Source organism: Pogoniulus pusillus, chromosome 4 (assembly GCF_015220805.1).
Source record: "Pogoniulus pusillus isolate bPogPus1 chromosome 4, bPogPus1.pri, whole genome shotgun sequence".
NCBI classification, from domain to species: domain Eukaryota; kingdom Metazoa; phylum Chordata; class Aves; order Piciformes; family Lybiidae; genus Pogoniulus; species Pogoniulus pusillus.
In genome coordinates this window covers 7,612,828-7,882,500 of record NC_087267.1, presented here as the reverse complement: position 1 = coordinate 7,882,500, position 269,673 = coordinate 7,612,828, and the positions used below count along the sequence as shown (strand labels likewise).

Genomic DNA, 269,673 nt, shown 5'->3' with positions numbered 1-269,673 from the left:
CATGATCTGCTGATACAGTTGTTCTTGTGTTTCTTCTGCCAGAAAAATGCAGTCATGTGATGGAAATTCACTTTATCCCAAAATCAGGTGCCCAAATCGGCAAGATAAGGAATGGTAATACTGATGTTAAAGTAAAAAAAAAAGATAGTACATCATCACAAATTATATTGGTATCACCTTATACTTCCATGATTACAGAAGGCTTGTAATTCATGTTGCAATTAGAGTAATTGCTTTTCTACCACAAGCATATATAACTGAGCCATAATAATTTTAAGCATTTTTTTAAATTAGTTATATATGTAAACTGAGAAAAAAATATCTTCTACTGAATTTAAACATCAGTTACCTTTCTTTGACAAGCAAATAGCATGGCTTCAAATCAATCAGCTGTCTGTAGCTTATCCTAGTTAATACGTTATCAATGAAAGAGTTACACATATATGAATGATGAACTGATGCATGCCTATGAATATTACTCATATATTGCTGTTGTAAAAGCTAACCTGTGATTGACTGTTGAATGTTTATATTGCTCCAACATAAAATTCTGCCACTTATTTTCATATCTATCCAGTATATTTTCATGGTAGCCAAATCATGTCACTAAGTTCTCATCTAATAGGAGCAAAAATATTTGATGGAGATGTGATTTAGGTGCTTAATGTCTTGACTCTTTATTTTTTGTTCTGGATATTTCTCAGAGCATATCCACTTTGTATTCTTCAGGATGATTCAAATTTACTTTGCTTGTTTCCCAAACTGGCTAACAACATACCAGGTCCAACGTGAAAGCTGAATCTGAATTTGCTCAATGTTCAGGCCAAGGCAGTGAAATCCGTGGATGGTCTTGACTTCATGCAGATACACCTATACCACTTTTTGATGAACCAGAAGTGAACTTGAATGTGTTTTTAGAAAGCACATAGAAGTACTGCAAAACACCTGTGATCATCATTAAGTTTAAACATTTAAAAAGAGACTTTGTTGTCTAAACAGAGACAACCAGTATTTTTTTAATAAGATTTAGAATATCCTCTTTCATATCCTCCAGCCACTCCGAAAGGATATTGTCTCTTGGAATTCCGAAGTTATACCTACAAACCTTTGTCTTTTCTATCTTTATGACATTTCAGGTGGAAATAGATGCTTTAGTCAGCACATCATATGTAGTCCTGCTTAGCTGAACTTTCCAGATTGAACTGGCTATAGTGGCAGTTCAGTTATAGAACTCTCATATAGACAGACACAGGAATTTAAATTTTAAATCACATCCTACTCATACCGGTGGTGGTATGATTCTCCTCAGATCATGCGCCACTTGATACAAGGTGTGACTCCCCTCCCTGGGTCACACAGCAATCCATTGGAAATGTCATACATGGACTGTGAAAGGCAGCATACCAGAACATTAAAGCATCCCCTTAACAATCCTGACTTCTACTTCCCCTACCCCCTGGGGACAATAATGACAATTATCTCCTGTACTAGACTGCAGTACTGAGATGACTTTTTGATGCACCAGGTTCACATTCCCTTCCTGATCACCTGGGAGCAAAAGCAATTAGTCAGCTCTCTAACGGCCACAGCTTGGGTTGTGACCTGAAGAGGAGGATACCAGAACCTGAGAATCTAGCAAGTTCCAGGCGTGTGCACCTGGTGGAAAAATATCAAAACCTTGAAAATCTATCAAGTTCTGGACAAAAACAAAGCAGAATATTGCATCATTTGGGTTTGTACAAAAGAGAAAAGTACCTCACAAAAATCAGTTATCTTGAACCCCATGAGCAGCAATTCTAAATGAGATTCGGTGAGCACTCTTGGATCACAGCTGGCTGTGTCCAGCATTTTCCCTGTGCTGGAACACATCTTAGGACTGTCTACCCTTGAAGCTAACATAAGGCCTGGGTGAGATCACCTCCTCAACTCAAATCCTACCCAGAGTATTTAAATTTGAAGGGGGGAATTTTAGCTATAGGCTGGTTTCTTTTACCCACTTCTGGGTGTTAGGTTTTATGAATTTGGTTTATGAGTGTAAGCATCTCTATATTTCACTAGATCCAAGTATTTATTTCTCTCTGTAGGTCTCTGTGTTTCGGTATATATATATGTATATCTATGTCTATTTATCTATATTATATCACAGAATCATATAACATAAATATATACATAGTTTGTTTTAAAGTACCTTGCAGTAAGTTAGTGTGAATCCAGTAACATCTGTAATTAAGCCACTATTCTGTGGCAACATGCTTTGCTAAATCACTTGTTAATCTTCAAATCGATTTATTACTAAGTGCTGCTGAAGTCAACCTTTGATTTATTCCATTTTATAAATAAAACTCAATCTGATGCTAAATCAATGTCAGAAATATCCAGCTGTAACGATATCACAATTTTGTCAATCACTAAAAAACAGATTACGTGATTCTAGATGTGTCTTTGAACCTTACACGGTATATGCAAACATTCCTTTTTAAACATTTAAACTTAATGATGATCACTGGTGTTTCACAATACTTCTATGTGTTTTTTGAAAACACATTCAAGTCCACTTCTGGTTCATCAAAAAGTGGTATAGGTGTATCTACATGAAGTCAAGACCATCCACAGATTTCACTGACTTGGCCTGAACATTGCAGCAAATTTAGCTTTCACACTGGACCTTGAAAAATTTCTTTACCAAAAGGCGTATCAAGCACTAGAATAGGCTGCCCACGGAAGCGATTGAGTCACCATTCCTGAAAGTACTTAAAAGCTGCGCTGATGTGGCACTTACGGACACAGTTTACTGATAATACTTGGCAGTGTTAGGTTTACAGTTGAACTTGATGATCTTAAGGCTCTTTTCCAATACAAATGGTTCTGAGTCTATGATTCCATGACAAGGCCAAGCTATCTGACTGTATTTTAGAACGATGACACAGATACTATACAGCAGAAGTGGACACGTGAAAATCTCATGTCTTTCCAACCTTTTTATTACTACGTGGCAAAGATTTGACAGGCACACCTGATACAATAATTAGCAAAGAAGCATTTCTGGATCTTTCTCAGCTTAGGGGATTTAGACGATGTGCATTTAAATTTTAAGCATGGTTTATTTGAATTATTGATCATTCTTCAGATGCATGAAGTTATGAAATTCACTTTTTAAAAACACCTTACATATGTGGCTACAAGGTCATAGGAAGCTGTTTCATATGAGAATCCTAAATGGAATTGCAGTGCTGGGGTCTACGAGAGTAATTGTTACACCCACTGTTTTAAACAGCGTAACCTGCCCTGAACTAGCCTCTTCACATTTTTTTGCTTGTTTGTTTTTCAGAAGCAGAACTATTTCATATTTCACAAATTGTTCCACTCCCAAATATGCTATTAAGCATGCAGAAAGTAGATGGGGAAGAAACAGCATAATTCTGTAAGACAGACTGTTAAGGAGGGGTCTGAATCTGGGTTCGAAGTGAACTGTAGCGAGGATGATATAAAAAATACTGTTAATTAAATATATAAAGAAATTTTCCCCAAACTTATTTGCAATTGACAGACACGGGTTTCTATTATGCGGTTGGTAAAACTATTTTGGCAGAATGCGTATACACAGTCAGATTAAATGATTTAGGAAAGGTTTTAGAAGATTTAAACAACTGGAGAATCTTGCAGCACAAACTGCCGCTTCAAAGTCAAACATAAACTTTCACAAATTTCAGAAAAGAGAGTTAGTTTACTCACCGGTTAGAGGCTCCAATGCTGTAATCCAAAAGTGTATGGAGAAGCATAAACGAGGAAGAATATAGTCCCGGACACATGGCGGCCTTTCAAGTGGTGATAATGCAGCCGGCCCTTGCTGCTCGTGTAGCTCAGACCGAGCACGCTGTCTGAGATCTACGGACACGAGGCAAGCCCTCCATGGCTCTCAGCAGGTCACCGGAGCAGTCAGACACCTGGGCGAAACAGGATCCAGGTTTACCGGCTGCAGCAGCCCGATCGGGTGCTAAGGATTCTGTCCTCAGGCTGGAGCAGCGGGCCGGCAGTTCCCGATGTCGCAATGTCGCAACTGCATCCCAGTGTGGGCCAAGCTGTTTCAGTCCCTCGGCTCATTGCGCAAGACAGGCAGGGCCAAGGCTGCCTTTCGTGCGGGAGGCAAGTCCCCAGCTACGAAAGGCAAGCAGCGGACGAAACAAAGCCAGCAGTAGCAAACAAACAGGTAAAAGAGGGTTTTAAGCATTTTGACGAGTGTCTGTGACTAATAGTAACAGACAAAAACACCCCTGGAACCAATGCTGGTGCCTAGCGTCCACCACCTGTGTTTACCAAAGACAAAGCAGGCTGCCAATAAAGGCTAAATATGGCACCTGTGGGATAGACTGAGAGGCGCCAAGGCTTTTGTCTGCTTTCCCGCGCTTCTTCCATCTGCGGCGGGGAGGGGGAAAGGAGAAGGTTGAGTATTCAGGCAGGTGTTTACCACGTGTCTTGTATATGTATTCTAGGTATTATTTGGACCTTCCACCACACAGATAAAAGGAGCATTTCTGTTCTGTGCCAGACTGGTTGGGCAAGGAGCTTTTAAAGAAGCTAAGATTAAAAAAGAGGCTTTTAAAGAAGCTAAGATTAAAAAAGAGGCTGTATCGCTTTTAGAAAAAAGGGGAGGTATCCCGGGGAGAGTTCAAGGACGTTGCTAGGTCCTGTAGGAAAACAATTAGAGAGGCAAAAGTCCATTTAGAACTTAGATTGGCCACTGCTGTTAAGGAGAATAAAAACATCTTTCTATAAATATATAAATGGCAAAAGAAGGGACAAGGGCAAACGCCACTCTTTATTAGATGCAGAGGAGGATATAGTAACAAAGGATGAGGAAAAGGCAGAGATACTTAACACTTTCTTTGCCTCAGTCTTCAATAGTGGGACAGGTTGTCTCCAGGGCAGTCCCCCTGCAATCCAGGAGGAAGCAGTAAGGGACCTGCTGAGCCACTTGGATCCTTACAAGTCCATGGGACCTGATGAGGTGCTGAGAGAGCTGGCAGGTGGTCTGGCCAAGCCACTCTCCATCATTTATCAACAGTCCTGGCTCACTGGAGAGGTCCCTGAAGACTGGAAGCTGGCCAATGTGATGCCCATCCACAAGAAGGACCAGAATGAGGAACCAGGAAATTACAGACCTGTCAGCCTGACCTCAGTTCCAGGCAGGGTTATGGAACAGGTCATCTTGAGTGCCATTACAAAGCACCTACAGGATGTCCAAAGGATCAGGCCCAGCCAGCATGGGTCCTGCCTGACCAACCTGATCTTTTATGATCAGGTTATCCACCTGGTGAATATGGGGAAGGCTGTGGATGTAGTCTACCTGGACTTCAGCAAAGCCTTTGATACTGCCTGCCACAACAAGCTCCTGGCAAAGCTGCTAGCTCATGGCTTGAACAGATTCAATCTGATAGAGTCAAGAACTGGCTGCATGGCCAGGCCCAGAGAGTGATGGTGAATGGTGTTGTTGGCAGCCAATTGGCAGCCAGTCACTAGTGGTGTCCCCCAGGAATCAGTGATACGCGTGGTCCTCTTCAGTATTTTTACTGATGATCTGGACCAGGAGATTGAGTCCAACATCAGTAAGTTTGCAGATGACACCAAGCTAGGAGCAGGTGTTGATAAGTTGGAGGGTAGGAGAGCCCTGCAGAGAGACCTTGCCAGGCTGGATGGGTGGGCAGAGGCCAATGGGATGAGATTTAATAAGGCTAAGTGCAGGGTTCTACACTTTATCCACAGCAACCCCAAGCAGCGCTACAGGCTGGGGGCAGAGTGGCTGGAGAGCAGCCAGATGGAAAGGGACCTGGGGGTACTGATAGATAGTAGGCTGAAGATGAGCCAGCAGTGTGCCCAGGTGGCCAGGAGAGCCAATGGCATCCTGGCCTGCATCAGGAACAGTGTGGCCAGTAGGACAAGGGAGGTTATTCTGCCCCTGCACTCAGCACTGCTCAGGCCACACCTTGAGTACTGTGTCCAGTTCTGGGCCCCTCAATTCAAGAGAGATGCTGAGGTGCTGGAACGTGTCCAGAGAAGGGTGACAAAGCTGATGAGGGGCCTGGAACAAAAAATCCAGATGGGGTTGTTTAGCCTGTAGAAGAGGAGGCTCAGGGGGGACCTCATTGCTGTCTACAACTACCTGAGGGGAAGTAGCCCGGTGGGGGTTGGTCTCTTCTCCCAGGCAACCAGCAACAGAACAAGGGGACACAGTCTCAAGTTGTGCTGGGGGAGCTATGGGCTTGATATTAGGAGAAAGTTCTTCACAGAGTGATTTCCCATTGGAATGGGCTGCCCAGGGAAGTGGTGGAGACACCATCCCTGGAGGTTTTTAAAAAAAAAAGCCTGGATGAGGCACTTAGTGCCATGGTCTGGTTGACTGGATAGGGCTGGGTGCTAGGTTGGACTGGATGATCTTGGAGGTCTCTTCCCACCTGGTTGATTCTGTGATTCTTTGTGTCTTTATTTCAGTGTTATCCATGTTGACTGTTTTTGTTAATCTACTCCAAGGAAGTCAAGAACATACTATTGTCATAGTCCTATATTCACTTTGGTTCTTTTTAGAAGACTCTTTTGGTAGTCTTAGGTAACATTCTTGGCTGTGTATTTTGATTTTCCCATTTCTAGTTGCACTTCATCCTTTATTTTTTCAAGTTGTTTCTAGTAAGAAGAAGGCACTATTGAAAGAAATCATAAAGACTTTTAGGAATTTCAAAACATTTTTTAAAAAATCTAGAGGTTGAATTTTTTAAAAATTCTGAATTAATCGAGCTGGTACCACTGAAAAAAATATTCTAAGAGAAGAACAGTGATTAATTTCAGATTGAAAAAAAAAAAACATTTTAATTAATCCAAAGTTAAGAAAAACTTTTATTGCTTCTTTTCACAGGAAAATTAAAACTGTTATTTACATATTCATTTTTCCTCTACACTAAAGAACACTAAATGTGTTAGCATTAATATTAAACCTCTTTTTATTTTTTTCCTCTGACAAAACTATTCATACACCGGTATCTGACATTCTCTGTAATGAAGCAGAAGACTATTTGAGTGCAATTAGATAAGAACAGACATTATAAATCTTTTTTTTTTCTTCTTGCTTCTTTCAAGTACAAGTTCTTCTCTTCTTGTTATCTCTATAACAGTAGTTGTTCTTATGATTTTTTTTATGCTGGTAAAAGATTAAGGAAAAGACTGAAGTAATACTTGGTACTATGTTACAGGGTGACTACAGAGCTTTCCCCATACTTTCACATGGGTGTGAAGGTCCATAACTTTTCAAAATTACTTTTGATGACCAAAACCTTGTTATAATGAAGATTACCTGAAAATGAGATGAGTTTTCTTCTCCTCTTTAATTTCAGTTCACAAATGAGAATTCATTAAAACGCATCTCTTCATATCACCATAACAAACAGTATGAGGTCAATGTATATGATTTAGGCCAAATTCCGATATGAAACTTTGATGTAGTCACAGGCTTGCCACATTCATGCTCGACACATGAATTACTCTGATTTCAGTGAGTGGTTGTCTGTTAGTACTCAACTTCTAGTTCTGGCTTAAAAAAGTATCTCATGAACAATACTGGAAGTTAAGCTAATAAGCTCTAGATGGGATCTCAGCGTGAAATAATACAACATCATTAGTTCATTTCCACAAACACAACATTTTGATGTAGCTTTTCTGTAATTTCTGGCCAGGAAATGCTGGTTTTAACAATGGTTCCTCTCAAATTGTTCATGTGCCAAATATGGTGAAATGCAAAGAAAACTATTGTCGTGGTTGTCAAGGGCAGGGTTATTGAGAGATATGGAGGCTAAAGAGGTGGTCATTGAGGTTTGAAGCTCCCACTCACCAGCACTGCACTCCCAGTCAGAGTAAGGACTGGCAGAAAAACAAAAACAGTAATCAATGCCCATGTTTTGTGGTCTAAGGAAAAAATGGAGTTTTAAGGCGTTATTGGCATGTGCTAATGAGATGAAATTAACACCTTTTAATGTTTTGTTTACAGCTATAGTTATAATTCCACATGGAGTAGTGAGTTTTATGAAACCTGTAAAGCAGTTGCCTGGAAGAAACAGAAAAATAGTCCTCTAGCATAAGAATATTTCACCCCTTTGAGCTGATGAAACATGTGACTTGTATGTCAGCATGTTTTGTGATACGCTCAGCATGCCCAGTGTTTCAACACATAGAACTCTCAAAGAGCAGCCCAAACATTTTCTGTCTTTGTTCTTTTTCTGCATCCTTTTGTGCTAAGTCTCTACAAAATTATTTCATTATAGAACAGGGAAATTAATCTATGCTCATTACTCACCTCTCAAATCAATTCCACTCAAATATATTTTTCTTTATTTCCTTTTTATTTATTGTCAGCTGAGTTAAAAATATGAACAGATAATTGTGAAATAACTGTAAGATGCCTTCAGTGACATGTTCAATGGAACAGAAGTGTAATCCAACCCAGTGTTCTGCTCTGGTCTGTAGGCAACATGAAGCAAAGCAAATAGCACAGTGTCAAAACAAACTAGACAAGCTCAACATTTTGTTAGTTTTATGGATGATGTGTTGGCCAAAAAAATATATAAAATATATAAACTTCCCTCAGAAAGGAGAGGTACCTCCAAATCTGAGGTATGCAGTTTTTTTCTAAGTCCATTTGGACCTTCCCTAGCCAAAATCAAAATGTTCTGATGCAGTTTCACACTAGAGTGCCTATTGAAAACTCATTATCTTCAAATAGGATTACACCCAGTTATTATGAGAACATGCACATTACAATATCACATAAAATCAAAAGTTCCAATTTGCTCACTACATGTAAATCCAATTCAAAATATTTCCATAACATATATCCGCTGGATGTTACACTATTTGTATGTCACTCTAGAATGGATTAACTCCATGACAGGCTAGTCTCAGTTTTTCTGCATTTGGTGTTTTTAAACAGTTTATATTTGTTATCATATCAAAGACAGACTTGCAGTTTTCAAAAGGAAGAAGAGAACACAGCGCCCAAGGCTCTTCCAGCATTACATTTCTTATTCCATTTTATCTTTCTTGGTTTTGACTAATGTCAGTAACAGCTACTGGTAATAAACTGCTTGTTACAGCTTGCTCTTGCCTTCAAGCACTGGCTTTGATACATTGTCAGCCAATTGGAAGCATTTCCTGATTACATTTCCAAATTGCTTGTTTATTGATCGAAAGTTAATAAAGCAAAAGACAACTTTACGGCTTAAATTAAATGAAAGGTTCCTTTGATGTTCAAATTATCCAATCAACCAACATGCAATGAAATGCAAGCATTTGAAAGTTTTATCTGGAAAGCAAAATGTACTAGATAATGGTTTCTAGCACAGGCACTGTATCTAAAAGCTAATGAAAAATACACATAACTTTAGATTTCATTTATTTTCTGTTGAAAAATAAATGACACTGAATGTTGTTGTTTTAAAATAGCTGAAAACATGTAAGTGCAGATACTGTATATCTTTTTGACAAACTGTAATTCCTACTCAGAATAACTTGGTTAGCTGCAATAAAGTAATATACATTATAATTTCCTCAGTCTGGCATTTGCTTGTCAATCTCTTTGCTTCTGGTGCTGCATTAAAACTGCTCAGCTCTGTCAGCTATTTCTCTCCCATCCAAGATGTTGTTGCATCTTCTCTGGAATGTTTAGCTGTGCAAGAAATACCTGTTCTTTACTTTTTACGCATAGAGATTTAAAGTATGTAGACTTAGCATCATTGTTTTTTCCAGAAAATAAGGCATATTTAGTACTAAATGCAAGGCAGTGATCTTCAGTACAGTTGAAACTGGGAAAATGCATGTGGTATGCATGTGGTATGTACAGTAAGAACAAGATAACATATGAGCAAATCCTAGTAAATAAACAAGAGTGACATCAGGAGAGGTACAGTCACATTATGAATCAATCCTAATTAGGAGATTTAGATGGTTTATGGTAGAATAACCGTGAACACTTTCTGCAAAAAAAAAAGTGTAGTATTTGTCTTGTCAAATGATTAATAACTCTTCTCTGGTTTATTGTTTAGAAGTTTATTATTTCATTGTAATGGCAATAGCTTTACAGCAGTAAGTGCAAGTATAAATGTACTAATACATGTGGTTTCTAGACATCAGAACTAACATTTGTCTATTCTTTGAAATGAAAAGCCTAACCGAAATAGATTTGTAAGAGCTGGAATTCATTCTGCTGAAGAGAACACATTGAATGTTTTTTGTCCTTTTGACACAGCTCCTCATAACATCTCTGAAGATCTTGATGTCAGATAAAATTTAAAATCATAGCTAGAACTAAACAAATAACTTTTAAAATATTATTATGATTTTACTATTTTCAAAGAAAGGGAAATACGGATTTTTGCTTTATTAATGTGGCTTTTGAAGATGCTACTTACATTGGTCTGTAGTTTGGTTGTTTTTATTTCCCATTTCTGTGTAGATACATAAATTTAGAATAGTCTGTGTAAAGCAAAAATAGATTCATTAGAGTCCACTGCTGTGAATGCCAAACACAAAGGCAGTGGTTCAGTTTCAAGATTTTATCGATTTTTCATCTTTTGTGAAAGGTGGCTAACAGGAAACGTAAGCAGAACAGGCAAACTAGCACTGTCAAGACAGATGAGAATTAGTCACAACCATTCATTGCTTGCACAGAGCACTGGAAAAGATGGTGCTACCCACTAAGTTTGGGCTGAGCTCATGAGCATGGCATACTCTGGCATTCTGCTCATGTACTCATGCTTCCCAAATTGCTGCTGACACCGTAAATCTACAAGCTGTCCTGAAACCTCAGCCTTTACAGTTCCTTTTCTACCATCAGCAAACGTCAGACTCAACAAGATACAACCTGTGAAGCAATTGTATCTGGCAGTTCTTGTGAATATAGCTTCTCTTCGATATGTGAGGCGCTTCAGACATGCAGCAAATTCCCTCATAAGGGGATCAATGTCTGCACCTGGAAAATTAAGCCAACAGGTACGAATCTAAAAATACAGAGACAATTTTTGGCTTGTTTTCTCTGAAATAGAAGAGAGAGGGAAAGGTAGTAATGACAGCCCTAAATTAGGAGCTAGTTATTGCTTTTCATTTAATGCTCTTTACTAATATAAATGTATTTCACGTTTGTTCATGAGCTTTTACAACTTGTGTTTTCCAGATTATTCTTCAGTGAAAGGAAGAATAGAAAGCAGAAAACTTACATGTATGTACAATTTTTTTCATGCATAAAGGTAATATGAACCTTCATAAGAACAGAGTTCTTATTAAAAATGGTCAAATATCACATGATTTGAGATTAACTGAAGAAATGTAAAGCACTGCATGTAGCATGACTTATTTTGTGGATTTCCATTACAGATGAATTTTTTCCCTCCCTTTTTTGGAGTTTTTCAGATGATGGCAATATTGAAATCTACTTAGTGGACGCTCTAAAAAAAAGAAAGTTCTGAGATTCATAGCCTCATATGAAAAGTTAAGCTTGATCTGGGGCATTTTTCCTTTTATAGCAACTTGGGATTTACATTAATTTCTCCTGTTGTCAAAAGCAAAATACATCTGAAAAGCGCCCTATAAATAATGTTGGTAAAATGAGAATGAAGTATAAGTGGATTTCAGTTTTTAGTTGTGTTTTCACACTTTCTTAGGTAACAGATTAAGTCACTTAGTCCAGGAGCTCTTTTTCATGTCAACAGCTCTGTTGACTGATGTGAATGAGTAATTTTCAGCTAAATGAATACTAAGCATTATTATTTTAATTAAAACAAAATAAAAGGCAAATAACCCTGAGATGCTTAGCTACCAAGTATTTTTATTCCTAATAACTCCACCGTGGCAGAACTGCAGTTAGGGTTTTCTACTTGCAACTATAAGTATGTTTTGCACACTAATTTCCCCTTACAGCACATTTTGCATTGTCTAATCTATGTCTATCCAGTTTAAGAATACATCCAAACCTATGAATCCAGGTCCTTAATCACTCACTAATCTAGGATAGCACTTTAGGAGTGTTTATTTTTAATGAAATACAAGTGCAGGAGAATGTTCTAGAATATTCACATAATTCCTTATTCTGGTCTTCTTAGTTGCAGGAGCAATGGGTTTTTTAAGGGCCTTCAATGTGATTTGTGCAATTTTACACTTACAGTTCTAAAGAAAATACTGTATTTTAAAGAATAAACTATTTAAATGACATAACTATTTTTTTTTCCAGGACTAATCTCACCCTTAACCAGTCTTCCAGCAAATTATTTCCCTCTGAACCACAGATCAGCTGTATATTAGATTTAATGGTGTAGTTAGATTTAATTCTAAAACAAATGCAATACCAGAGGCAATCTGAAACTCAGACCATTAATTGAATGCCGATTTTGTTTAATTTTAGAGAGAGTAAACTGTTAAGTACTGCCAGAAGACAGAAACTACTATATGCAACATTAACCTTTCTCCTGCCACACAGGAAATGCGCCTTGGGGTAGCCACTTTTAGGTATTGACTTAGAATGTTGTCATTAGAAAGTTGTAGGGGCAAAGTCCAATGCACTCTGTGTGCGCAGATCCACAGGCTTGTCCTTTTGTTTGATCTCCAGTGGCTGGAAATCTTTCAGCACACAAAGAGTTAACCTGCTTAGTCACATTTGTGAATTTTAGCCATAAGGGATTTTGTTTTTTGCATCTAGGCAATTCTTTTAAAAACATGGTGTCTTCCAAAAAGGCTTCAGCCATGCTAACTTGTAAATTATGCAGCACTATAACCCACATGCCTCTCACTTCAGTACCTCCTCCTCCTCCTCACTGTGTAAAGTGGAGTGTAAACAATATTTTTATTTTAAAAACAGGTCTTCATTATTACTCCTGTACTGCTTAGCTATTTAACCACTATTCAGTACTGGGTAGAGGTATTTCTCTTGTCTATTTTGTTATATCATCACCATATAACAGTCCTTCAGAGGGCTGAAGGAGTCTGAGCTGTCTAATAAATTCACCCTTTGCACAGAGAAAATGTTTCACAATGAAATAATAAAATGAGGTTTCAGTTAGGAAAAAATGAGATAAACTAGTGTAGCAAATAAGTAAAGATTATACACATAGGCAACCCACTGATCAAATATTTCTTAGGGCTATCGGGAATCTCTCAAGGATATTGAGCCAGTTAGATAAAGAAATTACTGAAGAGTGATTTACTGAGTTGTTTAAAAGTCATGTTAGAAAGATTATTTTTGCTCACAGCAATGTGCTAGCTCTGTTTTATTTAATGATTAGTTAAAAGCTGTGATAGAATATTGCATGTGTATGGGAGCTTCAGTAGTTTATTTAACTATTGGTTATGCTTTCCTCTATACTGTCATCCTGAATATTAATCATGCTATCAAAAGTTTAAGCCTTATAAATGTTTCCTCTACTTAGAGTCAGTATTAAAGCAATACTGTACATTAAAGAAAAGACCAGCATGTCTGGTAGAAATCATGGCAGGGAACTTCTGGTTAGTGTGGATAAGGTTAGCTATCACTTGGATGGAATACAAGCACACAGATTCATGGGTCCTGATGGGATGCACCCACTAGTGCTGAGGGAGCTGGTTGATGCTGTTGCTGTACCACTCTCCACTATTTTTGAACGGTTGTGGAGAACAGGGGAGGTGTCTGAGGACCAAAAGAGGGCCAATGTCACTCCGGTCTTCTGAAACAGCAAGAAAGGAGACCTGGGCAACTACTGACCTGTCAGCCTCACCTCCATCCCTGGAAAGGTGATGGAGCAGCTCATTCTGGAAGCTATCTCTAGCCACAGGAAAGAGAAGAGGGTTACTGGGAGTAGCCAGCATGGATTTACTAAGTGGAAACGTTGCTTGTCTAATGTGATAGCCTTCTACAAAGGTATGACCAAGTGGATAGACGAAGGGAGAGCAGTGAGTATCATCTATCTTGACTTCCTTGTAGGTAAACTCAAGAAAAGTGGATTAGATGATTGGACCATGAGGTCATTTGGATATTTGAATCACTGGACACTGTACTTTGAATCCCAGGAAACAAGAAATAAGGATAATGATGAAGCTGATTGTTTTTCTTTGACATGTTGTGAGCATAGCCCTGGCTAAGGATGATCCTGGGAACTGCAGGCCTGTAACTCTGACGTTGGTGGCAGGGAAGGTTATGGAGCAAGACATCCTGAGTGTTATCACACAACACTTACAAGACCAACAGGTGACCAGGCCCAGTCAGCATGGGTCTGTAAAAGGCAGGTCTTTTCTGACTAACATGATCTCCTACAATAATGTGACCTGCCTAGTGGATGAAGGAAGGTCTGTGGACATTGCCTAGCTGGACTTTAATAAAGCCTTTGACACTGTCTTACACAGCATTCTCCTTCAGAAACTTATGGCACAAGGCTTGGCTAAGTACACTCTGCACTGGATAAAGAGCTGGCTGGATGGCTATGCCAAGTGCCAGATCCTGCACTTAGGTCATTACAACCTTGTGGTAAGCTGCAGACCTGGGGATGTGTGGTTGGAAAGTTGCAACTTGAAAAGAGACCTGGGGGTATTGCTTGATAGTCGACTGAATATGAGTCAGCAGTGTGCCCAGGTGGCCAAGAAGGCCAATAGCATTATGTGTTGTATTAGAAACACAGTGGCCAGAAGCAGCAGGGAGGTGATCCTCTCCCTGTATTTGGCACTGCTGAGGTTACACCTCAAGTATTGTGCTCAGTTCTGGGCCTCTCTCACAATAGGAAGGACATAGAAGTGCTGGAGCATGTCTGAAGAAGGGCAGTGAGGCTCTTGAAGAGCGTGGAGCACCTGACTTACCAGAAGCAGCTGAGGGAACTGAAGAAAAGGAAGCTGAGGGAAGACCTTATCACTCTTTACAACTACCTGAAAAGAGGTTGGAGAGAGGAAAGGCACAGCCGCTTCTCCCTGATGGCCAGCAGTAGGACTAGGGGAAATGGTTACAAGCTGTGCCAGGGCAGGTTTAAGCTGGATACTAGGAAGTATTTATTCACTGAAAGGGTTTTCAAACATTGGAATTGTCTGCCCAGGGAGTCACCATCTCTGAAGCTACTTAAACAGGGTGTGGACGTGGTGCTTACACATGTGGTTTAGTGCTGACTTAGCAGTGCTGGGTTGAAGGTTGGACTAGATGATCTTGAAGGTCTCTTCCAACCAAAGATACTCTGTGATCTTCACTGAGCAGGCAAGAAGACAGTGTACTACAAAGAATAACCCCCAACTGATAACTCCCCATGTTGACAGTGTCCCCTTTAGGCAGATTACTCATCTCCTGAGCTCTGCAAATTCAGAGCTGCAGGAATGGTTATTCAAGAATCACTGTTTCCTGCCTCACCATTTCCCTATCTGAAGCCAGTGGCATCTTCCTCTTTGCTGCTAGGTGCAAAAGGGAGCCATTTGCTCTGGTTATTTCAGAATTTCTGAAATTAAGCAGACTCTTCCCTTCACTTCTAGGTTTCATAGTGCAAAAGAACAAGCAGAAAATTTGTGGTTGTTTGTTTGGGTTTTTTTTTTAAAAGGTTAGCAGATGCTATTTTTTTCTCTTTTTCCTTGAAAACCTCAAAATCTTCTTGAATTAAAAAAAAAAATCCACATTGGTTTTCTGAAACAAGGGAATTAAAAACATAAATAGTGATCTTCAGTCTTTAAGCTTTTTTATTTTCTTTCCCAGCATAAATTGAGGTCTGAACTTATTTGAGACCACGTTAAAAAAAAAAAAAAAACAAGACACATGCTTAAAAAAAAGAGAAAGAGAGAAAATTAATTCACCTGTCTACAATTATAACTCATACGTGAGAATTTAGTAGTAGCATGTTTGTTTCCCACTTAGCACTCAAGTAAAAACACTCAGCTGCCAAAGATTGCTAATGATTTCTGGCAAATTATCAACAGGTAAAAATAGCTAAATTTTGTATATATCTCAATTTTCACGATGTGATCTTCTGAATTTTCAGGGGTTACAGGTGAGGCAGGCATTAACTCCAAATTAGAAAACTATTTACTTCTAATTTGCTTTCCTTTGGCTTGGGCTCTAAGCCACACTGATTCATGGGGGCAACTTTTACACTTGCCCATATTTGCAATATTAGTTTGTTAACTTTATACAGATGAACATGCTCATTACCAGTAACATCATAGGAAGGGATCTCTGAAGCTAATTGATACCAGCATTGCAGCAAATCAGCTTAAAGAGCAAACATGCATAGCATAAACTCTGCAATGAATGCACTCTAATAACAAATATTTCCAGGCTCTGGATTATGATGGATGTACCCAGCAGGGATAAATTACTTCTCTACACAGCATGACTGTGTCTAGGAGACACATGCACTGCCTTGTGTACTTTTATCTTCCACTATACTTCACAGAATGAGGGCAATATCAACATATAAATGTTCTTATTTGCTTTCCTCACATAAAAGACAACATGTCACTATCCTGTTCAACATAGGGCTACACCCACTGTACTGGATGCCCATCTGTATAGGCAAATGCGTAACTGTGTTTCATTTTGCTGTTAGGTTTGCTCTGCTGTGTTTTAGTCTCTTGGGGCTGGAAGATAACATAGGGGAATCTGACACTTAATGGATGATGTACATTATGGCTTCACAAGTCTGGTTCAGAAAACACAGATGTATAGTGGCTGAGCCATTTAAAAGCTAGCAATGGGGAAGTGAACTTTGCAAGGTGATGTTTTCCTGCTATTACCACTACTACATAACCATGAGTGCTTATGTTCTGTTTTCTTACCTCAGATTAGAAGTATGAGGCTAAGTTAAGAAAATTATTGCTGAAAGACAGTGAAAACTCAACATACTGAGAGACCTTTAATGTCGTGCAGTAGCCTCTCACAGGAAATAATAAAGGTCTCTTTGCTTGCAACATGTAGGTTTAGAAAGTAGAGAACCCAACAAAATCACAGAAACATAGAATGTTTTAGGTTGGAAGGCACATTAAAGATCAACTAGTTCCAACACCCTTGCTAACAGATGCCCTCTACTAGATGAGGTTGCTCAAAACCCCGTTCAACTTGGCCTTGAACAGTTACAGGAATAGAATACCAGCAGCTTCTCAGGGCAATCTGTTCCTGAAGAATTTCTTCCTTATATCTAATCTAAATCTATCTTTGTGTGTAAAACAATTACCCCTCATCCTGTTGCTACAATTCCTGATAAAGAGTCACTCATCTTTCCTGTAGACCCCCTTTAAGTACTGAAAGACTGCAATATGGTCTCCCTGAAGCCTTTTTTTCTAGACTGAACAACCCCAACTCTCTAAACCTTCGTAAGAGAGGTATTCTATGATTATAATTTTGGACCCACTTCAACAGGTCCCTGTTTGCCTGTGTGGAGGACTCTAGAGTTGAACAGAGTACTCCAGGTAGGATCTCACAAGAGTGGAGCAGAGGAGGAGAATCACCTCCCTCAACCTGCTGCCCACAATTTTCTTGATGCAGCCACGGACATGATTGGCTTTTTGAGTTGTGCCTGCATACTGCTGATCTTCAAGTCCTTCTCTGCAAGGATGTTCTCGGTCTGGTTATTGTCCAGTCTGTATCTGTGCTTGTGATTGTCCCAGTCGTGCAGGATCTTGCAGTGGGCCTTGTTGAACTTCATGAGATTTGCATGGGCCCACCTCTGAAGCCTGTCAATGTCCCTCTGGATGGCATCCCTCCAGTATGTCAACCACACAACTCAGCTTGGTATTGTCAGCAAAGCTGTTGAGGGTGCAGTTTTGTGCAAGAGTCAATCATTCTTAGGAAGGCCTTCATGCAGTAACAACTCTTTTCTTTTATGATATTAGTTCCTGTTCATGTATCTCTAGATTTAGGAATCTCATTAGCAATCCATTCCTAAGGAGAAAATGCACTTTCTCAATATTGATAGGTGAATTGCAAATCAGCACTAACATTCACTTTTCAGTTCCCACTGCACCATCAGTTTTGTGACAGCTTCCATTTTGAACAGACTTCTAGCAGAAACCCTCAGACAAAGAACTTCTGTGACAGATAAATAAGAAATTCTCCTGGTTGTACAGTGATTGTCAACTGCGAGAAGCATTTGAGCTTTCCTTTAAAGGACAGGGCAAAATCTGGGCCAGCAAGGCTGCATCCTTTCCCATTAGCACCAGCCAATGTAGCATGGGCACCAGCTCATGTGTCACCATAGCAGAGGCAGCAGCACAAGATGGCCACCACCCCCACCAGCACAGCTGCATTCAAGCTTGTAAGGATCAATTTCAAAAGGATATACTTTGAAAAATTAAGGAAAGTAGTTAATGAGGTCAACTGGATTAAAGAGCTTAGGGATTTTAATGTGGAGAAGGCGTGAAATTTCTTTAAATCAAAGGTGTGAAAACTGTCTGGAACTTGCGTCTTAATCAAGGGGGAAATCTTGTAGAGAAAGGCTGCAGAGCTGACTGGATAAATAACCACTTCTGAAAGGGCAGGAGAAATATGCAGATAGCCTAAAGAGGTAGGAAGTACTCTATGTCTGAGAAGCCAGGAAGTAGATTAGTACAGATAAACGCCAAAATCTGAGCTGAATTAGACCTTGTATATTAAAACAACCAGCTTACAAGTTTGTTGATTTTCCCCAGCCATATATGTGTAAACACAGAAGAGAACACCGAAGGAGAAGCTCAATTGCAGCATAATGGATAGAGAGTCAAGAATAAAATGGTTGATGCGTAGTATCAAACTGAAATCAGACACTCTGCATTTTGTAAGGACAGAAGTGCTGACTATCGGAGGTGAGGACAGAGTGGAAATTACAATACCCAGGCTGAAAGTAAAGCTGAAATGTATGTCATATAGGCCTAAGCATTTCCATCCCAAAAGTATCCAAACAGTGGCAATGATTTGGGCACATCCATCAAGTGGAGAGATGAAGATGCTGAAAGGCATCAGAAAACAGAGCCCTTATATTTTAGATGATGGCAGGGGCATAAGAGGACTTTAAACACTTGAGGCCCATTAGTTCATTTGCAGTATTGTACAAGGCTATAGGGAAAGTCTTGAAAGAAAAAATAACAGACAAGGATAATATGTAAAATACAACATGGACTTTCTAAAGAGATATCTTGCCAGACTAACTTGATCTGTTTCTTTGATAATAGATTTCCTAGGCAAGAGAAATTCAGCGTGTCTAATCTATCTGGAGTTCAGTAAAGAATTTGATTTAGTGACACTTTGCAAAGTAGTTCAGTGAAGTTTGGTAAAATGCAGGTAATCAAGCTCCCCAAAAGAAAGAAAAATATATCAGTGAATCTGACATAAAAGCACATCTGCTCTCCCTTTTCCACAGAATCAGTTGATACCATTGGTGAAAGCGAAAGAATATTAACCCCATCATACTTTATTTCCCCCTGTAACACAGAGTTAACTGATACTGAGAGAAATGTGTGTTGCATTAGCCAATTTCATGTTATATTTATTAATGCACTAGCTGGACACAGCATTGCTTGTTTTTCAGTAAAATTAATGAAACTAAGCAAAATTGCATCATTAGAAAAATATGTTCATTTAAAGTGCATCATATGGAAAATAGAGGGGAAATGGTCATCTACTCCAGTGCCAAAATTAAGCATAGTAATAGATTGCACAAAATGCATATTTTTGTTTAAATCTGTGAACTACAGAGGCCAACTGAGATTAGTATAGGCGAGCTATCCCGGGACATTGTCTCATTTACAGCACTGCCTTGGAGAATAACATGCTGGCGCCTCTTCTTTGTTGTTGACTGTGGTTCCACTCACTCTCCAGCTGGGAACATGTGCTCAGGTTTTTTTTTGATAATGGCTGTTTTCATGCTTTTTACATTCTCAGCCTACCTGACTGTTTGCATGAAGTTTAACTGACTGATGTTTGGAAGATTGATTGCGATCAGAAGAGTTCTAAATACTTTTGGTGAATTAGCTATGTTCCTTTGTTTAAAAAACCAAACAAATGAAAAACACGACTCCCCAAACCCCTCCTCCAGCAACCAGAAGAATATCTCTACATCCCTAATGTCACTTCTCACAGAGTCTTTTCCCATACTACTAAATAGTGTTTGGTACATCTGTGTTTTTAAAAGCCTGGGTGTGGGGAATTAGCCAGTGGTGGTAGAAAATCTAACTTCTTATTAACAATGGTGTGGTCAGCAGGAGCAGGGAGGTCATTCTGCCCCTGTACTCTGCACTGGTTAGACCACACCTTGAGTACTGTGATCAGTTTTGGTCTCCCCAGTTTGGGAGGGACATTGAGATGCTTGAGCGTGTCCAGAGAAGGGCGATGAGGCTGGTGAGAGGCCTTGAGCACAGCCCTACGAGGAGAGGCTGAGGGAGCTGGGATTGGTTAGCCTGGAGAAGAGGAGGCTCAGGGGTGACGACATTGCTGTCTACAACTACCTGAGGGGTGGTTGTGGCCAGGAGAAAGTTGCTCTCTTCTCTCAGGTGGCCAGCACCAGAACAAGAGGACACAGCCTCAGGCTGCACCAGGGGAAATTTAGGCTGGAGGTGAGGAGAAAGTTCTTCACTGAGAGAGTCATTGGACACTGGAATGGGCTTCCTGGGGAGGTGGTGGAGTCGCCATCCCTGGAGCTGTTCAAGGCAGGATTGGACGTGGCACTTGGTGCCATGGTTTAGCCTTGAGCTCTGTGGTAAAGGGTTGGACTTGATGATCTGTGAGGTCTCTTCCAACCTTGGTGATACTGTGATACTGTAATTCCAGAAAACAGACCCCTATAGAGTTTTTTTTCTATAGTTTTTCAATATATTTGCCTATACATGAGGACAGAAAATGTGACGAGGGATCCTGAATATTTTTACAGTACTTAAAGCTTGCTAAAACACTTTGTAATTCGCTTGCTTGCTGGAGATGCTCTAATGCAGATTATGCTTTAACAGAGAGTGATTTGCGAATAAAAACTTGGCAAACAGTTGGGAGACAGAGATGTGAAATAATCATAGCTTTGGTTATTGCATTAGCTATGATTTAATGATTTTTTTTTTCTTTCAGAGGGAAGCTCAGCAAAATTATAATTTCTTTAATAAATAATTAACAGTGTATTATTTCAATAAATAAATTAGTGTTTATATAGTAAAGAATACAAATGTTTTGTGCATACATTCTGACCTACTTCTCCAGTCTTTCTTGGCTGTTTCCCAAATAATTATTTTTAAAAATTAATGATGAACATCAAAATATTTCTGTTTATAACATCATATCAATGGTAGTTAAATCTATAAAATAATTCAATCGTTTAGCCTTCTTATCTTGGGAATGTTTAATCAAGCTTGATATTTGCTTTAAATTAGCACTGTCAAATGTACATTTGTATAAAATCTCCCAAATCATGAAAGATTTATAATTTGAAATGTATTTGGATTATTCTGTAGTTAATCAGCTAGATAAAAATTAGTGGTACAGTAACTAGAACAATTAATTGGATTTAAAAATTAAAAAAATAACTGGCACATGCTACTTCACTTTGGAAATACAAATAATATCTTAACTACATCAAAGGAGTTTTGTAAACTGTTCACTAAATCCTAAATCCTTTATTTTGTCTTTAACAGTAAAAATTGTTTGGGTTTGTGGGATTTTTTTTTGCATGGGGATTTTGAGCAAGAAAGAGAGGAATATGTTTTCACATAATGATTCTGTAAAGAAATACACATGCTCAGCCAAATTCATGCACCAAACCACAGACGAAATTTAAGTACAAAGAATTTCCTATCTGTATAATTTTAAGATGAGGAGTGGGTATTCCTTTATTCGTCTATGTCATAGAGGTTGCTAGAAGGTAAGGGTCTTATACAAAATACACTAATTTTGCTCTGTATAGATCATAGAATCAACCAGGTTGGAAGAGACCTCCAAGATCATCCAGTCCAACCTATCACCCAGCCCTAACCAATCAACTAGACCATGACACTAAGTGCCTCAGCCAGTCTTTTCTTGAAGACCCCCAGGGACGGTGCCTCCACCACCTCCCTGGGCAGCCCATTCCAATGGCAAATCACTCTCTCTGTGAAGAACTTCTTCCTAATATCCAGCCTGTACCTCCCCTGGCACAACTTGAGACTGTGTCCCCTTGTTCTATCATATGTGTTTAGCATACTAAATGACCAAAATCAGCTTGTAAGCAAAGCACCAGTGAGTGGACTTTGGTGTACATCCCCAAGAGATCGCTGATGACTTATGGAGAGTGCCAAATCATCAGTACATCCCATTATTGTGAGGGGTGATAATGGTATGGAAATGCTTTAAAGACAGTACTACCCATTTCTGTGCTGTCCGGAAGAGTTATCTGTGGAGTAGGGAGTTTGTTGTCTGGCAGGTAGACTCAAGGGGAAAAAGTTTAAAGGGTAAGCACATATCTCTTCTTGCTTGGGACAGAATAAAGGAACTGGAAGGTGTAACAGAATTTCTGGGTTAAAAGACAAAGATGAGGGAATAAATCATATGGCCTTAAATTTGCAACCTGGTATTTGTCCCAGGTCCCAGCACCTCTGAGGGCAGCCTGTGTCTTACAAGACATTGTCTGCCTCACAATGTATCTGTTTAAAGGAAGACATCAGGCAAGCTGCCATTTGGGTCAGTAAGAGTTCAGCTTTTGTCAGAGTTTCAGGAGTCCAGTGTGACAGAAATTATCACTGATGTGTCACATGTCTTGTGTCCTCCAGAACGGTTGCTATTTCTTGCTGTTATGAGCAAGTATTAATTTATTACCCTGGTTCTACATTGAACCCCCAAATATTTTTCCTTGTCATCCAAAATGTTAAGCAGATAAAACATAGGTCTCCTCATTCACAGTAGGATGTGCTTTTGTGCTTTACTCTTTCCAGCAGGCTAGCTATACATTGTGCTTTTAAATTATTTCAATCTGCCAGATAAGTCAGAATGTGTTTCCTTTGAGCCTTATGTTGTACACTGATTTTTCATCTCACTATGTTGCCATTAGTCATCACACGCATACTTACAGGCTAATACAGCCCTTCATTCACCTTCTGGCACTGGAAACACTGTCTTGGGACTTCTACATTATTGAAAATTCTTCAGGGATCTCTTACAGTCCTCCAAAGTAGTTCAGAAATCTCTTTGGAGATTTTGGAAATAAGGAATAAAACATCATTTAAGTTAGACAGAACTTCCTGTAATCATTGTTATATCTAGTGGACAAACTTTGTGGAGTCAGATTTAGGTTTCACAATGTGAAAATGACTGTGGGTTTTCATTTGCAAAAGTACATTAAGTATCCACAATGGTGACTAAAATAGGTTTCTCTGAATGCCAAAATAAAACAAGCCTCTGTAAAAATGATGGCCTTATATTATTGAAATGATGGAAATACAGATATGACTTTCCTGAAGGAACAAGAAGGCTGAGGTGTTTGCAAGGGTTGTCATCTTACAATCACAGTAAATGTAAGTAAGGCAAGGAGGTAGGCCTTGGAAGTATGGTTCTGTACTGATTTTGAGACATGATGGTGCTTGCTGAAGGCACACACTTGAAAGGCGTAAAGGAAGGCAGAACTGAGGGCAGAGTGTTTGCCTTGAGCAATCTGATCTGCTTGCAAGAGGAAATCATGCCTACAGGAGGAAAACACCTTGAAAGCATTTTTCGGATACCTCAAGAAGGTGCTTTATTAGTTTTGTGGATAACTAGTTTATGTTCAGATCTGTGTGGGGTTTCCAAAAAGAATGTAGAGGGAAAACTTAGCATTGCTGTACTAGGTGAGAGCTTCCACATGCTCAGATGCGCTTCACTCCTGTATTTTCCTGAATATGAAGGATTACTACCTGGAAACAGGCTGCTCTTCAACAGCTTCAGCTTTGCAGGGCCTCTACATGCCTCCCTGCCCTTCCCTGGGTGTCAGCTACACATTTCATGCAAGAACTTTGCTGAGTGTCCCAGGCTGGCTGACCTTGTAGGTCTTACTGGGATTGGAAAGCATGGTGTAAACTGAGGAGAGCTCTGGCCCTCTTACACTTCAGGCAGTATAGAAATATCCATGTGTATCCTCTACTGCTGGAAAAGAAAAGAAAATCTCACACTATTCTATTGGTAAAGTGCCATTTGGGGCCTGTTGATCTGTCAAGCTGTGTTTTTCATGGCAGTGAGTTCTCATGTATGTTATCAATTTAAGAGTGAAAAGCACTAGAGGTTGGCTAGGTTTTTTTCCCCTTCATTTTCCTTGTTTAGGCTTTCTAAAAATTCAATTACTTTTTTTCAAAGGAAAGATAGAAGTTGATGCTTCTGAGGTCAATGGCAAGATACAAATGGTTCAGGTTCTTTTTTAGTGTGTATTTTCTCTGTGGTATGGCAACCAATGCACCACGGCTGCTTCCCAACACTGCTGCTCCCAAGGCATGAGGGAGGACTATATGGCAACAACAGGAGGCTACAGTATTAGTGCTCAGAAAAGAATACAAAGTAGAAATAATTCCCCACATTGCAGACATTGGTGCTCTGTCTTCATGACAGTACCTTGGGCTGGAGACCAGGATGTGGCACACTCCCTCTTGCCAGTGGTATAGGGTTAGGAAGCTTTGAAAAGAAGGCCTGAAAGGTGTTTTTTCCATCTCCTGTCCCAATGTCTCTGTTTTATCATCTGAGCACCCATCCATCATCTTCTAGCTACGGGAAGGAATCTGCTGATCAGGCAGTTTCTACCACCATGTTATACTTAAGACAGTGCAAAGTTAGCTTCTAGTGAAAAGTTATTAACACAGCGACATTTATGCTGCAGCCATTGATCATTTCCTTAGCATTTTCTGTGGTGTCATTTTCTTAGCAATTTCCCAGTCAGGTAATCCCTAGATAATTTGAGAAAGCATGACATAGTTGCGCTTCTTTTTGCTCCTTATGTGGTAAGATTGCTTTATTGGCAGGAATAAATTCAGCATCAAAACACACACTCACAGTTCTTGGCAAGTTTTGGAGATAAACATATCTTTTGTCTGTCTTTTTTATTTGCTTCTTTGTTTGTCTTTTCAGTAATATGTCTACAAAAGTTTGATTTATTCCCTGGATGCTGTACATCACAGTATCACAGTATCATCAGGGTTGGAAGAGACCTCACAGATCGTCAAGTCCAACCCTTTACCACAGAGCTCAAGGCTAGACCATGGCACCAAGTGCCACGTCCAATCCTGCCTTGAACAGCTCCAGGGATGGCGACTCCACCACCTCCCCGGGCAGCCCATTCCAGTGTCCAATGACTCTCTCAGGGAAGAACTTTCTCCTCACCTCCAGCCTAAATCTCCCCTGGCGCAGCCTGAGGCTGTGTCCTCTTGTTCTGGTGCTGGCCACCTGAGAGAAGAGAGCAACCTTCTCCTGGCCACAACCACCCCTCAGGTAGTTGTAGACAGCAATAAGGTCCCCCCTGAGCCTCCTCTTCTCCAGGCTAACCAATCCCAGCTCCCTCAGCCTCTCCTCATAGGGCTGTGCTCAAGGCCTCTCACCAGCCTCGTCGCCCTTCTCTGGACAAGCTCAAGCATCTCAACGTCCCTTTTAAACTGTGGACATTTACTTGAGTAGTCTGTAACAGTGTGAAGAGTTTCATTGTGACTGGGAATGGACTGGGCAGCCTGCAGAAGCTGCTGGTGTTCACATATACTGGAAGATAAAGTGGAATGAAGAACACTGGCCAAAAAGCTGCAGGGTAGATATCCATGGAACAGTTGCACAGCAAAGTCATAAATCAGACTTACCCTAGAGATCATACAAAGCATGCTTAGTTGACAGATTTCAAGATAAATTATCTCAGTTTTTTTAATTTTTGGGGTTTTTTTTGTAATTTCAACTTAATTTAAGCAAAGGTTTTAATCAGGGTATGCACCATCACGAAAGAGCAAAACTTTACCTAGGTGGCTCCAGAGAAGACTGAATGTTTCCATTTTTTGAAAGTACAGTGCTAAGATTGTTCCTTAATACTCTATTGCCCATAAAATAACAAACACAACTACAATATTTTAAAGTTTATTGTTCTTGGTGGGCTCAGATAAAACATCACATGTTTCTAGTACATCTCTTCAGACCAATAAATATAATGTTGCTTTGCTCACTCAGAGCAATGAGATTCAACTGTATAATCATTTCAGTTTACTACAGAAGCTTTACTAGTACTGAAGCTTTTAATGTAGAAACACATCTTTGTCCATGGGGGGTATGTGCTTTGTTTCCATACTGCTAATAATGTCTTCCTTTTTTCTCAGAGTGTTTAAGGATGATGATTATAGCTGGCTGACACTGCTTCTGAATGCCAAAGCTCCTTCACCCTCTGTAGCCTTCTTAAAAATTCTACATTGGGTATTTTTCACTTAGTTTTTAATTATCAGCATTTATATCTGTTTCTACATCTTTTGCATATCACTCAGCTGTTCAAAGGGAGTATTCCCAAGCTGCTGGTCTGAAAAGCTTCTGTTTGAAGGCAAAGGAAGCTCAGGGAATCCTCCTATATGCTGTCTGTGTCCAGGCCAAAGAGATGACTATTTGGTTCTGCCAGTGAAAATTAAACCGACACCATTTCGGAGTCGTTCTATTTATGATGTTAAAATAATGAGCTCAAAAAACATTTCAGTGTCTTTCTAGCAAGTTACTCTTAACTTTGTCTACTCATTTATGCTTTATTACTGATTCTCCAAATAAACCAAAGGCTGTTATGATTGCTACGTCTGGGAGCCTCCTGCAGAGGTTGCTAGAGAGATAAAGTGCAACTACCAGCACTACAGCGATAACTAAAAACTGTTAGATGGCATCTAGCACATTTTGAGAAGGCATCACTCAACATTGGTAATTACCACTACTCCCTCCCTCAATTTCTTTGCATTTGCAGAAGTACTTTCACCCATAGCTTAAATGGGATGTAAGCAAAATCTTTATGATTTTCTCTTCCTCTCTTTGTTTCAGGGTCAGAATTATACTCAATTATTTAGAAATCAGCCTTTTGTTATATACTTGTGCATTTTTAAATCTCAGCTGATTATCTCTTTGCCAGGTCTTGATTTTCACTGTTCTGCCATGTACTAGGGTTTGGGGGTAGGGGTTGTGTTGTTTTGGTTCATTTGTTGGTTTTGTTGTTGTTGGTTTGGGTTTTGTTTCTGATGTTCACTTTGTTTCCTGAAGAGTTTCTTCACATTGTACACGTTCATGATACACATATGAGGGATTCAGGAACTTTTAAACCTACTTACCTATTTAAATGCATTTCTGCAAATGTATATCATCTCCAGCAAAATCATTCAGACAGATCCTGGTAATACTGCTACTGTAGAAATATTTGCAGTGCTAAACTCAATTTGTATTACACATCAGAGAGTCAACAATTAAGTTGTGGGAAAGAAGGAATGAGCTTCTTCCAAAAATGAAGGACTTCCATAAAACTGAAGTTTGCACTGTATTACAATCAAGACAATTCAATCTTCAGTTACATTTCTCTGTTCTGTGTATTTTCTGTTTTCTGTTTGAGATCATATGTCAGTGGACATTCTTGCAATGGTTAGGTCATTTCACTGTTTTCTCCCATGTGGATTATTTGATATCTAGCCTTGGCTTATCCTACAGCCTTGATCTAATTAAGTAAAATAATGTCAACTAACACAATTTCTTTTAAGAGGAGTCTTAGTTCCCCTGTTCACACAACTCCTTAGGTTTTTCATTTGCTTTTCAGTTTCCCCTAGCTCTTGAATCCTCCAGATTTTTATTATCTTTGTGTTAAATTATGACTTGCAAACTTGAAAACCCCCTATGCATGATATATATTTTGCTTATCTGAGATTTAACACAAGGTAAGTTTCTGCACAAATACTAAATTCAGAGAAGTTAATAAACCACAAATGTGCATGCTTATATACTAAATACTCATGAAAACTGAACTTATTCTACCTTGCCCCACTAATTATGTCTGCATATGTCCCATCCTTCTTCATAATGAGGGATTCAAAACTTAAGTTTATGTGATTTTCTTACAATGTTTTTGTCTTATCTGGTAGAAAAGTTTTGACCAGCTACATTTAGTGACTCAGCTTGCATAGTGGCATACTGCCTCTTGTTTTCTTTTTGCTTTCTTACAGTTTTTTTTCCCTGATGATAGAGTGTTCTTTGTAAACAGAATAGTACTTTGTGATTTCAGAAATTTCTTTGTGGGTGTTACTGTCTGGTGCAGTTGCTGTGCCTGCATAATTAACTGCGAAAGTCCCCCTCTGTGGATTCAGCAGAGGTCCACAGAATTAGATTTTCTGCTAATGAAGTTTCACCAGTTTTCTGAAAGTCAAACTCACTTCAACCAGTGAGACTTTAGTGGCTGTAGAGTTTCATTTTTAGGATTTTGTTCCTTAAATATACCAGTTAGAGTAGAATATTCATGTAGCCTTGTCCCTTTTGTTTACTGTTGTTTAGCTGAATCCATTTGTAAGGACTAAAGCTGGTTAGAACGAACATCAGCCATGGCCAGTCTTTGGTGTATTTCTTTATACTCACAAAGGAATCTTCATCAGAAATTGCTTGCAAAATCAAAACATGAAGTCTATGTATCATGTTATAAATATCTTGAGTGGTTTCCTGTTGCTCAGATAGCTCACAGTGGTGGTGTGTGCACATGATCCCCCTACTGATACTTTAGTATCTTATAATATCTTCCATACTTTTAGTATGAAATGGTGTAGAACCTCATTCTTTTTTTCTTGACCCACCAAGTGCTATTTTTGTCTTTGTAATAGGTGTCTCCTCTGCTTTTTTATGTTATGGAGATAATTTTTCAAAAGAAAGATCCCAGTCAGAAGCTAATTTCGTTATTTCCGTTATTACTTTTATCATCCTATGACATTTCAATATCAGTTTGAAATGTTTTGTAACCTTGAGACAAGTGACACTGTGTAGCATCTTTCGGAGAAGACGTATCAAAAAGTACCTGTAAGCGTTTCATAAAAATTATTTGAAGTGATGCCTTGATAGTTTTATATCTTTTTCAGTCTTACCAAATCAGATAAAGTAAAACCAACAGCAACAACAAAAGGGCATACGCATGACACCGGATGTTACTGTATGCTACCTCTGGCACATACAGGCATCTCAACACAGTAAAGAAGAATGTGTACTTCAAATCTGTAAAGCAATGGTTTCTTGAATGGGAGAAATGATACCTTCAGCAGCATATCACCGTATCACAGTATCACAGTATTATTAGGATTGGAAGAAACCTCACAGATCATCAAGTCCAACCCTTTACCACAGAGCTCATATATTTCCAAAGTTCCACTCTCATATGTATAATTCCATAGAATCATAGAATAAACCAGGTTGGAAGAGACATCCAAGATCATCCAGTCCAACCTAGCACCCAGCCCTATTCAGTCGACTAGACCATGGCACTAAGTGCCTCATCCAGTCTTTTCTTGAGCACATCCAGAGATGGTGACTCCACCACCTCCTTGGGCAGCCCATTCCAATGGCAAATATATTGACACAGAGGAAAATCCTTTCTGCCAGTGTATTGTCTTCAGCCTGATCTAGGCATACCTACAGTAGGGAGGTTGAACTACATGATCTCCAGAGGTCCTTTCCAACCCCTACCATTCTCTGGTTCTGTGATTCCATTCTAAGATGGAGAAAGGAAAAATATCAGTTACTAATCAGGACAGAATATGAAAAGTACTGATATATTGGAGTTTAAGAGAGTGTTTGAATTCAGGATTCTCTAACAAGAACAAGTAGGAGATGTGGCACAAAGATGGTAGAAAGGTGAAAGATAGCAACATGTAGAAAAAAATTTATCTCCGAGATGAACTGATTCAGAAATGCCATTTACTGTGCCTAGTTAACTTACTAGTGCTTTGCAAATCTGAAACATGTGTGATGCACACCATCAGATAGGGGATTTCTTAAACTACAGTTGTATGCTAATTACTCACTTTAGGCAATGGTTTGTCTGAAGCAGTAAATGATCCTAGACTTTTTGTGTTAGCAGGAAAAAAATCTTGCTGCTAAAATGTTGGGGACTGCTAGTCATCAGTGCAGGAATTGCCACTTTTCTAAACCTTGAATAGAAATGAATTCAATAAAAAGAGACATAATGGCAGATTTATAAAAGCAACGTTCCTTTACATAATGGATTTTCTATTCTAATGTTTCTTTACTGTAATCTTTTAAAATTATGCAAGAAATGTATTATTTAAATGATAGTAAGGAATTCATTAAAAGATTAATAGTTCTGGTTTACCAACTCGCTTACCAGGTCACTTAATTATTTAGTTCATTAATTCACTAAATGTCAGACTTACCATGAACTCTGATGGTATGCATAAGTAAGGTTATAGTTCTATGAACAATTGTCGTCTAACAACTTCAAAAGAGAATTTGGCATTAGTTTCACATTTCAAGTGAAAGAAAGTGTTTGCATCTACACAGACACACATACGCATGAAGATGGGACACCAATGTAGCTATTGATCTATCAGCACTAAGCATGGCTGGGGAAGGTGCATAATTTTTTTCCAAAGACAGCCTCTAATTTAGGCTATGTGAGTGGGACTGGTTTTAGCAGTCATATTTATGCTAAAAAATATTAAAACAGTCTTTGAAGGAAATATGAAGACTTCTAAAGCTCAATTTATTTATTAAAAACCTTTACTCATTGGAATAATGAAACGATGGTTAATTGCAATTATCAGAAGGATTCTAGTGCTAAAGTGACATTTCAGATAAAACAAACATTCACACTATGCTAATGTGATTCCAACACTAGTACTTACATGTAAAGATTTGTATGCACACACACACACATGCATGTGTGTAAACATGCCCAGAGATACAGAGGAAATACTTGTAAGAACATTGGAATTAGTCTTAAGTAGCCATTAGACATTATTTAATCTCTACTAGTAGCCACGAAGGCAAGACAATGTACAGTATGGCATGATGAACCTTTCATTTGCATAGGTGAAGTTTTCCATTCGCTTGGTAAGCCTGAGTTGAGAACATCAATAGCTGGTCATTATGCACCATGTAAAATAATTTGATGCCCTATGATGCATACAGGCTAAGTAAGGCCATCTTAAATAATTTTTATTGTGGAATGATTTCTTCCATTACAGATTCTATGCGCTGTAAAATAGCATGGGGCTGTAACAGTCACAAGCCAGTGTGTACCCATGTATCTTGCTGCAGCGAATGGTTAGATGTGAAAATGAATCCTTTCTGGCAGGCTAAACTCACAGCCCTCTGTGTTAGTGGCATCTGCTCTGGCATGTGAATCAGCCTTGCTCTTAGTGGGTGCATTCCAAGTAAATGCAGGTTTATATGAGGCAATATATAATCTGTTCAGACCTACTCCAAATAGCCCCGATGAGTGGATCCATTAAGTACAATTAGTCTTGTAATTAAAGGCCACATTATTAAGCTCTTCAAGCATTTTTTTTCTTTTTGACAACACAAAATCAACTTTGTGATAGCTTCACAGACACAATCTTAGACCTTGGTAAACAAAGTGCAACAATTATAGCTAAGATCATGTGAAAGCAAATAAAGCGTGAGGTATGAGGTGCTCTTACACTATTCAGAGTCATTCAGATCTGTGGATAAATAGGTATAAGTAGAAGGAGAATATATCAATGTTAGGTATAAAGGAGGTATAAAGATGTATGAATGTGAGCTCTAAAGACAAAAATCTTTGGGAATTCTCACCTAAGACATTTGCATGTCTTCAGTAATTCCTGCTGGAGTAAATTTGATAGTTTTGGGAACTGTAATGAGTTTTTGTACAGTCTTGGTAAACATTTAATAGACATTGTACAGAGTAATGTAGAGTGGAAGTTTTGGGGGTTAATCAGCTACTATGTGATTTCCTGGGATTGTCTGAATGTGTTTACAGACAGAGAGGTAGAGACTGGAGTGATCTCAGTGGCTCTGGGATGCAGATGGGCCATAAAAGTTTAAAAAGTGTTGTTATGTTAAAATGTGATCTTTAAAGGGAAATAGCTGAATAGAAAAAAAAATTAATGTCATGTCATCAAACGTGAATCACCACTGAGCTTTCTGTGAATAGGACTTAGAGTCTATAGACATTTGATGTTGTTTGCACACAAACAAGTGATCCTCAAAAAATGGTAGATGTTCTATAATCTGATCCCGTTTTACTTCTAGCGAAAAGGTCAGGTTTATATCTGTTTGGTGGTGCACAATAGTTACTCAAATGTTTTTACTAGCTCTAAACCTTTTGGGGGAAGTCCCAGAAATCCAGCCATACTGAAAAAAACATTTAAATGCTCCAATATGGTTTCACGTAAAGTACTGTAGCCAAAGTAGTTCTGCATTTTATGGTATATTACATAGTTTAACCAGTTTTTGCTCTTTTTTTTGGAAAAAAATACCAAAACCAGTAGTGTAATAAAGATAAATGTTTTTTGGCCATATCAGGAATAGTGTGACTGGAAGGACTGGAAAGGTGATTGTCACCCTTTAATTGGAACTTGTGAGACTGCACCTTGAGTACTGTGTTTGGCGTTGAGCTGCTCACTACTAGAAGGACATTCAGGTGCTGGAATCATAGACTCATAGAATCAGCCAGGTTGGAAGAGACCTCCAAGATTTGGAGTGGATCCAGAAAAGGGCAGCAAAGCTGATGAAAGGGTCTAGAGAACAAGTCCTGTACAGAGTGACCAAGGGAACTGGAGCTGTTTAGTCTGGAGAAAAAGGCTCATCAGAGACTTTAATGCTCTTTAAAACTACCTGAAAGGAGATTGCAACAAGGTGGGTTTTGTTCTCCCAAGCAGAAAGTTACAGAACAGGAGGAAGCAGCCTCACATTGTGCCAGGAGAGATTTAGGTTGGAAATTAGGAGACATATCTTCGCTGAAGGGGTTGTAAAACCCTAGAACAGGTTGCCCAGAGAAGTGTTTGAATCATAGTCCCTGGAGGTGTAGACGTGATGCTTAAGCACATGGTAGGATTGGTAGTGCTAGGTGAATGGCTGGACTTGATAACTTTAAAGGTCTTTTCCAATCTAAATGATTCTATGGTGTTAGTCTTTAAATCCTAGAAATCTGAGGACTAGATTCACCCTTAGGTCATGACATAACAAATAGGAAGATCCTATACAAATTGACCACAACACCAGGCTGTAGAAACCACCATAAACTCTGATGCAGTATGACAGCACAAGTGGCTTTGCTTGAGCTCCTGGTGCTTTACTTGTTATTATATGTTGTTTGTATGCTAGCGAGGAGATTCTTTCTAAAATCATTCTTAAGTGTTCTAGATCTGATATTATTCCTCTGTATAATATTTCCATGACCATTGCAGGAGAACCTGATTATTACTAAAATTAGTGATTGGGGGTGGCTGGAGTTCTGAATATCAAAATTAATAAACAATATTAATTTTGGGAAAATATCATCTCACATTAATTAATTACCCTTCCAGTACACTGCCTTACCCCACAAAAAACTACTGGCTGATAACCCCCAGATCAATTTACTGCTGAGTAGCATCTCTCTTAAACTTTGTGATTTGCCATTTTCTGACATGGTTTGAGCAATGACATGAATACTGCCAACAGAATGGCAGAACACAATGCCAAATCCTCTGCAGCTCTAACTAGTTGCTCTAATATCTTATTGCTAATAAACACTAATTTTCTGACGTTGCAGAGTTCACACATTTAGAAATCCTCTAAATTTTCCTGACCTTTGGCGGACATAAGGACAGCAGCATTTTGCTTAAACCTGTAATTGTTTGTGTTACACTGTCTTTAAGCAAGGCAATGACTGAGGTGATAATGCACAGACAAAAATAGAATTGGTTCAGATACCGTTTCAGGCAGCCTCCTAGCTGCTTGCAGATGCAGCTGGTTTGGGTTGGAGGCCGCAGCTGAAAATGAAGTGTGGCTGGCTGCAGCTTCTAAATATGGGCCAGAACCCTAACAACATGATGTATACTGGCACAGCTCCACTGAAGTAGTGGGAGTTTATGCCAGTTAGGATCCTACTCAAGAGATTTTCTGATGTGTTAACTTGGTGTTGTTGGCATTCGTCTTTATTGCTCTCCTGATCTAGATAATCCTGATTTTTTTTTTCTAATTGCAATATTAGTCTTCATGCTGCAGAGGCTCTTTGCACATGTGGTAGTTTGAGGAATCCTAGGTCCCCCTTAAAAAAAGCCATAGAGACAGAGGCCCATCCCAGGGGGATGGACCTGTTCATCCAATCCCAGGGAGATGGACCTGCTTGTCCCAGGAGATTGTGATATAGTTATTCTATTCCTTTTCCAGTATCACAACTTAAAAGATGGTGCCTGACTTGATCTATCCCCTTCTTCTCTTGCTTCCACTTCTGCAAGCAGCATGCATGCTCTCCTCTCATGGTTTGTGGGGGAGTTGGTGAGCAGGGAGTTGAGCCACTGAAGCCTTGTAGGCTCAGCTGGAGGCGGAGGGGAATGGACGGTTTTGGCCTATCTTAAGCTGGCTGAGGGTGGAAGGGATGGAGGATTTTAGAAGGTCATTTTGAGCCTAGTGGATTTTATACCTATTCTACCTGATTGCCTTTTGTATATATGCTCTTGTAAATAGAATTTTGCTTTAAAACTTTCAATCAGTGTGCAGTGTCCTCGTTCTGACTCCTGAAAAGGGGTAGGAATTGATTCTGTTCTCCAGAACTGGATATGCTCATGGCCCAAACTGGAACAGCACATGTGACATTAACAAGGTTAAAAAAAAAGCCTGTCAAAACACAAATTCCATTTTGGTGAAGGAGAACCATCATGTAGTCAGTTTATGATGAAATATCCAGCTGCGTGGCAAAAATCAGCGTTTGGGTTAAGCGAACTGCCGTTTGTAGGGTCTGTTTCAGAATGTGTTGTGTTTTGAAGGTGGTAGACATAAACATTTCAATGGTTTTGTATTACTGAAAAATGTGGGAATTTCCTAGTATTTGTTAATAGTCGATGAGTATCTATTCTTCACCACCTACTGGTTAGTAGTCTGTTATGGAAATATGCTCCCATCTATTTCAGGACTGTCGATTAGGTCAAAACTTTGTCTCCTCTGTTACTGTGGTCAGTATTAGGTATTTCTAATGAGCAACTACTAAGGCTCCTTGATTCTAATAGTTCCTTTAAATATGAAGATTTAATAATGATTGTAAATTATACAGCACAGAAGCATCAATGTTATAAATTAAAAACAGAGACACCATTTACAGTTTTTTAATCACAGTATCACAGTATCATCAGGGTTGGAAGAGACCTCACAGATCATCAAGTCCAACCCTTTACCACAGAGCTCAAGGCTAGACCATGGCACCAAGTGCCACGTCCAACCTTGCCTTGAAGTGCCCCAGGGATGGCGACTCCACCACAACCCCAGGCAGCCCATTCCAGTGTCCAATGACTCTCTCAGTGAAGAACTTTCTCCTCACCTCCAGCCTAAATTTCCCCTGGTGCAGCCTGAGGCTGTGTCTTCTTAATGTCTGTATGTTAACTGCTTATCTTTTGTTCTATATTGTGTAAATCATGTGTCTCCTTAACGTGTAAATCATGCGTCTCCTCAATGTGTATTTTTTGTTGTTTGGGGAAAAAAAAGGATTTTAAACATTGTTTTTACTATGAAAATTGAAACTTGAAGCAAATGGATTTGTTCTGAGGATCCGGAAATATCTGATATATGCAGTTCTGTTTGGAATGAGAGATACAGCACTACAAAATGGTCATAGGATTATAGTACTCAGCCTGTGACTATTCAGAGTATTGCTCAGACAAAATGACAAAAACAGATGTGAAAGTTCTATGAAAAAAAAATCTAAGGTTGTGAAAGTCTAAGTGCAAGGGACATATTCTGTAGTATCTATTCCTCACCTTTCTGTGTTTTAATCAAATACAATGTTAATAACTCTGATACTGTAAGACCTTTTACTAGCTTGCTCTGATGTTTTTCTGTCAAGGGCTAACTAATAGTTTTAGCTCTTTGAAGAACAACATAGCAAAGATAAGGCAAATGCCAGGAAATGTATTCATTAAATAGTCAAGAGAATGCCAAGGACAAGCTCACCGTATAATGTGTTAGGAGAACATCAATATTTGAGAAAAGGAAGATGCTGCTTGGGTATAACATATTTGTGAAAACTGGAATAAGCATGTTTTAAGCAAGGCCTCTCTTTAATTATTGTCTGAGTTTCACATAAAGTCTGCTTCATCAACTGGATAAATATTTGACTGCTGTTCAGTAAATTGCATTAGTTTACTTTAACTGTATGCTCAGCCTTATTCAGGCATCCTACATTAGGCAATGTAGTGTGTAATGCATCTCTGCAGGTGACCAGAGCTATTCTCTGTATGAGGTAAATTAAAACTCATATTTTAAAAATTAAACATTCTTGCACTTCATGATTTCAATATTTAATTATAACCTGTGTCAGGGCCTAATCTCTGACTGAGTCAGGCATGAAATTAATCAAAAATGAAGCAAAAGCTTAGCAGTTCTACTGCACTGTAAAAATATATTTTTTTTCAACAATTCTGTGATTCTTAGAGAAGTTTTATTGCGAAGATGCTAGTCATAATGTAGTTGGGGCAACAGTTAAAAGGGTAGGAAGTGGCCAAAATAATGGTGATTTTTGTCAGTTGTCTTGACAGCAAAAGCTGGCAGAACAGTTTACTCCTGAGATGTGAACACACTTGAGGATGTTGTAACATTCCAAATGTAATAAGATGAGAAATAAATTTTCAGATCTTCCTAAATCTATTCCAGGAAGATGATATGGCCACATTAAGAAAGCACAGTTTTGACATTCTCATTGAAGTTTCACTGGGCTACTATATAGGAGCAGATGATTTAATGAGAAGAATACTGAAGCTGCATCAGGAATGGTGTGGTCAGCAGGAGCAGGGAGGTCATTCTGCCCCTGTACTCTGCACTGCTTAGACCACACCTTGAGTACTGTGTCCAGTTCTGGGCCCCCCAGTTTAGGAAGGACACTGAGATGCTTGAGCGTGTCCAGAGAAGGGCGATGAGGCTGGTGAGAGGCCTTGAGCACAAGCCCTATGAGGAGAGGCTGAGGGAGCTGGGATTGGTTAGCCTGGAGAAGAGGAGGCTCAGGGGTGACCTTATTGCTGTCTACAACTACCTGAGGGGTGGTTGTGGCCAGGGGGAGGTTGCTCTCTTCTCTCAGGTGGCCAGCACCAGAACAAGAGGACACAGCCTCAGGCTGCACCAGGGGAGATTTAGGCTGGAGGTGAGGAGAAAGTTCTTCACTGAGAGAGTCATTGGACACTGGAATGGGCTGCCTGGGGAGGTGGTGGAATCGTTGTCCCTGGGGCTGTTCAAGGCAAGGTTGGATGTGGCACTTGGTGCCATGGTCTAGCCTTGATCTCTGTGGTAAAGGGTTGGACTTGATGATCTGTGAGGTCTCTTCCAACCTTGGTGATACTGTGAGTGCAAGTTAATTTGCTGTAAACTAACTATTTGTAGTTTGGGGTTTTTTTTGACTGATGGAAAAAGCTGGTGCAGAGCAGTGAGTTTCTTTTTCACTATGCATAATGACATTATCTTTCCCCTTAATCTACTTTTTCAAACTAGTTAAGTCCAGTGTCAAACTTTAGAGCTGAGAAACACAGGAAATGACAAGGTGCTGAAAAATGCAGAAAAATATTCTTCAAATTTCACAAAGTTCACTGTTTTCCTGCAAAGTCACAAGACTGAGCTTTGATTTTACTTGAAAAACATAGATTTGGTCCGGTTTGGTTTATTTTGATAAATTCAAATATTTTTTTTTGGTGGCCTCAGCAGTTCCTGAAGTGAATCATCTGCAAAAACAGGAAGTACAGATGCAGACAATAATAGTGGAAAAATTCCCAAATGGGCTCTTAAAAGCTGACAGAACTATTTCTGACATAACAAAAGTATATAAATATGTTTGAACATCCAGTGTAAATGGCAGCTTTCTCCATCCCAGCACAAAGCTGACTGGCTTCTGAAGTCAGGAAGCAATACCAGCAATGATTTTATTTAGCTCAGCTCTGTATTTTGCTCAGACAAAGGCTGCTTTTTTGGTTTTAGGCTAATCATGTACAGCCTCCTTAGTTTTACTTGCTGTAAACCAGTTCACATTCATAATGATTTCCCTGATTAAGAAGGTGTTTGGCATATGAAAAAAAAAATGTCATTGCTGGAAGAAAGATTTGAAAGGTGGTAACTGAGCATGAGCTTAACTTCTGGATTTTTTGTTTGGTTTTGGGTTTGGTTTGTTGTTGTTTGTTTTTTTTTTTGTGAGGGGGAAGAAGGATTCATTCTGTCAGATACAATTCAGGAATTGGTGTATTTTAAAAAGAAAATAATTGCAGAGTTTATGCATTTGAGCCTGCTGCTGAAGATTACCAATAGCAAGGCCAGCCCTTGGCAATAGAGTGAGAATCACCAATGTGCAACCACTTTGCTCTTTTGTATGAGATAGCTAGTGCTGGTAATTGTGCCACTGTCATGGCTTTAAATGTATCACAGTATCACAGTATCATCAGGGTTGGAGGAGACCTCACAGATCATCAAGTCCAACCCTTTACCACAGAGCTCAAGGCTAGACCATGGCACCAAGTGCCACGTCCAACCTTGCCTTGAACAGTACCCCACAAAATGAATAAACATAGTAAATGTAAAAGTAAATTTACTCCTGTATTTAAGAGCCAATCCATTTGTCCTTGTGAAGTCAAATCTTGTGATTACTTACCAAGTGGGACATACAGAGCCTAACTCTGCCTTGTTTCTTGGACTAAAATGAATGACAACAGGACTTAAAATTATTTATGCACCTTCTGGTGAATCTACCACTTATTTGAATGCTGTGTACTCCTCCTTTATAAGTAATTTAATTTTATGATAACATTTTAAAAATACACTGCATAAAAAACCAAGCTATGTGATCTAATGCACTGGTAAAATAAATTATTACAAAGGATATTTGTTTTTAATAACATTGGACAGCTTCCATTATGTCACATGAATATTACATTTAGTTGTTGATCTGAATCTGTTAAGAAAGGTTTAGCAGACTTTTTGAGCATATGTTTTTAGTAGGCTGGAATACAGTACAGAAATTCAGAGGCTTATTTTTCAGTTGATTTAAGAACATATTGGTCAAGTTAATATATATTTTTTTTCTACTTTCCTTTTGGCTTTTTGGGGTTCTCTGAGATCTGGAGTTTCCATTACAGTTTTGGTTACAGCACAAAATCTAGTTCCTTGTAGGTTTTTAATGTGCAATAAACACAAATGATTTAAAGCACTTCAATGGGAATGGGCTGCCCAGGGAGGTGGCAGAGGCACCGTCCCTGGGGGTCTTCAAGAAAAGACTGGATGAGGCACTTAGTGACATGGTCTAGTTGATTGGTTAGGGCTGGGTGCTAGGTTGGACTGGATGATCTTGGAGGTCTCTTCCAACCTGGATGATTCTATGATTCTATGATTCTATTAGCCAGAGTAACTGTTGCTGTCACTCGAGCCTCCCCAGGTTTTCCTTGCAGATGCCTCAGCTGTTGATCAAGCAGAGTCTACACAAACTCTTCAAAATCAGAACTGCACATCTCATGCATTCTGCTCCCTTTCCTACGTGAGGCAGAAAGGTTAGACTGTTCTTATCTCAGTGTTTCCTATCCAACACTATGGATAAAAATAGCAGTTTAGAACAGGCCCAAACTTTTAGTGAACTTGAACACTTTATTGGTTTTTAAATAATGAATGTTGTAATTTGTCTTTAACTCTTTTTCTTTTTTTAGGTGCTATCTTAAAGAGCTATTGCAGAGTATGTGTGATTGCATTTTGTGAGCTTTACACAATTGCATTTGTTAAAACTTCATTTTCATATAAAATATACCGTGCTCTAGATGATAGCTGCTTTGCTTATTAAACGAGATTCCTTACAACAAAGGTATTGTTGTAAATGTAGATATTGGTATGCAATAGAAGAAGATGGATTAGAAAGTAGTCACATTCTTCATGCAAGTCTAAAAGGCTTTTTTAAGCAGCCTGAGTGTTATTTGGTGTAAAATCCTATTTACTGGGATACCTCAATAATTTCCCAATATTTTCATTTCTAATAATGGCATAAAATAATTACAGCTTTAGGAGTTCTATAGTCCTTGCTGCTCTAGGGGTTTTCTAAATATTTTCATTATCTGATAGAAAATGGCTTTCTGCTCAGTATACCATACAAATCTGACCATGAAGTTACTTACTAGGGTAAGTGAAAGGTGTTGGTCTGTGCTTTTATTGCCCTATTTATGAAGTGATTGCTAAACCCAACAGTACCTTATAACCTCATGAATAAATCATGGAATCAGTCACTGTATTTATAAAAATGTCTGATACTTCTTTCCACTTTCCAGCATTTGAGCATCTTTGGGTGACTGAAATATATAATTACTAAGTGGTGAGCAAATAAAGTTATCAGAACTGGCTTTTGTGGCACAAAATGCTTGCAAGGAAGAGCTGCTTTGAACTGAGGAACTCTTAATATTGAAGCTAATTCATCTGTTTACACGTACATAGACATGTTGATGTTTCCCTAGTGAGGCTAGAAAGAAGTTTGTGTTTCTTTTCAACTGCAGAGATGATCTTGCACTGAGAAGCAAAAATCCCATATCTGAAGTTGTGTCACACTGCTGTCTTCTGTCTAACTGTCCCCTTCCTTGACAGTATTTTGGACTGGAGACCATGAAAACTCTGTGCATGAGGCAGAGCAGGGAGCTCTTTAGACAGCATGTTGGAGCAGCAAAGCCGTTCTATCATGGGGCAGCAACAATACTGCTGCCTGCCACCTGGTCCTACTGATTGCCAGCGTTGCTGCTGTCCCCAGCTCCATCCTACCCTCTCGTGTTAGGGGATAGGAACCACCAGCTATGCAATACAGCTGCTGCATAGCAATACTGCACTGAGTTCATGTTCCATTTGCCCTGTTGAACTGTTAACTTGGCTCCCTCTAAATGCTCAAGAAACCAGTGAGATCTTATTCCTAACATATAAAGGCAGAATTGGAAGCATGATGTGATGGGAAATCTAAGGTTGCTACCAGGTCCTGAAAGCTTTATCATGCTCCTCTCAACACTTCTCATTATGTTCTCAGCTGTTGCCTGTTGAATGGCTACAAGAAAGTGACTACAGAACCAAATGCTGTTAGATACCATGTAAACATAATGCTGTGTTAATACCCTATAGACCCACACATGTACTCTAATCTGTATTTGGTGCCTTCTATTAAACATTCCACCATCTCTATTGATGACTTTACAAATGTACAACAGACTACTGTGGCATCGATTAACAATACCTGGATTTAAATGGCAGTGTCACCTCCTCCCAGAAAACAGACCCCGATCACACAGTGATTTTGGACTTGCTAGTGAGTCCTGCAGGTAGTTAGAAAGATGCTGTAATCAGTGCCATTGGTACTCACCCTTAGGCACTAATTAAATAACCAGGAGATCGTGCAGTAGGTATAACACTATCATCAAGGCTTTTCCTCACAGACTGCATACTTGAAGCAGTGAAAGCCATTACTTTTAATGGCTCTTCAGCACCAAAGTATGGGAATGTTGCTCCTCATTTAGCTGCTTCACTGGCTGAGTCTAAACCATGTTAACTCTCCTGTGCCTAGTAGTAGTAGTTTAAAAAGTTGGTTTGATTTATTGAAAGCAAGTAAAAAAATCTCATAGCAAGGATTATATCTACACATTGTTTTTCACAGAATCATAGAATCAGACAGGTTGGAAGAGACCTCCAAGATCATCCAGTCCAAACTAGCACCCAGCCCTATCCAGTCAACTAGACCATGGCACTAAGTGCCTCATCCGGGCTTTTCTTGAACACCTCCAGGGACGGTGACTCCACCACCTCCCTGGGCAGCCCATTCCAATGCCAATCACTCTCTCTGGCAAGAACTTCCTCCTAACATCCAGCCTGTACTTTCCCTGGCACAACTTGAGACTGTGTCCCCTTGTTCTGTTGCTGGTTGCCTGGCAGAAGAGACCAACCCCCACCTGGCTACAACCTCCCTTCAGGTAGTTGTAGACAGCAATGAGGTCACCCCTGAGCCTCCTCTTCTCCAGGCTAAACAACCCCAGCTCCCTTAGCCTCTCCTCATAGGGTTTGTGTTCCAGGCCCCTCACCAGCTTCATTGCCCTTCTCTGGACACATTCCAGCACCTCAACATCTCTCTTGAACTGAAGGGCCCAGAACCAGACACAGTACTTAAGGTATGGCCTGACCAGTGCTGAGTACAGGGGAAGAATAACCTCCCTTGTCCTGCTGGCCACACTGCTCCTGATACAGGCCAGAATGCCACTGGCTCTCCTGGCCACCTGGGCACACTGCTGGCTCATGTTCAGCTACTATCTACCAGTACTCTGTCCTGGTATGGTATAAATCCTGCCAGGCTGTCCTACTCCTGTTGTGGGTCTGGGAGTGAGTCAGATGAGCAAACAATAGGAGCTTGGTCCCAGCAAAGCCTTGAGGGCGAGGGGACTTAGTACCACACATCAGGTGTCTTGTGCTGCCCTCACCGTGCCTGCATGGTCAAAGGGGGCACAAAGCTTTCAATTAGTTGGCCAGAACAAGGGTGCTAGTGCCTATTGGCCAGTGTGATTTTCAAAACGAAGTATAAAAAGGGATGAATCAGACAACTGTGCCTTTCTACATTAGCCTTTCTGCATTAGCCTTTCTGCATTCAGCCTTTCTGCACCTGCCTTTCTGCACCTGCCTCTGCATCAGCCATCCTGCCTCTCATCGTTTGCAGCTCGTTAAAGGCAGCCACGTGTTGCAGCTAACACTAGTGGTGTAGCAGCAACTCCTTCCTCTTTGCCTGAAATATCCTCTGTTTTACCCTAGGATCACTGTCGTGAATTTGAAAGCATCCTTGATGCGGGAGACTTACTCAGGGACCACGGCGTTGTGAGTACATATGCTGGAGCGAATGCCAAGACTCCATAAACACAGAATTTTTCCTGTTTTCACATTACTGTTTTCCAAGTTCTGATTGTTTGAACTGTTTAATTCTGTGCAATTGCTTCCTATCGACTGAAAATCAAAATAATCTCAGGGACTTTCCCTGATTGGTGAATATTAATAATGCCTGGCTGCTCTCCAGCCACTCTGTCCTCAGTCTGTAGCGCTGCTTGAGGTTGTTGTGGCCAAAGTGTAGAACTCTCCACTTAGCCTTGTTAAGTCTCATCCCAAAAGATTCTTTTAGTGCAAAAGATTCTAGCTCATTAAGTGTTTGTTATATCTCTTTGTGGCACACAGTTGTTTGTAAACAGTCTGTTGTAGATAGGGAAATAATGTTATTTTTCATTCTAAGAGCAAAAAGTGAGTTTTGATGACTTAACCTTGAAGTCTGTGTGAATGTTTCCATGCAAACTGAGTCAACCTGGGACTCTTTTGAAAAGGATATGGAAACGTTTGTTTCTTTCGATGTTGAACATACCTAATGTAACATTACAAACAAATACAGTATAAATTCAGTGCTTCTGACAAGCACAAACTGTTCCTCTGAGATCTTGTGAACAATTTCTCTCCGTATCTGATTTGACAAGTGTAATTCCTTATTTATCTCTAGCACTTGCTGCATTGCTTTGCTCCTTGTAAAACACTTGCTCCAATCCTATTTTAAATATTGGGTTTTTTTATCTCCTGCACTATTTTATTGTATATTTCAGGCACTTGAAAGTAAACCACCAGAATACATCTCTTAATACATGAAAGGCTGGACATACATATATATGTGTGTGTATATATAACAATCTGAAATTAGACACATAGCTAGGTAGCTAAAACCTGGGCTCTCATGAAATAATGCACTTCATGGTGCACTACTGGCATATTTTCAGTCTTTTCCAACTCGATCTCGGTTTCTGTAAGTATAAAAGGTAGAAACTCAGTGAAAAGTCCATGTTTACCATCTTTTTTGCCCCTCTACACTTCAGGTATTAAACACATATACTCTAGTATTAAATCTACTGAACAGATTGTTTTTGAAATCATTGGCAGCATCCATCCTCCATCTGCTGATACTCTTTCTGTAACAATTTATTTTCTATAAGAATTGTCAGATAGTTACTGATACATGAAAACAGAATGGACTCAAAATATAGGCAGTTTAAAATGTAAGAAAAGGGAACTGTCCTTATATGTAACATTGACTTACTACGCATCTGTGATGTATAAAAGGCACTTCTCAACTGTGATAGCATATATAAGTGAAAGTATGATTTTTCCATGTAAATGATGAAAACAAACCTAGTGGTAGTTTCAAGCTTACTCTCAGATAACTGGAAATCCATTTTCATTTAGATTATTTCAATTACTTGTTAATATTCCATTAATATTTGGAAGGCAGAACCAGAATGAGGGACAAATACATTTTTCTTCATTATTACTGTCTTTCATCTCATATAAAATATCTATTGACAAAAGGAAAAGATGATTCAGAAACCAATAATGGTTTAATACTACATTTATCTTAAAAGAAAGAACCATTGGTGGACTACTTGAAATGAATATCCATCTTTGTTATTTGTTTCTTCCTATGGCAGTGTTCACATCATGTGGACAGCCTATTACTGTTTTTATGTCTGATTGCCACCTATATCTGCAGTGTCAGTGGAAAGATATTAGAACAAATTAACTTAGAAACTAAGTAAGTCTGTCTCTGCTTCAGATTAAACACATATTGGCAAGATAATGTGGGTGCACTCCCAGAGGCAGATAGACAGTATCTTTGTCGTACAAGGAAAGAAATGCTAGAAGATCTGAATTTCACAGCAGCATGTGGAGTAATATTTGAACACTTAGGCATAGGATTGCAATTGGTTGCTAGGATTTTTTTTTCCTGTGGAAATACAGATTATTTTACCAGCAGTGAGTCTGATTTATTCTCAGAATGTTGATGTAGAGCTATATGATTGTTAGGCTAGTAGGATTCCCTAAAACATCTCAACCTTTCTGATGTTACTAGAGATTTGGAATCTTGAATAAAATAGGATGAATCCTGCTGAAGCTGATTTTTGTAGTAGAATAATCACCAAGATCAGGAAAACTCAGTTGTAGAGTACCCATATTAACGTTTTTGTTTCAGAATGTTTCTTGTCAGATACTCTGGTAAAAAACAACTGAAGTCTGGGAGATTAAGTTTGTGGGTAGCTTGTATTGCTTCAAAACTATTATTCTAAAACCCAAATACAACTCTATAAAAATAGCACGTGCCATCTGTATTTTAAACTCCACTGTATTAGCCATGATTGAAAAATTGTTTTCTCTGAGTTTAACTTCCACCCTCCCCTATATTTAGGGTCAACATAAAGCCAAAACTGTAGTTATTTTTTTCCATATTCTTGTGAGATGTCAATCCACAAAACAAAGCTCCTCTGATATGATGAGGTGCTTCATTTCAAATATCAAGAATGTTCAATGTATAGCTTGGTAAGGGAAACACTTTTACATCTCTTTATTTCTGTTCTCTTGTAAAGAATTTTGATTAATATTTCCCTGATGACTACAGCAATCTACTATATAGATATATAAAAGGATCTAAGGAAAAGCTAGTAGATATAGCCATGTTAATACAGTGGCATTGCATTATATACAGTGGATCAGTCTGAAAAATGTTAAGTTGACATGAAATAGTCCTTGGACTGTGCAGCAGTCAACCATATTTGCTTCACTTTATCTTATATTTGGTCCATATTTAGTTGACAATCTCTGTGACTAATTTGCTTGTCATGAGTGGTGACTGAGTCAGTGTAATGACTCTCTGCTAATGAACCAGGTGTGTTGGCTTCTAGGGTCAGTGTTAAAGCTGAAGCCAGTGGGTTATGCCGTCCCTCAGAACTGTGGTGCTTATGCTCTTGGAGGTCTCTTCCAACCTGGCTGATTCTATCATTCTAAGTATATTCCATCCCTTTCTCTCTCAAAACCCTTTGGGATCTTAATAGTGTGAGTTGCCTACAAGTCCTTTTTAACTCTCTCTCTAAAAAGTGGCTGTTGTAACTAGTAATGAATGGATTCATAGAGGTTTGCCAGTATAGGTGGGAAAGAAATGGTGCAGTAAAGACAATGAAATGTGTGTTTATGGGTTCATGCACTACTTTATTGTTGAGGCACTTAGTGCCATGGTCTAGTTGACTGGATAGGGCTGGGTGCTAGGTTGGACTGGATGATCTTGGAGGTCTTTTCCAACCTGGATGATTCTATGATTCTATGATCCCTTCTCTTGCTGTGGCAGCAGCTGTCTTCCTTTGAAGCACCATTGCTGTCTGTGTTTTATGCCTTTTTTTTTTTCTCTAATTAGTCAACAAAGACAGGTTTACAGTCTGGACAAAACTTGACTCTACACCTAAGACATGTAAATCATAAACAGGCAGTATCATCAGTGACCTTTAATTGGCTCCATTTACTTGCTTACTATTTGGCTAATAAGATGTTGTGGGCAGTGTCTTGCTGTTGGTTTTAGCTTTTAATGTTTTCTGGCATGAAGCATGCCAGAAGGCCTTACAGGCTGCCAGGCTGGGAATTACTGGTCTAATAGTTACAACAGAGCTTTCAGAAACAGGGAAGCTGGTGCTTCTTCCTACTACTTTCAATAGCTTTCTGTATTACCTATAATCATTTAGATCATTTCCCTCCTCTCTGTCTTAATTAACTCACCATCTCTATTATGAAGATATTAACTCCTACCCATCTTGGCCTAAATATCAATTCTTATTATGCTGTGACTTCATATGATTGTGCATTTAATAAGAAATATTTCATAAATAATTTTTAATGCCTTTCTTTTGTTTTGTACTGTGTCAGTTAGATGCTCTCTTCAAATCTGAACATGGTTGATTGTCTCCTATATCTTAAATGATTCTTCTGTCTGGCTTAATCAAAAAGAGTTGTTTCAATGATGATTAGAACTCCCTCATTTGTCTCTAATAGCACTGTTTTTAAGATTGGAAAAGCTGTTAGTCCCTCTTCCGTGCAATCAAACAACCTTTATCTGCCATTTGGTATCGCAAGTAGAAGTTTTCTTTATGCCCAGAATGCACCCAGTCTCTTTTGGTAGAAAAAAGGAAATTTTATTCTTTTTCTAAAATTTCTCTGCTTCACTTTCACTGAAAGAATGAGTGGGATATGCTCTTGTTCTCGAAAAATGGGATGATATAATTCCTTGTATTTCCAAGTGATTGGATCATTTTTCTGTTTCAGTAAAATTGGACAATATACTCATTTTTTTTACAATAACATGGTACAGACTGGTAAATAAACCAGAGGATGCTTTTTTGACATTATTTTTCTTCCTTATTTCAAAGTGATGAGATCATCAGAAACTCAGCAAAGACACTTTTCCAAAGGGGTTAAGAACATTTTTCAGGCTATTTCTTTAGGAAGATAAAAGTAACACCCATTTTTTTCATTTGACTGTAGGTAGCCAATTAGGAAGACCTGTCTTTGGATAAAGGAAATAGGAAGAGTAAGGCACTAGCCTACTTGAATTCCCTTCATACAGAAGTATTTTGCACTATGAGGATCTTTGGCCCAGCTAGCTATTTACTAGCTGAACAAATGCCTACGTTTCAGACAGTGAGCAGGATGAGCTGCTGGTACTCCTGAGTTTGGACACTTACCACCTGCCTAACACAAAATTCTCTGTACTAAGTCTTGGACACAGGTTGAAGCTTCAGAAGCGTTCTCAAACCTTGCAGGAATTGGATGCTATCACAGAAAACACTGACTTGGCATGTGTATCAATATACAGCACAGGACCTCCTTAAAATGCTGCCACTAGTGTGGCAGAAACAGAAAATCTGAACCCAAACCCACCCTATCTAATGTGACTAGGAATGTCCTATTCACTAAGCTTCTTGAAAAGGAGGTAGGGCTTCCTCACTATTTCCTGTTAGGGCTATTAAATGCTTGTTAAGTAAACGTGAATTAGGAGAAAGGTTAAGGGAGGAGCAAGCACGGACATTCTGGGACATAGGACACTTACATTCAGGTACCTGTTCCAAAGAATACTTAGCTGTTCATATGAAATGCAGATCACTTGATAGAGAGACTAAGTTTGAACTAATAAAACTCTCAGATAAACATACCAGAAGTGGGAAGACTGAGCAGGAGGCAAATGCATTACTGCTGTTGCATCAGCCCCCATGATATTGCTTCTGGTTGTTCAGTAGGTAATTTCATTTTGATAAAATAAATGGTGAAAAATAAGCCTTTTACTATTACCCATTTAAGCTGGAAATATTTTCTTCCACTCCCTTTTTGAAATAAAAGTAGCATGTCATCCTGGTATTGTGTAGAGGGGCAGCAAGAGCTGTGATCTGGTAAACTAATTTCATTCCTCTAATTTAGATTTAGTTGCAGCCCCTTGTTGTGGAACCAGCACTCCCAGTGAGTAATCAGAGAAAGATGGTTTACCTTGGAGTTTATACCAGTATGGCTCAGGCTGAGTAAATGCTAGGTGTGCAGAGTGTCATCTAATTGTCTAGTTTTCCCTACAGGGGTCTATCGCTGTTAGGCAAACAGTATGCCAGCCCAGCAACGACTTGAACCTAACCTGGGTAATAAGTGCACGCAAAATTTAGTGTCTCAGCAGAACCCAAAGCTTTTGACAATCAAATGGTTAACCCTTTCGCAGATCCATTTCTTGGGAATTGAATAAATGAGAGTATTGTAATGTAAAGAACATTTGTTGGCTGAAGGCCACCATGAGGGAGATTAGTGGGGGGTATTAAAGATGAAATTATAAAGTCTCGGTGAAAGAGATTCACTTGAATTCAATGATAAATGACAGTGAAAGGAAGAGAAGGATATTTCTGAGATGAGCTGTATTTCCCTAAAGAAAAATACTTGTGAGATCAGATTTTTAAAGAAGGAGTATTCTTTTTTTATTATTGAAAAGGTTAGATTATATCATTTTTGAGAGCTCTGTTCTACTGAATGTAATAAAAATTGACATGAAGTGTTTTAAGTTTGTTGATAATTCCATACTATTCTGACCCACTTTATCTGAATATCTTAAAATTCAATTTCACTTGTAGAAGGTATTCTCATATTATCTTGCTATATAGGCTACAAAGGCTGGTAAATCCATAGATGTTCACGACCACTCATGCAGAAATGAAATATTTAACTACAAGGGTATCTTGTATTTCAGAAGTTATTTGCTGACACTTCATTCTCTGATCCTTGTAGTCCATACAAAATGATTTGCACGTAGGAAATACAAGTAAATGCTTTACAAATTGACTTTTTGAATATTTTGTTACTACTTCTAACAGATTTTATTAAGTGCTTTCTGCCCAGAATGTTTCAAATGTTGTGGAGTTTAATCATTTAAAAGCACATTGCACGTATGAATCCTCTTAAAGGATTCCTCAGTTTTCCTCAACAAAAAGAGGATAGGGGTGTACATTCTCACAAGAAGGCATATGAAAGTTGATGTGTATTAATTATGCTTATTAATTTAACTATTGTTAAAAGAAAGATGAATTATAATGCTTTTCTTAAAGGAGAAAAAAAAATCCTTCCATGTTTTTCCTGTTAAGCATAAACAGGTAGAAGAGCCTGATTTTTTTTTTGCTTAGTTTGAGTGGTTATTAATATAGAAATATAACTAATTTTCCTCCTTTAACATTTGCAACAAATTACAGTACACATTTCATCAAGTAAAAATGCAGCCTCATGTCATTCTAAATCACATTAAGAATCAGTTGAAGTTGGGGAGGTAGATGTCGAACTGTCAGATTTTAGAAAGACTGGAAAAACTTGAGATCAGATTTTCAGCCTACAAATTCAGATGGAAGAATTTAATCAGCCACTTTCCGTGTGCTTCACTGACTATCAGAAGTTCTGTCTGTCACATACAGATGGGGATGTGAATGTCTGATGTATGTTTCCCAGCTCTACCTAATTGGATAACTACAGAACTAGTATTAGAATAGACAGTAGTCAGACCTGCAAACTGGACAACAGCCAAATTTGGAACGGGAAGCTTCTGCGTGTCCCTTCTATGTCAGTGTGCTAGCACCGAATCAGCCTTTTCATATGGCAATTTAGGATATAGTTACTGTTACAGAAAATCAGTTTCTGTAGTCTATTTGAAAGAGTAACTCTTCGATTTCTATGTGGATTAAATAGTACTTATTTTTATTTCTTGCACTCTGGAATGATAGACTGACCCTTAGCAGATGCTAAGAAAGCCTATGAATCATCTCCCCCCTAAGATTTCCATTCTTAGTCACATGCCCTGGTAGCCCATAGGGAATCCCAAAGTATTACTAGCTGCTGTCATGGATGGAAATGAGAACATTACAAATTTTACCACTGTAAAACACTTTTTGAGCCTGTCTCTTGTGCTATGCCAAGGCTATTACCCCATCCAACTTGGCAAACAGGCTGTCCTTTATTATGTGTAGGATAGCATTAGCATCACAGACAGTGTTCATTTCCTTGCCGTTCCTCACTACAGGACATGTAGAAAAAAGATTCATGATGGGAGCAGACACTGTTCAGCGGAATTCGAGCATTGACAGAGCAGGTTGAATGGCAACATGGGTTTCAAACATTATATTGTAAAATTCCTGTAACACATCTGGTCAGTGCTGTTGCTAGAAGTTACAGCCTGACTCCACTGGGCACACTGGTTTGCCTCAGTTCAGTTACCTGCATTTAAATACAGCCTCAGCAGAATGGAAAGGCAATGAGATTTTTTTTAATAATTTGCTGGAGGGCTTAAAATATCTTAGGAGAATGAGATGACTATCTAAAAAAAATTATATAATTCTCCTGGGTGGCACATTCATGGCTTCATGACTAATTTGAGATGGCATAATTTTAGAGATCCTAAGAAATCCTATGACGAGGACAGAGCTGCCGCATCCTGAGATTTCAACTTTCTGTCACAATGAGAGGGTATAAGGATGCTAGAAAGGGCACAATACTTGTCAATTAAATTAAAAGTGCCAGGATGGGTGTCCATACTGTTGAGTTCCTGAAATGGCAATGTGTCTTGTTTTGCTTCAGCTGTTACTGAAACCTGCGCTTTCATCAGCTTAGTTATGGAGCGTTTTAGAGTCTCGCAGGGGAGATATGATTTAAATTAAATTGATAATTAAAACAGCAGATTAATTGGTTTCTGGTTCCTATTTGAATTTGGGTAGAATTTAAAGTTCTGTGTTATGCAACCATAAACAATTTGGGAAAAAAAAATTATTTGTGAGGACTTTATCTCTGTGAGATGGCAGTTCCAAAACTGTAATTGCAAGGATGTTTAAAGTTTATTCATGTGAGCAGAAGATCTGGTACTTGGTGTTCTCCAAAGTACTTCAAACTGGCTTATTGCCTTGGTCTGAAATAGTCCAAACAGAGCAGTTTACAGGAAGCACAGGAAGTCCAGACCTTATTTAGAAACAGAGGAAGTCAAATCATTATGTGGAACAGCACCTTAATGTATGATAGAAAGCTGTTAGGATTTTTTTTTGGTAAGGTTTTTTTTCCCCCTCTCATTTAAAAAAAAATATTATATCACTTATCAACTCTTTCTATCTGTTTTGGAAGAAACATCTAGAGAATTTTATTTTGAGATAAAACCAAAAAAGATAAATTAGGTGAGGCCCTCAAGTTAATGTATAAGTTTCTTCAGGGGTAAATAAGGAGATTATAGGCACTAGTCCTGCATTTAGTGCTCTAAGATATGACATGCATAGTGACATGGCTACTTTGCTGTGACATCGAAGCACGTCCCCTTCATCTACTCACTCCTTGTCAAGCACACTCTGCCAGCATCTTCAGCATATTCATGCTTTACTAGTTGTAAAGCTAAATAAACAAATAATGAGGCTTTTAAGGATCTTACTAGAAATCCAAAGTGTTGTGGGTTGCTATCTGTAGTATCGTTTGAGAGTAGGTTATGCCATATGAAACTATTGATACTACAAAGCACGTTTGAAATTGCAATGCTGAGGCCTTCCAGAATGTACCTGTATTTATACTGCATAAAAACAATAATGATCTTAAAATAATATTTAGCAGCATTGAAATGCTCTTTCTCTGGCAAACACATCCCGGGTTTCTGATGGTTTGTTGCTATTGTTCTAGGGGCAAAATGGGCTGAATGTATTCCTTTACTGTCTTACCAAGCACTAGGACACAGCAATGCCAGGTAGTTGGGGATTATAGCCAGCACTCCATGTACTTGAAAAAGTATTTAATGACATTTTAATGCTCAAGAGTAGCCTGGATTTAGAAATATCTCAACCACCAATCACCTGCAAACAACAAATAACCCATGAGTGCCAGAAAAAACAAGAGGTTGTGTATACCCTCCTGGAATTATGAACAGATTTCTGAACTGATGGAAATTCAAGTAGTGTTGAAAGTTGTGGAAAGGAAAGGTGTAGGATATAACCCAGAAACACAGCTGTGTTATTTGGACAGAAATGTTTAAGTTTAGCATTGCAAGGAGTGTGAAGAAATTGACTTGAAGTGTAGCTAGACATGGAGATAGTGTGTCACTGCAATTTTTCGCCTCATGCCTAGAAATGACCTTTAGGAAGTCTAAATAAGAAGAAAATGACAGGAATATTGTAGTATTTGAGTAATAATAGATTTGAAGATGACATTTTCATGTCTTAGAGCTCTTGAAATTGGAAAACCTAAGTGCATTTAAAACAAAACAGTAAAGTGAGGATAAGTTTGTGGGGGTGTAAAGGATTAGGTAAAGTAATTTATTTTAAAGCATTTCCTCACTAGAAACCTGTTTACACTCAAAGAGAGACAACTCATCAATCATTAAAACTGCTTCATGCTTCCCAAAATAAAAGCCTGGTTTCTTTAACTTGTAATTTTGCCAAGCTTGAAACATCTGTTCTAAAATTTCCCATGCAGATTGAATTTTTGGAAAATTTCAATCCCAATAGATAAGTTTCTTCCAATAACAAGATTAGACTGAAAGATATAATGACTTCTCCAGTGCCACAATGGAAAGCTGAAAGAGATTAACTGAGCCTGCACTTTAGAAATTGTGGTGTATTCTCTCAGTCACAATGTAACTCTTCTTTATAAAACAACATGATATGTGTATTTGATAATTCTGTATGACTTGCTAAAAGTCTTTGGAGAGAAACATTTGCCAGGGTGTTTTTTCATATTAAGCCCTCCACGCTTAAACACAATAGTCGTGTCAAACTGCAGGAGCACAACTAAGTAGCTATGGTAACTCTTGGCTGCAATACATTACTAGTTATCAGAATGTGATAATGTGGAATCAAGAAAGGAGGGAGTTGATCTTCCAGAGTTTTTCTTCATGTATACATCTTTATTATTAGCTAACATAAATAATACAGATGCATTTCTAATTGTACAGTGTTGGAAAAATAGAAACTATTTAAGGGTATGATAAAGCTACATAATTACTATTGAGGAAGGTTAGGTACACCAAGAGATTTCTGTTTAGTTGTCAAAAGAGCCATCTAGAGTGCACTGTTAATAAAATTGGAGAGGAGCCTTATGTAAAAAATGAATTTATTCCCTCTCTATTAGGAAGAAACTTGGATCATGAGCCCAGCTTCATACTTTGGGCCCATTTCCATGAAATTCAGAGGGGTTTGGTTCAACGTACATTGTTTAAGATGCATAGAATTCAAATAGCCTTCTGTAGAGAATCTTCCTTGCATTCATCCTTCCACAAAGAGGTTCTCCATAAAAGCTCTGTCTTTCAAGCCTGATAGCTCCTGCACATGAATAACTTTCACCATAGGAACTCACTGAGGCAGCAAACCCCAATCTTAGTGTCTTTTCAGAAAGAAAAGGCTCTTGGAGCAATATTCTCTTAGCTCCCTTCAGAAGCAATTAGCTGCTTGAAATACACCTGGAGCTTATTAAGTCTGGGATAGGCCTTAAAGCTACAGTTCACATTTCACTTCAGTTTGGTAACAAATCAAATAAAACGGTGATTTTAAGAGGCTGGGTAATAGTTATTCCATATTGCTGGCAAGCAAAATATTCTATAGATGGTGCTTGCTTCCTTTGGCAAGCAAAGCTCTATTTCCAGCCTAGAAAGCTTCATATTGTATGAATATTTAATTTCCCTTCACATTAACTAGAGAAAATGTACAGTAGGACATATTAATGGCTTTTCACAGTTTCCAGCTATGTGATCTATACAGCCACATAAACATCTATGCCATCTACTAAGACTGCCAGCATTCAGAAATCACATAGGTGTAGTTCTGGCCACCAGCTTGTCGGGACTTAGAGATGTCTGATTAAAGAGCCAGAGTTATCAAACTATGAAGTGATACTGATACCTGATGATATATACATTAACTGAAACTACCTGCATCTCTCTAAATGTTCCCTTTTTGGCTTTGAGTCTGTTCTCAGCACAAGAATGATTTGGAGAAAAATCTAATAAAATTATTTAGTGACCTCTGGTTTGAGAGTGCCTGTAGATCCTTTGCTTAAACATCCAATTCACAAAAAAGTGGCACTACCTGGGTGTGAATTTCCCATTCTCTTAGAAAGCAAATGAAACCAGAAAATACTTTGGAAAAATGAAAAGCAGCTGAACAACATCTAGGGCTCTAGCTTGCTTTTAAAAGTAGGATAAGGTTTTCAGGCAGTCAGAGCCCTAAAATGGTCAAAGAGGGCAAGAAATAGCAGGAGTTAATACATGTCTGTACCTAATATTAAACAGATTGTTTTAATACACTGATCGCACCAGTGACATCCATGTCATATTGGAACATGCTCTAGGTAAGAGCACAAAAATTTGAGTGAGATAACCCTGAAATAAACTTTTTGTCTTGGTAAAACTGCATGGAAGTGAGACAGCTAGAATCAGTCTAATTGGGATCTAGCAGAAAAAGTAAAATATTGATTTCTAATATTAAAGAGCCAAGGCTTAAATATAAGCATAATGCACTTCAGACTAAATGTGCCAAATCAATGTGGTTGGCTTCATTAGCTAATAGAGGCTATAGACAGTAGGTCAGCCTTGGAAGATGGATGAGAACTGACCTGCATTTCACACTTTTCCTATAGATTCCCTTGCAACTGGCAAGGAGTGATTATACCTGCTTAAGGACTAGTGATTTTTTTCCTTGGTGGTCTAAAGCCTTAGATAGGGTTCAGATGATGTTTTGTGAGGTGGAAAATAAGGCATGATTGAAGAATATACAAATATATATGAATTTTGGGTAGATAGCCTTTTTCTCTGGCATTCCCTAATACACGAATGCTGACTGAAACAATGGCTATTCAACTTTAATGTTTTTTGAATACATTTTAAATAGGCATAATATAAATGATATTCCCTTCAATTGGCACTTCTCTTGGGACTTGCATGCCTTAGAGCATTTTTAATAACTAACAGACATATGAATGTAGTGGAAAACTGCCTATTGTTCTTCCACTGGCCAAGGAGCATTTACCTTTATAAGAGTACCAGAATGTTTTGTGAGTCTTCCTCTCCAGAAAGTAGCTCCAGCAGGCTAAGAGTAGGGAAGAAGACTATACTGACTATGCTATTGATTCAATCCTAGGTAATCTGTCAGACTGGGCAGACTAAATGAAAATATCAACCAAGCTCAAAGTGAGAGTTGTTTCAAGGTAGGAAAGGGGTTGCTGGGTATGATTTCAGCACACTCAGGAACCAGAGTCATTTTGAGAACTCTGGTGAGAGTGAGGACATAGGTCTTAAAGAAGGCAGTGGAAATGTTAGAGATTATTCTCAGAGCATGCTCAAAGAATGGCATCAGTCTTGTATTTATTTTTTTCCTGCTCTCTGTCTGATGTTTCAGTAAGTAGCTGAGCAGTGGCATAATGAAAGTGTCCTAGAAACAGTGCTATTCTGATTCTTCAACTCGCATCCTAAATATGTATTTCATTCTAAATTTAGAAGAGATTTTGTGAAGAATTTTTTTAGTCATAGTGAGTGTTAATTCCCTTGATCCTTGTCTCTATTTTTCCTTATTTCAGTTGAATTGGTTGTGGCATTAATGGTGGGTAAAAATCGGAGAGGTTTTTGTTTGTATAGCACAGCGTCTCTTATAATTGCATAAAATAAATCTGCATAATAATAGTATTTTTTGTGGGATTCTGTGTTTGATGAGACAGAAAGTGAGAGCCTATGTATTTGGCAAATAACTTTATAAGTTGTATATGTTTCTGTTTATAAGTAAAAGCAAATTTTTCCTTTTGGGAGTGTTCAACTACAGTAATTCCTGGCAAAAAATTCTGAAAGAACCTTCTGTTTAAGCCATACCAATAAGTTTACATTTTATGTGCAATGTGTTTGTCTCTTTATGTGCCAGGTCTGCTGGAGTCCTTCTTGCCTGCTCCCTCAGATTAGTTTATTTCTGTTTTTTAAAGAGACTAGTAGAAGAGAGGAAAGAACTTTAGATCCAGTTTGTGAAAGCAGTTATCTTGTTTTAGCTTGCATGTTGGTACTTATGTCAGGAAGGAAAAGGATGTGGTGTTAGGCTTTGAAGATTATTGCTTTCATTTTGTCTGCTTCATGTGATGTTTTGTAGCTATCTTGGAAAATCATACACAAAATAAAACTGTTTTAGCGTTTACTCTGGGTAATGTTTTTGTATCTGGTAGTGTCTAGCAGACACTCCTGCAGTACAGGTGGATTTTTTCACCAGTCTCAAGCTTTAATGTTTACAGAATGTGTTCTCCAGAGAAGTCTCCAGGATCTGCTTCTGAAATTAGATCCACTTGGGTGAAATTATGTCAAGGCCCATTCATTTCAGGTAACTTCAGGTGCCTAATATTTTCATGTAGATCCTCAAAGCCTCTATCTCCATTGTATGTGTCCAAGGTGCTGTCTATAAAGTACTTGACATACATTTCTAGATATCAGAAAGGTCAGTGGTTAAATTCCTGAAGATTTCACAAATTCATTGGTTTTGTCTCTTCTAATCACACTGATATCATTGAATCACACTTACCATACAATCCCTCACACAAAACAGACCTATGAAGAGGTAGTTTTTATTCCTGATTGCTCTAACTGCTGCACCATGGAAAATGCTCTCCAAAGACCTAAGAGATTCAGGAGTTTACATTTTCAGAGCTGGGATCTGAGTTTGGGTTTCCTGCAGCTGAATGAAGATTGGTCTACCGTATTACTTAAATTCTTTTACTCCTGCCTCTTGACTATGCTCATGGATATTAAACTGTGTTAAGCACCTAAAACCAGAAGAGTGGTCATGTCTGAGAACCTCAGCAGTGGAAAGAGTCAATCAGTCTCCAGCCAGGAGATGGGTGATTTCCTTACCGCGATGTCTATCTGTCTTTATTCCTATTTCCTACATCATTTCCCTATCTTTGGGAGCTTTATGGCAGCAAGAGCCCAAGTGCCTGCTGTGAGGTTATAGATTCCACCTAGCAATAAGGTAATTAGATTCAATGTTGCAACAATTTACTTTGAAGTCCATTAAGCAGACGTAGCCTTGTTAGTTTATCTCTGAAGAACGGAGGATGGAATACAAGGATAATTATCAAGAATGGTAGAAATGACAGCCCCAACAAATAATGTCAAGAAAATTAGAAAGTCTCAAAATAAAAGGAATTGACCTTGTAGTGTATAAATAATGACAAACAGTGGGACAAAGGTTGCACTTTTAGTTTGAAAAACGAGACAAAGAACCTGACAATACTCACAGATAAATAGAAGCATAACACCTGCAGCAACCCCAACTGTCAGAGGTCATTCTGTAGTCACATTTTGCAAGTCACACAGGCTTCAAGCCTTCTTTGGTAATATTTCAGCAAATAAAACAAAACTGAACTTCCAAGATTTCTCCCTAGCCATAACAGCTACTCATCATTTTAAATCTCTACCGGCATTTTTCAGAGCCTTTCTGTCACATTCACCGGAGTGGCAGAAAATTCGTGTATGGAGCTTGTCTTTTCACCCAGCAGTTCCAATTACTTCGGTCCTTGACTGCTGCTTTGACAGCATCACTTCTGAGCCATCCAGCAGTGTGATAAAAATTAGGAAACAACAAAAACAATGTGGGTCTTTTGAATAGGCTATTTCTTTAAAAGTGTTTGAATATGTTGTCAGTTAATTACCGTGCTCCATGGTCATAAACCAGAGCAGATTTCAGCATTCGTATTTCTTTCATCTGTAGTCAAGCATTTATTCCTGTCACAATAACACGTACAGCTTCCCTGCATCTTCACTGTGAGGCAGTTGTTTGGGTTTGTTTTCAAACTATTACTGTAATTATCCTGTACTTTGTAGTGAGTATACATAGATTTTTAAACATAACCAAGTGGAGTCAAAAATTGCTTGAGTTCTTCCTAGACAACACTCTTGTATTTTAAACGTGAACATCTTCAGGTACCTGTATAAAACTGCTTTTAACATATTAAAAATCTGAAGTAGAAAAAAGTATAATTTTCATCAGAAAATTCAGTTTCACCACACATTTGCCATTAATAGGCTATATTTTGAGTATAGCCATAGCCTTGCTATTTGAAACAATTCATTTGAAACAGTTTTTCAATAATAAAATTTATTAATGTACTTGTGACTGCTGGGCTTGTAAAGACCAATTTCTAGGAGAGTCTGAATAAAACAATGACAGTCCTGATGAATTCTGTGAAGCCTTAAGACTGAGTTTCCTTTTGTTAAAAATCAAATGTGTCAGAAATCTACTGACTCAGAATAAAATTGCAGGTTACAATTTCACCCTTGGGCTTAATCAAACATGTGGTGTAATATCAAATTTATTGTGTACTTTTGCTTTGAGCTTTGCTGACATTTCAATGCCATCAGCTGCAGAAATGTCAAAAAATGTGATTGTCTTTTTCTGCATTTGGATATGGTGCCACAGTTCACCTTGGCTTTAACAAGTTTCATGATACTGTCCATTTTTTAAGCTGATAGAGGCCATTTTGAAGATCATATTTGTGTATATAAAGAATGTCATATCACTAAGGTTATTATCCTGAAAACCTACTGCACAACTTTTTCTATGCAATTATAGCATTGATTTTAAAGTCCATAGCTCTTGATTACCATATTTATGAATGCAAAGATTACATGATCAAATATGATAAATATATAAATAATCTGCTATTTTTTCCTCTCACATATTAATAATTGTTGTATTGCAGACCCAATTTTGCACCTTAATCAAAAAGAAATAAACTTACATGAAAAGTATGCATTCAATATCTTATTGCAAATACACTTTGCTTTTTAAGCAGGTAAAAAGCTTGAAAAGGTGGCTAGGATACCTGTATTATGCCCACAGATGTATAATATACATACACATATAGTTTAGTTTATATATATGTGTGTATGTATATCTATATATATGTATAGATATAGGTTTAAAATAAATTAGAAGCTTGAATCTTATTTCCTTTCTGTATTAGTTATGTAATGAAAAAATTATAGAATCATAGAATGGTTTAGGTTGGAGGGGACCTCAAGGATCACTCACTTCCAAGCCCCTGCCACAGGCAGGAACACCGGGGGAGGTGGTGGAGTCGCCGTCCCTGGGGCTGTTCAAGGCAAGATTGGATGTGGCACTTGGTGCCATGGTCTAGCCTTGAGCTCTGTGGTAAAGGGTTGGACTTGATGATCTATGAGGTCTCTTCCAACCATGGTGATACTGTGATACCTCCCACCAGAACAGGTTGCTCAAGGCCTCATCCAACCTGGCCTCAAACACCTCCAAGGAGGGAGCATCTACAACCTCCCTGCGCAACCTGTTCCAGTGTCTCACCACCCTCACTGTAAAGAACCCTTTCCTAACATATAGTTTGAATCTCCGTCTTCCAGTTTAAACCCATTTCCCCTTGTCCTGTCATTACAAATCCCATTCATCTATATTTGGAATTAGTAAAGGGTTTTCTGCTATTAATTTCTTATGTTTTTCAGGCATCTCAATTAAGTGAAGAAATCTTAACAGTGCTTAGAAGACTGTCATTGTTATTGTGTTTGATCCAGAAATAAAGTCATTCTTAATAACACCCTTTCTTCAAGTACCTTGTACATGCTGGAAACTGATGAAGTAGGCATGAAAAATAAGAAAGGTAAGGTATGGGAAGAGTACATGGTTAGATACAGAGATCTTAATGTCTTGCATTGCAAGGCCCTCTTAGCTCATATGCTTACATATGGAGGCTGTGGCAATAGCAGTAGTTCTATCTGTGGCAAGAGTTGCTTGTCCCAGCTACCACTGGAACAGGCAACACAGAGGTGGCAACTGCATACATTGGTGGTGTCTCTTGAGACTCTTTGTCATAAAAACATTCCCTCACACATCACCACCTAATCAGAGTGGGGCTTATGCTCTTTTCAAGAGAAGTTTCTCATCAGGTAGATTCTCTATACTGTTAATCTAGTGGACACCCATCTGCTGCAATATTGCAACAGCAAATTGTGTTCAAGAGCAGCATTAATACAGAACTGGTGTAAAATTTGTTTAAGCTCACACAAGATATAATGCTATAAAGGAGAAAATCTATCTTTCTTGAAAGTCAATGTTAAACTTCAAAGCTTTGTTTACTTTGTATTTTGTTCCTGATGCCCTTTAGGAAATCAAATTCTTATTTTCTTTCTGTAACTATGAAGTCCATATGAAATGCTACTTATTCAGTGCCATGTGAATATCAGTGATTACCTTTTAACATAAGTGCAACTCAAAAGATTATTACACTCTGATTAGTGCTTGTTATTACTGTTTGTTTCTAGGCTCCTGTTTTTCTGTAGACCCTCATCTGCTGCCTACAGCGAATACTGGATAGCATATGAAACAGAAATGAGCTTTAAGTGACATTCACACCCCCTAATCTGAGCTCTTTGCAATTATTTTATAATCTTACAAGAGAAGCATTAACAGCTGATTGAGACTACAGATGATACAGGTAACAGCCACAAGGGTAAGTCAAGGGTAGCCTACTGTTGCCAGTCTGTCTGAGATCCTTCAAATTGTAAGCCAAATGTTAAACATGCACAATCGCTGACTAAACTCTGAACTGTTCTGTGATGGTCTTCCTAAATATGGAGTGACTCTGTAGCAGTAAGCATTGCATGCTATTACAGGAGCCAAAGTTCTGTGTTCAAATTCTTCCCTACATATTAGGCAAATAAAATTTAGCACCAGCCTGTCAAGTACTGGCCACACTGTAGCATGCCTTGTTTTTCTTTAACCATTGTGTATAAAAATCACTTGCAGTCTCTGCCCCATTTATTGTCATTTTTTGCCAGTGTTATCCCTGTTTTCTCTTTTTATTCAGTGCTGTCTGTTGTATTCAATTTAGTATTTTAATCTATTTCACATAGTCGTATTTCCAGGGATCAGTCACGGTCCCATATGTGGGGATCAGAAGCCACATGCAGACTGTTCTAGCTTTAGAGGACCATCTTGATAAACGGAGTGCAGGTTGGCTGCCATTTCATGGAAGGTCCAATATAATGGTTGGACTCCTAACATGCTGATCTTTATTTCTTTTTAGTAGCTATGCTTTCTACACCATGTGTGACCCATCAGCTCTATACAGGGGCTCTGCTTTTCACTGCACTTTACTACAACAACTACCTGACTGCTTAAATATGCTGTGGCAAGACAAGATAAATCAGAGAACAGTGTGAAAAAGAAATGAAGTTCTGAGAAAGAGGTGAGACAATACCCAAGACCTTGCAGTTATTTGTTCTGCCTGAGCCAGAGGAATGATGCTGACAGTTGTCCTCAGGTAAGCAATACTCATGGCATATTGTCCAAGTGCCACTAGCAGGAGCTCATGTGAAGGTCAGTTGCGCCGGGTCATACTAATTTTTGGCTACCACTATTCTCTGTCTTTGGGATGATCAAGAACAATTCTGAGTTCTAGAATGCTATCCTAGTAGTCTTGTACCAATATTGACAATCGTTACTATGACCACACTCTTTTAAAGGTTTAGCAAGAGTTCATCTAATTTACATTACTTTACCATTTTACATGAAAACAAAAGGTGTTAATGCATCTGCTACTGCAAACAGAACTATAGCAGGCTTTAATTTTTCAATCTTTGTTTGCAATCAAAACAAGGAGTTTAGAATGACAGAGTGGCCATAATGTATTTTATTTCAAAACTGTTGACAGAAAAAATAAATCTAAAAAATCTTATTAATTTTCAAAAAGAAACTACAGCAGAATGAAGAAATTTTTACTAGAAGAAACTAGGAAAGGCAACTTAACATGAGTTGAGGAAAAATTTGAAAATGCATAAAAAGATAGTATATTTTTTTCAAACACATGAAGGAACAAGAAGCTTTCAAGAAGAAAACAAGACTTTGTAGAGATATTAGATAACCAAGGTATGCAAAAAAAGACTTGGGGAAGGTAAAGAGGAAACTAACAGCATTTTTTCTGTATCTATGTTGACCGTGGAGAAACGTAAGTCTTGTGTTTGAAGCTCTTGAAAAAATAAGTTCTGGCATCAAAGCATCTGTTTCAACAAAAGAATTCATAAGATCATGATTAAAAGATAATGTATGGAATCAAGAAGTTTGTCATAATTTAGTATGAGGATGCCAGATTATTGACTAAAGCACATAAGCTTTGGCTTTAAACCACTTTGATACCTGAGGTATAGAAAGTAAATATATGATGTTGATTTAAAAAACAAACAAAATTTCCAAGAATGACTGGAGAAACAACTTGTTTCCCTTGGAACAGGGCAAATATGAAGAGAAGAGAATAGAATAGAATCAGTAGACATGAGAATAAATATGATACAATGTGTGAGGGAAAGCTGTGTGGCTTCTGTAAAGCAAAGTGAGTACATTTCACTGGAGGAGTCAGCAATCACATAGACAAGAGTAGTCCAGCTGCCAAACTAATATTTTAATTCCAAAAGGATTTTTACAACATTCCCTGTTCTTTTTCAAATGTACCTACAGAACAGACTATGCTGACATTGGGTAAGAAGGAATGTCTTTGAATTAATGGAAAATTGCTCAAAATGTAGAGATAAAATTAGTTTATGTAGTTAATTTTCTCAGCTGAGAAAGTGTTCCTGCAAGAGCCTGCACTAGACCTGTGCTTTTCAACAGAGCAGAAAATGAGGTAGAAAGGTGGGTCAAAAGTGAGATGATAAAGTTTGCTGTTATTACAGTTACTCAGGACAAGAAGGATGATGGCCAACTGAGAGCAGCTTGCAGAACATAATACTTGGTAATAAAAAAACATGTGAAATGAAATGTAAATAAATGTTAAGTGATGTCCAGAGGGGAAAATAACCTCAGCTTTAATTATATATAAATCCTAACTTAACATACACAGCCCGTCACTTAGGAATGAGATCTTCAAGTTATAAATAGTGGATAACTGTAGAGAAGCAGTTCTATGAAAATGTCAGCTCAAAACAGAAAATATCATTATGCTTCTGTAATACCACAGCCCTCATCTTGAACGCTCTGTATACTTCTGATTCATTTATCTCCCCTCCCTAAGTCATAAAGATATAGAGAAGGTAACAAGGGTAATCAAAAGCATGAAACAGTTTCAATATTATTTTTAATTACACATCTTAAGGCTAGGAAAAAGACAAGTGAAGAGGAATGTAACAGCACTTTATAAAATCATCGAGGTTATGGAGGATTTAAACAGGGAATGATTGTGTACTGTTTCTTCTAGAGAGAAAAAGGAGCTATCAGATGAAATTGTAATATGAAAAGTTTGAATCAACAAGCCTCTTGTTACTAAGTTATCAATGGACATTTGTGGTGTTAAGTTGATAGAAGCTTGAAAAAGAATTGGAAAGAAAACCCATGAACTACTCAAAAAGCTATTGAATAAGAAGAATTTATCTATTTCAGCTAGTTTTGAACTGCAAATATGTGTGGTCTGCAAAAGTAAACTCAGGAAGTGTAATTGTTCTTCTATAGACATCCACTGCTGGCTAACATCAGAGTCAAGACTCGATCTCACCTGGCACAAAGATGAGTGGTCTATTATGTTCTGTACTTATTTTTTACATTTCATTAAATAAACTTTCCTTTTCTTATATAGCACTAAAACCAGATTTCACAGGTACTTTATTCTGCTTCATGTTGTATTTCAGAGGGTTCTTTGGGTTTTTTGTTGATGGTGGTAGTGGTGGTTTTTGTTGATAAGTTCATTTTAAGTTATTAGGATAATCCTGCTGCAGATGGAACACAGGGCAGTGCTACTGTTAACATGATGAATAGTAACATTTTTGGGTTTGAGATACTCACTATAAAAATATTAGATTGCTATTATAATTCAGCTTTTGCTGTGCTAATATCTTAATTAAGCCTGATGATATTTCAGGGGGGCAGGGATTTCTAGATCTATCTTTGTTAAAAGGAGTTCACTAGACCCACGTATTGGAATTCAATAATCAAGTGGAACATGATATATGGACTACACCTATGTGGCCAAGTTGATCATCCTGTTTTGCTTGAGAGTCAGATTTGGCTGATTAGCAACTCTGCATATACACTAAGCAAGGTTGCAAGGTTCAACACCTGACGTGCTTGTTAAGGACATGAAAGCAATCTGTAACAGCTTGGCCTGAGGGCTGCAGAGCGTTTTTCACTGCAGTTCGGAAAGAGAAGCCAGTACCTGCAACCCCTTCTTTTCTTCCCTGATGTGTTCTCTGAGGAGTGACGGAGCAAGGAACTTAAAGTCAATGGAGACAACTAGGCATTTTCTCCTGGACAGCATGCTAGCAGCACCATAACTGCCCTTTGCACTTCCATGACTGAGATCTGTTTCCCAGCTCTTTTTACATTTCACATGACATGCAAATGAATTAATCTTCAGACTGTTCCTACACAGTAGGCAAATGTTGCTCTTAAATAAAAGAATCCAGCTGCTCAACTTGCCAGAAGACAGCAGTCAGGCAGTGAGAGGGAGAAGTCTGAAACTGCCCTGCAGCTGAGCTCAGAATCCAGGAATTCTTTTCCTTCTTGGTATTGCATTGAGGTCATCTCACTCTTTGATGTAGCCTAGAAAATGTAATGAGCTATTAAAAACTGGATACATTTCCCCAGTAAATTAGAAACATTTACAAGTCCAACACTGATCATAAAACATAGATAGCACTTCTCATAATAAAAATGTAACCATATTTTTTCCATATATTTTAGATTGTGTGAACTGTGGTCTTTCACTCTTTGGCTTGCAGTTTACTTTGTTACATAATTGTTACATATGATTAAAGGTCGACCAAGTTAAAACTATATTTTGTTGGAGGAAACACATAAAAAATATTTGATCTTGCCCTACCATTTTACTTAGACCTTCTGCAGAGCTGGGTTACAATGTGCCAGTATTAATAAAACAAGATGTATCTTAGAATCTATATTGTATAATTCATAAACATTTCAAGGTACCTGTAAACTTAGGTTAACACGTCTCAGGGAGTTAAAAAGGCAGCCATTGTATGCTCATTGAGTTCTGTACAGTACAACCATGTTCTTGAGCAACTGGACACATAGAAATATTTAGTTCCAATGCCAACTTTCATCACTGCTTGGAAGTAAACAACTAAACTAAGAAAAGAAATCAAGGAATTAGAACAAACCTCATTGCTTTCTATCTCAAATCTAACCTCTAAATATAAATTATTGAATACTTTGTTTTAAGAACTTAAGCATCTGTTCACTGTATTTTTACTTTAAACAGATGCTGTAGATACAGATGTAGTCTTTTTGCATTTACCCAGACCTGATGTTATTAAGAATATCCACATGAGAAAAGGTTACAAAGATGATCCCTGTAAGAAGGTGAATCAGATGGCATATATTGTAATACAGAGTACATTTTGCTGTAGCTGACTGACATGTTTAGAAAAGCAGATACTTTGATGAGAAGATCAACTGCACAATATTCTCCTAGAATCTTCTCCAGAGTCTCAATGCAAACTAACATAAGGATGCAACATATGTGTCAAGAGAAATAAACACACATTAAACCAGACATTCATTTTTCTCAAACTAAGCTCCAAAAGCACATGCAGCAGAATACTAGGAAAAAGTAGAAATGCCAACTTTACAGCAAGTCACATTTCAGATGAAGAAAAGCTTTTATATGAAGTTGTATCCACAGTCACTAGTGTAAAATATTAATAGCTTCAGTTGTACCACTCTCTCATGGAATAGAAAGTGTTCATAGGATAGAATCATTTGATTTAAAAATCCTGCTGTTCAACAAGTACACGGTATTTGTAGTTAAAGATTATCATCTGTTGGTTGATACACAGAAACGTTGGTGATGTCTGGTCAATGATTTTATTCGAATGTGAGACCAGAGCTTAACATAAAGCAGCCTAATGTAAAATTATAAAAGACTGTTGTTGAGCTTATTAGATGATCTTAATTTTAATGACTTGGTTAACCTAAAATGCTCTTCCTGTTTTTCATGTGAAGAGCACTCTGGTTAAGTGTTGTATGCGTTTGTCCTTTTTTCACAAAATGGCCTGGGAGGAACTGAACAGCATCCTACTTCCCCTCTCTGTATGCTGGAGGTCAGGGATTTTTGTTTCACACAGGGCACCTCTGCTTTACTCTGCCTCACCCTCCAATAATGTCCAGAAGAGGTAGCAAGCTGCTTTTTACAACGTGAACCTTGCTACACTCAATGTGAAAAGGGAGCTGCCTGTGGTCAGATGTGGGCAGCATGTTGTCATTTAGAAAATAGTTACTAACTAATGGATAACGTATTTTTAAGCATGCTGGAATGGTTCCACAGCCAAGCTGTTATAAATGAATAGGCCTTTTGTTGTGGGTCTTGATCTCTTCCCTCCTTCCTCCCTTTCTTCCCCCTCCCCCTCCCCCCTTTGTCAGGATGAGTCAATATCCTTCTAATTGGGTGTCCTTTCTGGACTTTTTTCCAGGTTTTGGCAGTAAGAAAGTTCAAATCCTCAAACAAACAGCCCTGGTGCCCAGAAACCATTTTTTCCTTTAACAGATTTATTGCTTGAAGAGGTATTCATGTCAGAAGGCTCAACAGTATTGTTACAGGGTTTTTTTCCCTGCACACAGAAAATGTAAAAGGAATTCAGCTGTACTTCAGTGAAACAGCATTATCATCCCAGGAATGAACAAACTGATTTGTTATGTCCTTAACAAAAAGCAAGTCAACTTCTAAATAGTGATGTGGGATTGTTGTGAAACTATGGCCCAGTATGCTGTCAGAGATAACGACTCTGCTATTTCAGTGGTAGCTCTAATTTCGCTGTACATCCTTTCTGACTGCCTGAGGAAAGCAAGAGTGGGTCACGTTGGCTCTGTCAATACTAATACCACAGGACAAACTTGAACGACGATAGTCAGGCAGGACTGAAAATCTGGTGATGTGACCTCCTAATGCAGCCTCCTAGTCCTGTGGGAAATGATTAACAGGTGTATTTGATTTTCAAAGTTCTGGTCTTAGAAAGTTCAAAAAATGATTACTGTTTGGAATTAATGGGTGCCTGCCATCTCAGGATCTCAAGTGAATATAACCTTCCTAGGAAGCAAATACTGCCGTCCTTAGTTCAAAGGTATTAAAAAGAAGACATGCAAAGATTGTTGTCCCAGTAGAGGGAAAGATGGTGTTAGATTGTAGAAGAAAACTGGTTTCCTGCATTAAAAAACAACAAGCAGTAGTAGATGTAGAGTCACAGAAAAGTTAGGACTTGGAAGTGACCTTGAATGATCATCTAGCCCATTGCCCCTGCCAGAGCTGATACACTTAGGCCACACAGTGACGAGTCACAGTATCACAGTATTATCAGGGTTGGAAGAGACCTCACAGATCATCAAGTCCAACCCTTTACCACAGAGCTCAAGGCTAGACCATGGCACCAAGTGCCACGTCCAATCCTGCCTTGAGCAGCTCCAGGGATGGCGACTCCACCACCTCCCCGGGCAGCCCATTCCAGTGTCCAATGACTCTCTCAGTGAAGAACTTTCTCCTCACCTCCAGCCTAAATCTCCCCTGGCGCAGCCTGAGGCTGTGTCCTCTTGTTCTGGTGCTGGCCACCTGAGAGAAGAGAGCAACCTCCTCCTGGCCACAACCACCCCTCAGGTAGTTGTAGACAGCAATGAGGTCACCCCTGAGCCTCCTCTTCTCCAGGCTAACCAATCCCAGCTCCCTCAGCCTCTCCTCGTAGGGCTGTGCTCAAGGCCTCTCCCCAGCCTCGTCGCCCTTCTCTGGACACGCTCAAGCATCTCAATGTCCCTCCTAAACTGGGGGGCCCAGTCCAGGCAGGTTTTGAATGTCTCCAGAGAAGAAAACTCCACAGCCTCTCTGGGCAGCCCATTCCAGTATTTTGTCACCCTCACAGTGGAAAAGTTCTTTCTTCTCTTCACGTGGAACCTCCTATGCTCCAGCTTGCAGCCGCTGCTCCTTGTCCTATCATTGGGACATCTCTGAGAAAAGCCTGGCTCTGCCTTCCTGCACTTGCCCTTCACATACTTGTAAACATCAATGAGGTCACCTCTCAGTCTCCTCCTCTGCCAGCTAAAGGCCCTTTCCTCATAATGGAGACGTTCCACTCCTTTAATTATCTTTGTACTGGACTTTTTCTAGCCGAAGAAATTGTCTTTAAAGAAATGCATCTGGAACTCAAAATTTAGAGGCTTGGATGATTTTTACAGAAAGATACTGGAATTCTTCATCATATCAGAATGAAATTTCATACATTTCTCTGTGGAGGATGGAACACAATGATTGAAGTCTCAAGTTGTGCCAGGGTAGGTATAGGCTGGATATTAGGAAGAAGTTCTTCACAGAGAGAGTGATTTCCCATTGGAATGGGCTGCCCAGGGAGGTGGTGGAGGCACTGTCCCTGGGGGTCTTCAAGAAAAGACTGGATGAGGCACTTAGTGCCATGGTCTAGTTGACTGGATAGGGCTGGGTGATAGGTCGGACTGGATGATCTTGGAGGTCTCTTCCAACCTGGTTGATTCTATGATTCTAAATCACTTATGTAGGGGAATGGTCTCTTGTATGGGCAAAGTCTGATGTTTGAATTAAATTTAAAATCTGCAATCTAGTTCTGTGTAGACATGAAGGAATTATTCCAGACATGAAGGAATTATTCAGAATTTCATTGCTGACTTCTTATACTTTTCCCTGAAGTACCTGATGTTGTCTGGGACTGACTGCTCACAGAAGAATCTGCAGTGACTCACCAAGGCAATTCCTTTGTTCTGTCGTCTCACCATATGAGACCATGTGGGTAAGTAGAGTTACAGAACTTCTGCAAGCAAAGGGGAAAAAAATCAATTATCTGCCCCAGCAACACTGCATTCCTTGGTCTTTCTACCTACTCCCTCTTCTGAAATTATCTAGGGAAGAAAAACTAAACATTGAAATTAACCATCTAGCAATTATAAATACAGGTATTTGTATTTTACTGTGCAGTAGTAGTCCATCTGCAGCCCTTGTGAGGATGCTGTTCAAAAAGACTATTAAGCATATCTATGAAGTCAGATTTTTCTCTGTCAGTCATCACTGGTAGATACAATGAGAGAACATTAGAAAGCTGAAGACAGATAACTGCTGGAGCAAATGAAGCCCTCTTTTCTTCTTCTCCATAACAGTCAGTAAGAAGGACAAACACGTGCTATCTGTTTTCTGGCTAATAGTTAAGTATCAGCTTGTCAATTGAAACAAAGTTACCTGTTTTGTGTAGTCTGCTGGGCAGGCTCTCCAAACCTCCTTGCCCAACTCTCTAGCATCTTCCTTTCACCTTCCTTACCATTTCCATGAAATTAAGAGTTCAGATGAATAGGATGAAGGAAAAGAATTATCAGAAATGACTCTGGGTGTGTACAGATTGTTTTCCCCAGTTTTGGAAGTCACAAGATTACAGCCTAACTTTCTTGGGCTTAGTAGTTCACCCGCTGAAGATGCTACTTCGTTTTCAGGTGAGTACCATTGATGTCTTTCTTGTAAAGAAAAAACTCAAACATGGCTGTTTTGTGTATAGCAGACTACTGTATGTGATCTGTGAATGATGTGAGTCTCTTGGTATTCACTATCTAAATAAATACAAAGTACTATCCCTGCATTGGCCTTTTACTTGTGACTCATGGCATTAACTGAAAAACAAAACGAAACAATCTCCCAAACCCTCAACTCCAACTTCCTCTCCACGATCTTATGTGGGTTTTCCACCAGAACCTCCCTTCCCCCAGTTCTGTAGTAGCCTCTTCCTAAGGTATCATTCCTTCCATCATTCCTTTCTTTGTTTATATTTCTGGAGTATAGATGCAGCAAGCCTGTTCCCATGAAACTGGAGAATTACAGCCAGTCTGTGCTGGTTTCCAACATGTGCTAACAGGCCATTTTGGCAGATGATAATTGTTACTTATTTATACTAGCAACATGAAAAATGAGTCACAAATCCTAACTCAAATCATATATGTTCACACTTAAGTCTCAGCCCTCAATTTCTACACAGGTAACTCCCTCAGGCAATTATTTGTCCTTGGCCTTGTGTTTAGGAAGAAGAACATAGTTCTTCTGAATTCCTTATTTGCCTTATCTGTATTTGTCTCTCATGGGACATGAACAAGGGTCCTCAAGTGCAGTTACATACAGAACCTAAGACTTTCTTTTACATAGTTGTCAAATGTGCTTCCCTTACTGGCTAATGGAAAAAAGCAGTAAGTAGCTCTTATGATTATCAAATGCCTTGGCTCTATTTTAGCATTTTATCACCCTTAAAAGCCATCAGTTGTCTCATACTCCTCCCCATGAACACTGTCCTTTAATCAAACTGGATTGGGAGGCTTAAAAGGCATCAACCACTTATATGTGAATTTTGGCAGGTCATGAGAACAGTAAGACAGATGTACAGGAGATACAATGAGCAATATAAGCTCTAAGTCTGCAAGAAAAAGCTTATGCAAGATGCAGAGAGTAGAAATGTATATTAGCAGATAAATTTAACAACAGGTTCATGAGCATTTCCACTTGACAATGTATTTGTTTATATTTGATATGAAAACATTCACATTCTTTATTGTCCTAAAAGGTGTCAAAGATAGTTTTCAGTACTGTTAGATAGCCAGTACTGCCTCTGGTTTTACCCAGTAAGAGTATTGCAACCCAAATTAAAGCTAAAGGTTTGCTACAAAACCTTTTCACGTATAGATTTTACAGTACTGTGAAAGAGATTACTTAAATATTTCATTATTTTAATATGTTAAGTTTAAATTTATGTGTCAATTACCATTTATATATTACTTATCCATAGTTAATGGCAATATTTCAAACATTTGCTTATTCTGAGTACTGGCAGCATTCTTGTTGGTAGCTGTCCATAAATGTCTACTGCACACACACCTTACCACTGCTTATTAACTGTATTGCAAATTAAATTTTTAATTGCTTGCTTATTTCAAAATACTAAAACTCAACTAGATGGACTATTGCAATGTACAATAGAAGCAAACTCCATTCTTGCATGGCAGCACAGACTGGGTGTATTTGTGTTTGGAATCATAAAGTTGTAGTGGAAATGTTTATGGTAGGATCATGTCAGCCTCAGAGAGGATAAGATCTGTGATATCATAATACAGGCTTTGCTAATCTAAGTATAATGCTGACTTGCTACAGTAGTATATGTATTCATAACTGAAAATAAAGCTACATTTTGTTAAAGGACTGCAGGTGTAGCCTATGGTTTGCAAAGTAAGTGAGGTGTCATATACTGAAAAAAGTTTAAATCATCTAATTTTGCACAGATGACAACTGTTCAACTTCTCCAGTCTTACTAGAGCTACATCCCCTTTCATTGATCTAGTTATATTACCAGCAGCCCAAATATGGCATGCAGAAAACCAATTCTTTGCCAACAGTGACATTTTATGAGACTGACTATGGATTTATAAATAGCCAGAATACTTTAAAATGAACACAAAATCCAAACTCTGAAAGGAAGACTTAAGTAGAAAGCACCTAGTCATGAATTAATGAAAATAAACATTCTTCATACACAAAAAAACCCCAAAAACCTGTAGTATGGATTTGTCACTGTATATATTAGTTAGTGATGGACAAAACAACAGTGACACAAGGATGTCTGGATATCAAAGTAGCCATAGCCATTTACTGCTATAGCAGCAGTCCTTTTATATGCTATTCTGCAAATTGTGGTAACTCTACAAGCTGTGGAATACAATGATTGGGTAAAATATTGGTTTTAACATTCTTATTGGATAACAGTGAGGTGTTGGCTATCTTGACACAGGCTACTTTCAGTTCTTTGTTCTAAGTTTACTATGCTTCTGTACAAATGTTACTCAAGGTGAGCATACAAATTTACTGTTTCTAACCTCAATCTCCCTGCGTCAAGTGTTCATAGGGATGCGCTCTAGCTGACTCCCCTCCTCAGTTCTCACATTGATTAATGCAATGAGCAGCACAATTCCACCCCCTTGCTAACATATTATTGTTATTTCAACCTGAACTTGCAATCTTCACAAGTTTGGGCATTTACCTTTGGACCTGTCACCTGTCATACTTGATGAAACTAAGTGACAACTGTATTTCTTTTAAGGCATTAATGCAATTAGGGTTTTAAAAAGTCCACTTCAGGGTTAAAATAAATCATAAAACTTCATTAACTATTGCAAGAGAAGAAATCCAGCTTGCTGCTTTTCTTCTAAAGTGCTATAGGTTTGTCCCACTGTTACTTTGTCTCCTTTAATAAATATTGATTAGGATTAAATACTTTATAACATATCTTTTTCCATTCATGAGTTCTAGGCATCCAGTTTCACAAATGAGGATAAATGTATAATCTCATGGTCTACTGTAGCGTATCCTTTATGCATGCACATTGTGAGTGTGGTTAACTATGACTGTCTAGACAGATACTTAGACAACCATTAATGTATATGTATGGAAATAAGTTGTCTATTTCCAAAACCTTTGCTTTATAAGATTCCCAAACTCTGTATTCCCTGAAAAACGTAGGACAAATTAATTCCATATTTTACAGATTGCCATACTCACAGGTCAAGATTCTAATTTTGTTTGCAGTAAAGCAAGGTTGAAGTCACTCCATTGTTCCCAAGTTCACTCATTTGAGTTGAGATCAACTCTTTTCTGCTTTACTTTGAAAAGTATCATACTGTCTGTTTTGTCATAGGAGTTTGTTGGTGCTATTCACCACTTCTCATTTCATAATAAATCACACAGATGAGAGAAAAAAGAAGAAAAGAATTAAAAGCATGAGAAGATATTAGAAGATGTGTATGTCATAAGAGAGATATTTTTTTCTGATGTTAAAAAGGAAAAAAAAACATAGCATACCTTTGTGTTTCTAATTGCCTTTACATTTTGCTGTTGGGTTTTTTGGTTTTTTGGGTTTTTTTGGGCTTTGTGTGTGTGTGTTTTTTGTGTTACAGTTTTACAACAAGAATACAATGGGTGACAACATAGATGTTTCTGAAGATTCAGGGGGTTTTATAATTCTTCATCTATGGTACCAAGCTTTTACAGTGTGATTTGCATTGTTTCCACAATGTCACAAATTGTTTAAGTTATTTATTTATTTATTTATTTGTTCTTAGCATATTTGGTTCCATTACAATGGCAGGTAGGAGGAAATACTGAATATAAGCCATGATTGCTCCTTCACATAAAGTTCCAGATGTAAATTGTGCTTTTTTCCTCAAGAAAAGAAGACCTTGATGATGCTACAGTGTTTTGTTAGAGCACTTCAATAACCCTTTTACACGATTCTTTTTCAGAATGACCCACAAATGGCAGTACAAAGCGACAAGATAAAGTTCCATTGAGAAGTATATTATGAGAGCATGAGAAGAAGCACTCTGATTCCTATCTTCAGAACAGTGATGCACAGGTGTGGAAAAATGGAACAGTCTGGCATATCTCCTGTCTCTGCTGTGACAAACATGTGAGAAAAAAAGGCAGCAGCATTTCTGCTGTTTCCTTGATTTGCTCAATAATTATATTCATCGTATCAATTAACTAAAAGTTTAACTTTTATTCTAAAAACTAGTTGTCAGATCTTCATGTCCACAATAAAAACATGCTTGAAATTTCAGCTAGACTCTGGAGAATATTAGATCAAGCTCAGGACTGATTTATCACTGTTACATTTTAAAAATCTGGTTGTTTTTTTTTTTAAAGTGTTTTACTAACATAGCAAAAGTGGCAAATTAGGGACTTGGGTCAGAGGTCCAGGGCTATAACACCACAGATTGTACAGCAAAAGCACCTATTCTGCAATTGTTGGCTGTAAATCACACTTACCAGATTTTTACCTTTATTATAATAAAGTGTATTAAATTGAAAATTTATATAATTTATGAAGAAGATGCAAATCTCACTTGTTTCTGTTGGTCACTGATGGTCAAGGCAATTTACAGACTGATGGCATTTATATCTTGAAACAATATTTGAGGGAGTGCAGACAGAAGGTTAGAATTCTAAGTTAACTCAATACAAATGATTTACTTCTATTTACAATCATAAAAGAAAAAAAACCTTAGACTTCAAAATAACTGCTTTTGTAAGTTTATAGGAGCCTGTTTACAGCACTTCTGATTTAAAACAATGTTAAATAAAATTACACTTCAATGTTATGACTTTTGCAGCATTTCATTAATGATTTTAAGTATTTGAAGTAAACCAGAGTAAAAGGGAAAGAGAAATGAAGAAGTTTGTGCCGTGTAATAGACTTCCTTGTTAAGTTAAAATATAACAGTTTCTTCTAAAGGGAAAATACCAAAATTCTAGTGATTTTATGTCCACATACACGCTTTCTGATATGTGGCAGATATTACACATATTAACAGAGAATAAAATTGTGTCCATAATTCAGTGTGCAGGGCCTAATCCTCACATATATGATCCAAAAAGACCAGGTATAAGTGGGACCCTTTGTATCTAATTTGTGCTTTCTGATTTTATAAGTATTTTAGCTGAGGTGTTATTACAGTCATGCATACATAGTTGGTTCTTGTATGGTTGGTAGTTTATACTTGTTATTAACTGACAGAATGCTTAACTGAATACCTTTTGGAGTTAATGTCTCTGCAGTGATATCAAAACTATAAAATAACTTATTAAAATAACACAACTGAAAGTGTTTTAAAACTAACAGTCAGTATAATCATTATGCAATCGTTGCACTGGTATAGGTAATTTTCTCTTCTGTCTTTCTAGTTATTCCAGCAAGTCTATAGGATAGGAAAGGAATTGGGCAAAAGCCAAGTTGTCCTTAGTTTTTGTTTTGCTTCCTTGGGAAAATTTGCATCTTGGGAGCATACAGAGAGAGTTATATCAGATCTGGACCAAAGATTTGCATTGCAAGAAACTGAGACAGAAGACTATTTTTCTTTAATTCCCTGTTTTAGACACGCAAGGGTGCAGCTTTCTATTCACACTTGCATGGGTGCCAGGATGCTCATCTAGCAGAAAAACAGTAATTTTTTTACTCCAAATGAAGTTTTGCAATCATATTACTCTGTAACACTATTTTGTAATTCTAATTCTCTCCATCCTAAAGAATTGTATGTTCCTGGCTAACAGATTCCCCTGTTATTTTAGGCAAATACACAAGATAGCAAAATCGTGATAATTAAAAGCACTAGTAGAACTGACTGAAGTTTATTTTTATATTTGGTTTTCCTATCACTTGTATTTTATACATAATAGCCAAATAAGTGGTTGATGGTAAGACCTTAGAGTCCAATAATTTATAACAATGTCAAAATGAAAAACCAGGAGGATATATTCATGTAGTTAAAGCCAATATTATGAGATAGAACAAAGAGAGGGCAAAAACTCCCCCCAAAAACACTCATGAAACGTTTTACTTCAATAAAATCTTAATTCACAAATTGCTGCAGTACTCTTTTTTTTTCCTTTCTTTTTTCTTTGAGTTGCAAAGATGTAAAACATCTGTGCAAGATGGCACAGTTATGAGTGAGAAGCATGAGGAAACAATTTCTTGTTTGTACAGCAATGACTTTTTATAAAAAAATTGATTGTGCATTCATTATTTCAGACTCATAATAGGCAAATGTGTTCTGCTGTTAATACATATTCACAGCATACATGGTAGTGGTTCCAAAGGAGCCATTACAATAGATGCTCTGAATATGTATTAGGAATAATACATCATATATAAATAAAAGCATTCTATACTGTAAAAATATAACATGGAATGCGTAAAACTTTTAATAACCATAGTGTATTCTCCAGCGACTGAGAAGAAGCAACTGTACCTTGTATTATGAACTCACACTGAAAATGCACACAATTAACTAATTTTTTACAGATCTATGGATGTGATACCATGCTTTAATATAGCAATATGACATACAGTCTTTTAATTCATTGCATTATTTATTCTGTTTATAAAATACACTTGCTTCACTATTTTTCATTTACTTTTGAAAGGCCTGACTAGGTATTCTTTTCATATGAAAATATTTTAATTTTGGTGGAATTTTGGTGGGTTTGTTTTTTTTTTAAAGTATCATTTGATACTGGCAATTAGTTTGATACTGCTGAGAAAAAGTAATGCAAATTTTATGAATACAACTGTAGGGACTGTGCGTAAAATACTAATGTAGAATAAGGCCAGATGCAGATTCTGCTTGCGCTACAGAAGCAAAAGGAGCCTTGTTAATCTGAAAAGCAACATAAATATTTGGCTTTGGGTTTGGGGTATTTTTGCTTGGTATAAATACAACTTCTAGGATTGTTATCACAGTATTACAGTATCACCAAGGTTGGAAGAGACCTCACAGATCATCAAGTCCAACCCTCTACCACAGAGCTCAAGGCTAGACCATGGCACCAAGTGCCACGTCCAACCTTGCCTTGAACTGCCCCAGGGATGATGACTCCACCACCTCCCTGGGCAGCCCATTCCAGTGTCCAATGACTCTCTCAGTGAAGAACTTTCTCCTCACCTCCAGCCTAAATTTCCCCTGGCGCAGCCTGAGGCTGTGTCCTCTTGTTCTGGTGCTGGCCACCTGAGAGAAGAGAGCAACCTCCCCCTGGCCACAACCACCCCTCAGGTAGTTGTAGACAGCAATAAGGTCTCCCCTGAGCCTCCTCTTCTCCAGGCTAAACAATCCCAGCTCCCTCAGCCTCTCCTCGTAGGGCTTGTGCTCGATGCCTCTCACCATCCTCATTGCCCTTCTCTGGACACGCTCAAGCATCTCAGTGTCCTAACTAAGTGGTTCAGGTAAATACATTAAATTATTCCAAATCTATTAATTATCGATACAGTTCATGTTCTGTGCTCAGTTAACAATACTTTGTAGCCAGTATTCTTTTAAACTTCCTGTCCTGTTAACTTAAAAGCTTCCGTTGTCCATCATTTGTCTTAGATGACATGATTTGTAATGTTAAGACAAATTAAAAATCATCTTGAATGCACTAAAAAATCAGTACAGAGTTTAAAACATTCACATTTGCCGAATTTCAAGTTTCTTATTTACTGAATTTTAAGTTTTGTATAAGGTGCAATATTGACTGCAAGAATGAGAAGCTGAATAACTGAAGGGAATATATGTAAATAAATTAACTGTTTCAATCCAGCACACTTAGCTGTAATTGAATACTTGACTTATTTGTAGGAATGTAATGAATTACTAGTTGACATTTTGTTGTGATGAAATGACATTTTGCATGCCTCAATATATGATCTGTTACGTTTTCATGTGAGATCTATTACCTGCTTGAGTGAGCTACTTGCCTGAGCTTGCTAAAGAATAGCTGAAACTACCATAAACCATGCCATGTGAAATGTTTCACCTTAAGTAGGATAAAGCTTGTTGAGCTAAATTCCTTCTTGGACCTCATTGGAATCACATCAGAATTAATTAATCTCAGAATATTTTATTTTAATTAATAATTCATCAAATCGAATTAATTTTTTGCCTTTTTGTGTTAGAAAATATTTTACATAAGCAAAAGATTTCGTGTACTATCATATAAACAGAAAACATAAGAATTTTTTTCATATTTTAAATTAATTTCTCAATTGCCATCTTGAGGCAGTGTGACTAAGCCATTAAATTCACATTCCTTTTATTCTTACTGTGGAGTCCATCCTGTGGCAGAAAAACATCTAATCTGGACAAGAAGCATTTATGGTACACAGACTTCTTGCTCCCAGTGTAACTTAGAGCATTACTGGAAAACAATTATCTGAAAGAGAATGCATTTTTGTATTTAATTTTCAGTTACAGAAGGAGTTAAATCTGCATGTCTCTAATTTCACTTTAGGCATCCTACTGCTTGTTTCTATGTTTGTGTTCTTTGGAGGTGGATTTTCTTGGGCCAGAAGAGGTTGGCTGCCGGGTTAGAACCAGATGTTGTCCAAGGCACCATCAATCCCACAGCCCTTCAGTAATCATGCTTTATAGAGTACAAATTCTCACCTGCAACACAGCTGCACCCAGCTCTGCTCTGATTTCTGTCAATTTACATGGCTTTAAATAGAATGTTTCACAGAATAGTAATACACAAGCAAGGGCATGAAAACCAGGAGAAAAACCTACTCTAGGGCAGGAGTAGTAGTGACCTTCAAATTCCCCTTTACTGTGTTTTTCTGCATATCCTGCATATATTTCTGGTTTTGATCTAAAAAAACCCCAAACCCCAAAATAAACTAGTTTGTACACTCCACTTGCAATACTGTTATTTTATAATATAACTTAGTCTAAACTCCATATTTTTACTTATCTCTTTTAACTATAATGGTCTTTTCATTTCAGTATTGAACTGCAAAATATCTAGGACACAGGTCATACCATGATCTGAATACTATATAAAGAGCTATGAAATTTAGAGTAATAAATATATGTTAAAATTGCTTATTAAAAGGTGGAATTCATGTTTGCAGGCACTGCAGAAAGATAGCTCGAGCTCACACGTAGTAAGGTACAAGTGATCAATCAAGTTTTACTAATTATTATTGTCTATCCTGTTCTAGTGGGAGGTGTCCCAGCCTATGGTGGAGGATTGGATGAGATGATCTTTGAGGTCGTTTCCAACTTAAACCATTCTATGATTCTATCTTTCAGAATGATTTAAGTGATCCAGGGCGTTACGAAGGATGCAAATTTTTCCCACTTTCTCTCTGCTAATGGAAAGAAGTCAGCATCAGTTAAAGAGAAGCCTTGAGGAAGGCCAGGTGAGTGTTAGCATGGGGAAAAAATCTGGGTGCCTACAGTCATTTCTCTTCACAATGTAGGCAGTAATATTGTTAATAAAATATTTCTTATTTGAAGAGTTATGTACAGATTTTCCTCATCATAGCTGAGATTTATGGATTCACAGAATGACTTGGGTCGGAACAGATCTTAAAGATTATCTAGTTCCAACTCCCCTGACATGGGCAGGGACACCATCCACTGAACCAGACTGCTCAAGGCCTCATCCAGTTTGGTCTTGAACAACTCTAGGGATGAGGCATCTATGACTTCCCTAGGCAAGCTTTTGCAGTGTCTCACCAGCCTTACTGTAAAGATTTTCTTTCTAATATCTATTCTAAATCTAACCTCTTGAAGCTTCAATGCATTTTCTTTTGTCCTATGACTTCAAGCCCTTCCTGGCTTTTTTGCAGGTCCCTTTCAGGTACTGGAAGACTGCTATCCAAAACTGCCTCCACAAGAAACTATCTGATACCCAAAAACTAAATGTTTGCCTTGGAAAACTTGAGCTAGATATATAACTCCAGTTTTTAATAAGTAAATAACCTTTGCAGCAGTTAATTTTGGGATACTGTGGGTTTACTTTAAATAAGCAACTTGTGTCTTTCTAAAGCACTTTTGTTCATTTTCATGTCTGTTTTGACTCGAGGTAATACATATTGCATGGCTTGTGTAGGAGTTTAAACTAGAAAATAGTGCTGACTATTCAGTATATATACTGAAGATGTATGATTATATTTCACATTTAGTGCACTTTCAATAGAGAATTGATTTACCAATTTTCAATAGGAAAAAAAACAGAGTCTTGCTTTTCGGGTTTTTTTTGTGTGTGTGTTGGGTTTGGGTTGTTTTGGTTTTGTTTTCAGGAAATTTTTTACCTGACTGCTGTCCATTTACATGTTTTGAGCTTCTCTACACATCCCACAATCTGGTATTAATTGTCTAGAATACCATTGTCAAGGTCCAGAGAACAGAGATTACCAATATCTCTGTCCAGAGGAGCAATATCTGTTCTTACAGATTTCCATGTTGTGAGATTAAGGTGCAAGCGAGACCATAGATCACCACAAAACTATTTATTAAAGGATAAAGTTGAACAAAGCAGAGGGAGAGAGAGAAGGGGGGGAGAGAGAAAGGAAACAATGGAGAAAAGGAGAAGAAGCCTGGAAGGAAAAGAGCAGAGGTTATATTATCATCAGCTGAAGATGGCAGGGGTGAGAGAGAGATGTGTGCATGGCCAAGGGATGTTCTTCTGTGGAGTTTGTCTGGAGTTGTTCTCAGGGAGTTGTTCCTCAAATTCTTCTGGTGGAGGTGTTCTTCTTGACCTTTTTGTATAGTTTTTTAGATAGATGTCCAGGTACAGCTCCCCAAGGAGTCTTCCTGTGTATTCTCATGCATTTGCAGGGGTCCAGCAGCAGCACCAGGGAGGGCCTTCACCTCTGCCATGCATAGCTTACCTGTCCATACCCCATAAGCCTTTTCATACAGATCCCAGGCATTCAAGCCAGGCTGAGTCTGGAAAGGCCACAAACCCCTGTATGTACATCCCTGAGCATTCATCCAGTAACCTGGGCTGAGTTTGAGAAGGCAAAAAAGGCACTGTATCTCTGTTGATTTGCATTCCTGAGCCATCAGCCAGGCACACCGGCTGGGTCCAGGAAGGTAACAAAGGCAATCGTTATCTTTGCTGATATGAACATGAGAGAGAAAATGTAGACCCTGACAACCATATCTGAATTTCATAATGTAGCAAGGGAAGAATATCTCAGAGTATGTATGTGCAACAGCCTATAATTTTATGTATCGGAATGGGCTGCCAAGAGAGGATGGAGTCACTGTCCCTGGAGGTGCTCGAGAAAAGTCTGGATGAGGCACTTAGTGCCATGGTCTAGTTGACTGAATAGGGCTGGGTGATAGGTTGGACTGGATGATCTTGGAGGTCTCTTCTAACCTGCTTGATTCTATGATAAAACTAATTGCTGTAGTAAGGCACAGTATATCTCATATTTGCAGCCAACTTGGTGTTAGACTTCATCAGGCTGCTGATGTCAGTGTCTGAACTGTCCACTTTCTAAGGATTTTCAGCAATAGTTTTAACTGATACATATTGCAAAGGAAAGTATTAAAGCAGTTATCTTAAGATTAGCTGTGTATTTGTACTGTCAGGAAGTGCTGCATAGTCGGCTTAGGCCAAAGAACTTTGGCCATCTGTGATATCTCATTACCAGTGACCACATCTGGACCAATCTTTTTGCAATCACCACAGATGTGGCATGCAATACATTATGTATTGTACAGTATTTTTAATGTTCTATTTCAGTTGTGTTTTTTATATTAAATTTTCTTTTTTTAATCTGATTTTGCTTAGTGTTTATCTCACACTGAATCAGTTTCAATATCAGCTGAAGGTCTTTTTCCATTCATTTAGTTGCTTTAAACTCTTAAGTAGGCTACTACACAGTTGAACTGCGTCAGGGTGATCTCATCCCATCATATTTTTTAAGAAGATAAACTGAACGTCGTGGAGTTTACCATGTGGGTTTCATAGATAAGGTTGAGAAAAAAAAAAACCCAAACATGAACCCTGGATAATATTCGCTCTTCACAGGCACTTATTAGCCAATGAAATATTTTGAAAGCAGGGTGTGGTTGGCTAATTTACTACTCCTCCCACTGTGCTCTGCTATGTTTCCAGTTTCAGAGGGAAAAACACAAGCTTGGATGTGGGATGAGTCATAACCTCTCTTCTGCTACTGACTCACTTGGGAGTTTGAGGTAAGTCATTCTACCTTATGTCTCAATCGCTCTGCCCCCAGGGCAGCAGGGAGGAAAGGAACTATGGAAAGTTTTGCAATGTTTTCCATAGATAGAAAGTATAGATATTGAGACCAATATTATTATTATTATAATTCAGTACAATAATAATTCTATGTGCCCAAAAAGGATCTTTTACATAGCTTCTTCCCCACATAAAACTTTTTTTTTTTTTGCTTCATTTTGTAATGAAAAAGTTTAAAGAAAATTCATGTGATACCAAAGGACATCTTAGGTTACTGAAATAGTTTAAAATGGTTCTATTTCTCAGAGGAAAGTATATCCACCTTTCACTGTACTGTTCCCTTTTGCAGTAGTAATGACCAATAATAAAGCTATACAGTGATGCATAATCATTCCTGACTCCTGAAACAAGAGGAAGCCCTGAAGTATGTGGAATTTCAGACAGAACTGGCCCCTACCCAGGTGATTCCACACTGTCCTGGGAAATGCTGAACTTTATGAAGTGAACTTTTAATACCTGAGCATGTTCCTTAACACGGTATCAAAAAATAAATATCCATCAGTTAGAATCTCTTCTATTAAGTCGAAGATAACTTGTAACAGCTATTTTATCTTTGTACTCTTATTTCCCCCCAAAACACTTGGCTGTACACTGTACTGAGACATTACCGGTAAGGTATATTTAACAAACCAAAGTATATTTAACAAACCAAAGTATATTTAACTAACCATTAAAAAATATTCTTAGGAATTGTAGGGAAATTTCAGTTTAAACCATGGCAGAGTTTGGTAGAGAAAGGTGATATACTAAGCATAAGCAAGGTAAGTATGGACACCAGCACGGACGTGAGCATTAACTGTGGTACTCCATGGTGTGGGCAAGAACAGAGTGTGAGGCAGATGACGAAATAAGTCTGTGCCATGGGAAAGGAATGTGTTTCCTACATAGAGAAAGCAGAGGGTAACAGTGCTTCCCCCAAAATAGCAGAGGAAATAGATACAGACTTTGCATTCTAGGGTTCTACTCTTGAGAAATGGTTCTTCTGTCTTTCACGTTCCTTTGAATACTTTCGTGTCCCTGATTGAAAGTCCTTTTTATGGATGTGACTGTGCGTTATCAGCTAAATTACACGAGGGGATTTGGTTGTGTTGAGAACCGATCATTGAGAGAAGCGCACAGGCCGGCAGGGCAGGCGTGGAGGCCTACGCCGTCCCACGTGCCTGCCTACCCCGCTCCTGAGGTGCAACTGGTTGAAGGCAAACAGTAACCGCAGCGCGCAAGTTCTGAGCCAGTGGCTGCACCGGGAAAAGTGCCCCTGCTCGCTGCCAAGGGCTACAGCTGCAAACCTTGCCCAGGCATGAAAGCCTCCCTTTCAGAGGTGCCTCCACCCCCCACCCCCCCCCCCCGTCTACCCTGTTTCTTCTTGACTTCTTGGTTTCAACCTCCTAGGGGAATTTCCGTGGCTGGAGGCCCGTTTGGGGGCGGGGGGCACCGAGGCGCCCCGCTGGCCCCCTTATCCGGCCCCGCGCAGCCCAGCCCTGCCCGCGGGCCCGTTGCTGGCGGGCGGCAGGACCTGTAGAACCGCCGCCCCGAGCCGCGGCCGCAGCCAGCCGGAGCGGGATGTTTCATTGTCCGGAAATGATGGAGAAGGAGTGACTGCAGCGGCGGGGGGACAGCGGGTGTGAGTGACAGGTTGTGCGAGCCCCTGCCCGAGGGAAAGGCTCGCAGGCGCGGGGCGGACAGCGTGGGGGCACGGAGCAAGAAAGGCAGCGACCGCCAGGGAAGACGGGGCGGCTGCAGCGCGGATGTTCCCGCGGCCGGGGAGTGGAGGAGGGCCGAGCGCCGCGGCTGAGCGGGAGGAAATGCGGAGCTAGGGCGCGCCGCGCTGCCGCGGGTTGCGCCGCGGCGGACGAGGCCCCCAACTCCTCGCTCTCCCCATCGACTCCCCTCCGGCTGTCCCTTGCGGCCGCCCGGCTCACAGCCCGCAGCCGCCCCCGCCCCGCGGCCGCCGCCCCCCGGCCCCGCGAGTGCTCGCCGCGGGGGGCGGACGGCGCGCCCGCCGCCGCGCCGCGAAGTTGCTGCGGCTTCATTCCTGTCCCTCCCCAGTCCCTCGCCCCCGAGCCGTGCGCTCTTTGCATAAAATACATTAACGAGCCCTTTCATTTGCTTGTTCCTTCAGGGTCGCGTGTTAGTTTTGTTGGAGGGGGTGCAGGCTCTTTATTACTCAGCGAGAGAGCTGGCAGATGTCCCAAGTGAGAGAACCTCTTCCTCCGGGGCCTGAAGGGCCAGAGCAAGCTCCAACTGAAAGCAGCTCTTTGATCTCTCTCCCTCGAGGTAAGTTGCTTTAAAGTTTCTCTGTAATTGTTGCGCCTTTTATTTGAATGATACGTTTACTGATTTGTTTAGTGCGTTTTAAACCCTCTTCTCTCTTCCCTCCCCTCCCTCCCCTCTTTGGGATAACTGTAATACTTTGAATTCTAACTCTTTATTGTTTTAACTAGAAATGCCTCTCTTTCTCTCACTGTATGTGTGTATATGTATATATATATAATTTAAATGATGCATCCATGTCAGCACTGGTTCTCAGTAGTTCAAAAACTGCAGTGATTCAGAGGCAGATGCTGCTCCTTAAAAATCACTTTCTTGTTTCTCAGCTTTGTGTTTATATGTCCTTTCCTGTAAAGCTTCTTTCCAGAGTTTGCAGTAAATTGAGAGAGGTCAATTCAGGAGCACTTTGCTTTTTTCCTCTGTGGTGCTGCAGCTACGACCAGTTTCTGGGAGAATTGACTTGTTTTCTATCAGATATTCAAAATGTTGTTTAAAAATGCATTCATCTTAAAGAGAAATTATTCAAGTTATGTCTTACCTGCATTTTCACAAAGTACACTTGTATCCTGATCACCTGCATGTCAGGAAGTTTGACAAGGTGTATTGCAACTTATCCTCAAAACAGGGAAGTATATTTGCCTCTTGAATCCTCACATGTAAAGAGGAGACTTTGTTATTGTTGTTTACAGCTATGGCTTTGTTTTCTAGAATTCTGACAGGAATTTAAAAAGTCTCTGAAGAACAGACAAATAAGCTTGTTCAGAAAGTGTAACTTTATTCATACCTGATTAACTGGAGCAGAGCCTGGTAACACAGTTGTGCAGCTGCAGATTAAAGATTCAGTCTTGGTTTTGTAACTTGAAAAATCAATAGCTGTGTAAAATCAAAGTTGAAGATTCATTTGAGAAATCAGAAAGTATCCGTAGCTAAGTAAAAAATGTGCTGGCAGGGAGACATATGAAATTGGCTTAAACTTATCTTATTGTTGGGCTGTTTTTTTTCTGTCCTAGAGTATGACTCATAACTTCTAAACAGTAAAAAAAAATAAAAATCAAATATTAGATACAGCAGATCAAGTAATGCAGGACTGAACTGCTAGAATCATGCTTTTGCCAGAAGCACGAGTATCTGTGATACTTGTTTGTTTTATGTTGGTTTTATCTGTCATGTGATCAAGTGGCCATACTGTTTAAATTCTGCACGTAGGCCATACATTGAAGTTACAGAAGTTTCAAGTCAGTAAACTCATTTGCCTGGAAAGTGGTCTTGTTATTACAGTGACACTTTACACCAAGTTTGCAGCATGTAATCAAGTTTTATGTGGTTCCATTTACTAACATTTTCAATATATGTTTTTATGAAAAGTAAATAAATACTCATCTGTCCACGGGCAAGTTATATGCAGAAAATCTGAACGACACAATTTCCACTTACAGCTGTTGAGATGGAGGATTTTAAACTTACTTTATTAGGGATCAATAAGATACAAACGTGTAATGTGTTGATTCAGGCTTGCTCACTGGTCGGGCCTCTCAAAACACATCCTCAGCTTTAGCATATGTATAGTTCACAGAAAGACAAGGTTGTTATTTTACAGAATTCAGCATTCACATGCATCATTTTTACTCTGATGAACTTAGATTTAAGGATAACTGTGGATATTTGTTGATTTTTTTTCTAGCCTAGGTCTGTTGGGGAAATGGGGGTGGAAAGAGGAAGAGGTGAGTTCATAACATTTCCAGTCTATATTCCAGCATCTCTGTTGTCAGTTTTGCAGTGTGTGGTTACAGGGTAAGGTAGTCCAGATATTCCAGGACTGAAGACCTAAGATTATATGCCTGGAACTTTCAACACCCTCTGCTCTTTCTACACTATGCCCAGGACATACTGAAGTATATTGCCTTTTCTGGTATTTGGTGGAAATTTCTAAAGCTGCAGTTGAAATTCATATTATTTCTGGAAATAGAGAGATTTGGAAAAAAAATCAATAATTTGGAGTAATCACTAGTTCACTTAGAGTCATCCCATTGTATTTGTGCTGACTCCATGTATTTACAGTGAGATACTTGAATTCTCTGTCTACATGGAAGATTCTTTAATCAGAGAAAAATGGCTTATGTTATATCTTTAATAAAGCATTACATGCATTCTATTGAGAAAAGATTTTTATTAATAACATATATTAATATACTTTCTATATTTATTCTATATTAACTGGTATAGGCTGCTCTAAGGTACAGACTAGAAAATGAAAGGTTTAACTTAATTTCAGCAAACATTTTGTCATTTTTTTACCACGTAGTCCCAAAAGTGTAGCTCTACTCTTGCATTCTTGTTCAAGATCCTGGTTGTGCCATCTGTCTTCTGTAGATCTGTAGGCCTTTGAATCAGATTATTACTAATTCTACCTGTGTGCTGTGTAATGTGGTCAGTGAATAGTGTAATCCCTATCTCAGAGCACTTTAAATTGTGCTGTGATGAAATGTTTTCTTCCCCGGTCAGTACCAAAATAATGACCCTAAGCCTGGAATGTGACAATTAGTGACCATTCGCCTCTATGCTTTAAGGAAAATGCTTCATATGTTAGAGATAGAGACACAATGATTATTGCTTAGACTATGTGTAATCCCCTTTTTTTTTTTACTATTTCTTTTTCATGAAATCCTTTGCATTTGAATATGCCATGCAATTCAAGAAAAATTCAGTGGACAAGGAACTACATTTAGAGAGTCAAACTATGTTTTAGAAAATGAAGGACTATCAAGTATAAATTTGGAATGCTTTTACCTTGTCTGTTAGTAACTGAATGTAACCTAGAAAAAACTTATAATATTTAGCCTTCTCAATTTACAAAGTAATAAACTAATAGTAGTAGTAATAATAATAATCAACTAATATTGAGCAGACTATTCTCAAAACTGTGCTTCCAACTATAAGAACTTTGTAATAAATTTAAGTAATGGAAATCCAGTCGTTTTTTTTTATGTGGTAGGTGAGGAGGATGGTGAAGTCTAGTATTTAGGGCCAAGTTCTCTGAATGACTGTTCTCTCGTGCAAATCACGTTGCTGTTGCTGGATGGATGTGGTTCTGATTTGGTGTCTGAAGAAATTATCTTCGTCAACTAATATTTCCATTCAGAAGAGTGCGAAAAGCATGACCCCCTTTTCAAGAGTGGGAGTCAAACCTCTTCATGTTTTCTTTGCTAAAATATTTTCATGAGGAGGAACACTAGAGGAACATAGGGTGACAGAGGACTTAGTGCAGAGAATGCCTGGACATTGTTGAGGCAGCACTGATTACTATCATAATAATAATAACTGCATTTTACCAGCAGTGCCTCACTGTTATGAGTAATGGATTTTTTATTTTAACGGTTAACCAATGCACTCAGATTGCTCAGGCTTACCAAATACTTCCCTTATATCTGTGTCCAATTTACAGTCTGACAAGTTGATGAAATCGGTGTTAATTTGTTTTGTCACTGTCAGGACTGAAGTATTGAACGTTATTGACTAAAGTACCCAAAATGTTCATAAGTGTCTAAGTTTGTCACAAAAGTATACTTCTGCTTTCAGTTTCACATGCATGCTGTTTCAGTAAAGTGAGTCATGTCCACATGGTTATGATAGGCTTGTATTTCATACAGTTGAACTGTAAGGGTCTTGTATCAAATTTGAAATACTTTGGTTCTGTCTCATGAGCTAATATACCAGAATAATTTTTTCTCAGATTCAATTTCAGGCCCTCAGAAGTTAGACTTCTCTTTGTTTCACACACTCATTTTTGACTAATGAGCAGCATCCAGAAATTAATGTGTTTTGCTAGCATTTGCATTTGAATCAGCAATGCAGTTTTGAAGTGAATCTCCAGTTCTCTCCTGCTTTTGGTTTACATTATGGAGTAATCTAGGGGAGTGACCTGGACTGAATTCCTTTTGGACGTAATAATTTGAAAGATGCACCACAGGAATGTGTATAATGCACTCCAGCCACTAATAAGCCTTCAGTCTTTGAGATTAAATCTGAGAGCTAGTCTGAAGTACAGGAACACCCTGTAAAATGTATATGATGGACTGTGTCCTTAAAATCAGCCCTTTTCACTTTCATTGGCGCGTGCTGTTGCAAATGGAGCCATAGCCATAGTATTCCTTAGCACCTAACACAAAGCTAGTTTTGTATATATGAGAAAAACTGTTGGATGAATGACATCAATTTGTAACTGATCACATGGCAATGTGCTTAATTGTGAAAACAAGCTTTGACTTATGTATTTGATCTTTTAAATGTAGAATACCTATTTTAATATTGCTATTAGGTTTCAATTTATCATAAGTGAAATTTGTCCAGGGATGTCAAACTTGTAGTACATTCATATTTGTTCCATAGTCTGCACCAGGAAAATTCTGTGCAAGAGCTTTCCAAAAAGTTAGATTGCTGTATTTTTAAGGACTGATTTTTACACTGAGATTTTTGAGGCCACAGAAAGTTGTGATGAGACGTTTAAGTGAAGGCCACTGAAATGAAATAAAACCGAATCAGTTATTTTAGTTTTCAAATAACCATCTATCTAAATGGAGGTTTCCAACTCCATAGTTTGTGGATTGCCAATATTAATTTAGCTTGTACAACCAGTCATTGATTAAATGAGATTGTTTCAGGCTAACCATGAACTGTAATAGAAATTTTGTTGCATAAATAGCACATCTGAAGTTATGTGTTAGGTGAAATACCTACAAGTTTTAAGCATTTTATGAAGTAGTTGGTGCATGATAGTGTTACTGGTTGCATTGTGAAACCTTTTATTACTGTGGTTCCTCTGTGTTATCGTTGTGAACAGTGGAAGTTTTGGTAGGAAATAACATCCTCAGTGGTTCCTTGCCAGCAAGGGTATTAATGAAAAAAGGAAGCATTAGAACTGTAGTGTTTGCCACATGCTTTTCAGTCCCTCACAACAGCTATAGGCTCGTAACAAAGAATTGTTTTGTTATCTTTCCTTTTGGAAACATTCTTCAAGTTCTTTTGTTCCTCATAGATCTACTTTTGTGCTTAGGATGTTTTTTTTTTTTTTTTTTTTTTTTTTTTTCTGTGGTGGTGCTGGTTTTTTGGTGGTTTTTTTTTTTTTTTGCTTTGAGGGTCAAAATCCTGTTTGGGATACTTTGAGCTTTTCACATGTGTGTTTAAGCTTGCATCTACTTTTTCAGAGAGAAGCCTGGCATTCTGAGGATTTGTGTTTGCATTTCAGCAGCTGGGTGAAATTTAGGTATCTAAGTAAGCTTCCCTCATTCCTTCTCTCTTAAAAACTTTTGGGCTGTTGCTGACTGCATTTTTGGAGGTCACAATGACTGTACGGTGCCAGTCCATTCTGCTCGTCCCTCTCTCCTTGATGAAGCTATGCACTTAGGTTTCCAGAAGCCCTTGCTTTACTTGGTATTTGGTGCAGTCCATCATATTGTTAGTGAACAGATACTCAGTGTGTCAAAGCAACAAAGCCTTCTATTGTGGCAGCAACAGAATTTCTAACTCATTTTCTATCCACAGTATCCCTATCATCTACACAAGGGCAGGGAAGCTCTACAGAGAGACTTTGATAGATTGGATTGATGGGCCAGTGTTAACAGGATGAGTTTCAACAAGGCCAAGTGTCAGGTCCTGCAGTTGGGTCATAACAACTCCAAGCAAATCCCTTGGAGAAGTTTGGCTGGAAAGCTGTCTAGCAGAAACGGACCTGGCAGTTCTAACCAACAAGCAGTTGACAATAGGAGCAAGCAGTGTGCCCAGGTGGCCAAGAAAGCCAAGGGCATCCTGACTTGTATTAGAAATTCTGTGTCCAGCAGGAGTAGGGAGGTGACTGTCCTCTTGTACTTGGTGCTGGTGGGGCCACACCTCAAGTATTGTGTTCAGTTTTGGGCACCTCATTACAAGAGAGATGCGGAGGTGCTGGAGTAAGTGCAGAGGAGGGCAACAAAGCTGGTGAAGGGCCTGGAGAATAAACCTTGTGAAGAATGACTTGGAGAGCTGGGGCTGTTCAGTTTGAAAAAGAGGAGGCTGAGGGGAGAACTCATTGCAGTCTACAGCTACCTGAAAGGATGTTGTAGAGAGCTTGGTGCTAGTCTCTTCTCACAGGTAATTAGTGATAGAACAGGAGGGAACAGCCTCAAGCTGCAGCTGGGTAGGCTTAAGCTGGACATTAGGAAAAAAAATAATGGAAAGAATGGTCAGGCATTGGAATGGGCTGCCCAAGGAGGTGATTGTGTTTAGAGGTCATTTGGACGTTGTGCTTGGGAATATGGTTTAGGGGTGAACCTTGTAGGAGTAGGGTTATAGGTTGGACATGGTTCAGAGATTGAATATTACATTGAATATTACATAGTTACTGATGCATTAAGGTATTTTGCCACATGTGAACACACTGATGCCTATTTCTGTGTAAACTAAAAGTACATAGCTGGGTGTATGAGGACAGCTGGAATGTAAACCTACAAATGAACAAGCACTTGAAGAATAAAGGAAGTTTGTGAGACTGGAGTTCTTGGAGGTTTGTATTGCAAATGTGCATCTGTTACCTTTGTTTTTGTATTTTCTCCCCATTGTGTGTATTAATTTGACATCCATTCAGTATGTTCTACACTGTCATAAAGAGAGGTAGAATCAATGTAGCTCCAAAGAGGGATAATTCGTTGGGAGGTTCTAAGAGGTTGTCAATAATTAGTTTGATCTATATTCCAATAGGTTTATAAAGGTATTGAAGACAGAGTGGAAGGAGTCTGGAGAGATTGCCTTGGATATACTTCTTGCTTATATATAAGTCTTTCTAGATAATTCTTGGCAAACAGGTTTTGATTCTGTGAAATACATATATTGCTATGCAATTTTTGAAATACATATTAAAAAACTCTGGTAAAATCAATGCAGATACTGCGAGGTGGTTTTATATATGCTTAAATCATTCCAAATGACAAAGAAATAGGAGGTTACTTTGTTTACTTTTTTTCATTAAACAGTCATTTGGAGATGTGATTAAAATTGCAGTTGTTATATAGATATGATTTGGGTTGTTAACCATTTCAGTTCTGAACTTTGCCAGCATGTTGTATCTATAGCTTATTTAAACCTTAAACTTGCATTAATCTCCATACACAAGTGAAGTTTGTGCCCATGCTTACCTTCAGGATAAATCACAGGGTATTCTGTGTGGGTGTCACTCTTGCTGGGCTTTTGACTAAGAAGCTCTTCATCCTGAGGACTGTTGTTAGTTTAGTAGAGGGATGTAGACACAAAGGCCACGGGTTTAGGGGCTGAACTCTGGTAGGTAAGAAGATTATATTGCTTTTGTGACATGACCTAGAGTAATTCACTGTGGTTTTGAAGACAGATTGGATTTTTACCTCAGTACCGCCAGATTCAGAACATGAGTCTTTTCTTTCCATTATTTGAACTGCTAGGAAGAGCATCTCTCTTTCTTCTTGGCTGTCAGCTTTGAGGGTTAGTCACATGAAAATGGAAGGGAGTAGTAAAGGAAGCAAAAGCTAAAATAGTAAGGAAATACTACACAAAAATTCTCAAGGTAATCTTGATTAAAACAGAGAAGTGTTATAAATTTATTTGAAGATACAGTAAAAAAAGCCATACCTGCTTATGGCTAGATCCAACCATTAATATTTGTGCCAGCTGTAGACTTTATTAAAGCCGTTCTGTCACAAGAGTGGCATATCAGAGAAGATAAAGGTCTTTGTGTCAGCTCTTACTGGACTCACAGATATGGTATGTTTCATAAACTACTTTTAACCCTATTCTTATGCACCTAACACAAAAATAATGGCATCAACAAAACACAGCCAGGAGTGTTACTGGATCTGTCTTTGTGTGTGATTGCTTGTTATTAATATGCATCTCTAGAATTGAAAAAAAAAAACAAAACAACAAAGTGATGGGCATCAGCTGTTTACTACAAGGAAGTAATCAATAAATTCATTTGTACTAAATCTGGGACCTGGTGCATATTCAATAAAAACCAGATCAATTAATCAGGGCGCCAGTATTTGCCTGTTTTTGGTGTTCTGATGCATCAGAAGCTGTGTCTGAGAAAATATTGAATAAACATAGTTTAACTAAAGTCTGCTTTTTCTAAAACTCCATTGTACTAAAGTCTGCCTGGGTTGGAATTAATTTTATTCATATTACCCCCTGTAGTGCTGTGTTTGGGGACTGTGACTAAAATGAGTGGTTTTGGCTATTGCTGAGCAGCACTTGGACATCATCAAGTTTTTGTCTTTCAACATCTCACCCTTCCAGTGAGTGGGCTGGTGGTGCACAGGGCCTTGGGAGTGGACACAGCCCAGACAGCTAGTGCAAGGTTAACCAGAGGGATATTCCATGCCATATATTGTCATGCTCAGGAGTAGAAACTAAGGAGTGGAGGTTCTGGGTGAAGTTGCAATTGCTTAAAGATTGGCTTGGGCACCAGTCTGTGGGAAGTGACAAGCAGTTGCCTTTGCATCACTTGTTTTAATTCCTCTATCCATCACTTAGTAAACTGGATCTCAGCCTGTAAGTTTCCACACTCAGTGCTCTTTCTGTTCTTTCCTCTCTTCTTGTTGGGAGCTGGGAAGGGAAGGATTTGCCATGTAGTCCTTAGCTGCTGCCCAGGGTCAGCCCACCACACCCACAGAGCAGCATCTGACAGGAGATTAGCTGCAGGTAATCTTCGAATGTAAAGTAAGATAACCAAACACATATTTAATAGTATAGGTCTCTGTTATGCACATTCATGTGAATTCAAATAGATCAAAGAACAGAGAATTAGTGTTCATTGCTGTAAACTTCTTACCAAAATTGTTTGTTGTTCAATTGTAACGTGGGATTTTTTATTTTTCTTTTTAATAGTGTCTCTTACTTCTTGTTAACTGCTAATATAGGTTGCATGGCTTTGACTGCCCGTTTATCATAGCCAGCTGGAATAATAAACATGATAAATACACATACAACCTACCAAAAAAAAAAAAAAAGACTGAAAAATAATTCCAGGAATGAAATCTAAATTCTTAGGAATAATGGTGCTTACTTGTATTTTGCACTCCTTTGGGTTTCTTAGATAAAAATCTAATTTAGAACATTGAGGTCTCACAGTATTACCATTAGTGTTTCCTTAGAGTGACTCATTGTTTACTACATGAAATAACAGGGCTCTGCAAAGTCATACTATATACAAGAAAATTGTATACAGTAGCTCTGCATTTTTGTACTATTGCTACTGGGTAGAGCTTATAATTTTGGTGTTGTTACTGCAGTAAAGTAATTTAGGAGCAAAGTCTTTAAAAATAGCTAATTTAAGCCTATTTTATGCAGAAAGCAGAGTGCTTTTCTGCTAGCTCTCTCCTGGACACTACTTATTTTTGTTCAGTCTATTTCAGGGCACTTTTCATACACTTTTGAAACACATTTGCACTGAATGCGTGCCTGCATGGGCAAACTATCGTACTTCAGGACAGCAGGATTTGTATCTGATCGATATCAGTGATAAATAATTTCTGTCTGTGGTTATTTTTGGGTAGGATGGGTGTCTATGTAAAATTAAGTCATCAGGGCAAGAAGTTGTCAACAGACATCTTCCCAGTCACTTCAGCAGCTTTAAACCACTTGCAGTGAAATGGTTGTCATTTTAGCCGGGCTTGAGGAAATATTGACAAGTTATTGAAGAAGTGGTGACAGGAGTTAGGGCTCAGAGAGAAGTACCATGGAGGTAGCTAGGTCAGACATTGCAGAGGTGGAAATTAATAGAAGGGAAGCAGCAGTGCTTGAAGGGACATGCTACTGTACATACAATATGATGGCATATATTATTTTGAATAATGTTCAGTGCCTCAGTTTAATAGGGTAGATAACAAAAGTGGAAAGTTAGAATTTAAAATCAAACTGCTCTTGGTTACATAAAGAAACTAACCTTTAGTGTGTTGCAGTAGCAGGATGTGACTTTCTGTGTCTCTAGACTGGAACCATTGCTTTACTAGAGGATATAGTATCATTACGTTCTGATAAGTGGTTTATAAACACTTTCATGTTTGAAACAAATAGAGCTAACAGATTTTTCAACTGCTGCTTGTTTAGTTTTACTGTAAATATTAAATATTGTAAGTGTACTAAAAAAAAAAACCCTAACCCAAAACTGGAGTCTGAAAATATTTAATGTTTTACAGATCCCTAGAGTAAGTAATATAAACTGATACTCTGTCACTGTGAATAATGAAAAAAGTAATTCCAGACTTGGGAATGTTTCCTTGAATGCCAGTAGGAAAAACCTGTAGCAGTCAAGAACAGAAATACTTGTGTGTGTGAATTTGACTATTAAAATATTAAGACAGTGAAAATGAAAGCTGTCACCTTTACTTGAGAAAATGCATATGTCTGCATATGTTAGCTGGCAGAAATCACCAAAAAAAACTCCAAGATCTGCAATCTTGTGAAATAAGTTTAAGAGTCTCTCAAATAACCTTACCATGGAAAATTTCCCTGCATCTTGTATATACTTGGAAAGAAGAACTAATTTTGCTTTTCATCATAGGCTAAATGTTGATTTTTATTCAGGAATGGATCTTAAAGAGTTATGTTTTTCAATAAAAAGTAAGTGAGTATGTTATAATAAATTTCTGTATTAATCAGTTTTGAAGTTGCCACAATATTTACTAAATCATATGTTCAGTTTTAATAATACAAAACAGAATTTTGTGGATTTTTTGTGGCTTTTATATGCCAAAGCCACATGTACTTGGGCAAAACATTTTGTTGGGGTTTTGTGACAAAAATATTAAAGATTTTATCTGAAAATTTCCTGGAATTTGTTTTTACAAAAATCTCCTGAATATTATTTTGCCTGATTAAACACAGTATTACTGAAAGATTTTCTTAAAAGAGAACTACTTTGGTACGGATAAGAAAACAAATTGGAAAACAAATTTATTAGGAATTATTTCTAAGAAAACTAAATGAGCTGCTGAGACAAATTGTGGTTTATGATCTCTTGTTTTTAAGTTTCAAAGATGAGCTTTGTTCACACAGAGGAAAAATACCATAGAAACTAATATCTTAAAATTTCTTTTTACTTAGAAAAAAATGGCCAAGAGAATACTGTGGCAGGAGATAAAAACATAAAACAGCCTTCCAGTAACCAAAGTATCCAACCAGAGATACAAGACCAGTCTGTCTGGGGAAATCGCACTGATGGTGACCTCATCAGAAGTAAGTATTTCCAGAAGGAGTTATGCCATTTAAGCTTGCTTTGGCAGTGTAACGGGATACTGCCTGTTGACTCAGTTAAATGTGTGTCAAATGCAATTGTGTTGCAACTATAATGCATGTATACCGATTTCATTTCCCAGAATGACTCCTGTCAGTGTGCGTAAGCAATGAGCTCAAAGAAAGGTGTGATTTGAGAAGTGCAGTATAACGCAGACCTCTGTAGCATCTACATTTTAAAGCCTTAATGTTAAATTCTTCTCTTACCATTCATAATGGGATCTGTATATTTAATAGGCATATGAGTTGCAGTATTCAACTGTGCTGGGTGTCATCACCCTTAATTTCACAGGTTATACATTTAAGTGGCAGAGTAAATTATGCTGAAGGCAGTTGCTTGGAGATGCACCGAGTGCTGGTCAGATGTAAGTTTCTGAAGAGTTTTGAATCTTAAAGTAGTTAGTCCTTTCCAAACTAGAAGAATGCTGTAAGGCAAGGTTCTAGACCTATGCTGTGGAACTGTTTTCTTTTCAAATGAGTTTTTGCAAGTTCACATTCTTATTGTATGTTTTCAGTGCTTTAAAACATAGAAAGGTATGCAAGATTGTTCCCATTTTTCTTCCTTAAATATCATACTCTGTCCACAACTTCACCCTCCTGCGGCAAAAATATTCCTGTCTGCTGCCAGAGCTAATACTGCTTAGAAATTCTCTGAACACTTGAATTTCAGTTGCTCAAGGGTGGGACAGCATGAGAAACTTCTCTAATTATAGGGTGTATTCAGAATGCGAATGGATTAAATGCTGAGTGGTGCTCCAGCTCTGAAATAGTTATCTGAGCACACACTTCAGTATCAGTCTGTCTTTACACTGCACATGTACTATACTGTAGACAGTGCAGTAAATTCATGTTTCTGAACCTCCTGTTGTCATGCCTAGTGATTTTTCTCTGGAGTGATCTGTTTGTTTGTAGGGTTGGGTTTTTTTTTGTTAGGTTTTGTGTTTGTTTGTTTGTTTTAAAGCATATCTATACAAATTACTTCTCTTGATCTTTATGTTAACATTATTTTAATTTCATAGTTAATATTTTTTTCTAAATAATTCTAGGTTAATGTATTGGATATTTAGATCTTTTACAGGAAACTTTCATTTTGCATATCAGATAATTATCTAGCAATTTTAAAATAATTCTTAAGGGGGTATAGAGATGGAGAAATTGTGCTGCACAGTTTGAGAGTTCACTTAATTCCAAAATATTAGTTTGTAGACCTAACTGTCCCAGAACAAGCAGTTGCTTCATGTTTGTGTTGAGGACATGTGAAGGTGTGTGGCATCTGCTGCTTTTGGAGTGGCCTCCTTCTGTGTTCTGTGTGCTGTGGAGGACAGAACTAAGGACAGAAGGGTGGTGCTGTAGTTCTTTTGATGTGGCTGCACTGTGGAAATGAGAGAGGAAAAGACAATTTGGTTTTTTTTAATGTATATTAGACATTGCAGCAGATTGCACAAGTCCCTGATAAAGGGCCTTGACAGTTACATACAGTTACGTATCTCTATGATGGGAGGGTTATCTGCTGCCAAATTAAGAAATTGATAAGAAATAAGGCAAAGAAAAAATTTGGAGATATCGTGTATTGCCCTAGTGTGCATAACTGTAGTCCTCTTAGGGTCACCAGTAGTTTGACTTTGTAAAGAGCAACTTCACATGAAAGCTGTAAGTTCCTAAATTCTAGCTGTAATTATTGAGTTTTGTATGATAGTTGCTTTAGTATGAGGCATGTTTGAGTAACTGCCATGATGTGATAGACATTTGTTTCAAATTCGTTAATTTTTTTAACCTTTAATGTTAAAGTCTTCTAGATTGAAGAAACAAAACTTATTCACAAAGCTTCTTATCTTGTTTTATGGGGCTGTAGCTATGAGTAGAGAAGCCTATTCTATTAAACAAAAACAATACATTGAGAAACAGTGTTTAGCTCAATTACAGGTAGTTTGCAGAATTTTTGCAACTTCATCTACCTGGTAACTAAAATCTGAAAAATAGAGCAAGCAGAGCAAAGAGAAGCTTGTTTCTCACAAAAATTACTTGGTTATTTCATCTCAAATAACAAGTATCATATCTAAGAATTGCTGTGATTCAACCAGGTCTATTAGCCTGATAGACTACAGTTTGCCAAATACAGCATATTGAGAGAAGCTTAAGGTTAAAAATATGCAGTGTTTTGAACATTGCAGTCCATCTTAAAACTGTTTCTTTAAATTCTTTCAGGCAGGGCATACTTAATCTTAAGTATTAGCAACCATTCACCACTGTCCTAATGATTTTAGTTTCTTTTTTTCCTGTACAGATTGCTTTCCACCCCCACGCTTGATACATACTCCATTTGTGTTAGTGTTTTCAGTTTGTAAATGTTTCCAGCATTTAATTTCTAAGGTTTTCCCTGTTTGCAGCTGGTTTATCCTGCTGTGATATGGAAGTTGATTAATCCATTGGGTTTTATTGACACACCAACAATGAAGTCCAGTGTTAGAGGCTATGCAATGACTTAATTATGCATGATTTCTCATTTGCACTTGTGAACTCAGAAAAACAAAGGTATAAAGGTGGATTTCAGGTTTTTAGCCAGAATTTTTACACATGGTACTAGGTTATCATCAATGTATGCTGTTATGTAGGGGAAGAAATGTTTAGGGGAGAAGAAAATGCCAGTCTTGAACACCGTTTGCTTGTGAGGATTTAATTTCCTTTCCAGTTCTCAAGCAGGACCTTAGCCATGTGATATTTAAGAAAACAAAAAACATCTACCACAGATTCAAATTGTCATGAATAATTGATTAATAATAACCCAATTCTCCAGATTAAATACCTAAAATATGCCCGTGTTTTACAGATAGAAAGGTCATTGCTATCCATCATTTCCTAGCTTCAAATGGCTCTTTCTCCTCCATGAAACACCCTCCTGATAAGCATGGTTCTTAAGAGAAAGGAGTGTTTCATTCCAGTGTGTAGTGATTAAATGATTTCTTATCAAAACTTAGTGTTTTATTCACTACATTCTTCTTAAGTGCATTTTCTTTTATTGAAATTAAAAAAAAAGGTATTTTTTTTGTTGTCTATATTTTTAGGTTCACAGTTTTACTTAACATGACTATTAATTTAATTTTAACATTTCAGTATTCCCTTTTCCTTCTGGCTAAGTGAGCAAGTGATTTTCCTAGTTTCTTCCTATCAAGAAGATAATCTACTGTTTAGAATTGTGGGTTTATTTTGGTTTGATTTGGTTTGTTTGTTTGATAGTAATTCAGATACCCTTTTTTGGCTAATTTATCTTGTAGAGTCATCTTATAATTATTACTATTTTAGATGACTGTGTTTACTCTGTCTGAAAAATGGTGCACAGTGCTTGGGTTAATTTGAATGGTTCCCTTCATACCTACAAAGTATGACAAGTATGGTCTTCTTTCAGTATAACAGTGTGAGCACAGAAATTTTGCATAATAGATTAATGGAAATTATCCAAAATCTACTGCTGATTCTGAATGATACATTCTTTTAGTTAAAAAAAGGCAATTTATGCACAATATTTGAAATATATCCAAGAATGAGATAGTGTGAGCCTGTTCATGAACAGACATCTGTTAGTTCAATGCATAAATACAGGAGCATAGTATTTTATTGTTTAGATCCTTCTTAAATAAAATAAATCTTTGAAGAATTTGGACAGTAGAAGGAATGAAGGTGTGAAGGTCCTCCATGAGAACTCCTCTCCCAGAGAGAGATTTTCTAATCCTCTCCCCAGAGAACTAACCTGTGTCTCTCTGACCTGGCAGATCTCTTAACTCCCTGTGGTGGCTGAGGAGCCTGATGGGTTTTTAACTTCTCAGCCAGTTGTAAGCTGGTTAACAACAGATGCATTTTCAAAAACATTCTCCAAAAATACTGTTATCAGCTAGTTCCCTCAGCATAACATGGAGGTAAACTGTGATTTACTGTAATAGTTTTGTACTTAAAATATTTTTTTTAGCTGGGAAAGAGTTAATTTTCTTCGTATCTGTCTGCTGGGGTTACACTGCAGCAAGTTTTCAGGCACTAAATAGTGAGATGTGACTTTGGTTATATAAACTGGAAGAAAGCTACCTAAATAAGTTGTACAGAATATTTGGAATATGAAGAATTCACTGAAGATGAAGCATCTCATAGAGGTGATAGTGAAAATTATATCATTTAAACAAATTTTGGAATTAAGTTGTCTTACAGGCAGGCCAGCATGTTGTGCATCAGAAGTACTAGGGTCTGTAAAGGACCTCTGAAATTGCTTCTACTGCCTGTACACCAGTTGGCTTGTGCGGTAGCCTCAGAAGTACAAATGAAAAATCAGGAGCCAGTGCTTCCAGGATACCAAGAGACCAAACGTTTTCTGTAGTCCAAATAAACTAATCAGATTTTGCAGCTGGTGCACACAAAAGCAAGTGGAGCTCCTGGAGCTCATGTTTGCTACTGTTCACCTGGGTCTTGATGATTCAGCTGAGGTTGTTTAGATTTCCCCTCCTTTTTTATGGATAAAGATGATGCACTCTTTCCAGTCTCTGCCTGGAAGACTCCTGCAGAAAGTTAGACCTTTTCTTGCTGAAATTGTATGCATCTACTCACCAATTTGATTTCCCCTAGGAATTTCAGGGATCAAACCTCTCAGCTGAGAAGATTTTAGATCCAGGGAATTTCACACCTCATTGCTGCACAACCATAGCATTTTCATTAGTTTCCATGTCACTATATCCTGGGCAGAGAGGCATTTTTCCAGATAGCTGTATCTGTATAGTTAGTCTTCAGAATTTAAGATTGAGTTTTCACTGTTTGCAGGAGTTGCCTGGAGAAGGACCTGAGTGCTGATGACCTTGGTCTAGTCTCTTATTTGTAAACAGAGCCTCTGTGGGATGCAAGTATTTTCTGTGTAGCCTCTTCCCTTTGACTCAAAGTTGAATTAGAATTCCATTTAAGTTACATCAGAACTATGTTATAGTGAACAGCACTGAAACTTGGTGGGATGTTTCACACCACTGAAGTGGCACAATAAATGCCTGCAAACACGTCAGAAGGGAGGAGAGGTCACTCGACAGGACTACGAAGTTGTCATGTGGTTCTGCAAGGAGAGAATTAGAAGGGTCAAAGCCCAAAGATAAATTTATCTGACTTCAGCCAGACCACAATAAATCATTTTACAAATATATTAGCAACAAATGGAGGACCAAGGTGAGTCTCTGTCCTTTACTGAATGTGGGACCTTTCCAGAAGGGAAACAGAGAGCTGGTGACAAAGGATATGGATAAGACCGAGGTGCTCAACAACTTCTTTGCCTCAGTCTTCAACAGCAAGGGCTCCAGCCACAACGCCCAAGTGACAGAGGGCAAAAGTAAGGACTGGGAAAAGGGAGATTTGCCCACTATAACTGAAGATCATGTTTGTGAGTACCTCAGGAATCTGAATGTGCACAAGTCCATGGAGTCTGATGAGATTCACCCACGGGTCCTGAGGGAACTGACAGATGAAGTTGCTAAACCACTGTCCATCATATTTGAAAGGTCATGGCAGAATGGTGAAGTTCCTGCTGACTGGAAAAGGGCAAACATAACTCATATCTTCAAGAAGAGAAAAAAGGGTCACCCCAGGAAAAACACACCAGTCAGTCTCACCTGTGTGCCTGGCAAGATCATGGAGCAGATCCTTCTGAAGACAGATGGGAAACAAAGAGGTGATTAGTGGTAACCAGCATGGCTTCACCAAGGGCAAATCATCCCTGACAAATTCAGTGGCTTTTTATGATGAAGTCACAGCAACAGTAGACAAGGGAAGGGCAATTGACATTATCTACCTGGACCTGAGTAAGGCATATGACGCTGTCCCACATGACATACTGGTCACCAAACTGGAAAAACATGGCCTTGGTGGGGGGAGCACTGCTAGATAAGGAATTGGCTGGATGGTCGCATGTGGAGAGTGGTGATCAAGGGCACAATGTCCACCTGGAGACCAGTGCCAGGTGGCGTCCCTCAGGGGTCAGTGACAGCAACCATGTCCTGGGCTGCAGCAAGAGAAGTGTGGCCAGCAGGGCAAAGGAGAGGATTCTGCCCCTTTACTCTGCTCTTGTCAGACCCCACCTGGAGTACTGTGTGCAGTTCTGGAGCCCCCACTCAAGAAGGACATCGAACTGTTAGAGTGAATCCAGAGGAGGGCCACAAAGATGATCAGAGGGCTGGAGCACCTCTGCTATGAGGACAGGCTACAAGAGTTGGGGTTTTTCAGCCTGGAGAAGAGAAAGCTTTGAGGAGACCTTGTAGTAGCCTTCTAGTATCTAAAGGGGACCTACAGGAAGGCTGGGGAGGGACTATTTACAAGGTCTTGTAGAGACAGGATGAGAGGTAGTGGGTTTAAACTGGCAGAGGGGAGATTCAGACTAGAAAGGGTTAGGAAAGGGTTCTTTACAGTGATGGTGGTGAAACACTGGCACAGGTGGCCCGGCAAGGCTGTGGGTGCTCCTTCCTTGGAGGTGTTCAAGGCTAGGTTGGATGAGGCCTTGAGTGACCTGTTCTAGTGGGAGGTGTCTCTGCCTATGGATGGGGATTGGAACTGGATGATCTTTGAGGTCCCTTCCAACCTAAACCATTCTACGAGTCTATGATCAGATGTAGGGTGTAATGTAGTGGTCAAGGATGAGGAAAAGGATGAAGTATTCTTCCCTTCTTTGCCTCAGTCTTTAGTACTAGTTCCAGTTGTTCAATAGATACCCAGCTCCCTGAGCTGGAAGATAACAATGGGAAGCAGAATGAAACCCCCATAGTTCAAGAGATGCCAGTGACATGCTGTACACTTAGACATACACAGGTCTGTGGGGATGGATGGGATACACCCATGTATACTGAGACAGCTGGTGGAAAGGCTCATCAAGCCACTTTCCTGCATTTATCATCAGCTCTGTCTAACTGGGGAGGTTCCAGTTTAATGAAGACTGCCAAATGTGATGCCCATTTATAAGGAATGGCAGAAGGAGGGTCTCAGAAACTACAGGCCTGTTAGTCTGACCTCAGTGCTGGGGAGGATCACAGAGCAGGTCATCATGAGAGCCATCACTCAGCGCATCCAGGACAACCAGGCTATGAAGCCCATGGATTTATGAAAGGCAGGTCTTGCTTGACAAACCTGATCTCCGTGCATGACAAGGCCACCTACATGGTGGATGAGGGAAAGGTTGTGGATGTCGTGTACCTGGACTTTAGTAAGGCCTTCAGTGCAGTTCCCTGCAGCCTTCTCTTGGACAAACTGGCTGCCCACGGTCTGGACAAGTGCACTCTTTGCTGGGTCAAAAAGCGGCTGGATGGCCAGGCCCTAAGTGTGGTGGTGAATGGGATTAAATCCAGCTGGTGTCTGGTCACAAGTAGTGGCCCCCAGGGCTCAGTATTGGGGCCAGATCTGTTTAATGTCTTTATCGATGACCTCGATGAGAGGATTGAGTATATCCTCAGTAAGTTTGCATAGCATCAAGCTGTGCAGGGAAGTGTTGATCTGCTGGAGGTGAGGAAGGCTTTGCAGAGGGATCTGCACAGGCTGGATCAGTAGGCTGAGGCTAACTGCATAAATTTTAACAAGGCCAAGTGCACATCACTGATGAGGCCACTCTGTGAGTACCACACTCAGTTTTGGGGCCCTCACTACAAGAAAGACATTAAAGTCCAGGAAGGTCCATTAAAGGTCCAAGGAAGGGCAGTGAAGCTGGTGAAGGGTCTGGAGAACAAATGGAGTGAGGAGCAGCTGAGGGAACTGAGGTTATTTAGTCTAGAGAACAGCAAGCTGAGGGGAGACCTGAACTAAATGAAAGGAAGTTGTAGCAAGCTGCATGTAGGTCTTTTCTCCCAGGTAGCAAGGGGTGAGAGGAGATGGCTACAAGTTGCAACAGGGAAGATTTTGATTGGGAGTTAGAAGAAACTTACTCACTGAAAGGGTTGTCAAACACTGGAATAGGTTTCCTAGGGAGGTAGTTGAATCACCATCCCTGGAAGTTTTTAGTAGACATTTAGACATACTAAGAATGTGGTTTAGCATTAGACGTGGTAGAGTTAGATAATGGTTTAACTCCAAAACCTTAAAGGTCTTTTCCAACCAAAGCAGTTCTATGATTCTATTAATGTTTCGAAGCAACGCAGTTAATGATGGATTGCAATAAGTGAGGAATTTGTATACATTTGCACAACAGTAGTCAAACATCACTGAGAATTTTAGAGTGCACCAGATGATCATAAGCTAGATATGTGGTGGAGGCACCATCCCTGGAGGTCTTCAAGAAGAGACTGGATGAGGCACCTAGTGCCATGGTCTTGTTGACTGGATAGGGCTGGGTTATAGGTTGGACTGGATGATCTTGGAGGTCTCTTCCAACCTGCTTGATTCTATGATTCTATGTGTATTCTGCACATCACTTGTATCCAGAATGACCTGTAGCCATTTCTGTTTTACCTTACTTCTGACTCCCAGAACATCATTTGAATTTCTGTTCTGAGGCTGGGAAAGTTTGGATGGCACTAATCATCAATATCGAAGATGAAATTCTTAAAGTAATATGATTACTGTGCTGTGTTTGAGCCTGAAGAAAATGTTATCTTAATTTCAGAATCATAGAATCATAGAATCAACCAGGTTGGAAGAGACCTCCAAGATCATCCAGTCCAACCTAGCACCCAGCCCTATCCAATCAACGAGACCATGGCACTAAGTGCCTCATCCAGGCTTTTCTTGAACACCTCCAGGGACGGTGCCTCCACCACCTCCCTGGGCAGCCCATTCCAATGCCAATCACTCTCTCTGGGAAGAACTTCCTCCTAACATCCAGCCTATACCTACCCCGGCACAACTTAAGACTGTGTCCCCTTGTTCTATTGCTGGTTGCCTGGGAGAAGAGACCAACCTCCCCCTGGCTACAGCCTCCCTTCAGGTAGTTGTAGACAGCAGTGAGGTTCCCCTTGAGCCTCCTCTTCTCCAGGCTAAACAACCCCAGCTCTTCTTTGTTGTATTGGCTCTATTTCAGAATTAATGTGCTATTGTGCCTAGATGGGAAAGAGTATTTGTATTTTTTTCCTGATTAGTTCCTTGTGTAGGGGAAACAATACCACATATTTGTAGTACCCCCTTAAAGAGCAACTCTGTCTGCATTCTACATTAAATATTGTACTACAAAACCTATGAGTCAATGCCATTTTAAACTGCTGTTTTTAATACTAATAGTACTCAGCTAGGCAATTTTAGCACAGAAACACCAAATTACAAAGTTTATGAAAGTATCATAGTGGAAGTTGTACCTTTAGGGAACCTGTTTTCTGGCAAAACTTAACAATGGCAAAAAGGCTTTTAGTTTTTCACATTTTGAAATGTTATTTTATCTTTCTCTGTTGTTTGTGTGGAATGTTTGAAGTAGGTTTATACAGCTGAAAAGTAGTGTTGTGTGCTGTGTGAACATCAAAACAGTTAAATTGATTCTTAAAAATGCAGAGGGCCCAAACAAATTTTTAGTCTTTTGAATGTTGTGTTTACTGATGAAAAAGTGAAAGATAAAGAGGGGCTTATGGTCCCAGCAGAAGGTTTACCTTAGTCATTAAGGTTAAATATTTTTCTTCTTTAAATAGCTATCCAGAGGAAAGAAAGGTCCGAATACTGCTTACTTGTTCTGCATTTTGGTAATACCTGTAGCGCAAAAGTAACCACAAACAACTTTTCCTGAAGATATTTTTATAAAGAGCAAGAGAAAACAAAAGCCTATGACCTATTTGCATGTTGTGGTGGTGGTGGCAGTGGTGTTTTGTTTTCCATACCCAAAGGATCTCTTTGAAAAACATTCAAATGTCAAACAGCTGTGGTCACCCAGGCTATTTCTAATACTGGTGATGTAGGCCTTCAGAAATATTGAGGCTTGATTTAAGAGAATGTTAAGGCCACCTGAGCCTTAAATATTTATAACTGAACTAATATCCTGAGCATTTCTGTGAAAAATTCATTTTTTTGTATAGAGACTGCTCATTAAATTTGTGATCATGAGATGCAAAACCATGGTGTTGTAACACAGAAGCTTTAAAATTTTGAGTTTTATGTCTGCACCAATGAAAATTAGAGGCTTAATTTTCCTTTGAAACCTGCTTGGCTCAAATTCTGTGCAGTAACACAATTACCATGTTTTGACTTTAATCCAAATCCAAATATTACTGCACTTGTTTAGAGAAAATGGCAAGATTTAGCAATGCTAATGTTAATTACAGTAGAATTTCAACTAAGAGGCTATTTCCTGTTGTAGAGATTCCCCAAGTTTAACTCAGTGTTACTGATTTACAACTCAAACATAAGGTTATATAATGTTTGCATAAAATGCTATGAGGTTTGCTTTTGAGACAAGTCAAGTAGAGCAAACTGTCAAGCATGTCTGTAAAATATGTGGCCTATGAGTCAGATTTGACCTTCAGGGCAAGTTTTTTGCCCCTGAGAGACAGTATAAGCTGTTAGAAGGCATGCACCTTTTCCTATCTCATTTCTTTGTTAGGACAGATACGTATTTTCAAATGCATTCTATAAATTGCAAGTTGAAATAAAAAAAAAGAAACTTTTAGCAGAAAAGCAATGAAAGATAATTATACTGACCAAAACTGGCCATAAGAGCAGTGTCAAACCAAAGTGAACATCTTTTAGATGTGTGCAATTCAGAAATACAGGCAATTAGCGAACAATACTCCTTTTGCTTGAATTTTAACTTGAAAGAAACATTAAGTTTTTGTGAGAAGATTTGAGACCACCCTGCCTGGAAAGGTTTGTGTGAGTGTTCAAACTGAGTTCTTCACAGGGATGAATCTAAAAAAAAATACTTGGATGGTGAGGCAGGTTACAAAGATAACACACCTGTAGTTTTCTTATATGTAATTCTATTAAATCACATTTGGCAGTTTAGTAATTCCTAGCTCACTTTGTAGCTATGACTTTATAAAGTGTTTCCCTGCCTCAATATGTATTCTTCTGTGTGCTCACTTTTTAGTGATAATAGTAATTATATTTATAATGTAAAATCAATATTGAGAAATATTTCTATATGGTAATAGATCTTCCAGTAGGACTATGCACTGGTTACTCCATAAAGTGTCTAACATTGGAATGTTCACAGATCTTAAGCAGATTTAAAGATCTTCATGTATTTAACAGTCTTCCTCACAGTCATTCTGTAAATTGTTCTGTGCTGGTTTGAGACTTGAAAACTTGAAACTAGTGTTTACAACAAATAAGACAGTGTTTAACTTTGGAAAGATATTGAAGGGAAAAACACACAACACAATTTAAAAGCAGGAATTATAACAAAAGGTTTGGGTTTTTTTGGTTTAGTTTGGTTTCATTGGGTTGGTTGGTTTGTTTTTCTCCATTCTTCTTGTTCCTTTCCTGGGACTTTCACTTCATCTACTTTTCTGTCCTTCTGATTTTCTGATTTCCACCTGCAGGGCAGCATTATATCTGAGCAATCTTTTGCCTGAAATTGAGATGAGAAACTCAGTCTTATTTTTTAATAAATAAATGACTGTTTGATTTTGACTGTGTGTATATTACAGAACATCTACCTCTAGCTCTATGAGGAGAGTAATGGAGGGACCTCATTTGCTGTGCTGTGCTCCCTCCTTGAACAACAAAAAATAACCTGTGAAAAACTTTCTGTTGTTATCATGTCTGCATCCACACCAGAATCCTGAGAGGACAGCTGGAATAGAGTGAGAAATTTAAGTCTTGTTATCAATATTTTGTTGGAAATTTGTTGAGCAAGTCCTTATGGAAAACGATAGAAGGCTTGTTTGTTAGCACAGGAAGGTTTCCTATAGAATAATTCATTTTACTCTCAAAACATAAAAGAAATCTGTTTCACAATGACTATAGTGGAATGACACTTCAGAGTTTTGACAGTTAAAAAATAAATTCTTTAGAAATTGTAGTAATTTTGAAAGAAAGTAAAGGGTATGGATTGGTGATATGGCTGAAAGAGAAGTGGAGGTTATCATGGTGGAAGTCCAAGTTAGAAGAGCGTCGAAGGTTTGTTCCCATTCTTACTAAATCCTTTTGCCTGTGCTTTATAAATTAAGAAGAGAGAAAAAAGTCTGACTAATCCTTATTATAGCCACTGTCTCTAAGCCATTTTTCTTGCTTTTGTTGGCAGAATTTTCTCTAGTCCCCTCTTTCCCTTGTTTCACTTGGTTGTTTTTTTTTTGTTGAACACTACTTTTTTCCATTTCCCACTTCTTTCTCTATTATAATTACATTAAGCAGTGATATAAAGGTTGTGCATCGAGGCTGACTGGAAGTAATTTTTAAGTGTCTCAGTGTAAAAGCCTGTTTACTTCAGCTTCTCTGTGTTAATAGAAATACTTCAACTCTTTTCTAAGTAGCAATGAACCTTCTTGTTAGAAGGAGGACTTTGACTATTGGATAATTAATAGTAAATAAAACATTACAAAAAAGTATTGTGCATTCAGAAAAAAAAACCAAACCCCAACAACAAATAAACTGTTAAATATTACAACACACTATGAAAGTCTTAACTTCTGGAGTCATATGATTTAGTAAGATCTAAATTTTCATAAAATAAACAGAAAAATAACCTGTCTTTAGTTTGTATCCAGAGACAAAATCTGAAAGTTAAAGACTCAAAAATAGGAATACCAATAAAAAGAGTCTTATAAAATAAAATATTGATGATTTTTGTGTCATTTGTGCAGAAATAAAAGTAGCACTGTACAGAAACAAGGAATTTTGTTTAAATTACAGAACACTAAGTATAATACAACAGAGAGATGTTCCCATCGTGAGCTGTCATTTCCAGCAGCCTAAGAAAAGTTTATGGCATAGTAAAATGTAGCTAGTTGTACTGAAGGAACAGTAAAAAGTAGGGTGCAGGAATTAACTCCCAAGTGACAGGACTCTGCCAGCAATACAAATAAATGGCAGATGGCATGACTCTTGAGCAGAGTGGATAAGTATGTGTCAAAAAACAGGGGAGTTCTGTCCTTTTGGCAGTTTTCTGAGTAATTTCCTAAGAGTTTTTCTGTTTGGGACCAAGAACTGCAAGAAGCAAGGCTTGAGATGTTTCCCAGGCATGAAACAGCAGCACAGCACAAAGGTATGGAGGCATTGGTTTGGCTCACCTGTCACCAGACTGGTCAAGCTGCTGTTGCTGCCGATGACACAAATGCTTCTGTGGAGCTGAAGGCTTGTGTAAGCAGCAAAGGAAGGTTGGTTGTGTGTGATGTAGTTACTGTCTGCTATGAGACAAAGACTGATGCTGTACTTCGGGTCTTTTTGGAGAAAAGGAGACTACTGCCTCAGCTGTGACTTTTTAAAGCTCTTGAATTGTAAAAGGCTGCAGAAGTAACTGTAAATTCTAATATTTTCACTTAAAATACTGTTTGTTTTCTTTGAAATCCTTCAGCTTATTTGCAAATCCTTCCAAGTGTTTCTGAAACTAAAAATGGACACTTTTCAGTATTGTGAATAATGTTGACATAGGACAGATTTAAACAGAAAAGCTGACTAAATAAACTCCAGTGGGCCAGATGGTATAGTTTTATAAGTTGAAATAAATGTTTTTCTTATTTTTAAGAGAGAGTGAGAGTCATTCCATATGTAATATTGAATGCTTTGAAACATGTTAAAATAAGAATATTCCCTTTCTATATGTTAGAGATAAAAACCTACAGTTCTGCTTCATCCTGCTAGAAAAAATTACCTGTTTCTTCAGATAATCTGGTGCCTTTGCCTTTGTGTTAATGCATTTTTTTTACTCTTAATTTTTGTTGTTGTAGATGTTCAGTCGTGTGAGATTGATTGGGGTTTTTCAGGTTTTTTGGTTTATTTTTTTAGAAGGATAGATTTAACTGTGGCTCAGTTATCAGAGCTATCTTGTGAATTGTTTGATCAGCTCATATTTTGCTTCCTTTCAGGAAACTGAGTGTATAATTTTTACAGGAAGTTTGGTCTGCACCAAACACGGTCAGCAATCTGACTTTTGCACTGCTCTAAGGGATGTGTCCATGAGCAGCAGGCAAAACCTACTTTATTTCCCCCCCTTTTTTTTTTTAATTATATTGAATTCATATAATGGAGAACTTGCCCAGGATGGGTGGATTAGTCCAGCTGAGTTGGAAAGAGGCCTTCATAGATCATATTGGTATAATACAGTGAATAAGAAGTAAATGAAAACCATTTTCCTTTATGCTAAGTTTTGTTGACAATTAATTCATCTTTAAACTGAATGCACAAATATCCTAGCTGATACATTTTTACATTCTGAAATAGAACTTTACCTATCCCTTCAGCATATGACACTAATGTTTTAGGGTAAACCAAAGTCAAACTGCCTGTAGAGTGGAGAGGGGAAAGAGCTGTGAGCTCTGATGCAAATGCAGCCTTTTGTCCATAGTTGCTTGCAGTTTTGAATTTAGGGAAGGGAAAAAAAATACTCGAGGTTTCTTAAGGACTCTGATAAGAAAACTTGTCAAGGTGTGTTCTCAAGAATCTTATTTGTACAGTCTGCACAATATTAATTTATCTGCAGTTGTGCCATATCTATTCAAAGCAGACTGTGATGGTTTGGGTGTTTCCCCCCTCACCCCCCCCCTTTAGAAATCACCCAGACTATACTCAGCTGGCTCTGGAAATATGAATGAAGCTTATATTTACAGCTGGCACAATATACAAGCAGATATTTACAGTATATACAGTTATAGACAGAAATATACAACGTAAAAGGTAATACACAAACACAACTTCCCTCCCAGAAACCTGAGTCCCCAGGAGGGGCTCTCAATCACCCCAACACCTTCCCCCTGCCCCTCTCAACCTTACCTCAGTCCCAAGTAAGAATAGAGGTTCAGCCAAGAGGTTAAGAAGCAAAGGTGGGTTAGGCCAAATGGAAGGTGTGTTAGAGAGATGCAGCTCAGTCAGCAGCCCAAGCCAAAGTGGGAGAAAAATGGCAAGAGTGTTATGTAATGTTTTCATTTCTTTTTCTCATACTCCTTATCAAGACTGAGCGAAGTAGACATCACCATTGTTTTCCTTTCACAGCCTATAATCTACTTCTTCTCACCAAAACATTCTACCCTGCTTCAAACTAGCACACAGACCAAAACTGTTAGTTCAAAAAGGGGAAAAAAGCTTTTCGTTTTGGGGTTATCCTGATGCTAAGCTGATGCATTAGTGGCATAAAGCAGTCCAAGAGTCAGCTTAGGTTATGGTGCTCTGCCTGGGCTTTCTGTATGTGACTCAAAGTCTTCTGGTGATCTGAGGTCCCTGGAATTCTTTGGGATGGGGAGGTCCCACTCATCAAATCGTGGATCAGGGATGTGGGGGTTCCTGTGCCCATTTCCCAGACTTTGCTTACCATGAGGGAATTCCTGTAGCAGACACTAAGCACCTCATGTATTTAATGTTATCCATGCAGATATGTATTATTTCTCTTTCTACTCACACTTTGGTTTTACTGAAGCACAGGAAGTAGATGAACAGTTGCTGGACTGTACTATGTTTCCATGTCTTTTTTTTTCCTACTGGCAATCACTGTTAAGTAGTGGTAACAATGAACTGGGTCATGAAGAGTTATTGTTGCGGACCTGAAGTCCTCACCCTGCTCTCTGACACAGAATTTCCATGCTGAATATGGCTGATTTTTGGCCTGGGCTCCAGGAGCTTCTCTGACCCCGAGTGCAAGGGTACGATGTGCTTATCTTCATTTTATTTCACTGCTTGTCAGTTAGTGATTTATCATTTAATTATTTTCTTGTAAAATTTGTAGTGAGCACTTCAGCTCTAGTGAGATTTTTACTTGTGAATTTATTTTTGTTTCTTCTCCACTCTTTTCTTCCCTCACAGACTAAAGTGGCTTGGCTTTCCACCTAGTTTTTATGTTTATGTCTCCTTTCCCTCCAGTGCTGTCTTCTTCTGGGTGGTTGATATCTTCTCTTCTTTGGATGTGTTTGTCCTACTACTGTTTTAATAATGTAAAATCCCAAGTTTTAGGCTGTTCCTAATCATAACTGCCCATTTGCTTCTCCTGTTCCATTTCCTTGCAGCTGTGCTTTCTCTCTTCCTTTGGTTTTCTGATACTTTATATCAGCTGATGCCAAACTTAGCATCAGCTCTAGGTTATGAGAAAGAATAGCAGAGCAGAAATAACCACACCAAAGGAATCAGAAACTCCGTTATCAATGTATCTATTATTATTTTTGTACTGATGTTCTGTATTTTCCTGTTACCTTTTTACATCATCTTCTCTTTGTTGCCTACATAATTTTTTTCACTCCTATTTTTTATTTCTGTGTGGTGTTAGTTTTATTAATGGTAGAACTGGGTATTAGAATTATAGAGATGACACAAGACAAAGCACTGAGAACAGGGAGTCAGAGCACAAAAGGTTATGATCAGTGATGCAGAGTCCACTTGGAGGCCTGTGGCTAGCGGTGCTCCCCAGTGGTCAGTACTGGGTCCAATCTTATTCATCAGTTACCTGGATGAAGGCACAGAGGGTATTCTCAGGAAGTTTGCTGATGATACAAAACTGAGAAGAGTTGCTGACAAACCAGAAGGCTGTGCTGTGATTCAGCAAGACCTGGACAGGCTGGAGAGTTAGGCAGAGGTGAACCTCATGAAGTTCAACTACAGCAAATGTAGAGCTCTGCACTTGGGGAGAAATAATCCCATTCATCAGTTCAGTTTAGGGGCTGACTTGCTGGAAAACAGCTCTTCAGAGAAGGACCTGGGAATGCTGGTGGACCACATGTTGACCATGAGCTAGGAATGTGCCCTTGTTGCCAAGAAGACCAGTGGTATTCTGAGGTGCATTAAGAAGAGTGTGGCCAGCAGATCAAGGGAGGTTCACCTCCTGCCTCTGCTCTGGCCTTGTAAGACTACATCTGGAGTGTTGTGTCTAGTTCTAGGCTCCCCAGATCAAAAGGGACAGGGAACTACTGGAAAGAGTCCAGTGGTGTGTCTCCTGGATGATTAGTGGACTGGAGCTTATGAAGAAAGACTGAGAGACCTGGGGCTGTCTAGCCTGGAAAAGAGAAGGGATCTCATAAATACATATAAATATCTAAAGGGCTGAGATCATGAGGATGGGACTGGGCTCTTCTTAGTTGAGGTCTAGTTTGGGCAATGAGTACAAACAAAAACACAGGAGGTTTCATGTAATAAAAAACTACTTTAAGGGTGACAGAGTACTGGAACTGGAGAAGCTTTGGAGTTTCCTAACTGGAGACTTCCAAAAACCATGGGGATATATTCCTGTTCAACCTGATCTAGGTGTACCTGCATTAGCAGGGGTTTGGACTAGATCATCTGCAGAGGTCCCTTCCAGTCCCTGTGATTCTATGCACCCTTGAAATCTAGTGGAATTCTAGCACTTATGTGACTGAAGGTCTAGAAATCAAGGGAGCAGTGAACATTAAGGGAATTGCTCATACCAAACATTTGACTTCATGTTCTTTTTAAAACCAGGTACAACCAGTTTTTCTGTATATGAGTTTAACTGAATGCTGTAATGTTCTCCTCTGAAAACTCAGTATATAAGGTATAGCTGACCTTTGAACACCTTTGCACTCATTGGTGAGTGATGAATAGGCTATGCTGAGAAGCTGTTTGCCTTGGCATCCCTCCGTACCATGTTCTTTCCTGCAGCGAGACAGTGTCTGTTTTTTTCAGTGTTCACTGGGGTTTTGAGGATGGTAACAGGAGATTTGAAAGCCAAGAGGTCCTGTTCGTGCACTTGCCCAGGTTACAGCTGTTAATGACATTGAGGTTATCTCTCCTGTCTGGTACATCCTGCTGTGCTGCTTATGCGACAGTACTCAGCAAGTGATATCCTGTTGTTTGTAGCTGCTCTTTGATGTTTGTTTTTTTTTTTATTTGGGAGCAAGTTACACAATGATGAGGGGCATCAAACCTGTTCCAAATAGTTGATTTAGTGTCTTAGATTCCGTGGGACACCAGTGTGTCTTTATGCAGTGGTATAACCATATGTTGTAATAGGCACTAATTGCATACCTGCTGTAATTGCGATGCCAACAGCTTGGATTATCTTTTTTTGCATCTAGTAGTTAATTAACCCTCTTTTTAAAATTAGAGCTCCAGAAGCAAAGCATTCTGTTCCTCAGTGGAATGGAGATGTACTGGGCTTGCACTCCTTTTTATCATTTATAATTTGGGGGCCTGTCCTCAGATTTGTTAAAATATAGGTTATTTGTGTTGATGTTGTGGATCACTTTGAGCAGTTTAGAAGTTAACAAAAAAGACTTACTTGTTTAGTCTTAATGGATTTATTATTTTGCTTTCAAATCCAAACTGTACAAACACCTGTACATTATAAAGCAAGATTTAACAATGAAAAAAACAAATAAATTAAAATGCTGCTTAGTAAGTTATTTGCATTGAAAAAAAAAATAGAGGGCATTTCACCTTAAATAAAAATAATAAACCAAACACAAAAAAAACCACAAAACAAACAAACAAACTCAACCCTGCTTTATTAATAATTAATGTGTAAAACACCATAATTATGCTCATGGAATGTTGAACAGGTGACCTTAAGTTATCCTGTCATTGGACACACATGTGCAACTATAACCACTGTTGCTAATACTTGTAATGTTATGAAACATAGAAGCAAATAATACACTGCGATGTGTGAATGTATGAGGAGAAGAATGAGCAGATAAATGTTAGAAGTGGAAAGCTTCAAATAAAGTTTTCCACTTTTGCACACAGCTTTATACAGAAATTTATTATTCCCCAGATGTCTGGGTGCCTGTTACCTGTAACATCCTGGTTTGTGTTTGGCTCTTTTCTTGGTTTTTTTTTTTGTGATGAGCTGCTTGTTCTCAAGAAGTGAGACTGTATGCTACAGTGAGAACTATATTCCACTTTATAAAGATATGGCTTAACAGTCATTGCATTCTTGTGATCTAGCAAGAGTTTAAATAATCTGCCAAGTTTTTTCATAGAGGCCAGTATATGCAGTCTCACAAAAGCATTGCTAATGATGATAAGATCTGTGTAGGATAGATGAGAATTTACTGATAATCTAATGGTAATTAGAAGACAGAAGGATATTTGGATTTTGAGATCATTATTAAAAGACAGATAATTAAAAATGTTAAGAATTTTCTCAGTTCAGCAATGATTACAAATTTACTGTTGATATTAAAAAGTATCAGCAAACATTTCTTTGTTTTGCAAAAACACACCAAGAGAGAGAATTTGTAAATAGAGAAATTCACTCGACATTTTCAGTGGGGATGTCTATCAACTTTGTAAACCTCTGGCTACCAGCCCTTTTCATGCTTCCCTGTGGTAACTGCTTCTTTCTGGGCACGTCAAAGACGTCTTTATACAATGCCTGCAACCCTTCAAAGAGTGTATAAGGTCCTGCAGTTTTTCCAGAGGAAGGCACTGCAGGTGTCTTTGCACAGATTTAAGAGTACTCTTGGCACCTTCTTGTGTGCTTATGTCACTTTCTCAACCCATAAACACACATGCACACATGCGTTTGCCATTCTCACCAGCTCTGCACTGACTGAGAGATGGTGGGATAAAATGTCTTTTCCTTTTGTCCCCTGTGAGCTCCATTTCTGTTATACCTGAGGTTCCCTGGATGTCTTCTCAGACGCATTTTAACAAAATGCTCTCAGTGTGGGTCCTGTAAAACTCATACCAGCAATTTTGCTACAGTATTTTCATTACAAAGGACATCCTGTTTCATAATAATATATTATATTCATTTTGAAGATGTCCTCGTGCCTTACAAGAAGCAATTCTATACAAAAGCAGTTGATGTTCTTAGTTGCTACTTTGTTTTCCTTGTAAAGTCAGCATGGTATAAAAAATTCTGCGTAAAAAATTGATTTTAAAAGCTAGATTGTACCTTGATGGTACCTTGTTATTTAGTTAATGTATGCCTTCTGTGATATGGAAGCTGCAGTATATGCTATTTATGTCCTGGAAAATATTCAAAAATAATTGCTGACAAAAGCCACTTCACAGGTTGACTCAGAGGTACATCTTATAATCTGAATGTTAATATTCTGAATAGCTAGGCAGAGAAAACTATTGATGTAGTTTGAAGAACCATGTAGAGACTACTCAGGATTTTAGTTACAAAAGTGGGGAGGGAGAGAGGTTGAGAGATTGGAGTTCTGTCAGCTTCACTGAAATGTTATGCTTATTGAGCATATGAATGCATACAGAGCACAAGCCCTATGAGGAGAGGCTGAGGGAGCTGGGATTGTTTAGCCTGGAGAAGAGGAGGCTCAGGGGTGATCTTATTGCTGTCTACAACTACCTGAGGGGTGGTTGTGGCCAGGAGGAGGTTGCTCTCTTCTCTCAGGTGGCCAGCACCAGAACAAGAGGACACAGCCTCAGGCTGCGCCAGGGGAGATTTAGGCTGGAGGTGAGGAGAAAGTTCTTCACTGAGAGAGTCATTGGACACTGGAATGGGCTGCCCGGGGAGGTGGTGGAGTCACCGTCCCTGGGGCAGTTCAGGGCAAGGTTGGACGTGGCACTTGGTGCCATGGTCTAGCCTTGAGCTCTGTGGTAAAGGGTTGGACTTGATGATGTGTGAGGTCTCTTCCAACCTTGGTGATACTGTGATACTGTAATTTGTATTACTTTTGAAAAGGTAAGATTTTTTGCTAGTAAGTTGGAAATGTTGTCTTTTATACCTCAGGAAATTAGGTAGTTTCCAGAAGCAATATGGAATCACCTTAGTTTTACTCTAGAATCCAGGCAGCCTCTGGTTTTGCTGTGCAATCCATGACTATCTGTCATCTGCTTTATTTTTCCCCTCAAGCTGAAGTCTGTGTTACAAGGAAGCACTGATAAAAACCAGAGGCCTGATTCTTAGCTCCCTTGCACCTAGTCTCTTTTCCATGTGATCCATGCAGAGGCGGCAGGATCAGCTACCACTGAGATCAAACAATTTCCCCATGTCAAATTAGCATGTAGGTCTGGGGTTTCAGCATCAAGTGGGCTCAAGGAAGACCTCTGCATTTCTTAAACAGAATGTATGCTCTTGTGGTAGTTGCAGATGTTTTGGGAGACAGAGAGGTGTTGAGGATATTTTCAAATGAAATCATACTTTGTATGTCCTCAGTGTTTGGAATACCAAATGTTCATTTTTTTTTTTTTACACCCAGGATTTGTGCATTTTATTCCTCCCTAGTCCACCTGCAAAAATAACTGCTCTGTGGCCTGATCTGATGTCATAAACTATTGTGTCATAAACGAAAGAAAACAAAGTTCTTACCTCTTTGGGCGTGTAGTCAGATGACTCAGGCTGTAAGCTGGAAAGTAGTTTTTCCATTGGTGGCATTGGCTAGCCTAGCAAACTCCACGGGCATCTGTATTTCTTTTGTTGTGGTTAAGCTGCTACTTAGCCGTCTCAGTTCTTCTCTTTCTCCTGATGTTTTCTTTTTCTTCATAGATTCATAGAATGGTTTAGGTTGGAAGAGACCTTAAAGACAATCTAGTTCCAGCCTCCCCGCCATAGGCAGGGTCACCTTCAGCACTAGACCAAATTCCTCAAAGGCTCATCCAACCTGAATACCCCCAGAGAGCATCCATGTCCTCACTGGGCAACCTGTTCCAGTGTCTTACCACCCTTACTGTAAATATTTTCTTTCTAATATATAGTCTAAATCTGCCCTCCTCAAGCTTCAACACATTGCCTCTAATCCTATCATTACAACCCCTTGTGAAAAATCCCTTCCTGTCTTTTCTGTAGGCTCCTTTCAGGCTGCTGTAAGGTCTCCTCTGAGCCTTCTTTTCCTCAGGCTGAACAGCCCTAACTCTTACAGCCTGTCCCCATAGGGAAAGTGCTCCAGCCTTCTGATCATCTTCATGGTCCTCCTCTGGACATGATGTCCTCCTTAAGTTGGGAGTGCCAGAATGGAATTCATTACTCCAAGCAGGGTCTCACAAGAGTAGAGGTGACAGGCAAAGTGACTTCCCTTTTCCTGCTGATCACAGTTCTTTTGATGCAGCCCAGGATACAGTTTGCCTTCTGGGCTGCACGTGCACTTTGCTGGCTCATGTTAAATTTTCCATCAACTGTCACCCCCAAATCCTTCTCTTCAAGACCACTCTCGAGCTCTCTTCTCCCATTTACTGCTTGGGATCGCCCTGACCCAGGTGTAGGACCTTTCACTTGGACTTGTTGAATTTCATGCAGTTTCATGGGCTTGGGCCCATCTCTCAAGCCTGTCCAAGTCCCTCCAGGTGGCATCCCTTCCTTCCAGCATGTCAACTGGACCACAGAGCTTGGTGTCAGGTGCAAAGCTGCTGATGAATTTTGACTCTGCGGAGTCAGTATTCCTTGTTTGCTTGGTTTTGTGTTGTGTCTAAAATCCCTGCCAATTGGTTAGACTGTCCTCTTTTGCTGAATTTCCTTGTGTTGACATACATTTTTCTGTTAAATGCATACATCAGAATTTTTCTCTTGAGAGTTACTGTTATGTTGCAAGGTGTAAACAACAAATTGTCAGTGTGCATATTCATTAAAACTGGGCTAAGGATTTTGGAGTCTGAACGAGAACATGTGTAGTTACTTCAAAGCCATAGTGAATGTTTACTGCTTAAATATTTACTAACCAGATAGAAACCTCACAATTAAATTATTATGCAAAGTTATTTAAATAGCAGCAGAAGTTATGTATTAAAGCCACTTTGCAAGGAAACCATTGACAAGGAAGCAGTGAAATACACTAATAGATTATATACTATAGCAATATATTGCCTTTTTATTGCTTTTCCACAGGCAGCAGATTCATATATAGTTATTACTAGCTACATTATCTGCTAGTTTTCTATCAAAAAAGACTCAGTCTTTTGAATCATTAATCCAATATTTATCATTCATATTGCAAATCCACTAGTGTTAGCACTGTATAAAATATTGACTTAAATCTACTGGTTTTGCTAAAGATTAAAAACATATTAACCTAAAAAGCACAGTATGTCTTAGGACATTTGAAACTATTCATTGTGGATGTTTGAAATGGCAATATTTCTGTGTTGTGAGGAATGATTTCTTTTTTTTAAGTCTTTGACATACAATAAGTGACCAGTGCCATCCTGATTTGAAGATGCTGAATGTTCATCCAACTCATATTCAAAATTTTGATGTGTATTACATTAGTTATTGAATATCAAGAATAAATTTTTTGCTCCTACATAGAGTGTAAAATGGGATCTTTTGTAGCAGCACCCGGCCTGTTTAGAATGATATAACAGGCGCTGAATGTTCACATATCAAACAAAATGCCATCTTTCTGTAGAAAAGAGGTGTCAAAAAGTTTCTTTGTACCTTTAACGCATGTGATTATGTAGTACAAAATGCAGAGTTTGTAAAATTTCTTGAATATACAGGCAAAAAATGAATAATTCAAAACAACTCATAAGTTCTACATTCTATTGTATCTTTTATAACGCAGGCAGAAGATAGCATTGTGTTCCCAGTAGAGCTGAATTTGCACAAGTTACACCTCTGAAAATGCCAGATGGTCTATGGTCTACTTTTGAGAGCTGTCACATATGTAAAGATTTGAAAAAAGAAAGACAGCTGAATGAGAGCAGTGGATCATTAAAGAGAGAGTGAGAGTCCCTGGGTATCACTGTGTTTTAAGAAGCATTGTGTTGTTCCCCACATTATGCCCTTTTTTTTTTTTTTTTAAGATATATACAACCTTTAAAAAATAAGGTAAAAATATTTCTATCTTAAACTGAGTGGTTGTGGCTTAATCTTGGAACTGTCAATTCCTTTTGTTCTTTATGCTAGAATGCAGTCATATGGTTCCTAATTGGTTTCAAGTGTGTTTTAACCATAAGATTCAAGTCTCCCTAGTGCAAAATTATCAATAAAGTTAAAATAAATTTAAATTGAGATAACTAATACATTTGGGGTTTTATTCCATTTTGATCTGACCTGTGTATCACATGTGAATACTGTAAAGCCAGTCAGCTAAAAATGTGTATGTTAATGTTAAAAGACTGAACTAGGAGTACTTAGGGAACAAGATGATTTTGTAATTTTTTTTTCTCTTTTTAAATCCAAACTCAAAAAAAAAAATCCCAGATATCTTATAATAAAAGCAAAACCATGCAACTGTTTAGATTCAACAAGACATTCACCTACACTGTCAGAAGCAGGCCTAATTTCAAAGATTGAATTTTGGATCATTTTGTCAAGTTTTTGCATTGTAGCAAAGCACTAAAAATAAGCAAACACTTGTAAGCTGCCACCACCAATTTAGCTGTCAGTTTTAGAAACTTGCATATTCAGACATACAGAAGTCTTAGTGTAGTCTATTGCTTTTCTTTTTTGAGAGGGGTTAACACCCTCCCTACTAATTCTAGGTGCAACTGTACCACTCCCCAGCTGGGAATCATGAGCAGCACAGCTTAAAAGAACATTGTTACATGGAATGTGAGAGACACTGTTCCTTAATAGTACATTTGAGTAGGATAATAATAGCTATGAGGAACTATGAGTATGAACACTGAACTTTGGAGAGTAAAATTATGATTTCTGATATTTCCAAAGATTTTGGTTTTAACTGTGGTTGGGTGTACATCCAATATTTTAAAATGGAAATACAACCATAGGTAAATAATATTCATAAAAAAATGATATTTAACAAAATTAGTTCTTCTACATACATGGAAAGATGAGCTACAGAAAAGGTTTCTGGTACAATACTTTCAATGAATCCTATTCAGGAAGGAAAAATCTCTATAAAAAAATGTTTTGAGGCTATTACAAAAGTCTGGGAATGTTAACATATCGTACAGATTTAATTCCAGAATGAAGGAAATGCTTTGCCTATGCTTCTCAAAGATTTTGCAAATCTGAAAGGAGAAGTTTCAATTTTGCCAACAAAATTTTTCATAAGCAGCAGTTATTTGTTCAGGTGTTAGTAGCATTGTGCTCCTCTGTTGGCTTGGAGCAGTTACTGCTGGTAATAGAAGGAAATGATCTTTGTCTTTCTAGCAACATCTTTGTGGAGACTAAAGCATAAATGTTTCCCCCAGCCCTCCCTTTCTTTCCTACGAGACAAACTATGCAGTTTTGTGAAATAGATTCAGGGTTTAGGTATCGTCTTAAAAGTCTTAGTTGTTATCACTGAAAAAAATCAAATGTGAGGTAAAATTGAACAGTTCATATTTAAAGTTTTACAAAAGGTATCTTTTTTTGCCAGTGAACTTGACCAGGACAAGTTTATGATAGTTAGAGGAAGAACTGGGGAATGGTTTTGGTGTTCTTGATAAAAAGGAAGCATTGAGGGTTTGTTAGGCAAATTCAGTACTGGATTTTTTTAGAGATCACATTGAACTGTGTGTCCCAGTAGTATTTGTCCCAAAATGTGGGACAAATTTTGTGCCTGAAGTGAACAGTAGAGATGTTTCTTTTGCAGGAAATTGGTTAAGCTATACATACTATTTTCTTGGGCACAGTGTAATGTGCATATGAGGCTACACTGTGAAATAATCTGAAAGAGAATCATCTGAAAAGAGAATGAACTGCAAAACGCTTTTTTACTGCTGCCACTGTCTGATCTCTCTTCAGCTCACTCTTTAGTAGAATCTGTTTTTTTTGTCCTTGGCATTAGATTTATAAATAGTTGAAGATTGGACTGTCTGAAAACCTCTTTATGTCCAAGCATGATACAGAAGTGTTTTAATTAGGAGAGGTGATTTGAATGATTCTTTACAATTATGAATTTTTTTGTGGATTTGTTTTGCTTTTTTTTTAACTAAATAATAAAGTTTAATTGCAAAACACTTTTTTTTATTACAAAGCTTTAAAAAAGAATCTTACATCTTTTCTTTATACAGAGACTTTACATACATAGACAATGCGTTTTACATGTTATTAAAAGTATGCTTCCTTGTGGTGCAGTAGCTCTGCGAGTTTCACAACCTCTTGCTAGAATGAGTTTATAATATGTGGTCTTATAGTCTTAACCAGTCCATTAAATTCCTTTCTTGCCAGGTTTTAGTTTGTTTGTTTGTTTGACTTTAACCAGTTTGTGGCCATTAAAGCCCTAACTGGCCCATTACCTTTAGCTTCACTTCCATTACTGGAGTCTGTTTCTTCCCTCCCATAGCTTTTTTCTCTTATACCAGTACATTTACCTCTTTCTTCATTTGGCTCCCTTAACACAAGTTTATTTCAGTTTTGCTACTTTTTCTCTCTTGATTTCTTTTTTCCTACAAGTTACCAGCTTTGTTCTTTGTCTGGGGACCTGAACACCTAATAATTATTTTAATCTAGAAATATTACTTTAACCTAGAGATATTTTCTGCTTTCTTGTTTTGATGGGGAAGTGTTAACTTTTTTCTCTATTCTTTGATCAATAAAAGCAATGAAAGTTGCATTCTCAATCTAGCCTATAGTGTTCAATTATCAATTTACATTTTAAATTAACCCATTCTTTCTTTAATTTTAAGCACAACCTCAGCGTTTGCCTCAGCCAAATACTTCAGCACTGGAAAGGGGTGAGGAAGAAAGTGTTAAAATCCAAAACGGCCATGTGGGTCTAAGTAATGGAAGTGGAATTCACAATGGAGTCAAGCATACGCCTGCAGACAACAGAAAGCTTTCAGCTCCTGTTTCAGAAAAAATGCACAGAAAAATTCAGTCTACCTTGTCTGTCAACAGCAACAGCAGCAAGAAGAGTAAGATAAGCTCTGTGTTTTCTCAAAAGCCAGGTACTTCACCTGAAGGTAAGCAGAAATTCTTATTAAAAAAACCCAAATCTGAATATAGACCAGCCAAATGCCCTGTTCTCACTAATAATTATACAATCAATTGAAAATAATTGAAGAGCATGACTCGTGCTCCAGAAGCAAATAGAAATCGTGATGATAAAACATGAGTTACTTCCCCAAAGGAAAATATTAAGTGTTTGAAGGAAATTGAAGGAATGGGACATTTCTAGCTTTTAAACATTTGGCCAATACAGTCTGATAATGTTTTAGTCTTTCTAGTTAGTATCCTGTCAACATTGTCATATACATATACTAGGAAAAAAAAATTAAATCACTAGTTCAAATCACAGTAAATATTTAAACCCAGTAATGGCAGGCTCCATGAAGCTAGAGTTTGCTTTTGAAAATGTTCTCTTACTAGATATTCTGACTAGCCATGGGGTCTGAAAGCCCAATAGTAAAATTTGGACCTGTGCTTAATGTTTAATGTTCCGTATGTTTTATTCAGACTGTAAATAATTTGCATGAAAAAGCTTTGTACTCCCTATGCACAGTTTAAATAAACAAAAATCATTAATTTCCCTTATGTTTTAGGTGTCTTTTCACTGCTTGCAGTTACTCTAATGGCCCCAGAGTTCCTGAGATGCTCCTCAATTCACTACCTTCCCATTAGCCCTAATATACTCCTACCTGTTACAAGAAGGGTGCAGAGACTCTATATATTTTATTGGTTTCAGGTAGACGTAGATGCAACTGGTTTAAAAAAAAACACTCTGGAGAGTGGATACAGCTGTTTAAAAAGAAAATCCACTCTGCAGAGTGGATACAGACAGATTCTTAGAGAAATGGGAGACGGTACTGTTCAGTAAAATGGGGAGGATTCTTAGCCTAGATGAAAGGAAGAGGGATCATAAGGACTGCGTGTAGTGGCCTGAACGAAGCCTACTGATGTCAGCAGAGTGACTTCTTTTGACTTCGACTACTTCAGTCAAACCTATTCAGTGAATCTGTGTAGTGATATCAAGAACAGTTTCACTCAGACTGTGCTATGGACGGGTCCTCCTTGCTTTGGTTTATTTTCATATTGATCTTCAAGAGCCAACTGTTATTTTTCTGCTGCCCTTTCAGTCCTCTTAACATTTCTTTCCAAAATCACAGCTTCATACTTCCTATATTCTCCTTACCTCTTTCTCTTAGGTGAATACAGCTCAGTCTCCAGCCTGATATTTTTCTATATATTGTTCCTTCATGCAGTATCAAAAAGCTGTAAGTCAAGAGACCTAGATCTGTTCACACAACTGGTACAAAGTGCAGGCCCCTAAATTTAAGAAATTCAACCTCTGAGAAAAAAAAATACATTGCAGACTTCCAAAGAGAAAGTGCCTGTCCTGTTCATGATCCTATAGAATTTGTGGCGAGCATATGGGTTTTTTTCCTTCTAAAATTATATTGGAGTGAATATACTCAGTATGAGGTTTTGTTTATTTATAATAGCCTTGGTAATGATTATGTCAAATTACTAAATGATCGAGGAGCAAATTAGTAAAATACCTTCAGATTTAGCTCTAAATTGGGATATCTGATTTTAATATGCAACACATGATTATGCTAGTTGCCTGAAGCCAATAATATACTATTTTTATATACAATAAGAAATGTTGGTACCTTTCAAGGCATATCTGTTTAGAATATACGTAATTACATTGTGCTGTCACACTGTCTAACTTACATACTTTCAAAGTACAGAAATGTGGGGTAATCCTTAACTGTCATGAGTGGTTTCTTGTGTCACCTAATAGCTAAAATTAAATATATTCAGCATCATACATCTAACCTTGTAATGTTCTCATTTTGAATGTGGGGACTTGGATGTATGCTCTGAATAGCTTGACCCACAGTTTTAATGTCTTCTTTTCTTAGTTTATGTGAATAATATTCTTATCAAGTTACTGGCATCCTGGCCTGCATCAGGAAGAGTGTGGCCAGTAGGACAAAGGAGGTTATTCTTCCCCTGTACTCAGCACTGGTCAGGCCACACCTTGAGTACTGTGTCCAGTTCTGGGCCCCTCAATTCAAGAAAGATGTTGAGGTGCTGGAACATGTTCAGAGAAGGGCAACAAAGCTGGTGAGGGGCCTGGAGCACAAATCCTATGAGGAGAGGTTGAGGGAGCTGGGCCTGTTTAGCCTGGAGAAGAGGAGGCTCAGGGGTGATCTTATTACTGTCTACAACTACCTGAAGGGGCATTGTAGCCAGGTGAGGGGTGGCCTCTTCTGCCAGGCAACCAGCAATAGAACAAGGGGACACTGTCTCAAGTTGTGCCAGGGTAGGTATAGGCTGGATATTAGGAAGAAGTTCTTCCCAGAGAGAGTGATTGGCATTGGAATGGGCTGCCCAGGGAGGTGGTGGAGTCACCGTCCCTGGAGGTCTTCAAGAAAAGCCTGGATGAGGCACTTAGTGCCGTGGTCTAGTTGATTGGTTAGGGCTGGGTGCTAGGTTGGACTGGATGATCTTGGAGGTCTCTTCCAACCTGGTTGATTCTATGATTCTACTTCACTGCAGGCAGGAGCAATATATGCTTACCTTCTTTTTACAACCCTCTTTTTTTTTATGAGGTGTGCAATGAGAGATTCTGGTGGTGATCAGTTGAATTGTCCACAATAACACAAAGTAAATATCACTAGTTAGGGAAAGAATATTTAACTGTAACTTAAAAATAATTGTGTTCATTCTCAGAAATGTTAACCCTACGTGACTAATTTCAGAAGTATACACTTTAAAGACTTGATATAATTATCCAGGTTATTTATTCAGAGGAGTTTATCTGCATTTAAACTAACAATGTATATACTTCATAAATACATCCAGCTGTAGCAAGCCAGAGGATTACATTGGTAAGCCCTGTAACTGTGGATTGCATGGACACTCTTTTAAAATGCTACCCATTAATTAGTTTGTACCTAACTTCTGTAGGATTCTTTGTATTGGGGATCACACTTTTGTGGGCAGAGAGGTGTTTTTGTGAGCAATTTTCTCTTCTGGTCCAATGATGTTCCTGTAGAAACTATTGAATATTACTTAGAGAAAGATGGAAAAAATAGGAAACTTGGAAATTACTTGCTGTTTTAACTACTCAACTTTGCTTTAACCTGCGTTATGTTAACCTTGTCAGCCATTGATTGCTGCTGAAGAGCTGCTGGGTTTGAGTTTACTTGAAGATGTGCATTTGTAGTTGGGCACATCTATATGATCTAATTTGTAGGCACTCTCTTGTGTAACCTTATGCAGAAGGAGGCACATTATACTAATTTTTGTACTGTGAATGTCATCTGATCAATCACCCAAAATAACTCAGCTACTTCAGCTTACTGTAATGGCCAGATAATTGTAGCAGAAGAAAGTATAGGTAAATGTGTCCACTTTCAGGCATTCCAATTCACTGTAAATTTTCTGTTCCTTATGTATGAGCTTGGATTTTATGATCTCATAACCTTTTTTTACTGCTGGTAGAAGCCAGTGTTTGTTTCTTTGTTTCTTTGTTTCTTTTTAACTGGAAAGTACCTGTTTTTTTGCTTCTGCCTTCTCTTCCACTATGAATGTTCTGCTTTATTGAAAGTCAGGAGAATAACTATTTTCAAGTGAAGCAAAGTGGCCACAGAAAAAAGGTAGTTTATATCCTCAGAAGGAAGAAAAGTGAGAATTCCATTCATCTAGCTGAGTTTAGGTTATAGGAAAGAGAAAATATTTTACTCTTATTAACTCACAAAAGCTGCATTCTTCTTGTCTTTGTAGAAGACAAGAAGTTAGTATTTCTGGACCACCACACCTATCTGTAATGCAAAATATGTTTGGGTCTCTAGAACATCTTATCTAGTGACAGGACAGAAAACTTACTAGTGCTTGAGACAAGGTAGAATCAAGAAACATCCAGGCTTGCCACCCATCCTACTCAGAAGCATATTTAGGGTTATGTTTATTTAAAAGTGTAGTATATGCAGCATGCTGCTTGATGTACTACAGTCCCTAGTATATATACTAGAAAACTAAATGAAGTCCAGTATTATTTTACCCAGGATACTACATCTTCCTGTGAAGATCAGAACTGCTCCTCTTCATCTCTGAAGCACTAGACTGTCTTAATGCAAGCCATAAAGCCTCCTAGTTCCTCACCAAAATCCATGCTTCCTTAGTTAACAACTCTTTTGTTAAAAGTTCCAGCTGCAAAGTCATTTTTTTTCCCCCTTTTTCTTCTTTTTTCTTAACCAGGTTGGAAAAGACCTATAGGATCATTGAGTCCAACCTGTCACCTAACCCTTCTAATTAACTAAACCATGGCACTAAGTGCCTCATCCAGCCTCCTTTTAAACACTTCCAGGGATGGTGACTCTACCATCTTCCTGGGCAGCCCATTCCAGTGGGCAATCACTCTTTCTGTGAAGAATTTCTTCCTAATGTCCAGCCTGAACCTGCCCTGGACAGCTTGAGACTGTGTCCTCTTGTTCTGTCACTGGGTGCCTGAGAGAAGAGACCAACCCCCGCCTGGCTACAGTCTCCTTTCAGGTAGTTGTAGAGAGCAATGAGATCTCCCCTGAGCCTCCTTTTCTCCAGGCTGAACAACCCCAGCTCCCTCACCTGCTCCTTGTAAGGCTGTGCTCCAGCCCTCTCACCAGCCTTGTTGCCCTTCTCTGGACACATTCAAGAACCTCAAAATCTTTCTTAAATTGAGAGACCCAGAACTGGACACAGTACTCAAGGGGTGGCTTAACCAGTGCTGAGTACAGGGGCAGAAGGACTTCCCTGGTCCTGGTGGCCACACTATTCCTGATACAGGCCAGGATGCCATTGGCCTTCTTGGCCACCTGGGCACACTGCTGGCTCATGTTCAGTCACCTGTCAACCAGCACCCCCAGGTCCCTTTCTGCCTGGCTGCTCTCTAGCCACTTTGTCCCCAGCCTGTAGTGCTGCATGGGGTTCTCATGGACAAAGTGCAGAACTTGGCATTTGGCCTTGGTAAAACTCATGTCGTTGGGGTGTGCCCATCTATCCAGCCTGGCCAGGTCAAATTTGCAGTGTAGAGTGTATGTTGTGAGCTCTTGGAATTGGAGTTGCTTTGGAATTGCCTAAACTGTTAACAGATGGTTTGGTAGCAGTAGTATGAAAGCTTTTAGAACTGCCTTTTTAAATGAGCCTGTATGGAGGAGCCATGTCAGCATTCAAGTATATGCTGTTTAGAAACATTTTCACACCCGATGAAGCTTAGGAGGGTGTGAGTGCACTCATCAGCTCTGCTTTTCCCTCATCTATTATTAATCCATCTTGTCCCTGAAGAAATCTTACTCGGCTGCCTAACTTAAACTACAGAAAACTAAAGGAATTGTGAAATAGTAGGAGTGTCTCTCTTAAAAAGCAGTTTTTTAAACACTGTTTCAGTTCTAAAGATTTTTCAAAGGAATTGAGTATGTTTCCATTCACATTGGGAATAATTTTTTTTTTAATTCAAAGAAATTTTAATCATATTTTAAATTATTGATGTTGGAGTTGTCACAGTTCTTCCAAAACTGTTGGCACTAGCAAAGAGATTTGCCACTTTCTTGCACCTGTTATGTGTAGAGCTGAGAAACACCTTGGAAATCTGAAAAAGCAATAGTAGATGAATCAAAAGAAGGCTGTGTTTGGAAGCAGTATTACCTGTCCAAAGTAACTTGAAGACAGGAGGAGGTCTATTGGAGATTGCAGTGTGGCAGCTGAATGTAGATGTTGGGAATTGAAGAAAAATGAGTAACTGAATACATGAATATGTATTAGAGCAGTGGAAGGTAGTAGTGACGTATGCAGAGTTGGAGAAGGGAAAGGGAAGGAGCTGGGCAGTGGGACAGTTGGAAGAATTTTAGTTAAGGAGGTGAAGGTGGGGAAAATGAAGTGGGCACTAACTAGTCTGTGAAAACTAAACAAAGTTTTCTTTTGTTTCATTCCTAAACAGTGTTTCCTTTCCAAAATGTTTTGAAGCTTGGTGTTAGGCTTTTTTTTCTTTTTCAGTTGAGGCAGTAGCTTATAAAGTTAATGATGGAGAGAGGGTATAGAGATTTTAATTCACTTTTAAAATGGATGTCTCCTCACCCTGCTTGTCACACTTGTTTTGATGCAGCTCAGAATACAGCTGGGCTTCTGGGCTGCAAGCTCGTGTTTCTGGCTCATACTAAGTTTTTTATCTAGTGACACCTCCGAGTCCTTCTGGTCAGGACCACTTTTGAGCACCTCCTTGCATCTAGACTTGATGAACTTGATGAGGCTGACTCCACCTGCCACTTAAGCTTGTCAAAGAACCTTCCCTCCCATGCATGAACCAGACCACACAGCTTAGTGTCTTCTGCAGATTCGCTGAGGGTGAACTCAGTCCCACTGTCCATATTGCTGACAAAGATGCTAAACAGCACTGGTCCCAGTGCCAACCCCTTGTCAAGGTAGATCCTGCAACTGCAGCAGCTTATGATAGGTTGAGTTTAGTGTGGTAGTTCGCATGTTCAGGAGGCTGAAAGAGTACACAATTGCTGCATTAGTCTGGACATGGTAGCATGTTAGACTATGGTGAACAGGTCATAAACCTGCCTTCTGTATGTACGAGATACTCCTTCCTAGACTCTAAATCAGAGAGGCACTAGAAGGCATCTTCATTTCAAGGATTTTTTTCAAGATAGGTCATAGAAAGTGTAATAAGGATAGATAAAAAACAACCTGCAACATGCAAGTGGGGCTCTGGGGAAGGACAGACAGTGTAGGCTTTAAGTTACCAGGTGTGCTTTTCCAGGAGCAAGGCCTGCAGCATCTTTCCTCAACCTTCTGGACTGTGTATCTTGTGCCAGTGAGCTCAGAGATGTGGTGAGCAGTCTCACCCAATGCTTTAAAATCCAGTGTTTAAAATTCAACATTTCAGGGTGCATCTGAATGAGACTTCTCCTCCCTTTTTAGTAAAAAGTTCTTCCATTCTAGATGTTGAATCAAAGTATGGGCTTGGTAGATACTATTTAACTCATGCTGCTGACTACATTAAATTTATTAGAGTATCCCAAGTGATATTGATGGCTTAACTGAAGACAAAGTAAGTCCATCAAATAGCCTTTGTGTTAAGCCAGAGTCTTAAGAACTACTAGGTGCATATATATGGAAAGTAATGAGTAGTTCTCTAAGCAGGTTAGCAGACCTCTGTTTGAAGTAGGACCATCTTACTTTGGTTGATGCAACTTTATATAAACACAAAAGTAGTTTTCAGTCAATTTTACTTCCTTTTGAGGACATGATTTTGAATAGGACTTTTTAAATTATTTTTCTTTCCCCCCTTGAGTTCCACAAGAGGAGCAGTAAGTTTTCTTTTATATATTCCTCTGTCATTGTCTTGGTATCATTTACTGAATTTTGCTGTGAATGTTCCCTTCACCATGAATAATCTAACACTGCAGAAATACCTGCTGGCCTTCTGTGTCTCCTTCTTCACTTTTTTCAAATGCACATACACTTCTGAAATTTATCTCATAGCATTAAACACCATTTAGGCAGCTAGTTAATTGATATGCTGAAAATCAGACAAAAATTTCCATTGTTATCTTTTGGAAATTGATTCAGAGTGGATTTGTGTCTGAGCACGACGTGCAAAACAGATATATTTTTTTTGTTAAACATTGCATAAGAATGCAGTTGTCAATCAAGCAGTGGGGAAATAACATCATATGTAGTAAACCCTGTGATTTTTGAGGAGCCAACTTGAAGAGTGCTGTGGTTTAAGCATGGTTGTATTTTTGTTTGCGTAGAAGTCTTCGGAGGTGACTTAGACATTGTGTACCCAGAGTGAGTGGGAGTCAGGGTCTGTAATGAAAAAGGTCTTCCTGTTGTGTGCATTTTATGAGGTCGTGGTCTATCTTGTGCCTAACTAGTCTCAGTATTTGCAGTGATCAGCAATGTCAGTGAAAGCTTCATATTCAAAGGAAGCCTTAGTGGAAATTAGTACATTTCTTAGTAGATCATAGAATTATAGAATCAACCAGGTTGGGAGAGACCTCCGAGATCATTCAGTCCAACCTAGCACCCAGCCCTATTCAATCAGCTGTCTCATCCAGTCTTTCTTGAACACCTCCAGGGACGGCAACTCCACCACCTCCCTGGGCAGCCCATTCCATTGGGCCCATTGCAGATCTCTGTGTTTGAACTGGATAGCAGTACTGCATGCAGTTTGTCAGTTCTTTCTGCATTTCTTATTTTCTCTGGAGCATTTTCCTTAGTGGAGTGAGTTTTCTGGAAGAGAATGGGTAGCAGAGACTGCACACAACCCCCATATGCTGCAGGATTGATGGTGTGCATACCACTGCTCGCTAAGTTTATGCCCTGACTTTGTGCAATGTGCAGCTTTAAGACACTTATGCTGAGGTGGTTTCTCATTGCCTGGTCATGGCATAACTCTCCACTATGAGCACTGTGTGTTCATCCCCATTGCTACTGGCCCTGTGCTTCCAGCCCGTGGGATGCTTGTAGCACCTGCTGGGGCTTCTGTTCTGCTCTCTGCAGGAGCTTAGAGTAAACCCCTGCTGAGGACCTCAGCTGCCACTTTGATTGCATTTTTTTGATTGCGGTTTTGTCCTTTTTGATTCTTGCTGTGAGACAGCAGAGTGCCTGGAGATTTGTTTCGAGTTGTCTGAACTCTCTGAATATAGTTATTAAGAAGCTGACCAAGGTCACTGTACTGTAAGTGAGCTTATTTACCATTGCAGACATGAAAACCTTTTATCATATGTGACCTGCCTGCTTGGTATGAAAGCTTATTGGGTCAGTTTGTGACAGCTTAGTGTCAACCATTACAAAAGGAGTATGTATCAGCCTGTGTGTGTTACTCTGTACATTTTTCAGTTAAACTTCTGCATCTCTTGTAAAGTTTCAATGCTGGTATTTCCCTTAAAAGTCAGTTTCCTAAGTAGACCCTCCCATTTCCATAAAAATGAGGAGGAGTTGATGAAAGGGAAGTTGAAATAAAATATGTATTACAGTATTTAGAAGGAATTGGTTATCAGAGTAACATCTGTTTGCAGAGATTTTGAACGTAGAAAGTATTGTGCACATGCAAAGGTTTACAAAAACATGGACAAAAGCTAAGGGGTTTTATTGTTGATATTGTTTCTTTTCCTTAAGCAGTTACAACTAGGTGAGATTAGAGTGAGGCCCTCTGGCCTTTGAATAACAGTGCCTAAAGAGTTTTAAGGGTTTTTGGGCTGTTAATGTCTGGATATTTTCTGTGGTACCATTTCTAATCCAGTTAAAGAAGTTGTTATGTGTACTGTATATGCTCTGGTTAAAAGTAGCTGAATGAATGTATATGAAATAAGCAGCAAAAACTTGAATGATTTGGTTGTTTTTTTTCTTTGCCTTGGCATTGTTTTGCAGTTTTGATGAAGTTCCCTAACAAATTTGTAGTTTGGAGACATATACCAAAGGATGAAGGAAACAGCTTAATTTACATTGTTATTTTAAAATGCTGCATGGGATGACATTTTTAACTTCAGGTCTAATCTCCATCCCAGGCAAAATGAAAGGATAGTTGAAGATCAGCTCAAGTGTCTGAAAGCTCATCTTTTTTCTTCCCTGGCTGTGAGTTGGTTTAATAAAGTGTACTGTTACTGCCTATAAACCAAGCCAGTAATTTATGTTATTCAGCATGACTCTGGGGAAGCCTGGGTCATAGTCAACAAATGTGATACTGTGCTTTGATGAAATCAAATGTATTTGGTAAAGGATATAAAGCAGATGCACTGTTTTGGAGCATTTTTGTATAAAGTATACATCTGTACATTATTTGATGTCCTCATGTCCTCATGTCCTCGCTTCTGTGCAAGTGTTGATTTGTAGCACAGTATTTCTCCATTAACCAGAGCAAAATTTAATAGAAGAATTGAAAATATATGTAAACTTGAGACCAATGTAATGTAGCATGAAAGTTCTGAGGACGTTTATCTTCATTAAGTGTGGTCTTCTGTAATAAGGCATAGACTAATTTCTTCCATCTTTGTTAAAGTGTTCCATGAAAACTTAAATTGCAAAAAATCTTGGGAGTTAATAGTACTGTGTTGTCAACATCAAGACAGATGGAGTTTGGTCCTTGATAAAGGCACACTCACAGCTCTTAACTGGGAAAATAAGAATGACAAAACCTCTACTTCTCTCAACCAAAACAAGAACATAAATAAACAGATCATTTAAGCTAGCATCTGTTTACAGTGATACAGTGTTATAACTGATATTACTCTATTGTTTCTTTATCAGAAAATACTAAAATATATGCAAAATTCCAGAAAACATGTTGGCAGACATTAAGATCCTCAGACTTCCATTCTTGTCCAGATTCTTCCTAAATACATAAAGTAAATTTATTTCCAATTGGGTAACTATATTCTACGGCTCACTCATAGAATCATAGAATCAACCAGGTTGGAAAAGACCTCCAAGATCATCCAGTCCAACCTAGCACCCAGCCCTAACCAATCAACTAGACCATGGCACTAAGTGCCTCAGCCAGGCTTTCCTTGAAGACCCCCAGGGACGGTGCCTCCACCACCTCCCTGGGCAGTCCATTCCAATGGGAAATCACTCTCTCTGTGAAGAACTTCTTCCTAATATCCAGCCTATACCTACCCTGGCACAACTTGAGACTGCGTCCCCTTGTTCTATTGCTGGTTGCCTGGGAGAAGAGGCCACCCCCCACCTGGCTACAATGCCCCTTCAGGTAGTTGTAGACAGTAATAAGATCACCCCTGAGCCTCCTCTTCTCCAGGCTAAACAGGCCCAGCTCCCTCAACCTCTCCTCATAGGATTTGTGCTCCAGGCTCCTCACCAGCTTTGTTGCCCTTCTCTGGACATGTTCCAGCACCTCAACATCTTTCTTGAATTGAGGGGCCCAGAACTGCAAAAACTGTTAAGATTTGAATGTGAAAGTTAAGTAAAGTCTTTTTTTTTCTTAGCATGTTATAAGCGGTTTGAAATTTGAAGTAATCTGTACTTTGAAATAGTCTCTTTGGCCGTGGAAGCAGGAGATAATTATTACGAAATCTTGTGCAAACAGTGAGGTACATTTTAGTGGTCTACACCATGGTTGTGCACAACATGGCCATCTCTTTTGAAGTGAGCTTCATGTGGCAGCTTCTTCAAGGATAGATTGTGCTGATTGTGTCATCATACTAAAGCAACCAAAGTAAATCAGTATTAGCTATGTAGATACCTCTAGATTCTATGTAGATACCGCCTAGATTGCTGTAGGAATATGGGCACTAGAGAAGAACAAGTTTTGTGTAGCATGTAGATTTGTTATTTTAACAATAAAACATTGTGACTGTATCTTTTCCTTACAATTACATCTGTAAATGAGAAGCTAAAAAGTAGGAGTCATATATGGAAGAAATTATTCTTCCAGCTATTTTATCCAAAGGTGTTAAGTTTGGCAAGCCAGGTAGGACTAGGTAACACCATGCTTTGTCAGGTGTTAAATAATTGCTATCTGCATACCTATTTAAAAGTCAATAACGTGAAGAATATAAAGCATGAGTATTTCAGGTTTGTCCTTGAAATAGGGATGAAAGTTTACGTTAATTGTACAGATTAGTCGTCACAAGAATGAGAGCAGTAAAGGATATCTCTATGTTAAGTGTTTGGGTAGTTGAAGTGAAATATTATATAAAGATTTTCAGAATAAAAACATAGTTTTGACATCTGGAGAGAAGGAAGTAAAAGTTGGTAGCAGGCAAACAAATCCTTTCAGCATTTCAGTCAGTGAAGAAGAGATGGAAAGATCCTCCACGGAGTTTCCATCGTAGCACTAATAGCCAAAAGTTCTTTCTGTATCTTGGACCATTATTAATAACTTTTATCTTTGAAAGACCTTTATTTAAATCAACACAGACTCTTCTTGTAATTATTGATTTAATGTTCTGTTAGATTAGGAGGGAAAAGTTCTTTTATGGGTGAAAAAGTTCTTTCTGAGTCCAGCACCTTCTGTTTAATCTATTAACTCTCTGTCTTGCCCATCAGTAAATATGTATATTATAATTTCTGTGAATATTTATCTCTCTGCAGTTTCATATATCCCTGAATGAAGCAGGCAAGATTTGAGTATTCTATTTTCAGTACCAATATACTAAAGTTTTATTAACTTATTGTTTAAAAAAGCATGTGTAGAACAGAATTTGTTGTGGTATTGTCTTTCTTCTGTGTTTTGAAGATATAACATAGTAAAAACCTCAGCTCTTCATACATGAAAGTTTCTTAGATGGAACTCAGATTCTTTATTTTTTTCTTTCATATTAAAAGAAAATCTGAAAGGAGATTTTACCTGAACAAATTTAACATCATCTCCATGACAACCAGCTAATTAATTGCTATCAGTCTGGCTTTGGACCTCTTCAGTGAACTGCTAGTTCCCAGCTTTATTTCACATATCTTCTGGGGTTTCTATAAAGGTCAATTATTTAGCAACACTATTTCTGTGGCAAAAGCAGCCTTTTAATACAAGCAACAACTTTCTTTAAAAACAGCTCAATCTTACCTGTAGTTTCCTCACAGTTTTACTTCATGTGCAGTAGTAGAGGTTTTTAGGTTGGGATTTGGGGTTTGTTTGTTTTCTGTTTAGTTTTGGTTTTTTTTTCCTTCTTGTTTTTTTGCTGTTCTTCTTTGTTCTGGTCATAAGTTTTCAGTATGTATAACTGTGTATACTGCGTAGTGTATAGTACAGTATATGTACACTGAATAGTACAGTACAGGCATTCCAAAGCTATTTGAATCCACATAGCTTAGTCAGTAAGAAATATCAGTCCCCAGCAGTGTGATGTTCAGAGTTTGCTGAGAGCTCTAGCTACTTTGCTTGTTGGGACAGATTTGCAGGTCTGAGCCTCTGCCACTACATTGCTTTCTTATATGTATTTATGCTTTCTTGTGTGAAGTCATCACTACACTGTCCTTCAGTGGAAGTTTCTGCAAGGTTAGACATACTTGAAATTAATCGAGATACTTGCTTACTGCATCAGTTTTGACATTTATAAATAACTTTAGGAGGCTCAGTAATTGTGGCAAGCAATTGTGTACTCTCCCCTTGGACTACTGTGTCCAGTTCTGGATTCCTCAGCACAAGAAATATGTGAACCTGTTGGAGTGGGTCCAGAGGAAGGCCACAAAAGTGATCAGAGGGCTGGAGCACCTCTCCTATTGAAGAAAGGCTGAGAGAGTTGAGGTTGTTCTGCCTGGAGAAAACTCGGGAGACCTTAATGTAGTCTTTCAGTATTTAGAGGGAGTCTGTAAGAAAAATGAAGACAGTCTTTTTAGCAAGTCCTACTGTGACAGGACAAGGGGTAATAGTTGTAAACTAGAAGAGGTTACATTTAGGCTAGGTATCAGGATGAATTCTTTTGCAATGAGAGTGATGAAACTCTTTTAACAGGTTTCCCAGAGACGCAGTAGATGAATCATCCCTAGGAATGTTCAAGGTCAGGCTGGATTGGGCTCTGAACAACTTGATACAGTTAAAGATGGCCATGCTCAGTAGAGGGTGTTGGACTGGATGACCTTTAAAGGTCTCTTCCAACTTCAACCATTCTATGATTCTCTAACAGTCTCCAGCAGCCTGTGAACCATAAAAACATAACGTCTCTAGATGGTGAGACCAGTTTGCCCAAATAGCTCAATATCTCATCTTTCCTACTGGCATGTCGTAGCAGATATCTGTGATAAACCATAGGGACAGGGAAAGGATCAGATGGTGCAGGATATTTTTTCCCAGAACATTTTCCCAGTCTTTAGCTGTTTGTGAGTATAGAAGTTCAAAGCTTGCAAGTACTAAAACAAGGAATGAAAACTGAGCCTGGGAAAGGAAAGTAACTCTCTATCCTCAACATTTCTTGACTGTTCACTGCCTCTTACACATTAAGTATGTTTATACATATAGAGTTATGCATGTTATGTGCTTTTTATAGGAGAGAAAAAAAAGAACACAGTGTATCCCTCACCCTTGCAGTCTCCTTTTTACTGACACATCTAGTTCAAGTCTTATATCATGGAAGTGCTAATTGTTTGAAGTTATTCCTTATGTTTATACTTTGGGTTCCATGCATTTTTGCAGACGGTTTGTAAGGCACCTCAGTTACGTCATGGAGTTCAGTACTTAGGAAAGATGAGTATCAATATGCAGATGTAGAGATAAACTTTATTGAAGATTAAAGTAGTAGGCTAAAAGGGTTAGCAGGAAGTTTGTGTAGAAAAGGTACAGAAAAATTTGTGCTTTGACTTAGTGTTTCATATATTGTTGTAAGTACAGAAATTCACAGAATGTGCTTGTTAATACTGGGTTTGGGGTGTGCATAAAACCATAAAGAAGGCAAAAATCATAGAATCAACCAGGTTGGAAGAGACCTCCAAGATCATCCAGTCCAACCTAGCACCCAGCCCTAGCCAGTCAACTGATATGGCACTAAGTGCCTCATCCAGTCTTCTCTTGAACACCTCCAGGGACGGTGACTCCACCACCTCCCTGGGCAGCTCTCTTATTTTTGTTCATAACTAGCAAGCTAACAAAATACATTCAGAAGGAAAAAATATACTGGGAGAGGCTGGAAATCATTTCCTTTGTAAACTGATTCTTTACATTTTTCTAATCACTTTGTGGGCCTGGTGGGAAAAGTTACTACTGAAGATCATAGATACAGATACTTGTATCTATACCTGGAGAAATAGATCTAAGTGGATATATGGTACTTGGGATTTACATAAAGTGAAGCAGGGAAAGGAAACTTGCAGTAAACCCAGTACTGAACTGGAGAAAAGTTAGGCTGCAAGAGTGGCTTTGAAGATGACAATCATGTTCTTTATAGTGTTAGATTATGTCTATTGTGAATCATTGTCTTTCAGCTACTTGCCTGAATGTTACATGTTTAGAATAACATAATAATGATTGTTTTCTCCCTTTTTTTGTCTTTGTTTGTTTATTTGTTATGTTCCTGCATGACCTGCTACCAAACCGATACTTACGAAGATTGCTGTGTTCACTGTATCCTGGCTTGCTTGTTCTGTGAATTTCTCACCCTCTGTAACATTGTTCTGGGACAAGCATCCTGTGGCATCTGCACATCGGAGGCCTGCTGCTGCTGCTGTGGGGACGAGATGGGGGATGACTGTAACTGCCCGTGTGATATGGACTGTGGCATCATGGACGCATGTTGTGAATCTTCAGATTGCTTGGAAATCTGCATGGAATGCTGTGGGATCTGCTTCCCATCATGAAACATTTATGCCTTTTTATTTTATTCTCTGTATAACTGGAGAGCTTTTCTTTAAATGTATTTGAAGAAAGACAAGGTAAGATATTCACAAAACCAACTGGTATTGCACTGTCAATTCCCTATATATAAATATATTTTTTAAAGCAATCCTCAAATCTGTATTCTAACATAAATTGTATAGTTTTGTATATGGAACTCAAGCTATATTCCAGCTTCATTTTGACTTTGCAAGTGGAAGACTTTATTGAAAGCACATTATAGACCTGATTCCCCCCAGGCTGTGTAAGGGCAAAACTGCCATTTGAATTGAGTAACAGGTTTTGGTCAGCGAAGAGACTACAGGGAAAAGCCTTAAGGATTTACCTTTACCTACATGAATGTTTAAATGCTTAAATGCCTCCATGCATAACATGCCTCTACAGGCATTGTGAAAAGTCACACATCCTTATTTCAATCTATTTGGGTTGAAAGTGACTTTGCTCTGTTATTTTAAAATGCATTCAAAAGTCAGCATCAGGAATCTACTGTTGGGTTTGCTGCATTGGTTGCTGTGGCAATATTTCTTTTGTTGGGAATATCTTACTGGCTTGAGAGAGATTCCTTGTATTTTCTATTGTCAGTATTGATCCTATGAGAAGAATTGGCATACTTAAGCCAGTTTAAGTTTTGTCATGAACTAGAGTACCAAGATTTTGTTGTTCTCAATCAAAATAGAATAGAGAAGTTCTATTTTACTTCAGTACTAATGTTACTTGAAATGCTTCTTTGTAGAAAGAGACTTTAGAAATATGTGTAGACATGAAATATATCCTTAAAACTGACAGATCAACTAATAGTCTAACAAATCTTCAAACTTTGGCTATAAAAGGGGAATTACTAGAACTTAACTTGAGAATCTAAAGGGCTTTGTCAAGTGCTTGTGACTTTAGAGCTAGTGCCATATAACTTGGTATTTATTTCTTCTCTGTGTGAGAAAGATCCTTAGAATATGGCAGAATTTAAACAATTTTCAGAGGCCAACTTTAAGTGGATCAAAGAATTCTGTTGTTGAATGCAAAAAGTAAATGCAAAAATACTTATTCTCTCATACATTTTAAGTCTTGATTTTAGATAATTGTTTAAAAAAATGGAAATTTTAGAGAGTGTTTGGTATCCTTTAAAAATGAAAGGACTGGGGTTTGAAATGTTTGGGAAATAGTTAGGAGCCAGTGGACAACTTTTTTCCTGTTGTGCCATTAAGATATTTCTGAAAATACTTCTCTTTGTCGTTGTAATTGTGAAATCAAATCATTCCAACACATCAAGAGATTGATGGCACTCACAGATTTAGGGAATAATGGTACCCATTTTCTTTACCATCTGCTAGATTCTCACTTTCATGCCTGTAGCTCATTTACTTTTTTCTTGTGTAAAGTACCTACATCTCTTGATCTTACATACTTAAGTTTCCTACCAACACTCCAGATTTCCTTTTTGTAGATGGTTGGGCCTTATAAATTTAGATCTTGTTGCCAGTCATTGATAGCCAATAGCAAATATCCACTGAGTGAATTTACCGCAATTGTCTCTTTCCACTGAAGTGAATTCAGTTTATGCAAATGTGACAAGCTAAAGATCACAGGAATGTGAAGCTAAGTCAACAAATGGTCTGATACTAACCGAAGCTTATTAACAAAACACTGACTAGTAGTGCCTACTACTGCAAGTTAACACTGCAGGTTATATAGCCAAATCCTCAACTATACTAGGAAGCTGAGAGATATTACATTTTGTCTTAAACATATGCAGTATTGTGGTGTATTCTTATACAATGCAGATCTTACAGAGTTTCTCTGCTATTTTTTGATAGTTACAACAAGATTTGATCTTACCATGGGTATTTCTCTCCCATATTGGACCAAATTCAGATCTGTGTTGCATAAACTAAGTACATTTCCATTAATGTCAGAATTTTTTATTGATTTAGCTCCAACTAAAGAGCACAAAGATATTATGGTAATAGGCAGGCTAACAAGGAATCTTGTAGTTAAACTGATAAATTCCCAGAGGTCAGAATCAGGCCCATGGGGCTCAATTATGATTCCTAGAAGTCCAAACCACATTGGGAAGGGGGAAAAGGTGCCTTGGTTGAGTGGCAGTGCCTGGAGGCATTTTGCCTTTGTAAGGCATCACAATGAGCACTGGTACTCAAGGCACCTTGGAAAAAGTCTAGACAGTACTTCACCCATTCTGGGTCTGTGGTTGACAACTCTGGTGGTGGGACATGTACCCAGGCACTAGGCAGCACCATGAAACATCCTTCGTCATGCCCTTCTGGTCTCAGAGAGGTGATTTATGGCTGTTTCTTTTCTCATTGTGCTTTCTGGAACAAGGAAGAGAACATCAGTGACCTGTCCTGCCCCAGTGCCCATACCCACTTGCACTTTTGTGCTTGGAAAACTGCACCTTTTCATGTCAAGCTTTTAGTGAGTACTCAATGTTAGTAAAAATTACCTTTACTACAGGATGATATTGTTTTAAACAAAGGAGAGTCCTTTTTCTGTGTAGAGGTTTAGCTATACAGTTTGCTCTGCACAAACTCTTGTTTCTGCTTACAGGAACTCAGAGATTTTTTTGATGGATGGAAATTATGAAAACCTGGAACATGTATTTGCTATTAAGCATTTACTTCCACTATTCTTAAAATATAAATAATAAATATAAGAACTTTATTTGTGCATAAATGCATATGTGTACAGATTCTCTGTCACACACACATATGAAGATATATTCTTTTCCTACTTTGTTTGTGAAATACTAAGAAGTGAAAATAGTGTTTATTAACCCTCATGGTGATTAGAAGTATCAAAGTATTACAGACAACTGAAAAATTGTGTGAATTGATATTTAAATGTAGTCTGCTACTGTTTCTCATAGAGATATTAGCACTTTTGTAAAATGTATCTTTGTAGCAACAAATATGAGTATGCAGTTTAAGGAATTCTTTTCCGTATTTATATTGTTCTGTTTTGTAATTTTCACTATATAGGCAATCTTGTAAGCACCCCGTGTCATTAAAACAAGCAAAATTAGGAGTCAAATGTGAAAACATAGTTTAAATAAAATTAAAACATCAGAACTTAAATGTCTTTAATAGTACTTGTGAACTTGTACAGTGTCTCTACAAACTGGTCTGAAAAAATGGCAACTTGCTATTTGTGTTTTCTATCAACTGGATGTGCTATTCTCAAACACTATTTTGAAATAAAGATCTTTATTTTGAAACTTTGGCATATCTTCTTCACCTGGTCTTGTCCTGTTATTCTTCTGAATGATTATTTAATGTCTTCTTTGTGATTTTTTTTTCCCTGTTATAACACTTCCTGAAGGCTTTGGCCTTTGGGTGACTTGCACAGAAGGTGAGCCAGTGCATGAGTATTCTTACAGATGGAGCTAAACCATAGAAGCTGTGCTAACGTGATTCTCCAAAGGTAAAAAAGTTTGTCATTAAGGGGACAAATTAATTCCTTAGTGAAATTGTATTAACGAGGTGAAATCACAATAATGATTAAATCTGATCAAAATGAAAATTTTTCTAGTGCATCAGCAGCAACAGTCTTCAGTTTACTAAAACCAAGATGAGCAAGAGTGTAGTATTGCAGTAGATAAATATTGTGGTCTAATGGCTTATGTGGCCTGTAGAAAAAAGGCTTATACACAGCATTTTAAAGTCAGGTATGTGTTTAAAATCAGTTAAGCACACATGGAACAGACTCTTTCAGCTGTGAGTTAAGGAAAGTTTTTTTCATCTTGGCTTTTAAGATGAGTCTGGACATGCTTCTGCTACTGCAGAAACTGCATGCTTAGAGTCTTCTGTAGTAATTTTTTGCTATGCCTGATTTAAATGTATTGGATGTTCTGTCATGCCTGTGTATGTGTGGGCCTTTAGTGGTAAGATGTTAAAACTGACAGAAATTGTGCTTGAGTGTGCACCATGAATTCTTGCTGTTGAATCTGTGACAAAACTCTTGTTTGTTTAAGAGAGCTGTTAAGTGCATAGATGAACAGTACTATTTGAGCCATACTATTAGAATTCTAGCCAGTATTTGTAATACATCATATGTCTAGAAAAAAAGTGGCTTCTGTGAAGAGCTATCAGGAACTTTTAGTATCTGTTGGATTGAATAATGGCTGTATTTCAGCCATGCTATTCATGTTAAGAACTGTTTGTTGAGTTTGATGGGACATTGTTTATACAGTATTCTAAATCAAAGCTTTTCTGAGCTCTTCACACATTTGAGAAAGAAAAGTCTTGATGGTTGCAATGTTTGTTCCTGGGGAGCAATGCCAATTATACTGATGTATTCCAACAGTAAAGCTGCTTTTGCCAACAGTCATGTGATTTTTCTGAAATGCAACAGATAGGATATAGAAGAGGTCATATGTCAGATTTTATTCTGGCTCCCAAAACTAAAGATTAGAGAAATATCCCCCATGTGTCTTCTCTCTATATATAAGTGCTTAAACCATGTGTTGAAAGACTTCAGGTAGTGTTGACGTTGAGAATAGTAGCTCTAAAATCCTACAGGCATTAATCTCACTTTTTTTTTTTTTTCAGACCTTCTAACTCTTTTTCCAGCTCTTATCACTTCCAGAGAGAGCAAGGGGACCTTAACTCGGTTTTAGTATCAGGATATGAAGTAAGTTCAAAAAAATAATGTCCTGCCCCCACTTTAATGATGTACTTACTTGCTGTTCTTAGTATACTCGGATACATAATTGATAGCATGCACAAAATTCAGCCTCATCATAAGCACTTGTGCTATTTACCAGTGATTTTGTGCTACTGACATAAAAGGATGGCCTTTCTCTTCTTTAAAAGTCTTTGATATGGTGGGGTATTTCTACTATAGTTGGAAAAAGAAATCTCTCTGAATTACCACTCTGCAAACCAGGCAGATGTTGAGTTTGATTAGGTGATCTTAATCTCTATATGGTTCTTAGTATGTCAGTTCACCTCACTTAAAACTTAATTTAATAAAACACTACATACAATCCTGTTTGCCTCCTTTATATATGTATATTATAGCAATTGTTAGTGCATGATCATTCAATGCTCCTAAAAATGGGATGTTAGATGAAGGATTGTATAATACCTTTTGTACCTTTAATAGTATCTTACTAATTTTTATTCTGATATGCATATGCTATTTTAACTGACGAAATACTCCACTATAATTGAGGCTCTTTATATCATCTCGGTGGGGTATGTAATTGGTGCCTAAGCACTATACAATACCTCTTCAATCAGTGGTGTAGGCTTCTGCAATTTGTCTCATCTCCAAGTTGCACAAGTGACCACACTGTGAGTACGCTGTACTTCAACTTGTATGTGTTTCACATTACAGTCTTTTTCCACTATGCCTGCCTTTGGTTTTTTTAGCTTTATCACAAGGCAGCTAGTTTGGTTTTGTTTGTTTTGAAAGGATTTCGTTATGGACATCTGCAACAATACCATGATATACATTACATTGCAAATTATTTCTTCATCTTTCTAAGTCCATTGCTATAAGCAGCTCCAAGTTGAATATATATATATAGTTGTGAAAGTGATACCTCTGAAACTTTGGAATATATCTAAGAAACAGTGTTTTATGTTTGAATATAGGCAGTTAAAAATATGTTGTTACTGTCTTGCATGTTGAAACAAAGAACCAAAAGCTCTGTTAAGATGGACATTGAAGAGTTTTGTACACTTCCAGTCAGAATAGTTTTACTCACAAGAATAAGAACAATTTAAACACAGAATCCAAAAACTAGCATATACCTGCCATTGTAAAATGTATTCATGTTTTAAATGAATACTTTTGGCAGTGGCATGTATATAGTAGCTTTTAGTTACTGTGCTGCTTTCAGTTAATGAGGACTAAAAAGAACAAGCTGGGGAAAAGAAATGTGTTAAACAACGTGGCTTTGCTCTCCTCCCTAGGAAATGCAACTCCACTTGTCTGTTTCTTCAGGTGAGGATAAGACACCTTGATTTCATATTTAATGTGGACTAACAGCAGTGGTTCAGAATCCACAATAACTTCAAGGTCATTATAAGTAGTGTGTGAAGGATAAAGGGAAACATGGTGCAGGAGTTCCACTGCTGTTGACAACTGCTATCTCTGCATCAGCAATCTGCTTTACAACTACCAAGCTTTCATGAGGTTAAGTTTAAGTAAACTAGGGTACCCACGACTGAAATGTTGTATTCAGTCTTGTTTCTTCAGGAAGAATGATTAGAGATATTTACACAAGTATATTTTAGTAAACTATTATGTCAGTTTAACTGTAACACATATTCTGGTAAAAGTACATTAAACAGCCATCCAAAAGCTATTTAGCTGCTGGAAGCATTATTTTCTATCTAATTATTCACAAATTAATGAATAAAATTAAATTCCAATCACTGAAAATATCAAGCAGTGGTGAGACTCAGAACTACAGATTAGTTAAAGCTATGCAATGCATAACAGAATTAAAGCTTTCTTTTATTCAAATTCAATGCTTAAAAAAAGAACAAATCCATCATCTTGAAATTTGACTTGTAGCTTGACATTAAAAATAATATGAGTAGAATTTTCAGTGGGGTAAGCACAAAACTAGTTCAAGTAGTGTCACTCTCAATTAATGTACTCAGGTGGTGTGCCCATTAAAATTCCCACTTGTGGGTTCAGCTCTCTATGCAAATGGGGTCATTACCTGGAGAATTTAATTGGGTGTGACACTGGGAGTAGGAATTTTCCTTTCAAAATAAACCTACTTGCACACATTTTCACTAGAAATTTGATTGTTACATATACTTTATATTGTTTGGCTCTATAAATATTTACCAAAAGTGAGAATGTCTTCGCTTATTTATTTTTTTCACAGGTGATTTGTAATGCATCAAAATGATTTTTGAATCATTCCATGTACTGTATATGCAAGTTTTGTTAGAAAACCCTGTGGTGAAAATGTATGTTTGGGAGTTAATTATTTTTTTTTTACATTTCACAATTTTTATAGCTTCTTAAAGCAGAACTCTAATGTTTTTGAGGTATAGGCACTTGTAAATGAAAAACAAACCAGGCTATATCATGCTAAGCTTGCATCTCACACGTTGTTTGGAAAGGATAAAAATACAGTGTTTCTGAGTAACACTTCCAGCTTGTGCTGGAAATAACTTTGCAGAATATTTGTGTAAATAAAGGTTAATACCAAAAGGTATTAGTTTCAAAATACACACACAAATACTGTGAAAACACAGAAGTTGGAGGGAACTTCTAGTTTAGCAGTCTGAGCTGAAACAGTGGTTTTTAAAAAAGTGTTCTTGAAAACCTCTGATGAAGGGAATTTGGGACACACTAGAGACAGCAGGCACAGATGCTCTAGCAGTCTTACAGATAAAAAGCTTGTTTCTAACATCCCATTTAATCTTATTTTCATTTCTACAAGTAAGACTGATGAGTCTGTGTTCTATTCCCAATGGATGTGTAGAACAATCACCATTCTCTTGTCATAATCTTTCATATATTAACCTTTCATATAGTTTGTGTACTCCTGCATAGTTTTCCCTTACCTAATCCAAAGAAATCCGCTCTGGTTTCTTCAATGTATCTTCTTCAGTATTTCATTCATTTCAGGCATCATAGACCGTAATACCTGTGTCCAGTTCTGGGCCCCTCAACTCAAGAGAGATGTTGAGATGCTGGAACATGTCCAGAGAAGGGCGACAAAGCTGGTGAGGGGCCTGGAACATAAACCCTATGAGGAGAGGCTGAGGGAGCTGGGGGTGTTTAGCCTAGAGAAGAGGAGGCTCAGGGCTGACCTCATTGCTGTCTACAACTACCTGAAGGGACACTGTAGCCAGGTGGGGGGTGGCCTCTTCTCCCAGGCAACCAGCAATAGAACAAGGGGACACAGTCTCAAGTTGTGCCAGGGAAAGTCTAGGCTGGATGTTAGGAGGAAGTTCTTGCCAGAGAGAGTGATTGGCATTGGAATGGGCTGCCCAGGGAGGTGGTGGAGGCACCTGGAGGTCTTCAAGAAAAGACTGGATGAGGCACTTGGTGCCATGGTCTAGTTGACTGGCTAGGGCTGGGTGCTAGGTTGGACTGGCTGATCTTGGAGGTCTCTTCCAGCCTGGTTGATTCTATGAGGGAACAACTTGTGAAGGGTCTTGCTCTGCTAATGAAAAACATAGTTCTTGGGTAGTGTATTGAGGGAAGAACTGTGTTAGTAACTGTAACCTACATGGCATGTTTCTGTGGCAGGAATGTTGGCAGAGCTTCGGTTCCACCTTTAACTTCTGTAAAGGAAATGGTCAGAACTGGCTTCATGGTTTTCTACAAAAACACTTGATTTTCATGAGATTTCAAAGTCCAGATTTGTGACCTGCAAGTGTTCTCTTAGCAAACAAATGAATGTACCAAGTCATTAGTCATCTCTATTGAGCCCTTTGCTTACAAATCCAGCATTTTCCATGTTTTCACTAAAACTTTCTGTCCACTTCTGTTGGTTCTTGTTGCTTCTTTTATGCCTAATACATTCTCATCTATGAAGAAAAAAAAATCCTGCTACTGAAAAGTGGTATTTTGCCTGTCAAACTTAACTTGCAGCTTTGCTTTACAATATGGTTTTACAATACAGTTTTAAGACCTTAGGCAAGAGTGGATTTTAATAAAAACAAGCTTCATTTCTAAAGGTTGATGCTACCTTCCTACACTTCGTGTTCAAAAATGGTCATTAGAGTTTGGGGAAAGCTCATTTTATTCTCATGTAAAATGATTGGAAGCCTGATCTGGTAGTAATAACAAATCAAAGTATTGAAAAAGTACTGATGCCTGTCAATATAGTTTTGTGGAAAATATGTTTCAATTATTAATCACTGAGAATGAAACTTAGGCTGATAGGAATAATTGTGTTGTATACTTGAGTTCTTAATATATTTGACTTAGGACTGAAATGACATCTTGATTTGCAAGGTTATACTTTAATATGTTCAGATGGTGTAGTCTGAAACCAAGTAACCAATAGATCTCAAATAGTAATTGTGAAATGAAATAATTATTAACATTTTAATCAATGATCTGTAAACATTTCTAGCAGAATTTGTGGATGAATCAATAATTGATGGAACAAAAAATCAAATGCATTTTTACAAGGTGCATATTTATAACAATCTGGACCCAGTAGAATGAGCCTCTGCAGAGAAAATGTACGGTTTGGGTTGTTTTTTTTCCATGCTATGAAAGGGAAAATAAGTATTTAGTATTTATTTTGTAGAAAAAAATGATTAAGCACTGAAAAGAGTTGAGGATCATAATGAAGAAGGTACTGAACAATAGTTTTTGTTTGGAATGCTGTGGCCTTTCATGGTGACCTTTTGATTTTAAATGGGTAATGCAGTGAGTGGAAACAAGAAAAACTGTACTTAGGAAGGCAAGTTCAGAACACTGCTTTCTGAACTTCTTATTTTGAAAAGCACTAATAGTCCAGAAGAGAGCCACAGAAATTACTTCAAGACATAAAACTGCTTTAAAAGGAAGAAATCACAGAGCTTATTCTAGTCTGTGTATCCAGCAGAAGTCTGAGATGCGACTTCATCACATTGTACTGCTATCTTCACAGGCACAAATTACAGTGTTCCAATGCCTTCTGTATTCCACCAGAGAGATGTGGAAAGAGCTAAAATCTAAATTCAAAGCAAAAATGATGTAAAGTTTGAGGCTAATTGGAATATTTTAATGAGGAAAAAATAGATTATAGGCTGTGTAAACAATGGTGATGTCTACTTCACTCACAGGCTTGCTCAGTTACACCTGAGTGTAACTGAGAAGTTAGGAAAGAGTAGAACAATAGATTATAGGCTGTGTAAACAATGGTGATGTCTACTTCACTCATAGGCTTGCTCAGTTACACCTGAGTGTAACTGAGAAGGTAGGAAAGAGTAGAACAAACTACCAAACTCATAATTTGTTTACCTACCTCCTTCCTGATAGCTCACAACTGAAAGCTCTTCTGGAAAACATTCTTCCCTTTAAAAGGCTGTGTGCATCTATATTCACATACATACATACATAAATACAGCAGATATAGATTTTAAAAGTATATAAAAATCAATAAATGTTGACACGAATGGAGTTTTATTTCCTTTCATATTAGAGAGGTTAGATGAGGTAGGTGTAGTAATACCTCATGGATTTCTTTTGTAGTGGCAGAAATAAAATTTTTTGATCTTTTAAATGGAATTCATAGAATCCTTATTTCTGTCAAACACTAAAAAGAAATAGAAGGAAATGTTTTTTCCATAAAGCTTTCATTGACATAATATATATATTCCAGGTGAGTAAGAAAAGTAGCAGTGTTCTGGGCTATATATCACCTATATTCAGAGAGATTATCTAACAAGGAAGGACATTTTCTGACCTCTGCTCTGCAAGTGAAATACATGTGCCAGAAAAAGCTGGGTCAGGTCTTCTGGATCTACATGGTGGTTTACTCCTTGACTGTATTCTGATGCCAGTTTCTACAACATCTCTGTGGGTTTGGATTATATTTGGTGAGTTGTGTTTTTGCCTTTCCTTGCCCTCACTGATAGGAGCATAAGAATTGCCAGTATTTGTGTCTAATGTATTGAAATGGACCTCAAATGTACTTTTTTGGCTAGTGCAGGATCTTCACAACAGAGATGTATGTCCCGACTTACAGTAGCTGTCTGGGGTAATGTGACTGTCAGAGATGTTTCCCATACCAATATTTAAATATGGTGAATGAAGGTGATCATTCTGGATTAGTAATTCAGATAAAGAATAATTTCTATTGCGAAAAAAAATATAAAACACATTAAATATAAATTTCAAAGGCATAGCTAAACTGAAATCTGAACAAATACTTCAAATTGGATTAATTACCTGTAAAACACACATCATAGATAAAAAATGAATTTACTTATGTGCTAGTTTGAGGCTAACTGGAATATTTTAATGAGAAAAAAATAGATTATGGGCTGTGAAAACAATGGTGATGTCTACTTTACTCATAGGTTTGCTATGATGTGTGAAAACAAGCACACAAAACATAGATGAGACAGTGTCAGTGTGTGTGTGTGTGTCTCTCCGTTGCAGTTGGTGCTCTGGGCTGCTTCTGTGTAACTAATCCTGATTTCTAACCCTCCTTGCCGATCCTCCAACCTCACCTTGCAGGTAAGGCAAACTCTGAGATAAGGTAGAGGGGTGGAAAGAAGGTGGAAGGATGGTTGGGAGCCCCTCCTGGGGACTCTGATTTCTAGGAGAATTGTTGTGTTTCTGTATTATTTTCAACGTAGATATTTCTGTGTATAGCTGTAAGTATTGTAAATACCTGCTTGTATATTGTGCTAATCTGTGAATATAAAGCTTCATTCCTTAACTCCCAGCCAGCTGAGTCTAGTCTGGGTGATTTCACAAGAGTGGGGGAGATGGGTAACTCACAAACCATCACAACTTCGTATAAGAAAGTTAATAAAATGGGCTCTGAAAGGAAGATGAGTAGCGATATTAAGAGAAATAGTCCACTCACACCAAAATAAAGCATGAAAGTTCATCTGTGAGATAGAAGTTAATGGAAAATTTGCAAGACAAAATGCATTCTAGTGTGTTAAACAAAGGACCACTGGGATTTATTTGTTTTGTGAGCTGTCAGTAGGCTCATCATAACAATTACAAATCAACTCTGAAATGTTAAAATACATACAGAGATTGAAGGTCCAGTTCCTCTGGACTGGGGAGAAGTGATGGATGCTGGCTTGTTGGCTTTTTTTCTGTACACTCTTCTCTCTTATGTTGCAATAGAGGAAATTATAGAGCATGTGTGGAGACTTTATGGTGTATTTTGCTTCCCTACTCCTTAGAGGTTAATGCAATGCTAGTTACATTGATTCAGCAATACTTTTGCATTCCTCTATTCCAGGAGAAATTTAACTCATGGACCACACCATTTTTATTTATTCATTTGTTTCTCTCAGGCTACTTCCTTAATTGTGTGGTATTCTTGAGGAAGTCAAGTGATAAAATGAAAAATTAGCCCCCGTGGACATCATAAGCAGTTTGTTACACTATATTGGGAGACGTAAAGAGATTCCTCCAACAATATAAATAAAATTTCCCATTTTCTTAGTCTGGATTTAAAAAAAAAAAAAAAGGGGGGGGGGGGGGGCTTAAAAATCTACTGTGATACCTGCACTTGAACGTGTGCTCGTTCATTTTCTTGTTCTCTACTAATAACTTTTAAGCCTGTTGGTTCCATTTAAACCAAGTGCAAAATGGGAGAAAATAATAACAATAAAATAAAGTAAAACTGGAGAGTGTGCCTATTCACACCCCACTGAGGGGGCATTCGCAGAGTTTACTCAGCACTTGTGAACAGTCAAAGAACTCACAGAAGGGAAACTTAGTAAAAAAGCTGAACTGCAGAAGAGCCTGCAGCTGAAGTTCCCATTCTATCGAACGCAAAGGAGCCAAGCTGAGAGACTGAAATCACACAACTGAAAATTAATTCCACTACTCATGAAATTAGTTGGGTTTTTGTGAATTAAGCTTGATGTCCTTAGTTTAAAGTGTTTTGAAGATAAATCCTACTTCTTTGTCTCCTGTTTTGTAGTGTTTGCTTTTGGAACAGCAATGGGATTCTCCTTTAATGATACAGGCTTCCCCCCCCACACCAAACAGCTCTCTACATCTATTGTTTCAGGGTAGCCTTCAGAAAGAAAACTACTTATGAACAAAAAAAAAAATACATTGATAGTAGCTAAGAAAAAAGTAGTTTGAAGGATCGAAAAGAAACTGTTTTTCCTAGCACATTCCCTTCTTTCTTTTCTCTTTGTCAATAACTTGTGGCTCAAGACTAAATTTTAACAAAAATTAATTCGATAGAACATATTGAAGCAACTTTCTGTAATAAAAAATTTCTAATGAAAAGATAAATAATATACTACGTAGTTGTGCTCCCAGTTAGCATTAATAAAGCATTACATGCATAATTTTTACAACCAGAAGTAGACTGCGGTTGTCACATTTTACCGTACGCGTAGCTTGATTGTTGCAGAGTAGACATCTGCCAGAAACATTTCAGTTTAGCATGATGAATTTACTGTAACCCTGTCAAAAATCACATAACAATGCCAAAGTATCGCTTTGCAGAGAGGTTGAAAAACAGAAATAAGTGTGTTGGGGATGGCTTTCAAATTGTCTCAGCATCCAGTCGTTACGGATGTTAATGGTCAGGCACGTAGGAGCATTGCTGCTCCATGGGGGATTCCTGGGAAGGGGCACCTTCCTTGCTTTATCAGGGTAGTGAAAAGCAAGATCCTGTTGACTGTAGCTGCCCTGAGTGGGCTGTCAGAACCCCAGCAAGAATGCTGGCACACAAAGGGCAGGTGACTTGCACACAACTGTGAAGACTTTCTGAAGCCTTCTGTTAAAAGTAAAGGGCACAATTCATGTGCAAAGTCTTCTGCACTGACTGTAATTCAGATGCATCATTTGTTAGTAATTTTGTATGAAACCTTGTATGCAGCACTGCATGAGTTAATTTGCTTGTCGAAGCCTCATGTCTGAATTATTTGAGCCCAATTCTGAGCCAAGAAGCACAACAGAAGAGACAATCAGGGAAAGTATGTGCTGTCTGGAGGCTCAGTGGTAATTCTCTAGGATCCTGACATTTCAAGAAACAGTGTATCAGGGAAGGTAAGTACTTCTGCATCTTTGATGAAAGATTCTTCAGTGTAGTGTGTGGTTTAAATAAATGCATGATATCTTGCTTTTTTTTCTCAGATTAGATGTTCTCATATTTTCAACAGAGGCCAAAGCTGTTCTGGTGTATTTCAAATAGAAGATAAGATATGTATGATCCTGGGATGTAAGTACAGTCTTCAGGTAAATCCTGGAATTAAATATATCCTATCAATGCATAAGGATCTTTAATGGCTTTTTAAACCATAAACAAGAGACCTACTTGTTCACATGTGGGTACAATTAGGGTAAATTATTATTTCCTGACATTAATATAGTAAACAAAAGGCAAACATTGTTTTCTACTGTAATTTTCTGTTGGTAAGCTGTGTATAGAGATCTGACAGCATAGTAGTAGTCTGATAGAATAGGAACTTCTGTCTTTGCTGATTTGTATGAGAACTGTATTACACAGAGGAACCTGCATCTCTCCCTTCCTTTCTCTTTTCTGGAAATCACAGTATCACCAAGGTTGGAAGAGACCTCACAGATCATCAAGTCCAACCCTTTACCACAGAGCTCAAGGCTAGACCATGGCACCAAGTGCCACGTCCAATCCTGCCTTGAACAGCTCCAGGGACGGTGACTCCACCACCTCCCCGGGCAGCCCATTCCAGTGTCCAGTGCACCTCAGAGTGCTGGGACAGATGGTACCAGACCATTTGAGAGAAGAAAACCAAACCAACAAAATAAACAACCACAACAAAAAAAACTGCAACCAAGCCAAACCAAAAAAAAAAAAAAAAAAAAAAAAAAAAAAAAAAAAAAAAAAACCCAACCAACAAAAAAACTGAACAAAACCGAGACCAAAAGAAAACCTCGTGAGAGGTGATAGCCTGGGAAACTGGAAACCAAATTCCAAAAACAGCCAAAGGGAGAATTTCTTTGTTCCTTTGGAGAGCTTTGGTGAGGTAAGTGGGAAAAATCCCATCCTGTGAACTTTTAATATCTACAAGCACTGAATTGATAAGATGTATTGCTATGTGACTGTAAATGTTAATCTTTGTGCATACACATGAGTTCCTCTCTAACTAAATGCTCTTGCTTGGAGTCCTATTCTGCCCTTCTCCTGTGAATAACCCAAGGTACTGACGGGCTGACAAGGCACCCTAATCTGCTACAGCTGAATTAGGGGTGATGCACGTTACACACAGTACTGCCTGACAAATTGAATCAGCTGCTCTAAGTGATTTTGCCTGTTTCAGAGTACTGGGAAACTCAAAGGGCATCAAGTCAAATTACACATTGATTGCTGTTTGCCCTGTAGCTTTTGCACACAGAAGGAATCACACCACTTAGAAGATTAGTAGAAGAGCCTGCATCAGGGGAATATCATATGTAGGCATGCAGAAGTTGGACTTTTCTGGATAGTCTGGCCATTCAAGAATAAGCAAAATTTGTATTGATGTGAATTTCCCAAATGACACATCATCCCTTCTGCAGACCTTGTAACTTCCAGTTTATCCATACCATAATTCATGTTTAGTTTTAGGTTCTTCTTCCTTCTTCAAATAAACAAAATGTCAAAGCATCACAAATTACATTTATATCTAAATTTGTTTCATATACAAATCCATATGTACTGATGTTTATGAGCTGCTACATAGTAGAGATCATTGATCCACTACAGTATGAGCCACAGCTAGGTAGCATTTGGATGACAATAGATCAGTTGTCTGAAAACATACTTTCCATTTACAGAGGCTAAGTACTTCCCTAAAAAGCAGTAGCAAAAAGAACTTAAATAGAAGCCAAGAAACCAAATGCTGTTGGCTGAGCTGCTTATTCCAGTAGCTGATATTTAAAAGACAAACTGCTGTATAACTTAACGATATGCCAGACATCAGCACAAAGGCTTATCTTTATTTCATTAGCAATGCTTTCACTAACTGAGGCCTCCTCCTTCTCCTTGTTATGCTGATGAGCAATTTTTGCACCAACTCACAGCATGCTTCTCAGAGGAGTGTCCTAAGTATTAGTAAAATAATTTAAATAAGCCACTGTGTACTTGTTCTCAGTTTATTGATCACTCATTTATGTAGAGTAGGATCAGGTTCAGCACACAGATGTCTGTCTCAGCTATTATGAATGATCTCTCAAGTAATTTAGTCACGTAAATGATCCTGAATGTTTCTAATTTCTCTCTATTGCCAGATAGATTTATTTAGAATCATAGAATCATAGAATCAACCAGGTTGGAAGAGACCTCCAAGATCATCCAGTCCAGCCTATCACCCAGCCCTAACCAATCAACTAGACCATGGCACTAAGTGCCTCATCCAGTCTTTTCTTGAAGACCCCCAGGGACGGGGGGTTACATGTTTTCTCAGAGTCAGTTATTAAAAGCATTAATGCCATTTTTCTCAGTTTCATTTCTATTTCTATGAAACCAGCCAGTTGGTTTCTATTCTTAGTGTTCTCTTCTACAGTCAGAGACATGGTAAAGAAACCAAGAAAACATGTTCTATCACTTATTCTATTAACTGAGGTTGTCAGTCAGTGAGATGATAGCACATGAAGCTGAAGAGTTTTTCTTGCAGTGTATGTACAAACTTAAGGGTTTTTTCTGTCATATCCTGTGTTTTGGACATGTCCTCCTCTACTTCTGTCACCTAATGCTTACTACTTAGTCACAATAAATGTTTTTTAAATAGTATTTTGCTCCAAACTTTTCCTAACTTTTCCTTATTTGCTGCTTTGTTGTTGTTGTTGTTTCAGTGACTTCCTTCCACAGAAAGAAATAAGATATGGATTCTCAGTAGCTTTCTTCACCAGATATGGAGGTGATTTTGATTCAAGGGCTGATAATATTTTTGTCTGGACTTAAAAATGCACTACATCTGTTATTTAAGGTCAAATGTCTTAATAAAATCTCTCCATAGAAGCAACTTGTTAGCTTCTACTTTTATCAGGTCCCTTCTGCAGTTTTTTTTTCCCCCCAGCTTTCTTGATTTCAAAACCGACAATGATGGTATTTGAGTTTTCTGGGAATTTCTGCACTACAGTGCATGTTGTGAACAGAGTTTTTTTCTCATTCTGCTTCTGGGCTCCCTCTGATCTTTGTAATGTACAGTGCAGTGCTGTCTTCCCTAGGCGCTTCTCTTATCATTTTCTTAACTTATTCTGTTCCTTGTGCAGGAGTAGCTTGTGGAGCTGTGCAATGGAATCATTTATGATGCTAGCTAAACTGCAGAAAAAAACATGTCTAAGAATATATGCAGAAACGGAAAATTATGCATATTTGTCTTCTTCAACATCAAAAGGAGGAAAAATTAAGAGTCCCATAAGCCTCCAACAAGCTTTCCACCTTGACTTGCTAAACCCACACCTCAATACAAAAGTTTTACCGGTTATAAATGCCGCGTTACACTGTAGGAGTCACTTAGATTAGGTCTGCACGAAGGTCATGCTGAGAAAACAAAAAGACTGTTGGGCCAAAGCCATGTATTTGTCGCTAAACACGGTCTGAAAACTTGAGCACCTTCTCTTTCCTCTGCCTCCCTGAATGCACCAGCAACTCACCTCCCTTCACACAAAGCAAAGGCACAGCGGGAGTAGACTACTGTTCTCCCTGGAACAAAAGATCACAGAATCCACCAGGTTGGAAGAGACCTCCAAGATTATCCAATCCAACCTATCCCCCAGCCCTATCCTGTCAACTAGACCATGGCACTAAGTGCCTCATCCAGGCTTTTCTTGAACACCTCCAGGGATGGTGCCTCCACCACCTCCCTGGGCAGCCCATTCCAATGCCAGTCGCTCTCTCTGGGAAGAACTTCCTCCTAACATCCAGCCTGTACTTCCCCCAGCACAACTTGAGACTGTGTCCCCTTGTTCTATTGCTGGTTGCCTGGCAAAAGAGGCCACCCCCCACCTGGCTACAGTGTCCCTTCAGGTAGTTGTAGACAGCAATGAGGTCACCCCTGAGCCTCCTCTTCTCCAGGCTAAACACCCCCAGCTCCCTCAGCCTCCCCTCATAGGATTTGTGTTCCAGGCCTCTCATCAGCTTTGTCACCCTTCTCTGGACACGTTCCAGCACCTCAACATCCTTCTTGAATTGAGGGACCCAGAACTGGACACAGTACTCAAGGTGTGGCCTGACCAGTGTTGAGTACAGATACTTCATTTTAAGTAAACAACTGATTGTTGGTGTTTAGTCTCCATTTTCCAGTTATTGGTACTATACAAGCTGTTGAATTTAATCTTGGTTAAGGTTTTTTGGAGATTTGCACCCTGCCACAAATCAGAGTTGTGCTGGAGCTCCTGTTCGCCTGACAAGCTATCCTTTCATTGGTCGTACAAGCTGGCACTGAGAGGAAACCTATTGCTTCTCACCTTATTCTCCCACTTTGGGTAAAAGTGATTGTAAAAATGTGCTTTTTATGTTGCTTTGATTTCTTGTGGCAGAATACTTTGGTCTTCAGACAGCGTTCACTAGCAAGAGAAAGAGATATTAAATGAGATGATAAAAGTAATATTATTTAATCTTGAAAGGTAACCAGTGCTCCTGCTGAAGTGTTTGAATCATGTGTTTGAGGACACAAAAGACGATATGCAGAAGCAGTTTATATCCCTACATCTGTCTGCACATCTGTCTCTATAATCTTGATCATAAATTGGTTATTCATTATGTTTTCTGCTTAATACCAAGTGGTTTTCACTCAACATGAAATTCATAGATCCTAATACTGAACCTGCAACTTTGTTTTGCTGTTTATGTTCTAGAATGACCTAGTAGGACAAAATTGGCTGATACTTCTAGAAGCACTTTTAACCTGCTACCTGGCATTGTGTTACGTCTCAATACGGAGATCTACACTATAGAAGTACTATAAGAGGTATGCAAACTAAGAGTCCATCCAAAAGTGGGACAGTTATCCCAGTTCCTCTTTGATTTTAATGGTGATTTTAACAGGGATATTGGTGGTGTTTTGAAACCAAAGTAACTGCAAGACATGTGGGGCAGCTGCATACACCTTCCCTCATCGGTGAAAAGCACATTTTGCCCACAGATGGTTTAAGAGTGGGTTTGGGTTTGGCTTTTTCCAATATCTGTTGCCTGTGTCACTTTTTCCCATTTGTCTTTATTTTTCTTTCCCTTTTATCACACTGTGAAGAGTTTTGGCCTGTCTTTTCATGGCTGTTCATGACAGTCTCTTGTCTGTTTGTGCAGACGTTCTGCCCTTATTCGTTTCATCACAGCATGGCTGGTCAGTCAGTCTTGCCAGCAGGAGTTAACTGGAACTTGAGTACTTTGCCAGTTGAAGAACAAAACTCTTCTTCCTGCAACTTGTATTTCAACAATGAGTAAAGAGAAGTTTTGTAGTCAACATTAAAAAAAACCTAAAACCACAAAAAAACCAAAAACTCAAAAAACAAACCACACATGGCTTCCTGCAGCTGGAGTCTTGATCTTGCTTTGGCTTCCCTAAGTCAGTTCTGCAAGTGGCAACTTTTGAAAGCTGGTGGCACTGCAGCTCTTGTTTTTGCAATTGTTGGGCATTTGAAGCTTCTTCCTTTTGCACTTCCTACTGGAAAAGCACTGGAGCCCACTCCTGTTATTTCATAGGAGGCTGCATTTTCTGGACCCAAGGGAGAAAACCACTTTAGACTTTATCTAGCAGCATTGCTTTCTGTTTAATTAGATCTTTCATCCCTCTGTCCTTGGATGTCTTCCTTTCTGGAACTAGCCAGCTTCTGTAATAGCAGCATTATATAGCTTGTAAAAATTATGCCTTTTTTTTTTTAACAACCACATGTTTTGGTGTTCACTTCCTACATTGTGCTTGTGGAATGTGCCATAATCTTGAGTTCTCATCTGAAAATGTTGAGCCTGTCACTTTTTTTTTTTTCCCCTCTTGACTCACATTTCAAAGAGCTCTGCTTCTTTTTATCATCCTGTCTGCCTTCCCATTACAATTTTACATTATGATATTGAACCAGTCTTTGATCGTTTTGTACTTTGCGTAGGTCCTTGTGTAATATGTTCACTTGCTTGTCTAGCAGCGTGTTCACTAGCTTGTCTAGAATGCTGCATGTCAGTGAGACAGCCTGCACCAGCCTAATCTCATCTGCCTTGTTTTTTTTGAATAGCTGGCATATTTTGTCTGATGTGCTATATAAATTGTCTAAGTGTTTGGCTGAGACCTTTTTGATAATTAATAGCTTATTCACCAGGGATTTTTATAGATACATTTCTTCCAACTTTCTCTTCTTTCTTTTCCTGAGTAATAATAGTTGCATATGCACAGGGTGCTGTCATTACACCTTCCCAGTTGCTCCCCACACCCTGTGATTTTACCATAAGGATAGTAAAATTTGTACTTGTTATGCTACTGATAGTTAGCATATGATACTGAAAACTGTTTTACTGTTGTTGACAAAATTGCTTCTCTTTAAGCACTTGTGTTAAATTTCATCACTGTGAAATGACCATTAAAGATCTTTTGAAGCAGAAAGTGTGCTTGTTATATTAACAAAGGTCAATTACCATTAAGTTCTAAGTTTCACTGGAATTAAGAAGGCTAACAACAGAGGAACAAGGGTGAGTGTGAGTGGCAGAATCTATTTCACACTGTTTATGGATAAATATCAATAAGTGTCTCATTACACCAATTAAACCGAGCTTTGGGGGTTGAAGACTGGTAAATTTTCTTCTCTCTCAAACTGATGATTTTGAGAATTCTCTCTCTTTTTTTTTTTTCTTTAACCAGAAATATATAAAATTAATTTAGCTGTATTTGCATGGATATTAGGAAAGAATTTAAGAATAATAAACAATGCTGCAAGCTTCCAGGAAAATAGTATTTAATTTATTTTATGCATTCTTCTTCCTTTTTTAAAATTATTTTAACTTTTATGGTATTGACTTAGGAAAGGAAGGGTTTCTGGTTACTCTGTGGTACTTGGGACTACTGCTGGGAAACAGGGATCAGACACCAAAGTTTCTGTGGGGAAAGAAAGGGGAAGGAAGGGACCTAAACTCGTTTTGGCTTCATTCTGCATATCCCGAAAGCCTCGGGGAAACTTCCAAGTGTTACAATAGGTAGGCTACAATGTACTGATCCAGTCTGAAGACAACCAAAGCACGCTGAGGGTGGGTAGTCTTGAAACTGATTAAAAGTAATCACAGCCTTGTGGCCTGAGGCATGCAGAAAACAGCACCATTAATGCTATTCAGGAATCCATATAATGTCCTACATAGCAACTGCCAGTAAAGAGAAGAATAAATTTCTTTAGCACTTCTTCTTGAAGCCAGGGAATTTCTTATTTCTGCAGTGTGGCAAATAAGAGACTTATCCTGAAGTGTCTCGAGTGTCAGCCCTGATGCTGGTGGGGAGGTGAGATCTCTGATGCAGAGTGAGCTTTTTATATCCAAGGGGTGCCTTGAGTTTTCATAGTTCTCAATTTACAATCCAATTTATATCCATCTTAATTCATAATCCAGTAGAAGCTATGCTGAGAGATACTGACATCTTATTTTGTGCTCAGTATATTGTAGTATATAGGATAACAGTGGGAGGAAATTGCTGAAAAATAATTGCAATGAGACGTTTCAATAATGGCTTATACAGAACCTGCTGGGAATCCCTCGTATAGTGTTGATTTCAATAAGAATATTTATTGTAATAAACACAGCAGAGCTCTGTTTTTAGTTTAATATAGAGATTTGTGTTAAAAAAAAAAAAAAAAAGGAAAGATGAATTACATTACACAGTTGTATCTCTTGAATTATCTTAACCATATGTGGTTGCTTTTAAAATTAACCGGTTTATTATTTTCTAAAGAGCAGCTGGGGAACTGTTTAATGTAGAAACCTGAAAGCAATGTAATTACAAACAGAGGGGCAGAAGGAAAGTTATGTAATCACAGTTTAGAAATTGAACCTTGAGCATTTTAATGTATGCCTGCAGAAATGTTTGGGATTAGTTTGCTTCAGCACTTACCTCAATGGGATCTTTTTGCCACGGTGCCTTTCTTTCACCTGTTGGTAAACCAGCAAACCACCACATTCACATTCTCTCTCATTTACAGTATCACAGTATCACCAAGGTTGGAAGAGACCTCACAGATCATCAAGTCCAAGCCTTCACCACAGAGCTCAAGGCTAGACCATGGCACCAAGTGCCACATCCAATCCTGCCTTGAACAGCTCCACCACCTCCCCAGGCAGCCCATTCCAGTGTCCAATGACTCTCTCAGTGAAGAACTTTATCCTCACCTCCAGCCTAAATTTCCCCTGGCGTAGCTTGAGGCTGTGTCCTCTTGTTCTGGTGCTGGCCACCTGAGAGAAGAGAGCAACCTCCTCCTGGCCACAACCACCCCTCAGGTAGTTGTAGACAGCAATAAGGTCACCCCTGAGCCTCCTCTTCTCCAGGCTAACCAATCCCAGCTCCCTCAGCCTCTCCTCGTAGGGCTGTGCTCAAGGCCTCTCACCAGCCTTGTTGCCCATCTCTGGACATGCTTAAGCATCTCAATGTCCCTCCTAAACTATGGGGCCCAGAACTGACCACAGTACTCAAGGTGTGGTCTAACCAGTGCAGAGTACAGGGGCAGAATGACCTCCCTGCTCCTGCTGACCACACCATTCCTGATGCAGGCCAGGATGCCACTGGCTCTCTTGGCCACCTGGGCACACTACTGGCTCATGTTCAGGTGGGTATCAATCAGCACCCTCAGATCCCTCTCTGTCTGGCTGCTCTCCAGCCACTCCAACCCCAGCCTGTATCTCTGCATGGGGTTATGCCAGTTTCACCTCATTTTAGGTAAGCTCCTTATTTTCACACACATATAAATCCAGACCAAATCACAAAGGAACATTTGGAATTGAATATAAGAAATATATTCAATTTTTACAAAAATATAGATGTATATGTAAAAGAAAAATAAGAAATTTCATTATTTTAAAAAAAAGAAATGTTTTAGGAATTTCAAGAGTGCATGCTATGTATTGCATGTAAAATTACAAGGCTCACTTAGTCCTTGTGAAAGATGTTCCAGCACTGAATGGTGTACATGTGTGCCTCCTGCACAGATCTTCAGTGTTTCACCACTGAATGGTTTACATGTGTGCCTTCCACACAGATCTATCAATTCTGTGCTTAGTACACAAGGTACTAAATTACTGCTGCTGAGTGTGACTGACCCCCGTAGGTGCTGTGTATAGTATCTGCCCACATTTTCAGAAGGGTTAAAATTACAGAGTATGATGTCTTTTTACCTTAGTTGACCACTGGTTTTTAAAAGTAATATTCCCAGTGTTGGACCTGAGGGTTTATCCCCACTTCTCAGCAGGCATAATTGTGTACGAGTGTTGCAAGTTGTTACTCTCTTGCATTATTTAGGGTCTGATAGGTGCTTTGAACAAGACATTTGGTGAGGTTTTTTCCTCACTTTATTAAAAATACTGAAAATTCCTTATTTTTTTCAGTGTTGCACATTTTACAGTGCTTCCTTATTAGTGCCTTTGTTTTAAAAATGGGGCAGAGAGACTCCTGATCTCAGCAAATATCTTAGTGAGTATACTTTTGCTTTGGGGCAAGCACAACTTAATATTCATAAATCTTGGAATGCAGAGGTGGAACGCAAAGAGAATCAATGTAGATTCTCAAGCATTAGGTATTGGGGCTAAATATCTGATGTGAAAAACTTATCAGAGGATTGGCAACATTATTAAAGTATCATGTAAGAGCCAAGCTATTTCTAAGTTTCAAAAAACCATGGAAAGATCCCTAGCACTAGTTGAGATTTCAATAAAATATAGCTAAGAAGGAAATATTTCATATAAAGAGATCTCAAAGACTAACATAAAATGAAACAATAAAGTAGAAACCAGTGAAATAAAATAAAAATAGGCCCTTATAGTGACAGCCAAAAAAAAATCTGAAAATCAATTAAAGCTCATTTCTAAAACAACAGGCATGCAGTTCACATTATTAAAGGACACAGCATATCCTGTGTCACATGTGTGTTTAGCAAACATTTGGGGTCTGATGAAAAATCCTCAATGCGTGCCCATTCCATGCACTGCTTGCTCCATAGCTATAGCAATGTCAACAGTAATTGTCTTAGTTTGTACCACAGCTAGATAGAATGGAAAATAGCCCATCAGAAATATACACCTCTCTAACAAAAGCTCAGAGTCTAACCAAAGCTCACCGTAAGATGACCAAGAGGACAACAGGCTTGGAAATCAAGGCTATGGGAGAACAATGGCAAAAGCCAGCTGCTGTGCCTGGAATATATACATATAAATGCACATACACATACCTTGGGGAAAAGCATTTTCCCACCAGTTCTCTTTCTTTGATAATGAGGTGAATCTGTTCAATGTTGTGGATGATGTGGGTGCTGGATTGTATGGAGATAGTGTGGGGCTTCCTGGACACCAAAACCTGGTCTAGCATTGTTCATAAGGGACTATGTAGTTCTTTCTTCAGAGCCACTGGAATTCCGTCTGGAAATGTTAGTGGTTACATGTAAGTAACTTAGAGAATGTGAGGTGTTTTTAGGTGCATGAGGTATTTTTCCTTTCTACTTTTGATTCAGAGGAGATTTATATTTTTTTCCAAGACATTTATGAGGCACCTGTCCTGCAAGTCTATATAATGCAGGCATGGAATCCTGCTTCTTTATCACTATTCATCCTGGGAACCTCTACATTTTATGACCTATGGTGACTAGGCATTCTATTCAGTGACATTTAAAAAAATGTCTGTTGAATGTGAGCAAGAAGGAACAGAATCCATCTTTCTCAGCAGTGCTGGTTTTGCAGGTCTGGCTGCAGTAAAAAGCATGAAAACTTATTTTTCTCCATTCTGAGGTCCCCAGATCTTGCTCAGGATGCTCAGAAGCACAAGCTCTGTGAACTGAACCTGTGCTGCCATGTCTGAGCAGATATGGTAACAATTTGGGGTAGAGGTTAAATAATAAGGCTGTTGAGAAGTGCAAGAATACTCTATTTAACCTGTGGCTTAGTGATGCCAGGTAGTGTACAGTTTGTCGAATTCTTATTCCTTGGTCACCATTTGTGATCTTTCTCTAGGATATCTGGCTTTATTCCCATTCCCCTTCCCCTCCTCACCCAGATATTTAATTTTTTTTTTTTAATTAGTTGACATTTGTAAAATGTTTGACTATATTGATGCCATCTAATGGGGTTTGGCATGGTACTTGATTTCAGATGCTTATAGTTTTAAGATGAACTACTCTAGTGAAAGTTGTACACCCCTGAAAATAGGTGAAATGCACCACTTAAATGTGTATAGAGAACCTTTTCAGAACTCTGATAAAGATTCTTTTGAATTTATCTCAAGATAGGGAAGGCAAAACCTAGACAGTCTGTGTCTTTATAGGATCAGGCTCGTGATACTACAGCTATGACTTTGTTAATGTTTTTGCAGCACTCTTAAGTGATGACTGTTTCAAACACTTCTAAATTCAAAAGTGTCAGTAGTTTATGTATGTATATTTTGGTTTTAAAAACAATGTCCAATGGAGTGGTTGCTTCAAAATTTGTGAAAGAAACTATGTATCTTGCTCGAAGACTTCAGCTTTAAACAATTTACTGATAACTAAGGTGAAATTTTGTGCTGTCTTTATGAAGGTGCAACTTTCAAACCAGAGCATGAAAAAAACCCTGTTAGGCCACCATTGTGCTCTACTGATTTTAAGAATATGGAGTAAGCAACTGAAAGCATTGAAGTTACTGTAGCATTGGAATCATAGAATCATCCAGGAGGAAGAGACCTCCAAGATCATCCAGTCCAACCTAGCACCCAGCACTAGCCAGTCAACTAGACCATGGCACTAAGTGCCTCATTCAGGCTTTTCATGAACACCTCCAGGGACAGTGCCTCCACCACCTCCCTGGGCAGTCTATTCCAATGCCAATCACTCTCTCTGGGAAGAACTTCTTCCTAACATCCAGCCTATACCTACCCCGGCACAACTTAAGACTGTGTCCCCTTGTTCTGTTGCTGGTTGCCTGGGAGAAGAGGCCACCCCCCACCTGGCTACAATGTCCCTTCAGGTAGTTGTAGACAGCAATGAGGTCCCACCTGAGCCTCCTCTTCTCCAGGCTAAACAACCCCAGCTCCCTCAGCCTCTCCTCATAGGTTTGTGTTCCAGGCCCCTCACCACCCTTGTCGCCCTATGTGGCTCATATATTCTGTATACGAGTTTGTAGACTATGTAAACTTTTGGGATGTGTTTGTGTGGTCTCTCCTACTATAAAAACACAGATATTAGTGAAAACGTGCTTTATACATGGGAAATTCCCTGGAATTTCAGCTCCAGTAAGGTAGCATGGATGAGTTTCTGAAAAGTGTCATCTTGTCTTCCACAAAAAAAACCCAACCATTTTTGCCTTTAAATCCGCCCAGCAAGTGAATGTTACTTAGCAGATAGAAAAGTGTAGAAGACTTTCAGAACAGGACTACTCAAAATACTGGAAGGAGGAAAGCTTCTGGGCTGGGGATTGCAGGAGAAAATTAAGACCTGTCACTCAACGCTGGACTGCCACCTGGTGCTCATTGGGATAGGAGCTGCCTGCCTGGGCTCTTCTTCTCTCTCACCTTCCAAATCGATTTAGGTCAGCAAGAGAATTTGTCCATTTACTTAACCGTTCATAACTTTAGGACTGTATGATTTGAATTATCACATGTCTTAGCAGTGCAGTAGTGTAGAATGACCAATTTTGTTAAAATCAAATTGTTTCTCTGAATTATTTACAGGTCTTAACTGTTCTTAAACGAACCCAAAACCTTCATAAAACATGTAATTGTGGTTTTTTTTTTTTTTTTTTTATAGAAGAAAATATGTATGCTCTGACCGTGCCAAGACTGCAGAAGTTTAGTTAATTAAGTGTTTCTGAACAATTCTTTTAAAGACATGTGAGCATGGCTTCACTTGGTGTTAGCTGTCTCAAGTTGTTTTCTGCAAAGAAGATAACCTAATATACTAAATCCTTGTGTATATTTTAGATGCTTATTTGAGTCTGTCAGAATCCCACGAGTCAGACAGCTACATAAAATCTTACTCCTTTCACATAAGCTGCATTTCATGCTGCTTAAGTTCAGCCTGTCTAGTGGGGAAGCTGAGCTCCTTCTGTGGGCTGCAGAAGCAGAGGGGCACTTTTGGAGAGGCATGCATCCTACGTGAGATTAGTCTCCTAAAACAGGACAAAAAGGTGAAATCAACTCTAGGAATAGCAATTTCTCCCCACTGACAACAGCCCTGGCCAGGGGGAGGTTGCTCTCTTCTCTCAGGTGGCCAGCACCAGAACAAGAGGACACAGCCTCAGGCTGCGCTAGGGGAGATTTAGGCTTGAGGTGAGGAGAAAGTTCTTCACTGAGAGAGTCATTGGACACTGGAATGGGCTGCCCGGGGAGGTGGTGGAGTCGCCGTCCCTGGAGCTGTTCAAGGCAGGATTGGACGTGGCACTTGGTGCCATGGTCTAGCCTTGAGCTCTGTGGTAAAGGGTTGGACTTGATGATCTGTGAGGTCTCTTCCAACCTTGGTGATACTGTGATACTGTGATAGACAGGGAAAGTTAATGAGAAGAATTGCACTTAACACTTTCTTTGGAAAATTCAACTTCTTTTTTTTTAACTTTTTTTTCTTTAAATTTTTTTTCTTTAACTTTGTTTTTCTTTAACTTTTTTTTTTTAAAAACTTTTTTTCCCCCCCACAAAGAGCATATCTCAGCTCTGAACCATGACTGGCTGATGCCGCATATTAATTTTCAATAGATTTCCCTTCATACTGTGAAATAATCGTTTAATAAAGCTTTCAGGGGCAGTGTGAACCTTAGTAATATAGCTTTAATAGATCTGCTGCCTGGGAACTTAAATAAAGGCTTAGGCCCAGAGCCAATATTAAGGTAAAGACCCCCACAGGCAGCCCTATCCTTGTGTAGGTCTTAGATAATTTGAACCAGTTTGGGTAGTATTTTTCTTGATGGGAAAGTTGACAATAGTGGACCTCTGCCAGAGAAAAAAGTAACTTTCCATTTTGGAAGATATATAAAAAATATCAAATTCTATTTTCCAGTGCTGAAATCCATCTCATCCACCTGCTCCTGAATGTTAAATCATCAAAACATACTGTATTAATTACATACAATATTTTGTGAAGAATGCTTTTTTTCCCCCTCCTTTCAAATACTCTCACTATCACATTATATATCCAAAACTAGCTCATAATAGTTCACTTTTGAAAGAAAGGTTTGGTAATCACACAAAGGGCAGAATGAATACCTATTACACTGGGTTTTTTTTTTGAGGAAACATGACAGGAGGCACAACAGAGTTGTGTCTGATGCCTTTAAGTAATCTTCCACTGCTGCTCCTGTTAATGTTTGCTAATTGTGAAAATGTTGTACATTCATGTAGTAAGTTTTAACCCAGGAAATGTTAAAGTGCTTTTAAAAGTTGTGGCTTTGTTACAGTTTTCGGCCAGGGAACCATCCTAGCTACCAAGCGGACCTGAGGACAGATCATTTTATTGGAACTTTGGAGAATATAATGTGAAAATAGCTGTTGCACCCCACTGGGAATTGGTATGGCTTCTCTATTCTGTGCTTTTCTACTCATAAGATCTGTCTTGGAAAGAACCTTTACTACACTTCTTCACTGAGAGATGAGAAATAATGGCATCTTTGAGCTCCATGAACACCACAGTCCCTCTCTGCTGCCATTTTGCACAGAAGCTGTGAATAGACTGGAAAGATGCACAGGTAAATGCTGTCTAGAATGCCTAGCTTGAGACTAATATATAACTAACATAATTAGTCTTTCGTTGTTCTTGTGGCAAAAACAAATTCACTAGCAGTGACTGTTGAAAGTGTAAAATTTGGAAGGAATTGCTGTCCCTGGAGGTGTTAAAGACAAGCCTGAATGAGGCACTTAGTGCCATGGTCTAGTTGATTGGACAAGGCTGGGTGATGAGTTAGACTGAATTATCTTGGAGGCTTCTTCCAACCTGGTTGACCCTATGATTCTATGATTTGCATCAGTGACAAATACATAATAAAATTCCCCTGGACCTTACTCTTCTTTCAAAGCTTGAGAAAAAAAAATTGCTAATCTCAATCCTTGATTTCCCTTTTGGCTTCTTCTGCAAGTGAGACCGAAAGTGCCTGTTCAAAAAGAATAGCTCAGCTGAAACAAATTCCTCTTGCTTTTGTCTCCAAGTGAACTAACTGCACTTTGAAAGGACATGAAATGTGAATGCACTGCATAAGAGTTTTACAGTAGAAGATAATGTACAGTCTAAAGGTAACTATTAACATCTCCATTGTATGATTAATACTCAGAATGGTTAAAGGGTGTTGTTCAAGAAACAAGTGGAACAAAGCTTTAGTATTTTTAAAGGTGCTCTATAGATACCTGAATTGTTTGAGAGAGTTATCCTTGCAGCTTTGCTAAGAGCTGTTGTTCAAGCTGCATGAAGAAATTAGTAGTTATTGCAGTATATGAAGTTAAATACGAGAAAAGTATGTTAGAAAAGGGGGAAATGCTCATGTTAACTAGTGAAGTTATTGAGGTATTCTGATCCTAAGAATGATGCTTTAATTTATTGAAGAGTTTTTCCTCTACAATTTATGATGATTTGCATTCATCTATGGATCAAACTTTCAAATAAATGAGCTTAAAGGGATTAAATTAGTACAAAATGTATGTTTACAGCTGTGTGTGTATTTATTCCATGTAGAGGCTTAGATAGGGGCTTCCACTAAACATTGCCAACTGGAAATTGAACATACAAACATTATGTAACTAGCATTAAATTTGCCTTTCTATATAGAGAGGCTAATGGACTAGAGTTGTGAAAATATTGAAAATGGGACTTTCTGAATACCTTTATGTTGTGGTAGGCACAAGGAAAACAATATGGTGTATCCTAGCTAGTCTCTGAAGTGCTGACACCTGTTTTGGAGTAAAGGATCAGCTGAACAACATTTCCTTATCTTTGCAGCTGGTATCCATTATTTTAATTGTATAGCTGTAAGAGTAGCTGATTAGAGGTGTTGATAGGATTTAGAAATACTTACTGGCTTACACTCATTTATTCATCTCTTTTTTACATATTTTGATGACAAAATATCACTAAACTCTTTCACTAATATAGCATTTTAAAGTAAAGAATGCAAAGGTCAAAAGTGAGTTTCTGCAGCAATATACTGGGAGAATTTTAGAGTCCCAGAGTAGACTTTGTTGTCATTTACACTGGACTGAATCCATTGGCTTTAGAGTAGTGAGTGTAAATTTACAGTGTTGTACTTGAGATGTCAATACTCACAAGCTGGCATTTCTTAAAACTCACATATGATTTTGGTTAAATTAAGTGAATTGCAGGAATATGTCAAAGTTTTGTTACTTAATTCACAGCGCTAAAGGTGAAAGTTGAACTAAACTCCTTGCTCAGAGCAAGACTGTTGTGTTGTTTTCTTTTGCAAAATGCAAGAGTAGCTTTGCTGAAGTTTTGTGGGAGCTACATGACAGTACAAAGCAGAAATGTGACTGAAAATCTCAGTTTCTTTGCTCTACAGAAAATGGTGTGAAAGTCTTCTGAAAGAGATCCAACAGTAGCTCTGTGAAATAGCATCAAGGTGTGGACATAACTAAAAAAAGATAGAAAAGACTTACTTTCTAACTCAAGGGAAGGGTTTATTTGTTCTCCTTGCACTACAATAGTGTGTGACTGAAGACTAGAACTGGGACTGATTTTACCTAGTATCAGAGATCTATATCTGAATGAATTACCCCATCTTTTTTGGGAGCCCGTGAAGAGAAATGGGTGCTTTTCAGTACAATTTATCTGATTTATTCTAAAGGATTTGTTGCTCAGAGGTCACTAGTGCTCTCACTAATTATGAAGTGTTTTCTTTCCTGCTGCTCTTTGTCTCACCACGTGGCCATCATCACCACAAAGTGGATAAAATCCATAGCCATCACAAATCTGGATGTATATTTACATATTTTGTACCTTGTTTTCCCTTCCCTACACCTTTGTAGCTTCCCTACCTCAAATACCTTTTATTTATTGTTAAACTTTTCTTATTTTAACTTCCAAATCTCAGTGAGATTATTTATTTGGGTCTGCATACCTTTTCCTCTCTCTCCATCTAATTCCTTTTCTTTTGGGAAAGAAGGGGGAAGAGGGAATGGTATTCTATAAATTGTTATTGGTTCTATCAAATATATTTGAGTCTCTGAGAATTTAAACTATAACTGAGACCATTAATTTGGTCAGAGAAGTTGTGTTTCAGTATCTGGGGTTTTTTTCAAGGGCAAACATTTTTTGGACCTAAAATAGTTTATTTATTACTGGAAGAGATCTGATTTTTGTATTAAAACCCAATGTAAGGATGATGTTCAGAAAGCTGGAATACATCTACTCTGGTTATTTTACTGTGGAGGCTAGAAGAGTGGTGTCTCTATAGCATAAAGTGAGAAGCTGGATTGCCCACCTCCATTGCATATTCTGAAGGTTTTCTTTAGTCAGATTAGCTAGGAAAGGCTACTATTGTACCTATAATGTGTTGATCATGAACAGTGAAGGAGACTTGGAGCACAGTTCCCGCCAAGAGTATGACAAAAATTCCAAACAAAAGTATTTCCCTTTCTTGTGTTTTGCTTCCTATTAGATTTTTTCCATGGGATACATCTTCTGATGTACTCATTCTAGCCGCAAATATATTCCAAGGAATTTGTTAGAGTATTCTTTCTTTTAACTCAAAACCAAGGGGAAAAGTGATCTGTGTTATTATCTAGTCCTTAATAACCGTAATGAATGAAACTTTAGGCCTAATTCATAACATAAAAGATACTAAATTCAGTCAATGGCTGTTTTGTACAGCTCTTGTATTCAAGAAAAAATAATACTGAATATAGTTACTCAAAGCTGTTGATGGAAAGAGCAAGACATTGTTTAAAGAAATCTATTTTCTCCTTGCTAGAAAAAAAATGTTTTCATTAGAAAACTAGACTATTTTAACGAAAATTGTTCTCCTGAGAAACATTTCCCCCTTGTTTGTGAGATTAGCAGGGTGCTGCACTTTGGCCACAACAACCCCATGGAGAGATACAGGCTAGGGTCGGAGTGGCTGGAGAGCAGCCAGAGAGAGAGGGATCTGGGGGTGCTGATTGATACCTGCCTGAACATGAGCCAGCAGTGTGCCCAGGTGGCCAAGAGAGCCAGTGGCATCCTGGCCTGCATCAGGAATGGTGTGGTCAGCAGGAGCAGGGAGGTCATTCTGCCCCTGTACTCTGCACTGGTTAGACCACACTTTGAGTATTGTGTTCAGTTCTGGGCTCCTCAGTTTAAAAGGGATGTTTAGATGCTTGAGCGTGTCCAGAGAAGGGCGACGAGGCTGGTGAGAGGCCTTGAGCACAAGCCCTATGAGGAGAGGCTGAGGGAGCTGGGATTGGTTAGCCTGGAGAAGAGGAGGCTCAGGGGTGACCTCATTGCTGCCTACAACTACCTGAGGGGTGGTTGTGGCCAGGAGGAGGTTGCTCTCTTCTCTCAGGTGGCCAGCACCAGAACAAGAGGACACAGCCTCAGGCTGCGCCAGGGGAGATTTAGGCTTGAGGTGAGGAGAAAGTTCTTCACTGAGAGAGTCATTGGACACTGGAATGGGCTGCCCGGGGAGGTGGTGGAGTCGCCGTCCCCGGGGCACTTCAAGACAAGGTTGGACGTGGCACTTGGTGCCATGGTCTAGCCTTGAGCTCTGTGGTGAAGGGTTGGACTTAGTGGTCTGTGAGGTGTCTTCCAGCCCTGATGATACTGTGATACTGTGATTTCTGTTTTCTAAATAAAAAGAGCAGCTGTTGTGCAACTTATAAGAAGTGTGCAACAGTTTCTAACATGCTGCAGTTACCGCTACTTGAAAAGTATTTTATTAGATTAAGTCAGTTGACATTAATCAGACTATTTCACAGTCGAATGGTAGAGCACATCACAGATCTTAGTTACCCCTCGTGGTTATCACGGAATTGTAACAAATTTACAGTTATTATTTCTTCCTCAGAAAGTCTACTCACCCTGTGTCATTGCCTTGGTAGTTGTTGTGAAGGGGTTTTGTTTGAGTTTAGGGGTAAGATATGAGGCTGAATTTTTGAAAGGTTTTTAAATAATTTAATAATATATACAAAGAGAACCCCCCCCAAACTTATATACAGTTAACCCACACAAATTCGTTGTATGCGGTTTGTGAAATTATTTTACAGAACCTCTATTTACAGCAGGATTAAGGAATTTGGTAGAGGTTTGGAAAGGTTTTGGCTAGAGAGTCTTGTGGCATAAAGTGCCACGGGTAAAGTCCCCTGTGCTCAGCACTGGTCAGGCCACACCTTGAGTACTGTGTCCAGTTCTGGGCCCCTCAATTCAGGAAGGATGTTGAGGTGCTGGAACATGTCCAGAGAAGGGCAACAAAGCTGGTGAGGGGCCTGGAACACAAATCCTGTGAGGAGAAGCTGAGGGAGCTGGGGGTGTTTAGCCTGGAGAAGAGGAGGCTCAGGGGTGATCTTATTACTGTCTACAACTACCTGAAGGGAGGTTGTAGCCAGGTGGGGGGTGGTCTCTTCTCCCAGGCAGCCAGCAATAGAACAAGGGGACACAGTCTCAAGTTGTGCCAGGGTAGGTACAGGCTGGATATTAGGAGGAAGTTCTTGCCAGAGAGAGGGATTGGCATTGGAATGGGCTGCCCAGGGAGGTGGTGGAGTCACCGTCCCTGGAGGTGTTGAAGAAAAGCCTGGCTGAGGCACTTAGTGCCATGGTCTGGTTGACTGGCTAGGGCTGGGTGCTAGGTTGGACTGGATGATCTTGGAGGTCTCTTCCAGCCTGGTTGATTCTATGATTCTAAGTCACTGAGATTTCTTAGCTGCTCAAATCAAGATTGTTCAGTTACTCACTAATTGGAGTCACAGTCTCTGTGGTCCCAAATATGTGTAGCGAAAGCCATGTGGTTGATCCTCGTGGATCTGAATAGTTCAGTTCAGATATTGGGGCGCGCTGTCTGAGAAGGCTCCCCGGGTCCGATCGGGCTGGAAACAGTGAGCTGGAGCAGTGGCTGACTGGGAGAGCCTTAGTTGATAGCCCACCAGATCAGTGCCAAGTACCGTGGGATGGGGTCATACAGCGCTAGTGGCCCCAAGTGACAAAGAGGCTAGGAGAGGTGGGTGGAGGAGGGTGGCAGGAGCACTGAATTGCCCTATTTATGAGATGTGGGCTGAGATTTATGGTCCTTTGGCACAGTACTGTCCAATGAGCATCTGGCAGCAGGCCAAAACATGCCAAATAAAGTAGAGTCCGCAGGTCTGGTACCCCCAAATATGGAGACAGCACAGGTGGGCCACACGCTAAGTGAGTGGGCTTATGCAACCTGTTTACATCAACCATATAACCAGGGCAGGCCAGACTCTAAGGTCCCAGGCTTGTTGTGCTCCTTTGTCCACCTAATTTGTTTTCCCCTGGTTTAGACAGAAAAACACCTTTTGTCGGGAAAACATGTCCAGGCAAGCACAGGCCTGTAAATAAGCCTATTGGGGCCTATGTGGCCCTCCACCACAGTAGTACAGCAGCATGTGAATGTTGCATACACACATGGCTTTGAGTGCTGCCTCCGGGTTTCCTCCCTGCTGCCAGCTACTGGCCATGTTTTGCCATACATCCATTGCAGGCTGGAGGTCTTTAAAGGCCTTGTGTTATTTAATTCAGCCTGCATCAGGAACAGTGTGGCCAGTAGGACAAGGGAGGTTATTCTTCCCCTGTACTCAACACTGGCCAGGCCACACCTTGAGTACCGTGTCCAGTTCTGGGCCCCTCAATACAAGAGAGATGTTGAGGTGCTGGAGCATGTCCAGAGAAGAGCGACAAAGCTGGTGAGGGGCCTGGAGCACAAATCCTATGAGGAGAGGCTGAGGGAGCTGGGGTTGTTTAGCCTGGAGAAGAGGAGGCTCAGGGATGATCTTATTACTGTCTACAACTACATGAAGGGAGGCTGCAGCCAGGTGGGGGTTGGCCTCTTCTCCCTGGTAACCAGCAATAGAACAAGAGGACACAGTCTCAAGTTGTGCCAGGGTAGGTATAGGCTGGATGTTAGGAAGAAGTTCTTCCCAGAGAGAGTGATTGGCATTGGAATGGGCTGCCCAGGGAGGTGGTGGAGGCACCGTCCCTGGAGATGTTCAAGAAAAGCCTGGATGAGGCACTTAGTGCCATGGTCTGGTTGACAGGATAGGCCTGGGTGCTAGGTTGGACTGGATGATCTTGGAGGTCTCTTCCAACCTGGTTGATTCTATGATTCTATGACTCTAAAGCACAAGCACTGCACGTTCCATCTGTCAATAAAGTGCCTGCCATACTTTGGCACTGAAGAAGTGGGTGATGACAAAAACCACAGGTTTTTGTTGGTCTTAATGAGGAAGGAAAAAGTACATGAGTGAAGGATACACTGGAAACTGTGAAGACATGTTCCAAGGAATACAGGGAACAATGACAAATAGCTGTGGGTTTCAATTGCTTTCAGATATGGCTCAGGCAGATAATAAAAGATAAATGCTATGTATTACATACTTTATAGTGATAAATATGTACTTTAATATAGAGAACATAAAAGTTAAAATGTAATTGCTTGTCTTACAAATTTTTTGTTGTTGTTTTGGGGTAACTGCACTATTGCCATCCTCATTCAAAGCTCAGAAGACTTACAATCATTAATGCATATATATTTTAAAGACTACTGAAGTACCTATGAAATCCAGTTATGCACAGAATCCAAAAAGCCCGTGTAGTGTTTTGATCATAAGGAAGGGTAGGTTTTGTGGGAACTTTCTATTGTCAAAGAAGTGTGCAAGAAAACACAATTGTTTCAAAAGAAAAAGCCTTTGAATAAAAATGCTATAGATAATGCTCTAAATTTTTAAACAGTTTGGTGGGGTTTTTTTCTGCGATAGATCTATTCTTTTTGATGTTAGTGATAACATACATCCCATCGATCTGTCTCCCCAGTGACCTGCTGAAGTTTGGTGGTAGATCTATTGAAATGTTGCTCAAGTTCATCCACCTTGGGTTTCCTACATCAAGTTATCCCTTCACAATATTTATCCCTTGTTGAGAGGCATGGGAAAAAAAAACAGCAAACTACTGTGTGAAAAATATTTTCCACTGGTCCTGAAAAGCAATTAAGGGATGTTCCATTTATTCTTCCAAAGCCAGTGTTTACTATTTTGAATACTATTGATTATCTTTTCCTATCAACTAATGGTATTTTTCAAGTTTTGCCTTTTTCTTTACATTATTTTTAAGTGATTCTATGCCTGCTTGTGTTAGATATTTACTGCAGTGAACGTGAGATATATGTGATACATGAGATATATGTGATACATGAGATATATGTGATACATGAGATATATGAGACTGAGACAAATCACTGGAAAATAGAGAGGAAAAATCAGATTATTTTCTCATCTTCACACTATGCCATCTATTTATGGAATATATAGTTATGGGAAAAACACACCTATGAAATTATATTATTGTTTTAAAAGTTGAAATATTATGAACCAGGTCTTACTGAAACAAATTTGTATAACTGTGAAAGGAACAAATCATCACAGGAAAATCAGTGCAATCTCTGTTGTATATTTACTATACATTTAGTAGTGCTGTAGTAGGCCAAAACCCTCCAAATACTGTAGAATAAAAATGTTCTAAAATTTAAAAAGACCATCAATTGTTTAATTTTACATTGGTTGCTCTGAATGCACAGTAACTCACTCTCACAATATAATATTCAGACAGATTTTTGCATGCTGTAGTTAGATTTAGACAAAGAGAATATTTATCATATTGTAAAAGAAAAAAATCCCATTTCAGGTTAATCAACACTGGAAATATTTTAAAGACTCATTGCATGAAAAATGGATTTCCACTATAATTTAGGCAGTGGGCAGTTGCATTTTAAATACTATTTATGTAGGTGTAGCTGTTCTGTGAAATCTTTTCACAGAGCTGTATTGCAACAGAAAAATATTACAAAGCTATAGTGACAGACTGTGTCTAGTAGATATTTCTTAGAAATTATGATTATTAAGAAAAAAAATATAAAATGCATACATAAGAAATCTTTAGTGTTATAAGCTTTGTAATAACTAAATTCTGGAAATTCAACGTCTCAAACAGTTCCATAACTCATCCTATTCAAACCTAATACGGCACAATGTAATTTTTACAGTGCCCTTTGTGCTAGTATCCTGGAGCACTTTAAAATGAATGAAGTTAAAATTAGCAGTGTAGTGCTCAATTTCCTAAAGGAGTTACTTTAGAAAAACTAAGTAAAATCAGTGCCTTAAATGTTTGGATTTAAAACCCTGCCAATTGAAGCTATTTTTATTTCAAGTGGCAAAGTATTCCAAATCTCCTGTACAAAATGTCTGAAGGCTCTATAGGTTTAGGATATCAAAAAAGTATTTAAGAATTATAAAACCATCATCTATCAATCTCTGAGTGCATACCGATAGGCATGGAAAGTAAATGTAATGTCTGGGTAGAGCTGTACAGCAGCCTCTGTATCAAATAATAACCCAGTAGTTTATTTGCATTTCTGTAATACATTCACCTGAAGATTTTGAAGTGGTCCCAGTGTTAATTCTAGCAGAACAGTATAAAACACTTACAAAACAGAACAGTGAACTGCAGTAGTATGCCAAAACAGAGGCGTTTTGTGTGAGCAGCAAGGCAGGAGCAATCTTTCAATAGACCACAGGGTCAAACACACATCAGGCATCATGTGTATGGTGGTGATATTCATAGGTGATTTTATTGAACTATGGTTCTGAAGTTGGTTACTGCCAGTCCTGTATTTACATATGTGCAACCATCATCTGCAAGAAACAGTTTTGTAGGAGATTGACGACTGCAGCTGTAGCAGCAAGCAATGCAGAAGTAATGGCTGCATTCTCTCCTCTCCCTCGTAATATGCACGTAAAAGTTTAACAGAATCCCTAAATGAAGGAAAAAAAAAAAAGGAATCTTCAGATCCACAGTATTATGAGATGCTGATAAATAAGCAGAACTCTTGTTGTTTCTGCTAACTAGATTGATAATATCAAAGAAATGAGAAAACTTGTTCTCAAACTCTGGATAAAACTGGAGAGTCACCTTTTGAATTACAGAAAAATATCTGCAATTAATTATGATAGTATTTGGGGGACATGAAACGGATGGCCGTGGTGTCCAGGATGAAGAATCTGGTCATGAGTGATTCCTGGAAGCAAGTCTGTGTGCATTCTTGATTGATAATTGGTGATCAGGAAGATGCAGATCTGTAGTGGTGTCCAGGGAAGTGGTGGAGTCGCTGTCTCTAGAGGTGTTAGAAAAAAGACTGGATGAGGCATTTAGTTGATTGGACAGGGCTGGGTGATAGATTGGACTGGATGATATTGGAGGTCTCTTCTAACCTGGTTGATTCTATGATTCTATGAACGTAGTTACTTGTGTTGGAAGGCAACATGGGACCAAGATTCAGGCTGTGTAGTCAATTGCAATTTCTTTTTGCAGCAATACTCTGCCTCTTTTTTTATAGACACTTGAAACTTTCTTTTCCCTTTTCTTGTCTATTGATACAATTCACTCTATAACAAACCGCTAACACCCTTCCTTCTCTATCTGTCTCAAATTTCCATTGTGTCCTAGTAAGCTAATCATTCACTTGTAGAGAAGCTTGAGCCAACAGACCTGCTTTGAGCAGAAGGTCAAACTAGGTGACTTCTGGAGCTCCTTTCCAGCCTGCACCGTTTTGTCTTTCTGTAATTAATGATGAGTTGGGTCACCTTTTCCTTTATATGATTTCTGGTTAATTTAGTGTTGCAATTGGGGCCAAGGTGCTACTTAGCTATAATTTAAAAGTCTTGCTATCATTGCCCTTTATTTCTTTAAGTAATCTGTTTCTGAGCTCAGTGAGTAAATGAATGCTACTTGTATAGGCTTGCAGTTTTATGAGTGTTTCCACATTCTGCTCTCCCTCTACTGATACCTGCACTGATTTTGTCCATGATAATATGAACCTAGAGAAAGACATTTATTCAATCTCTGCATCAGGCTGTGATTTAGAAGGATGCAGCTATTTTGACCAGTACTGTTTTCTGAAACCACTGAGATCAGGATTGGTTTAGAAATCTCTATAAAACTTCTTTCTGTTTCCTTTGAAAGAACGCTGCTTCCAGTGAAAGATGTAGCTTCCTGCTCCTCTGTCATTTCTCTTTTTCTTCTCTTATTTTTTCTGTTTCCTTTTTTTTTTTTTTTCTCCTTTAAGTAGCTTTTATAGACTGACAAAGGTGGTCTATCAGCATAACAGGACAGATCGTGTACAGCAGGAACCTTGATTACACAAATAATCTGCAGTGTGAATTTGATCTTAAATACATATTTATGCTTTCATTTAAAAAGTCTTTCTTCATTTGTTGGGTAATGAAAATCACTAAATTCTTACCAGTCTGAAAAGGGAGATGTGAAACCCTCTGCCTATGGAAGTTTTTTTAGGAAGACAGCAATGGTATGAGAGGGGAGATAAGTGAGACAAAGATATTTCAGACGTGAGCTTGACTTTGTGTTGGAAAAAATGGTGTGTTGCGAAAAGCCAAGTGTTGGTTAGAATGTCAAAACACATTGGTGCTGGGAAAGTTACAGACTCAGAAATTATAGTCTACAGGCATTTAATAAAACAAGAGGCTGTTGATGAACTCTTGGGATGTTGATGTTCATAGCAGTCTTGCCACTTTCTGCTGAACCTCAAAATTTCCATAGACTTTTGATGCTTGAAACTCTGTTTCTTCTGTTATGTTCTGAGTGACCAGAAAAGAACCCAATTAAATAGCTAGCAGAGAAACAGCTCCCTCCATGTAAAGAAGAGGATTTTAAAGTGAGGCATTATTATGTGGCTGTGCTAGTTTGAAGCAGGCTAGGATGTTTTGGTGAGAAGAACTAGATTGCAGGCTGTAAAAAGACAGCAATGGTGATGTCTACTTCACTCACAGCCTTGCTGAGATGTATAGGAACAAGAAACAAAAACATTAGGTAATCACTCTTGCTGGGGCTGCTGGCTGAACTACATTGCTCTAGCATCACCCTCCATTTTGGGCTAGCCCACTTTGCTTCTTAACCTCTGGCCAAACCTCTATTCTTCCTTGGGACTGGGGTAAGGTTGAGAGGGGTAGGGGGAAGGCAAGGGGGTTTTTGAGAGCCCTTCCTGGGGACTCAGGTTTCTGGGAGGGGAGTTGTGTTTCTGTATTACCTTTTTTACCTTGTATATTTCTGTCTATAACTGTATATACTGTAAATATCTGCTTGTATATTGTGCCAGCTGTAAATATAAGCTTCATTCATATTTCCAGAGCCATCTGAGTCTGCCATCTGAGTCTAGTTTGGGTAATTTTCTAATGGGGGGGGGGGGGGGGGGGGGGGAGGAGGAGGAGGAACACTCAAACCATCACACTGGCACAACCAGAAAGCAGAGGAAACTCTAATACCCTTCTTCCTTATCTTCGTCTGGAAATTGGGATCTGCAGGACAGGGGCTTGGAGAAAGAAGAAGCAAACTTAGTCAAAGCTCTATTACAAATGGAGTCTCTAATGAATACCTAGTTCCCTCATTGCCAGCCTTCCCTCTCCAAAGGTGTGTTGGTGGTTTTGTTTTTTTAACATTTCTATACTAAAGTAATGCAAAAGTTAGTTTTGAAGTTTCTGCTACGTCTAGCAGAAGCAAACATATTAACTTAACAAGAAAATAAACATGGGCACTTTAAAACATTCATTCCAACTAGGGATTCCAAATCTTGTTTTAACTGTTTTAGGCTTTTTCCTAGTCTGTATATCTGCAGTGTGACATCGTTACAACACAAACCCTCTGTCACTTGTTTTATATGATTAGTGTTCTAGATGATTGTTACTGTCAGGTAGTGCAGATTTTGGCTCACCAGAAGAGGTTATTTAAACTTCTCCAATGAGGCAACAATGCAAACTACTCAAATGAAGAAGCATAAAAAAAAAAAAAAGATTGAGAGATGGAAAGAGTTTGAATATTTTCAGGTAAGTAGGCTTTCAAAACAATGTATTTGCTGTCAGGAAGAATGTTTTTTTACATTGTCATAAGGTTTTTTCTTCATGAAGGTGGGTGGGAGTTTTTCGTTGTTTTAGGATGGTGGGGTTTTTTGTGTGTATGCATGTTTTGGTTGTTTTTTATTCTTTTAATTGTAACCCTTTGCATAGTTCACAAAACATATTCATAACACAACTATCATGTTTCCATGGTATGGTTTGCTACACGTGCTCCCATCTTTGGAAGCAATACCCATATTCTCTGTGCTTGTCCAGGTAGTGCAGCCTGAAAATGAAGCTCCTACTTAAGGAGAAAAAGTCATTATCCCTGATATCTCTGTTGGGATTTAAGACATGCTTAACATTAATTGTAAGCTTTATGGTTTCTAGAGTGGAGAAGTCAAGGGAAAAAAATGGGGGGGAAAAAAAAAGTAATTCAAATTTGAAATGCCATAAATAGTTAAACAACTGTTTACAAGAAACAAGGACGGTCAGGCTTTTATATAGTAGGAATGAAGAGACTGAAAAAAAAATAGTAGAAAACTATGAAGTACTTGACAGTTGCTTTTTAAGTGATGATAATAGCTACAGTAGGTGTAACATGCTATATTGCTCAGAGATGTTTACCGAACTACCAGGTATTCGCTTGGCTATAGGCAAACACAGATCAATGGCAACTCACTGAAGAGGAGCAGAGGTATATACATTTTTTCTCACCAGTTCTTCTAAAACAAACCTCTTTACATTTGTGATATAGTTGGTCATGGGCATCATATTATGGCAGGTTACACCACATGATTTTATGTAGCCTGCTGGTAGCATCACTTTGTGTTATACATTTAAAGAAATACCACTTCTTTTCACATGAAGTAGAAGATGGCAATCAACTGACAAGCATTCTCCTGCTACCCATGAGAGGATGCCAAGTATCAGGTATACTACTTTCCATCCCCAACAAATAATTTTCTATAAATGCTTGTGCATGTCAGAATGCTAGCAGATAGGGAGTATTTCACAGCTGGTGACTCTCTTATTGTTTAACTGTGATGTCTGCATCTTATCACTATGTGCAAATTATTTAGCAACTGCCATATTATTTATAGTATGAATCGCACAAGTTAATCTCATAAATAATTCAATTTTTTTTTGCTGTGAATTAATGTTCTGCCATATGATAAAAATCTATTTTTGTGAAAGAGCTTCAACTGTTATGGGCAGGTTGAGCTTGATTTTTTCAAGGTAATGGGTTTTGAAAAACATAGATTTCAGTGAAAAGAATAAGAAGAGTCTTTTGCTTGAACTTTACACACACTCGGCAGAAGCTTTCAGGCTGTGAAAAGTACTGCCAGGGTCTTTAATAAGAATTATGTCATGTTCAGACATTTACAGGAAGCGGAAAAACATTGGATCTCAGCCTAACAGTATGGCAGTCTGTCATGATGTGACACTAGTTTGTAAACAAAAAACGAACTTACATGAATAATGATCCATTTTTTATATCTGAAACCAGAAAATAATAACATTCTTTTTCTTTCCACAGTAAGACATAAAAATGTCATTGTGGACCTAACAGAAAGACAGTCGCGAGTTTGTTTGCTAGTAGACTCCTAGGGAGCTGAACACAAAAATCCAATAAATAATTAGCTCTCCTGTGACAGGCTTCTGAATTACTGTGATACATTAATTGGACAAAATTAGCATGAATTAAGGCAAATAAGTATAACATGTAATTTATTACTTACTAAGCATGGTGCTGCAGTGGAAGCCTCAGATTTCCCTTAAGATTGCTTTAACAGCTATAATGCATTCCTTAATTTACTCTGTGGAAAATCAATTTTTTCAGAGTTCATTAAGCACCAATATGTTACAATGCAACTCCCTAGAGCATAGAACCACAATGCGTTATGCAAATTCATAGCAGCGTGTTACCAATATGTAAATAGCAATAATACTATTGTTAGCTTCCTATTGATAGCCATGCTGAAAAGGATAATACTTAAAACTTCTTTAACTCTTTTGTCTTGCTTCTGATATTAATCACTGCTCTTTTTTAAATGTCATTTCTTAGGAGAGTTATTTTAAAGAATCTTTTGCCTTTATGGTTCATTAATGAGAATGTTCTGAAGTCTCTGTTTGCAAAAAAATGGCACATAGAGCTTTCTTACATGCTCATATTCATCAGCCTTTCCACAAGCAAAACTCAGTATTTCCAGTAGATGCATAAATGGACAATGACAACTGATAGTTATGGATATACTATGCAATAAATGGAAGAGAAGGCGTCACTAAACTTCAAGCCTTTTTATTTATTTAAGCCTTTCTCTTCCCTTTCTTAACACACACACACACAAAACATATTTAAAATAAAATGATACATTGTGTTAATTCTAGCCAATCAAATGTGAGAAGTAGGAACTAACATTAAGAAAATGAAGTCCCAGACTGTTCAATATGCACCTAATCATATGACAGACTCCAAAGCTATGACAATAACTGCCTCCATAGCTCTTTGGGGAGACAGATGTCACCAGTGGAAGGACGATTTCCATGTCTCGACAGTCTGCAATTGTCAAACTTGAGAAGAAGAAGAGGAGGATCCTGCTAGGGAGGAAGCATCCTTTACAGAAGGAGGAGGAGGAGACAAATCTTACTCCTGTCATTCTCTTTTATCAGATATGTTTTGAATAAAACCATCTCTGGCTAAATAGTAATCTGAGAAGCAAGGAATGGTAGTGCCCTAAACAACAAATGTCTACACTTCAGCCGACAGTTTGACCCTGATCTGCAAGTATTATTAAAGGCAGCAGGTCAGAAGAGTTGGCGGAGGATTAGAACCTGTGAGTGCAGGGTTTGTTTATTATTTAATATATTTAACTTGTTTATCCTTCCTTTGATCTATGATGAGGCTGATGGACGAGCTCAAGGCATGTAGCCATTGACTTTTCAGCATCAGATAAACCTATTCAGCCTTTTACCATCACATAATTTAGCCCACAGAAGAGATTTGTTTGAAGATTTTGTTCAGGTTTAATGAAGCACAAAAGATACAATTTATTAGGGCATCTTTTGTGTATGCAAGTGTCAAAGACCATGTAAAGCGAGGCTTGTATGTCCTTTATTTTGCCACCATGTTTGCAGTGTTTCCTACTCTCAATACAGGAAACACTATGCTAGAGGTAAGTAGTATTGTGTAATAAATGCCTGCTAATGCCAGTGAAGTTAACTCAGTCCACCGTTTCCCAGTCTGTGATTATGGCACTCCAGACCTTGCACTAATAATCAGAATGGTGATGGTTTCCAAACTCTTGTCTGTTGCAGAGCACTAACAAAGTCATCCAAAGACAGCTAAAGCAAAACCAATGCATATTAGGTGCTTTTAGTATACTGGAACCACTTTTACAATAAATATGTGTCTTTGAGGTTAACTGAACCTGCAATGTGAAAAAAAGTGGTGAGTTTTGTTGTTTGGGGATTTTTTGGTTGTGTCATGAGTTGAGTTGGATCTACTGTTTATATATAATCACGCTGCTGTCATGCCAACTTCAAAATGAAGTGCATGCTGTTTGGAGCTAAGTATCATGGGGCTTGAAGTTCAGGTTGTAACATGAGCGACTTCCTGTTCTGGTTGCTGCTTTCAGTTCCCAAATTTGGGATACTGATCTTTTCCACTGGCTTGGCTTTAGGCTGGGGGGAGGAGGGTAGCTCATTGGCTTCTGCCACTTCTGCATTTTTCTGCACTTTTCTGCAAATAGACTAATTGTGCATTGTGTTATCCCATTGACAGTAAAACTCTTTATCCCAACTCTTTATCTTAACCCAGAGTTGGTTTGCTGTTTTTAGTGTTTCCTTCCCTCCATTCTGTCTTGGAGGAGAGGGGTGTGAGAGCAGGCTGTGGTAACTCAGCACAGGTTGCTTTTTTGTTTTTAACAAGAACCTGCTAATTGCACCGGGCACATTTGTTTACAGGTAGTGTGAGAAAGCAGCAGCTGCAGTGCTTGCTGGATCTGAGTCAGAACGAGTTACATAGACAGAAGTAGGACAGTTTAAGTATTTGAAGGCTTCTCTTGCCTTGGTGCTGAACTCTGCCATGCGTTTAAAGTCTCCCAGAGGCCTGCCCTGACTCACTGCAGTGTCTTGTGGAGCAAAGCAGTAGTGTTTGTCTCATTGGATTTTGAAAATCGTTGTCTTAACACATTGCATAGGGGCAGCAGTGGCTCAAAAATAATGCATGTCAAAGATTATTACTGCTGTACTGACTATGAATCTGTGCAAAGTCTTCAGCCACTACTCATGCTGGAAATCTTTCTGTCCAAACCAGCTCTCAGACATTGTGATGTTTTCCTGTTCCGTTTGTTTTCCTCGACTGCTTTCTCATTCTTGTCTTGAGTTCAGAGTGAAGGCGTTTTTGTTGCCTTCCCATTGTTTATCAGTTGGAAATAACAAAGACAAAGGAATGTATTGATAGCATACTGCAATGTTATTTTAAACCTTTTAGTTCTATCATGCTATGAATTTATAATGAAATCAGGTTTATTTGGGGGGAATAATTTGTTCAAGGCTCTGGATATTGACGTGCCAAATAGTGGCTTCTACCATCACTTATGACACAAAGCATATTTTTAAAAGTCAGTTTGGCTAATTTTCTAGTCATATATGCTTCTTTCTTCCATCTTCATCTTGAAGAGTATGGAAAGCTAGAAGAATGGCTTTTAATTGGGTAAAAAGAGGCTTCCAAGATGTTTCAGTCCTTATCCACTACATGTTCCATAAATATTTTTTTAAAAATTACTAAGGTATGGACCTCTATCCATCCACAGGTGATCTCTGCTTATTTCCACCCACCCACAGGTCTCAAAGTTAGGTTCTCAATTCTGTATTGTGTTTCGACTTTTTTCCCCCTTTCCACAGCACAGTGGCCTGATCTGGAAAGAAATGTCAGAGATTATCTTCTCACCACCCTCTTTACATTTGCAGTTAGCTCTAATTTGATGGTAGGGCACTCTTGTTGAGTATGACATTAAGTTGTGGAGAAACTGGAACACAAGTGTCTCTGAGTGGAAGGGTCACTAGAATACTTGGCAAAAAGCCCATTCGTAGTTATGCATCAGGCTGGAGTCTGAAGGCAGAGCTGTACCTGAGCTTTATGAGAGGCCAGAATTCAGGAATTCAGGAATTCTCATTCCTGGCCAACTGTATCCAACCTTGGGCTTCTCTGATTTGTCTTCAAAGTAGCTGTCTGTCTGTTCATTGTAGAGTATGTTGGTATCAGGGTGATGGATTCTGCATCAACTGACAGATCAGATGGTTTTTGTAGCACTTAAAGTAGTATAAGACAATATACTCTTATGCCATTGCCATCTGGATGAACACAACTCTTATTGGTTACACAGCAGCTGTGTCAAGAAATTTCTTTTGCTTTTCACCTAATACTTGTTTATCACTTCTCTCATCAAACTTACATATTTAATAACTGGATACAGAGATAGGAGAGTTAACAGAGCTGTGCCAGGAATTTATTCAGTATGTGGCTTCATGTAGAAATCAAAAGTGAAGAATGGAGTGCAACACCCCTATTGTCTGTAGAAGGTCTGATTCTTTGCTCCCTGTTGGAATTACAGGTCATTATTTTCCTGCTTTCTTTTAGCTTTGAGAGAATAGTGCCAGATACCTGATTTTATCCTTTAACTTTCAATCACATTCTCTCCAAATGTAACAATTCTCTTCAGGTCCTTGTTTTTATCGAAACTGCTATAATGTGTTTGCCCAGACATGTGCCTTATGGTCCCTCAATCTGAATCTCTAAAAGTGGCTTACTGATACATGTTTGTGTTAAGAGATAAATGTCACATCTATTCTTCTCAACAAATTCAAAACCAGTGAGTGATAAGACAAGCAATTCAAATGCTGCTGAACAGTGGGGGAAGTTGGCTACCCGCGAGTATGGCAGGGTAATTATCTATCTGCCCACAATCTGTCCACAGCTGGAAATTAGCTAAGTTTATTTACCCTACCAAAGAAAAATTGAAACTCTGAGAAGAGTCTCATAAACCTCTCCAAATAATTAAACTTAAGATTATGCTTTGGACTCTTCTGCCCTTATTATGCAGTATACTGTTCTGCATCTAACTCACTAGGTCATGACTATTTACATTTGCAATAGAAATAAACCATGTCCAAAGTTGTTGGCTTAGAGACCTTCACTTCACTGTGAAACCTGTTTTTGTTGTTGTTTTGTTTTGTTTTTTTCCTGTAAGAACTCCATCTAAAGATATTTCAGTAGTGTTAAATAGACAAAAGGACTAAAGAAATCCTGTGTTGGTAGTTGCAATTTTTTAAACTCTGAGAATATTTCAGATGTCTCATTGTAGGTGTCAAGAGGCATTTGGTGCCCTCCAAGGTATTCTGCCCAACTTCACAAGGTTGTGAGTCTTCTATGGATCCTGTGTCATATCTGTGCCATATGTGTATAGTGAAGTTACCTTTACTATTCTGTTTTGATTATCTGTTTTCTTCCTTTGCACACTGAAAAGATGTGTCAGATGAGTCAAGCAAAAGGAAAGATCTTCCATGTATTAATTTGTCATTCTAGTGCATGTACTGACCATGCTGTGATATTCTTTAGCTCTTTTTGACTGCATCCTCCAGGATTTTTACATCTACCTTAGACCTATGTAATTCTGCTTCTAGTTAGCTATTGCCCTGTATTTGGCCATTTTGTCCCTTGTGAAATTTTATCTTGGCAAAGCATCTTTAAAGTGAGATACCTACCAGAAATCTTGATGTAGAGAGACAGCTGGAAGCTGTTTCTGCACCAGCCTAACATTTCAACTTTGTGTATTTGTGTTTCTGAAAAAAATACATATTGTTTAGATTTACAGGTGAGTTCTAAGTTTAAGGAAAAAAAATCAAGATGCAAAACATTGCATAATCAAACATATTTTAAATCTGTAAAACACACATCTGTATTTCAGTTCGCGTTAAAACTTTAAGTTGTTGCAAGGACTTTATTTCTGACACTTATTCTGCCTTTGGCCAGTCTCATCTTGGCATCTGTCCATGCTTGTAGCCAACGATCCCCTTTGCCTCTCTGCTCTGTATGGAGTTGATAGGTAGACAGTGACAAACTCCGAAGAGGTAGAGAGAATGTTATCTGCTCAATGATATCAATCCATATACTCTTTTGTCTTTCAGGTATTGTTCCTCTTGTCTCTAATCCTTGCTTTTGGGTCTTCTTTTCTGTTGACTGCTTGTTCTCATATTTGTCCCCTTAGTCCATAAACATTTTTGAGCAAGTGTTTTGGGTTTTGGTGTTCTATACTCTGTTTCCCCCTTAAAGGTACAACTCAAAATATTCGTAAGGCTGCCAACAAGGTTTGCAAGTTCTGAAGCTCACCTATTTTCTTTCTTTCCTTTTATTGAAATGAGGCATTTCTGTCCCAAATAGAATAGCATTACAGAAGTTGCTGTAATGCTTCTTAAAGCATAAATCCTCTTCTTTGACTTCTCTGCATGCTATCCAACATCAGACATTTCCTTTCTTGTATTTTTGTCCCCAAAAGGTCTTTAAGAATGACACTCATTTGGATCCTACATGAATTTCATTTTCCAGCACTTAATGTTGGTTAATAATCTGGTCAGGGCTGTCTTTTGTCGTTACTGTTTATTTTCTCCCACATATTCTATATATTGATGGGACCCTCAGTATAATTCAGGCTGTGCAGGGTCTGATTGTAACGGATTAGTTTTCACTCCCAGAAAGCAGCACATCAAAGCAGATACAGATCAATACTACTTTCCTCTTCCTGTTTGTGGGTAGTATTTCAGTTTTCTGTTCAACAGGCATGAGAAAATGCCTACAGAAATCCAGATAGAGATCACTAAGTAGCACATACAGAATTAAACCACCTGGCATATGAAGTATCACTTGAAGTGTAAGTTGCTGGTTCTCAGTAAAAGAAACTTGAAGTGTGTATTCTCTGAGCTCTTTTTATCTCTCTCTCTCTCTTTTTTTTTTTAATTGTTATTATTATTCCCTTCTCATTTCTTGCCTTTTACTTGGGCTCCTTCCCATGGTGCTATTCTCCCTTTTAATACTGTAGCTCTGATAGTGGATGCTTCCAGCCCCAGCTAGCCATCACAGGATGCAAATGTTAAACGGAAACTTTTTCAATTATATTTTAGGTTGGTTATTCATCCAGAAGTGGGAAATACTTAGATAAAAGGGAGTAGTGGGTATTTGGATGGCAATTAATAGCTAATGCCAGTATCTCAAGGTGAGGACTCAAATATTTCACCTGTGGAGGAGGAGGTCATGGCTTTTTTGTCCATTCTTTAATTTCCTTTTAATTCCCTAACTCATGTAATCTAGCAATGCATTATGCAGTACAGACCAGGAAGGTGGGCTGCAGTAAATGCTGCTTTGTGGATCAAGCAGTAGGAAGTACTATACCCTTCTCCCCAGAGATGGAAAGCTTTACATCAATCAGCATACTGACAATGACTACTTTTGAACTTACCTGTAGTATAGCAGTATGGCAAATCATTATCCAGCATTCAGTCTTTTAAAAGAACACTCATAACTTGGACACTGGAGAACTCTATGGCTATTTTGTCTGAGTATGAGCACCATTTCAACTGATCACTCCTTTCTGTTCCAACAAGGAGGAGACAGGATATATTCTTTGTCTTTTGAGTATGATGCCCAAACAATATCACATACTGTGATGAAGTGCATGAAATGTTGTGCCATCAACAGGTATGTAACTTTAAACACTGCATGAGATGTTTCAGTTCTCAGGCATGGAACACCGGAGTACTCTGTATCATGCAAACTCAATGGGCGGCAAACACATTGTGTAGCATTGTGGTATGAATTCAGATGCTAATCTTATTTTGCTGGGGGATGAGATATGGCCATAGAAACGATGCAAAGGGTCAGATATGGAAACTAGTGCTCATTTATCAGAAACTTTCTTACCAGCTAGTTAGCTGCAGACCCAAAAATGTGCTCTGTCGATGTCTCAATTTCTCTGTGGAATCAAGAATGTCATAGAGAACTCTGTTTAGTTTCAGTTTCTTCATGTGAAATAACTACTGCATAGACTTAAAACAATGGCAAGAATCCAAAAACAATTGCTCACTGTTCTCATTATTGAAAATCCTGCTTTGATCTTCATAGCAGATAGGCAGATTTTCATCATCTTTGGAAGACAGATTATTTCACACCTACCATTTCAAGTAAATTATTTCTTGCTGTTTACCTGCATCTCTGTTCTAAATAATAATTCACAATCTTTTCAGAGATAGTAATTGTCTTTCCTCTTCTATTTTTGTCTGAAAGCATCTGTTAGCTGGGTATTGTTGAGTTTCTCTGTATTTCTCTACTTAATTCACTGCTCAGGGCTGACTTTTTTTCATAAGCATATAGAGGGATTTAAGTGTGAACAGAGAAGAAGTGCTTAAATTTTGAAAATTAAAGACATCCTACATGTACATTTTCTTTAGTAACTTAGAGTATTTGTGTAGTTGGAGTTAATGAGTTTTGGAGTATCTCACTTTGATAGTCCATGATGATACCTTCTGCTTAGTACTTTGTGTAGTTCTGGTCTAAAGCTGTACTTCAAACAAACCATTATTTCTGAGACAAATCTTCTGGTGACGAATCTTCTGGTGTTTCACATCATTCCTGATTTTCACCTAGGTAACTGTTCAGATTCTCATTACTGATACTTGCCCCACTCATCCGGTAACAGTTTCTTGGTTCTGCTAGAAATAGGAAGGCCAGGGGGAAAACCAGGAAAGGAAAGAATGAAAAGCTGAAATATTACAGCATAATGAGTCGTGAACCATTTGTAGCTTAGAAGGTGCTTTCTGTTAAGCTTTTGCATTATACTTTAAGACAATAAAAGTAAGTGATAGAAAGAAAGCTTTGCCAGCTAAGATTTCCCCAAGTTAGATGGGGTGCCTGGAGGAACAAGTTCAATAGAGTCCTGCAAACACCCTTAAACATCTACACCCATTGACACTCATTTTGACTGAGGAGGCCTGGAAATTATTCCCTTTGCAGCTGTCTGTCAGCATTGCTCCTTATTTCAGCCAGAAGGGATAATCTTTGAGTAGTTACTGTCTATTTGAAGTCCTCTTCAGTTGTCTTCCTTAAAGTCACTGGTAGGATTGCAAGATTTTGCATTCCCAATGTCTGTGAATGTTACTGCATTTAGCTGTCTTTATCACAATAAATCAAACCTGATCAAATTTAAAGTCCCAGAAAATATCAGATATTCTTTCCAAACACAACTGAAGACTGCTGGTTGACATGGAATGGATAGATCTTACCTTTTTCTGTTCTCATGCTAGTGCTTTCTAACCTGAAGTTGAATGTGTACACAGCTGACATTAGTATCTGTTCTCCTCTGTCTTTACATAGCAGAACAATAACAATGGTTTTATTTAGTGCCTTTCATTTTGTAGATAGTGATATTGAGAAACTAAAATAGCAGAAATTAGTTTAAAAAAGCCTTTCTGTAAAATAACAGGTAGAAATGACTTTTGCAAGGCATGTGTTCTGTGTATGTTGGTTTGTGGCTTCATTTGATGAACGTGTGAGCAGTGAAGCTACAGAAAATGGGAGAAAGGCTACTCAGCCCTTGGCCTTCTTTCTTCTTAGCATAGATAGCAGGACATCTAATTGTTACTTGAATGACCTCCAAGGTCTTTGTAGAATGAGATTGTTGTCTTCTTTGTAGAGAAGAGCATTCACATTCTATGCAGTCATTGTAATTTAATTATAGGATGCATGTAATAATTTGGAGACAGTCAATGAATTTGCTTCTCATGCAAGTCATCATGAGACTGTTGGAAATAGATGCCCATGTTCATTTATTGTAAAATACTCAGATTAATTATTTCACCTGATATCTGTACTTGTAAGTTGCCAGCTGCAACTGAGGATGACAGAGAAGGAAACACAGATGACATGTATTAGATACATTGCCTAACATCCTGCTAAAGGCATTAGCATGCTATGTGAGTGGAAGCTGTGTTGAACAGTTAAAGTAATTTATGATTGCTGGTTATTCTGCTTCTCTTCTCTTTGATACATCAAGCTTTTTTAAAGATATTTTTGGTCACAAGTGACAACATACACTCTATAGTATTTCTGTTGCCATAGGTTGAGTTGAATCTGCTGCTGATATTCATACCATGTTGTGCCATGCCAGCTTCAAAATCAAAGTGCTGCATGGAGCAAAGTGTTATGGGGCTTGAAGTTCTGATTCTGACATGAGAAGCTTCGTGTTCTGATTGTGCTTTTGATTTCTAGGTTTGGGGTGTTGGCTTTTTCTGCTGCATTGGTGTGGAATGGGAGCAAGTGGAGGATAGTTCACTGGCTTCTGCTGCTGCTTCTGCATTTTGCAGTGCTCTTTTCTCCCCCTGCAGACAATCTAAGGTAATTGTGCATTATATTATCTCATTCGTATTAAATTCTATTTACCTCAACTTTTTATCTCAACTGGGAAGTGTGCTTTTGTGTGTTACATTCCCTCTTTTCTGTGTGAAGAGAGACTGGAAAAGCAGACAACCTGTTACAGTCTACAAATTTGATGGCCAGTGTGGGGCTCAAAAGCTGCTGTCTCAACTGAGACAGTTGATCTTGGCAGAAGGTGAAAGGGTTGACATAATGAAAAGGATTATGAGAAGATTCAATTAAGACTTGAGGCTTATTAAGAGAATTTTATATACCTTTTTTTTTTCCTATGGCATGTTCGATATATTGATGTATTTGCTTTTTGGGGGGCAGCTGGGGCTGATGTGCTTGCATTCTGGACATACTTCTTCTGCTGATGAGAGCAAGGGGACACAGTCTCAAGTTGTTCCAGGGTAGGTATAGGCTGGATATTAGGAGGAAGTTCTTCACAGAGAGAGTGATTTCCCATTGGAATGGGCTGCCTGGGAAGGTGGTGGAGGCACCGTCCCTGGAGGTGTTCAAGAAAAGACTGGATGAGGCACTTAGTGCCATGGTCTAGTTGATTGGATAGGGCTGGGTGCTAGGTTGGACTGGATGATCTTGGAGGTCTCTTGCAACCTGGTTGATTCTATTATTCTATGATTTTAGGGGAATGGCTTAGAGCTGTGCTGTTGCTGAGCCGGTTGCAGGCATGACAGGTTTTGTTCACAGCAATACAAGACTCTCCCAAGAATACCAGTGAGAGATCTGCCCTGGGGGTGGATAATAGTAATTGTCTGGTGTGTGGGAGAGGTAAATTCTTAGGACGGTGGTCCCCTCTAGTGATTTGGAATTTCACTCCTGAACAAATGCAAAATCCTGGAAAGATGATGAAATGTTTTTAAAAAGTCTGTTGTCAGCCTGGAAATTCTGAAGAGACAGAAATCACCATGATGTGCTAGGGCCTGGCCCATGCCTATTGAGCCCTTCTCACTTGTGCATAGTGCTGTGATGGATTGTGCAAAATTAGTAATCTGTGTTAATTTTTGATATCCAGGTGATGATTACTAATAACTATCAAAACTGTTTATTAACATTATAACTTGCCAGACAACTTATTCACAAGGTTCAAAACACACAGGTTGGAAATCTATACATGCAAGGAACAGGCAAAACTAAAGCACTTATTTCTTAAAGTGGCAAACACAAACACTGCACTGGAAGAGGTTTTTAAGTATTTACTCACAAAGTACAAATCAGACAGTACCCAAAGCACGTGGAAAGGTTGCTGTTGGAGTTTCCCAGGCTCTTTTCTCAGGAAGCTGGGAGTCTATAGCATAGTTTCTGACCTGGTCAGGGTTATGGGACTTGAAGCTGTGATTGTAAAACGAGAGGCTTCCTGTTCTGGTTGTTGCTTTTGGTTTCCATGTTTGAGGTGCTGGCTTTTTCTGTTGAGTCAGTGCCGGGTGGGAATGGATCGGGGATAGGTCGCTGGCTTCTGCTGCTTCTGCATCTTTTTCCTGCAGATAGGCTAAGGCACTTGTGCATGCTATTATCTCATATATATTAAACTCCTTTTCTGTTAAGCTGGAATTTTGTGTCTGTGTTGCTTTCCTTCACTTCCATGTGGAGAGAGAGGAGTTAGTAAAGGAGACTTTAAACCCATCACATTGTGTTGCTCCTCCCTGTAATTATAGTTTGGTGAGATACAAGAGATGTGTTGGTGTCTTTACAACGGTTGCATCTAATTTCAGAAGTATGCAGTCTGTCACTTGTTATTTTCTGCAAAGAGCATGATTCTCTCTGCATTTTTACAAGCTATTAGTAATGCAACCCTGCTCCACTAGAAGCATTTGGGATTGTGTCACTGCTTTCAACAGGTTCCGGTTTGCCTTTGTGTAAAATGATTACTTGTTAGGGAGGAGTGCACAGTCTGTTCAAGAATCCTTTTGCTTCTCAGAATTGGCAGCACTTGAAATTACTAAAGGCTGGGCTTTTTGTTAGTTTTTAACAATTGTTTTATTTGTGAATTGTCTAAGAGCTGTACATGGTTTATGTATTATTTAGTCTGCAAAGAATATTAAATTTAAGTATCTCTTTAGTGTCTCTTTAAATGCAATTCGATTACTTTTGAAACTGAGAGTGATATTTAATAACTGTTAGTTTTCTTTTAGAGAGTTCTTACCAGGAAACAGGAATTCTTACAGCTATATGGATAATTAACTTGGAGCTTCTCTGTCTCTTGGGGGACATCAGATATGTAAATGAGGAACTTAAGCCTGAACAAGACATGCCAGGGAGTCACTAAAAGTTTTATTACACTAAAGGACTGGTATTAAAATCCTAAATGTTATAATATGTTATGATAAACCAGTACATTTTAAAGAGCAAATATAATAGTTTTCTTTTTAAATTGCAATATAAAATCATAAAAATGCATAGCTTTCATTTTTTGAAGAGGCATGATGAAATTTTGAAACCTTCAGCAGAAAGCATGAACTGTTATGGAAAATATTATAGATCATAATCATAGAATGTAGAATCAGTCAGGGTTGGAAGAGACCACAAGGATCATCTAGTTCCAATCCTCCTGCCATGCGCAAGCACACCTCAAACTAGATCAGGCTGCCCAGAGCCTTGTTCACCCTGGCCTTAACACCTCCAGGGATGGGGCATCTACAACCTCCCTTGGCAACCTGTTCCGGTCTCTCACCACTCTCATGGTGAAGAACTTATTCCTAACATCCAGTCTGAATCTACCCGTTTCTAGCTTTGTTCCATTCCCTCTAGTCCTGACATCCTAAAAAGTCCCTCCCCAGCTTTCTTGTAGGCCCCCTTAAGATACTGAGAGGCCACAATAAGGTCACCTTGGAGCCTTCTCCTCTCCAGACTGAACAGGCCCAACTCTTTCAGTCTCTCCTCATAGCAGAGATGGTCCAGCCCTCTGATCACCCTCATTGCCCTTCTCTGGACATGTTCCAGCACATCCATATCCCTCTTGTAATAGGGGCTTCAAAACTGGAAGCAGCACTCTAGGTGGGATCTCACCAGTGTGGAGTTGAGAGGGAGGATCACTATCTTCGAGCTGCTGGGCCACACTTCTCTTGATGCAGCCCAGGATCTGGTTGGCTTTCTGGGCTGCAAGAGCGCACTGATGGCTCATATTGAGCTTCTTGTCCACCAGCACCCCCAAGTCCCTCTCCTCAGGGCTGCTCTCTAGCCTGTCACTGCCAGCCTGTGTTGGTGTTTGGCATTGCAATGCTCTACTTTTTGTTTCACTATCAAAATTTTAAAGAAATAAATGTCTACAATGAGAAGTGTTCCCCATCCCAAGCTCCAGAACCAAGGAAACTATCCCACAGTGAGAAACAGCTTTCTGAGAGCTCTCTCTGGTAAGCAAACTTTAAGCACTATCACACTGCTATAAAAAAACAAAGCTGGTGTTCATTAAAAAAGTTGCTTGATGACTTTTCAAAGATTGACCAAACCAAGTCAGCAGCTATCCAACACAATCATAAGGAACATCACTCATGACATTTTTGCAAAACCCATAGATCCTCCTAATGTCAGCAGAGTCAGTGTCAGAGGCTAAACAGTAAGTGGTCATGAAGATCACCTCCCTTCTGCTTCGTGAAACATGGCATCTCTTTTGTACAAATGTCTCAAGTTGTGCCGAGGAAAGTGTAGGCTGGATGTTAGGAGGAAGTTCTTCCCAGAGAGAGTGATTGGCATTGGAGTGGACTGCCCAGGGAGGTGGTGGAGGCACCGTCCCTGGAGGTGTTGAAGAAAAGCCTGGATGAGGCACTTGGTGCCATGGTCTAGTTGACTGGATAGGGCTGGGTGGTGCCATGGTCTAGTTGACTGGATAGGGCTGGGTGCTAGGTTGGACTGGATGATCTTGGAGGTCTCTTCCAACCTGGTTGATTCTATGATTCTGGTTTGGACTAAGGTTTGGATGCGGCTTGTACATAAGTCTATGTTACTAATTTGAGGATGAAATGGCAATTTACAACTAACCCTCTAACACTTCAATTCTATAGTTTTTTTTAAAACATCAGGTTCATGTATGAAAATTTTGCATACCAGGTTTGGGAGCCCTTGGAGCAAAACATGCACTGGAAGCTTATAAATTCTTTGTATTATTGGTAATTTCCAGGCATGTTCTGTGCAAAATATGAGCACATTTCTTTACATGATGAGCAAATTGTGGCAGTGAAAATGAAGAATGAAAACCTATTTGTTGTGTCATTATGTACACATAAAACAATTGTATATGATTGAAATGCAAGACACAAGAGTTGTTATTGGTACCATTCATTTAGTCCTGTAGTCAGATAATTTACCTCAACTTTCTCCAAATATGAAAAGGATCCTAACAAATAAAATAGAAATGAGCTCAAGCAACTGATTTGGTTTCAAAGCATCTTTTTTGTAAAGCTGTCCATGGAAAACTGATCACAGTAAAATGTTAATGATATTGCTATTAGTATTAAAATAAGAAAAAAAGCAAGTGTTTAAGTGCTACTTTGTAAAACACATTTTTTGATATGCATTTTCAATCATATAAGCTGTTCTAGCATAGTATGACTTAAGTCTGAATATGTGCTTTAAATTTGGTTTAAAAGCTTGGGCTCTTTTGAGAACACACAATCTTTGATTTAATTTTTTTCTGACACTGCACTGGAAGAAAAAAAAAAGTGTAATTGTAGTTTTGTCCTTTACAGCACAGGACAAATAAATGTCAAAATCAAATGGTGGTGTCCCCCAAGGGAAAACATACTTCAGTTATGAAATATTCCTCCCCAGCTCCCATTGCTATTCCTGTGAACACCTAGGTGAAGCTGCCTCAGGACCTAATCAGACACTTCTCATTTGCATACAATAAAAAATCCTGCAATGAGTTTTTAGCCCGTTCTGAGGAAAAAGTGCATAATGCCTCTCAAAATGGTGTAAAAGTGTTGCAGCCCTGGTTCTGGATGAATGTTTTGAATGGCATAGACCTGGTGACAAATGAGCATCTACTTATGTTGTTTATGTATTGTCAGCTTAGTGCTGAATTCAGTAACTGTGTTTGGAGGAGGAGTGGTACCATATTTCTTGATGTGTTTCTTGAAAGGCAGTGATATCAATAAACTCTTAGGCTCTGTCTCAGGAATGAACAGTCAAATGTACACAATAACTGTTAAGAAAGCTTGAAGATGAGATTATTTCAGGGAAAAGGCTCTCCTTGGGCATCATTAGCACTCTTAATTGTATTAATACTCAGAGCAAGTGAAACTCTTCACTGTTGCTTTATACATATGTTGCACTCCTTTGCATTATAAAATCCCAAACAGTCTGAGATCGTGAATTGTCCTCAACTACTTTTGTATATCAAGGGACTTGATAATCCCTGGTGTTGAGCTAAACATTTTTAGTTTACCTTAAAGCTACTGATGTGATGTACAGCCAGTTTGGATTTCAGCTGGCACTTAATTTTATTAAGAAAGTAAATGATGAGAAAGATTGTGAGGCAGATGAAAAATAGATGGATAGATAGACATATAAGAGAGGCAGATGAATGCTTTCATATTATCATAACAATTTTTGCATCATTTTGTTGTGAGAAGGGAGGCTGACAGGGAGGGAGAAGAAAACATTTCAAATTGGTAAAGCTCCTCTTTATCCTCTTTTTCAACTAATGAACTCTTTACTTTCTGGCAATTTTATTTTGAAAATTGGTTTGGATTTCTCTAAAAGTAGATAGAAAATTACAATAAGATTTTTTTCCCAAGATATTGCAGTATATTCTTTTTAATGATACTTAGAAGAAAATTAATAGCTCTTGGTTTAGCCTCATATGTTGGTTTGGTTGTGGTTTTTTGGTAATAATTCAAACACCATCCTCTTCCTAGCACATGATGTTTGCTCTCTGGCCAACTCTCTCAAATTGAGCTGCTCTTGAAATTGCATCTACCTGCATATTTTTCCCTTGAGAATTCTGTGTGTGACAAGTTTGAGTAAACAGTCTGAGTAAACAGGATGAAGAAGAGGTTACTTCTACTGCAAAACCATAGGCCATGTGCAGTGGGGCTTCTGGAGAAGTAGGGATGAGAACATGCTAAACTGAGATGAGAACTGAGACCACAATCTTTCAGCTTTTTTGGGAATATAGGTGCACTCTGTCTCCCTTTCTAGATCAGCTGTTCTAATTGTAGCCCATATGCCATTTTTGAGTGAGCAGGTCATATGCCTTTACACAGGAGGCTGCTGAGGAAGTCTTCAGAAACACAGGTAACCCTAATAGTCAAAATCATATATGTTTGTCAAGTATTTTCCATTGCACTTATAGAAGCATAAAATCAACCAGGTTAGAAGAGACCTCCAAGATCATCAGGTCCAACCTATCCCCCAGCCCTATCCAGTCAACTAGATAATGGCACTAAGTGCCTCATCCAGTCTTTTTTAAAACACTTCCAGGGATGGCAGCTCCACCACCTCTGTATGCAACCCATTGTAATATATCTACTCCTCTAACTCAAAATGGTATCTGTCCATAATATAGATACAGAAACATATGGCACCTGTACCTCATAATATTTCACCATTTTCCCTACTGTAGTAGTTATAGAGTTAATGCTAACTTCATCAGAAATTTTAAATAAATAATTGTATTGGATGGAGAACAACAACAAAAGATAGATCTATACCATCCCATTAATGCATTCCCACTCAACCAGCAATAGAACAAGGGGACACAGTCTCAAGTTGTGCCAGGAAAAATATAGGCTGGATGTTAGGAGGAAGTTCTTCACAGAGTGATTTGCCATTGCAATGGGCTGCCCAGGGAGGTGGTGGAGGCACCGTCCCTGGAGGTGTTCAAGGAAAGCTTGGATGAGGCACTTAGTGCCATGGTCTAGTTGACTGGCTAGGGCTGGGTGCTAGGTTGGACTGGATGATCTTGGAGGTCTTTTCCAACCTGGTTGATTCTGTGATTATTTTGCTACTTAGAAGAAAAGTCTACTTGACGATCCTCTCTTTGAACTTTCGTTCACTTTGTATAGTAGCTTTGAGATCAGAATTTCTGCTCCTTTGAGACAATAGATTTTGGAACTGGTGCTCTCCACCTGCCAGTGCACATCCAGACTCTCTATCACTGCAGAAAGCCACTTTCATCAAGCTGTGCAATGCCTTCTATAGATATATATCTGAAGTTGTCTTTAAAATTGACTAGAAATGCATGAGTGAGCTTATTCATCCTACTCTTTCGGATGCTCATTCACTGAAAATGTTTGTCAGAAATAGTTGCCTTCAACAAACAGCATTTTAAAAAGGGATCAACACTGATCAGGCCACACCTTGAGTACTGTGTCCAGTTCTGGGCCCCTCAATTCAAGAGAGATGTTGAGATGCTGGAACATGTCCAGAGAAGGGTGACAAAGCTGGTGAGAGGCCTGAAACACAAACCCTACGAGGAGGGGGTGAGGGAGGTGGGGTTGTTTAGCCTGGAGAAGAGGAGGCTCAGGGGTGACCTCATTGCTGGCTACAACTCCCTGAAGGGAGGTTGTAGCCAAGAAAAGACTGGATGAGGCATTTAGTGCCATGGTCTAGTTGACTGGCTAGGGCTGGGGGATAGGTTGGACTGAATATCTTGGAGGTCTCTTCTAACCTGGTGGATTCTGTGATTCTATTAATAAGATAAAATTAAATGTTTCAAACTAATGTACAAATCTCAGCCATTCTAAGTTTCATATTTTGAAATGAGAATTTGTAACTACAATTTCCTCTCATTGTAGCATTTCCTCATCTGTCATTCTTGTAAATTTTTTTTAATGTCTAATTCATATTTTATTTGCATTTCATACACAATTGTTTCTGGAATATCAATTCTTGTTCTATTTTTCTAGTCTGTATCTTGTTGCTTCCCATTATGACTTACAAAGGGTTAGTTTCCACTCTCTTCCTTTCCTATTTATTTGAAACTTTGCCAAAAAACATAGTGTTAAATTCTGGAGAGACATCATTAGGTTTTAATATCAACATCAAGGCAGCTTAAGAAAAGTAGCAGAGTTGTTGCCTTCCTGAGCCCAGTTTTCCATCTGTTTCCAGCCTTAGGCATTGCATCCATTTACAGTCTGTTAGCAATTGCAACCTTTCTTCACAACTCTGAAAGCAAGAAACAATATTTTTCTTTTCATGAACAAGTTTCATATGAAAGTTTAGAATATGGAGAATCTTAGTGCAACATATGGATTATGTAACTATATGAAACAGGTCAGTTTGGCCCATTGTCTTAAAACACAAGTGGGTGTTGGACACCACCTCACCACATTCAGTGTTGTAAAGCAGAAAATCTGGAGACAGTCTCTGGGTCATAGTCTGTAATGTATATTAAATGAGAGATGTTAGAATTGATTATGTAGCTTTAAGATCACCAAATATTTATTAGTTGCAGAAGGTATGATAGAGTGGGACCTGAAAAGGAACTTACTCCAAATATGCATGCACCAGAACACAATCTAAAGAGTGGTGGAAAATCATTCAAGGACTGACAAGCCACAGAAAACTAGTAGAAGCAGGATTACATAAGTGAATATACTGCCTCTGACTTTCTTTCTCTACCCTATCCTTACCACCAGAAGTATTTTGAGTTTCTTGTTGTTGGTCTGTCTGATGGAAGACTACATTTATTGTTGCTGCTGACAAGATATATGACTGTGATTGTTTGAAGGAGACACCATGTATTACCACATTTACAGGTTTTTATCTAGCTCTCAGGCAAGTGGCTCACAGACAGAGTGGCTGAACCTGTCTTTCAGCCTTGTTTCAGCTGAAGCATATATCTGCTCCTGAAACATAAGGAGAAAGGTAAATACTGTTTTGCCCATTTTACAATGCAGACAGAAATGCTATGAAATCAGAGGTATCCCTCTGCAGCAGTTCTGGTAGGCTCAAGTGTACTAAATGAGGAGGGGGTTTGTGCCAGAAAAGATCTAATGCTGAAGTGAATTTACTCAAACCTGAGATTGATTCAGGTGTGTGGATGACTTCTCTTTCCTGAAGGGTTTTTGTCTGACATATCATTATTTCCTTTAATTCCATTTTTTAAGGAGAGGAATATTGGAGTGAGAGATTTTCAGATGTTACAGATGGCCTTTTTCCTTTGGCCTCTGTGGACCAGTAACAGTGAAAACTTGCTGAAAACCTGTCCCTGATTAATGAGTGTGTAGTCTTGGTTGTGGTGACACCAACCGTCAATGCTTTTGCACTGTAGGATTTATTTCAGAGTTGGTCCCTGCACCTGTTTGGGCCAGCAGCTTCACATGCTCATTCATTCCAGTGTGGGCAGGGCTGCCCCAGCTGTGAAGGGAGGTCAGGACTTTTCCCTTGCAAGCTTAGTGCTGTTTTCTTGCAGTGAGTCATCTCTAAGAACTTCAGTCACTTCTGCTGCATTTGGCAGTAAATGTCCTTGTTCCTATCTCCTCGTATTAAAAAGCCAAATAAAATCATGTGCCTCTTTTACTACATAGTGTTTAGGAAATGTTTCCATAAACAACAGTGTACCAGAAAAGCAAGTGCATGGTGTCTCATTTTGTCATGTGCAGGCTCATTTTTCAAAGGTGTTGCTGTAATAGTGAGGAGCTCACAATGGTGAATATGGAAATTCTAGGTCAGCTCTTCTCATGGGTAAAGACTGTGTGGTTCTCTTCATCCTCAAGAATCTTTTCTTTCTGAAAGCTTCCATTCAGTAGAGGTTAAAAGCTCAATCTACTTTATTCAAAACAGGCTTGCCTTAAATCGCAACAGGTTATGTGCTAAGCAAACTGTACATTATGTGGAGAAGGGTGTTAAGAATCCCCTGAAGTTGTAGAAATATGAGAGGCAAGGAAGAAGATTTTGGCAATTGTAGTCAATACAATGAGGCCAAATTGAGCTTTGTTTCTATGGTTCCTCTAGCAAGGAAGATGTATGTCTTGAATGTGGTTCAAGTCATTGATGTCTACAACTACCTGAAGGGAGGTTGTAGCCAGGTGGGGAGATGGCCTCTTCTCCCAGGCAGCCAGCAACAGAACAAGGGGACACAGTCTCAAGTTGTGCTGGGGAAAGCATAGGCTGCATTTTAGAAGGGAGTTCTTCCCAGAGAGAGTGATTGGCATTGGAATGGGCTGCTCAGGGAGGTGGTGGAGGCACTGTCCCTGGAGATGTTCAAGAAAAGCCTGGATGAGGCATTTAGTGCCATGGTCTAGTTGACAGGATAGGGCTGAGGGATATGTTGGACTGGATGATCTTGGAGGTCTCTTCCAACCTGGTTGATTCTATGATTCTAAGTATATTGCAAACACAAGCTACTTAAAGAAATCAATGGTGATGGCAGACAGTGCTGCAGAGCTATACCTAAGTTCCAGACAGAGAGTTGGAGTTTGTGTACTGTATACGTGCATACATTCTAGTACATTTAAAAATCCTTTCAGTGCTGAGCCTTAGTGTTTTCTCTGGCTACTCCATAAAAGTACATTTGAAATAGCAAATGACAGTCACCATACCCATTTTGCTCCAGTGCATTCTATTATGAACATTTGGTAGCCACCTGCGAAGCTGTAGGGTAAGGCTGCTACTATTGGAACAATAAGGTGGCACCATCAAGTTGGAGCACACTTCTTTTGTTATCTTGCTAGCTAGTTTAATATTTATATTAATTTAACTAATATGCCTGATGATTGCAACTGTATTATGCATGCAGGATAGAGAGAGCCACACTGTCAGCCTGAGTGAAATGATTTATCAGACAAAATAATGCTGCGAGATGGTGCACATGTTTAGAGGAACAGTATGGCATGGGCACTTCTGCAGAGAGTACTCTGGTTTCTAAAAAGCATCTTGGTTTTCAAGCACTTCACCTGAACGAGAAGATTTAATTTATTTGTTATTTTATGAAGCATATTTATGTGTAGAAAAAGTGTTACTTGTTTGCACATGCTGGTTATGTGGCATTCTTACATGATTTCATGCTTTGCTCATGTAAATTAGACCCTTGTGTATTATAAAGGAAGAGAAGATAGCTATAGAATCAGGATGCGATTGCCTCAGGACATTCTGTTGACAGCTAGAAATATATACAGACAAAGCAATGTCACTGGATGCTAATGTGAACTATACAAGTTGATGAGTACTGTAAATCCCTGTAAAAGGAGAAAGAGATACCCTTTTATTTGGCAGGGTTTGTCTTTAAAATTTCCACTAGCAACACTTCTGTAGTATACTTACATATAATAATTAATAATATTTCATAATTATGGAAATGCTAAAGCAGATATATGTTTTTTCTAATATATCTATGTTTAGAAAACACAATAATCTCCTCTTGTTTACTAAGCCTTTGCATCACATTTAGGTTACACTATTAATTTAAGAAGGAATTTTGACTGTACAGGGAATGTCAGTTCAAACTAGTATTGAGTTAGCAAAATAAGGTGCAGTTTTTGAAGGTAAAGCAAGATACATCAAACTGACCCTAACATTACAGGATTTTTTGTAGCCTCTCTTTATTTTCCACATCACCCCGCCATAATCAGCCCAGATACTCTCAATAGACCAGATCTCAGTAAAAGAATAGGAATTCATTTCTTCTGAGGCTAATTCACAGTATCACAGTATCACCAAGGTTGGAAGAGACCTCATAGATCATCAAGTCCAACCTGTTACCACAGAGCTCAAGGCTAGACCATGGCACCAAGTGCCACGTCCAATCCTGCCTTGAACAGCTCCAGGGATGGCGACTCCACCACCTCCCCGGGCAGCCCATTCCAGTGTCCAATGACTCTCTCAGTGAAGAACTTTCTCCTCACCTCCAGCCTAAATCTCCCCTGGCGTAGCTTGAGGCTGTGTCCTCTCGTTCTGGTGCTGGCCACCTGAGAGAAGAGAGCAACCTCCTCCTGGCCACAACCACTCCTCAGGTAGTTGTAGACAGCAATGAGGTCTCCCCTGAGTCTCCTCTTCTCCAGGCTAAACAATCCCAGCTCCCTCAGCCTCTCCTCGTAGGGCTGTGCTCAAGGCCTCTCACCATCCTCATTGCCTTTCTCTGGACACATTCAAGCATCTCAATGTCCTAAACTGAGGAGCCCAGAACTGAACACAGTACTCAAGGTGTGGTCTAATTCCGTCATTACTAAGAGATTGTTGTGGTCTATCATTCCCGAGGTGTGAGTTTGCTTTACTGCTTCCATTTTCACAAGTGTTCCCTTATTAACTCACCTCAGGTAAAGCTGTTTTGATATTGCCTGCTTCAGTTCATCTTTCTTATTTGTTTAATCTTTAAAAGTACAGCAGAGGTATAAGACTGCAACATGTAATAATACACTGGGTTAAAAGATCTCATCTATATTAGCACTTTGGACATCACATATTTATCCTAAATACAACTCTGCTCCAATCTGAATATATTTTGGTGCCAACAAATTTGTGTCTGAGAGAAGTAAAATAATAATTTGGTCTCAGACGCATTTCTGTTGAGCCAGAATAGACTCTGTACCTAGGAGTAATAGAAGGCAGCATCAGGCCCTAAGCATACACTTTTGATTCAGTCTAGTCAAATGAATATTTAACTGTCTTATTTCATGCAGTGTAAAGTAAAGAAACAAACTTAGTAGAAAATTAGTAAAGCTTTTGAGGAATTTTGAGAGGACCTATTTGAAGTAGGTGATTGGAAATAATGTGGCAGGCAAACCTCGATGAAGATTGTAATTTCAGAATCCCTGAAAAGTCTGTGGACACCTCAGTGAAGTTATCTGCTCAGTGAAGTTATCTGCTCAGTGTATGACTGTTTCAAAAAGAGAAGCAAATATTGGTGTATTAAAAGCATGCAGAAGGAATAGCAGATTTTCTAATGTTGTGACATGAAATGAAAATATGACTTCATCCAAAACACTCATTAGAATCATTGTTGACCTTGAAGACATGTGGGAAAACACACTGAGGAGCATGAGTGGCATCTTTAAACTGCAATGAGAGTTTTCACAGTCTTAGAGAAGAGAATAAGAAAGAGCAATTTAGAATCAGGTAAAGCAACACAAGTAGATAGAATAGATTTGTTCGCCTTGCAAAGCAGAAGGATGTTCAAAACTGATGATCAGTAAATTTAAGTCTAGTAAACAGACCTATGTTTTCACACACAGGTTGAGCTGAGAAATATGCTTTGTGCCAGGGTGGTCATAAATTTAACAGAATTCCATCAGAGGATGGAAAATTATCTGAATAAAATCTGTTAACAGTTAATATTGAAGGAAGAAAAAAACCAACCTCAAAACCAAGCCTCCACTCATCAGAAAAAAATCAGGCCTGGAAAGTATACAATCCCTCAGATTCAGACTTTATATCTGTTTTTAACTCCTAGGAATGGAAAGGCCATCTTCCTGGGAACAGATGGCCTGCTTTCTGTTTAAAGTGGAGCTTCTTGCCCCTCTGACAGAGGCAGTAGATAGCGTTGACCAACGTCAGGTAGCAATTGCTGCAGCAAATGAAAGGAATTGTTTGGCAAAATACTATGTAATAGGACATCCCTGTGTTCCTGCTATATTCTTTCTAGCTTACAGGCTAGATCCCTGAAGCAAGACTGTCCTGCCTGGCTATGGCTAGGAACTTCTAAACCTGATTGCTGCTGCTGTTCTGGGCTTCAACTGCAGAGGAAGGGAGAAAATCTGGGCAAATGTAGCCATGCTTACCAGGCCAGGGAATTAACACATCTTAAATATGCCAATAGCCACTGATGCTTTTATGCAGAAAGTGTTGGAACTCTGTCTAGCAAATGTGGTGGAGTCACCGTCCCTGGAGGTGTTCAAGAGAAGCCTGGATGAGGCACTTAGTGCCATGGTATAGTTGACTGGATAGGGCTGGGGGATAGGTTGGACTGAATGATCTTGGAGTTCTTTTCCAACCTGGTTGATTCTATGATTCTATGAAATGTATCCTAATGTCCAGCTTTTTCAAGTCAATGGTCATCTGTCCACTGGGAGTTGCTTGCACGTACATCCATTTATACTAGGTAATGCAATTATTTTCATCTCTATGTGGAAGGTCCTTACTGCAGATCATGGCATGAGCAAATTGAATATGTTGAAGTGCGTTAATACATTTGAATTTGTGCTGCATTTATTTTATGTAGCACTTCATCAACACAAACTGTATTTCTTCCCAAATTCCCACTTCCTGATTTTCCCCTCCATTCCTTTCCTTTTGCTCTGTAATTCATCAGCAAGCACTTCATGATAGTGTTTTGAATAACTGACTGTGGTACTGAGGTATTTTATCAATAACTCTGTGTTAGAAGAATTATAAGTCGTATGTAAAACACCTTAAATTAAATAGTGGCAGAACTTATATACATTTATATGTAAAAGTATACACAAACATCATATTTCCTTTTCTGTAGCTTCAAATAAACTGAAAAGCATTGAACAGCATTGCTCCAGATTAGTCTGGTTCAGGCTGGTATTCCTGCATGCTCAGGCTCTCCTTTAGTTAATGAAGCATACACCTAAATTGTACCATAACTGTTTGGGAGCAAAGTTTTATTTTCTGAATGCAGATGTATCAGCAGAAGCCTATCTCTGTATGTTACTACCTCCAGAGTTACGCAATGCTAGGAATGCTTTTAAGAAACCATCAGACAGTGATTTCACCAGCTGCAATTTTTAAAACAAAAGCTTCAAGAAAAAAAGAAGCTAAAGTTCTCTTCAGAGTAACAACTCTGATTTCTAATTCATCTCTTCTAGATATTAAAAAGAAATCAATTTCAAAAGTTATCTGTGGATCACTTCAAATAAAAAAAAAAATATATATAAATGTGTCATTCAAAAATGGTAAAATTGGCAAAAAAATAGTCTTATATTCTTACTTGCTATTTCTCAGTTGCTTTCTCTTATAATTATTAAAGTAACTTGTCATTATTATCATTGCTGTCTGATAGGTCAGATTATTTTTTGGGCATAAATGTATAGAGTTCTAAGAAAATATATCAGAAATATATCATTTTTATATATAATATAAATATATAATATTTATATATTTATATATTCATATATTTATTACCTATAATTTCCTTTTTGAGGGGTTAATTTTAATAGACTATATGTCACATGCATATATAAACATGCAATACTGTATACATATTACATATAATAATTTAACTATAATATTCTGTATTAAGGAAAAAAAATTCCAGTTAAAAGAGCAACTGATAGAAAAATAATCAAGTATATCTATACAAATCTTGTGCCTCTACATGTTAATATATGAAGACAAAAATATAGAGTTCAAATAGTTATTGAAAGAAGCAAAATTTCATGCATATTTGTATAGTGGGAGCAACATGTCAAAGCAAATAATAGAAGTTAGAAGGATAGTGGAGTTTTTCCTTTTCATCCAGGATACTGACAGTGTTCCTAACCCTGCCTCTTAAATCTGGAATATATGGTGACAAGGACCTATTTAAATTAAACAGCTGAATTTGTGACTTGTTCATGTTAGACAAAAATTGTTACCTATATTCATAAATGGCCCAGGGCCAAATTCAGCCCATACATATGCCCCTTTCCAGACCATTGAATGCCTCTGAAATCAGAACACGGCCATCACAGTTGATAAATTGTAAATGGATGCAAACTTTCATATCCTGTGTGCAGTTATGCATTCCGAAAGCACAAAATGAGCTGAGTACTGGACAGAGCATACACCCCTGGAGCCACTAAGAAGACATATGGCATAATCCAGGGCAGGTGTTTGTAAATCCGAAAGATCACATTAGACCCCTTAGGCTACAATCTGAATGACAGCAGTGGGATTTTGTAGTTTATCTAGGACCCTAAATTAAGTTGTCACCCTTAATTTGTGGGAGAACATCTACCAGAGGCAAAAGCAAGTTAGAAACTTTTTGTGTTTTGCAAGTTGAATTCTTTTCCAGCAACTGAAGTCTATCTTTTACTTGAAATGTATGTGTTTAAAACCATTTAGCTTCTAGCTAAACAACTTTGTTGTCTTCTCTTTTTCATGTTTTGGTTTAATTTTCAAGAAAAGCAATAGGTATCCAGTGAGGAGTCAATGGCAATGGGATTGTCTGGGAGATGCACATGTTCTTTTCCAGCTAGATCATTTGAACACATGGTGAATTATGGAAACTCCCTTTGATTGATGAGTTCGGATCAGCTTTGGCAGATGCACGTTCTGAAGGAGTAGATTAATACATATAAACCATCGAGCTTAGCAGAAACTACTGCTCAAGATTGTAAACTGCCAACTTTATCATCTTTAAGTAAAAAATACAGTTTTTCTACCCAACAAAGACTTTTTATAAAAGCAATAAGGTAACTGCATGAAGTGTGCTTACCATGATATAATCACACCCCAGGGGGAATGAGAGGTGCTCGGCTGCACCTCGTGCTTTGTAATGACCCAGGGGTGTGATTATCTTATGATAACCACACTCCCTGTCATGCCTTATTGCTTATATATTCCACATGTCATAATGAATCCTGAAGCACTTTCTAGGTCTCCTAGCAAAGGCAATGACTTTAAAGTATAGGAAGTAGTCAGATTTTCTAGGTACATACAGATTAATATTGTATACATTAGGAGGAATTATGAATGACTACTTATCTGTACTAGCCAGGCCATGGCTTTTAAGCTGTTTCTAGATTCTGTAGATTTCATGTCTTATTTTATGGGAGTGTGCTTAAATTGTCCTCTGCAAGGAGAGCACGAGTGCTGTGGAAAGCATGACACCATACTTCAGGACTGTGGGAAAGATAACAGCTGTGACATAGCCACCTTGCACTTTCCTGTTGGGATAATTCTATAAGATCATACAGAACTATACCAATTTGGTTTTTTACAGAAATCTTTTCATGCTTACATACTCTTTAAGTGAATATTAAAGCAACTCTGGATAAACATTTCTTGAAACTTGGAAAGGCCAAATTTTATCAGAGGATGGCAAAGGTGCTTGAGAGGTGTGTGTTTACAATAGTAATTGAATATCTCATCAATCTCTTTTTTACTGAAGTCATGGGAAGGAGTTATGGGTTATTTTAAAGCATTATTTAAAAAAAAACTCTGCACTTTAATAATAAAAATAGTAATAAATCCTAATTAGAATGAATGGGGTTAATAACAGGTCCATAAGGAACTGGAAGATGAAGAGGCTTCTGAATTCACAATTAAGAGCTGACATAAAAGACAACAGGATAATAAACTAAGCAATTATCTTTGATATACCTTATGGTATAATAGCACCACAGGGTGAGTCTGCACCTCAGGGAACAGGATTCTCAGTAACTTCACAACCTTGTTAATCTGATGTATGTAGCAGTCAACATTTAAATACTACACCACTTGGCAGGAAAATCTACAGTACTGTTTCCTGCCTGTCATCATAAACGGGTTGATGAAGATGATGGCCTATCATTACGACCACTGATGGGTTGATTCATTGTAAGCGACAACTCTGAGATCAGCTAAGTTAACTGCAGGTCACTGATAAGAATTCTGTGTGTCTAAAATAAAGCTTATTTAGCAGTAGAGTGCACAAGTGGAGTACTACTGATTACCATAAAGGTCAGACATGCACATTTTAACTTGTGGTAATGAGTAGTTTTAAAGACGTTTGAGTCTTTTCTTAATCTTGCCATGTCACAAGGCTTCTATTGTTATGCACCAAAGAATATGCCTTTAATTGTACCATTTGCCCTATTGTATCTTGATCGTAGAGTAGGTTGTGTGATGTTACTGGTGATAAACGCCTACCACATGTCCTAATAATTACTAGCCTTCAGTAAATTGCACAGTGAAGTAACACAGAAGTCTGATAAAACAAAAGGCTCCAGAAAGTTGAAAGCAATATTTAAATAGTTTCGTGTACTGTACCAAATTGCACTAAATGTGAGCTGTCTGAAAGTAGAGTATAAAAAAACTAAATAGCTTTTGATTCTGATTAATAAAAATTTCTCTGACAGTAGAAGGCATTTTAAAACATCTTCCAATGTTATCCAAATAACTTACTGTAGATGTTCAAGTGGATTTGAAGAGGAATGCTGAGAAGAGAGTGAGAACTTTTAATCAATGAAATTATTGTTTATGGCAATTTATCTTGGACTTTCATGGAGAAAGCAGTTTTTGAACAGAGACATGCTAACCAAATGTACTTTCTAAAAGCTGTGCCATCTCACAGTTTCACATGTAGCAGTTCAGAGCAATTAGCTCCTCTAATATTTCAGATCTGGCTAGATAAAAAATGGTAAGGTCATATAGTTCAGAATGCTGATCACCACGGTATTAAAAGTTACAGAAAATACCATTTTCAGTGGTGTATTTTGAAGAAAATGAGATGAAATCTACTAGTTCTCAAAGGTTGAGTGTGACAAGTCAATATCACTGTGAACATCTTAAAAAGGAAAAGAAATGCAGTGATTTCAATCAAATGTTGGTTAATACATTACAGTTGAATCTTTTTCCTCTACATGTTTATAGAGTTGAATGACCAATTTTAAGATTTAATTTCTGGACCTGGAAAATTTGATTCTGAGGGTAGAAGTACTGGAACATTTTTGTCACTTGACTGGCCGTAATAATGTTTAGCAAAACTAACAAAGAATCTGATATTATAAAATGCTAAATAATGTTAATGAAGTGATGAAATACTCTTCAGAATTTTGCACTTAGTCTAAACTTCCCCAGAATATAAGATTCCTGCACTTTAGAAAAGCCTTTTCTATCTAGAACTTAAGAGTGAGTCCATCAGGTATTTTCCAGAGTGGATAAGCATGTTCTTCAGTGGGAGTGATCAGCCAGTGGGAATGAAGGTATCACAATATCATCAGGGTTGGAAGAGACCTCACAGATCATCAAGTCCAACCCTTTACCACAGAGCTCAAGGCTAGACCATGGCACCAAGTGCCACGTCCAACCTTGCCTTGAACAGCTCCAGGGACAGCGACTCCACCACCTCCCCAGGCAGCCCATTCCAGTGTCCAATGACTCTCTCAGTGAAGAACTTTCTCCTCACCTTGAGCCTAAATTTCCCCTGGTGCAGCCTGAGGCTGTGTCCTCTCGTTCTGGTGCTGGCCACCTGAGAGAAGAGAGCAACCTCCTCCTGGCCACAACCTCCCCTCAGTTAGTTGTAGACAGCAATAAGGTCACCCCTGAGCCTCCTCTTCTCCAGGCTAACCAATCCCAGCTCCCTCAGCCTCTCCTCGTAGGGCTGTGCTCAAGGCTTCTCACCAGCCTCGTCACCCTTCTCTGGACATGCTCAAGCATCTCAATGTCCCTTCTAAAGTTTGCATGTCTCATCTGTAAAACAGAGTAGCAATATCTGCTGCCAAAATTACCTCTGACACACTAGCAAACATTTAGCTGTCCTCAAGATCTCCGAGGACAACAATTACTTTGGCAGGATCTCAATAGCACTCAACACTTAAAAACTGCTCTGACATTTTGACTTCCTTGGGCCTTTGCCCAGTAACTGACTTAGAGAATCTCTATGTTTGATAGAACTGTTCTTTGCAAGGCAAATCTTTGCAAAGAAGAAAGAATTACAAATTGTCTACAAAGTACTGTGAAACTCTTTCTTTCAGAGATGCTGCAAAGTGTTGATAATTTTTTTTTTACTTTCATAAACAAAGGCAAATATTTACTTATATAAACACATATGTTTTTTATATAACCACTAGTCACGTGTTAAAATCAAGCACAAAGCCTAGTCTGCTTTTTAAATCCAAGATTTAAACAGATCTGCTGTTAGCAAATGGTTGTTTCTTTGGTTAGGGGTTTTGACTTTTTGTTTGTTTGGTTGGTTTTGTTAAAAGTAATTTGTAGCTGTGATTCTCAGTCAAGGGTGGAGTTCCCTTGTCAGTGGCATTAAGTGTCAGAGGAACATAAGACCTCCATACCAACAGTTACTTTAATCATTTGGGAGTATTTTAGGACTAAACAACACAGGCTAAGACAGATGTGTTTATTTCAAACTAGAATTTCCTTGGCTACAAAAATGAAAACCTACTAGATTCCTATAAAGAAGGGGGAAAAAAAAAACAAAACAGCAAAACACCATCATTCAAGGATATGGTTCTTTGATGTAGAGTTATTTATACTCTCCTGAAATAATATATTCCAAATTTCCCTTCACTTCCTCTCAGATAAAAACCAAATAATGTCATCAGTGATTTCACAGAGGTGAGAAATTTTACAAGCTAATGTGTTTGATCAATGTACTGTGCTGCAATATCATTTTTGAGTCGTTCAGTTTCAAATACCAAAGAAGAGCTCCTTTACAAAGTAGAGAGCTCCCTTGTCTTTGCATATTCTATTTTAAAAGTGTTCCAAAATATTGATGCTGCCACCACAGGGGTTATCTTTTTTTTTTTTTTACCATTATTTGCAGCACATTTTTTTTCTTTATTTCTTTCTTTTTCTTTCTTTTCTTTTCCTTTTCCCAGAGAGAAGTCTTCTATTTGCCAAACTCAACTTTTCTTTAGCTCCTCATAAGTCTTTCGCAGCATTCCAGTCAAACAATAGGCAAAAATGCAAACCTAAGTGGAACAAATGAAACTTTTCTCTCACAAGCAAAAATTCTCTTAGATGAAACCATCTGGGTTCATATACCTCTAGCTGATATATAAATGTCCTGAAACCAAATAAGAAAAAAGGAAAATCAGTTGACTTGTTTTCTGGTGAATTGCGGTTTTTATACATATCAAAGTCCAATGAATAGCAAATTGAGAAGAATTCACTTATGGTTAGAAATGCAGTGATACACATAACTACATAATTGTGTAAATCTGTCCTTATTTATGTGAACTTCTTGTAAGATTTACTTCAGGGTATAACCTGTGAAGTGTTAATGATCTTACACTTGCAGTCCTGACTGTCATATCAAATTATAGTACTGCTGGGTTTATTTTTTCAAGTAGTTGCAACATGGATTAAACTTCTGTTAGATCTACTAGTAAGGAATTCGTTAAATGAGTTAAAATCATTGCTGATTATTAACATTGGTAATTGGTGATCAATTGCTGAAGTTTATGATGCTGATGTTGGCGACAAAGCTGGTGAGGGGCCTGGAACACAAACCCTATGAGGAGAGGCTGAAGGAGCTGGGGTTGTTTAGCCTGGAGAAGAAGAGGCTCAGGGGTGATCTTATTGCTGTCTACAACTACCTGAAGGGACATTGTAGCCAGGTGGGGGTTGGCCTCTTCTCCCAGGCAACCAGCAATAGAACAGGGGGACACAGTCTCAAGTTGTGCCGGGGTAGGTATAGGCTGGATGTTAGGAGGAAGTTCCTCACAGGGAGAGTGATTGGAATTGGAATGGGCTGCCCAGGGAGGTGGTGGAGGCACCGTCCCTGGAGGTGTTCAAGAAAAGACTGGATGAGGCACTTAGTGCCATGGTCTAGTTGACTGGGTGGGGCTGGGTGCTAGGTTGGACTGGATGATCTTGGAGGTCTCTTCCAACCTGGTTGATTCTATGATTCTATGATTCTATGATCCTAATTAGATGCCTTGGAAAATTTTTCTGTAGAATGATTTTTTTTTTCATTTAAGATACACAGCGATTCGAGGAACTTTAGCTTGTGCCTTAAGTTAACAAGGAATCTGCATACCACAATCTATAGTAAGTTTAACAGTCTATGGACTACTTATCTTTGTTGGGAATGAACCACTATGTTAATTTGTCAGATAAGTTTGTTTGAAAATGTGCAGGATGCTTTCATATTGCTAAATAGAAGTGTGTGGCAATGCAAATAATGACAGATTTTTAATTGCAATTATTACAGTATATGATTCTGAATCTCTAGTGGGATATTTGTGTTCAATGACTATGTTACAGTCAGTCCTAACCTACTCAAGTGAGAGAAACTTGTTTAATGACGTACTTATTGTTACAGCTGGAAAATTACTAAATTACTCAGCTGAGAAGTAAGAAATTCCTGATTTTTGTTTCTTTTGTGTTTTTACATTGATTGTGCAGCAAGAAATAGTTCCGCTGACAACATCCTTCAGGACAGCAATGGTGAGTTTACCAAGTGAAACCATTTCTATACTTTCATCTTTTTTTCCAGAGAGTAGATGTTCTCCTAGTTTTATTGTAAGTAGTTTCCTGCAGAAATCATTGAGAGTATGATGAAGGGACAAGAGCCACAATATCGACAGATGTAGCTGTTCTACAACTTTATGGAAAGCTTTTCCTTTTCTTTACCAAGAGCAGATGCCCCTCTTCCAAACAACTACTCTCTGACTTCTAAGAGGCCTGCTAGAGGAGAAAGAGAGCAGAACAGTCATCTTAATGTTGCATCTCCACTTTTTGTGTTTTTCAGACTTCTGCCTGGAAAAATTTGTGTAGCTAGAAACCTTCTGGTATGTAATTAGAAATTAGTTGTGGAATTACTAATATTTTTTAAATTTTCTACTAATAGATTTTTTTTTTTTTTTAAGGAGAAATCATCCTAAAGAACAGCCTGAGATCCAATGCAGATGCACTTTGCTGGTTTCTTCAGTCTTTGCAATGTTAGTAGCTGGTCATCTCATCTAAAGTTACACGTCTTCACCTTTCAAAACCAGAAGCGCTCCAGTTTAGAGAGTGAGTATCTGTATTGTATTTCTTACTTTTCTTTTTGAATATGGTGCAACAGATGGAGTTTGCATATCTCTTACCCCAGCTAAACAAGATTTCCCACACATTATTTCATAACGATGAAGAGGTTGCTGGTGATGTTCGAGTAAGATTGATTCGTATATCTTTGATGTTACACCCTTAAAGCCTTTCTAAGTTATTCTAAGGCATGAAGGTCAAGGTATAACAGAGGTTGATGGATGCCATGTAGAGGATTTTGAATAACTTTTAGATATTATAATGGAAACGTATCTCTTTCTTTTATATGTCACTACTTATGCTTGGGCTCAGAATGTATAGACATTCCATTTTCTAGGAAGGACAAAAGAACAAATAAAAAAGATTTATTCTTCTTTACCTCAAGTAGTAGTATCTATATGCTCTTGTAGCCAACTAACTTGGAATTTATTCCCACCAAGGACCCATGTGTGTGTATATGTACATACCAATTGGCAGCTGACCTTTGGATAAGAACTTCTGTGAAACTTAGATGCCGTTGGGAAGGTAGTTTCTCGTTCTCTGTGTATGCATTTGTATTGCCCCAAGTGACTGAGTGCCCACAGAGAAGACAAGTGATTATTAATGATGATAGGAGACTCTTCCTTATTTCTAATGGTATATATTGATTGCCATTTTAGTTTCCACTCAAACAGAAGTGAAAATAGTGAATACCCATCTTTTTACAGCAGCATATGGAGGTTTTTTAAACCCTGATAGTGTATGCCCATTAGCTGATAATCAAATACCTCCATTCTGCACAGATTGCTTTTTCAGGACACTTTTAATTGCTATGAAATTACTATGAAAGTATGTGTAAGAGGTGTGCAATGCCTTTGGTGTCACAACAGGGTGGGAGGTACCATAAAGGCATGAGGTATCATTAAGCAGAGAGGAAAGTATCATGTTGAATACACAAGATTTGTTTGCATATTTGGTGATGCAGGCATAGAGTTAGATTTAATATAAATATGTGCCTAGACTTGAGTCTCCATAAAATAGACACCTAGAAGAGTAACAATTTTATTGTCACAGTTGAATATTTATTAGGATTTGGCAGTGCATCTCTTTGCCACCCTTTGGGCTGAGTTGACCCATAGTATAGAGGATGAGCCCCAAACCCTCTACCTCATGCAGAGAGTGTGCAAGGGACTGAGGAAGCCACAAGTGGAGGGGTGACTAATTCACACAATTTTTGGGCTGACAATGCAACTATTAGTGTAATTCCAATCTAGTAACCCTGTAATAAGTTAGCATTTCTTCCAGCATCCTTCTGCTTCCACGTACCTACTTGTGAGTGCTGAACACAGGTAGCGAATGCTCTCCTACAGCAGCTCACAGAATCTGACAAGTTTCATTGCACAGCATTTTTAATTCTTTTGAGGTCTTTTGATGGTACAATGGCAATTATTACTGGGTAAAAGTAAATGTATTCTTCACTGTTCACTCATAACCGTGGTATAAATCATCATTTTAATATATTTTGTTAAATGTGGTGAGATCTATCTCCACGGTGTTAAAAATATTTTACTACTCTTTGTGCTTCAGGCATTTCTAGCAAGCTAAAAGATCTTTACAGGCACTGACAAGCTGTACTGTGTCTGTGGAGAAATGATTTAGAATAAAGAAAATATATTTTTAATATACCATAATAAACAAAGAGTTTTACTGTGAATTAATAGAATTAATAATTAATAAAACCCCTGTCTTATTTTGTTTATGCATCTTCTGTCTCTGTCAGTTTTGTCCATTGCTCAGTGCCATCGCCAGTCAAAGAGCATAAAAGTGATTTTTTTTCCTAAGAAACCCAGCAATTGATCAAAGTGCACATCTTTTACATACCTCTCAAAATTCATAATACTGGTGGTAAGATGTGGCGCGTGGGTTTCTTTTTAAAGCCAATTTTCATTTGAGTGTTTTATCAGTCCTTTTGTGGCACTGTACAAAATGATACACAGTGTCTGACATCAAAATCAGCAATATGAATTGCCTTTAAAAAAAAAAGAATGTGTTGCCTCTGTCTGGGAGCTAGTTATGTCTCACATAGAACGGAAGGCACCTTTTGTTCTTTAGTTAATTAGCTCATTATACTGTAGGTACATAATTCTTTCTAAAGAAGCAAACTCATTTGATCAGGAATCACACAAAAGTTATGGATGATGAATTCAGACTCTGCAAAAATGTTTAAGGTGTTGACTTTCCATGAAAAATGCATGTGGTAGCATGAAAGAATTTAAGCTTGTGGAACCAAGGCTGCTGTAATGTTTTAATTCCTATCATTAGGAAGGCTTTCTATTGTTTGTAAATAAAAAGGAAATATTTCACTGTGGCACTTCCATCTGTTACCTTAACAATAAGTGAAGCCATGCAGTTAATCACAGCATTTGCTAAAAAAGGATTTAAACTCGAAGCTCTGCTCTTATATCCCTGTGCAGTTATAAAACACTTACCCGCCAAGAACAACTGGTTCTGACTGTTAGCGTTGTGTTTTAATTCTAGTATGGGCTAGTTCAGGACTCAAAGACATGGGTTTCCTACTGAGTGCTGAGATCTGCTGCCAGGAATGGCTGCCATCCAAGGAAATGTGCTACCTTTTACAGATAGAGGCTCTCGGGTGGGAGAACTGTTGGACTGCAGAATCTGGTTGCTCCCAGTGTTTTTAATGAAATGTAATCTTCCAAGTATTTAATTTCAGTGTGCCATTAAATATAAAAATAATGGGGAAAGGAAAGCCTTGAAGCTAGCTTGATGGCTCAGAACTCTAATCCATTTTAGCACTTGTGGTTTGCTCTTCTGAGCGCTACGATTCATATCGGTGTACAGCTCTAGGCATAGCTTGGGCTAGCAGGGCCAGCACCATGAGAAAAATTTCATCTTAAGCTGCTAAATGAAGGCTGCTTTTACAAATTTCAACTGAGACTTTTTTTCTTTTTTTATAATTACAATTATTGCTTTTTCCTAAAGAAGGAATTCTGAGATAATAGAAGCACATACCAATAAAACTAGGGTCATTGTATTTATCTATGCAGCTCACCACAGACTACAAAATTGGCTATTTTGGAAACCTAATAAGAATTTTTTTTTTACTGGTGGGTTTACTCAGTCATGTGGCCCAGGTATCTCTAGTGCTGATGTAGAGTCAGTAGGATGTTGCATTCATTGCAGAGAATTCCTGAGGAAATCTGGATAAAAAAACCCAAACAAAGGTTCAAAGACAATCAGTAGTTTAAAGAATGTCAGTGCCACTTTGTACCACTTGACAGAGTGGGTGCTGCTGCAATGAAAGCATTGCTTGGATGAAGACTATCAAGAATTGAGGGAAACTGCTCCCTTTAGAAAAGAAGAATAGTTACATGAAAACTGTGTAATCTTTACCTTACGACCAACAAACACCAATTTGGGAAAGGGGATACAAGCATAGGATTTCTTCCTCTGCAGCTATATCTTGTGATTTGAACCCTTCACTTTTCACAAGGAAACGCAGTCTATCTGAAGTAGGGGCAAATACGTTAACAAATGAAAGATGCACAAAAGGTTTTCTCACTGCTGTCTTTGATTCTCTCCTATTCCAACCCTAAAATGGAAGCACCCTCTGCTGGCTCCTGTCGTAATGACTTTAAGCTGTGGTACCTACAAACTGCTGGTTAAGTGTCTCTGATTTAGGTTCCTGCTGCTGATTTCTGATCTGCAGGGATCAGTGTACTGCACTGAGTGGTACCGTAGCAGCTGATAGGACAGAATTTTCCTCTCTTTCTTACTTTATGAGGTAATGATTCCTCTGCTAAGTCAGAATCAAAAGGCTGATAAATCATACTTAAACTACTCTTGCAATTCCATTCAAGCAGATGGAGCAACTTAGCCTCACGGCCCATACTGAAGGCTTTTTGTTTAGTTGGTTGAGTTCTTTTATAATTTATACAATATGTAACCTCCAACAGAAGTACAGGAAGGTTTTTGGAAACTCCTCTAAATAGATAGAACAAATGGGTAACAACGCCACACTTTCACCAGAACAGATTCCAAATGGATTATTTCAGTGTTTTTTGAGAGTGCATGAGTTAATTTTCACATTGCTTTTGTGCTCTTACTGAAAATACAGTATGACTGCCTCATATGTTTTTACCAGCTTGAGCGTGTCCAGAGAAGGACAACGAGGCTGGGGAGAGGCCTCGAGCACAGCCCTACGAGGAGAGGCTGAGGGAGCTGGGATTGGTTAGCCTGGAGAAGAGGAGGCTCAGGGGAGACCTTATTGCTGTCTACAACTACCTGAGGGGAGGTTGTAGCCAGGAGGAGGTTGCTCTCTTCTCTCAGGTGGCCAGCACCAGAACAAGAGGACACAGCCTCAGGCTGCACCAGGGGAGATTTAGGCTGGAGGTGAGGAGAAAGTTCTTCACTGAGAGAGTCATTGGACACTGGAATGGGCTGCCCAGGGAGGTGGTGGAGTCGTCGTCCCTGGAGCTGTTCAAGGCAGGATTGGACGTGGCACTTGGTGCCATGGTCCAGCCTTGAGCTCTGTGGTAAAGGGTTGGACTTGATGATCTATGAGGTCTCTTCCAACTCTGATGATACTGTGATACTGTCTACAGCATACTGTTCTTTTCATACTTTCTTCTCTGATTTTTGTAATAAAATAGTAAATAAGTAAATAAAACAAAACAAGACCAAAAATGTCAAGTGATTTTCATATGTATTCCATGTGAAATGCTGTCAAAGGAGACCATGGGAATATGCTGGAACGTGTCATAGAAGCATATTTCAGTCTGAAACAGAAAATGGACAGGACAGGATAATACAAAGGCTGTTCTATTCTTTTTACTGACAATGACCTTCCCTTGGCTTATCCTTCTCAAATAGAGCTGAGTTATATAACACCGCATGGTGGCATATGTCTTCAAATTGTGTCCTAAATGAGGAATAAAAGGGCTTGATCCAGGATGGCACAGGAACACATGCATCAGAACTAAATGTGAGTGCATGCCTCTGTGCTCTGATGGACTGAGCTCTTGAGCATTAGAATTTGCTCAACCCAGTTTCCAAAGAGATTTCCTCTGTTCAAAGTAGCTTTACTGAATATTATAAAGTATACTTTATAATAATGCTAGTAGTAATTTTAAAATTAATCCTGTAATTCAGAAAATCAGTCAAATATCTTTGCTGTGTCACATTGGGAATCTAAGCTTGTGGTTTTTTTTTTTCCTCCCCACCTTTCCCCCCCCTCCCCCCCCCCTTCTATTTTAGAGATTGATTTGGGGTACAAAGTAAAAGAGGGAGCTCTCCCAGGCTGTTGGCTCTATGACAACCTGAGAAGTACAGCTGCCATCAATGTCTGGGCTGAGAGGTGAGCTGGACACAGTCTGAAGTTGTACCGGGGGAAGTACAGGCTGGATGTTAGGAGGAAGTTCTTCCCAGAGAGAGTGATTGGCATTGGAATGGGCTGCCCAGGGAGGTGGTGGAGTCGCCATCCCTGAAGGTGTTCAAGAAAAGCCTGGATGAGGCACTTAGTGCCATGGTCTAGTTGACTGGGTGGGGCTGGGTGCTAGGTTGGACTGGATGATCTTGGAGGTCTCTTCCAACCTGGTTGATTGTATGATTCTATGATCTGCCTCTCATCCTGAAATGTGGTCAGAATGCCTATCTGGATCATGGAGCTTGAATGTAATCCTTTCTAACTGATATGTGGACAGACTGCTTACGGGTAAACTCTACCCTTAGAGCACCAGAAGATGTTATGCTGTAACAATATTAAAGTACAAGTGGGCTATAATGTTTAACATCAATTCAAATGCTAGTTTACTAACAAGAAAGTAAAAAGTGATCAAACATATTTAATACAGTAGCTGTGAATGCATAGGAGGGAAAACTTGGAAAGTTTATAAAGGGACTTTACAACTCACAATACGGGTTAATACTGGAATATAGCTTCATCTGAAAAGATGGGATATACATGTTGATGTAAGACTTGATTATATATAATTTACATAAACATCCCAAATTTGAATGTAACATAGAGAAGTTTGACATTGAATTGGGTGGGAAGATATAGCAGAATATTAATACTGTCTAATGCTTTTTGTTGAATGCATCACTTCAAGACAAGCTTTACTTTTTGATGCATGCTAGAATTGTCAGAATCACTGTTTTTTGATTAAATGATGAGTTTACATTCCTAAAATCTTAAAAAGGAAGTAATATGATTTATTTATGTGAAGATAAGCAAAGGGAGAACAACATTTAATGGGAAGAGAGATGATGAGTAAGGCAGAGATACAAAGGACTGTAGAGAAGAGGATTCTTTCTTCAAACATACAGAAATTGCTTAGAGTGCAGACACGTTTAAGAGTTACAACTGTTTGTTTACTGAAGGACACTTAAATCTCTTTTCATGCTCCTGCAATCCACTACTGTAACTCCAGCAGGCTGTGTTAACACCTCAATTTGCAGCATCTGAATGTTGGAGAGATATTGCATTTAATTACCTATGACAACTTGGCACATCCCTGAGATGATCTTATGGAACTGACCACTATGCTTAACTGAAAAAGAAAAATCAGCAATAAGCCTAGGAGCTTGATTCTTGTGTCAGTAGCATTAGCTAACTTTCTAGTTTTCCATTACAATTAAGACCTATCTTAGTCATCTAGACCAGTCAGGGAATAGTTCTTCCTGATTCATTTAGCAATGGTGCATATTAAATCTGGGAATTAAAAAGCATGCATGCTTAGACTTCTCTTTTTTCTTTCTTTTTTTCCCAGCACATTTCTCTGGGCTTATGCCAGTGGCTATATGTTACTATGGCTTGTGTGGAAACAGACCTGTTTAGAGCACAGTTGCAAATGGAGGCTTAAGGAGACACTGGTTGTTTAACTGCATTTAGCATGAAGTGAGTGGTTACTTGATGACATTTTCCCCAATGAACCATGGTAGAGCACTCAGAGAATACTGAAGTTCTTTGAGTTCTTTGCATAGAAACATTTCCTTGTCATCTATAAGACTGTGACTCCTGCTTCTCTTCTCATTAAGGGGTAGAGGTGGGAGACTAATCAAAAAGGAAGTCATGTTGAGTGAACGAATGTTGGAGTAGTCGTACAGATGGTACTGCTGCAGCAACTCTTTTCTTGCTGCAAAATTATCAAGTTCAAGGGAAGGAGGATTCATGTGAAACAGTGGGACACCTTGTTTCTGCACAGCAAATACAGGCTGTGATAAGAAATGTGTCTGAAGACTAACAGGGCCAGGGGCAATGCTACCTGATGGTGCTCAGTCTGGGACTTGGCTCTGTGGAGCCCTGCAAGAGCAGGACTTATTGCTCACTATAGTGTGCCTTACACCACAGATCTGGTGTCCAGAGCTTTGCAGTACTTTTGAAAACCTTACAGTTTTCCTGATACAGTTGAAGTCGAGACAGAGATTTTAGTGACTTAGTGAGGTTCAAACAGGATTTTAGGAGCAAGAAATAAAACTTCTAATTTCCACTTTCCATTATTTTGTTCATCCCACTTGATTTTGCTGTCTTATAGCACTACATAAAGGGAAAACTAACTAATTTCTGATATTCTTACCTTCTTACAATGATATTACTGAAAAATTAAACCTTTTTTTTCTATAAATAAGATTTTGAAAAGTGTGACTGTATATTGAATAGATAAGAACTGCAAAATATCTGTAAGGTTTTTGTTCGTTTACACCATTGGGCAAATAGCAATGTTGTGTAGAAGTACTGAAATACCACATTCTTTGCATTACTGTAATACTGAGGCTTTGCACAATCCACTCTATAATTCACAGGATCTCTGTTTTGTCTTGTCACTGATGTGGATGTATTAGGAACTCCGTGTGCTTATCCCAAAACCTAAACAGTAAATGCCACTACAGCTTCTTTATCTGTTGTACAAAGGAAATAAACATCCTTTTGTTACCTTTGCTACTGCAAGCTGAAAGTGCAGTGAAATGGAAATGCAGGGTCTGGTTTCTTGGTTTCCTGTTTCGAACATGTTTGCAGCCAGTTTACATGGTTCAAGTAGTTTTACAATTGTTTTTCCCCACTAAAATCCTAACCTGGTATTAAGGCTTACTCAGTGATCATCTGACAAGGAAGTGTAATTCTGTCTTATTGTGCAAGTTTTTTAAAAGACACATCTCTGTCTGCCCTACATAGTGTGTGGAGCAGCTGGAACTGTAAAAATGGTTGCTAGACTCTGACAGTGCAGGAGAGACTTTCAGTATTTTATTCTATTTTAACATTACTCTTCTTAAAGAAAGCTGGCATCTCCTGCAGATAGCACAATTTGAAAACACTGTACCCAGGGTATGGCCTTTTGCTAGATCAAACAATCAAAGATTTCAGTTTAGCAGTGTGGATTTCAGGACATTTTATTCTCCAGCTGCACCTTCTGATGCCAAAGAGTGTCCCAATGCCCTGTGCAAATTTGACAAGTGGAAGCCACAAGAAAGAATGAAATTGCATTCAAAAGAGCTTAAAATCTTCATAGGAGGACCTTGTTAACACTACCTCTACACCTTAAGATCTGAAATCATGTGTTTTGATGGAATATAAACTTATGGAAATCATTTGTAGAGACGTAAGTGTGTAGCCTTACTTAAAAAGAGGAACAGTGCTTTGCAAAATCCCTCAAGAGAGCCTGAGCTTCTTCATAGTAATGAAGAAATGTCAGTGGAAGTTGATGGTGCGTGTGTGCATGTGTATGCATGTTGCAGGGAAGGGGAGAAAGGAAGGAGGCAGCCTCCAGAATTTTTACATTTCAAATGCCTTTTGGAAATCACTTGTGTACTCTAACACATGGTCCCAAACTCTTTCTGTGCTATTAAAAGTGGTCTGCATACAAATCAGTCTGCTGTAAAAAATTGCTTTGACAATAACAGTTTCAAGTAGTTGATGGCTTCAAGTATGTGGTATCTCCCTTGGCTCTTGATCCAGCATGGAAGGGAGAATGTTTATCTGCTATACGTGCATTCGTGTCATAGTAAAATAGAGCAGCACATGGTGCATTATTTCTCCATCAGTTTAGCCTCTATTTCCTAGAATTTCGAGGATGACAAAAGCATTGTTTGGGTTATACAGGCTTACTATGCAGTAGAAATTTAAATAAACTTGGAAATTGTCTCTGGAAAAAAAAATGAAGCATTTTGAGTGGACTTTGGAATTGGAATGGACTTTGAGCCTCATCCACATGCCTTTCTTTGGTTTTCTCATTAGTATTTTTCTACCCCAAAGTATAATCATATATATATATATATATATATATATATATATATGTCACCGTGGTAGTTTGAGGAGGGTGCTCTTAAGAAGACCACAAAGTGCTGTCCCAGGGGCTGGACCTGGTTGTGCCAGAATATTGTAACGTTATTTTATTCTGCATTCCAGTATTGTAGCTTATAAGGCAGTGCCTGGCTGACACCACTCTCTTCTCCTCCCTGCCTTTCCTCCCTTCACTTCTCTCTCTGGGAAGAGTGCAAGTCCCCAGCCTAAGCTGGGGAAGGTGGTTTTGGCCTAGTCTCAGGCCTGCTGAGGGTGGAAGGAGTAGAGGATTCTGGAAGGTTTCAGTCCTATAGACTTGCCCTAGTTTGAGAATGTGTTCATTCTACCTGATTGCCTTTTGTACATACGCACCTATAAATAGAATCTCCCTTTAAACTCCCAGTGTGTAGCACCTTCACTTATACTCCCCAAGAGGAGTGACATCATTTCTGTCCTCCAGTTGCAGGTAGCTTGTGGCCCTAAATTGGGATAGAAATTAATTGGCACCCAACGTGGGGCACCGATGTGGGGCATCACAATCACATTATGCAGACACTGTTCTTTGTTCTCCTAAGAGCCTGGTTCATGTCTTCGCTATCCCAACTGGCAAACCTAAGATGGAGTCTTAAGCAGCTCAGCTGTGGTCATAAAGAAAAGCAGCACTGTACCTGAACTTCAGCCCTTCTATCTGTCTATCCTTTGACAGTAAACTAGATCTGTTTTCTCAGATTTATCCCATCTTCACAAACAACTGTGAATAATAGCATTGCACCAAAGCATACATACATTGAATATCTGGCAACCAGAGTCCTACAGTCTGTATACAGTGAGCTATGTTTTCTACAAAGTAACCAAACTGTTTTGTAGCTGCAAATATATGCATTAAAAAAAAAAAAACCAAAACCCCCCCAAAATCCCTTTTTTTAAAGAAAAAAAGGAAAGCATTGAGCAAGAAAATATAAACTACAGCAGGAAGCTTCTTTTTTCTTTTCTTTTTTTTTTAATATGGAAAGTGTCTGAAAATAACAGTAAGCAATTAAAATTTAATTTAGAGCACTTCATTTAGAGAAGCAAATCCTACAAACCCTGAAAACACTGGACTGGTTTTCCAGAGTCTCATTGTGATATTTCTTCTTGTTCCACAGAGTGCTGTTTGCCTCACGGTGTGAAGCATGCTGCCATGCCATGTTGTTTCACCAGACACTGAGCAGTTGCTTGCACTAGACAGCTGCCGAGAGTCACATACGAATGATGCTGGCTAAAAGTGCAGCATAATGCGGCTGCTTCCCTGCTCTCTCTCGCTTGCTATTCTCTCGCTGCCTGTTCTCCAAAAGAAAGCTATGTGTATCATTAACAGCTTCTGCTCTTGCTTTGGTTCTTAGAAAGTTAACTGAAACTTTAAGAGCTGAGTGCCTGTACTACTTTATGTCTCTTAAACTCCAGGTTTTGCCTTTTTGTACTGCCTATTACTAATAAAAATTTTTGAATAGAATTTTCTTCAGAGACCTTTAATGCATCATTTTACCTCTATTACGCCATACAAGCATGTCAAGCGTTATAATAGCAGGGTTGGTGAAAGGAGGTGCTATAAAGTTGAAAGTAGTACTGTATGAGTAGCCATTGTGACAGAGTTTTAGAAGAACAGAGCAAATCATGATTCTTAAATTCTTAATCATGTGTTGTGATTGCTCACATAGCCCCTGGTACATCACAATTATTAATTTTATACAAGACACAGTCTCTGCTGAAATTTATTAGTGCTCATCTTCCTATTTTCACATTTAGAGATGGCTTAACTTAAGGCAACATGAAAAGATTGCTGGATGCGGAAAGAACTTCGTAGCGTGCTGCAACGTGATTGTTCAGACTTCAAAGCAACTCTCAGAAAAAAACCCTGTAAATAAGGACTAAGGCATAAAAATATACCAGCACCTGGGAATACTCAACACACTGCACACTAGAACAGAATCCAAGCCCTGGCAAAAAGCCATCCACGAGGGATGAATCTGAAAGGGCTGAAGAACCGATCCACTTGGAGACAAACTAGGTGGGTGCACTTATCTTCCTGTTATATAGTAGTGATTTTGCTACTTTTAATATAACATATGTCCTGTCATCATATAATAGACCCCAATCTAGTCTTCTGGTACACAAATCTAAAAGTCAGAGCTTACAGGGAGTGCTCACACCAATCAAGAAGGAATTTTTCTTATGTTGGTAAATTTTAATGGGCAGCTGGATAGGGACATTCAGTCCTAAGAACATAGGTTAGAATAGTTTCAGCAAGTGGAGATACTGCACTGGAGGCTGAGAGAGTGAGCATTATTTAACTATGTAATAGGATGAACATTAATAAGTCTGAGTCATAATACAATGCAACTGTCTTGAGTAATTTGTAGAAGTTACCACAGTTATACAACAAAATGTGAAGTTTCTGCTTATGTATGGACAAATTAGCTGTTTTCTGCTAACTGTAATAATAGTGACTTTTACAGGTTGCCTTAAAATAGTTTTTAGCTGTTGAACATTGTGGAAAGAATTGGCAGATAAACTATTGCTATTTGAAATTGAAACTACTGGCTCATGTCAGAAAACAGACCATATGTATGTTTTAGAATCTGAAGGAAGGAAAAAAATCTAGAGATTTTCAGCATCACAGCTGAGCAGTAAAACTTTGAGATATAAAAGCTTTCCCAGTCAAAAGGATCTGTAAAAGGTAATTATTAAGTACAAAATGAAATGTTAGATTTCTTTTAGGCTTGCTCAATATCTCTGTTTCTCTTTTTCCTCAGTATATATTTCTCTATTGTTACAGGTTTCACCAGGGAAAAGCCAGCTTCAAATTTATCCCTAAGCTAAAACCTATAAAATGTTTGACAAAATATTATGTATCTTGAAAACTGGGTTAAATATAAACTCTCTTGTTCCTGGTATATACTCTCTACACATTGTAAGTGCAATTACTGTTCAGATACAGTAAGAAGATAGCATTAGCTGAATATATATCTTTTAAAGCTCAGAGCATTCGAAGAACTGCACAGACAACGCCTATGTATACATGCAGACTTCTGCAGATTTTTCCTTGGAACTGTGGGAGAAACCTTAAACAGTCCTGTGAACCACTCTCCCTTTCCTCTTTTCTTCATTTTCTCTTCTTCCATTCATACATCTCTATACCACTATTCCAGTTTTTGGCCTGTCTATATAGTTATTGATAACAGTGAGAATATGATGATCAGTAAAATCCTTTCAGTTCTGCAAACTGATAATTGTTGAATCATAGATGGCCTTTAAGGTCATATAGTCCAATACCCCTGCAGTAAGCAGAGCCCCATCAAGCCTGATCTTGAGTATCTCCAGCGATGGGACCTTCACCATCTCCCTGAGCAACCTGCTCCAATGTTCCACCATCCTTCATAGCAAGGAACTTCTTCCTAATGTCCAATCTAAATTTACCCTTCCCCAGTTTAAAACCATTGTCCCTTGTCCTAATGCTACATTCCTTTATGAATAGTTCCTCCTCAACTTTCTTATAGGCCCCCTTCAAGTACTGGAAGTCCACTATAAGGTCTTCCCAGAGCCTTCTTTTCTTCTAGATAAGCAGCCCCAAATGTCTCGACCTGTCTTTGTAGGGGAGGTGCTCCAGCCGGCTGATCATTTTGTGGCCAGCGCCTAGACCTACTTCAACAAGTCCACACCCTTCTTGTGTTGAGTGCGGACAGTACTTCAGGTGAGGTCTCAGCAGGGTAGAGCAGAGGAGCAGAATCACCTCTCTGAATCAGCTACCCATGCTCCTTTTGATACATCCCAAGAAACAATTGGCTTTCTGGGCTGACAGTGCACATTGCTGGCTATTGTCAGTGGCTGTGGCATTCATAAAAAAGCACTAGCAGTATTTGTATATGATTACTATCTTGCAAAATCTTTCACAAGAGAAAGAAGGTGGTCATTTATTACAGATAGATCATTGAACCATACTGACTTTTGCTTGTTAACCCTTTCTGTTAAGGGAGATGTTCAGTCAACGTCAAGAAATGACCTTCCAGTATCTGCTTTCTGTGACTAGCTAATCATTTCTTATGCAGAATGGTGGCTTCCTTCTGAGGGATCAGCAGATAGATTAATATCTATTTAGCAATGCATTAAAAATGGCATAGGCCTGACCATTCATGACTAGGATCTCGCAATCAGGCAGCATATATGTTGGGCATAACAACAGGCTTAGAGAAGAATGGATAGCACAACATTGTGTAGTGGTGAGATATGAACCTGATTTTTCATCTGTAACACAGATTTCTGTGTTCAGCATATGTTATAAACATCAGGGATTTTTAAAAACTGCTCCATAGAATCATAGAATCAACCAGGTTGGAAGAGACCTCCAAGATCATCCAGTCCAACCTAGCACCCAGCCCTAGCCAGTCAACTAGACCATGGCACTAAGTGCCTCATCCGGGCTTTTCTTGAGCATCTCCAGGGATGGTGACTCCACCACCTCCCTGGGCAGCCCATTCCAATGCCAATCACTCTCTCTGGGAAGAACTTCCTCCTAACATCCAGCCTATACCTTCCTCAGCACAACTTGAGACTGTGTCCCCTTGTTGTATTGCTGGTTGCCTGGGAGAAGAGGCCACCCCCCACCTGGCTACAACCTCCCCTCAGGTAGCTGTAGACAGCAATGACATCAGCCCTGAGCCTCCTCTTCTCCAGGCTAAACAGGCCCAGCTCCCTCAGCCTCTCCTCCTAGGGTTTGTGTTCCAGGACCCTCACCAGCTTTGTCACCCTTCTCTGGACACCTTCCCAGTACCTCAACATCTCTCTTGAATTGAGGGGCCCAGAATGCACCACTGTAGTCATGTGTTGGCATTTGCTGCATATTCCTACATTTATCTGTTGGCTCTTGGATAGGGATGATAAGTTTTTGAAAATTCTATTTATTATATTAGAATGGTTGAGGCTGGAAGGGACCTCAAGGATCATCCAGTTCCAACCCCCTGCCGTAGGCAGGGGCACTTGCAATGTTCTATATATCTGCTGGTATGCAATTTTGGGAGGAAAAGTACTGTACAGCAACATCACTTCACCATGAAGGAGACTGGATGAGGCACTCGGTGCCATGGTCTAGTTGACTGGCTGGGGCTGGGTGCTAGGTTGGACTGGATGATCTTGGAGTTCTCTTCCAACCTGGTTGATTGTATGATTCTGTGAATTATATTGGCTGTTTATAATTTTTCTTTTAGCTGTTAACACAATATTTAACACTAAATGAAACACAGAGGATTGATCATACATGATACAGGTTGTTTTCACATAATAGTTTTAAAGCTAAAAAAAAAAAAAATCATGAAATATTTTGCTGTGATGTGTTAATATTTTGCTGTGATGTGTTTCAAATAACTAACCACAAGGTTTATTATATTTATGACTTATTAAAGACATAAAAGGAAAATAATAAACAAAAAGCTGAAAGGTCTGCCCTTCTCAGTGTAAGATAAATTAAAGAGTAATCAATATACTCATATGCACACACATACACATATCCCACATGTTCCTTTTTAATTTTTAGCAGGCCCAATTTAGTTGTCTTTTTCTTTTTTAGTCAAGATATAAACCACATTTATTATTTGTACAGTTCTATTTGTAATTGAGATATGGGCTTTAATCCACGTTATTAGAGTTAAAGAGCCAATAAATCCAGCCAAGTCATTAGTGTCTTATTTATATGTTATATGTATGATAGTTTGGTAATGTTAGAGGAGAGAAAGATGTAGAAAATAAGTTAGTTTCTTGATGTAAAGAATAAACACAGTAAATGGTAGGGACATGTCAGGTTGTCCCAAATCTGCCAGCCTGTAGTGACTCAGTCTTAATTTCAGAGGGTTTCTCAATGCAAAGTATTTCACTTTCTCCAACTTTGTCGAAGTTACCCTGTGAGCAGGTAGACAGCCAAAAATGTGCTACTAAGGAATATTAAGCATTTTTTGGAGAATACCTCATTTCATATAAGCCATCAAAATATCTGCTCCTTTTACCTTCAGTTGGATGGATAATCCAGGCCATAAATCTCATTGTCAATTCCGCTAACCTCTCAGATTGCTTTTATATTTTTCACTATGCTTTATTTTAAAGCTTTCACAGTTAACGTGTTTCTGTACGGCATCACTTTTCCTCCTAGCCAATTAGTTCAATTAGAACAGCAAATACACTGAGGCATTTGGAGTTACTGTCCTCTCTTGCTTCTCATAAAATAATAGAAATGAACTTACATCTTCTTGCCAGCAGTAGAAAAATGATGCTTTTCTGGAATGATCTATGCTCCAAAGAGGGATTTGTGCTGCTTACCACATCTGTGTTGGCCCCAGTTAGTTTCCAAAAGGATGCACAGTTTGGCAAGAGCATTTTTTTTTTTTTTAACTCACTGAAATCTTCCCTCAGCATGATAGGTGCAGGCAAATTCATAAAAGATTCCATTCTTGTGTTGGAGTAACAGATGTGCAGCAGTCTCTTTCAGATGTGGAACAATTAGAGATGTGAATGGATTTACAGTTGCTTCCCGCATAGCTCCTACTGTAAAGATAGAAATGATCATATTGGCTTCCCCTTCAAAGGATATCAAGAGACTTTGGAACATTCCCCAGCTCATTTTCCAGATCTGTCAAACTTTCACCTTACCTTTAGACATAGCCTTGCAATCTCACACTATACATATGGCATTATCAGCATATGTAACATTCTCTCTGTTAAAATAAACCATTTTGACCTGCCTTGGTTCACTAATCACTCCCCATGAGAAAGTAAAAGGAAACTGCACTTCTAACTCTGGAAAAATAGTGCAAATGTTTCAAAAGTGAAGAGGCATGCACACACATAGGCGTAGTGGGTTGCCATACATCAGCCTCTTTGACTTCAGGCAAGTGAAAGTGGACTGGATTGTAACTTAGGCAACAATTTTTTGGTGAACATTAAATTCACTGAGCAACATAGTTTGGAGTTCTTTAGCTATTTGTGGATCTCAGTAATGCTGGCTGGATTCAGATTGGTTTCTGAAGTGGGCAAAAACAGAGATGCAGCAGTGGGAGCCTTAGGTTCAGTTCCTTGCTCTGCCTAAGGGTACCTGAAATCACAGCTCCCATGTCCCAGGAGACCACCTTAACTGCTAGTCAGGCTTAAAAAGTCATTCACACTCTCTTGCTCAATTAATATTTAAATACTCTATGGCAAGTGCCACTGCTCCCATAGGAGGGATTTCAGAAGCTCCACATTCGAACACCTAATAGCACAGTGGTTAGGCTGCTCTCCTGAGTGGCACAAGACCTCAATCCATGCCCGTTCTCTGTCTGATTCAGGGAGATGCTGGAACAAACACCTCTGTGGGGAAAGCTGTTCCAGTTTGCCTGGGGTACCTAAATATTCATGGAGCAAAGCAGAGGAAGAAAGGTCTTTTTAGCCTTGTGGATGTGATGTGTTGCAGAAGCAGGCTGCTGGGTTCCAGCCTCTGCTGCAGTGAATGCAAAAATGATCAACAGCTGGAGGCTGGTTTGGCCCTGGCACCTTGGCTTGGCATGCTGGTCAGTAAACTCTTCTGGGAGGTGAGAGCTTGTGATTGTATCTCAGCCAGTAGAGAGGTCTAGTACAGCTTGGGTGAATTTCCCAGCAGATGGGCTATTAATTCAAGTAGCTGCCCTCTGTAACAGTTGTGAATTTATCCCTTGCTTTGCTTTGGCTCTTGTGGATGTGCCTACACTACTGGATTATGAATTGAATATTTTGTAGTGATTGAAACGACAGTGTTCTCTTCCCCCTCCTCTTGCATTCTTTTGATCTGAACAATTTGATGTTTTTGCTTAATTCTTGGCTAATAATAAATTGTGAACCATCTATTTGGGTGTAGGCAGTACTGCAGCAAGTACACGCCTTTTAAATCATTGATCCTAGTGCGAGCATTGATTTTACTGCAGTACTCACCATAGGGATAAAATTAGTGCCTCTGTGGTGAACCAAACAGAACTGCAATGGAAGAGACTGTCGATAGTGATAGGTCTGTATACTGCTGACAGTTACGTTAATGAAATGAAAGGCACTTCATCAGTTCCCTTTCTTCTTCACTCTGTCTCATCCTCTAAGAAATGTCATGCCAAAAGCAGCAGTGATGTGGCACAGATAGAGAGCAAATGGGTGACTTCTCATTTCATTTTATAGGCAACATTTTTGTGCTTCCAAATAGAAAGGCCAGACCCAGGGTTAGGAAGATACATGTTATAATAAATTCTCTTTGCTGCGCATCAAAATCCTCAGACAAGTCTCACCTCTTTTATGTCATGTTATGTAACTATTTATTTTGAAAGCCAAGAATTGTTTACAGCGTATTTTATATAAGTCAGTATGTAAAATTGAATAAAAAGACAGAAGTTTCCAGTCTTATAAAATTGAAATCCATAGATGCAATTGTACTGCAGTTACAGAATGTTTCATGAGACTGCAGTCAGAGTACGATGCCCACAGTAAGGGTGATAGATCTGGCCCAGAATCACATAATTTATGAGTAATATGTGTAGTCTCTAAACTGTTACCTGGGTCATGCTAGAGCATTGATTTTTAAACAGAACTTCCATTGAAATCAATGTGCTGCTGTGCTTAAAAAACGAATGGAATGTAAAAGAAGCTAAGTGTGTGTCTTGCACTGCATAACATCCCTCGCTTTCTGCTGTAAGATGTATGCTTAAATCTTCTCTTTGTTTAAATTTAGAAGGCCATGAAGTAAAGTCCTCATTTTCTCTCCTCAATTTTTAGTTCATTGAGTGTAGTAGGAATAAATAGCTTTGTGCAGCATCTGAGAGTAGAATTCTTTTCATATTTTCCTGCCATTTACTGTACCTCTACACTTATTGCACATTCACAGTTGCATGACAGTTCCTACCAACATAATGAGACCCATGTCTGGATGGAGGCATTATTAGAGATCTCTCTGAACTGGTCAGACAGCATATTATTATAAAATAAGAAAAAGGTGTGCCATTTTTAACATGGTCAGTAAATAAAAGACTCTACTCTCTGGATGCCTGCTGATGTGAAAGACTGGAAATATTTCAGTCCATTGTGATTTCTAATCGGCAAATATGTATGAATAATACAGATGAGATGAGCTCCCTAAGCAGTTGAAGTGCTTTCAAACACACTGACTCTCACCTGATGACCTTAGTTTAAAGGTGAACTGCAAAGGATTTGCTAAAAAAATTAGACCTGTGTCTTCTTTTGCTTCATAGTGGTGTATAAAACAGGTGTAATGTCTTGTACTTTTGATGGCTCTACTTTTTTGTTGGGTGTTTTTGGTTTGTTTTTGGTCTAGAGAGATAAAAAGTGTTTTATCTCTACTACAATGTTGTTGGAAACTCTTTTGGAGCTCACAGGGTTGTTTACCGACTCAGAATTCGAGGTGTTTCTGTTTCAATTGTTGAAAGAATAATTTCAATGAAATGTTGTTAAAATGAAATTTACATGAACAAATACCACGGGCAGCCAAAAGTCTCTGAAATTTGGGCTGTTCACACATTATTGATTATCTCTGAATAATCACAGGTAGTAGGCTGCTTTTGCTGTGCAGTTTTACCAGATTGTGCACAGGGAGTGGACCAGTGTCATGTACTATGGAACTAAATGACAGGAATAATTAAAAAAATAGAATCATAGAAATCATAGAATCATAGAATCATAGAATCAACCAGGTTGGAAGAGACCTCCAAGATCATCCAGTCCAACCTAGCACCCAGCCCTAGCCAATCAACTAGACCATGGCACTAAGTGCCCCACCCAGTCTTTTCTTGAAGACCCCCAGGGACGGTGCCTCCACCACCTCCCTGGGCAGCCCATTCCAATGGGAAATCTCTCTCTCTGTGAAGAACTTCTTCCTAATATCCAGCCTATACCTACCCTGGCACAACTTGAGACTGTGTCCCCTTGTTCTCTTGCTGGTTGCCTGGGAGAAGAGGCCACCCCCCACCTGGCTACAGTGCCCCTTCAGGTAGTTGTAGACAGTAATAAGATCACCCCTGAGCCTCCTCTTCTCCAGGCTAAACAGGCCCAGCTCCCTCAACCTCTCCTCATAGGGTTTGTGTTCCAGGCCCCTCACCAGCTTTGTTGCCCTTCTCTGGACATGTTCCAGCACCTCAACATCTTTCTTGAATTGAGGAGCCCAGAACTGGACACAGTACTCAAGGTGGAGTAAACAAACAGGAGGAAAATATTTCAAGTAGTTAACCCTAAGAAATGGAAGACTGACCCAAAAGAAAAAAGAAAAAAAAAAAAAAGAAGGAAAAAAAGAAAAGGGTATTAAACTGTCAATTTCAAAAGCTCAGAAAGGAAAAGAAATATTCATTATTATTGTGGAGGCAGCTACAAGGGGAGGTGAGAAAGCATGGTGGCTCCTCATTCTCATACCAAGAGGGATGGTGGCCATAATTATCTATAAATGAGTCTCTACAGTAGTTCAAATGATAAGGAAACAGTAACTGATTTTTTTTTTTAAGTCTTACAGTGAAAACTGTGGGAGAGTAAACCTACCCAATACAGATGTTATTAAAAAGAACCAAAAACCTGCCTTCAAGGCCATGAACATGTATTTGTAAATGCAAGATATTACTCCTCCCTTAAAGATTAGATTTACCTTCCCACATCTTTCTTTACTTGATCAGTTGTTAATAATAATTAATCTTTTTTCTTAAAAATTATTGAATACACTTGACAATGATCTCACTGATTCTTTGCTTGGCATTTTAGTGAGTTTTCTCCTAGGCATGAAAGTCAGGACTGTTAAATGCTGAGATGGTATCATGGGATTCATGATCAAAATTTTTGCTGCACTGTAGCTCTTCATCCAGAACTGACATTATGCCCCACTCAGCAGTGCCAGGATGAGCTGCAGTATCATTATCTGTAATAGCAACAGTAGGGTCTTCTGGACATAAAAGTTTTCCCATTTACTTCTATGGATGTTTCTGCTTCCTGATGTTAGCATAATTGTTTGTTCCTTGTAATCACTTGTTTATATACACTGGAAATACTAACATTAAATGGGAAATATCTTTTTTTAATTATCTTGTGGACACTTTGAATTTAATTTTCCATTATGCATCAGATTGCTCAGGTGGCCTTGTACATTTCACTTAATAACTTTCTGTTCTATTTCTAATGCCACCCCCATCCCCAAAATCAGTATATTTCCCCATCAGGCAGCAGTGTTTAGAGGTCAAGTTCTGAACTGATTGGGAATTGTTCAGACACTGCCTTATAGGGGACATATTTTTATTCTTTTAATAGCAGCTATGTTACTTTGTCCATTTTGATTTCAGACATGTTGCAGAACTACAGTAATGACCATGTCTGTATGTTACAGTAGCTCATTGTGTGCCTAAGAGTGATTACATCATTTGTATGTAGTCTACTATGGTCGTGACAATATAAACATGCTAAAGTATATCAGCTCATTAGGGCATGACTGCTTTTCCAAAACCAGTGGGAAAGTATCCGTTTGGATAGATCTTCCCATCACAAGAGGAGGGATAACTTGCTCTTGAAAGAGATTCAGCGTGTTGAAACACAAAAATGGTCAAATTGCAGCACATTTGACCTCTTTCGGATTCACCCGCAGATGTTGACAGTTGGCACATGTAGACATAACACTTCTTCTACAGAAATGTTTCTTTTCTCTTTGCCAATCTTTGAGATAGGAAGTGTGTTGTTCTGTCTGTTTCACATGTGGATTCCTCGAGAAGCATATGTGTTTTGTATTTCATCACTCCAAGGTTTGTGGTGAACATCTTGCTGCGTGATATGGTATTCTTCCACGCTGAACACTCTGGCCTGAGAAACCTCTCTGCAAACAAGGAGATGTCCCCAGCTGTTCATAACCTTCTCTCCAGTTGATATAACCAGTTATTCTTTCCATGCAGCTGTCTTAATTTCCTGCCTGTTTGTTATAGAGTAGCTAAAATGTCTGCATTTTATACGCAACAATCAAAATGTTGTGAATATTACACTATGGAAAAAACTCAGCAATTTCCAGGTTGAGTGTGGGTGAAACACACTATGAGAAGAGATCCAGCATCCTGGACTGCACTCAATTCCACTGTTCAAATTACAGTATCTTGGTGAAAAGGCCACCAATTCACAGTATCACAGTATCATCAGGGTTGGAAGAGACCTCACAGATCATCAAGTCATTCTGCCCCTGTACTCTGCACTGGTTAGACCACACCAGTTCTGGGCCCCCCAGTTTAGGAGGGACATTGAGATGCTTGAGCATGTCCAGAGAAGGGCGATGAGGCTGGTGAGAGGCCTTGAGCACAGCCCTACGAGGAGAGGCTGAGGGAGCTGGGATTGGTTAGCCTGGAGAAGAGGAGGCTCAGGGGTGACCTCATTGCTGTCTACAACTCCTGGTTGTGGCCAGGAGGAGGTTGCTCTCTTCTCTCAGGTGGCCAGCGCTAGAACGAGAGGACACAGCCTCAGGCTGCACCAGGGGAAATTTAGGCTCGTGGTGAGGAGAAAGTTCTTCACTGAGAGAGTCATTGGACACTGGAATGGGCTGCCCGGGGAGGTGGTGGAGTCACCGTCCCTGGGGCAGTTCAAGGCAGGATTGGACGTGGCACTTGGTGACATGGTCTGGCCTTGAGCTCTGTAGTAAAGGGTTGGACTTGATGATCTGTGAGGTCTCTTCCAACCCTGATAATACTGTGATACTGTGATACTGTGAAGTCCAACCCTTTACCACAGAGCTCAAGGCTAGACCATGGCACCAAATGAATTCAGTTTTCATCTTTACATTTCTCAGAGCAATTAGAAACTCCTTGTCAGGATGACTTTTCTTTCTCAATGCCAATTATAAATATTAAGGTAATCATGGCACCAGTTCTGCAAAAGAGTGATAAAATGAGAAAGAAAACCATTTTGTGTCATTTTAAAATGTATTTTTAGTCATTAGGTCTAGGTTTCTTTTTGTTGTTGGGTGGGTTTGGGGGTTTTTTTTGTTAGTTTGGGGGTTTTTTATGTACCTCAAGCCACGTGATTTGATACACTGTGGTTGCTAGGTTAGGTCTGTGGATACATCTGCTCCAGCATCTTCTTACAGTACCCTGGTTGATACGTAAGGGAATGAAAACGTCAGATTCAGTCATAAATTGGATTGTGTTTTCAATCACTACCACATTGTTATATTCCTTGTTGAATGTGAGTCCAGAAAAAAAAAATATATCTACATATTGTAAACAGAATTGTCTTTCTGAATGATCTTGTTTTGGTGTTACTGAACCAATTCCAAGGATGGGATGCAAAGTGTGTCCATTGACATGAGGGTGCTTATTTACAGCGGTGAGATTACTGCTCTAGTATAGGTCATATTTTGCATGCTAATTTTTACAGTAACTTCTTAGTTATGTAAAAAGTTTTATTTTTATTCCAGAAACAGTGTACTTAACCTCCTTTTCCTCTTTGTCATCAGAATACACAGCAGATGCTAAGGACAGAAATAGAGCTTATGTTTTAGGGAATGATGTGTCATTAAAGAATGGGCTAATGTAACTTATGCCTAATGGTATATGTTTCTAATAATTTATGATGAAAATAGACAATTTCTTCTTTTGAATTCTTAATTAGGGATTAATTTTACATATATGTCACCAGGCAGTAACCAAGTCACAGCTATTTTCATTTGAATGTAAATGAACAAACAAAGTCTTTTTGGTGATCTTTTGTGTCCTGCATACTCAGAATGATCCACATTTCACAAGTTTACAATAACTGCCATTGCAGCATCCTCAGGAATAATTACAACAGTAAAAATAGTTAGTTTTAATTTTAAAAGCTTTTTTTCCTTGATAAATACTGCATTTAATTCAAAAGCTACTCTAAATATACATTGACTCTTTTGGTAGACATTTATAGATCATTATTGTAAACTTCTCCTGTGATGCATTCCACACTTGATACATTCAAATGGCCTAAATGAGAAACATTAGTGGTGGATGAGATGAGGCAGATTTATTGCTTAGTAACATTTGGTAATGAAATTTACCAAATTTAGTTCTCTTGTGATTATGAACTTACTGTTGTATTGTGTAACTAAACCCAAGTCAAAACAGCCAAAGAGGTGTGAGTGTGTTTTTCATGAGTTTTAAGATTGCATAGTATCATAATAACAGATCAGGAAGAACTTTTGACCATTGGTGACAAGTTTTATAACCATTTGCATAGTTGGTTTACAAATCTCATCTTTCTTTTTTTATCTTTTAATTTTTTTTCTTTTTCATCTTTCCCTTTCCCTTTCCCTTTCCCTTTCCCCTTCCCTTTCCCTTTCCCTTTCCCCTTCCCTTTCCCTTTCCCTTTCCCTTTCCCTTTCCCTTTCCCTTTCCCTTTCCCTTTCCCTTTCCCTTTCCCTTTCCCCTTCCCTTCCCTTCCCTTCCCTTCCCTTCCCTTCCCTTCCCTTTCCATTCCTTTCCTTTCCCTTTTCCTTTCCCTTTTACTTTCTTTCCTCTTCTCTTCTCTCTTCTCTTCTCTTCTCTTCTCTTCTCTTCTCTTCTCTTCTCTTCTCTTCTCTTCTCTTCTCTTCTCTTCTCTTCTCTTCTCTTCTCTTCTCTTCTCTTCTCTTCTCTTCTCTTCTCTTCTCTTCTCTTCTCTTCTCTTCTCTTCTCTTCTCTTCTCTTCTCTTCTCTTCTCTTCTCTTCTCTTCTCTTCTCTTCTCTTCTCTTCTCTTCTCCTCCCTTCTCCCTTCTCCCTTCCCTGGCATGGAGATTACTACCACAACTCAAAACATTGTAAGAGCAATTTGCTCTTTTTCCTATAGAATCTGAATGCTTTTGTTTCTAATTTGGTTGACTATGTTTTTACTTTTGCCTGGATTTGAGATTTTTGACCACTTGACACAATGACCTGCCTTTTTCTAGTTAGTTTCTGGCTGTGATAGGGAATTTGCAACTGTCGGATTGTGTTGTCAGCTCCTCTTGGTTAGATAGTTTGGTTACCAGAGTGCTCTGAAAAATGTGAGTATAGACTTTGTAGCACCCCTCCTTTACAGAGGTTGGAAGGTTACCTTTAAAAGGATCTGTATCCTGGGATTCACTCATGTTGGATAGCTCTGGTTTTGTTTTTGGTGTGGACATTGAGAGTTTTTCAGTAGAAACAACTTATGGCAGTTAAAAAACTCCATGATAGCTCTAAATTTCTTTTGACTTTAGAGCAAAATCATTAAAGTTACAGAGTTTCACTAAACCTATTTAGTTGTTTGTTTATTAAGTAATAAGTTGATAGGCCTACTTGGCTCTTCTCTCTTCTTAGGCTTACTGAAAAACAAAACAAAACAACCCCAAAAAGGACTAAAACCAAACCAATGAAACAAACTTTCGGAGGACTGGGGATGTAGTTTTTCTCCAAAGCTTTAGGCTTCATCTTTAATCTATGAAAGGGGTGCAATCTGTGGTTTGTTACAGTTTCTTTTTCCTCTCATATTGTTACAGGGCATCCACTTAGTTTTTAGGCTTTTCAAGCTGTTCTTCACCAATCCACAAAAAGATTTGCAAATGTTATAAATATTTCATTCCTTACAGGTTTGGAAACAGGTTTAAACACAGTTACCTTCATCACCCATGGCCTTCAGTATTTGTATCTGTCATCAGCATGATACATTCCCGTCAGTTGCTTCTTGTTGCTGTGCTAGTTTGAAGCTAGCTAGAATGTTTTGGTGAGAAGGATTAGATCTCAGGCTGTGAAAGGGAAACAGGATTAGGTCTACTTCACTCATAGGCTTGCTGAGAGGTATGAGAACAAGAATCCAAACATAGATAAGGCACTTCTTCTGCTGGGGAGCTTGGAGATGCATTTTTTTCTCTCTCTAGCCTTTCAGCCATTTCTCTGATAAACCCACTTTGCTTCCTAACCCCCTGGCCAAACCTCCATTCTTCCTCGGGAGTGGGGTAAAGTTGAGAGGGGTGGGAGAAGGTAGAAGGGTGGTTGAGAGCCCCTCCTGGGGACTCAGGTTTCTGGGAGGAGTGTTGTGTTTCTGTATTACCTTCCACCTTGTATATTTCTGTATACAACTGTATATACTGTAAATATCTGCTTGTATATTGTGCTAGCAGTAAATATAAGCTTCATTCAAATTTCCAGAGCTGGCTGAGTCTAGTCTGGGTGATTTCCAAAGTGTGTGTGTGTGGGGGGGCGAGTAGCACTTAAACCATCACATTTGTAACCCCACATTAGAGACCAGAAAGTATACAGTTAAATGAGAGGCATTTCTACATCCTTGACTGGAATAGGGAGGCAGCATTCCCAGAAATTCTATTAACTCCTTTATGTCTTCTTGTCAAAGTGCTCAGTGTATGAAGTGTCTCTCAGTGATGAGGTTTGAGCCTGTACTGAAGTTTCTTGTACTGAGTTCTCTGAAGCTTGAGGAAAAGGCTTTCTGAACAACCTAGTAGGGTACCAAAAACGTACTGCACTGACAAGGTGAACACAACTTTTCCAGAGGCAGAGGGCAGAAGCAGAACAGAATTGAAGGCTGGGAACCTGTGGAAGAGCATCCTGAAAAACCAGGGGAGTTTTGTTTATTATTTTTTTTTTTGTTTTAGTTTTGCTCTTTCTAATTTCTTTTCTGCATGTCTGCAGAAAAAGAAGCTGGAGTGATTTTAATTGTTCATCTTGTATTGGATCCTGTGGTACAAAGTCTTTTCTCAGGAGAGGTTCCTGGTGTCATTGTAGGACTGTTGCTTAACTCAGCAAAGAGTGAAGGAAGCTGTGTAGAGAATTTCTTGAGCGGAGAAGCAATATCTGATGTATTTTGATGCCTGTTCTTCAAATAAGTTAATCTGAAAATTTCCTAATCTTTTCTTTACACACACACACAGAGGAAAAAAAAAAACCCCAACAAAACAAACAAATACACTCCCCCCCCCCCAAAAAAAAACTCAAACCAACCGAAACCAAATCAAAATAAACAAGCAAAAGATTCTCGATGCTAAATTCTTGCGCTTCTTACCAAATAAATAGAACACAGACAGGAGAAAAGCTTGCTGCACTGTGTCATTGATGCTCTCAGTCCTCAGGAAAACGGCATCTCTACCTATGTGCATCTATATTCGTGTTTTAAAAATTACATATGTGATTTATTTATGTTAATTTATGAATGCACAGATATACACTACCTCCGTTTGTTAGCAATTCTTGGCAGCAATTAGCTTCATCACGCTGAGATTTGATTTCCCACGAATGTGCAATGATACAATCAAACTTTTGAATAAATTATAGGCAAAACTCTTCTGTTGCCTAACATTTGACCTAGCGTTTCTGTAACCTGCTGTTTATTAAGACATATGGCACAATTAGAAGCTCTAAACACTTACAACGATCTGTTGCCTGGGGGAGTATGTACACAGCATCTCCATTAAGCAATTTAAGTATTGTTAGTGTCAGTTTTAGCTCCCATTTTTTTTCACTTTCATTTCCTGTTCTAAGTACATACTGTACATCCCTCTGCGTATTACATGATAGTGAATAAAGAAAATTGCCAGTAGAAGCACGGCTTATTTGAAACTACATTTTGTCACCAGCGATTTCCCTTCCCCTGTTGTAAAACTGCATTCCTTCTGGCCATGGACAAAGGTCAGATGTTCAGAGTAATTTTATTAGATCTATCAGCAGCCTTTGATACCTCGCAAATGAGAGATTGCTGACCCGCCTGCTGCTGCTGCTTTGTGCCTTCTCTCGTGGATAGTTTAGTTTAATGTGTTGCTTACTTCTGTGCATTGTGGACTTACATGTCAGGATTACCAGGTGTATAAAGCTCATTAAAGGCAAAATATTTTTATAGGGGCAGCACCCTATTTCTGTGTACAGAAACTTCTCTCTGTTGTGTGAAGTATGGGGAAATCAGAGTTGTGCAATGCAAAACTGATGGTAGAAGAGGCTCTTTGAATATTTTTTTCTTTGATAACAGAATGCCTCATTTGAGTTCCTCTGACAGGAAGGTAACTTCTGCAGCAGCTTCACAGAAGCTAAATTCTAATACCAGTAGGGCAATCTAGATATCTTATGGTGGTGTTTGGTGTTGTGTTTATTCTTTTCCTTATTTCCATATGAGATTTTTGTAGAGGCTTTGCAGTAGCTGTCATCCTGATCTTTAATTTTATTTGCTGAGGTTTACTAACTGAGCAGTTCTTAACTGTCAACTGCTAGAGAAATTTCTTTACATTAGGGCCCAACTGTGAAACAATGATTTCTCTCCATCTGCTATATTTTTCATTTCTAATTAAAGCTGAGCATAGGCTTAAATACATCCTGAAATGCCTCATATTGAATACAATTAATATTAGGAGTAGGATGGTAGATTAATGTTGACTGATCTGAAGGAGTCACAACTACACTACAAGGCTGCTGTGTTTTAAGCAAACCAGCATGGTCTGTAATCCATATTCTGCCTCAGCCACCTTATTCCTAGATTTCTTGCTCTGTGTTACTTAGCACAATTGTTCTTTGTAGGGCATTCTCTAATCCCAGCTTTGGTGCCTAAATTGTGTCTATTATGGCTGTATTATGGTCTATAGGGGCCAGGAGACTTTCACTGGAAGATTCTAATTTATTTGGGTATTTGATCCTACAATAAGAGAGAGTCTATTCCAGAGCTTTCTTTGGAATTTACTTTATTCAACATTTTGTATATACCAGAAGTATTTCAGGCAATTTATAGTTACTCTTGGGGCAGATATAGTTCCCTGCCAGTCCACATGCTTGGATTTATTTGATATGGAACACAAGGCTTGAGGATGGAAAGATGGAAAGGAAGTTCACCTGCTTACATTTTATTGCAAAATCTACTTAGGACAGAGCGAGAATGAATGTGTGAGATCTGAAAGCACATCTGGGCCAGTGCTAGAGCCCTTAAATAGACTTAGAAATCCCTTATCCATGTAAAAAAAAAACACATAAAAACACACTCAGAACCTGTCTGTATGTGCACATAAACACCTAGTACAGCCTAACTTCACTCTCCATTTGTAACACGTTAAGCCCTCAGTAAATATAAAAAGTGAAAACAGTGAAAGTGCTGAAGTAAGCATTTAGTTGAGATACAAAAAGCTTAACTAGTGAAGAATGAACTAATGATCTGGCCTGCTACATTTTTAACCTCATGGTTGTAGAGATCGGAAAGTATTAGACATATTAACTCCCTTGGATCTGTATACTGAAGAATTGGAAAAATAATAGTAGGGGAAAACCATTTTTTTTCCCCATTTCAAGTCACTTAAATGAATAAAACCCACTGGAGGCCCTATAATACTAATATCTTCAGCCTGCTAAAATTGGCAACTACAACTCGGCATCTGCTGCGTTGACACACCCAAGGCATTAGATTATCTCACAACAATCACAGGCTCTGTTGTGTTTTGGTTTTGCACTTAACGCAGTCACTTGATGACATTTAAACCCGTGAACTAATTATAACCATTTTTCATACACAGTTGTTCCAAACCCTAATTCCTATGCATATCCATGTTGAATCTGGTTTACAGAGAGAGTTATCGCTGGAGCCATTGTGATTAAAACCTATTGCACAGTTATTACGCTGATTAGGCACCCATTAGACACACATCTGTTATACAGCACTTCTTGTTTCTTCCTAAGTATTTTTTCTTCTGCATTTGTGGTTATTTTGCAGCATGTTATTTGATTAAAATTATACAACCCCCAGATCTGTAAACTTTTAGCCTAGGAATTTTTTTTTTTTTTCATTTATGTTCCCTATATGCATTGTAGATTTTTACAGTTGCCTCTTTCTGGTTTTCAAGTGGATAAAAAAAAAAAGAAAAGAAAAATCAGGTATTAAAGTTTGAAAAAGTAGAGCACTGCATCTTTTTCTAAGCTGCAGCATGCCACAGTTTCCAATTGTTTTTGCCTTTGAGCAAAATCACTGCGTGGGGAATGAAAAGCAATTTTTCTGTGCAATAGAATTCTTTGCAATTGATGCAAAAAAAAAAAATCAGCCAAATGATTATCTTTTTCTCTTAAAACTTGCATAAATCATGGGGCTTGGATGCGTAGTTTAATAACACGATGCTGCAACTTTAACAAGGACTACATTTGTCTTTAAGTCCACATGACAGTGAAAGCTTAATATGAAAAACTTTTGTCTAGCACAAGTGATTTGAAGATGTTTTGCTCCATGCATGTGAACTCAGCAGGTGATTCTTGCCTATCTTTGATGTCAAACAGCACAAAACTTCAGTGAGTAGTAGCTTCAGAAATGCAATAGACATAGCTGAGTCTTCATATGAAGCTCATGCTTGAACTACATCAGAAGAACTGACATCTATTATGGTGAGCAAAGACAAGTGTTTGAAAAGAGATTCAAACAGAAGTGTCAGAATTTACAGTGCATAGTTTTATATAAGTTGATTTTAACCAAGCATATCTCTATGAACTCTGCAGGATAGAAAAGAAATTTCAAAAGGCAGAGAAATTGTTGTCATCTAAGGGCATGGAATGTTTTAATAGCTTAAGGAAGAACATTTCTGAAAGGTTATATGGTGATCCATTTACTTTGACTGAGTAATAAGGCTCGTCATTGTCACGGTGAAGTTTTTAACCCTTAGAACAATGGAAATGTTCCAAATGTATTGCTAGAATTAAAAAGCTGAGAGTAATTGGCTGTTGCAAAAAAAGTCTTACAGAGATTTTTTAGTCTCTTCAAATGCACATTTCACATTAAGATATATGAATAAATCAAACACATTTTTTTTTCCAGTCACATTTTTTCTGACCTAGAGTTTCCTGCATCAGTTTAGACTAACCATACTTTAAGATAAGGACTTGCACTTGCAAAGTACTAGAAGAACACCTAGAGAAGAGTTCCATTAAACACCATTACATTTGTCTATTGTTTTTCATTCATTTGTTAATTTTCTTTCCCTGTCCTAAATGCATACTCCCCCGCATGCATTACACAGCAAGGAAAACAAAAAAACCCTTTTGTAGGAATGTAGTTTGTTTGAAACTGTGTCCTACAGGCTTACTTAGAGCAGTGCTCTGAAAATATCCCCAAGGAGCCCAGTGTCAAAAACTAACCTAATTGTTCCTCTTGAAATGCTGCTTCTTTCATTAACAACTGGAAGGGGAGAAAAAGGGGAATAATAATAATGATGATGATGATGATGAAATCTTTGGCTGAAGTGCACAAAGATAGAAAGTTATGAATTTTCTAGGTGGCAATCAATATGTAGGACTGTGATGTTGTTTCTAGGCTGTTTTAATTTGCAAGTAAAACACACAGGGAGATACTTGCTTAATTTTCATACTCTAAAGTTTAATGACCTTTTTATTAATTTACTGAGTTTCATTAGCCCTATAAGATCTGGTAGCTTTTAGGGGGGAATAAAATGAAAATCAATCAAATTAACTTTGTCTTAACTTTGGACTAAAGGTCTTTGCAGGCTAATGTGTTCAAGGCACTGAACTACACTTTGCTCAGATGCCGAACTCCTCTCCATGAAAGAGCTAATGATTTAATTATAGTATGGATAGGTTAGTCCATACTACATTCATTAAAACATTTTTTTTTAAACCATGAGCACATAGTTGGACAGCCATAGGATATATAGAAATTGTTATTTCCTCTCCTTTCTTTGGAAAGGCATTTATAGGTATCTCATGCTCTGTGGAGTGATACTTGGAGTTCCTGCCTGGCAAGCACAATTAAGGCTGAAGTGTTGCATTATTGCTCATGCATTTGTTTTTCCCTCTTGCCTTTCCTTTTACTTAAATGTATATGTAACATAATCACAGTATCACACTATTACAAAGGTTGGAAGAGACCTCATAGATCATCAAGTCCAACCCTTTACCACAGAGCTCAAGGCTACACCATGGCACCAAGTGCCATGTCCAATCCTGCCTTGAACAGCTCCAGGGACGGCGACTCCACCACCTCCCTGGGCAGCCCATTCCAGTGTCCAATGATTCTCTCAGTGAAGAACTTTCTCCTCACCTCAAGCCTAAATTTCCCCTGATGTAGCTTGAGGCTGTGTCCTCTCGTTCTGGTGCTGACCACCTGAAAGAAGAGAGCAACCCCTTCCTGGCCACAACCACCCCTCAGGTAGTTGTAGACAGCAATAAGGTCACCCCTGAGCCTCCTCTTCTCCAGGCTAACCAATCCCAGCTCCCTCAGCCTCTCCTCGTAGGGCTGTGCTCAAGGCCTCTCCCCAGCCTCGTCCCCCTTCTCTGGACATGCTCAGGCATCTCAATGTCCCTCCTAAACTGGGGGGCCCAGAACTGAACACAGTACTCGAGGTGTGGTCTAACCAGTGCAGAGTACAGGGGCAGAATGACCTCCCTGCTCCTGCTGACCACACCATTCCTGATGCAGGCCAGGATGCCACTGGCTCTCTTGGCCACCTGGGCACACTGCTGGCTCATGTTCAGGTGGGTACAAGAATGTACAAGAAAGAGTTGTGAAGCTCTTACTATACCTAAGCAGTCTATTTTATCTAGCATGTGAAATTATGTGCATTCATTAAAATCTTTGTTTTAGAATAAGCCATTTAAACCAATTTAAAATCAAAATACAAATCTATATTTAGACATTATTATCTTACCTTTTTTTCATAGGTTGCTAAATAATCCTCCCATTGCTTTTTTATTTATTTTAGACTCTGGAAACTGCAGTAAGGAATTTTGAATGGTTGTCCTGTTGCCACATGATACGTTTTATATCAAGATCTCTCCTAGGTAGAACTAGCTTGAGCCTGAGATGTGGATGTGGACAGCAGCTTCAAACTGTGAAAAGATTCTTAGAAAATGAGCCTGACCTCAGAACAGGTTTTTCAATAAGAATTTAAGATAAAGCTTATCACTGAATTTTCTCTCTTGTTTCTCTGAAAAAGACAAGCAGATAAATAACTATGAGTGACTCCACCCAGAAAGATGTCAAATTCAACTCAGGTAGCGTGTAAAGTCTCAGGTCTGGCTTAAGTCATGCAGCATTGAGGAGTAATAAATTGTTTCTACACTAAGGTGAAAATATGAGTGTCTTTAGGCAAAGAAGATTGTCTATTTATATCCCTTACTGAAAAATGCACAGAGAGGGAAGTGTGATCATAGGGATCATAGAATCATTCAGGTTGGAAGAGACCTCCAAGATCATCCAGTCCAACCTATCCCCCAGCCCTATCCAGTCAATTAGACCATGGCACTAAGTGCCTCATCAAGTCTGATCATATCATTTGGTTGTCTCTGGGTTGCACAATTTTTTGACAAATGCTCTCTTGCCTGAGAAATGTAAGTTTGGATTATTCAATTCATCAGCTTAACATTTTGGTTAAGGATTTTGTTTGGGGATTACCAAGAGACTATATAGTGTTTGGCTGAGCTGGAGCTATTTCTATAACACACAGTGGCTTTGTCTACTGCTGAGCAGTACTTGGATGGCACCAAGGCTGTGCTTTTCCAGCTCTTCTCCCTCAATATCAGGATGAGAAGTGGGCAAGATCTTGGGAGGCAACACAGCCAGACCAGCTGAAACAAAGTGACCAAAGGAGTAGTCTACACCGTATGATGTCAGGTCAGATATAAGAGCTGACTGAAAGAGGGAAGTCCTCTGGAGCAACCCTTACTTGTATTAAAGCCCTGCTTGCCAGTGAATGGCCAGATATTTTCTGTTGATGGGAACTACTATCTTGACTCAGAGGACTGTAGTTGTATTTTCCATTCCCCCCATTCATCTAAGACGAGGAGTGATAAATCAGCTTTTGTTCCCAGCCAGGAGCAAGCCACCACACCTCATATTCAGTCCTCCAGTTTCTGAGCAGGTCCAGGAAGACTTAAGACATTTCCCTTACTTCTTCCCAAGCTGAAAGATGTTTCCTGTCTCCTGGGGAGCATTTCTAACCACTGTCCTGTAGGGTACTCAGAAATGCTGTTCTTCACCTCTCTTATCACAAATATTTCTCATTAAATGGAAGAGTTATGAAGTTTATTTAGCTATTGTACACATATTCATAAATTGTGTGCTTAGAGAGAGGGACTACTCTAGCACTGGTTCTGTGTCTTCTCTTTTGCCTTTGTACACATCTGGAATAGATCCTAAACACAATGTGCCCCTTGGGGTTTTTATCCTTATAAACCAGAATAACACAGTAAAACAGTTATGTGGTGTAGCTGATAGTCTTACTGACTTCACTGAAGAAATGCCATTTATTTCTAACAAGATTTGAGATCTTCTTAGACTACTTAAAATTCAATAGATTGTGGGTAAGCACCAAGTCTATCCTTGTGGACATCATGTCTTTACTTTCTGGAAATAACCTCATACCTATAAACTTTGCCATAAATGTCTCCAGGGAGAAATGTCCCCAATTTGGCCTTGAAATACTGATTTTTTTTCTGGAGTTTTCTAGAATAACGAGGATATTATCTGACCTACTTATTGCTGTCTTGTAGATTCCTGAATGACCAAACACCTTGCAAGGGGGCACTAGATGTCTGTTTAGAAGGTACGTAACTAGATAGTACATCATTAACTGAAACCAGGTCAATGTCCTGGATTCAGGCAAAGAAAGAAATTCAAAACCCTCCAATTACAGAGACTTCAAGGGTAAAAACCTATGTATTTTAAGATTAAATGTTCATGTTTTGCTGTTAGGCTTTTTCAGTTTTAGTAGACCATATCTTCATTAAAAATGGCAACATGCTTTAAATGTCTACTAACACATGCCCAATTATAATGGAAGGACTATAAACGTCCTTCTGACAGCCACATGAATGGTAAACCAATTTCATTCAGTATAATTACAATGTATGTTAAGTGAATTAATAATGAAGCAAATTTTGAAGCAAAATTGCAAGCAGGAATGTTCAGCTTAATCTGCACTGGGCCAAATCATTAAACAAAAAATGTGGAACAATTCTTCATAAAATCAATGGGCAGTTTTGCTTTAAATTGATCATAAAAACTGGGTACTAATAGAATCATAGAATCATAGAATCAACCAGGTTGGAAGAGACCTCCAAGATCATCCAGTCCAACCTAGCACCCAGCCCTAGCCAGTCATCTAGACCATGGCACTAAGTGCCTCATCCAGTCTCCTCTTGAACACCTCCAGGGATGGCTCCTTCACCACCTCCCTGGGCAGCCCATTCCAATGCCAATCACTCTCTCTGTGAAGAACTTCCTCCTAATATCCATCCTATACTTCCCCCGGCACAACTTGAGACTGTGTCCCCTTGCTCTGTTGCCCCCTAATACTTTTAATCAATCAGAATAGATTAATCTGGAAACCCAATGCAAACTTTTATTTTTACAGGGAAGGAAGTTAAAAAGTGATTGCAATACATGTAGGAGAGAGTCTGTTTTGTCTCCCTGCATATCTAACAAGACTACTATCCAAAATTGTATAGAGCATAGAAACATTTAAAATGTGTATGGGAAAATGTACTGCATGAAACATCAAACAAATTTTGCCATACATGAAAAAGATACTTGTAACAAAATTTATTGAGGCAAAACACAAATGAGCTTAAGAATATGCAATGGACCTCCATGGGGTGGGATTTCTGTTGTTTTAATTTTAAATTAGATACATCTAACATCAGAGGTCCTTAATATAGATATCTGTATATCTACAGAACTGAATAGTTTTTCTTCTCAGTGTGATCGTCAGAAGGAAATAACAATTTTAGAGTAGAACGAATCTTCTCTCATAATAAATGTGAAAAATGGGTATCACCCTCTGGAGATGTCCATTTCTCTCACAGAGTCACAAAATGTATCTGATTGGAAGAAACCTCAAAGATCATCCAGTCCAACCCTTGGCCAAGCACTGAAAGGTCAACACTAAACCATGTCCCTAAGTGCCAGATCCACTTGCTGATTAAACACCTCTGCCGATGATGATTCCACTACTGCCCTGGGCAAACCATTCTGGTGTTCAATTACACTCTCTGTGAAGAAGTATTTCCTAACATCCAGCCTGTTCCCTTTGCACAGCCTGAAACCATTTCCTCTAGTCCCGTCTCTTGAAACAAAGGAGAAGAGGCTGGCTCCATCATCACTCCAGCCTCCCTTCAGGTACTGAAACAACCCCAGCCCCCTCAGACGCCTCTCACTGGTGATGTTCTCCAGGCCCTGAGTATACAAGAAATCTAGTTGCTTAAGTCCCCTGGAGATCTCACAAAGTAAGTGAGATGAATTCTGCTGTTTGCATAACAAAAGTATGCCATACATAACTAACTCATGTCAATGACCATGTCTGAATCATTTTTAGGGTGGCAGTGAGTCCTTCTGGACTTTGGATGAACACTGAATGGGAAGAACAGAGGAAAGGAGCACGTTCATTGGAGGAAGACTGAACCACACAACATCATGTCCTTCAGGAAACCATTTCTGTGAGCCTTCTAAGGCAGGAAGTACTTAATGAATTTACTCAGATCAAACCATTCAAACCAAGCATATGAGAAATGTAATGGAAGAATAGTTGCAGTTTCAGTCTACCCATTTCAGCCTGGTTTGGTGAATTTTCTGTTACACAGCAATTTTGTCTAAATGCAGCTGGGTTATTTGTGTTGGAATAGCTATTGAAATGTTTGGGTATTAATCTGCTGTCATTATGCACCCCAGAACAAGAAGGTAGCCTCCTGTCTCGTAAGAATAGCTACCTAAAAGTTAGGCACCTAGTTTGCCTTAGAAGGAAGATTTATAGTAGGTTTATAGATCACCTTCTATAAACCAGACATTTAAGTAGGTGGAATGACTTTCTTTCCAAATATGTCCATCCTTCCTTCCCCAGTAAAAGGTTTGTAGGACTTTCTTATCAATCTATAATACAGTATTAGGTGAAGAATTTCTAGTTTCTTTTAAGAAACTTAGTGGGAGCTAAGGTTTTTTCTGGGTATTTCTCATAGAATTTAGAGCCTTTTCATGCTGATTCTCAAAACAACTGATAATTTCCATTAAGATGTGCTTTGGATTGAGATATGAAGAACTCAACTGATTTTGTCATTATTATAAATCTTATTATTATTAAGAATGATCAACAAATGGCAATATTGTTGTTAAATATATTGTTATTCTTTACTATGAAGAAGACAGCATAGCTAGCAGTTTTAAAGAAAATGCAGTTGTTCACAAGATTGGTCATTTGTTTAAAGGATCTGTACATATCATGAATGATCAACTATATGCTTAGTGAAATAATTCACTCTTTCACAACAAAAGTCTGCTAACCTAAGGAGTGAACCAAACAAAAGACAGAAAAACTAAGCTTGCTTGTATCTTTACCCACCTTACTGGCTTTGTGCCTATGACTTTGCAGTAATTTGGAGGTTTGGGGTTAATGATCAGACCAAAACATTTAGTAAGCTATAATAAATATAATACAGATAAAATGAGAAGCTGATTTGCATGCACAAATGCTGATCTTTACACTCAAATGGGATGTCCATTTCACAGTATCACAGTATCATCAGGGTTGGAAGAGACCTCACAGATCATCAAATCCAACCCTTTACCACAGAGCTCAAGGCTAGACCATGGCACCAAGTGCCATGTCCAACCTTGCCTAGAGTGTTTTTGATACAGAAAAAGTGCACCTCTATAAGTTACGTGTCTGCAAGTTTAATAGTAAAAGTGTTTCAGTAATGAGTGTGAAAATGTATTAGTACTCTTTCTTTTCAGTAGTTCCACAGCATTACAGCATAATTTACAAATCCCCTTTCATTTTTAATAGAGCAGCTATCTCTCAGCTGAAATGCTCCATACCAAATGTCAGATTTTACCAGTAAGTTTTAAACAGCAGAAAATTGAAGTTTACAGTGGAAGTTACCTACTTAGCAACAGAAACATGACCAACTTCTTGTAATTTAACACCTAGAATGAACCTCCATGAATCTGTGGCAAATACAGACTTTGCAACTTCAAGGGTTTGGCATTTTTAGATAAAAAAGAATCAATGTCATTTGACAGTGTCTCTCTGGAGCGTCATAATTATTCTGCATGCATACAATATTTATTTAAAACCTAAAATTAAACTTCAAGAGGTGGTCATTTGAAAGCTGGCAGTCAGTGAACAGATTCTGTCTTCATGAAAAAGAGAATATTTCTTCTAAAAGTTAAGGAGTAGATCAAAACGGTCTTTCCAGTAACTGACACTTTAGTCATACAGATGCTTTTTATGTGTCAGATTTATTAATAAAGAAGGTCCATGGGAATGAACAGAAAAAAAAAATCTTGAGGATGTGGCTGTCAGTTTTTGATATGTCAGGTATAATTTTGTAACTGTGATTTTTGAATAGCAGTACACACACGGCATTGTACTGATGTTTGTGTACTTCTTTGTACTTTTCATTTGTGATGACTGAGAAAGAAGGTGAGGTGGAGATGTTTTGATACGGGATGGAAACTTGAAACTGCAGTCCTTCAATTTGAACAGCATTCCTTTTTCATCTTTCTTTTCATGTTACCTTTTTAACTTTCGCGACTGATGTAAAGAAAAAAAGAAAATTGGAAAATATGCCAGGTGTTGGTTCTTACCTAGGTGAAAGATCACAGAAATGGAGGATAAAATACAGATTTATTTTGTTGCCGTGGCAGAATTACGAGGCGGATCAAACAGTTGTCAACAACAAATGTTTGTCCTCCTAAAGCCAACACAGAATAATTTAGATTGTGACATCTCCTTCCGTTTCTCACGGAAAATATGTGCACTGTTCTAATTAGCTGAAAGTGGAACACACTGCCACTGCTGTTCTGAAAATAATAGCGTCTTCCTTGACTACTCTTTGTGTACACTGGTGGTATTTTTAACTCAGCAAAGTGCACACAGCAAAAAATTGCAAAAGAATATCACAGTACATCAGCTGAAGAAAAGGAATGGAATGAAATGGTCCTTTTTTTTGTTTGGTTCATGTTATCCACCTTATCAAGCAGGTTATATTGGAAAAAGGCAGATGTGAGAAGTCCTTACTTTCAGCAAATTTCTGTCAGTTAGGAATCCAGATTTTTTTTTTTTCAATTAGAAAAGTGATTCATAAACAATCCTGTTACACAGGGATCTACTAATACACATAGAAGATGCTATTTCAGTACCTAACTGTTAGCATTACTCAGGCTTCGGCAGCAGTGCATCTGCATGAGGGTTTATTGTTTCAAGTCATAAACAGAGGCAACGGCTGGCAGTGTAGGAAGTCTAGTGACCTGAAACCTGCTCCTTGATCTGTAAGCAAGAGCAGCATGAGAACAAGAAAAGTTCTTCTCATTACTCAATATATTGCTATAATTAGTGTTTGGATGTAGCAAAACTGTTTATTTTTATGCATCTAAGCTGCTGCTTCTGTTCATACTCTTTATGATCTAATTGTGAATTCTCTCATGCATCTTTTTTAGCTTGTGAGAGTTTCTTTTCTATAAAAGGTGATAAATGTGTTTTAGAATTGAGGCTTTTTCAGTTCTGTGGTTCCTAAGGTTCTTCCTGCTTAACCCTTAAAGTCTTCCCAGTTCTCCATATGGTGCTGCTTCAAACGCATCTACTTTTGTAAACATCAGTCAGAACACAGCTGCCCTGTCTGCTTAAGAAAAGTCAAAGTTCATTCATTCATTTTTTCCCTTCCTTCCTTTCTTGTGAGATACAGCAGTCTATTCATTCACTTCAGCCTCCTGACATATAAGGTGTTTTGTTCCTTTCACCTGGCATTACCAGTTAAACAAAGATAAACAAACAGGATGTCTTTGAAAATGTTTTATATCACACTGGCCTACTTCCAGGTCTCCTCAGAATCACCTGCTTTTATACAACTTCAACACACAAAATATTGAGAATTAAGCTTGGATGCAGTCAACCATTTTTCTGCAGAAAATCAGTCCCAGTGACTAAGGGGAACATCATGAGCTCCCACATGACTTATAGAACTGACTTATTAAATCATGGGATTGAGCAGCACTTAACAGTTATCATTTAAAGAAGCCACTCAGCTGTCATAGCTGTGTAGGCTTTCCCTATAGGCTCAGCCTTCCTTCCTCCTCTCTGGAGCTGTGGAGAGAGCTTGCCATTCACTAGAGAAATCCTCTGGGCTGGCTGCTCTTTTCCGTGACTTCCCAGAGGACACACAACCAATCAAAGCTGCTCTGAATTTCATTTTGTTCCTCTTACGAGAGCTCAAAATCATTCTTGAATGCCTGCTATGCCATTTGCTCATATTTAGGAGCCTAAGTGCCTTTTCCAGTTTAACCCTGACTTAATTTCATGATTGTTTACAGTTTCTGGCCATGGTGTAGATGAGTGAGTAAGGAAGTGCCTGATTTGTGTTGTCACATGCAAAAATAGTTTCTTTTGGCTCTGAGGGAAGCAAAGACTCATTGGTTCTGGCTCTGTACTTGCTTCCTCTTCCTTCAGCTGATCTAAAATTTTCCTGGGTATCCATCCCTTTGTGAGATGGGCTTCCTAGCTTGCATAAGAAGGAAGGGTTGAAGGCTGTAGGGGCACCTGTTCTCATGCTTGGTGCAGGGACACACAAACATCTTCGGGAAGAAGCAGGGACTGCAGTACTCTTCAGTAGTTTACTTCACTGGCAGTAATTAGTATCCTCTCCTATTCTTCTGATGTACAAAGGGTGATTACAAAGACCGTACAATGCATCCCTCAAGTGCACCTGTCTGCATGAAGAAAGGCTTAGATAAGGAATATAACTGAAAGAGAAGGAAAACCTCTTCGTAACTCCTGATGTCTCTCGAGGCATGATAGGTTTTCAGTGAGATTGATGCCTTTGAATATCTCCCATACAAATAAATATAACTGAAGCTAAGGAGAACAAAGCAAACCTTAGGCCAAAGCAATGGCAAAGATATATGACATATATGAGATAAGATATATGGAGTAATTTTCATACTGGTTTAGGTGTTTCAGAAAGCATTAATTTCTTACCTGGAAGGAAATGCTGACCTGCTACTTGAATAGAAACTGAACTGCTGGTTCTAATTGCAACATCATTTTCAGTATATATGAGTCTGTGTGTGTGTGTGTGCGTGTGAAACTGCAGCCTTCCTGGCAATTGCCTTGCTGACATCTCTGCCAGTCAGCGGTTCCACACACCAGTCAGCCCTCTTTTGTGCCAGTCTGGTGGTGAGTGGTGCAGAAATATTTTAATTAATGTTGAACTTCTCAAAGTTGACTTGAAAACAATTACAGCTCAATTTTACTTTGCCTTCTCAGTTTCATCACTTGCGTTCTCTCTTCCTCCTCCCTCTCCATTAGAAGAGTTCATTTCACAGACTGTGAATTATAATGTAATTATTATATTTTAGAAGGACAGACAAGGCGTTGTTTTTTCATCCTTGAGTTAAAAAATGTGTGAAGTAGCAAAGGAAAAGCTCTTTCCTTCTCAAGTGCCAGGAGCATGGAGGAACGCCCGCCACAGACATCTCATTCTTCCCCGTCTGTGAGGTGCTGGTTTGGGGTTGGGGTTTATTTTTGTTTTGTTTGGGTTTTGGGTTTGGTTAATTTTTGTGTGTGTGTGTGTGTGTTGTTTTTTTTCTGTGCAAAAGGGATCAAATCTTTCCCTTAACAACTGTTTGCACACCAGCCTCAAAGTTCACAGCACACATCACATGTACATCGGATATGTAAGTGAAGTGATCTGTAGCACAGCTAATTAGACCTAAATCCTTGATTTACTATTTATAAAACAAAATTGATTATTACTTCATCAACAACATTTAAAGCATCATTAAGAGAGGTCTGCTCCAGCAGCCTCAGGTTAAATTTTTTAACAAGCACTTTAGTTGCTAATCTGTGTTATTGCCAACATATGTAAACTTCCTAATGCTAATTGCATTCAGCTGTGAATCAAACAATGTCTAATTCTCTTCAGGATTAATTATGCACATGTGCTGCCTGCATTCCTAAACATGGTTCTCATAAATAATAAGAGATATATCTAGACAGATGGAATTTTTCCAACTAAATGATCTGTTTATCATGAATAAAACAATTGACATATACTAGACTTTTAATGCAAAGTCACCACAATGTTCCCGTGTTTTTTAATCATAAATAATTACTGTGACAGTTGTTTGTGTGACAATGTTTTTGTACATCCAAGCACTAAAAAGCATGTCCTTCAGTAAGCACCATTACCTTTGTGTGCCCCTTTTCTTCTTTCTTTCTTTTTATCCTTTTTGATGTGAAGGTGCATAACAGAGTGGTTTATATCACGTGTTTGATGAACAAACCAAATTTCTTCTGTAGATGAACAAGTTCTGTAAGCCCTGGGGAAGCCTGGTTTAGGTACAGTACAGGAAAAAATGCTAAAGTATAGGCTGGATGTTAGGAGGAAGTTCTTCCCAGAGAGAGTGATTTCCATTGGAATGGGCTGCCCAGGGAGGTGGTGGAGACATCATCCCTGGAGGTGTTCAATAGGAGACTGGATGAGGCAATTAGTGCCATGGTCTAGTTGACTGGCTAGGGCTGGGTGCTAGGTTGGACTGGATGATCTTGGAGGTCTCTTCCAACCTGGTTGATTCTATGATTCTATTCATATGAAGAGGAACAGCAAAACAAAAAGGAGACAAGAAATAGACTCCTCTGTGAGACTGAATACAAAAGAACCACAAGAGGAGGAATTTGTGGATCATCTGACTTTTTATGTTCCTGAAATTCTGTCAGAAATTAAGGTCACATTTAAACAAGATAAGAAATTTGCCCCCAAATAAGGGAGACAAATAGAGATTTTCTATCATGCCTTTTAATGAAGATGTCTTCTAAGTAGAAGTCAAAATCCAGCCTCAATGAGCAACTCCATATCATGTCTCTTCTTATAAGACAAGAATGGCTTGGTTTCAACTAGAAAGGATTTACATGGAATAGGAAGAACTTGATACCAGTAGAGCTTCTCTTGCTCTCTCTCTCTTTTTTTCCCTTCTAAGCCAAAAAATTGGAATAGCATGGCATTTAGGAAATGTAACAGAATAATAGTTTAAGTGTCTGAAATGTTTCAGCTTTAGAATAGGTGGGACACACTTAACCCCTGTCAATATGCCCTTAAACTTATTTTCCAGGTGCCAGTTGTTGATGTGAGAAAGTAGCTGAGTATCTGTGCTTCATTCTGTTCTTTATTTCTCTATTGAGTCAAGTAGGAGAGGTTATCAATTGAGATAATGGTTTTTATAATAATAACATCTGTCCAGTAGTCACTATACCAAGACCATCAGCTAATTTCATACAGCCATCAAAAACTCAGTTGGTTATCAGTGATGACCTTTGCTGAATTTCAGCTGGTGACATGGAGATGAAAAGCTCTTCCTTCTATTACTTGTCAGTGAGTCAGCCTGCCCTTTGCTCAGTTTGGGCAAGATAAAACTTGATGAAGCTGTGACTTATCTCTGTTAAAGTAAAATTCTAATGTGACAAAAAGCTTGATAATCTGGAAAACATATTTTAAATAGCTTGAACAGATTTATTACACAAAGAGATATTTTCTGGTGCTTGAAATCAGATAATTCATGAAAACAGCATGTAGCTGAAAGAATAGTAACAACAAGGGCTGAGAGAACTGAAGCATCCAACTGATTCCCAGCAGTAGGTATGGTAACAATATGTTTGGCGATCTAAGGTGCTGTACTAGAGTAAGAGACAAGAGGACGTGGGTAGGACTCAGAAGTTGGATGTGAGTATGCTATGGAGAGTATGGGGTTTTTTGTATTTTATACAATGCTATGAGCTATGCTCATTTGAGACAGCTGAAAACAGCTTATTTGGATGGAGAGATCTGTCCCCAAATAGCATGAGCAATGTCTTTTCACTGATAAAAGGCTTTGGACAGGGAAAAGATGGAATGTTGTGGGGAGAAAGTACCACCTTATTTATCAGTTAACACTAGGACCTATCTACTTTTCCATCTCAATTTCATCATGAAAACCTAATTTATAATTAAATGCTAGGAAAAAAAATATGGTTCCTGACAATGAATTCAGGAACTATATAAAAACACCAACAAACCAGAACATTGGCATTTCTGCTAGTTTTGCTTATCTGCAAAATGAAACAGTTTGACTAAATAAAATGAACTGGCTCTGGACAGCTGAACATATACCCTGTTTGACTGCCATATTATTTCAGAGCTGTTAGGCCATGCAAATTGTTGCCTGGGATGAGTCTTGACTGACCCCTAGCCAGTGTGGGTGAAAAGGCACTAGAATTGGCTCTTTTGTCCTCCTCTATAGTCTTCCATTTCTGCTACAGCTGATCTTTGTGCCTTCCAAAACTTGTATGTGCCTTTCTGCTTCACTCTACAGCACAGAGGTTGATGGAATGCATCACACCACACAAAAAGCTTCAAGTGATTCAGGATGAAAAAAAAAACAGCAAACAAAATGTAGCAATTACAATTTAGGACCATAAAAAGCAGTACATGAAACCCAGTAGAGGTACAGGCCATTTTCACTTTCAGTGTGATTCTACTTGCTATTTCTCCCATGGCTTCCTTCAGTCCAAACATCTCCTGCATTAACAGGTGCAGAGCCATAAATAAACCCAAGATAAGAGAAAGAGAGAATTTCAAGTCTTGTGTGTTTTATACAACAGGTCTCCTAGAAAGGCATTTTCACATTGTAGTGGTTCCATGTAATTATTGTTGTCAGTTATGAGTATGTTATTTTTTGACGTGTATTTTATTTCATCATCACTGATTAAAAGGAATGGTATTTAAAAGAGGACTCTCCATGCTGAGTGGGAGCAAATGATGAGGGAAGAAGACCAGTTTCTGCATTTTATTTTGCCTCCTCACATTACAAAACATGTTTTGGAGAATTTAGTGTGGTGTCAAACACCTCTTGCAGTGCTGGTATTTCTTATCTAAATGGAGAAGATAGACTCTCCTAATGTTCCTCTTAGTTAAAATTTGACCTTTATTAGTTTTGTTAGTGACAGAAATATTTTGTTTTTTTCTTGCTGGCAAAACAAGTGAAAGTGCTTTGCACATAGCCTTACTCCTTATTCTAAAATCAATATCATATTCTTCAGCCATTTTTGTATAAAATCAGAATATCATCCTAAACATTTTCCATAGCTTCTTCTTATGTTGCTAATAACTATATCTATCTATCCCTCTCTCTCTATATAGGGTGTTACACATTAGTTTCTATGTTCTATTGCTAATAATTATATCTATATCTATCTACATATATATATATAGGGTGTTACACATTACTCAAATATATCTAGCCCCACGTTGGGCGCCAATTGAAAAATGTGATGGTTTGGGCTCTTACCCGCCCCCCCACACTTTGTATTTGCCCCAGCTAACTCAGACGGACCCTGGGAATATAGATGAAGCAATTTATTTACAGCTAGCAGAATTTACAAGCAGCTATTTACAATATATACAGTTATATACAATTATATACAGAAATATACAAAGGATAAACAATACAAAAGCACAACTCCCCTCCCAGAAACCTGAGTCCCCAGGAGGGGCTTTCAAACCACCCCAACACCTCCCCCGGCCCTCTCAACCTTACCCCAGTTCTCAGGAAGAAGAAAGGTGCAGCCAAGAGGTTAGGGAGCAAGGTTAGTAGGAGCAAGGTTAATGAGATGTGACCAGGTCTGAAGGCAAAGGCAGAAGTGAAGGACAAAAATGGAGAAAGTTTACTTCTTCTTCCCAGAGTTCTCAGCATAACTGTGAGAGAGGGAGACACCATGTTTTCATTCCACTGCCTGTTATCTAGTTCTTTTACCAAAACATTCCAGCTTGCTTCAAACTAGCACATTTCTATGTTCTATTCATTAACAATTTACCATTTTCAGTTTAGGAGAAATTCTCTCATACTCCCACAAGCAAGGCATTTGCTGTAATATAGAGGTCATTGACTCAAGCACCTGTTTTTACACAGCTTTATATTTTGCTGACAGACTATACTAAGTTATATTTTGTGAGCATGGTTTCTGATCAGATTTTTATGTGAAGAATGTCTTACAGCTCTTACCAGAACTTGACTCTAACTGTGCTTCCATTTAAATAACAAATAAAACCTTGCTTCAGAAGGTGATTTTATGCAAGAGATGCATAGCTTCTGAGGAGTGTAACAAAGCTGCTATCCATCACACTCTGGCCTGCTCTGCAGACATGCTGAAACACACTACATTTGCAAGTCCTCAATGACATCCTCTCAATTGCTTCTATGAAACTGTTTGGGTGACACACCTAAAGTGATTAGGTCACCATTATGAACATTAGCATAGTCGAGTGTTGGAAAAGGGCAATAGCAGGGCCTCTTTGGATGCTAATGACAAAAGGCATGTTAGAAAGGATAACGTTGCTTGTAAAATAAGGATATTTTTGGTAAAATTGAGCTTCTTCTAACAATTAATTTCCCATTTACCAAAGTTTACTCTTATGAGTTGTGTTTAGTAGTTTGCTGATCAGCCAAAGAAATATACATGTAATTTATAGAGTGATGAATGGATTGTTATGATTGTGGTATTGTTTATTAGTGTCTTCCTGTACCACCCTCACCCCCTCCCTCCCCCATTTGATTGTTGTTCACTTAACAATCTGAATGATGGGGATTTTGGGGGTATTTCTTGGTGATTATGCCTTTCTGGGCACTTTCTTTCTTTTTTTAAAATGAGAAATGACTGTGTAAATATGCAAGCAATTTGATTTATTTTGGATCTGTAAACTCTACATAATTTAGTATTGTCTCTGTTTACTGCAAGTGTTAGTAAAAATTAATGCTGAGCACTGTGGCAAAGCCTTCTGTCATTTTAAAGAGAAAGAAAATTTGTATCAACATGGTTTTGGGGAGTGCAGTAAATGTCTACTCCATTGAGAATATGGAGGGTTTCAGTCATTCCCTTACTGTCTAGGAGATGCTACTAGTAGTAGCAAAACCACAGCCTGACTGACCAGTATTTTGTTTGCTCTTCATCAGAAACTGGTTGTTGATGGAAGACTGATTTGACAGAGCAAGGCACATACATGAGCTTTTTAGAGAAGGCGTTGGTTATTTGTTTGCTGAGACCTGGTACTCTCTGTTCTGCTTAAACAGTTTCTCTTGCTGACAGCAACTGGTGGAGAAGTACTAGAGAAGATTACAGAAAAACTTCATATGGGAAGAGCAAGAACAGTTATGGAGAAGACAAGAGAAATGTCATTACACTCTTTAAAACATGATTGGTGAGTTTCTGGAGACATTCATCATCTGAATGGCAGTAGCTACATATTGTTCATGGACAGATAGGGAAATATTGAGGTTCATCTCTGTGCTCAATGTCCACTAAGTGCATTTCTCCATTAATGACTTGTATTACCTTTATATTTCTATTATTGTAAATATTATTTAGTAGTCATATTCCTTGAATCATTTAACTAGTAAGCATGGAATCTATGTGGCAAAGACTATCCCTTCTTCAACAGCTGACAGCCTAATTACTGTAACTAGAGTATGGGTGGACAGAGCTGCTAAACTGGGCTGGAAATGGGATGAAAATGCAAGCTGAAGCCTATAATTAAGAAAGATCAATGTCAGGAGTGGGAAGGAGTCTTAATGCTCCAGTCAAGGGAGAAAGTGCCTGATGCAGAAATCAGAAGGGAAGTCCAGAAGAAAAAGTATCTGTTTATCCAGATCCTAAGAGGCAAGGTAGAACTCTAACACAGGTTCAGACAAAGATTAGGGTGCCAGGGAGGTGAGGGTAAAGAAAGAAGAGCAGACAGAGCAGACAGCGTGGGCTAGGTGGGGACAGATACTTGGGCAGGTAGGTGTGATGGAAAAGAACTACAAAATCACGTTAGGAATCAAAGAGCAGAATGAGGCTCAGAAGCAACCTACAAATTTCTGAGATTCTTTTCTGTAGCCCCCTGAGTCTGTTCATAGGCTTTATTTGGGCCAGGATTCAAATATAGATGCTGCCTCTGAGGTAGCTACCTTGATCCACTTTATAACAAGTAGGGGAAAATATGCACCTGATGGGTGCAATTCATCTCTTCCTAAAGCAGATGTTTAAAGTAAGACTGATGGATTGCACCCCAGTAGTGTCTATTTCTCTCCATTAATTATGAAAAGGGCCTATAGTAACTAGCTGAGATATATGCTTTTGTTATAAATATTGGATGTCTAATGTTGGCTGAGATGAGTTCTGCAGCCTCCAGTGTCCTAGTCAATCCACTGCACCGCAGCTCTGCCCTATTCACTTAAGGCACTGATCCATCAAGCAATTAAATATGTACATAGGTTTTTGAGAATGAATGTGATTAAATGTTCTGGGAGATTGTAGGCAAGTTGAAGATGAGTAAATGCTTCAATGTGTGAAATGTGGATCTTGAATTAACTACTTAGTTTGTATTCCTGGAGTCTGTGACTGATGTTGTAAAAATTTCCATCTCTGTACTTCAAGCTGCATCCTGTCCCTAATGAAACATACCATCTCTGCTCTCAATACATTAGTGTGCAAGCACACATGGCTCTCTGGTAGCAATTCAGCAAAATTCAGTCACCCAGATGTTTGGAAAAGTAGTCACCGGAGGACTGGAAGAGTAGCCAAATGAAATTAATCTCTGAACTTCAGTAAACACTATCATATATTTAATGATATTTTTTGCCTAGTTTTATCAGAAACCATGAGGTGAAGTAACCAGAATTAGACTACACAGGATCTACGATTGATGGGATGCAGCTCATGATGGGAACCCCTTGTCAGCTAGAGCAGCTGTTACCTACAAGGAAGGAATGCTCAAGTGGGGCTGAAAATATGATGCTAAAATATTTCTATTGTACAATGCTACCTATATAATTAATCAGATTTTTGTAGCATACTGATGTTATCCACTTTGAGTTTAGTAAGGATTTTCATATGGTCTTCATCTCTGTAGCACAATTGAGACACAGAAGGGTAGATGGGTAGATTGAGTGCAGCCTCAGCAAGTTTTCACATGATGCCAAGTGATGCAATTGATAAAACAAAGGATGGAATGCCATCCAGAGGGATCTAGACAGGCTGGAGAGGTTGGCTAAGCAGAATCTCATGAGATTTAATAAGGCAAAAAGCATGGTCCTGCACCTAGGTCATGGCAATCCTTCGTATCAATATGGGCTGAGGGATGAAAAATTTAGAGCAGCCCTGCAGAGAAGGATTTGGGAGTGCTCATGGACAAGAAGCTGGACATGAGCCAACAATGTGTGCTTGTAGACCAGAAGGCATATAGTATCCTGGGCTACATCAAAAGAAGTGTGTGCAGCAGGCCAAGAGAGGTGATTTTGCCACTCTGCTCTGGTGAGACCTCACTTGGAGTACTGTGTCCAGTTCTGGGGTCCCCAGCACAAGCGAGATGTGGATCTGCTGTAGTAGTTACAGAGGAGGGCCACAAAGGTATCAGAGGACTGAAGCGCCTCTCCTATGAAGCCGAGCTGAGGGGACTGGGGTTGTTCAGCCTGGAGAAGAGGAGACTCTGGGGAGACCTTATAGCCACATCTCAGAATCTGAGGGGAACCTACAAGAAAGCTGAGGAAAGACTGTTTAGAAGGGATTGTAGCAATAGGATGAGGGGCAATGCTTTTCAGCTGGGGCAGATTTAAGTTGGACATATGGTTGAAGTTCTTTAAATGAGAGTGGTAAAATACTGGGACAGGCTGCCCAGGGGTGTGGCTGAGGCCCTATCATTGGAGACATTCAACATCAGGCTCAACAGTGGCCCTGGGCAAACTAAACTAGTTGGAGCTGTCACTGCTGATTGCAGTGTCATTGAAAAAGATGACTTCTGAGGATCCATTCCAAACCAATGTGATCTGAGAATCTGTGAATTATTAGGTGAGGGAAAACCTTGCTGTGTTGCTGATCAAAGTGCGTAGGTTCAACATCCATTCTCCACCTCGAGTGACTGGTCACAAGTAAAGTTTCTAAGGTGTCTCCCCAAACTGACCCTGCTTAATTCTTTATCAATGACTTGGAGGAGAAGATAGAAAGTACCCTCACTGAGTTTGTGTATGACACTTATTAGGGCAGGGCTGTTTTTCAGGTGGATGTGGCAAGGTAGATGCATGTGCTAACAAGAACCTCATTATATTCAACCAGGACAGACTGCAGCCACTACATGAAGGCAAGTGCTTAATAGCCTCAGCTTGACACTTGTTAGACCATTTCTGGAGTACTGCATCCAGTCTGGGGCTGAAGGAGATCAGCTTACTTAGTTTGTTCAAAAGAAGAGCCTTGAAAGGACAGGGACAAGTTCTTTACTGAAGTGCCTGGTGGTAGAATGAGAGACGGTGCAATGCCTGTAGATTTAAAGCATAAGAGTTTCTGATGTTGTACAAGGAGAATACTTTAATTACAAGAATAATTAAGCACTGGAGCAGGATAGCCAGGGAAACTGAAATATTTATATTCTTGGTGACTTTTAAAAGTGGACAAAGTTTTAAGAAACTGTGTTAACCCAGCTCAGAGCAGGGAGATTGAAGACCTCCTCACATCCCTTCCAAACTGAGTGGTGCGGTGATAACTGACTGTGATCTTGCCTTCAATGATTATGAATGTGGGCACAGGGAAGTGATTATCTAGCAAAAAAGAAGTAAGTGTGACATTTAATTAGATATAGGCTACAGGCTTTTAACTGAATTCAGCTTGGTGAGGTTGTATTGCAGAAACAGCCTGCAGGAGCCTAAAAGTGAGTCCAACTGGCTTAAAATTCAGGATCAGGAGAACACAGTAGATATCTTTACAAAGAGAGTTCCCTGCAATTCTTTCCAGGCTTGATATTTTGAGGTTGCAAACGAGGCTGTTGTTTATTCTAATAATGAGGTTATTACTTCAGATTATGTTATACATAATAGGATGTCTTTAAGTATTTTGGTAAATGTTTAGCTTATATCAGAAGCCTAGCATTGAATATTATTTCTAACTTGGCTTTATCAGACTATAGGTCTCTGTGGTTATGTGACTAGAAAATGTAAAGACAGAATAAAACTAATCCTGTGAGTAAAGAAAACAATGATTTGTAATTTCATGTTGTGTAAGTATGCTTTTTTTGGCCATCACAAATATGTACACCTTCATAACATAGTGTGCCATATACACAACTTCATAACATAGCATGCCATGGTAACGTAATAAAAGCAAATATTAACTGGAAATGTCAATATTTTTTTATAAATACAACATTTTTTTTAATAACTGAAAAACAACATACAAATAATGCAAAGCTTTCACAGCTGGATTCGTTGCAGGTGCTAAAATGTACTCAAAATTGTGCTTTTCACCATCCATTTGAAGTGACCTGTTACTTGGCGCTTTTGAGATGGAAAGATTCCTCTTCAACTCATGGAACATTTTCAGCTCAGTGGTCCTAGAATGTAGCAGCAGTTTAATATAGACACAGACACATAATACTTATGGAAATACTGGAATGGAGTACCATGAAAATTAATATTCTGTTTTTTCTCTGTAGACTTCTTGAATGGGACTTTATATTATTTTTAAAGAAATTTGATCCAAACCTATATACATATAAAATATCACATTCACTTTATTTGCAGTATGTTTTAGCACATTGCCAACATCTTGCACACAATATAATATTTATTTTATGTGAAGTGTAGTTATGATAATTTACATTTTTAGTACACTATGTGTATTTAACATATCCATGCTGCACAAGATGTTATTATGGCAATAGATGTGGTATATAGCAGTGGGTTGTTTTTTTTTCTGTAAAAAAATATCATCTCAGCAAAGTCCCAGCAACGTTGACTGCTTTTTTGCTCTTGAAATCAGTTTTATATTATGCATTTCATTGCCTAAATATGTTGTAAAGGATTTTTAAATGCTCTATACAGACTTAGTTGTTTCCAGTGAAGTGGATGGCAAGAATTTGACACATCTGTGGTGCTTATGCTTGGCAAAGCCTCATGTAAGTGAACATTAATTTCTACCCGTTTCATTACAGTAGCACATCAAGGTCACCCCTTCTTATGGCTGCTGTTCAAATACCTGGGAAAAATTAGTCCCAGGTCAAATTGCTTACAGCACCAGCAATGTAGACAGGAGAACGAAATTGCAGGCTGCCTGTGCAGCATGGGCCCCCATGTCACTTCCCAGTATTGTGTCCTCACCATAACAAATAAGAAATTATTCAGACCATCAGTGATCACAAGTAATACTTCACCCTGTATCTAGTTATTGTGCATTTTACACATTTCTGTGTCTCTAAGTGTACAGGATTCAAGAGAAGATACTAAAATCTCCGAGCATTATAGGACTTGTATTTTATGCCTGAAGACTCAGTGTTTTCTTCCACAGCAGTGGAAACATATAATGCTTTTGAAAAACTGGAATATCTGTTCTTTCCTGATAACTTTGTAAGGCTGTGAAATGAAAGTTACCACACTTGAATGTGTAGTAGAAATGAATATCAGCACCTCAGGCTGATGGCAGTTTCTGTTTACAATGGCTAAAGTAACTAGGGTAATGAAATCAGCAGGACTGTGAGAATAGAAACAATATGTTGAAAATTAAGAAATGTTTCTGTGGTTAGATGATTTTAATGGCTTTCTGATGCTATGCAGAATTTTTTTTAATAGAAATTTTTGGCTTGGGAAAGTGAAAAGTAAACAGTGCAAGCTTAAACGATTTGATCCGTAAGACACTCAGCCCAGCAGCTCTTCTATGCCAAGGTAAAAGAACCAAGCATCACCACCACCAATAACAGTTTATATAATTTAGCTAATATTACCTGGCTTCACCTCAACTGTCTGGTCTGTGAGTATGATTATATATAATTTTCTCTTTTTATGCATCAGTGTTGTGATTACATTTTGCAGACAAAATTTTCCTCTACCCTTTAACAACCTCATGAAGACTCTTTTATGGTCAGCACTTCACAAAATAGTTACTGTGTTAAAAAAGGCTTTCTAAATCCAAAAGTAGTTCTAGGTAAAATTTCAGCTTCCTCCATAATATTGTGCTCTCATAGAATCATAGAATCAACCAGGTTGGAAGAGGCGTCCAAGATCATCCAGTCCAACCTAGCACCCAGCCCCACCCAGTCAACTAGACCATGGCACTAAGTGCCTCAGCCAGGCTTTTCTTGAAGACTTCAAGGGATGGTGCCTTAACCACCTCCCTGGGCAGCCCATTCCAATGCCAATCATTCTCTCTGTGAAGAACTTCCTCCCAACATCCAGCCTAGACCTACCCTGGCACAACTTGAGACTGTGTCCCCTTGTTCTATTGCTGGTTGCCTGGGAGAAGAGGCCACCCCCCACCTGGCTACAATGTCCCTTCAGGTAGTTGTAGACAGCAATGAGGTCTGCCCTGAGCCTCCTCTTCTCCAGGCTAAACACCCCCAGCTCCCTCAGCCTCTCCTCATAGGCTTTGTTTTCCAGGCCCTTCACCAGCTTTGTTGCCCTTCTCTGGACATGTTCATCTTTCTTCCCTACCAACCTCTGGAAGTCAAATTTCATTTCTTGCTGCTGACTCCGTTTTCTAGATCTCACAAGAAGTCATCAAGGGAAATCAGTGAAATGCTTGGAAACTGATTATCTGGCCATAGTTTCTTAGTATTTACTACTAAATACAAGTCATGACCACAAAATTGACTATAAGGAAATGGGAAATAGAGTTTGTTCAGTCAGGTTTTTAATTTTAGACTTATGGATTTGAAATCTTCAAATATCTACAGAAGCAGATGCAATTTACTCCTCTTTCCCCAGAACATTCATGTCCAAGTTTCGTACTTTCTCTGTCAATACTATCTCCCTTGGGAGAGGATTGAGTCAAAGGAAGCTGGATGGAAGAGCATTTTTTTCAGTAACAGAGTATTTATCTTCCCCCTTGAAAAGAAAGGCAGTGTTATAAATTTTGACCCCTTTCATATTGACATCTGCCCTGCACAATCAGTTTTTTGTTTCATTTTGTTTCTTCAAATGCTGGAACACCACGATGAAGTGCTCAACACTTGTTTAATGCCTTAAGTATGCATTGGTGCTATGTTGTTTTAAAGAATGCAATTATACCCAAAGGAAACAACGAAAAATGACTTGAAACTGATTTTGATTGAATAGTGCAAATGATTAGAACAGATGTATCTCTAGAATTTAATGAAGATTGAGGAAATCCTGCATTTGTGTCACACTTTCTTGGTTGTTTTTCATGCTTTTAAGTCATGATTTGATTTTCTCTTTTCTGCAGAACACTATCAAATGCTCCTTCCTATGTGGCTGTAAATATGAACGTCAGGATTTCTCTTTTTATAAGGTAACTTTTTGGATTTCATTTCTGGTTTATTTTGTTTTCCAATTGTCTTTGGTAACAAACATAATACGTATCAGCAGAAATCCAAGTAGTCCTGTTTTCTATTATGTGTCTGGTATGTTTGATTTGTTATTTCAAAGATGACTTCAAAATGGACATCATGCAGTGTAGATTGCTTTCTCTTTACTTTGTGTGCTGTTGCCATCTAAGAAGAGCACGGCAGCCAAAAGTAGGGGAAAGTAGGGATTTCATTGGCAAGATTTCCTTTTTCATTGTAGCTTTGTCACTGCTGAACCGTGCTACGCTCCCTATCTACCAGAGTTCTTGCTGATTCTTTCAAACAGATGGGAATCCAAACAGAAGCAAATAATTTCCACATTGTTAGCACACAAAGTCAATCTTTCCACTAAACTGTGTTTATTTTGGAGTTTTAAAGGACTTCTATTGCAGTTGCCATTAATATTTTTAATCTTCTAAAAGATGAACTTACTTTAGAATCCTTAATACTAATCCCAGTTTTGACCCTCTTAACTGATATTTAATATGAAAAATATCATATAGAGTTAATTGAATTTTGTTTTGAATTCTTTGAAATAAACATCTTGTTATTGATGATGTCATTAGTGCCAGGAGATACACGTTTCCTGTAAAGGTCTGTAATAACCCCCTGGGATTTTTTTCTTCTTTGCAGTCTCTGCAGGATAAATTAATAATTCAGGTAATTTGTTTATAAACCAGGCTGTAGTGGGACATTGCTGAGCTCTATAAATAAGTTTTTGATGTAGCTCTAAAATTATTTCCTAAGCTATTTATTATTTCTTAAAGCAGAGTGTTGATGAATATTCAACATCTGCATAAAGCAAAGGAAAACCCTTTTAATCAGCACTAATACTGAAGCGTGAATTTTCTAATCAGTGTAACTGGTGTGTGGTGTGGGAACCTATAGGGCTGGTGAATTTTTCAGATTAGGGAGTGTTAATGGATGGAAGAAGGACAGGCACTGTCAGCCAGGTAAATCTCTCATTCATTGTTAACACTTCTTTCTCTTCCAGGAAAGAAATCCAGCCAAGAGGAAATGAATCGGCTTGTAGGGCACATGTTTCCATGCACCGTGACCCTGGCCTCCCTTCGGATAGCAGGCTTGTGTCAACCTCTCTTTCAATAGATTTTGGCCCAAACAAGCCAGTTTCTTTATATTTTCTAAATTTACATTTGAAGAAAGTGGTGTATAGTGTGGGACAGATCTGTGGATTTGCATGCATGATCCAAAAATGACATCCAGGTTGTTCATGGTTCTTTTTAACTCTATCTTATCCACTCATGCACTTGTTTTCATGGACCACAATTATGCAATTAGATTTGATGTTACTTCACACTGCATTTTCTCTGTCAGAAATAAGTGCTGAGATTGTCAGGCTACGAAGTGGTTGATGCTAATGGTGAACTGGGGGAGGGTGTGAAGAACCTCTTTCTCTTTGTTTAACTTGAATTAATTAGATGATATTAAAGGCTGGTCTTTCATTCTGTTATTGGGGGGTTTTGCTTATAAACAGAACCACGTCATCACTACAATTTTGGTTTCAGCTGATTTCAGAAAGCAGCATCATTCTCTAGTAAAGTATCACACACAGTATCACACACAGTAACATCAGGGTTGGAAGAGACCTCACAGATCATCAAGTCCAACCCTTTACCACAGAGCTCAAGGCTAGACCATGGCACCAAGTGCCACGTCCAACCTTGCCTTGAAGTGCCCCAGGGATGGCGACTCCACCACCTCCCCGGGCAGCCCATTCCAGTGTCCAATGACTCTCTCAGTGAAGAACTTTCTCCTCACCTCAAGCCTAAATCTCCCCTGGCGCAGCCTGAGATAAAGGTTTAGGACACAGTGGTTCTGCTGCCTCTGTTCCCACAGGACTCAAGGTCTTCCTTGTCTAAAGAGTGATTCAATCAGTAGTACAGAGAATATAGCACTACAGATTAAAGTGTCTGTCCATCCCTTTGCTGAGAACTCCATCTTCTGTGTTGGGAGTATAGAATGGAAAGCATGCCCGTGCTCAAAAAGGTGGTTTCACAATCTGACAACTTTATTATGGTCCTGAAGGTATGTGCTGGTTTGGGACTGCAGGTTGAAGCATGGACACACTACTTGTGCAGCCACTGCTGGCAGTCAGAAAACACCCTGCAAGAGAGGACTAGGATAGGGAAGGAAGGAATGGAAAATTCTTTTATCATGGCTGGTCTACTAAGGCCCTTAGAAAAACCACATTACATAGAAATGTGGCAGATCTTGCTGATCCTATGTAATGCCTCCTATACATCTAAGATCTAGTTGTCCATTGTGGTCATCATAGCATAATCTGTCCTTGTATTTGTTTTTATTTTTATGCTGGGGCAAGAGATACATCATCTGGAGCACCATAGTCTACACCAGATGAAAGCCGTTCTGAGCTTAGGCCAAATCTAATCAGAGCAGGCACAACTCAATTAAAGTCATGCTTACTTACACCTGTAGTGAATTCAGTGCTGAGTATGTGCATTGATTTGTACTAAATGTGTTGTCTGAAATGATTAAGCATGAACCCAGTCTGTAGCGAATCTCTGAAGCCTATTCAAGTTAGGTGATTTATGATAATTTTCATTGTGATTACTCTTTACCATGCTTATCAGTACTGTGTAGAACACACTCTGACACCTTATGGTTAATCTGTTTCCATAAAAGCTTCATCTCTGCTGTTGTGGCTGCATCTCAGTTAAGATAAGTCAAAGAACATTTATACTGGCTAGCAGAAGTACCTGAGGCAGGACAGTTTCAGCAGCAAGGAGTCAAGTGCAGAAGTTACTGGAGTAGCAAATTAAATGCTCAGATGGTTAAACCAAGTCCCATGTGGCCACCATTGTCTGTAGACACTTCCACTTGAACATATTTAAAGTTAATCCTGGTGTGTCATCAAGACCATCAGTCATTGCAGTGACAGCAGTGTAGGCATCCCAGGAAGGAAGGAAATATATTGACAACTGATGAGGCTAACTTTTAGTAAAATAATCTATTTGATCAATGTGAGAATTTCCTGCTGTTTCATGTATTTTTACTTGGTTATTTAGTGAAAAGAAACATGTAAATACCTTGTTGTGCTAAGTCATTATACTGCTGTTACATACCCATGTTAGCTGCTTTTGAAATTACTACATTGCAATATCAGTTTGAAGGTTTAAGACAATTTAATACTTTTACAAACTACTACCTGCGTGTAAGGTCCTGCACCCAGGTTGGTGCAATCCCAAGCACAACTCCAGGCTGAGTCACGAATGGCTGAGAGCAGCCCTGAGGAAAAGGACCTGGGGGGCTGAGTTGATGAAAAGCTCAACATGAGCCAGCAAGCAGTATGCATGTGTAGCCCAGACAGCAACTGTGTGCTGGGCTGCATCAAGAGAAGTGTGGCCAGCAGGGCAAATGAGGTGATTCTTGCCTTTACTCTGCTCTCATCAGACCCCACCTGGAGTACTGTGTGCAGTTCTCGATCCCCCAACACAAGAAGGACATCGAATTGT

The 269,673-nt window shown here is 38.7% G+C and overlaps 1 protein-coding gene and 3 long non-coding RNA genes across 20 annotated transcripts; all 4 read left to right on the top strand.

Moving 5' to 3' along the window:
- The first annotated feature begins 42,850 nt into the window (after window positions 1–42,850).
- Window positions 42,851–67,598, top strand: LOC135175076 (uncharacterized). 7 transcript variants are annotated; one of them, XR_010302214.1, is made up of 6 exons: window positions 42,851–42,955; window positions 59,955–60,109; window positions 60,771–60,943; window positions 61,535–61,696; window positions 63,949–66,554; window positions 66,924–67,598. It is a non-coding gene; the product is annotated as an uncharacterized LOC135175076 (long non-coding RNA). The 7 variants fall into 7 exon arrangements; XR_010302211.1 differs by having other exon boundaries at window positions 63,698–66,554; XR_010302210.1 differs by having other exon boundaries at window positions 61,535–61,771.
- Window positions 67,599–81,923: 14,325 nt separating this feature from the next.
- MDFIC (MyoD family inhibitor domain containing) lies at window positions 81,924–140,932 on the top strand. 9 transcript variants are annotated; one of them, XM_064142092.1, is made up of 5 exons: window positions 81,924–82,008; window positions 84,192–84,346; window positions 95,441–95,572; window positions 122,117–122,392; window positions 137,422–140,932. In XM_064142092.1, exons 2-5 carry the CDS (start codon window positions 84,256–84,258, stop codon window positions 137,667–137,669), a joined length of 747 nt encoding a protein of 248 aa, XP_063998162.1. In that variant the 5' UTR covers window positions 81,924–82,008; window positions 84,192–84,255; the 3' UTR covers window positions 137,670–140,932. The 9 variants fall into 9 exon arrangements, with proteins under 9 accessions (XP_063998162.1, XP_063998158.1, XP_063998164.1 ...); XM_064142088.1 differs by lacking the exon at window positions 137,422–140,932 and adding an exon at window positions 122,972–124,174; XM_064142090.1 differs by lacking the exons at window positions 81,924–82,008; window positions 137,422–140,932 and adding exons at window positions 82,769–83,390; window positions 122,972–124,174.
- Window positions 140,933–141,046: 114 nt separating this feature from the next.
- LOC135175075 (uncharacterized) lies at window positions 141,047–148,229 on the top strand. Its single transcript, XR_010302208.1, has 3 exons — window positions 141,047–141,138; window positions 142,266–142,347; window positions 148,016–148,229. It is a non-coding gene; the product is annotated as an uncharacterized LOC135175075 (long non-coding RNA).
- Window positions 148,230–148,739: 510 nt separating this feature from the next.
- LOC135175073 (uncharacterized) lies at window positions 148,740–166,049 on the top strand. Of its 3 annotated transcripts, none has more exons than XR_010302205.1 (6): window positions 148,740–148,875; window positions 151,509–151,567; window positions 151,902–152,351; window positions 154,159–154,223; window positions 156,166–156,278; window positions 165,890–166,049. It is a non-coding gene; the product is annotated as an uncharacterized LOC135175073 (long non-coding RNA). The 3 variants fall into 3 exon arrangements; XR_010302207.1 differs by having other exon boundaries at window positions 151,509–151,584; XR_010302206.1 differs by having other exon boundaries at window positions 151,483–151,584.
- Window positions 166,050–269,673: the final 103,624 nt, after the last annotated feature.

Bases quoted from the DNA above. Each gene is read 5' to 3' on its own strand.
- MDFIC (XM_064142086.1), top strand. From the start codon at position 100,886: ATGGATAAGACCGAGGTGCTCAACAACTTCTTTGCCTCAGTCTTCAAC. The intron at 101,316-122,116 runs GTGATTAGTGGT...TTTAATTTTAAG, and splicing joins GACAGATGGGAAACAAAGAG to CACAACCTCAGCGTTTGCCT. The intron at 122,393-122,971 runs GTAAGCAGAAAT...CTTATGTTTTAG, and splicing joins GCCAGGTACTTCACCTGAAG to GTGTCTTTTCACTGCTTGCA.